This window comes from Phaenicophaeus curvirostris, chromosome 4 (genome assembly GCF_032191515.1).
Source record: "Phaenicophaeus curvirostris isolate KB17595 chromosome 4, BPBGC_Pcur_1.0, whole genome shotgun sequence".
In the NCBI taxonomy this organism is placed as follows: domain Eukaryota; kingdom Metazoa; phylum Chordata; class Aves; order Cuculiformes; family Cuculidae; genus Phaenicophaeus; species Phaenicophaeus curvirostris.
In genome coordinates, this window is record NC_091395.1 from 54,453,262 (window position 1) to 54,720,490 (window position 267,229).

Below are 267,229 nucleotides of genomic sequence, written 5' to 3' on the forward strand. Positions count from 1 at the left end.
GGATTTTATTTTCTAAATGAAATAAAATAAAATCCTCAAATGTCCCAAAGCTGGCTATGTGAATAGAACTCTCAAAATCGGTTCTACTGAACAGTCATAATTTTAAAATAATTTATGTCAACTTTTTAAATCAACTTTTTCTAAGTAGAGTCATTGTGCATACTTTTCTGTAGTCTGAGTACTGCCGGAATCAGATATTATTGGAATAATATTATTTTAGTTGTGCATGATGCAGAAATAAAAGCCTGGACAAGATATTGCTGGCTTATCTTTCTAATTCAACTACAGCCAGCAAGACTGCCAATGAATTAAGAGGCCTTTTCTCTGATGACACATGGTGTGATTCTGTCTGCTACTCATTTTCCTGCCACAGGCAAGTTCCTTGCTGACACTGGGGGCATTGGGTCCCCAGTGGCTGGAACATGACTAGCTGGACGAAACATGAAGGCCGGCAGCCTGGGGAGGTCAAGGGCAGGCGAGCAAGGAATAAGATGGAATACCAACCCTTCACTCCCTGGGGCCCTTGCTGAGCTGGGAAAAGCTGCCAGTGCAAGGTCCTGCACATCCAGGATTACAGAAAGCAGCTGTATTTATGTGCTTGTCTTACAAGTACATATTTTAAAGGCATTTACGTAATGTGTCAATCTCCTTAGATGAAAAAAATTGGCAAGGGTGGTGGTGTTTTGTTTAAACACTTTCTTTCCTTTCATTTCACTGAGATTTATATCTTTAAGTAAGTCATAGTGGGGTTATTTCAGTGAACCAGCCAGTGGCCAAAGGCAGAGGTGAAAAAGAGCTGGGGCCTCCTATAGCCTTGCATGTCGAGTTGTGACTTGGCCACAGTGACCTTCTAGCTCTCCCAAGCAGAGTACTCTGTACTTTAAAAAATGAAAAGTAGTTCAATATGGCAGAAGTAAGACAAAGTTCAAAGGCTGTGAGGGGTAGTGGAGTAAATAGAAGCTAGAAATTAATTTCCAAGCAATAATGGCAATCAGTCATGGAAGGGCTTTAGATGCTATGAGCTCTCCAGCTCTCATTTCTAAGAAAATTATCTCCTAAAAAGTGTGTAGCCATTTGGAAAAGAAGTCATTCAGGCAAGTGTTGTGACCTATCTTGTTTAAACTGAAAAATGAAAACTTTCCTGATATATCGTCTAGGAACTGATCCATATTTTTCCAGAACTTCTAGTAGCAAAGTGACATAGACACCACTTGATCTTAATTCAGTAATTAATTTGATCTTTTATTGACTTGTGGCAGATTTTCTTATAATGTATCTCCATAACTGAAATGACCGCATTCTTGATTACTGTTGGTAATATTCTAATAGTGAAATGACTCCATGTCTTGTTCCTTTTTTCTTTTAAGTAAAATGTCAGCCCTACTCACTTCCTTTCTCTAGTGATTTCCTTCAATTTTCCTGTTTAAGGCTTCCTGAAGAAAACCAGTAATGAATAAATATGTCAGCTATCGCCGCTGTGAATCTCAGCCTATATCAAGTAAGTCTGTGGTCCTGACTGATTTGTGGTAATTCAGAAACTTTTCATAACCCCAAATGAAACCTAGACTTTCTTCCTAATGCAATTCTTTGTTGTGTTATCCTTGAATGACCTGCAGGTAAATAATTATATGTTTGCTTGTATAAACAAGTTCATGATAGGTAAAATATTAGCAGTAGACATTTATTTCTCAGCTTTGGTCCTTAGCCAGTTTATTTTTAGTTGTTCAGTAGTGAATATCCAGTAGCAAGGGATGACTGGCCAAGATGTTGGTAACAGACCAGGCAGTTGATCCCAGCGTTGCATCGTGAGGGCACGTACTGCCTTTAAGGATTTGAGGCTTTTTTTGAAAATAATGTTGGTATTCTGAAATTTTCCTGCAAAGCCCTATTATTCTGACACATTTTTTCTGAAGCAAATATGTACATGGCTGCATCTTGTAAATATTTTATTTTCTCATTTTTGACTGAATCAGAATAGAAGTGAGTGAGTAATGTTACTTGTGACTGTGTCACTGGTTCATACAAATAAGGGCTGAGCAGTGTGGACTGAATTGAAGGGAAGGAAGAGTTTGTAATGAGGTTCTAACCATGAAGACCATGAGTAAGACTGACTGGGTTGAGATAAAGAGAGAGAGGGGTCAATTTCTGGATGCTGGTGGAGGGGAATCATCAGGGTATAGAAAGATTCAGTTGGGCAACGTTAGCTCAGTGGGTAAGAGCTATGGGCATCCTCCCTTCCAGGCTTAGCTCCAGATTTGTAAAGACTGTTTTGCTTCATCCCCATAATTTAGTCTATAATACACGTATTTCTGAAAGCCTTTCCTTTATAATTTGAAGTGGTGATGTATCACATATTTGTAAAGAATGGGCCCCTTCTTTATGCCTGCCTTGCAGGTCTTCTCTGAGAACAAGCTCAGCCTTATTTGCTGATGCTCTGTCTGAGGAAAACCTTACCCAGTCCCATCCTTCTGCATGTTGATAGGGCAGCAAATTAAAAACTCAAAGCCTCTGGCATAGGAGTGGTTGTTTCATACACAGCAGAAATGGGAGATACCTCCTTCTATCTTACTTTGATGTTAATCACTATCAAGACACTAGCAGGTTCCTCAGTGCTCTAGCTAAACCAATGATGTAATTTCTACAGGTAGGCTTTAAGCCTTTGGCAAACTGGCTGTTTCTGCAGCTGTTCCTGACTGAAATTCAAAATCTTCAGAATTTTAGTTGATGTTAGAGCCAAAATCAGAACTATGGAGCTCTCCATTCCTGGACACCATCCGGGTCTAAGGAATATGCATACTTCTTGTGCTAGAGCTGGCATGCCTAAACACCACAGGCAGCAACTGGGTGATCTGGTACATTTTCTGAAGAGTCAGTTAATCCCTGGCTGCAACCATAGCATCTCTGTAAGAGATTACACCACAAGCCTTAAGTGTAGTTGAAATATCAAGAATGGTCGTATGATTAGTGGGCCAAGAGTCTAATTTTTTTCTCCTTTTCCTTCTCTCACAAAATGCTCATTGATTACATAGTATTCCCAAAAACTCTTTAACCCACTCTCAATGCTAAATCTCGTATGCACATGAAGAACTTCTCACTTCATGCCCTATCCAATGCCACGTAACATTTATCAGGCATATTATGTTATACATTAAGACGTAATAGTCAGTTCAGCACCTCTATGAGGTCATAGCCTTACTATGACCAAAGACACTAAGATGAAGAAAATCAGGTCTAGTTTATATCTACTCAGAGACCCAGACTGCTCTTCAGTTACTCCTATGCAGCTTTGTTTCATTCATGCTGTCACTTAATTTTCTACCATGCTTCCTTATAGCTAAAATGGAAATTGATTTTCTGTTTTCTATACTCTCTTTTCTTTTGAAGAAATAGTAATTTACTTCAAGTCAGCTTTGCTGTAACTAGTCACTGTAAGCGAGTCACTGATGATGTAATAGTTTGCAAATGATCATACACTATAAACTGTACATACGCCAGAGAACCATGATAATGGCTCTGTAGGGATGCTTCAAGAAATTCAGACTTGTTGGATGAAGGAAAACCAAACAAGATAACAGTTTCTAACCCCTACATAATTTAAACTCAATTGTAACCAAATGCATGGTGTGCCTCCTTGTCTACATCTCAGCAAGAAGTGCCATTTAAGAGGTCCCTTAAATTCCACGTAAGTGTCTCTAAGGCATCCACATTCAGGTGACAGATAAGACACAGTAGAAATCTCTTATAAGATAAGAATATATGACAAATCTATTGCTGGGGATGAGGTGGGTATTCTCAAGCAGCACTACATAATTATACAGAAGTAGCTGAACTATACGTTTATAACTATAACAAAGAATGTTACTGAGATTTTTTTCTAGCTGAAATGTTTCAGTTCCTGACTTGCATCCCAATGGTCATTATTACATAAAGCAATTTGCATAAAGGATTGCTGAATGTTAAGTCAGGAGCAGAATTTCAAAATAAACATTGCTTTTTAGCTGAATAATTGTTTGGGGGTATTGTTCGTTTGGGGGGGGGTTGGGTTTTTTGCTTCTTGGGGTTTTTTTTCTCATCTTCTTTATTCTTAGTGGTATTATTAACTCTTTGTCTTTGCCCATACAAAATCTGGAAGGCAGTGGGAGAGGTGCTAGCATTCCTCTCAGTGCACAGTCACACGGATTCCCAGTGTGCTCATTGCTCAGAAATGGCAGGCATGGCAGAGGCTTACACACAGATCAAGATGGTAATAAATGGAAAACTTAACGTAGCTATAAATAGGCAGAGATACTATTTAAACTTCCACATATAGGAATTAGCTGCCTTAGGATGATCTTCAGTATTCTCTGAAGAAGATAACTAGAGAGGCTCCAAATAATTTTACTTTTGTTGGCCAAGTGACAAAAGCCACTTGTTTTCTGCTTAAGGATGGGCTGGTTTTGGCTGGTGTAGAGTTAGTTTTCTTCATAGTAGCTAGTATGCAGCTATATTTTGGATTTGTGCTAGAAATGGTGTTGATAACACTGGTATGTTTTATTTATTGTACTTACACAGATTCAGGGACCTTTCTGCCTTTCACCCCACCCCACCAGTGAGGAGGCTAGGAGTGCACAAGAGGCTGGGAGAGGACATGGCTAGGACAGCTGACCCCAACAGACCAAAGGGATATTCCATGCCATGTGATGTCACACTTGAATTATAAAGCTGGGAGAAAAAGAAGGAAGGGGAGGGATGTTCAGAGTAATGGCTTTTGTCTTCTCAAGTAACTGTTATGCATAATGGAGCTCTGCTTTCCTGGAGAATGCTGAACCTGCCAGTGGGAAGTAGAGGAATTTGCTTGTGTGTGTGGTTTTTGCTTTAGCTATTAGACTGTCTTTATCTCAACCCATGAGGTTTTGTTACCTTTCTAATTCTCTCCCCATCCCACTGGGGGAGAGTGAACGGCGTGGTGAATGAGTGAATGTGGTGCTTAGTTGCTGGCTGAGGTTAAAGTACAACAAAAGAGGATTGGAAAGGACCCCAAAGAAGAATTATAACATCCTTCTGAAGTCTGATAAACTCAAGGAGTTAAGTCAGTTGAGATTATCAAAGATAATATGGGCAACCTCTCTCTATGGAGAGAGAATGTTTTTCAGAGTTGTAGCTGCTGAATCTAACAGTCAGATCCAGTGATACAAGACTGAAGCCTGAAAAATTGCTATTGAAACTGAGGTACAAAATTTGAACTGTAAAGTTGATTAGCAACTGGAGTGAGGACTGTGATGGATTGTCCACCACCTGAACTCTTTAAATCAAGACTGAAACCATTTTGTTGTTTCCTCTCGAGATTGCTGGACTTCATATAGAAATCACTGGGAGAAAAACTGTGGTTTGTATTTTACAGAAGGTGTCAAGATGGTCCCTTTTGAGCTTATAACCAATGAAAAAAACCAGGCATTTTCCTGCTCTGTAATAAGAAGCCATTCCATGACAGGTCAGAGGATATGAATGATGAAACATGACTAACTTAACCTAAGAAGAAACATATCACTTTACTTACTTACAAAAGGAAATATCAGACGGTCTTACCATTGCTGTCAGTCTGTCGGTGGATGGCAAGAGATCAAGTACTCTGTTTATGTAGCGTCTAGCACAAAGGAGGCTAATCTCTTAAAAGGTAGGTATGCTGATAGAAAGCTAATAGTCTGAATAAAGGAAAACTGCTCCCTGGGATTACTGCTGATGTATAGCTACAGAGGAGGTTTCTGAGGGCTTTGGTCTCCAGGTCTGCACAAAAGGGCAGTCTGTGTTGAGTTCCTCAAAGCTGTGGGGACACTTCATGAGGACACTGAGTAACTGCTGAATGTTAACATCAAATTCTATCTATTTGATACATGTTTGACTGATAATTTCAGTCTTTGCCATTTTGAAAACCATGGGCAAGCTTAGCTGCTGGTTTCTGCAAAAGAAAGATTTGACTCTTAAGATGTGTAGAAATGGAAACCTCAGCTTGATCCTGTTTTCTTTGCCAATCACTTAAGACCAGGACAGTGACTTTAGGTTCAGGAGAAAAAGTTTCCTGGATACAACAAGTAAGAACCTGGTCCCATGCTTTAAGTTCAATTTTGAGATGATTGTAACAGAAAAATAAAAGCTGTACTATTTTGCGGGAGATGACAAAGATCAAGCAAAAAAAAACCAAACCAACAACAAACCAACAACAAAACCCTCCAAAACAAACAGTGTAATTACAATGGCAGAAAAAGGCATGTGAATAAAACAAACAGGATCCTCCAAATGAAAATGTGATGATGCTGTAGCACTACCTTCCTTCATCAAGTTCATCCAGTCTGACGTTCAAATAAATCATGCAGGGGTGTGCTTGAGAGGGATTAGTTCACTGAAGGCATCTGACCTGGGTCAGAAACTGAATGATAAACCGCATGGCTCCAGGCACTCGCCTGGGGATTGAGCAGCGACCTGCACGGATATGCCATGCTGAAATGCATCCAGATGATCTGGTTCATCAGGTCAAAACAAACCGAGCTTCCCACCCCACCCTGTGTCCCACCTGGCTCATCCATAAGCTGAGCTTTCTCTTCCTTTGGGCTCCCCCCAGCACAGGGTCAGGGTAAGCTGGAGGAAGGCAGCTGCTCAGCCCTCTGACAGGCAAACGCTCCATTTCACACGAGACAGGAAAGTAAACACAAACGTGGCGTTTTCAGAAAATCTTCCCTGTAGGTCAACATGAAATCCCTGCTGACGTCAGCAGATGCAGACATAGGTCAGTGCTTGGCACTTTTAAGACTCATTCACTCATCCTTGTAGGTAACAAAGCAGGACATCCTAGCACATACGCATCCATCAGCTACTAACCCTGCAACACAGATCAGTGTCAGCCCTCAGGTTTAGCAGGTCTTGGTTTGTCTCCAAACTAAACACAAAGGTGAGGAGAAAACTGTTTGTGGAGCTGCAGATCTTGGTACTGGGAGAAGGTGTCCTCCTGCAAGCTTCTAAAAGCCTGGCCACACCACCTCCAACGGGAGGAGACTATTCCTGGGAGATTCCTAAGGGAGAAACACCTCAGGAGAAGCTCAGGACTTAGTCACTTAGAAAAATAAGGTGAAGATTCATCTATCTTACATCACATCAGGGAAGTCCATTTTTACCAGTAATTGAAATCCATTCTGATGTATTTCCTAACTAATCATAAACAGTGAACAGAGCCTTTTTTTTCTGCGTAGCATCCCCTTACATTTTCTCCACAGTGAGTCAATCTACCTCCTTTAAATAAAAATATTGAGAAGATAGTCAGATCCAGCAGTGTTTCCATATATTTTCTCACAGCACAGAGGTAAGAATCCAAGTATCTCTTCACAAGAGCTACCTTGGGCTGTTCAGGGTGTAATTAGTTGTTGGCATAAAGATATACACCAGTTCTACCCTGCAGTCATCTCAGGGTAGGCCAGGGTCTCCTGTCCCTTCTCCTCTTACCTTTCTCATGCCCTGCGGAAGCCTATCTGGCTGCCTTCTCTGTCCCCTCGCTTGACCTGAATCCTCACCCTCTGCCCTTGACTCTACTCCAGATCCCATACCCAGCGCAAATGTCCTCTCTTTCCCTTACGCAAGGCAAGGGAGGAGCTGTGGTCTGGCTGCAGACATTCCAGGCTGGAAGACTCTCTGCAAAGCAAGCTGAGCTTCCCCATAGCACAACAGCAATATCTCGTGTGAAATCTGATCTTCACCTGCAATGGTCCCATGTGGTCACCTCTGTAAAGGTAATTCCCGTGTTTCCGAGAAACGATGGCCCAGGCATTTGCACCAAGAAGAGCTGGCTGCTCTTTCCCGTACTGAGACACAGCTCAGGGAGGCTTTTAAACCTTCCGGGCTTCACAAATAAGAGCAGTCACTTAAGTTACTGGCACAGATTAACTGCCTACATGTCCAGTTTGTCAGTGGAAAATATTCAAAGCAATTTTGCCTGAAGTAACCTTAAGAGTAAAAAGCAAAAAGAAGGACAGTGGAGAGGTGTATTAATGAATTGATGGGATATAAGGAAGTTAGCATAAGTGTATGACACTGAAACATGAGAAGGCATCCTTTTACACAACATAACAAACAAATTTCAACAAGGTATATGAACCATGCCAACCAGCATTGCCCCAGAAGCTGTCATTACAGCAGCTGGTACTGGCTGCCTGGCAAGGAGCCCTATGAGACATTCAGTTTCTCTAATAATTAAGATCTTGCTCCTGTCAGCTGCCGCGCATTCCCATCTTCTGTCTCTTTCAGCTAAAGACAAGGAAAGTCTTACCTGCATGACAAGAAGCTTTCACAGGTGAGAGGCTTTGAGGGCCAAAAATGCTCCTCATAGACCAAGTGAAACATGTATGTGTTAAAAAAAAATCTAGAACTAAAAGACCTTGAAAAATCAGCAGTCCTATCTACCAATATTTTACACTCCTAATTTTCTTGCTTCTCTCCTGATCTGGGTTTTAAAAACATGTTGGATTGTGGAAAGCCATTCCAGGCCTGAATAATAAAAATGCAGTCTATGGAATGGATGAATTGTGCCTGACCTGTTAAATACAGATGCCCGACCACGACTGCTGCCACAAATTCATTTTTTGGCATGAAGTGGACAAAATAAAAAATGTTGTCCATGAGTAAAAGGATGTTAAATGCTTGCAGGAGAAAGCTTATTTCTATATCATGTATTTTTTGTCAAGAACATCCTGGAGAATCTGTGAAAACTAATACATTTCTAATTTTGAAATTATCATGTTACACACAGAATATACAAATAGTAATAGGATGGTAAGATTGTGTTAGGGCTACCTAGTGTACAGAGCATTGTGTGGCATTCAAATCAACAGATGCATTTTTATGAAGCCTGAGAACACGTTTGATCTGTGGAGAGTTGGGCCACTTAAAGCTTTGTCAGTAGCCCAGATTTTTTCTATGCTGCAATGGAGAAACCAGCTTTTTTTTTGCAGTCACTCAAAGCAGAGACTACTGTAAGATAAACCATTTTAACTCTTTTACTACTTCTTCCATTTATTGACTGAGAAATACTGTTGACTGGGATACAGTGAACATCAGTCAAAATACTGGAAGACTCAGATTTCACAGATGATACCTGAATCGTTGACCAGAAGTGATGGTGTGTGACTGTAAAGACTGACAACAGGAGGAAATTGGAACAAGCAAACTTACAGAGCAGGAAGCTGATAAAGGCAGTGAAGATAAAAAGGATACTAAATAATGTAGCAGAATACCAGAATGTAAAAGTAGAGTCACTCAGGCTGGAAACTTTATGACATAAAAGGAGATAACTGTACTGTGGCAGGAGGAGAACCAGTAACTTTTACTGTTTCAAAGTGGTGTGAAAATTAAGATTAACAGAGAAATAAACTCAAATTTGGAATACAACTGTAAAGGGGATTTTACTGAATGGGTTTCTTCAACATTTTCTGGTCGTAATTTACAGCAACTGTAACATATGCCATTAAAAAAAGAGCATTATTTTTTTACTCTGTATTGTAACTCTGCTGATGGTTACTGATGCCTCAAGCAATAGCTGGGACAAAGACACACTTCAACTTTGTACTGCTCTCCTCCCTTCTCTCCTCTCCCTGAGATAACTCTCACTTCTTATTTTGTTCCACAGCACCCAAAACATTTATTTTTTTCAGACACTCATTCTTCTTTTCACCTTAGCCACCAGCTTCCCCCAATTGCCTTTACATAAATTTCATAATGACAAAAAAGCAGGGACCACAAAGTTGACTTGAAGTTATATGGAGGAGAGGAACAGACCCAAGAGGAGAACAGGCACAAGGAATTGTATCTTCACACATTATTTATGAAAAGGATGTGGAAAACAGAAGTCATTGTCCTTTATGGAGGGATCAAGCTTCCCTCCTAGCAGCCTACAGAAGATTTTTCTCTGAGAGGAGAAGCTAGAAAACTACCTTGTATTCCATACTGGCACAAAGTTATCTAGCAATGTTGGGGTGAACTAAACCAAAACACCAAAAAAACCTATATAGTGTACACACATAATGTTCCTATCAAGAAACTTGCAGTGATTACACCATGCCTACTGCTTATCAGTTCAGGAATAAGTTATCCATCCAAGCCAAACACAATCTTTTATCATGCAGGCTATTGGAACCAGATAGATTTGGAATTATTGACATTTAGGAACTCACTTTTAGAGACAGGTGTCAGCCAACAAATGGGGAACATATAAGTCAAAGACATGACTGTAGTGTACAAAATAAATAATGGATACACTGAATTATTAATTAATTAATGTTTCAATAAACAAGCTTTTACTGCCTACTATTGCAAAAAGTTTAAACTCAGCTGAGTAAAAGTAACATCTCAGGCTAAGTGGAAATGAAAACTATTCTCGATACTAAAAGCAGAGAAGTAAAAAAAATTAAAGAATGTTTTTGTCAAAATTCTCGCCTCTGGGTTCACCTGAGACTAGAACTACCAAAACACCTATGAAAATAGATGGTGTCTCTGGTGTAATGTTGTATCAAAATACTTTACAAAGATCTTAGTGTACATGGATAAGAACACAAATTCCTCAGTGTCATCTCCAAACACAGCTCCCAGTTGTCCTGATTTTATGCATCTTTAATTGCCAGTGACTTCAGTCATGACTTATTGACAGTTCCTGCCTCAAGAAGCTTTGTCTGTAAATTAGCTGCAACAGAATAGCAGTGCCACAAATATTTGTTCATGCAAACCTTTTCTCCTTTAAACACACCATCATTAAAAAGTGTTTCCATAAGATGTACAGTTAACTTACCTCAGAGTTGCAGAATTAGGCTATCACTTTCTGTTCTAAGCTCAAGATCCCAGTGACTCCCATCACAGTCTCAAAGAGCATTAATTATCCTTCAGCTCAGTTTTTGGAATCACTGTTTCTGGCTGAAAATGCTTCAGGGAACTCTGGCTTTATTATAAGCTCATACACTAAGGCAGGCATAATGTTACAAACTCTGAAGTGAAGTAAACCCAGTGATTCCTTGATTCTGCTTAAAGTAAAATCAACACATGCAGACTTAGCCGTTCTCCCAGTTTCCCTGGGAGGAAATATGTTAGGCTGCCTCTTAACATATTTTCTGAGGAACAGTGTTTAGCGGAAAATAGCTTCCTCATCCCAGAAAACTACAAAATTTCAGTCTGTTCTGCCCTGAGTTGGAAGGAGCCCAAGACCTTTTGAAGGACTTTGCAGAAACCAGGAGATGCCCCATCCACGAGCCAGGAGCCTAATTGGAGGCGTTCAGCACTGCTGGCCCTTCTCCCTGGGCTAGCAAGCCATTTGTTCCCTCTGCCCCAAGGTGAAGGGAACTATTAATGAAAACAAGAAACAATTATTTCTGTAGAATGAACAATTTTTTTGTAACAAGCAGACAAGCTTTAACAGAAACCACTAAAAAACACATTCATTATCACTCCGCAACAGAGAAAACATTCAGGACTGAAAACAGCAAGTGTAGCTCCTTTGGCCTGGAGCTGGCAGGGGGTGTATCCAGACCTGGGCTCTTTCCTCATCCCAGAGGAGGGCTCGAATCACCCCACTGCTGGCTGCTTGTGGGAAAGGGAATAACAGGACATTATGACCAAATAGCCTGTTTTGACCTTATGAGCTCTCCTCTTTCTCTCTCTCTCTTAAAAGAAAAATCAAGAAAAAAAAAAAGGAAAAATAAAAGAAGAAAAAGAAAGGGGGAAAGATTCATTCAATACTTACACATCCTACAGAAAATGCCTTGAGCCTGATCAGAGCAGGCAATATGTGATGAAAAGCATTTGGTTGTAACGTTCATGACCAACTCTAGTTAAAAAATGCTACTCGGAGGTAGCTCTCACTAGGCTTCCCTGTGTTTACTTTTCCATATCCCCTGGTAAATTTGCACAAGGGTTCAAGGTCTTCTGCTGCTGTGCGCGTGCCCTTTGCCAGCCTTGCTCCTGTGACATATTCAGGAAGATTTACAGTCTGATTTCCGTACCTGCCACAGCCAGGGGCGAGCAGCAGCCTCTCTCGCTCCCCCTGACCCTTCCCCTGGCCACAGGAGAGGACATGGGAACCCAGTGTCTGTCGTTGGGAGCGGGAAGCGGCTGTTGCCAAGTGACTGCCTATCGCATGAAGCAATGCGGAGCTGCTGGGGCTGCCTGACCCTCCGGGACAATTTCTGACGCTTGGCCCACAGCGCGCAGCTCCGGGGCGGATGTGATTTCTTGGCTTTGCCCCCAGCACACCCTTCCTGCCAATTTTTCTGCATTTGCATTCTGCTGTTGCTCCCACTTAGAAAAGACGCTGCTCCCATAAGCACCAGCCACACCTGCCGGTGGGTCACAGTGTCTCGATTCACAGTGCAGCCCCTGAAACTTCTGCACCTTCTACAGCTGCCTTGGGGGTCCTGCCTGGTGCTTTCCCTAAGAATTCAGCGTTTTCTGCTTCAGTCCCCTGTTTCCTTTGCCCCTTTCCCCGCGGCACCTTGCACAAGCCAGCATTTCTAGAAAAAGAACCTCTGGAAGTGTAATTTTAAAGGCTGTGTTGGTCACTGCTCTAAACATAAAGGTGAAAGTGGTGCAAAACCAAACCCCCATTCTACTTAATTGTAGATTTTTGGTAACAAAAGATTTCTAGCTCTTGCAACTAAAATACTAGAGAAAGATCATCAGCAAGTAAGATTAATCTAGATGAATAGGAAGCTCTATAGAGAAAAAAAAAGAGAAAATTAGAGTGCAGTGCAATGAGACAGAGTGATTTGAAATCCATAGTGGGATCAGGTGTTTGGCAATGGCCAAATGAAGACAACATAGCTGAAGAAACACAATATTTTAGGCTTTATTTTCACTAGCAGGTTCAAACAAGTATACATGGAAAAGAATCCAAACTCATTGTGCACCAGCTGCTATGAGGAGTGCAGTAAGGACAGCTCAGGCACTGGTATAAGTTGTACACAGGACCTAAAACTCGGTCTATCCATGAGCCACTTCTGGCTGCACTTTTGCACACACCAAAGGAAATCTGCTCTTGCTTTTCTTTCCTTCTCTTTGTTTGTTCTTTCTTTTCTTTTTCTCAGTCTGCAACTTAAAAAAGAGCATGATGTCACTCAGTACAATGTAATTGGACTAAAAGAGGGAAACTGAATTTACTAGGAGGAAATCCTGCTTTTGCTCTAATGCTTCCTGCCTGTTCTGGATATTAGGTTCAAAAAGATCAGACAGAGTATCTGTTGAATTATCAGCATATTTTTCCTTAAAATTTCTAGACATCAAAACTATGCATTTATTTTCCTAGTCAGCATTTGTATTTACTCATTGCCCTATTAACTGGTCTCTAATGACATCAAAAAGTCACCTTGAAGTACATCACGTGCACAACTAGCCAATTCCAGATTGTCTGCTTGAGGTTTGCCCCAACCACCTGTAGCAAAACCAACAGTGCTGTCCTGCTTCATTAACCTGCACAAGCTTTCCTCCCTCAGTCATGCTCACATACCACACACAGATGCTACAGGTAAGGCATTAGGCTAATCTTCATCTCTTTTACCTGGTGCAGAGGGGTCAGCTTGTTTAAAAGGCCCAAAGCTGATGAAGCAAAGATGCACCAAGCCTAGGAATTGAAGGAGTAGTTTTCAACGTATTTCATAGCAACGAGTTGTGCTTTGATGAAGCCTACAGCTGGCCAGCTGTGCTGCTCCAGTGACCCGTGGATGCTTCGGATCGATCTATCTATCTGTCTGTCTGTCTGTCTATCTATCTATCTATCTATCTCACACAGCAGTAATGGGAGCCCAAGCAGAAAACTCCATGCTGGTTTGTGTATGGATAGCAATGTGGAACAAAGCTCCAGCGGCAAAGTCATCCAGAAACAGAAGGAGAAAAAACCTGTGGGAAGCCAAGTCACAAGGTTATGTTAGGCCACAGTTCCTTTTCCAATATTATGAACAGTCTGAGAAAATTCAGTTCATGGTATCCTCCCCCTGCTCTCTGCATGGTCCCTTGCGCAGACGCAGCACAGGATGTCACTATGTGTGACCTCAGCAGAGCAAGTTCAGCTCTGGCACTTTGCCTTTTCCAGAGGTGTTGTCTGCTCCACCCCACCATGTGCTTTGCTCTGCACAGAAAATTATGAACAGGGCAAAACCTGGAAGCTCTTCAGCCTGTGTATGCTGTGGTCCAAGGTGTATCCCTCCAGGACACACAGGCATCAGCACAATGAATAACCTAGGAGACTGGATGGTTTAAATTAATTAAAGACATGTCTCTTAAATTAATTTAAGACACATGCCCAGCAGCTCTTGCATGTTGGTGCTTTTTCCAAGGCCCACTTCTGACGTTAATAGTGTTGCTCTCCTCTGGGTCTGCCATCCTTGCTCAAACCAAATGTGAAGCTGGAGAACTTTGCGCGGAACTGCTCGATGATGCTAGATTCCTGCCACCCCTCACCCTGGCCCTGGACTTTTCACAGGGCCTGGGCAGGCTGCAGGAGACCCTGCACCAGGTAAGGGATGTTTGCTGCCCAGGGGTGCCCTGCCCTACCTCTCTCTGCTCACTGCTGCCGCATGTATTTCTCTTGTTGCATGGGAAAAGGATTAGCCTTGTGGTCCTTGGGCTTTTGTTTTCCTTGGAGCAATACATTAACTTGGACAAAGGATGTTTATCCTCTTTGCTAAAAATAAGGAGACTGCAGTGCAGAGCTCACAGCAATATAGATCTGGGGTCATTTAATTTTAGGGCTCACTCTTGGAAGAACACGTCAATATTTCAGCTTTCTAAAGGTTAATATAGTTGTTTAATCATGCTCCATTTGGAACACAGAATTTCAACATCTAATGTATAGTCAAAAGAAAAAGAATGTACTTTTTTCAACACTTGGTTGCACGCAAATTGCTGCTTATTCATATGTCTTAGCCCAGGCACCCACCCCACCCCCAACGCAGTAATATCTTTCAATACTTTCTGCTACTACAGTTTAGCTTCTCTCTCCTGGCTCAGTGCCACTGTGCTCCGCACTTTGGCTAGGAGTTTATACCTAGGGAAGGCAGGGTTATGCAGAGGTTAGAGAGGTGGGAAGGGGCTAAGGGCTTTCAACGTCTGTCTCCTTCATGCCTCTGCATTTGCAGAGCAGGGTGAGCCCAAACAGGGTCATTTAAACTTGGTGTGTTTCCACTACTGTGTTTATAAGGAAGGAGAAAATGGGATGTCTTCTTTAAAGCACTTGAAAATTTGCAGATGAAAGCTCTGTAGAAGAGCAGAGAAATGGAAGAATGCTTTCTACCTAGCTCTTTTCTAAGACAGAGTTGTAAAACTGCTCTGATTTTAATTTGGGAAGATAAGCGGGAATTGTGAAATTTTTTGAGTAGGATTTTTTTAGACTGCCAAATTACAACACCCAGTATTAAATTAGATTTCATAATACTGCAAGATTATGAGAATAATAAGAGTGTAATATGACACGCACATCGGCTACATATCAACTTAAGCAAAAACATCTGCATTTTCAGATCTTTTTCTCTGTGTATATCTATGAACTCACTGGTGACCCAACAGCACTGCCATGAGTCAGGGATGTAAAAGTGGTTCTGCCCCTCCAACCTGGCTCAGAACAAAATTGTGAGGTCAAGTATTGTTCTCATCTCTGGGAGTCTGACGTCCAACATGTTCTGACGTCTCAGAATGAGGTAAGACAGCAGGTGCAAATTAGGAAGAAAAGCAAGAGAAAGAGGTTTTCTGGCTCTCTTGCATGTTTTCTCTGTGAAAAGCACATTTAGGTTCCTCTGCCGACAGTTGCACTGGCAGTCACTCGTGTTGTGTAATGTTCAGTTACTGGGCTGCCACTGAGTACGGACAGAAATTTGGTTTGTGTATACAAGATGGGTTGCCCAGAGACTTTTCTAAAAGTTTTTTCTGCAAAGAGCATCAGAAAGGCTGCTTGCTTTCTGTGTTGAGACAATCTGCAACATGAAGAAAGTACAATACTTTTCCACGTAGCTAGACAGTCATGATGGTCAGAAAGGTCATCATAATATAACATGTATCTTAATTCATCTTGTTAAGTATTAGAGCAGCTGTTTGTGACAGACGACTGGGCTAAAATAAAAATATATGCTGTGGTCTCCCAGTCTTAGTGTGGCAACAGAAGACTGGATAACCAGGATGGTCTCATCTTTCTTCTCAGTTAAAGCTGGTCTTTAACATACAGTCCTGCACTTACTCCTTTCTGAAACCACACTCCAGTGGAAACCAGCTGCAGTTTTAGCTGAAAAGGCACTTAATGTCTTTAGAATTGACAACACCTTTGTCTTTTTTAACTAAGGTCCTTCTGGCTGGCATGCTTGCTAGTTGGTTATGGGGCTGAAATAGCTACAGCCACAAGAAAGCATCCAATATGGTACACATCCTATAAAAGTATGTGTCTAATCTTCATTGAGCTCTGATTTTGCAGCTTCCTACCTGGATAGCTGAATACAATCTGAGCTGAAAAGGTCATCAGATACTCTAGCTCTGATTAAAACTATTACCTCTCATTCTAAATTTTGACTCTGTGAATAGGGCAGAGGTGCAGCAATCTGCAGTGGGCAAGTGCCCTCAGAAAGGTCTGCAAAGTCTATCCTGGGTGTGAGATTCGTCACATATCTTTCTTGAGAGTGGGATAAATATCCGTTTCTCTGATTTAAAGCACAAATGACATCCATGTTTGCACCCGGCTGAAGTGTGCAAAGAGTGCAGGATAAAGAAACTACTTGGAAACTTAAAGTAGAAGTGTTACACTTTCCTTTCTCAACCCAAACTGTGCCTTCCTATAACTCTATCTGTAGCCATAAGCATCTCTGTAGCCAAGGCTTGCATAATCCTTTAAGAACAATTAATCAAGAATCAGTGCTTTAAATCACACCTCTATTGAGTTTTTCCTGGTGGTATCTTTTTTACTCTCTTGATAGAAGTGAAAGATGAAAAGTCTTTTTTTAATCTTTGCTTTATTACTAAAAATAAAACTAGCACAGATGAACTTTAACGTACACGTAATTGAGTCTCATGTGATCAGAGGATCCAGTGTTCACAGGGACTCTCATACTTGAATTAAGTTGAGCCATGATGTTCTCAGCCAGTGGGAGTATGAGCATGTAATTGTTTGCAAATAATCATGCTTTTAATGTGTATCATCAGTGGATCACCTCTAAGAAACAAACTGAGCTAATTTTAGGTTAGTGTTTGCAATACTGCAGTTTAGATCTGTCAGCACACTAAGGTAAAATATACTGTAAGAGATTCCACTTAATTTTGTATTAAATCTTAGTGTAGAAGCTGGTAACCTTAAGTCCAGATCTAAGGTGGAAACCATATTTAGCTTCAATGCTACGTGCTATTTAAAGCCTTATTAAAACACTTTCCAGAGCTACCCTGGCCTGAGATATTGCTTAGAAGCAGGCTGGCAGCTGTTTACTTGTAGCTCAGAAAGGAACTGTATTTCTCCTTGTGGGGCATGTTGATCTTTTTTCATTTCATAGTGTCATAGTCACTGCTTTCTTTGGAGATTTTATTTGGCATATGAAAATTAAGTTAAATTATGTTCCTGTGATAACGGCCACTCTTTGGTTCCAGCTCTCCCACTCACATTCACCATGAGTATCTGAATACACCAGCCTGGCTGTACCAAGCCCCAGGAGGGAGGTGATGAGGAGCACAGCTGCTATTTTACCCCAAGGGTGGCACTGATGGAGCTAGGGAGGCTTTCTAGTACCACTGCAGAAACAGCCTTTTGCTGCTCTGTCTCCATTGCCATAAAAGGAGAAGAGTATTTTGATACTTCCCAGCAAAACTGTGGCTAGAAACAACCGAAGGATTTTGAGTCACTCAGCAACAATGATGGGTATCAGGTCAGTGAACAAAGCAGAGATCGTTCTGCTTTTCTTCTGCATTCTCTGTCAATTAATTCATTGGTTTTAGACATTTTCAAGTTGTTTCATGAGATAAGACTTCCATGATCCTAACAGTTACAGCACATATAAAGTTTTCATCAAAACCTTATCAAGTAAAAAATTATTTTCTATTTTTTTTCCACAATACTTGTGGAATATTTTTCTTCTTCAAGTCATCCAAAGATCACTTCTTGGACAAATTCATGGATTCCACTTCCTTTTGGAGTTGTTGGTAGAGAAACTGCTTTCAACACAAATCACCTGAAACAACATTACCATCTAGTGGAGAATCTGATTCACTGCTGACATTGAATTCCTTAATGCAGAAACACACACTTTGTGACTAGCACAAATGTAGCATTAGGAAGTCAGTTAAATATTCATTTTGAAAATCAGTGCCTGAAGTTAGCCATCTGCTTTAACCAAAGAGTAAGAGAGTCTTTCGGTCATACTATAGACCAGTACTATTAAAACTAAGCTAAATGCAGAAATCAGTATAAGATTCCTAGGTAAGTTTTAATTACCTCAGATTTTCTGAAAGAAATGTTGTTTGATGTTCACTCTGTAAAGGCAGCTAAATCTGTATCTGGAAAAGAGATAACAAAAATGCAATTACTATTACAAATTTTGTAAAAATTAGAGCCTGAATTTATTCAATACGAACACTTACCTCTCAAGCTGGTTGTAAACAAAGATCTTGCAGCACACTCAGCCACATGGCTTCTTGTGGAAACTTCATTATGCTGCACCAGCTCTTTCACATCTTCATCCTCTTGAGTACAGGAGGCACCAAACACTGTGCAGGACAGAGGCCGATGACTTGCTGGCTGGCAGCAGCAGGACAGGACTGCTGCTTACAGGGCTTTCGCTTCCCGCAGTGGTTTCTCTCTGATGCTTGGTTTGTTTATCAGGTTTCTCTAATGTGTCCCACAAGTTGTTCTCCCTGCACCACCTCTGGCAGAACAGCCAGCATGTCAGCAGGGGTTCCAGAGTGAGCTGCAGTGCTAAAAGTGTGCAGGATGCATAGCAACCCTCTTAAAGCTCTCTGGCCTCGTATATGTTACCCTTTTGTGATTTCTTTTCCTGATTGTCACATTTACTTCAGCACTTTAGGTGAAACCAGTTTGTAGTTTTGTACTTGGCTAGCTCATCAATCTCTTGTGTCCTAAAAACTTCCGATTTGAGCAAAAATTAGCTGTTAGGAAAACACATCATCGTCTGGGGACACTAACTTTACAGCACTCCAATGCCAAAGTAGAAAGTTTGCTAGAAGAATCAAGGTCAATGAATGCTTTTAAATCCACTGATGGTCAGGGCCACATTTTCACTTGTAGAAAGTATCTGCCTAAAACAACATGTGCACATATGAAGAGCCACACTAAGCATTTGGTTCAGCTCTGCTACTCTCCTGGTTTTTCTGTACAACACCTGGTACCATTTAGAAAAACCTTCCTCTTGTAGGAGCTGATGTCCAGAGGAGATGGAAGCATCCTGCACAGCACAGCACTCAGCAGTTTGTGTAATACTGAACGCCAGCACTGCAGCACTTCCTTCACTTAGGGTTACAATCACTGCTTTCTTTGGAGATTATAGGCTTAGGTCTTGAACTCCAAGGTAATAAATACATTAAAAAAGTAGCTCAGCAACAACACAGGAACCCCTCCCCCAAAGGCAGTTTGTTATCTGAAGTAGGAATAACAAAAGTTACCATCATGTTCCTGTTGGAATAGATGATTAAATTCCCAGTGTCAGCCCTGATTTTTGTGATAGGTCTGGGTATGACAGCTGTTTTATTTTTAAACCTTGTCCAGTAACAGAAATGGCTACATAGCTGGGCTAATTGCCTGAAAACCTCAGCAATCCTTTTGCAAAAGGCAGCTGAAGAAAGAAGAAAAAAGCTGTATCTTGTATTGCAGTCAGTAAATGATTAGGACAAATGAAGCAAGGCAAAGGAATGAGCTTGGCCTTTTTCTGTGGAATATTTAGCACATCTTCTCACAATTTCATCTGACCTCCTTTGTGACTCATAACTGCTTTTTACCCTCCAAAACTAGGCCAGTTTGGTAGCCAACAAGACTCTTCGTATATGCTAAATATCCAAGCAGGCTGGTGGGTTAACATGGTTGGCAACTCTTCCATAGCTTAAATTGAAATGTTGCTCCCATATTTAAAAATTCAGTTAACAATCTGGCCTCAGCCCAGAGCCTTGCCCACCTGTGCAGCAGCGCGGGCTGGAAACAGGTGAAGCTGGGAGATAATGATGTACATATTTTCTGACTGGAAACTTCAGTGAACCTTGCAAACTTCCACAGAGGGATAAGAAATGCAGTTATAGATATTTTCTCCCCTAGATGATCCTTCAGAAGGATCACAGAAGCACACGAAGGCTTCTGAGCCATCTTGACTGTTATAGAAGTATGCAGGCCTAAGGAAATCAAATGTTTTAATGCAGTAAAAAGAATCATAGAATCATAGAATAACCAGGTTGGAAGAGACCCAATGGATCATCGAGTCCAACCATTCCTATCAAATGTTAAACCATGCCCCTCAGCACCTCGTCCACCCGTGCCTTAAACACCTCCAGGGAAGGTGACTCAACCACCTCCCTGGGCAGCCTGTTCCAGTGCCCAATGACCCTTTCTGTGAAGAATGTTTTCCTAATGTCCAGCCTAAACCTCCCCTGGTGGAGCTTGAGGCCATTGCCCCTTGTCCTGTCCCCCGTCACTTGGGAGAAGAGGCCAGCACCCTCCTCTCTACAACCTCCTTTCAGGTAGTTGTAGAGAACAATGAGGTCTCCCCTCAGCCTCCTCTTCTCCAGGCTAAACAACCCCAGCTCTCTCAGCCGTTCCTCATAAGGCCTGTTCTCCAGCCCCTTCACCAGCTTTGTTGCTCTTCTCTGGACTCGCTCCAGAGCCTCAACATCCTTCTTGTGGTGAGGGGCCCAGAACTGAACACAGTATTCGAGGAGCGGTCTCACCAGTGCCGAGTACAGAGGGAGAATAACCACCCTGGACCTGCTGGTCACGCCGTTTCTGATACAAGCCAAGATGCCATTGGCCTTCTTGGCCACCTGGGCACACTGCTGGCTCATATTCAGTCGTCTGTCAACCAACATCCCCAGGTCCCTCTCCTCCAGGCAGCTTTCTAGACAGACTTCTCCTAGTCTGTAGCACTGCATAGGGTTGTTGTGCCCCAAGCGCAGGACCCGGCATTTGGCCTTGTTAAACCTCATCCCATTGGACGCTGCCCAGCGGTCCAGCCTGTTCAGATCCCTTTGCAGAGCCTCCCGACCCTCCAGCAGATCAACACTTCCACCCAGCTTAGTGTCATCTGCAAACTTGCTAAAGTTACACAATTGAGAATAAATAATCTGTGCTGCAGAATAAATATCTGGATCATGGAAAATAGCCATGACTGGAAAAGGCCTTAGGGGCCATGATCATTGTCAGCAAATTTAGCATGAATTCATAGGATGTGCTGGGACAAGAAAGTCTAACATAATCTACAGACACAGAAACGAAGGGCTAACCAGGGACATATAGAAGACCACCGATGGAGCATCACATATATGCATCACGTGTACCTGTCTTGCAACAATTATAAAGAATGGAAAGTAGCACAGAAGCCCATAACAAAAATGATCAAGAGCTGGAAAAATGCTTCACAGTTCTTGCATACTCTTTGTACTTTAGTCAAGAAGAACCTTTGAAGAGATGGTAACACTCAAAGTATGTCTCTGTGGAATGCTGTAGGCTGACAGGAGTCAGTTCCTTCTGTACTGCAAGCTTGCTGGACACAGACTATCTCCAAAGTGGGAATCACGTAACTGCCATCAGGACTACACTGAGCCCAAACTAATAAACTTGGCTAAGAAGCAGAGCAATAAGGTATAAATCCTGAGTGAACTGAACTACTCAGTAGATCTCAGATCACAGACAGCTTTTTTTTAAATCTGCCTCTAGAGAAGTGTGGAGATGTGCCTCAAGAAAGTGGCCAAGGTCAAGGAGCATGAAGGGAGGAACTGGATTTGAAACTGAATAGGACATGGCCTAACATACAATCTTTGGTAGCTGATTGAAAAAGCGAGATCCTGACATGGATAAAAGCTTGCAGACTGCCCATACCTTTGCTTTTTAGTACGGGTGAGAGGGCTGACAGTACCAACAATTGCTGAAACCATACTTGGTAACAAAGGCAATAGTGGAGAAAACATAAAATCTTTTATGAACTCTTTATCCCAGCACTGTCCAAATAATGTCTGTCAGTTCCATAGAATTTTCAACCTTTCTGTCTTGTTTGACCTTCTCTCCTAGATCAAACTGTCATGGGAAGTAGAAGGGGCATCTTCTCTTGATGCCTACTGGGTCATACCCTGTTGGTTTTTCACAAGATACACTTCACCAAAATACACAGGATTGGAATCAGTACAGAGCAGGTGGCTCTTCCCGATCCCACAAGCTGAAGCAAGTACCTTAGTCACCAGTGATGTAGAGTTTTCCTCTTGATTGGTTGGCTCATCATAACATAGTGGTTAAGTGACAGACAACAGAGCTTGCAGATGTTTTGTCTTGTGTTTGTGTTACATGTATGTTCCATATCTATGTTGCAAGACAGAGTAGATGGTGGGAGGGGAATACAGAAGGGAAAGTATACTCTAACTTTGCCTCTGAGATCACATTGTGGGGACTAAATATTCCTGAAATTTGTAGGCCATAGCAGTGAGACATTGCATGTTGTCTGCTGGGATCTCTCTGGAGGCCGCATAAAGGGATTGGGTACAACCCTGCTGTCAGCTTTTTGCTTCTGAAACTCTCATTTCCTCCTTCTCTAGCATACACTCGTGTTCCTTTAATCATAGAACTTCCTACTTCTTTTTTAAGCAAAAGCTGACAATGGAAGTTTTTATCCTTTTTGAGGCATGAAGTTTTAAAAAGGGGAAATGAGTATTAACTGTGCTTGGGACACTCACTCAGCAAATAATAATTAGCACAGATCCATTCAAATGTCCAAATGTGTATTCCTTAATTTGTCCACAATTTTAAGTAACTGTTGCCTTAATTTGAATCTATTTAGTAATGCTCTATAAATATCTGCTACAGCTAAAATCATACTCCGTTCTGGAACCAAGATGCTTGGAAAAAACTATGAGAGAAACTGAAAAGTTGATTTTTTTTTAAAAAAAAAAAGGCTAATGATTTTGGATGCCTAAAGATGTTCTGAGGACAGAACGTGCTGTTTATGCATACTTGATTTAGGCTAACACAAGCTTATTTTTCCTATCCCATAAAACGTCTGGGAGCTACCAGTGTATGTATAATGGTTTGATGTGGCACCTTTCACGCTAGCCAGGATATCTAAGCTAGCATACAGTAACAATAAAGTCTGTAATTACATATGACTCCATCCCACAATCCTAATAAATCCTGCGGGAGCCAAGTGAGCCACCTGCAGTTTCTACAGATAAAATTTCTGTACAGGCAGAACAAAATAACCTTACAATAATAGACCAGCATCACGGACTGTCTTCATTTCAGCCCCGTGTGGGCACATGTTGTAAAAGTATTCATGGCTGGAAGTTGCTACTTAAATTGTTATTTATGTATTATTTCTAGGTACTATTGAAACTGAAGCTGGTTCACATGAAGACATCAGTATATCCCAGACATATGGCAGAGGCTATTGGAGTATATCTTCATATTAAAATCCTCCTTTATTTTCCACTCTAGCAGAAAGCAACCTTTCCTGACAAGATGACTAGATTATGCAATCATGCCATATATGACTTTCTTCAGCTTTTGAGAAGAACAGCATATTTTCTTCATCTGAGAAACCTTGCTCGCACTGAAGCTTGCCTCTATGAACTCCATCAGGAATTGCAAAAAACTCTGATGGCTTTTTCAGGCTTAGCCTTATTACTCTGCTCAGATCTGTACTACTTAGCTCAATGGACAATTGCACTGCTATCTCTTCATGCTCTGTTATGACACCCTAGTGCAGGTCTTGGAAACATCATGGCTTTGTCATGGCTGACCCTACCTATTCTCTTCTTGAAAGTCTAGCTCTTTCTATTTTTAATAAGCATTTTAATTTTTCTTTCTCTCCAAATGTGCACAATATTTATTTAACAACCTATTTGATGATTTTACTGTATAGAATGCACTCCAAATACTTTATAGTTATTCCTTACTTATATTGTGTTAATTTTTGCTACTTCACCAGTTGCAAGGTTCACTGGTCCTCTGTATCTGCCTGTTATCTCATCCTCTAACCACTGAAACCATCATTTGAGATTCCTTACCAAAAAATACTAGACACAATTGGTTTAATGGGCCATTAAATACAAACAAACAAAACAGCAACCACATTCCAGGTTTTGTTTAGTTTGTTTTGAGGTCAGATTTTTTGTGATATGCCCTAAGAGAAAACCGCAAATAACAAGCTGCAAATAATGAGCTGGCAGGGGGACATACATGTACCACTGATCCCATCAAGAAACTATGGCTTCATCAGCTCCCAATCAGTGGCTGACTCTTCAAGCTACTCAGTTCATCTTAACTAATACATGGAAGAAACATGCTCTTTGAACCAACTGTTGCCTTGGCAACTCCAAATTTTTGACATTGCAAGACATTTCTCTATCTACGGGACCAACACCATCCTAAGCATCAGGTGTTGGAAACATAGAAAAACTCTGTATAGGAGTGATATAAATATTTGTTCATCCTATAGCAGGCTATGGAAAAAAATCTGAAAAGAGAGAACTTTCTGGGAAAAGATGGCTTTTTTCTTGAGGACCATCTTGAATAGACTGACATGCAAATTACTAGCGAGAACTGGAAACTCACTGTTTCGTTAGTAACAGAAGAACTGGCAGATACAAAAGGTGATTATCATATTCTGCTTTTAGCCGGAAAATGAAAAAAATATATTTATATCTCCTTCATAGACAAGCAGTCTAGCGTGAAATGTTAACAAAAGGAAAGGTATTACAGAAGAGTGCTAGACAGCAACAGAAACAACCAGGCACCCAGTTGAGCCTAGGACTAATATGACCATTGTCAGAACATCTTTGTTGGTCATTTTACTTGTGAAATACAACACTTGAGAAATATCAGGAAAATTTCCCAAAATCTCTATGGGGTTCTGAAATATTGCATGAGAAAAGACAGGGATGGGGAGCTAGTACAGGCTTCTCCAGAACCCCCTTTTAAACATCTCTGTTCATTCTGTAAGAGGAGTTTCATCACCTTTAAGCACCTATAGCCCCAAAACTTTTCTAACACCAGGGAAATATATGATACCATTAAACAGAAGAAAAAAATAATGCATCATTACAAAGGAAAAGTCTTTTACATAATAGAATACTTACTGATATTCTTCAGGTTGTGCTGAAAAGGCCTACTTTAAGGCACGGAATTCTTGCAGCCTCAGGTTTGTTTAGATTAAAAGAAGCGTTTCTGGCAGCTGCACGAGCAAGTGAGCACTCAGTGATCCACCCTAATTCAGGTTATGTTAAACTTGGTGGGCGTAGGCTACACACGGACCTTCCAAAGGCAATGGTTGCACTCCTGACAGCTTGGCTGCCAGCATTCTTCTCCCTCTCACGTACCTGCACCAGCAAAGCTCTGTTACAGGGAAACTACTTCACATCACAGCACTTGACACAGTGTAAGTACTGTGCAATGATCCAATGTGCCTCAAGCAATCGTGGTATTCATCCAGTTGTAGTCAAAATGTATTCTTTTCATTTTAGGCACTGTTTTGGTGCCATCAATGGAGTATGAAAATACGGTGCACTATTTGAAGTGGAAAAGAACATGATCACAGTGTTTTGAAAGAGATGGGAAGACTAGCAAGGGCCCTTTCACACAGTGCGACCACTATGTTGGAGGTCCCTAATCAAGCTCTAAGAGAACTGGCTTGCTTGCTGAATGAAGAGCAGCAGCATGCAGAGACACCTAAACAGGTTCTGACCAGCCCAGCGCTAGAATCAGAAGCAATGCAGACATGTAACTTGAGCTGTGCAGTGGGGCTGAGTGTTGGGGAGCAGCAAGGGAAGGCTCTGCTGCCAGGGGAAAGTCAGCCAAGAGCTGCGGGTGACAGGCAGGCAAGGGGAGCAACTTACTGTCCCACAGTACCCTAATAGGACAAATAAGACAGGCGAACAGTCCAGGTCACCAGACGAGGCTGTGGTGGTGAGGCAGGTCTGAGGTCAAGCCAGGAAGCCAAGTCCATCAGTCAGTATCAGCAAGGGTACATAGCCAGGCGGCACAAGTGTGGCTGCAACATAGCTCAGGCAGGGACCAAGTGCAAGAGCCTCAGCTTAACTGCAGTTTCCAAGGGATGGTTACAGGGTGAGATGCGCCTGGCTTCTTCCAGCTTTTTGTTGTATGGCTGCAAGGCCAGCAAGCATAGCATTGAAACCAGAAGTGCCTCAAAGCTAGATGTCTGCTTTACCTAAGTTGCATTATCTAATAAAGCAGCCAGACCCTAAGAAGAGAGGGGAATGCACTGAGGGCACTGATACTATCCCAGCTGACTTAGCTAAAAAGTGGTGGTGTGCTCTGTCACATTGACATACCAACCGGTTTATGGTGTAATTCATAGTATCATAGAATGTCCTCAGTTGGAAGGGACCCACAAGGATCACAGAGTCCAACTCCTGTCCTTGCATAGGACAACCCCAACATTCACACCATGTGTCTGAGGGTGTTGTCCAAATAATTCTTCAATATTGTCAGACTTAGCACTATGACTACTTCCCTGGGGAGCCTGTTCCAGGGCTCCACCACCCTCCGAGTGAAGAACCTTTTCCTAATATCCGACCTAAACCTTTCCTAGCACATCTTCCTGGCATATCCTTGGGTCCTATCACAGGTCACTAGAGAGAAGAGGTCAGTACCCGCTCCTCCTCCTTCCCTTGTGAGGAAGCAGTAAACTGCAATAAGGTCTCCTCTCAGCCTCCTCTTCTCCAGGCTGGACAGACCAAATGCCCAGAGCAGTCCTCATATGGTTTCCCCTCTCAACCCTTCCCAGCTTTGTCTCCCTCCTCTGGACACTCACTTGATACCCTTTTCATACTGTGGTGTCCAAAACTGCGCACACTACTCAAGATGGGAACTGCAGCAGCTATTGTGCACCTGAAGTAAAAAAAATGGATTCAGGTCCTTGCTCCATTGTGTGCTGGAAGAAGATTCCAAATTAGTTGTATTGTCCATTTTGCTCTGTGTAATTACTGTCCTTCAGAGTCCCACTAGCTACAGTTTCATGACTTCACCCTAAGTAACAGGAACTCTTAACAAAGATTACTATGTTTGAAAAAAATCCCAGGAGTATTGGTCGACCGGTGATGCTGTACTGCAATCCTTGCTACGCAGGATCACTGGCAGAGTACCTAGTCCAGCATATCAAACGAGCTGTAGGGTGCTTGCTAGGTACCAGCAGAGGAGGTATCTCGTAAAGAGGCAATGGGTTGTAGTAGTACTGACAGTTACTACTGGGAGGAAGGCATAGCTGTCAGGAAAGGATAAAGTTCCAGCAACTGCGCTTCCCATTCTACGTTTTTTCAGCAGAGCGTTGCATGACTACAGAGTACACGTTACAGACCACCTGGAACGTGCTTTCAGACAACAAGCAAGACAGTTTCACTACAACTTAGAAGATCTGGATTTCAGTGCCAGTAACCAGTGAGAAACTGAAATATTTGATGCAAATTATTGAACGTCTTTGTGACTCATTTCTCACTCTAAACAAGGAAAGACCTGTAATACATACCTTTATGGAAGTGCTTTGACCTTCCTACACAATAGGCACTGTATCATCATTCTCAGATTCTCTATTAAGTAATGATCTCTGGAAACAGACAACAGGGCAAAGTATAAAAGTACATCACAGCTAGAAGCACAGGGAGTCACCAGTACCTATTGCCAACTACCACCTGCATTAGTGGGAAAAAACCAAACCACAACTGGGCAACTGCAGCACACTATAGTAGGTCGTCCAGCTATGCAGTGCTGTTCACTGCTGTGGTTTTAGAGAAGCTCCCTTTTTCTTGTTGCACATGTCAACATTAGTTCTTTCCCCCTCTCAGGATAACCTTGCTCTGGCCTACTGTACCAATGTCATTTACTAGCACACTCACACTGCACGCTTTGCTGCCTTTGTCACGGACCTTTGAAGCCCATGTTGTAAGTATAAGTGAGATCCTTCCTTTCTCCCTTTTTTTCCACTTTTTTCCTTTCTTCAAAAACTAAGCGTTGCTCCTCGGGTTTTTTATCCATAGAAGTGAGACAGAGAAAATGATGATTATTTCAACTTGGATTTTCAGGAGTGCAGGATTCCTGCTGTGGGCCAGTGTATAAATTTGTGGGGCTTTTTTTTCAGAACATTCAGTGCTGAAGCAGAAATTACTGTTCATACGGAAGGCAGTATGTGATGACAACTGCTGGTACTCAGACAACAGGAAATCTAGTTTTACACATCCTTAAGTATGCTCAGCTACAGAGTGTAGTTGGAGAAGGACACAGATACCTGGGACTGTCTCTGAGCTCTATTACTTCCTTCTCATACTTCTGAAGGGAAAAGCCTCAACTTTTCCGAAGTTGGGAACTGGGTAAGTTCCTCACTCTTTCTCTTTGGACTTTTGAACCAGAGAGGTCTGGTGACAAAAATCAGCACAGGAGAGAGAAAGACAAACTGAAGCAACATACCATCTATCTGCTTCAGTTTTGCGGTGGGTTGACCTTGGCTGGACAGCAGATGCCAATCAAGCTGCTCTATCACTCTCCTCTTCAATAGCATGGGAAGGATGGAAGAAAATAAGATAGAAAACAACTTGTGGGTCAAGATAAAGGCAGTTCAATAATGCAAAAGCAAAACCTGTGCACAGAAGCAAAGGAAAACAAGATTTTTCCTCTGCTTCCTATCAGCCGGCTATATCCAGTCACGTCCTGGGAAGTAGGACTTCAGTACATGTAGCAGTTGCTCTGGAAGACAAACATCATTAATGAATGCCCCCTTTCCTCCTCCTTTCTCTAGCTTTTATTGCTGAGCAGACATCATAAAGTATGGAATCTCCCTTTGGTCAGTTTGGGTCAGGATCTTGCCTGCTCTCAGTCCACAGGTGAGGAGGAGAGACAGCCTTGATGGTGTGGGAGCACTGCTCAGCAGTAGCTAAAACACTGGTGCATTATCAACACCTCTCCAGCTATAAATACAAAGCACTATGAGGGCTGCTAGGGGAAAAATTAGGTCAGACCCAATACAAGCATAAGCAATAGAAAGATTTATATCAACTGTTTCATTCACGTTCAAACCCCTGGACCAGTGGATGGCATGATCCCTCACTTTGCCAGGCATTTACGTATTTAATAAAATCATACTAATTTGCACATGTACAAATAGAAAATTCGTTTGTACTGACAGAAAATTCCACTCCTTGGTACAATGGAACAGTTACATCTATATAGTCACAAAAGCAAAATGTTGCCTGTTATCTATTCACCATCCTTCTGCATTCTGAGAAAAGTGACGTCAGTTCTCATCTAAGTGCACTTCTGGAATGAGACAAATTCTCAATAAAGGGCTTTAGACTAGAATTAGTCCTCCACTGACACAGAAGCAAAGCATCACAAAAAGGAATACACCTAGTCATGCAGAATATACTTGACTTTAGTTAACATGCACAGATACAGGCCCTAAGATCACAGTCGGATCATTAGTGCACTTAAAAGAGCTTGAGGACCAAGAGTTTTCATTAACAACCACTGTAGATAGTACTGCACTTTTCAGTGAAAGTCTCATCCTTACATGGCTCTGAACTGTCACCACATCAACTATGTTTTTGTTTTTAAACATCAAAAAATGTACAAACATAGATGGAGGCATAGATTATTATTAATTTTATTGCTCTTGTTAATAAATCAGTGCATGAATTATGGCACTATGCTGTAAAAACGCAACATTACTGAGTGCTCTAACAGTATAAGGTCCACTATGACAAGAATTTAAACATGAAGTATGAGCTTCAATATGGATTTCCAAATAAAAAAACCCCCAAGCCTAAGAGGTAAATTAATTAATAGTAATTGATATAACCATATTTTAAATACTAAGTGAATACAGGGTGGATTTGCAAGAACCAGACATATTTAAGACACAACAGAGTCAAACAAAGCTTCCAGAAATTGAAGATTAAATTCTCTCTTTTTCACCTACAAAGAGGTATTTGTTCTGCACAGTAGATGAATGTTACAGCTCTTCTATTAAGCTACAACCACAACTTGTCAGAGGGAATTGCACGAGAAAAGGAAAAAGCAAAACAAGCCCTTTTCTACATTGCCAGTCAGAGAAGCAACTGTGTGCTTTGAAATTTTAAAAATAAAAACACCAATTTAAGGGTGGGGTCACATGTCCTGGGTGATTTCCATTTATGCCTATTAACTCTGAGTTTGGGGACTGAACAAAACTGACATTGTTTCTAATTCTGAAATAAACCCAAACAACTGGGAAACTGTAGATATTATTGCACTTGTAGCAGTGGTGCTTTAACTAGCCTGGAAAAACTACTTTTGTTATATTAAGGAAAGTGAGATTTTTTTTCATTTTATATGTGTAATCTTACTCCAAAGATGCATTGTAAAAAGAATGGTGTCCTAATTCAAACTGATGTATCCTTTACAAAGCAGTGCAAGTGTATCTGGCACAACATGAAGCTCTTGAAATACCTCTGCCACTTCAGAAAAAGTCTTAAAGAATAACATTTCCCAGAGGACTGCTGGGCACAGAGTACCGAATAAACAGAAAAAAAAATGACAACGGGCATCAGTTTCCCAGCAAAAGGATGTCTTGCATCACACAGCAGATCAGAAATAAATAAGATGAAACTTGAGGAGTCTGAATATAAATCCTTGGAAGACGCTGCAAGAGTCACAGGCTTCACCCAGCCAATCTCAGTGTATTTTGTTAAGCATAAAGCAGCTACTACACATGGTATGTTTGTCAGATAATGCCAACTAACGACACACTAAATTAACGGTTGCTAAACAAAAAATGTATTAAAACAACGTATTTATAAAAAAAGATGGCAACTTCTCCAAATATGGATAGTTACAAATTGATGAAGTCCAGCTCTCAGGAGTCCAACAGACACCTTCAAGCATCAGGAAGCAGTTTTCTGAAGCGTAAACAACAGAATTAATGGAACCCATCAAGCTGTAGGGGAATTTTACTGTCAAAAATACCTCAAGTCCAATAACAAATCTCTCTGTAAATGTTACCACTGCGTAGCTGCAGTGGGGCAGTCATCCATTCAAAGGTTTTACACTGCCATATTTCTTCAAAGGACCTTCTAAAGGATGAAGCGTTCAACGCAGTGGTGATCTACACACAAACAAAATGTGACAAACACAAAGCACTTAGGTTTAGAAGCACTTACAGAAGAACCCATGACATCTTTACAGTGTATTGTGTATGACTGCACGCACTATTTATTTTCTCCTGCTTATTATTATGTGGCATCTTACTGTTCACAGTCCTTCTACATAGAAAGAAGAAAGAGCCTTCTCCCCGAGGAACCAGCTTCTCTGATATGGGAAGCCACCAAGCCCATATCTTGCATTGCTACAGTAAGGCATGTACAATTAAGGTGACAATGTCAAATCCCCATGGATTATGACAAAAAGACCCAGTTCTTCCCTTTGTTTCTCAGCTTCTCTGCACCATTACAACTTTGAAAGTCAGTCAGCATCCACATGTTCTTGCCTAGTAAGCAGAGGCTTCCCGTCTGTATCATCAGTCTTTTTCTGCAACTCTTCCACTGCTTTCAGCAAAGCTGCTCGCTCCTGCTCAAGCGTGCGAATAGACTGCTTCAATTTGCTTTCATTGGTTAATAAAAGCTCTACTGTGGCTTCAAGATTTTGGATCTTTCCATTAGCCACCTTTCAAAGTAAGGAGAAAGGGAAAGAAAAAAAAAGGTAATTTCATTAATAACTAAAACCAACTGTAAACTATTTTGAGATGCATTAATACATGTAAAATACTTTGCAAATGACAAAAACCGGCAAACGTCAATTCAAGTGTGAATTATTAGATCTGTGTACTTTAGCCTACAACTACGATTTTACCTTTAACAAGAAACTTCCCTCTCTCAGCTTGATTGCTTTGTTTATAATTAAACTCAGAATATAAAGCAATGTAGTTATAAAGTTACTAAGTCTACAAATTATATGTCAACTATATGCAAGTTAAAATAAACCTCTGTATGGGTCAGACAAGAGACATTTTTGGCTATATACTTGCTGAATTGCATGTACTTGGCAAAGCAAAGACAACCCAGCCTGTTAACTGCATCCTCATTTCATCTAGTCATTAAGTCAACAAATGCCAGTTTCAGAGGCAAAAGTGGAAGAAGGAATTTAGTGCAATTCACAAATGGCCAACACATCTTAAAAATTCCAAAACTTCTCATTCAAAAGGTTGCACATATGGGCATCCTACTTCATGGCAAAACAGAATATTAGATCATTCAAACTCATCACATGAGATCTGTAGCTTAGGCAGTATGACAAAAGAAGAGAACTGTTTGAAAGTCTCAGCACTGGATAATATTTACAGACAACACCACTGGGTGGTCTTGGCTTTCAGGGAAGTGTTGCCTTTCTGACAAGGTCACTGCCCTTCATGTAACTACTGTGGGTTTAAAAAGTTCAGTCTTTAGAGGCAAAATATTGACAAGCCACAACCCACGTTGTTTTGTGATGCATTTTCCTCCCATCAGCAATGAGTCACCTTTCACCATCAGAAATCATAGAATTATAGAATGCCCTGAGTTGGAAGGGATCCACAAGGATCGAAGTCCAACTCCTGCCCCAACACAGGACAACATTCACACCATGTGTCCGAGGGTGTTGTCCAAATGCTTCTGTTCCAGGGCTCCACCACCCTCTGAGTGAAGAACCTTTTCCTAATATCTGACTTAAACTTTTCCTGGCACATCTTCCTGCCATCCCCTTGGGGCCTAACATTGGTCATCAGAGAGAAAAGATCAGTGCCTGCTCCTCCTCCCCTTGTGAGGAAGCAGTAAACTACAACAAGGTCTCCCCGCAGCCTCTTTTCCAGGCTAAACAGACCAAGTGACCACAGCTGCTCCTCATATGGCTTCTCCTTCTCAACCCCTGACTAGCTTTGTGTCCCTCCTCTGGATACTCTCCAGTAGCTTGATATCCTTTCTATACTGTGGTGCCCAAAACTGCACAAAATACTTGAGGTGGGGCTCCACCAGCGCAATGCAGAGTGAGACAATCACCTCCCTTGACCGGCTAGCAATGCCATGCTTGATGCACCTCAGGACACGGTTGGCTCTCTAGGCTGCCAGGGCGCACTGTTGGCTCACATTCACCTTGCTGTCGACCAGAAGAAGATGCTAAATGAAATAAAATTGCAAGTGACTATGCTTTAAGGTCACAAGACGAAATGCTAATCTCTCCTGTGCCTTGGTGTAGGACAGTCTCTTCTGAAAAGATGGGTAAATTAGAATGTTCATTAAATATTGAGATATAAATTGTACCTGCAGTTCTTCCAGGAGGTCAAAGTTTTGTTTGCGCAAGCTACTGTTTGCCTTTTCTAATTTATCCAGTCTCTGATTGTCATTTAAAGATGAATCTATAAGCTCATCCTGAAGCACATGGTATTCCACTTCATAAGCTTGCAACTGCTTGGCAATATCCATTTCAAACACCTGTTGTATATAAAAATATTATTAGGTGCGGATCAAACCCATAGATTTTAAAACACTGAATGAGCTAATACAATTTATACTAATTAATCTAATACCAAAATAATTAATGGAAACATTATGCAACGTCAAAGCAGATTCTATTATTGTTAAGTATGAATCACCAAAATGAATGCTCAGTCTTATATATTAATATTAGGAAAATATTTTATTTTAAAAGCAGATAAATAAATTGAGGTACAATTTGACCCAAAAGGAAAGAACTGCTATGTCTTTTCCTTTTTCTGTTTGGCAAACATCTGCCTTCAAATTATTCAGGAATTATGACTCCAATGTCTCTGAGAAAGTTACCTCTGCTGAAAGCAGTGAAGAAGTTGGTAAATTAAAAGGACAGGCGTGCCAATCAGAAAATGGTAGAAACAAAAATTGATTTAAAAACGCATCTGGAAAATAGCCCAAGAATTTGGGTTCAAAGGTTATTCTTTCTTTTAAAACCACTTATACTTCATTCTTTTTGGAAATCAGTCAAACAAAATCCTGTCTTAACTACCTGTTGAAAATAGCAAGAATTATTTCCTAATTTAGTTATCTACTTTGCCTACAACACTTTAACTGTGCATTATAGCTAAAGAAAACATCAGCTTATGAAGCACTTCCAAAAATTCCTTCATAGTTTTACAGCAGCAGAAACACGCATACTGAGCATCTAAGTACAGAAGGCTGAAACATAATCTGAGTTTGGTTACACATAGGGAACTTTCTCTTTCTGTGTATCTGAGCATCTCTGGGGAATACCCACTGCTGAAATGTCATAAAACAGTGCAATTCAGCAGGGCAGAATGCCAGCTCCTCTCACGACCTCTGCCACTTCTAGCCTCTGAGCTTTTGAGAAAGGAGGGAAATCCCGTCTGTTCTACCCAGTGTATCAAATCTGAAACCATGAGGCAAATCTAAAGTTTGGCTTGAAAACTAGCTAAATGAAGGCATGTTAGGACTTCTAAACCAAAGGTCGCACTGCAAAGGCATGAGGAGAATGCGGATTAGCTCAGGAACTCTGCATGGGCCGCAGGATTGGTCAAACAGCTGATCTCTTCAAAAGCAGCCCTGATCAAAGCAGGGGAAACTGCTCTCCCTTCAACTCACTTCTACCTGCCCACTTTAAGTTTAGAGCAATAATAGTGTAATAGTTAGCGCTCCTAAACGGGGAAGTCTTAACTGCAATTATTCACGATATTTTCAAATTCCACGGCTATTGTCTGGAGCCTTCTGCTAGCTTAGCAATATTGCATTCTTGTCCTTGTCTGCCATTCAAAAAAAGTATATCAAGGACTCCCAGCTTTTGCTGTCTAGAATCACAGCTCACTGCACTGCCCCATGTATTCCCGGAAGAAACACAAAGGCATTGTTGTAACATACTGAACCACCACCACAAAAGCCAGTATAGACAAAGTCAACATAAGGAGGCTTCTAATTTCTTTATGGTCAACATTTGTGAGGCTCTTTGAAGTCAATTTTTTCTTCTGAAATGAGACTTGGAGAGCCAGATTATTTGGAGACAGAAAAACTCACAAGGCTTTTAGCTCACCTTGCTGCTTTTTTTTTTTTATTTCAAGTGGAATAAACTATGAATAGGCTGTGACATCACTGCCAGTAACGAAGTGTTGCACATTCCAAAAAGAAGCAAGCTCATTGTCATTAAAGGCTTCATAAAGTGACCATAACCAGCATGTAGATGTAAATACAGATGTACTACACAAGTCATATGCTTCCAACATCTTCAGAACTACAATAACAGACTTCTCAGTTCGAAGTAACACAATATACTGTTGTAGGTCCTCTGCTAAGAACTTGTTAAAAAGAGCATTATGCATACTGCTTTTACGTTCAGATTATTGCATACCTGACTAATTGTCTTTTCCATCTGTACCAAACCCAAGTTGGGGAGAGTGCTTTTAATGAAATCAACAATAGTTTCTAGGTTCTCATGCTGCAGAATCAAGGGCTTGTGGCTTCCCAAAAGGCTTAAAGCTACTTTAAATATAGCCTCTGTTCCTTGAAGAAAGAGCATATCTGTGAAAACAAAAGAAAAATAAGAGTACATCAAGCAAGCACATCTTTTGACAAGAATATGAGGACAGTCACATGTTCAAGGAAAACAACTTCTCATACAAGCAATCTGGAGGCTAGATGTAATCTGCTAGACACATGCTTTTGTTACTGTTGCTACGGCTTTAGAAGTTTAGGATACAGATTATGACTGCGCATAGCAGACCTGATTAACACAATTATTGATTTGTTTAATGAGATTTAATCCCAAAAAAATCAATTCAAGTTTAAGCTAAGTACTCAATAAACAAGGTAGTCAAGTTTTTCAGCAATGCCACTTTTTTTGCTTGTAATAGTTTTCTGGGCTCTTTGCTCTTGAGATGTTCAGGGGAATCTGAATTCGAATAGAACACTAATCCAAATGCCCTCTAAAAAGTCCTACTAAAACAGGCAAAACCCACACCTGAAGATACAATTGAATTTATGAAGTTCTGTTTTCTAATCTGGTGGAGAAAGTTACAGAATGTCAGTTAATACAACATTGAGTACATGGGGCTAAATGTGCCCTTTCCAGGGGCCTCAAGTTTCATGTACACACGCTTATTTTTAGCGTATGTCTCAATCTTTTAAGATCCTAATAACTACATTAGTACCCTGAAATCTTAGCAATATAGTTAAAACATTAATATTGCAGGTGGCCCTGCAATGACAACACCTGTCATACATTCAAGCATACTGAAACGCCAGTATATAACAACCTTTCAGTGCAACTTCCTTTCTTTTCTTTCACAAATCACCCTTGTCTTTATAGATGAAAGAAACAGAAGACTGCAATGACAGCACCAGATGAGACACCAGTCTTCACAAACCCATCTGTTCACAGAATAAACAGCACTGCCCTGCATTTGACTTTCCTGCAATTATAACTCAGAATCTGCTACTGGATTTATTAAGGGACTTGCTACAGAAAAAAGCATCTAACAAATTAAAAAATACTGATGGAGGTGGAAGAGAAGATACTGTAGTTTTATTCCATCTTTCCTAGACAGATTTTTAGTTTTAAAGAGCTTCTCTCATGTTCTTTCCCTTCTCTATTCAAGCTGTGAATGAAGTCACAATCACTTACAAAGCTCCACAATGACACCAAATAGTATGCCTTAGTGATCTAAAAACCCCACCACATACCACAGAGTAAGGGAAACAACTATTAGCAAAACCACAGGTACCTCTCATGTAGTAAAGAACATATGAAAACACTGGTTAACTGCCTTTCTTAGTAAAAGCAACCTCTCTTTCCAAATTTGTATCAGAATGAAATTTCCCCTTGTGCTCTTTTGCCTGTCATGTTGAAACACTCTCTTTGAGAAAGAAAAGCACAAGTAATAACTAACATAAATCTTGCACTTTGCAGTCATTTGTCCTAAAAGTGGTATAAAATTTTTCAACCCTGTTTCAATTTGAAGTCCAAATGTAGAAATGACTGAAAGGTGGTAAGGGAGTAGGCATCTGCCTCAATTCTCTATTGAAACTGAAAGCTATGAGAAAATGCTTTATTGGCAAAGCTCTGTATTAGGACAAGGAATATTGAAGAGCACGAAGTGAAAAAATTGCACATTTATGATTCAGCACCTGCTCCATAGAGATACATAGATTAATTCAAACTGACCTATACATTTTCAATGAATGTCTGTATGAGCTGAACAGTAAATATACAGCTGAAATCCCTCTCTCATTTAAGATAGGAAGTACCAAACAAAGACCTGTTTGTTATCCACTCCTCATGCTCCCCATTAAATGGGCTGCCAGCCAATGACAGTACAGTGAAGATAACCAAATTACTGTCAGCATGACTGGCACCCGACAGGATTTAAAAAAAAAAAAAATAAAATCAAGTTTTATCTACAATCTCAAACAAAATAAAACAAAACACTATTCTACCAAGACTCCTCCATTAATAAGTAAACAGAGGTAATACTGAACATATCTCTGTTAACACTGTACTTTCATTAGATCCTACTCAGGAGGACTGTTGAAAGTTTGGACAGATAATTAAAAAGTTAAAAGGAGTTTTGCTATTTGACGCATATAACAGCCTTTGAGTTAACCTCTTCCTAAACCACTTCTTTTACATATTGCTTATAAGAAGTTTGCAAAATGCTTGCAAAAAGTACACTCTATGAAAACCTAAAGGAAGTGGTCTGTAGCAATTACATTATTAAATACCAGGGGGGCTTCAATATCAAGGGTTCAGAGATACCGTGTCAGAAAATTACAGTTTAATCTTATACAGTTTTAGCAACTTGCAGATGAGTTACTTCAACATTCTTTAATCCCAAGGGCTCTAATAAGTGAGCAATGAAAATGTTCTTCAAAAGCATGTGAATGCGTGAATCAGAACTGATCAGATCCTAGCTTGCCATGCTGCTGAGTGATAGCTCTAGCCTTTTTCAGATTTACAGTTGCAATTCAGTCTTCAGCAAGTGTGAAGATGAGAGTTTACTTCATAATGTAAAAGAATGTCCAACTTGCATAGTTCCACTAAACAGTGTTTTAAGGAAATTACTAAATACTTCGAAATGTTAAAAACCACAAGTGTTGATCATACTGGACTTTCTCTCTTTTAAGAAGACATCAGAGACTTTTAAGAGGTGGCAGTTTCAATCACACATACTTCTCTGTTCTTGACCAAAAAGTCCTGTGAAAATCATGTATCTATGCCACCTATTTTAATGTAAAAATCTTTGCATTCTAAAGCCCTACAATCCACCAATGACAGATAAAATACTCATCTGTGTATTAAGGCAGAAATCCACATATACTGGATAAACAAGGCACTTTAATACCCCCACCGCAGTTAATTTTCCAATTCACAGACTCTTCATATCATGTAAAATACTATGAATGATTAACTGAAAGATGAACTAATTATAAACTCAGTATATCACACTTGCATACAGCATTTCACTTAATTATTACAGATTATCACTGTCAGCTAGAAACTTGTTGATCTATGCCAGCCTACTTCAAACTGTTCAAAAAAAAAAAAAAAAAGCAGTTAAGATGCTAATCACAGGTTGTGTAGTTTTTCTTGGCTATACACCATCCTTTTCACAGTGACTTCTTCTAGAATTAGTTTTGTCATGTCCTTAAACAGGACAGGACTCTTCTTAGTTCTTCTTGGAATCTATATCTATTATTTGTTATTGTGGCACATGAGGCTAATTTTTTAATTCAGAAGTGTTGATATTAATACCCTAATAAATAACAGCTTCCTAACATCTCTTAAGTGAGACTAAGAAAAATTAATGTAGCTCCTCATTAGAAGAGAGGAATTGGAAGGAAGCACCAATACACCCTGATCAACACGGTCAATCCAGTACCAGATAATGAAAAACAAACAAATGAACAGGAAATAAAGTTTTGTGAAGAATTACCAAACACTCTGGCTACAAATCCGAGGGGAAACTGGGAGGCAAACATGGTGAGAAACCAGGGGGCAGCATAGAGGCTGGGGCCAATTTCATGCTCCTCTAGGTGGTTATAGAGATCTCGATGGTAGTCATGAAGCAGTCGAGACAGCTGATACATCTGGATCTGCATGGAATAAGATCAAAGAAACTAAAGATAAACACTGTTAGCACTCACAGTACTCCATGCTTTACTCTTATCGGAAACAGTAAAAGATATTTGTCCATTGATGTTTACAAAGAATTGTGTGAAGAAAAGAAATACACAGAAGCTACCAAAAAAACCAAGGATGGGTCACCTGTGACCATAGGGCAGGCTCCTTTGCAGGGCTGTTTGAACATCATACAACAGAATCCTTCCTATATGTGGTTTTTATAGTTTCATCAGTAACCTTTTTATTTCAAGGTAGTGCATTTAATATGATGTATTCTTTTCTCAGATTAGCCTTATCCACTTTTGAGAAATAAATTTAAGATCAAATCCAGATTTTGACAATGCCATCTATATTGCATTATTGTGATTTAATATGAGCATTCCTTTTATCAGAAAATTAAACTCATACCTGTAAAATTGTCATGTCAGGACGATATTGTTTCCTCAGGCCCACCTCAAACATGAGAAACTTGAGCATTTTAAAGGCATCTTCTTCACTCATATGAAGTAGTAAAACTCCTGCTACAAAACTAAGGCCCTGGCAATACCCTACTTCCTGGTCCAGAAGTGAATAGGCCTTCAAAATGTTGTAGAGTGACAGCTGCCCAGCTCCCAGCTGTGCTGAGAAGTATGGATGTGTTGGAAACGTGCGCCCTGGAAATAAGACGAAGTTAGTGACTTAAATTAAAATATAAACAACAACGACATAAAAAAAATCCTTGCCATTTTAACAAAGTAAAGAGTCTTCTGAAAAGGTAGATCCTGACTCAACACACACGAAGATCATAAGAAAGTTAACAATACAAAACATTTGACTCATATTGTACTACTGTTTCATTACAGTAGCTGCAAAATTAATTAAAAAATTGTCAGGGGGATGGGGACAGTCTGCTGTTCAGAACACCCGAGTTCTTAAGACTGGCCCTTCATCAGTTTGTTAAAGGGCTTATAGGGGCCGGTTGCCAATAATAGTGGGAGACTCGATTCAGTGGCTCAACAAGTCACGCAGTCTTGGCTATATGGCCACACACCTAACTATAGTGTTAGCTTTCAGACAGCTTTTAGGAACCAGGCACAGACTTTGAACACCTGAGCTATCTGGGTTGGGGCATCTTCCCTTTCTCTTTTTTTTTTTTTTTTTTTTTTGCCTCCAGCAAATGTGTCTCTTGTTACCTCCCACCTTGTCTTGGGCCCACCCAGTCTTAAAGATCTTTCCTCCCTTCCTGCAGCATGAAGGCCAGACACTTGCAGTTCACTACTCTGGCAGAAAAATCCCCTTTTACATGGGTTTAGTTGTTCTGCACTGGGAGTCGTTGTCAGAGCAAAACTTTCTCTTGGCAGCAATGGGCCTTGGACCTATTCTCCACATCTCTTCCAAGTCCCACCCTAAGATAAACTACACTAATTGAAGAGCTGGAGGAGCACAACTGAGCCATTTCCAGTCCTTCAGTTCTGGAACAAGATGACGACCTCCCCCCTCCAAACTGGCTTATCTGTAAACTTTCACACAGACCTGGGACTCGCATGTCCTTAAACCAAACCAATCCAACTAGGTAACTTACACAATCGGGTTGACCTACAATATTTTCTCAGTGAGTAAAAACCCAATCCAGAATTGTGTAGCTATACACGTGCTACAATATATGTTATAGACACATCATACTAGAGTGCAGCTAATGGAGGCAGTCAACAGATGGAGCACTTTGTGCAGCAGTTTCTGGCCTTTGCTTCTCTGATCTCTTGAGCATCTGGATACTTTGTCCAGGGCTGCCAGGGGATTCCTGGGTCCCCGAAGGGACTGCAGCTGGCACTTAAAGCTGCAGGTGTGGCAAAGGTAGCTCTGGCAGTTCTAACCAGTCCTTGCCAGCTGCCCATGATTCAGGATGCCTGCAGCCTTTGTTCTAGCTGATCCCTGATTAGAGAGGTCATTAACCACCTAGACAACAGGGCAGAGGGCACCCTCAGTAAGTTTATAGATGATACAAAACATCAGAGGGTTGTGCTGCCCTTCAGAGGCACCTCTATAGGCTGGAGAAAAAGGCTGACAGGAACTTCATTAAGTTCAATGAGGGGAAGTGCAAAACCCTGCACTTGGGGAGGAACAACTCCATACACAAGTACGTGCTGGAGGCCACCAAGCTGGGAAGCAGCGTGGCAGAAAAGGACCTGGAGGTCACGAAGTTGAACATGAGCCAGCAATGCGCCCTTGCAGAAAAGGGAAATGGTATCCCGGGCTGCATTAGGAGGAGCACTGCCAGCAGGCCAAGGGGGTAATCCTTCCCCACCACTCAGCACAGGTGAGGCCACACACTGCGTCCAGTTCTGGGCAGTACAAGACATATATGGACATATCGCAGAGAGTTCTGCAAAGGGTAGTTAAGAAGATGAAAGAACTGGAGCATCTCCATTCAATGTCTTTATCAACGACCTGGATGAAGGCATCGAGTGCACCCTTAGCAGATTTGCAGATGACACTAAGCTGGGCGCAAGTGTGGATCTGCTGGAGGGTAGGGAGGCTCTGCAAAGGGATCTGAACAGGCTGGACCGCTGGGCTGAGACCAATGGCATGAGGTTTAACAAGGACAAATGCCGGGTCCTGCACTTGGGGCACAACAACCCTGTGCAGTGCTACAGACTAGGAGAAGTCTGTCTAGAAAGCTGCCTGGAGGAGAGGGACCTGGGGGTGTTGGTTGACAGCCGACTGAACATGAGCCAGCAGTGTGCCCAGGTGGCCAAGAAGGCCAATGGCATCTTGGCTTGTATCAGAAATGGTGTGACCAGCAGGTCCAGGGAGGTTATTCTCCCTCTGTACTCAGCACTGGTGAGACCGCTCCTCGAATCCTGTGTTCAGTTCTGGGCCCCTCACCACAAGAAGGATGTTGAGGCTCTGGAGCGAGTCCAGAGAAGAGCAACAAAGCTGGTGAAGGGGCTGGAGAACAGGCCTTATGAGGAACGGCTGAGAGAGCTGGGGTTGTTTAACCTTGAGAAGAGAAGGCTGAGTTGCTCTCTACAACTGCCTGAAAGGAGGTTGTGGAGAGGAGGGAGCTGGCCTCTTCTCCCAAGTGACAGGGGACAGGACAAGGAGGAATTGCCTCAAGTGTTGCCAGGGGAGGTTCAGGCTGGACATCAGAAAAGAATTTTTCACCAAAAGGGTCACTGGGCACTGGAACAGGCTGCCCAGGGAGGTGGTTGTGTCACCATCCCTGGGGGTGTTTAAGGGACAGGAGGATGAGGTGCTGAGGGGCATGGTTTAGTGGTTGATAGGAATGGTTGGACTCCATGATTATGGGGTTCTTTTCCAACCTAGTGATTTTCTGTGATCTCTCCTATGAAGAAAGGTTGAGAGACCTGGGACTGATCAGCCAGGAGAAGAAAAGGCTCAGGAGGATCTTATCAATGTGCACAAATACCCAGTAGGAGGGAATGAAGAAGAGGGAGCCAGGCTTTTGTCAGCAATGCACACTGACAGGACAAAAGTCAATGAGCACGAATTGAAACACAGGAAATTCCTTTTAACATAAGAAAAGAAGTCTTTTATATTTATAGGGTGGCCAGACACTGGCACAGGTTGCCCAGAGAGGCTGCAGAGTCTCCGTCAACGGACAAATTCAAGATCTAAGCAAACATGGTCCCAGACAACCTGCTTTAGACAACCCTGCTTTGAGCAAGGGGGGAGGTTGTACTAGATGATCTCAAGAACTCCCTTCAAGCCTGAACCACTCCCTGATTCTGTGAACAGAGACATTAAAGGCTTCACTTCTATAGATATTTTTCAAACACTTTTCCAAAGGGAGTATCTAGGAAAAAAATCCACCCCCAACAGATTTCTCCTGTGAAACACCTGAACTGAGAAGAAATCTGAATACTACTTTTGTTCTAGTATTAAGTGGTGCTTGTTTTTCCCTTGCCCACTTGTCAAATATCACCCCACCCTTGAGCTTCCGGAATGCTGCTGTGCTGCCAGGTAGTATCAGAGCTCCTGTTTCAAGAAAACAAAGCCCGGGGCAGAGTCCTTCTGCCGTCTGGTAGCTGCTCTAGCCTGTCACATGGGACACTGGCATTCAGTTCCTGAGCCAGGCTGTCACATAGCTGAACGTTACAGAAGAAATATTTCTAGTTTCCAAATGAGAAGAGCTTGTGCTCCTTTGCAAAAGAATCCCCTGCCTGAATGACAAGTTACTACAGCACAGTCACACAGTATGGATCCTTTCATATAAGTCATGAAGAAAAGTTACAAGCTGAACAAGAATAAAAATGTAAAGAAGTTCTGAAAAAGAGTAAACTGAGGGTGTGCAGAACCACTAAACTCAGAAGCTGGTTGTTTTCTGAGTGCCCTGGTGATGACTTAACTTGGAATTTTAGCTTTTACTTAGAAGCTAACAACACCTTGCCCCACTGAAAAGAGACTCTAAATGAACCAAAGATGCTGGAACCAGGAAGTAAGTACCTAGTATTTTATTTCTGAAATAAAATAGAAGAATTTTCTAGTGTGTTCAGCAAATACTCAGTTATAAGTACAGTGGTTTCCTACACACTGACAGCATCTGGAAGTCAGTTTACTCTGCTTTATATAGAGAAAAAAATCATATACCAGACATGACTCTGGTGTTCAAGACCTGAAATCCTCACTGACTGCAGTGGTTGCACACATAGGACCACAAAAGGAAATACACAAAAAAGCCCTCAGGGAATTGTGGCTTTGTTATTGTTCATGTAATTCTGTGACATGTAAATTGGGCCAGGAAAGTGGCTGCTGTACCTTACCTCTACACCCAGATGTACATTTCTGCCCTTATTCTCAGGAAGCACTATTTACAGCCGAAGAAGCATCAATTCAACTAAATGTGAGCACTTATATTATGGTTTGGGCTCATACTATACAAGCAACACCTGTTAGCTTAATTTGGGAAAGATTTTTTAAATATTATAACCACACGCTGCAAGAACATTGTTTTTCCTCTCAAGGGAGAAGCACATGCTTTCAGAAGGATTTTTAAAGATTTAAGAGAAAACACTTCTGATAGCCTGAAAGAACAAAAGTCAGAGCATGGAAGTTCCTTGTAGCCGCCTATTCAGTTATGCTCTCTGTTACTGTGCAGCACTATTGTACTTCAATGTGAATCACTAGGAAAACAGGAAGTCTTCAGGGTCCTAGTTCGATCTTACTGAGATAATAGAGCCCAATCCTTCCCTCGCTTAATGGGCTAGCAAATACTCCCCCAGGAAACCCAACACTTTGCATTAAAACCACCGTGAAGTTACCAATTTACCAACACACGCAGTTATTTTTTAATACAAGCAGAGCACAAGGCCAAGATGAGAAAATATTTGTGTGCAGAACCAGGCAGAAAATATGAACAGCCTGCTGAGCCAGCAAGCCCCAGTCTGCTGTGTGAGCCAACCAAACTCGGACTGATGTCTCAACTCCTACAGTCCAGGAGTTGTCCCACCTCTCTACCCTCTGCTAAAGGTGTTCAATTCATAGACCCAGCACAAAACTATTCACCCCTTACTGAGGCACTCCAGTGCAAAAGAACCCCAACATTCATTGCCAGGGTTATCAATAACAAGTATACTGACTTGATTGATATGTACTTACTAGCAAAAGACCTCTCATTGCACGTAAACAGATTGCTGCTGGCACTGGGTGATCCTGGGGATTTCCTAAAATTAGTGTGACAAAGTCACAACTTACCTACATTGCAACTGCCTTCTGCCAGCTGGCATTAAGACACCTTGGAGTGTTCTTTTCCCAGTGCCATATTAAAACCTGGAATGCCTGCCAAGCAGGGAGAATCGAAGGTGGCATTGACCACTACTCTCCCCACTTCAACTTCTATCACTTTCTGCATAAACATGCCTGTTCAGCCAGATTCTTGTTTTCTATGCACTTTCACTTACAAAGTGTTGCAAAACAAGGAGAAAATATTCTCATTTACCGTATATAGCTTAGGTCACCATCTAAACCCAACAAATCTCACAGTTCACTACCTGCTGAAGATAGTCTGCACATTGAGTTATTAAGAAACAGGTGCCCCTGGAGAACTTTGGGTACAGGTGGTCCTTCATCAGGCAATTCTTCCATGTGGAAGACAGCAGGTACAGCCTTCCACTTGCAATGAAAAGCACTCATATAACATTTGAGTAGCTATAAAGAGAAGTATATGATGGGACAACTCTGTACTATTTCTTTACACAAAAAAATCTAAGTTAAAATACTACAATAGGTATTAATCATTCAGATCAAACCAAATACAGACTTTCCCATAATTTTTTATCATTCTAGTACATGACATTTAGTTACTTGCTGTGCATAACTTGCTCTGATGGAGTTTTTCGTGGCAAATTCATTTAATCAAACTTTGTGATCATGGACCTCTTTAACTGCCCACACAACTCCTCAGACCCAAACCAGAAACCCCACCACACAAACCTGTTGTAAGGTTTATCATACTCTGGTAGACATTATTAATTTTTCCCCTTTATTAGGAAAGAGCATAACGAACACCAAATTCAGTGTGGGGTTATCCTACAAGAGCTGGGATCCACTTGGAAGAAATACCAGTTCCTGCTTTCTTAGACAATAAACTGCATTAAAATATTCAAGGGAGCAGAAAATAGTATCCTAAAAAATATCCACAACTACATCTTCATGAGGATAATCTGTAGATTATCTGTAAACGCTTGCAATTCAGCCATATGCCAGTGAGGTGTAAGAAATTTGAAAGAGATGGCGTAGATTCAAACATAAATATTTTTGCCAGGGTAAAGGTTAGACATGCGAACATCTGACTCAACAATGGCGTATATATGAATAATGACTGTCATGTTAGAAATGCATTAATGACCGCAACAGATTTCACAGAATACGCAACCCAGCTGAGAAGCTGGACTCAGCAGGGGTGCAGGACTGGAGAAAAAAGGGAACAGACTTCATGAGGCAAGATGGAAAGGATCCCAAAAAGTACCTCTGTGTGGTTTACAAAACAAATGGCTGACTTGTGGGAGCTTCTGAGAGGCAGAGATCGCCAGTATCAATACAGACCTTAACAAAACCATGTGGAACAACAGCAGCTGAAGACAGTAACAAGGTTTAATACCTATCCATATCTTACAGACCATACTGACTTTTGGTCTTACTAACTGTTCCTGGGTTTTGTTATCATCTTAGTCTAGCAGTGGCAAGAGTCAATGAATGAAAGAATCTCACACAAAGGAACTAAAAGTGATAAAGGAAGAGAACTAGGAAAAGTAAAAGTAAGGGTTAAGAATAACATAATTTTTTGAGGTATACGAAGACTGTTCTTTTACAATTATCTAGAGCAATCTCTTCTGCTCCTACCCTAAAACAATAATTTCATTCAATTTAGACTTCCTTTATGTTTCCTTCTGATACTAGAATAACCTTTTGTAGCTCTGACCACTGTCCCTAAATCAGGAGCCAGCTACTGCTTAAAATTAGGTAATATGAATAAACTGCCTTAAGAGAGCCTTTTTTAAATCACTATAAAGTACTTCTTTTATAATTGTTTTAATCAAAGTAAAAATACTAACTGCTAGCAACTACCCATTAAAAGAGGAAAAAAGGCAAAAATCAAAACTTGTGCATTATTTCAGGTAAAAGCGTTTAACAGAGACAGCAAACACTGGACATCAGGAATGAATAGCACATGTTATTGAACAGTCTGCACTTAAACACTGACTGCCCTTCTTGACAATTCATATTCCATGGGTTTGTGGAGTTCACTGGCAATACCTGAAACACAGATGCATTACAGTTACATCTAGCAATCTCTTATAACCACGTGTCGCAAAGGACCTTTGTGTTTGAAATAAAGATTTTTCATTTTCCTAATGGTGTCAAGTAATAGTTCTCACTTACACTAGATGAAAGGCAGTTCTTACGAACAACCTATTACTAAACCATGAGAGGCTTTTTTGGTGCTACATTCTTTTATTTAATTCTCTTCCAGACGTCATAAACCCCTTATTTTAATTTCAAACTACTAATCTACTTACCTAGGTCAATAAGTATTGCATGTTGCTGGGAAGTTAATTGTTTTAAGAGTTCTTTGTAAGGTGTGTCCTTTGGTTGTTGTTTACTCGGAAACTGATGTTTAAGATGGTATTGCTCTGCTAGAAACTTCCAGACCTCTCCACGGTGGTGACGTGGTACTCCTGAGAGAAGGAGGTAATTAAAACAGCAATTTGTACCCATACTGAGAGTTCATCTATAGTTGAGCTAACAGGATTGAGGAACTGAAGATCCATATCAGCCTGATATGCAAGCAGATCCCCATCTGCTAGATCTGTATCTGCTACCTCCAGAAGACCACAGAAGCAGATTAAACTACTGTGCTTACACTTCCTCAAACAACCCATACCATTCTATGATTTGTTACACTAATTTAAGCCCCATGCTAATTGAAATCTGCATTCCTCACCTGTTTGCCTTGCTTATTCAAGTTAGTTTTAATGGGTTTGGTCTAAACCAGAAGTTGCTAAACTCATTTTAAATGCATTTTTTCATTTTTTGCATATGTATGAAATTTGACATCACTTCACTCTAAGAACTCTTACATAACTCAATAGAGAGCAGAGCATCAAGAACTAGGGATCATCTCCCCGTCTACTGACTACTTGCATGTGCTTCTTATTAGCAACCTACTAAGCAGGGCTTTTTAAATTTATTTACTTATTTTGCATCACTCCAAGTTTTTTTAAGTTTTATTTTGAACTCTAGCACAGGGCAGCATCACCAGACTAGCAACACAAACTAAGTTTTTCTCATGCTCCATACTGACTGGACAGAGCCCTTTACCACATGAACAGAATACCAGTGATAATGAGCTTTCCTTATTTTGCAGATATTCATGCTTGGGGCATTTGATATTCTTAGCAATCTAGACTTACCTCATCATCTGAAATAGACAGTTTAGTTTAATTTGCTTGACTAATTGTATACAGGCAGGTGCGATATTTAAAATATTAAACTTCTGCTAGTAGTGAATTCTTGGCACTTCCTTAATGTGTTGGAAAGCTTCATATAAAACTATAAAAAGTAAAGACTAACTTCAGTAATATAATTGCAGGTATTGCTGAAAGGGAATGTTAGGTGCACATAACCACGAAGATATAGAACATTGCTACTTGTTTAGTCAGCAACCTTAAGAACAGCTCTAGTGGGAATGCAGTTATAAGGACAGGTTAACAGGTCACTCTATTCCTTTTCTAATACAATTTACATGTGTTTCCAAAACTCAAAATAACAAGCTGTGCTTACCTTGCCCAACAGCAGAGTGTATTTTTTCCATATCAAATTTAATCTTTGACCTTCCCGGTGTACTCAACATTTTTTCCCAAATCAAAGTTACATCTTTTAAGCATGGTGTGATTTCTTCATAGTCAAGTTTCAGACGTCTGTTCTGCAAATTGTTTTCTGAAGCTGGGAAGTGATATAATGAATGCACCAGTTAACATTGTTTACTGTTTATCAAATGGATTCATTTAACGTAGAATTTTATCATACAACACACCTACAATAAAACTCTATTAATTCTGAAACACTACATGTCTAATTTTCTGTGATTGTGGGGTGCTTGGGTTTTGCATTTTGTTTGTTTGCTTTCTAAGGTATTGTATGCAATATTAACCATGCTTAGCCTAGCAAATTAAGTTCCTTATAGCTCTTAAGTCTGAAGAAGCATGAAAGATTATGACTAATCAAATAAACGTAAGATTTTCCTAGGAGGATTTTTCAGTTTTCCAGCTCTTAAATAAACTAGTGCAAAAGACCTACACCAAATAAAAATAGAAAATTAATATAGTCAGCTCTTTCTCATGCACAGAGATCCATAACAGTAATGACAAAGTAAAAACATTACTTTAAATGTGATCATTCATACATCCATTTTTATAGACTACACAAAAAGCAAAGTTTAAGTATAGAAAATTTCAGAACCCTGAACACAAATAGGACTAGACACCATTTATACACAAGGCTTTCTAAACTGTTGTAAATAAACCACTTTAGATCATCAGAGCTCCTGGAGCAGAGATGCATTGTAGTACTGGTGATTTTCTCAGATTGTATTTTATAAGAATATTGCACTGTATTTTATGGGTTATCTATAAGGAATTAAAAAAAAAAATCAATAGCTGGGAAACCATCACGGAATGATGGAAAAAATGAAAATTAATTCTGTTGCTGAGTGTCAATACCAAAGTTTAGTAATGGAATCAGAATTTCAAAGGGACTCCTGGCAACGCTTTTAAGTTTTATTTCTGTGGGGGCTTTTTAGTATTAGAATGTACCTGGGTAAAAGGATTTATTCATGGCATTCATGTAAACTAAACAGTAAAGCACCTTTTGGGACAGCAGATGAATTTGTGTAGGTCATGAGACTGAAAGAACAGAAGAGGTTTTTCAGCTCAGATGGAGAGAAAAAAAAGATGTAGAGCAGATGAGACAAAGATTTTCGATATCTATTCCTAAAAGAAAATGCTATACAGAAAGAAAGCTAGAAAAAGAGCACTAAGGAATGATGTAGACCGTAGTAAGTCTACGCAGAATTTAACAAAATGGATACTTCACATTAACTGGGCTGTAATGTGGTTGAGGACTAGATGCATTTAGTTTCAGAACAAGAGTCCTGGGATATGGTCAGAGCTGTCTATTTGCAAAAGTGAGCAGAGCACAGGTTCAAAAGACACAGAAGGACTGAAAAGGTTCTACAGTATTAAACAAAAATAAATTATACTGCTCCTCAATAGCACCCATCAAGTAAACTACAAGTAACGTGATTTGCAACCATGTTTATGAAATAGCATATTATGAAGAAACGATTTTTAATCAAGTTGTCACAATGTATTCACCGCTCTGCATTGTTCTGATGATGCACTACTGAAATTCTAACAAGATGCTCTCACTTTGAGCACATCCTGCCATACATCATAAACTCCAGCCACTTTTGATGATTTCACAGTAGGAACTCACAAAATCACACTTCTATGTGATACAGTCTTGAGACAATCTATATTTAAAGAATGTTATCTTTTGTTAGTTTAACTCTCCATTGTTTCTATAATTAATTTGCTTACATAATGTTACTAAACAGTTAAAAATCCACCTAAAATTTACATGGCCCATAATGACATTATAACAGCCAACATACTAAGCTCAGTTTGTTCTAAAATCTGTCTCTGCAATTAAGTTTATTTACATTATCAAATTCTGAGTGACAAAGGGTTACCTTGTCCTGTACTCCCTCTGGCCAAAACAAGATTGCAGATTTTTAAAATGGATAAAGAAAATAAGTGTTTATATTTGGGAACTGGCCACTTTACCTCCTTATCTTGTAGTTGCTTTAACATATGAATGATTTCTTTCAGTAAGGTTATTCATGGGAGTTATGATGTTACCTAACCATCTGCAAAATCTATACCTCATAGTATTTCATTTTGACATTTTCCAATAGTTTTTGACTTTTCACTTCAAAGTAGTATATTTCATTTTTAAACATGACTTTAGCTGCACTGAGACATGCTTTTACCCATCCCAATACAGACAGGTGTAGCTTAGTTTTACTCTTTAAGGTCTTTTCCTGGTTTCTTGTTGCTTTTGATTTTTCCCTGTAGATTATATTCAGTGTTTAACTGCAGAACCATGTAATTACAAACACTGACAGTTTTATTGTACTGTGTCCACAATGAAAGTGATTTTGTGTATCTAAACTGTTGATTTCTTTGCATTTTCTTCAGGTCATATACAACATATATTTATGTATTAGAATATTAAAAAAATCAAAACACAGGTATGTTCTATGAAAATAACTTTTAAGTGGCATTTAAGTTTCATGTTACATGAAAACAAACTCAGAGAAATCTTTCAATTATTTGCCTTTTGCAAACAAGTGTCTTCTGGTGTTTAGCAACTTTTCAGTCTCTACAGACTTTTCTGCTTTATTCAGCCTTTTAAAGCCACATACAAAAATGTGACAGTGGGAGTGACATGCAAGGACTGAGGAGAGAATATGCCTTTATTAAGAAGCTTATTTTAAATACTGACCATACCCAATTCCCAATATGACGTTTAGGCACTATCAGTAAAGATCCAACATACTGTACATTTAAATTTAATATTTTGTTCAGTATTTAACAGTAGTACTCTGAGAATTATTATCACATCTAAAATATTTATATTTTATTCCCAGAGACAAAAGCATTAGAACATGAGGCATTACATAACACACCTATGCTCACTGCAGCCTAGTCGCCTGTTTTTCCAAGTACTGTTTCATTATCTGAGCTCTTCATGCAGCATCTACCTAGAACAACTTCCTTACTTCACGATGCACACTGCACAACCTGGGTCTTCATTCATGCCAACACCCACCTCATTCACTTACTAATTAGCTTCAGACATTCTGATCCTAGTGAATATTTGACAGTTTTGCAATTACTTCTCTTCAGCAAACAAAATTAGAGCGTGTGATTAAACTCATTAAAAGTTTTATTGTTATTATGTCCTGCGGTTACCAAAAACTGCAGGCAGTTATTCAGATAACTTGAATACAAGAGAATGTTTTTAAAAATTAGGAATATAAATATATGAAACAGAAAAATTATTCTAAATGTAAGGTCCCATAAAAATTCCAGGTTATGGAACAACTTGATTGAAGCTCATTTATGATAGCACTGCTCTAAGCTGAAGAGATTGTGTAAATCATTGCTCATGATGCCTCTTTCTCCAGATGGTCTTGGCCCCTCACCCAAGAGCATTGTGTATTTGGTATCCATTGTCATATTTTATTTTACTGGATTAGCAAGTGCATTTGCTGAGAACATGCCTGCCACTTGTGGGGTTCTCAGGAAATTCAGGTATCAGGTGTTTTTCAGATTCCAGGGTTAAAATAGGAGAGCTACACTCCTAGGAGCAAATAGCCTACAGGTGGGCTAAGAGTTCTGGGAGGCCATATGTCCAAGAGAGTTCTTTTCTCCTTCCAGCCCGGAGTCTCAGCCCAAGGTCGAAGAAGGACTTCATGTTTGGTATAGTAAAATTTTCACATGGCTGGGCCCTTTGTCTGCACAGTTGTTCTTCCTGGAAGACAATCCTTCCTCAAGTTTACTCACAGGCAAAGAAGAAATGCCATTTTCATGCCAGGTACCTCCCTGCTTGAGGATCCAGTTACCTACTCTCTTCCTGAACATCTAAAATCAGCCAGATAAACATTTCTGCCCTCATTTTTCCTGTCTTCAAAGAAGCAGCTATCAAGGGCCATCACTTGCAATTCTGTATTGCACCTGCTACAATAAAATGTGCATTTTTATCAGCTGCAGTTTATGTGTAAAAATTGCTACCACAACAGATCTGTTGCAGCCATGCATTCAGCCACAGAAAACTTTTGGTTAAGAACAATTGCAAATTCCAGTTTCTCTAGCTCCTTCTCCTCACCTTTCTGACTGATCCAAGTCATTATTAGTCCACATAAACCTTGCTTGTACAGTGTCTGCACTTAGGCAGGTAACCATAGAAGTCCACAATGAGCTCCTTAAGAGCTTCAATTCAACTTCAAGACTGGCTAACCAGAACATTACAATGACCAATACTTAGACAATGACCTATGGATTAGAATGTGGGAAAAAATTCAATTTATGAGAGTGATAGGGCTGAATTTCTTGTCAGAGCTCCTAGGCATCAGATTAAAAAACCTCAGCCATGGTAAAACTGACAGTACCAATTAAGATCAAGTAAACAAACAATGAGGTGAAGAGATAAAAAAAATGTTTAATCAGTAACCTAAACTAATGAGAGCTGAGAGAGATGTTGCTAAACTGATTTAGCGTTATGTTCCTAAAATGTTTCATAAGACTTGGTCCAATCCATTGCCAAGGCCACAGAACAAACCAAAATGTTAATTTGTATTGCAGTAGGGTTTAATCAAGAACTTCACCAACCTTGTAACTTCTGGTTCTCCTTCTCCATTCTAAGAAGCAGTATCTGCTGAATAATGGCTTTTTTCCACAACTCGCGAAGCTCACGGGGCGTCCGTTTCCTTTCTTCTTTCTCTGGCCCAAAGGGGCCGTCTTCACACACTGGTTCCAAAGGGGATCTGGGTGGAAGTTCTCCCAGTTCAGAGTAATCTTTAAAAGAGAGAACACGTTGTGAACTACTTAGATTTCATGAACAGGTGAATGAAGGGACATATTTGCAAAGATTGCATATATATATATATACATACACACATCTACACACACATGCACACAAATACATGTACATAAAGGAGGTGTCATTAGCCAACAAGTTCACCCAAATGACAGTTTCAAGCAGATTAACAAGCTGCTTCTGAACAAGAAGCCCAGAACATTATTTTTTCTGTTACTTGATGAAATGATTGCACCATACACCAAGACCAGGGCTTGCTAATTACAGCTTTACAAGGAGAGAACCAAAAAGAAAAAAGCAAGTTTGAGAAATTGCAAAACCACAACCTATAGCTGAAATCTGGCATGATTTCAAATACTTGATTAAATCAAACATAGCCATAGCACCTCCATAAGTTAAGGAATAATCTCTAAACTGTGTTTGACAAAGGAAACACTCCCTTAGCTGTACAAACATACTGCCATCTAAGGCCATAAAATGGGATGGTTACCAGTTCTTAAAATAAACATGTAGAAGGGGAGACAGGCACCGAAGACATGTTTGCTCTCACATCTAATGTTTAACCATGTCAATCTTCTGCACCTTTTCTTCTGGCTTCATCTCGTCTACTACAAACTATAATTTTATCAAGTATGCAAGGTAATTCTAAGAACACTGAAAACGCTACGAAAGAAAGTGAACACTAAATAAATGTAGGGTGAACTGAAAAATCTTTTCTTTTTTAGGGGAAGCGTAAACAATATTGGTTTTAATCGAGTTCTCAACATAAGAAGCATAAGTTCTTATACTTTGTTTTCTTAATGTCTTCTGCAGTATCAATCAGTTTTATTGGTTTATACAGCTTCTCTGAAGGCTCAACAGTCTTTGATGTAACCTATACCTGTTACAGAGGAAAAAATAATTCACCATCTTTAAAATGAATGGTCAAACCTCTCCATTTCTTCCTACCAAATCCCACATGGAAAGCCGTCACAACAGCCCTTCCTGTTCAGCTGAACAGAATGGCTGTGAAAAGTCTCCCCAGGGACATGACGAGCACGCAAGAAAATGTGTTAAAGTCGGTGCACCAAAATCCACTCCCTGTGCTTTCCAGCCAAGGACAAGTACAGCTGTGCATGCTTTTGGAGAAAGAACACTCCTGAAACAATCATTGTGTGTGGTAGCTCAATGGTCCATTTCTTTATCATTGGCTAGCAGAGTGATAAAGATTTTTGAATTAACACATACAAACATTACCTCATCTCTACAAACTAACAAAAATAAGAAGGTTTTCACCTCTTCAGAATCTGCTCTGAAAGCAATCATATACTGACTCATATGGCTCATATGCAGCTCTTCTTTTCTTGTTTGTTGAAAGGCATTCGCACAACTGAGCCAGATGACTAAATAAGAATGGAAACGTGCACAGCTGTTGGATTCTGCTTTTCTAAGTTTTGCCATTGAGAGTCTTTTCCTCTCAAAGGTTTAAAGACAAACTGGGTAGATCCAAAGCCACCTGCTTCTTTATACAACATTTATTTGTAACCACAGGTAAATTCGAGGGCTAAAATATCCATCTAAAAAAAATGCAAAATTTTCAGCTAGCAACACAAATTAAACATTTCCAGAGTGCAAGTTTGTAAAGAAGTGTGGATACCTACACTTTGGGTAGCTACCGCTTTTCAAAGAATAACGAACTTCATAGGAATGTAAATTCAGCAAAGGACAAATATTTGACACTTGAATGGCAACCACCATTTGTTGCAGAGAAGTAGGAAACACTGACAGGAGCATTTAAGAATATGAAAAATATCAAAACAATCAGGAAATTATATATTCCTTAAAAGAAACCAGGAAACATTAGTTTATTTTTTCTTTAAAGGTAAATGGGAAGAATTCTGTAGGCTAAGATCTGCAATTATAAAAGAAGTTCAGGTAATTGTCATCAGGTAGAGAAGGAACACACACTTCATAATCCTCAGCCTGTGTTGACAATTAAAGCGATTTTGATTTGACTGTTGTTTTCATTGTACATACTATGCTGTCAACAATATTCTGTACATAAAGTAGCTTTAATGCTGATTTTCTTACTGCATATTAAAAAACATATTATAAGGGAAATTCTCTTAATGATAATGCTGGTAGAACTGCCTTAATTTGCTTGAATAAAAAAATAAACTTAAAGAAAATTAAAAACTTCCCTTTTAGATAGTATTTTCTTTTTAAGATAGCATTACATACACAAAGTAATATCAACATATGAAAGGGGGATTAATGAAAATGGTCACCAAACAGTAATGCAAAAATGTAAAAGTGGTCCAGATAGGTACGCCCTTATCTACTGTATGCTGTCTATTCACTTATTATGTTCTTATAGCTTACAATATAGAATGCACGTACATGTTGCGGGAAACAAATCTCTTCTCACCCTACACATCCTCCCAGTGGTTTATGGATCTGCTTTAGATTTAGGTATGTATTCTGGTTTTACGTATGTATATACGCATGGATGTGTCAGAAAATATCAGGCTATCTACAGAGACGGTTTATGGTTACCCACTTGCAAAACCAAAACAGACTGCCAAAATACGTGCAGGGAAACAAATAAAACACATTGCATTCCTCAAGCAAAAATGAACATACCCGAGATCTAAAATCTTCCTGATTTTAACATCCAAATTCTACATTCTCAGTGCAAATTTTGTGGATTGGCCTTCAAGTACCTGCTTAACAGAATATCACCTGCTAGTTTATTGAAAATATTAGTCCCTTCTAGTCCTACAGTGGCAGCACTTACTGTGACAACACTTGAATCACTACAAAGCATTAATTTCTCAAGTCCATTGTCCTGCTTCCATTAAGGCTGAAAATTTCTTGTCCGTTACTGACTAAACTGAAAAGATCAGTATTTACTGAAAGAAATTTAAATCACACTTGTTAAGGCTATAAAAGAAAACAGGATGGTTGGAAACTTCTACAGATTGTACAATTAAGATTATTGACCCTACCTCTATTTTTCCATGGAAAAGTCCTAGGCTTGATTTTGCCTTCCAAATGGCAGCTCCTTCTCTATGCTTGCTTTCTTCCAACCATTTGTGGACATTTAACAGGAAGTCTAAAGTCTACTCCGATAAAGTAAAACACATTCACAACCTGCCTTCCCTCCCAGCTCCATGCTGGTATGTAGCAGGATGTATAGAAACCAAAATGAACCTGTTTAACTGCTCAGGTGGCTTGCCTAAAGTTTGCAGAGCTACATCAGCTGTTTGGCTGGTAAAGGTGGTGGGGGAGGTAGAATGTGCAGGTAATCCCTCAAAGCAAGCTAAAGCCCCAGACGTTTGGTAAGTCAGCAGTAACGCATGTCCATGCACATACGACAGAGTGACTGGTAGACATGCCATACATCCAGCTTCCGGATCCAGAACAGACAAGAGTAGGAATACTGTAAAAAGAAACTGAGCATTTCATTATTATGCACAAATGATCTGGATGACAGCAGAGAAACCAAAGATGAAGAATAGAGCAATTCAGCTGAACATAACTAGGAGGTCACATTCCACTGAATCAAACTGCCATGTGTTAAAATCCAAGTAATGTGCAGCCTTCAAAACTTCTGTGATTAGTAAGTGCACTTAAGCAGGATCTGAACACTTCAGCACACACTGAAAGACTGCTTCCCTGTTCATCTGCCAACCTTCCCTGTTCATCTGCCAACCACATCACCTTGTGTTGACTCCTGTCGCACGTTTGACCTCTACTCCTTTCAAATATGCTGCTCCCTTCCCTGCAGCTTCCACATACAATTCTATCTCTGTACCTGGTACTTCTACAAGCCAACCACGGTTCTGCTCCTTAAGGTTCAGGATTGGGCAGGCTGACTTGATAACTAGTATTATATTTCATCAACGCACAGGTTATTTTCCATTTGAACTTCATATTTTGACTAACCTTCAGAACTGGTCTTCTGCACAATACACTTCTACAAGTTTGCGTATCCAAACTAATTATTCCTTGAGAAATCATGTACTTCACTGAGAAAGCCGAAACTACTCATGAAGCAGATGAAAATGCTACGTAAAGGTACTAGCGCATCCATACATCAAAAGCACTGCTCTGATGCTCTGACCACCTCTATTACCTGATAGGAACAGTGGACTGAGATGGGATTTGCACAGCAGAAGCATTCATTTTATACTCAGCTCTTTGGCTTCATGTGGCAGTGCTTCAATCCTAAGATGCAGACTATCTCTACACTCCAAAAGGATCAACAGATGCATTACACCAAATTCTCACATACAAAGATGACATACAAAACGAAGTACAAAACATTCTGAAGAAAGTACCATGGGATATTGATAGCATAGATCACAGTAAAAAAATGCTTATAAATGAAAAGCTGGTGAATGAGTGCAGTAGTAATTAAAACAGACAATATTTGACTGGTATTGACAAACAGGAAATTTCTTCAGCTTCAGAAGAAGCTACAATGAACATAAGAGCATTTGCTGCAACCTCTGGGAGAACAGGTCCCTTCAAAAAATAACCACACTTTATCTGTTACAATACTAAACTCTTTTGAAGGAAGGTTCTCATTAATCTCTTTTTCTAGAGCTTTTTTTGGCCTATTTTCTATATATGAGTACACAAAATTCCTCCTGGCTCTCCCATTTACTGTCTTAAACATTCTAAGCAGTGAAGTATTTTTTCAGTTCTTTGATTTTGTCCTTTTTACTTGCTCATGCTACTTGCAGCCAGATCTTCATACTTCTATAGAGTATCTCTAGTAAGAGCCACAACCTGTGGCTATGCAAATGGTTTAGGACTTCCTAGTTCTCCATCTTCACTGGTAAAAAAATAAAGCAAACAACTTGACAATTGTTTTAAACCACATTAAGTATGAGCCCACTCAAAAAAGGTGGTTGGTTTTCAGTTGGATCAGTTTTCTAGTCCCCCTCACAGTATTATACAAGCACTAGAGCAGGCACAGGGAGGCAAACAAGAACTTGTGCGCCCTTACCCTGCTCAGGAGCAGGACACACTTAGATCAGTGCAGTGCGTTAATGAAACTTCACCTTCCACTGCAGTGTAGCAGAATATTTGCATGCTTTTATTCAGCATCTACAAATTTCCCTTGTGTCCAGCACTGTAATAAAAGATGCTTGCTTTCTAAAACTCCAAACCAAGTCAGAGTTTATTTGCCAGCATTTTTTGGTATTATTTCCACAATCACAAATAAATAAAAAAAGAAAAATAGCAAAGGACAAGACACTGTGTGTGGCTCAAGGTGGTGGAGAAAGAAATGCTGCTCCTCAGTGCCACAAGCAACAACACTTGCGGCACTTTTACTAAAAAAAAACTAGTATAATTCAACCTCGCAAACCTCCAGCTGCCAGCTGACAAGAAAAAACAAACTATAAGATCATTTCATCTATGCAGAAGATTCTTTCTGGATCTTCAAACTGAAGATCAACCTCATCTTCAGGCTCACCAGAGATCACCTGTCTCTTCTGCTAGGCCATAAAGCATATAATGCTTGTTTGATGTGCCTCATCATAAAGTTATGTACAGAAGCAGGGGAGAATAGCAGGGAAAGCAGAAAGTGGCAGCACTCACACAAGCTGGAGGCAGTTGGAGGAGGACCTGCACATGCGACATGACCAAAAATAATGGTTTCCTGTACCCAAAGAAAAACGGCAAGAAAAATGTCTTTCCAGGGCATGTATTTGCAATATTTTTTTTAACTCTACTGACTGAGGGCTGGTTTTCATTTTACCTCTGAATTAGTAAGAGAACACCTTTCTCTATATATAATAAACCCCTGCTTTTAAACAATGGTGCCTGCAAAACAAACATCCTTCTCTCTGCCTGGTAATACATGATGCAACTACTAAAGCACAGCCAGCATTCATTTCTCTCCTGCTGAGCTAACAGGAAATGATATTTTAGCTCGAAGAACTTATGAGCACCTCCTAAGAAGTACGGGACTGTGCAAGACAATGGGACTCAAAAGTGATGTCAGCTTCATGTGGGAACTCAGGACACAAGACATCTCTGAAGTTTAGAATCTCATAAGAGTAAGTTCAATATTTCTGCAAAAGCTATGTACCAGTTGTCTGGGTTTTCTTTTTTTTTTAAAAAAAAATTTTAGTAAATACACCTTCATATCCTGCTGCGTTAACCACACAGAGTGGCAGCAAACAGGAGACTCAGCTCACACTTGCCTATACAAATGGAATCACAAATGCCAGCATCTAGGTCTTCTTGTGTGTATAAAGCTTCAAGTTGTCTATTTCCCGTGACATCTCACATGCATATTTAATAATTACATCTAAAAGAAGTTACAGCCACAGAACAGTTTCATTTTTTTGACACATGAGGTCCATATGTTGTCAAAGTAACACTCAGTTCAGGCATACATCTCAATTTTACACTTAATACATAGTCTAGTAAAGCAGCTATGCTAAGCTTGAAAATTTTTATCATCTCTGACTGGCTGACTTACTAACTTTTATAAAACCCCTATATTTTTTTCTTACTGCTGTCTTGCACAGTCCAATTTGGTTGAAATTGATCTTTTGGTGATACATGAGCAGCTTCTATAGATTCTGTTTCCAAAGGAATACTGCCTAAAAAGAGCGAGAAAGCCATGAAAAAACCAAAAGCACAGGTAACTTATCAAATCAACCCCCACTGCTTATGATGCTCCTCCATGAGAGACTAGGCATAAGGAAAAATTTCTTCACCACGAGGGTGGTGAGGCACTGGCACAGGTTGCCCAGGAAAGCTGTGGGTGCCCCATCCCTGGAAGTGTTCAAGGGCAGGTTGGATGGGCGTTGGGCAGCCTGATCTAGTGGGACATGTCCCTGCCTGTGGCAGGGGGGTTGGAACTAGATGTTCTTTAAGGTCCCTTCCAACCCAAACTATTCTATGATTCTATGATGAAAGAAAAAACAACAATATCATGAATGATAGCTAGTTATATTTACTTTGGAACTACAGAGGCTACTAAGTTAACTGTAATGGTGAGTTCAATTTAAGATCCTCTGTACAGCAGCTCTCTTAAAGGCTACAGGGACTGGATCATGAGTGAGCATCATTTACTGCCAGAAATGTTCCAGGAGATGCATAAAAATCCAAATAGAAAAATCCAACACTTGTTATAAATAATACTCCCCACCCCCCCAACTCTGAGTTTTCTTTCTCTGTGCATATATCAAATATGTACATTGGAACAAAAACAGAAAAATAAAAATAAGAGCAAAGAAAAAGTTCAGATATTTATAATTACTCCTTGCATTAATAGCACTTCCTGTTTTCCATTTTGGCCACACTTGTTTCACCAACTATTCTGCTTATCCAGCTGGAGGTTGTTAAAATTGTATCTTGCAGCTATTTTATCTCAGAGGAAATGCTTGCTTAGGCAATTTAGAGCTTTTTTTTCCTATGGGAAGGTTTGTTTTTTTCAAAAGTGAGGAGGCCGTTTTGAGGCACAAAAAGATTCCTGTAACCTGCAAAACCACTACCCTCACAAGACAGCTAAGGTTGAACGTGTCCTTCATATTCCTTAAAGTACAGGAGAGCATTTCACGTGTACATTTACACAACACACTTTTGAGATCACTTTGTTTTGAAGCACACTACATTTGAGAGGCATCCATGCCCATACACAGCTTACTCCATTGTTAGTCAAATTACATTTCAAGCAATGTATTAATGACAGAAATACCTATTACGTGTGCTGCCCCGTTAATCAAGGTTTGTCTTTAATATGCAAAAAAAAAGTCTCAGTGACATTATGATGGTTACTTTTTACTACGCTTACTATGATGTACTGTTCTCTCCCATTCACTGATACTTTTTCTTATTTCTTATACAAATTTATATTCTTTGATATCAGTCAGAAGGTAAAGCTTGCAGAGCTCAAGCTGTGAAATTCAAACTTCAGTGAGCCAGAGATCGTCATCTACTGACAAGCTTCTCTGAGGCATTCCTGGGCTCACCATGTGCTGTGTTATCTGGTTCACATAAAGTGAGATGCATACAATGATGCACCTGCATGCTCATGTGCAGTGACTTTTTCCCTTGTCTGTGTTCTTCAGCTCTACAGAATTTCTGGAAATAAGTTTGAGAACAATGGATAAGTAGGCCTCAAGTTGCAAAGAACCAGACTGGAGGAGCATATATGAGGTCAAACTCAGTCTGCTATGAAGTATACACTAGAGAACTCTACTGAAGTCATAAAAGAAATTTAATTCATTCTGCTAGGCCTGGATTTTTCAAGTCCACAGTTCTATACTGCAGCATGGGAAGATGAAATACAAGCATCACCTGTCCTTCAGAACAACACTTGGTGATACCTTTCTTTTGGTTTTTTTCCCCAGAACTCATCAAAATAATACATGTCAATATAATTTCTTTTCTGGTTAGTTTGACATGATTGGAACTATGCTACATATGAAGCTGAAAAATACAAACTCAACAGCTAACGAGCTTAGCATGACCAAAAGGTAGGTGGGAAATTACAAAGACAGTAAAAATAGAGCACCAGGCAAATACGTCTGCTTGGCAGACCAAATGATCGACACTTCACAGACTACATCCACTAACAACATTCATGGGAGCAAATAAACACAGACTTTACCATCATATCGGCTAGGAGAATCACATGCTTTCTGAGGGGTTGCCACTCGCAGGAATATCTGTTGCCTCCATGAATGCCGTCGAGTCCTTACAGGGCTGTCCGCACCAATGGCCTGCTGGCTGTGTTTGGATTCGTAGTCGCTAAAATTGCAGGATACACAATGACTTGTGAGTAGGCTACCTGAATCTGCTGTAACAGTGACACAGTCTTCACTGAGTGCAATAACATGAAGCATCAACTACGGAGTGCAGTGTACTGTGCACATGCTAGGTCAAGCTCTTAGTGTTAGATAGGTGAAGGTTGCTTTGTTGCAACAGCCTTACACAAGGCTGCAAACATCAGTGACCTTCAACAAAAGGGACTGGCAGCTCTGTGCAATCTGATTTCTCCACTTTTAATTAATTTTTGGCTTCCTTTGCAGCAGTGGATTAAACACAACGCATTAAAGACATACACTATAATGTATCTTTACCATTGTGCTGTTCAAATGCCATCCACAAAATCTAGCAATTACCCATAGGAGAAACAATTAACTTCTGATGGCTTTTTATCAGCACATATCGAGGAGCTTTATAAACACCAACTAAACTTCCAACTTTCTGTGAAGTGGATACATAATATATTTCTTCACAATACAGACTTGGGGCAAAACATCTAAACTTTACATTGACAAGTTGCCATCTAAAATAAGCAACAAACTTGGAAACAGTGTCCAGGAACCTTGGATGTTACTCCTTGGATATAATCCACAAACTACATGCAGAGGTTTTTATTCAGAATAGTAAATGAAATCCTGAACAGCAATATTGTTTTCCTGTCAAAAATCCTACTAATAACTTTCACCTGTTGAATCTTTAAACTACTCACTGCTTTATTCCAGCCATTGGCTAAATGAGTCTTTGTTGAAGCTGAAAGGGATAAATGAACTTCAAATAGCACTCTCAGCAACTGAGAGGAGTATTTGATAGGCCACCTTCTCCCTCCAATCTGAGGACACTGACATAGCTCAGAATGAACCACATATATTCTCGTAACTGAAAACTGCTAATACAGTCCTTTGGCAGGAATAATCACATATGTTTATGGATGGAAGCTGCACGACCAAGTTACAACATGAAGATGGCTAAGTTCTGGAATCCTAATGGGAGAGGAGTCTGGGACAGCTCTATCCTTTTGATAGCAATCACATGCAAAATACATGCAAGTGAACTCTTGCACAAATCAGGTTTTGCAAGCATTTGAAATATTCCAGACAAAGCAACCTTTGAAAATACAATTTTACCTCCAGGCTTCAACAGAGAACCCTACCTTGTTGTGCTCCTAAAGTCAGAGGTGTTATTTTCATCTACAGGAGCCAGAAATTTTAAGAAATTTGGCACAGAAGAGGAAGAATGAAGCTTTTTCCTTAAGGCAGTACGGTAGGAGATGCTGAGAGTGCAGTTGGGAAAAGTATAGTTTAGAACAAAGAAGAACAAATCCACAGAATAAAAATAATACATACTGCTAAGTCTCAAACAAAAACCAGCTAAATCCTGAAGGAAAGCAAAGTCAAAACTGAAACTGCTAACAAAGTACTACTATGAAATTTTTTGAAATATTTGTTTGGGCAAACTATAGTGTCCCAATCTAACAAAGTTATTATTCTTTGCTATATGCCAAGATTTTTGGTGCCCGTTTCAAGTAAATTCCTTTAATCTAGTAAGAACTGATGCCAACTTTATCATCACATGTTTATTTAAATGTGCGTTTCAATGGTTGACAAAGTTTGGGGGAAAAGGTTAGGAAAAGCTGAAACTGATAATCATTGCGCTGGCAAATGTAAAATATTTTGGTAAAAAGCATTTTGTAAAGCATTAACAGGGTTTTATCCAAAGAAACCCAGAACTTTTAAGCTAAAAGCTGAGCCTCCTGACTGATCATTTAGGATTGTGGCTCTATTTACACAACAGACAAGAGCACTGATCAAATTGCATCAACCGCCTTCAGGCCAACATAATTCTGCTCTTTCCTTTCAATTAACAAGCCCCCAACATACTGAGAAGAACAGAAGGAAGTGAGAACAATTCCAATAAGGAAAAGCTTCTGCACTGAATGAAAACACAGAAAACTACCTGGCTGACGGTACTAGAAGGATTTTTCTCAGAAGAGTATGCAAACATGTAAATACGAGAATTTACCCCCGAGAAACTATGTTTAAGGAAGAATTGCTTCTGATAAACCATAACGATATACCTGGACGGCACTTAGTTCTGTCTCATGAAGATGTGAATTGGATAGGGGGATACTCTTGGATAAGCACTAGCATGAAGAAAAGCTATACTTTATAGCTAATATTGAAAACAACGAAGATGAGGCTGTAGTGTGGTGTGCCCTACAAACAGGTTCCACTTAAAATCGTGTTGTAAATCCATCACAATTACTTGGTAGTTTCACTTACAGAATACAATCAGCTTGGGTAATCTGGCTTTATTGATTTAAACTCATTAAATATATATTGATATCTCTATCAATTTCCATTTTCGGTCTTGTTGCTTAAAGGTACAATACAGCATATCCTTGAAAGACAGGGAAAAGAAGAAGTTGCTACTCTATGTGCTGAATTATTACCAAACCTACTCAAAAAATCTACTTTTGAGTATTTATCTTCAGGATTCAAGTAAGTCTTATTAAAATGAACATTTAAGAAGACATGGAAGACTTACGTTTCCTTCCCTGAGCTATATCATACTTCTGAGGTGAAGCTAAATTAAGAGCTATGATAGTAAGTACACAGCAAACACAACTGAAGGAACTGGTAATAAAAGGTTCAAACAATAAAAATTGATTGCCAATGGCCAGTGGCTGTTGACAGTGCTTGCAAGAACATTTGCTCTCATTAGCCTTTTGAGCTAAAATATACAGTTTTAGCTCAAGGGATTAAGAAAAGATTTCACAGTTAAGATTCTTAGGGAGCTACTTGTTTCAGGTTCTCAGGGAAATGATGGGTTAATGTCTTTTTCTCAATGTTCTCAACATGTATTTTGTTCTGAGAAAGGAGACACAAAAAAGTATCAGTTGATATTCCTTCAAGTAACCAAGGCAAATACATGAGCTGGTGGGTTGGGTTTTTTTGTTTGGTTGGTTGGTTTTGGGGAGAGTATAGGGGGAGTGATTTCTTTTTTTTTTTATTTATGGTGTTGGGTTGTTTGTGGTTTGTTTTTCTCTTTTTATTGGTGCTCCACAGTCCTGCTAGTTCTTGCTCCATTTAGTTAAATTGGTAATTTGCCTTTCATGTAAAGCACAAAAGAATATTGTTTTAATATGTTTCTGTGTTACCATGATCAATGCAGAACAGAACTGAATGATTTAGGAGGGACAGAATGAGCCAGATCACAGGTTCTTGGCAACTTTTCCCTCACACAATTTAAGCAGTGCTGCTGTCTGCTGCATAACAACAAGTTGCTCCGGAGCAACTGGCTTTGAAGAGTCACACGTCTGTGCATCTGAATGAATTCTATTTTTTAAAACAAAATTATATAAGTAGAAGCTCTACCTTCAGCAGTGGATCTGTTAAAGAGTTCCCTCTCCCATAAAAATCTACCTTCAGTCTATATCAAATTATTCTAATTATTTACACTACAGAGCTTCATATTTATGACATGGTAAAACAAACACTACTCCAAACTATGTACAGGTGCTAGCTCACCTCTTTTGTGCAAAATGCCCACTTTGATCTCCACTTGAATTATGCCTTAGATACTTAAAAAAGTTGGGCGAAGAGGCTGAGGGATTAAGACGAGTTAGAGTAGGAGAGCGCACAAGTTGACCTGAAGAACTTTTAGATTCGCTGACAGATGCATCCAAGTTGTATAGTGAGATTCCAACCAGAACGACGGAGTCGAGGAAGCACAAAGAACAAAACACAGTAAGAGAGGAAAGGAGATGAGGGAAAGAGGAAAAAAAAAAAAAGTGAAATCCCTTTTCTAATCTTTGAAAGGGACCTGGCACATACAAATGAGCCATTTTCTGAGTTCTTCACAGTTGATGCAGTAGCCTAAGAGGCTGAACATTTTAAACCAATCAGCAAAGTCCAAAATACACACTTGCAGTCTGCAGCAATGCATTTCAGTGTATGATTACATTTAAACTCAAAAAAACTTGTCACTGATACCCCCCCTTTCTTCTCCCTCATATGTGCCTTCCCTTGGCTTCTATGATAAAAGTCAGGCATATGATCAACAGTTCTAATAGATAAGAAGTGAAGTGCTAGGTGAAGAACTACTGAACTTATTTATGTTTTGGAAACAACTTACCAATTGAGGTAACCTGTTCAAAAACACTCATATAACATGCAAGATTTGTTAAACATCTATCATTTCAGTGATTTCTGAGAACTTTAAGTATACTTTTCTCCTAAGTTCTCCTAAGTTCCAATTTCTCCTGGTTCTGTACATTTCCTACGAAAGGGAAGCAGCAGTGATTTCTTTTTGATTTGAATTATGTGAGCGAGCAGGGACAGTCAGGTCTTACTAGAAATTACATGATAAAACTCAAATAGAAATAACGAAGGAAATGAAATACACTTGATTTCTATCTGCATTCATACAGTAAGACAAGAACTGATTGAACAAGCAACTACAAGCATCAAGGTAACTCTCATGAAGATAGATAACACATCAACAAGTCCTAAACCGCACTACAAAAACATTCTAGTATTTTAGAATTAGAAAGGTTCACGGAAGGGGCAAAAAGGCAATCCAGGTTATGTTTCAAATACTATCATTCTCTTTTTTTCATTCTCATTGCCTATTTCAGGCACGTTTGTTTACTGCCCTGCCTCCTACAGGGAAAAATGAGCTGGAACACATGCAGATTTCCTACTGTCTAACTTGTGTAAATGAACGGGTTTGGCAGCAAACCAGAAGCTTACAGACAGAAATGTTTCCATAGTAACTGGAAAAAGCCACATAGAGGGAGGGAAGAAAACTGCCAAGAAGTTAAGACAAGACTTTAGAAACGTGGATGATAGCTTAAAGAATATTGGCATGGAAGCAAGCAGTAGCTTGTTTTTGATAGTAAAATCCACATAGGCTCATTGAAAAGTTAGACAGGAGCCTAACCTCTGTCAATGACTAGCCAATTTACGTTACTTGTGTTTTATTTTAGTTACATGTGAACTCACCAACTAGTAAGGTTTTCAGCATCACAAGTGCTACTGGATTTTTCACTATATATACATAAGAAGTAGCATTTATTGATACTGCTCGCAGATTAAAACAACAAAAAATAATGAATATTGCTTGCAAAAATATAATCTGATCCTTTAGGAGCAATCCCATATTGTTGTTGCACTTAGTTTTGTGGCAAATACATGTCATGCTTTCTGTCCCCCGTGGAGCACACAGGGCTAAAAGTGTTTTTAAACAGAATACCTATAAAGCTCCAAAGAGTGACACACTGCTGCGATACATTTCTTATCCATTAAGAGGACATATCTGGTACACAATTATAGTACTCAAATACGCCCTCAACAAATGAAATCATAGCCTGCTTTTAATAAGCCTTACTTTATTTTATGAGGAGTCTCTGTGCTCACTGAGTGATACCTCATAAGTTTCCTCTGGGGAACAGACGGTGATGTTTCAACAGGTATCAGAGATTCCTGGCTTTCTGTTGGCAAATGACTGAGTGTGTTTGCTCGCCTCCGAAAGCTTTGCTGAGGTAACGTAACAGACTGCTCAATAGAGGAATCATCTGTTTCACTGGAGAGATCACCCACTGATCCACTGCTCTTGACAACATTTTCTGCTGGAGGTGTAGGAAGTTTGTCTTTCTCCTTTTCACACAATAGTATTTCCTAGCAAGTGCAAAAAACAAGGTTATCAATATATGGATTTAAAAGTCAATCTTGGAGGTGGCAATACCATGTAATTATTCACATCCTACAGATACCTGCTTCAAACCTGGGTCATTTTTATTATGATAGCTCAAAGAAAGAATCTTTGATGTGTTTGCCTTTGTTATTAATCATTTCGGTCAACAAATCCAGTCTAAATTTTATGGAGAAAAAATATTTTTAATAGTATTTTACAGAATATTAAGTACAGTTCAGAAGAAATGGGTAAGAACAGAACACAGGGGTCATGTTTGTGTAATAGCAGCAGCAATTAAAAGGGTGGCATTTCAGACTACTATATACTTAGCACTCATCTAACAATATAATACTCCTCCCATTTATCTGAAGATTCACACACAAAGGACTTGACTCCTACGACTAGACACCTGTTTCAGTTCAAACCCATGCGTTTTAGTTCATTCCTCCCTTCACGTGTTTCCTGTGGAGTCAGCCATTCTTTTAAAAACAAACAGGAAGAGCCAACTCTTGACTAACTAAAGTCAAGTCCATAGGTGACTGGGTATTAGAGCAAAACCAATAGCTGTATCCAGATTTGCAGAGTGCTAGGCTTCCTCCTGGGAAGATGACTGGCTTTTCCAATGCTGTTTATTTTTATTTTTTTTTTTATTAAGACTAACAGCTTTCTAATCATGCAAAGGGGGATATTACTCCACTTCAAGTTTCAGTTTTATGTTTCTTATGAATGCAATCCTTCATACACACAAAATATGATTACATACCATATGGCATTTCTAATTTAAACAGAGCCCAAATTTCTGTCTTTTTTTTGTAGCGAAGGCAACAGAATGAAAGGCCTGAAAACAACTTGAAACTTCTGCAGAAAAGAAACACAGATTTACTGCTTGAGTCCCATCTTGTCAAAAAGTATGGAAATCTCCAGTGAAACCATGGCTAACACCATCCTACACATCACCACTGTACTGACACGTGACTGTTATTCCCTAGCATAAATCTCTGTTACTAGAGTACACTGGAAAATTACTTTGTTCAAGTTGTTCCTCAGAGGACTCATACATATTCTGTCACATGCATTTAAAAATTATTTGGGTAAACAACTTAAAAATACTAAAAAACTTGAATATTGCTTCAAGCTGGGACCGCAACCCCGTCATTGTCGGAGGGACTCCCTACACTAAGACACTGTTTTTATCATACTGTTTGCCTGTTCTGGGGTTTATTTCACCTTGCATACAACCCATTACCTTGCCTACTCCCTCAAAAAAGTTAAAACAAAATGCAAGATGTTAAAATAGAACAATTATTTTAGTAGTTGGTAACCACATTTCACATTTGATTAGTTGTTCCAGTGAATATTATCTTAAGTTTCTAAACATGAACATTCACTCCAGACTTAACTTACTTTACTTGTGCTGCTTAAAGTACTGGACATGGAGTTGTCAAAATCCCCAGCACCAGAACCGTCCAGCAGACCTTTGGCTTTACTGCCCTGTATGGAAAAGCACACTGACAGTTAATGTTATGCACATAATTGTGTATCGCACTCACATACTATAACTACTGTTTAACTATTTCTGTACTTCAAAAAGGAAATTTTCAAGCTAGGTGCTTCTTACCAAGATACAGAGAAACAAAAATGTTGTCCATTACAAAGGACTTAAAACCATATCATAGAATCATAGAATCACAGAATCATAGAATAAGCAGGCTGGAAGAGACCCACTGGATCATCGAGTCCAACCATTCTTATCTAACACTAAACAGCAAAACAATTTCTAGTATTATAATTTCAATGCCTACAAATTAGAAAGCGTAAATATTTTTGCATCATCTGTTCAAGAATATTTTGTATAATCTGTTCATGTAACATTTGTAAGCAACCAAGGGAAAAGTTAAGAAACCTACTGACGGTTTCCTCTGTGCTAACACAACTATGGATCTTGTATCTTCCTAAGCTGAAATGTTTTTTTTTCCTTATGTTCTGAAGCTAAGGCTTATGTTACTCTTCAAACTGCTATTTCAGGCAAAATATAAAGCTTTATCATTATTCGCAGTAGTGACTATTCATTCCCTCCTTGAAGCTCAACAAAATGTTTTACCTCAGATCTAATAAAAATCAAGAATTTCCATCAAAACACATATGATAATGAAGATGCAGACAATATACAGCTGTGCTTATGTGAAGATAGCTTATGTCAGTCAGGATAAACTGGCAAAAATCAGAACAGTAACTATAGTTGACGTACCAACACTAACGTTACGTTTCACATCTCAAACACACCCACAGAAAAGATTTTTATGGGGTAAACTCTGGGAAGCAATGAGGGCAGATACCATTTTAAAAAACCTCTCTGTAGGCATAGTTTTAAGAGAGAGAACACGCTTTTGCCATCATTTATTCCATGGGAACAGGTTACATACAACGTCCAACGCTCTGAAATTCTAGTTTTGCCACAAGTTACAAATGTACGAACCAATAAACTGTGCTAGATCTTGCTTCAATTTAACCGTTCACTGATGAGAAATGAGAATGCCCAATTTTTGTTTGTTAATACGTTGTTTGGCATTCTGTCACAACTTTGCCTCTTTTTTTGTCTCTTTAAAAATAAAAAGGGAGAAGGTCTGATTTTTTGATACAGATGTCTTTCCAACTCTCCTATTATTTTCCACAGACTCTTTGCAAGAGGTGCAAAACAAAGAATATTTGAAGAAGACACTTCATAGGTTTAAGTGGTGCTTAAACTGGGCATCTGATTTCCTTCCTTAACCACTGCTGCATACTTTCAGCAAGTATTTTCAGCCATCTGTTCATGATAAATATTTTCCCAACATGTTTTTGTAGGTAATCACCATTACATAGGAGCTCAATTTTTTCCCACTAGTAAGTATTGTCGACATCTTTTACAAAGAATACCTGATGTGACATTGCATAAATGCCTTCATATTCTTAATGCCTTCTGAAGTTCTTCATACTCCTCACCTTCAAATAATCTCTACCATTTAAAATTTCTGATTCCCCATTATTCATCAGTTCAGTGTCACTAATACATATTATCTCATTAAGAATGCCAAGTCAGTTCCCTAATCATTTCCTTCTACATAAAGGGAAGTGAACAATTATAATTACATTTTAAATTTGCTAAATCTCAACAAGAAATAAAACAAACGTCGCTTTGCATAAGTTCTCAGCTCAACTTCACACTAATTTTTCAAAATGCCTATATATAGTACTTTCTATCTAGCAATAAGATCACTTCTTCCAAGACTAGACTTTCTCTCTACCAAAGCCCTTCTTTGTCTTGTCTCCTTCCAATATGTGCACTCAAATATTTCTGTTACTGTGCTTTTAATAACGACTTGGTTACAACCTGGAGGGATAACAATTATGACTTTTCTATCATTTAAAAAAATAAAACAATGAAATTATGTTTAGAGGTGATAAACATGAAGATACTTACACGTGATAAAATACTTTCAAATGATTCTGTCAGAGATCTTTTTGCTTTGTTCTTTAACATGTCTAATCTGAACCTTGGAGCACTGCTGGACACCTCATTTACAGCATTCTCAGCAGGGGGTTGTGAAATCTGCAAGCGTTTAAAAATGTAAATGAGAAACACTCAAAAGCATGGAGCGGATTCACAACAGTGAAGACTTCCGTAAAACAAATTGATAATTTCTTCTGGTGTCCTTGACTTTTCATCTCTTTTTCTCTACTGACGCTTATATTCAAGATGAACAAACTATCCTAACCTAAGACCAGGAAATCTCTGGGAGGAAACACGTTGAATGTAGTCATATGCTTCAGAAGAACTGTCATTTCAATAGAGATTTATGTCTGTGCCAAAGTATAATTGTACAAATTCTAAATGTTTAAGTGTAGCAGATTAAATCCATGAGAAATCTCTACTTTTCTTCAGCCAAGAAATTAATCAAAATCGATGAAGCTCATAATAAACAAGAATCCTCAAGTGTCTCCGTCACATTAAAATGGTTCTTCCCAAGGTCCAGATATATAACAATCTAACTCTACTAGATATTTCATCAGCAGAAGCACTTCCATGTTAAAGCTACCAGTCTACTGAGAGTTTTACTTTTTAAAATAAATATTTCAGTCCATTTTTAGTGCCTGTGAAGACTATTGGAGCAAATACAAAAATGACACTACTATGCAAATACTACTACCCAAATCCAATGCCTGCAGTAGAAACCAGAGTACAGTTTTCAGGTTCATCTTGAAGGCTGCCAGGCCCCGTAGTCCTCTCTACCCGGCTCTACTCGCAGAGATCTGAATGCTTGATCTATGTAACTGTTAACATGTGGGCAGTTGTGTGTGTATTATCACTGTCACCAAATAGTCCTGGCTAGATAATTTTTTAAAACAGCCCATTTCCTGCATGACAAAGTCACAGGCTTATGTCTTTTCTTTTTACTTACACTCACCTTATCCTCAAAGGGCAAACCAGATGCTGCCTGCATCTGTTCTTATGAAAAGACACTTACTTGGAAGGTAAATTTTGTTCATTAAGATCCATGCACTACTTATCACATTTCATCTTTTCCCTCCTCTGATTTAAATATTAAAAAAAAGGAGTGACAAAAATCACAGAAGTGAATACCTATACAGAAAAGAAGGGAACGGGGACATCAGGATGTCACGGGTTAATGACTGCTAAGACAAATAACACTGCCAGAGTACATGTTTAAAGATATCTGCTATTACACAGCTCTAGAGATAAATTAGCATAACAGTTTATATTTACTCTGATAAGACAAATGGTGGACTGAGAGCAAGTTAACTCTGGTTTTAGAGTATTGGCATCTTTGCAAATGTCAGATTAACCAATTTTGCTTCCAGCAACCGAGGAAACAGACTGCAGCAGGCCTCAGGAATTTTCAAATCACACTGAAGACATATTAAGATATTATCTTGCTTAGTAAATCCCTATTTCAAAGGCATTCATGACTGACAACTATTTGACAATTAGATGGCATTAGACCAAACAGAAGTATTTCAGTTATGATGATCAAGAACCTTAGGCAACATTTCTTCCTGTCATGCCATAACTATCACACTTTTTTCTTAAGAACATTACTGGTGGGATATCCAACACAAGAAATCAAAGAATGAAATCTGCAAAGTTTTCTTCCTGCTTTCAAAGGGAGGTCAAATAATTAGCCAGTAAGCCATAAAAGGAGATTAACTAAGTCAAGAAATAGTAAATGAAGACTTGCTATTTCTCCCATTTCTTCAGGGGTATAATTACTCTCCATATACTTATTTGCTAGTTCGTATCACAAATGGCCAACCACATTTATCACAATGGAATTATTGGCCAAGGAACAGCCAAGATTTTTAAAAGGGTCAAATATAACTGGAACCAAGTTTTTCCAGAGAATGGGTGCTAAATCTTTTATAAATACAGATCCCCTTGAGGTGTCTCAAGATAGTCACAAAACAAGGCATCCAACATCATTATCCCCTTTTGAAAAATCTTAAGTGTGCTACATAAATAGCCATCTAAACAGCACTGATGTCACCTGATACAGCATATAAGGCAGCTCAGCTCTTTGGAAATGAATGGATGACAGTCCCTGCTGCTGTGTCTGCAGCAATCCTCAGCTACTCCTCCCTGAGGCCATTTAAAATGGTGATTTGCACACAAGATAACTTCCAGCTGTTGACTAAATGCAATAGTCTTTATCAAGGACCAAAATCAATGTGTTGTCAGGACACTGACTCACACAGACAGCACGATGGCAAATGCCACAGATGGGCTGAGAGCAATTACAACTTCATTATATGCTCTCTCACATACACTGAATTTTCATTGTAGTGAGAACAACCAACCAAACAAACTAGTGGCCCACCTTGTTTGCATCTCTGTCTTAGGCCTGAAATCAGACTGTACTGGGTACCTCAAAATCTGGGTTACACCTGTTTTGATGCATGACAGTAGCCTATGAATCATAAACAAAACCAGTGTTTACTTCTGCCTATAGTTTGAAATTCCAAAATGTCAGTGGTGGAAATCAGCCTTTGGAAAGATAGAAAATCGGAATGGAAGACTTTTTTTTTCCTGGATTCTGCTTATATGAACTAACATTGAACGATTACTGACCTGTTTTGCCTCTCCAGCATGAACATGGTCCTTCTGTTTTTCTTCATACATGTTTCTCAAAACAGAGATAACCAACTCATTCTCTTTCTGATCACTTCTTGGTCTAAATTTCTTTAATTGAAAACACCACAAGCACAGTAATTATACATTTGTATAACCGTCAGCAAATATTTACTCTTTTCATTTTCTCACTGCCAATACATTGTTAATGTAAGAACGAGTCTAACTTGGTTGATACTACCACTCCAGTCCACCAGAGGACACCAGTATCCCAGGCAAAGCAGCACCACAGTAAGAAAAATACTTGACCTCACTCCATTCACGATAGAATTTACACGAAAGATCAAGGACAACTGTAGATAAATCAAACTGCCACAAACAAATAAAGACTTAAAAAAAATATCATTGCCAATTTGCTTTTGATATAAAGAAAACCACAACACTGTATTTCAGAGTCTACAGCACACATGAAGCTCTCTTTCGCTTACAATGTGTAACGCTTCTTATAGAAAACCTTTTCATCCGGTATTTTGTTTTTGGAAAATGACAGAGGTATTTTAAAAATTAGTGCACAAGGTGAACATATTTCTCTCTGCCGCATTCTATTTATATCTGAAGTATTGTAAAAGAAAATGTAGGCTGGGTAGTCAGCCTCACAAGCCAAAAGACAGGGAGGAAATGCAGAACAAAGCTTCCATGTTCCAAGAGGAAATGGTTAAAGACCTGATCGGCCAATTAGACATTCACAAGTTTAAGGGGCCAGATGGGATCCAGCCAAGGATATTAAGGGAACTGGCAGAAGTGCTTGCCAAACCCCCTTCCATCATCTACCAGCAATCCTGGCTGATCAGGAAGTTCCACTTGACTGGAGGCTGGATGATGCTACATTCACATAAAGGGCTGGAGAGAGGATCCTGGAAATTACAGACCTGTCAGTCTGAGAAACTGGTCATCGTTGAGTGCTATCACACAGCACACACACAACAACTGGGTGATCCGGCCCAGTTAGCATGGGTTTATGAAGGGCAGGTCCTGCCAAACTAACCTGCTTACTGGTGACCCGCTTACTGGATGAGGGAAAAGCTGTGGATGTAGTGTACCTGGACTTCAGGAAAGCCTTTGACACCATTTCTTACAGTATTCTACTTGAGGAAACTAGCTTTCACTGGTCTGGACAGGCACAACCTCTGCTGCATAAAAACCTGGCTGGATGGCCAGGACCAAAAAGTCTTAGTAAATAGAGTTAAATGCAGCTGGAGGCTGGTCACAAGTGGTGTCCCCCAGGGCTCAGCGCTGGATCCAGTTCTGTTCAATATCTTTATCAATGACCTGGACGAGAAATTACTTAGCTCATGTAATTGCTCTCAGAGAGTAACTTCCAAATTTGGTACTGGATAATAAATTGCCACATGGGAACACACAAAGAGACTGAAGTGACTCAAGAGGAAGGACACATTATTCTTCAAGTCTGAAATTTCCTGATGTTCAGTACTGTCGAGCACAGTGACATTTCATATGACATTCACCATCTGTCTTAAATCTAGTTATGCTTTCATCTGTGCTAAAAGGGACTTCATTCAGAAGACAAAGTTAAACTCTTTTAGTTAGTTTGACAAGTATTAAGACCTAGGATAAATTTTAGACAAGATATTTTCTGATTTGGAAATGTTACAGTAATTTGTTTTGGTTGAGAAACAGTTAAATGGTCTCACAGTACAAGGTATTGCCTTCACCTACAAAAAATGCGTGCAGTTTTTGTCACTAAGAAGTCAAAATTTGCAGGAAAACAAGTGGTATTAGGGCAGAGGAATAAGTAAAACAAACCATTTTCATCCAAAGACAAGTTTTTAACAACTCTAATGATATTGAAATTAAAACACAAGGTGATTAACACTCTATTGAATAAAAGATAATGAAAAATTCACCAGAAAATGTAAAAAACTTTGATGCTTCACACTGATGCTAGCAAAAATCATCAATTGCTTTAATATCTTGTAGGAAACAAAAAGCATACCTTAACCTCCTCAAAAACAGAGGCCTGCTCCTGGGTATCTAGAGTAGTCAGATGCTTTTGTAGCTCTAGTTTAGTCTTAGAAGGGTGTAACCCTATCAAGGGGAACAAAGAAGAGAAAATCAAAGTCAAATTTGTCACAATTAATCAATCACAGAAATATAAATACAATTTAAGCCAAAGCTCGTCAGTTATTTGATCTGACCCATTGCACTGATTTCATAGCAGAGTATTAGAAAGAACTCTAGATTAATTTAAAGCTACTACTGAACTCATGTCTTTAAAATGAGGGACATGAACCCTGCAATGAGATTTACTGAGCACGGATCAGGATTATATTCTTAGTTGAAGATTCCATTATCACACAAGATAAAATAAACTCACAATCTACTGCATTTTAGCAGACTGCTTTGTTAATGTTTTATGCAGTACTGCTTGGATTTTGCTCGTGGTATAAATACAGTTTCCACTGATTTTCTCCAATTTGTATGCCTTGGCCTCTTCTGAAAAACAGTAAATTTATTGCATGTTAGTTCTTGCTTTGCCTCTTGCTGAAAACATTTCCTGATGGTTTAATGCAGACTACCCACTCATTCAGATTATTTTTTTCTGCTCTCATCCTGGATTAAATTCCTTTCCTCTATTTTCTGTGAGAAAACAGCAAACCATCAACAGTATTTTTTAGTTCAGTTTCTGATCATGACATTTCTTCTTCAGAAACAAATAATATGACTAAGCAGATGGCATGATTAAAGGCATTAAGAATCATTTGCCTTTAAGAAGTTTCTCAAAAATCATAGCAAGCTGAAGACCAAAATAGAGTGAAAAGTAGTTTTGGAAGACCTCCAATTTCATCAAATTAATGCTAGATAGGTTTTAGTTCCACAAGCTACTGTCACGTGTTCTGACAAGCCGCTGTTGCCCTTTATTCACCCCAGACACCGCTTAAATGAATGAAACCTAACTGAAATTTGCTGGAATGCAAGGAGGCTTTTTTTTTTTGTCTTTAACTTGTTTTCTGGGCAACAACTATAACACTAATTGCTGCATTTTCATGAAGGAGCACAGACCAACATCACAAACATGCACATGAAAAGCTCACTGGTTCATATTTAGTGGTAGTGTAATGCTAATATCTTAGTGGGTTCAACAGGACAGTAGGTTGTACCTATTGACACATATATCCTTGAGAAAATCTGTATCTACAATCTCCTGCTTTAAATGGCTAATAGAGCCAAGCTAGGTGCAATTCAGTAATATTTAGATTCTTAATTTGCTTTCAAAAATTCAACTGAAATAGAAGAAAGCAGCTTAACTTTTGTTAGAAAATTCTTAACAGGTAACTTCATATTGCAGTCTTCTAAATAAAAAGACTAGCTTTCAACCCTAAATCTCAAGTCCCAAGGCTCTTTTTAATCATTCATTCCTATAGAATTTCACATGTTAGGTTGTCCCACAATAGAACTGTTAGAAAAAAATATCCAACCAGGAAGTTTTTTAAACCCCACCTTCTATCCTTTCACAGAGTTTATACAAGCTTTGCATAGGACATCCTTCACAGAGCTGGGGCTGTGCCTTGGAAGTCTGTTGCACAGCAGCTACAGTGAAAGCCTGTTTCAACGTCATCATGATTTCATCCACCTGAAAAGAACAGAGTGTAAAAGAATAAAATTTCAAGCCTCCACTTCCGTAATACAAATGAGACAGTCTTTTAGAACGACACTGCTGTTAGTTTGAGAATGCATTTAGGATTAAAAAGAAAAGCTGTTCCCTTGCTATTTCTGTGTATAAACACACAAGGAAAACAAAAATCATTGTGAAATCATCTCTTCCAGACCACCAAACTTTATACTGTGGTCTAATAAAGGACACTACCTCTATCTAGAAACCTTTTCTTGCCTGATTAAAAAGTTTACTGCAATTGTGACACACTAGTCTTACCCAAAGCACAGTAATGTAGTCCTGATTTTCTTAACAGGTACACTACGAAGAAACCTGTTCCAAAAAAGAGGCACAAAGTCTAACTTAATTTGTGCAATGAAAGGAAATTTTACTGGATTTTAAAGAGGATTTCAACTTCTGCTTTTAAAACAAATTAAAAATTTCTTTGCAGACTGCTATGTTATTTACATTTTTGAAATAAATATACTTCTGAATGGAGAAGGATTTGAAGACATGAAGCAGAACACAGAGCATGGAGCAACAGAAAACTTTCAGGGCCTCATATTCTATTAGGCTCTTCTTTCACTTACCAATGCTTCATCTGTGCATTGAAACACATAGCAAACAAAGTGGAAGCCTCCATTTTCTGAAGACTCTCTGCAGATGAATCCGAAGTGATCCACATGTCTAATTCCCTAGCACAAAAGCAACAGTAACAAAGCAGTCATGTTTACTGTCAATGTTTTGTACCTGTATTTTTTTCCAATATCAAAAACATAAAAGGCCCAACAAAGTTAGATAGGTCACATGAGCTACTTCAAAGCAATCTGGACACTAAAAATCTATTCTGTTATAGAACCCATTAATTCATAAATCATTTAAATTTCAAAGTCAGACTTTGTTTGTTGTTTGCTTTGTTGTTTTTTTAATTATTGAGTTATAACAGATCCATTGGAAAATACAGGCAGGAGGGAATACTACTCAAGATGTATTTTACTCAATATCAGAAATAGTAGAGGGAGAAAAGCTCACTGTTTTTCTTCTCTTTTGCTTAAGCAATCAACAATTGCCCTATTTTTGTAAGAGCAAATCAAAGCAATAGTGAAAAATAGATAAGTTTTCTTTTTTATATCTAAAGAAAAGCTTGGCTAGTTAAAAAATGAAAATGGTTACCTTTATTACTTAATGATCCCTTAGGAGAAATGAAAGCTTCCCTAAGAGGCATGCAAGTTCAGGCACAATCTACTTTGAATAGCAGACAAACAGTACATCCGCCAAAACACTAAGAAGTTGTTTTTTTAAAAATTGTTGCGATTTTTTTCATTTTGAAAAGACTTCCAGGTTAGTAGAGTTAGGTGATCTCTTTGCACATCCCCTTAGTCCACTATTCTTGGTAAAAAAATCCTAAACTTATGATGACGAGTTACATGCACAGTGGTAGAGCCTGTTTATAGAAATTCAATTACACTCAACACTATTTTACCACCTTCTAGCTGCCAAGGCACAATATTAAAGTAGGGCAAAGAGAGGTAATAAACTGTTGTATCAAAAACCATAACGATGAATCACAGTAAATCAGAAATTTCAGTGAACTTGAACAATCTGAAGATGCCAAACAGAACATTTTTATTGGGTTTTTTTTTTTTGGTTTTCCTTGTTGACAGAGCAAGAATCACTGAATGTTCTCCTTATCTTTTTACCAGGTGAAAAACATTTAAAAAAGCATTTAAAAAACATAAAAAGTGAATACTCCTATAAAACAGAATGGCCAGGGGTCCCAAAAGAGAGCACATCAAAGCATGAGATATACTTAAGCAATCTGAAAAATGTCTTATCCTTCAAAATACCAAAAATAAACCTTCAGAGCATGCTGACCAAAGGAAGGAAAATAATTTGACATATACTGGAGATACCGGGTTTGTTAAAGTGTGACAATTACACAAATAACAAAGGCTTTAATACACAAATCAAGCACTAACACGCCATGCAAACAAAAAGATGAGAAGGACATTCAAATGATATAAAGCCTGCAGGTTCTCCAACTCTAGCTTCATTGGTTGTCTAGTCTAAGCATTTTAGGAAGCAGCTACACAATAAAGTAGAGACAGGCCAGTGCGACCCTGCAGGCTCTCCCTCCATTATCCAAATTGCAAACATATACAGAATGTGCTGAAGACCGTCCCTAACCCCCGAGCCCATGTGTCTTCTTCTGAAAGCCCATTTCTTCTCCTGAAGTCCCAACTACTATGGTGGAAGAAGCCCAGCCAAGATCATGCCCACAAAACTGCAAGTTACCAGGAGCTGATAAATGTTCCTAGGTGTTTCAGATTACCTAATTTGGATACTTCCCCAGGACTACATACTTCTTACTGCCATCATACCATCTCAATGATACACTGGGCATTCTGAAAAGTTATTCCAATCTCCATTATAATTTAACTCTAATGGTTTTATGAAAAAAAAATACTGAAGTTCTTGTGTGATCAAGATGAGTCCTTAAGATTGTTCTGTCATGTCTTCTGAAATGTGCTTACTTGGGGAGAAAAGCCCCTTGTAACCAAACACAGATATTCTAGTATTTGCCCAGCTGACCTAACATCTGCCTAGCAACACATTCTTCAGACAGGAGGCAAGATTTCAATTACAATCTCACTTCTACTGCTTTGAGAAGCACAACTTTCTGCTGACCTCTGGAGCAAGACACAAAGTCTACCTAACTAGCTCCTGCCTAAGGGAACATGGAGATAAAGATTTTTTTGCAATCCAGGAGTTCTTTTCAAAGCTCTTTATCTGGCAGCATGCAGACTAGTTATGTTTACTCTGAAACTTTTCCAGATAGGCACTTGTACATTTAATGATGAAACTTATCCTCATAAAAAAAAAAAAATCATTTATGAAAAAGAAAATCCAAAAATGCTACAAGAAAACAACAGCAAATCATATTCCCTTTAAAATAAAGTGGGTAAATAAACTTACTGGGAAAACCTTTTTTCCCTATTTTATCATTAAGACCACAGCCTGTGATGCACTGAATAGACTTGCATTATGCAAGTAAGTCAAGTGCAAAACAGTTCCTAGAGCAAGAAAGAGCAGTAAAATTCCCATCCTGGTACACTCGGTTTTATACCCAAAGAAGCCCCACAGTACAAACAAGCACTGCACTGTTATAATTCAAGGTGAATTTTTAGTTAAACCAGCAAGAACATCCTTTCCTTAACAAATGTAAGTGTATTTATATAATTACAGTTCAAGTTAATTCCTCAGATATTTAAGGTCAAATGACTTACAAGTTTTAAAGAAATAAAATCTTCTCTAAGGACTCTACCCTAGTTTAATGAATTAAATTCAATTTCCTCATTTACTTAAACTGAATCAAATCTGGTACACAAACAAACTACATACAAATATTCCAAATACAATAACAAAATAAACAAATACCAATAGTCCAGTGCCTTCCAGTACCTGAAACGGGCTTACAAGAACACCAGGGAGGAACTTTTTACAAGGGCATGCAGTGACAGGATGAGGGGAAATGGCTTTAAATTGGAAGGGGGAAGATTCAGACTTGACATTAGGAAGAAATTCTTCATGCTGAGGGTGGCAAGACACTGGAAAAAGCTGCTCAGGGAAGCTGTGGATGCCCCATCCCTCATAGTGTGCCAGGCCAGGCTGGATGGGGCCTTGAACAGCCTGATCTAGTGGGAGGTGTCCCTGCCCATGCCAGGGGGGTTGGAACTAGATGATCTTTAAGGTCCCTTCCAACCCAAACTATTCTATAATCCCATGAAATAATGCTCTGCTGGACAGAAAACAGCTAGGGAAAGACTAATCCCTGACAAGTCGTGACACTTGTTAGTTAACAAAAGCAACTGGTCTATGAAATGTTGTTATGAAGAGCTGTTTCAGTCTGCAGGTTGATATTTGAGCAACACTCAAAGGCGATTCCTCCATTCCTATACACAGGACCTGACATCAATTAGTGTAGCTGCTCACAGAGGAGTACTGCAATTGCCCGAGTTGTCCCATTGTCCTTGATGTGATGCTGCTTATTTTGCCCTTAATACTGCTGAGACATTATAGTAGTGGAGTGTGAATCACACACTCATGTAAAGTGCACAAAGCCACCCTTCATCTTCATATGTCTAAGTTGCATCTTCCTCAAAACATTACCCCTCAGAATTACGTCATTCCACAAACTGCACCCTCACATAATCATGCAAAATAGAAGTCAGACCACAAAAATAAGATGCAGTAAAAGAAGGAAGCCAACTCTGTGGCATAAGAAACAGTGACTAATAGTGGATGAGGAGGATCTGAAACATGATCACCCTCAGTGCATCACATGATACCTCTGCAGGGGAGAATGTTGTCTTTTACACAAATACAACTTACATGATTTCTCTAAAAATACAGCTTTTTTCAAGAGTATATTACTTACCTTCTTTCATTATCACTTCTTGAAAAATACAGCTCAAAGAATTTCAGATTTGAACAACTATGAATCATACCTGCTGAAATCTCAAACCAGAGCTGACCAAGGTGTTCCTTCTAGCTCACATTATTCACCCACCGCACACAGACGTCTTTATCTCAAAAATTACAATGCAAAGCATGAGAAAAGAATGATGGTTTTACAAAATCATTGATTAACTAGCAACCTGTCAATAGCAATTATTGAAACCTCTGGTGTGAGAATCCATTTGAAATGCTAGGAGAGAGCGGTACAGAAGCAAACAACTGGAAAATATTTAAACAGAAAAAAGAGAGAAAGAATAGACTGTAGTCTTACCTGAGAACAAAAGGATATTTCTTTAAAGCTTTTTTCAATTGCTACTTTTTTTGTGTCAGGACTGATAAGGTAAACTTCAGACTGGCCAATCTAAAAAGAGCAAAATAAACAGCAAGATGATAACAAGTAACACTACACTTCCTTTTTCTCACAACAAAAATGTTTCCTGGGTATAAAATCTGATTATTTTTTTTCTACCTGTATTTTTAGACCAATTACAGTATTATTACTAGGGAAAGGGAGAATACTCATACAACATTGATCTGGCATTCAGACCTCTGCATATTGCTGTACTGAGATTTAGTTTCACATTTGAGACAAGAGACTGAGAAGTATTTAATTAGATGAGAGTAATAATATACCACACATAACTTACGTTGGACTTAAAAAATACACTCATACTCCCTCTTCTTATTTACTGCAGGGTTGGCACATACCACATTCCCAAAAGCTACTTAATTAAAATTGTTTTAAGATTTATATCGGAGTGTTTTCCTATACCTATATTCTACCTTATGATTCTTTCTAGGGTTATATTTCTTCATTTAAGACACACATAACATTTAAATAATTTAACTCAAACTATAAAAATCAGCTTATCGGAGTATATTTTCTAACTGAACTTAATCTGTAGGCCATTTGTACAACAGTGAACCAAAAGCTGATGCTAACTTTTAATATGCGAAGTCCATTTTTTAAGGTGAACCTATTGGTTTCAATTTTTCACCGTCTAGCAACATCTTTTTAACAGATGAAATTTAAATTCCTAATAGTTTCTAACACATCAGAAAGTCTGCTAAGGACAAGTCTCAGATCATATTCTAGTGAAGAGAAGCAGAATCTTGAACTATTCATGAGTACGACTTAGACAAACCTGCTGAAGCTTCAGCCACTACCAAATCCCCAAAGATGCACATAAGATCAGCAGAACCAATATACCTGCAGTTTCTTAAGGAAGGAGGAAGGAGTGAATCACGTATGTAAGTGGATCAAGTGAGACGTGCCACCTCTGCATGTCTAAAAATGGTCCTGTACATTCACCTTCCACTTCTTTCACTTCAACCAGTCATGACAATTTTCCCCAACACCCTTCTGGTTTCCTTGTATTGTCTCCAGGGCTGACCTCATACATGTTCATGGGGTTATACTTTCCAACATCTAGTCAGCAACCTCCTTCAGCTCACAGCTGCCTTTCCCTCCCTGCAGGGAGAGGGACCTTCTCACCTCAGCCTCACACACTCCTTTCACACCAGGTCCCGGGGCAGCAAGGACCATTTTAAGCCAACTGAACAAGGGTAAAAAACCCACAACACACATCCCCCCAGAACAAACTACAGCCAGGAAAAAAAAAAATTAAAAACCCTAAAATCCTAAGAAAATCCTGGCTGGGAAAACAGTTCTTCAGGAAAAGACATTAAATCAAGACTATTGTCTGAACCAGATGAGAAGAGTCAACAGATAACTTGTCTGAACATTTTTCACAACTCGTACACCAACCTCTGCTGCAGTTCCAGGGAAAACCCAAGTAAGAAATTCCACTGAGAAAACAAACTACTTTTTCCTCTGGATATAAAGTTACTTTTAAGCATTTTGTATGTAGCCACACACAAACTGATGAGCAAAGGTGAAAACCTGTGCACACTGTATACACACTGTTAGTCAGAACCTGCTGAGCACAGGGGATGGCTAACCAACAAACTCATTTCTGCCACGAGCTGCTAGCTTGTGGATACCGGACACACAAACCAGTTACTTCACTTCCTTATATTCAGCTTAATTTAGCCCAGCTGAATGGCAAAAGAATACAACTGTGCATACTAAATAGTAGTTTCCCAGGCAAAAACCAACACAAGATAAAAAGACAGATCAGCAGAACCCCAGTTTGTAAGTAGGTGACTGAAGTTATGTTCAGGCTGAAGCTGCACGTGCCCTTGAGAACTATTGCATCTACTTAAGATAAACTAAAAATGCACTCACTGGAGTAAGAGAATGTGGGCCTAAGTAGTCCAACTATTATCTCCCTACCTCTAAAATATACGCCATGAATTAATAACGGAATCATAATTTGTTTAAAATCAGGCATTACTATAAAGGGCATCTATATTTTCTTTGTGAAATATGCGGTTAGGATAAGAAAGTAAACATGGAATTGTTTTTACTGTAGCACAGAATTTCTCCCCATCTTCTTCCACTTCTCTTGCCTGCTACGACTAAATGGAAGTTTTAAATCAGGTATAGCTCATTGCACCTCTTTCTGTGTGTTACTATTTACAGATACAACACTTTGGTAATCCTTCTTAAAGTAGCACTTCTCTTTCCCCCCACTCAAAAACACCTGCTATAACTGCACCCACTCCATTATGTTACTGTCCTCAAAAACTCCTAGTCCCAACAGCAGCTCACAGATCCGAGATAACCTTATGATAACTGGCCATTGCAATATCAGCCCCAGATCTGTGTTATGTTTATAAGATACATGTTATAATCTTAGTGATAGATAAGTTATATAAGAGAGGCAAACAATACATTCCCTACTTGTTTCTCAGGTCTTCAAAAATTCTTTTGCTGCTCACCTCTCAAGGCAAGGGCATTGCTAGCCACACAAAAGCACAGCAGGAGTGGAGGCTGGTGTAAAGCAGCCTAGGAAGTTACTACTCTACACTATTACATAGCCACACTGGCAGCAGGATGATCTTTATGAATTATGCTGCTTATCACGGGACATAAAAGTCTACTAGTCCCCAGTTGTGGTTTGGTTCTTCTGCTCTAGTTACAGGTAACTCATTCACCTGGAAATTTATTTCCGCTGTTACTAGTGTACATATCATTTTGCAATTGTGTAACTGTCTACTAACTTGCTCTCTTTGAAGCCAAATGTTTCAGGTAGTGTTGCTTTAATCTGTTTTACATAAGCTTATTTTGACTATGTAAAACAATTTACTTTGGTAGTGCTTTCTAGAGAAATAGGCAGGTTTAGTTTAAGCTCTGGTAACTGCAATTAAGGTATTAAAGAAGTAACTGCCATCTGTCAGAACATCTGCTTTGGCATTTGCCACTCCAAACTCCAAGATGTGAAAATGCCACCAAAAGCTGCAAATCTTGCTTTACCGTAAACAACATTGTCCGGTTTTCTGCAATGTCTGTTGGCTGCACAACACTGTGTCCACAGATAAGCTGACTTTTTAGGTTCAGCGAAATTGCATCTTCTTCAAAAGACCGGACAAAGCTGTTGCTCCTATGGCTTCCCTCTTGCAAATCCTTCTTGAAAGCAAAGGAACGAAGCCCAGGCTGAGAAAATGATTTCCTAATTGGCCTTTTATCCTCCTCTTCACCGACCAAGGGCTGGAAGACAGACCGAAATTTGCTGCTGAAAGAGAAGCCTCCCAAGTTATTGGCAGTTTCATGTTGTTGGGATGATGAGTTGAAATCTGATTTTTTTGAACAACTTGCACGATTAAATTTCTCAATGCATTCATCTATGAGAGCTGGAGGTGCATTTTTATGTGCTACTGTCACCCGTCCACAGAACAGCACCTCAAACTTTTTGGCAAAAGGGTCTTCAACATCTGAGACACTATTCTGAAACTCTTCTTGACGAGCAATTTTTCCAGCTTGTCGAATCGAGCTTATAATCTCAGGCACCTAAAGAAGGGGGAAAAGTTACACAACATTAGCATCTCACGCTTTATGACAAACAAATAGCAACACTAAGAGGTGCTCCCTGCTGCTATCTTTCTGGAATGGCTAATCTGGTTTTGTTTTCTGAAAGACCAGTTGAAATTATCTTGTATTTGTCCAACAGACATTAAAGAAGTCAAACACTGACTAGATGAATCACTTATTTGTCTCCCTGCCAGGGGTTCCCGATCATCAACACTTCGCCAGAGAGCTTCATCTCTTGCAATGCTGTGCAGTTTAATACTTCTGCACGTGAAGAAAATAGTGTAACATGACAAATTGAAACTCAAACCAAAAGATAAAAATACTTCAGAAAGCGTAAGAAAAGCCCCAGACTAATTAACTGTGAAAGTTATTTAATCTCTGTTAGCTTTCACTCCCTTCTCCTCAAGCATTCACGTCACGTAGATTAATGAGTCTCTTGCAAATCTCCTTTCACCTTCACTGTAAAAAGCTGTGTTTTTTAAAGAAATACACTCATTATTTTAGACATTCAGTTTTATTCTACCATCCTAGATAACACCCTCAATTTATATAACATCCACAAACAGTATCAGTTGCAGGGCATATGTAAGAGGGTGCAGTCTGCTACAGCCCACAGATGTTATAAGTGTAAACAAAATCCAAACTGCCATCTGATCCAATTTTAAGTAACAGCAAAAGGGCACAGTTTCTGATTTGGTTATAAGGTAGGAACATGCATATATTATCTGCTAAGCTGCTGCGAGGCCAATGCTTGGTTATATCCCTCTATTTTGGCTTAGGAGATAAAGGTTCTTCTGCAGCATGTGCTGCTGCTGAAATGAAAAATGTGGAGGCACTATCTATGATTACAACAAATAATTTTGCCAACTTTTTAATTCCATGCTAGGTGTGCCAGTTTCCTGACAGAACAAATTTCCTCTGTCAAGCATCAATCAGAGCTTCCTTACTTACAAATATTTGGTTGCAGATAGTACGGAAGGAAGTCTGGGAGCAACAGACTAAAACATCAGCCCAGAAGAACCAACTATCCCATGAGAAAAGCCATCCCTAAACCTAAAGAATGCTTTGGACGTCTATCTTTTTCAGACATTTTTATGGTTATCTAACGCTTATGCATAATGCAATGATGCAAACAAACCAATGCAGGAAACAGCAAAGGGATTGGAGGAAAAGAAGTGTTGAACAGTGAAAACTGAATGGTTATTGTAGTGATTAAGGCATGGACCTCGTCAATGGGGGCGACAATTGAGATCAACTTTATTTAGAGAATTCAAACCTTATATAGTGCCTCTGTATCCAGTAACAGCTATCCCAGTGAATTTCGACCCGTGAGAATCCCACAGTGCAGCAACAGAGTGCAACCCCCGGTTTTCCACAGATGTGCCCCTTATCTTCACATTTTCTGCCTTCACATTCCCTTCCTATTAACCCGTGGGCCTTAATAAAGATTCCAAGGTCTCAATAAGCTAGCAAGCATGAAAACATCAGCCGTTTGTTCTGTGCTTGCTGCTAATATCGCAGGTACACCAAGGCATCAGCTGCTTGCCCCAGCATACATGCAATACTGGAATCTTTATGCCCACAGGTTATATTTTGGGTCTCATAAAGACCTCAGTAGGATTCCTTTTTATAGACAAGGAAACACAGATACAGGGGATAGATGGATACATATATACACACAGGCGCCTATGCATACAGCTAGTAGATTTTGGGCAATAAGTAACAGATTACAAAATAAATGATTCCAGAAGCATTACTCCACCCTTCAGCACAAGACATGAGTCATCAGCTAATAACCCAGCAAAGAGGTAAGAGAAGCAGGGTCATGACTTTGGAAGTTTGTTCTCAGCTCTATCACAAGCCAGTCAGAAAACCTCGGGCTCAGGCAGCTTGGAGCCCAACAGTTCAATCATATACAAGAACATAAGGATACAACGAATCTTTATTACCTCAAACAATACGGATCTGCTCCACAGAGAGCTCAAGGTTCACCTCAGTTTTATTTATCTAATACACCTCTGAAGAACCAATTTTTAGTCACATAACATGTGAAGATGACAGTGAGACAAAAAAAGAAATAAAGTGTCTTTTATAAGTACCAGCTGGCTTCCGTGCTACACTTACTGAAAAACACTGACTCCTCTGTTCCTGCTTATTAATGTAAAAAAATTAACAGCCTGTTAATATAATTTTATTACTTCTGATGAGGCAATTAACGCAGTATCGCTCTAGGAGATGCAGAAAATCATGTCATTCTTCCTGCAACCCTTGCATATGTTTAACATTATTTCTCTTTTCATTAGTAAAGACAAGATGCCATAATGAATGAGAAAAACACAAAATATGTATTTCCCCAGAACTGATCCTGGCCTTTTCATCAAGATTTGTGCTCTTTTTATCTACCTGTATTGTTCCACGCCTTTTATGCAAGTATCTAGAAATAAAGAAACCACACACTCCTCTGTGTGTGCTCCGACCCTCTGCCCCTCAGCAAACAGACCTGGATACCGAGTAAATAAACACCAACTACACATTAGATTAAAACACACATATATATAAAAAGAAAATAATCAGTGAAATGTAAATAAATATATAAATGTTATAATTATTTCAAATTATTAAAATAAACAATGTACTCTATCACGCCAAACATTTAATAACCACAGCTGGAATTGTTACAGATTAAGAGGCATGCCACTGGGTGAATAGCAACCACATCTCCTGCAAGCCTCCTGCAATTAATTAAGACAAACTGAATCAGTTTTTATGGCTCTTCAGTTTGTACTGAAAATCAGCAAGGATCAGGTTGCTCTTGAATTAAGTTAATGTTGCTTGGAGTTTTTTAAAGGTTGTGGGGCTCTATCTGAAGATTAAAAAAAAAAAAAAAAGTCTTTTTTCTATTGTAAGGGTGGCCAGAGGCTGGCACCAGTTGTTCTGAGAGGCTGCAGAGTCTCCATCCTGGCAGATTTGGACACAGCCCTAAGCAACCTGCTGCATGTGATCCTGCTTTAAGCAGGGGGCTGCACTAGATGACCTGCTGAGGTCTCATCCTACCTCAGCTTGGTGATTTAGATACAAACACCTCCTATACAAACCTGTGTTAAGATACAAACACCTCCTACACAGATATGTCTACTAATCTGAACTTGCTAAGAGAGCGGAGGAGGACTGCTGCAAACATGTATGATTTCTTCCTGCGGCAGAAATTCTCTTTTCTAGCCTAATTCTATTCTTAAGTGTTTTCTGAGCCGTTTCTCAGAGTAAATACGTAATTAGTGGATAAAGATTATTTCTGTAATCAGAATAACAGCTGCTGATGACCTAAAATTATGTCCTTAAAACCACAAAACTCAGTATAGAACAAGAGCATAATCAACAACAAAACTTTTCCAAACACAAAACATTACCTTCTTATCATTCACTCTGGGCCAAACAGGGCTGCGGAACAGAAGATACAACTGAAATCCATTAGGAAAAGTTTGTGGACTTAGAACATCTGAATTAGATACAGAAGACGTGTCTATTACTGTCAAAGCTAACAGGGGACTGTTGTAATTTTTGCTTTGTTGGTTAAGTATATCATCTTATTTCTGCTATGATGAGAATGTTTATTATGCAGAGACTGAAGTGCCGAGTACTCTTGTGACTTAACTCTTGGGTAATCAAGCAAAAGCCAAAGCAACACCTAGAACTTAGTCTGTTAGTCTGTCACCAGACAAACCAGCTGCAGCTTCTACACCATGCACCCAACCATGAGAGAAAGCAGTAATTTTTAAGCACACAGGTTTGCTGCATCTGAAGAACAAAGAACAGCTTGCACTTCCCTCCATGGAAAGAAAAACCGCAGTTGTATTATCTTCCCCATGCAACCAGAAACCACCCTGCAAGTTTATATACAAGCACGCAGTAAGCTGTCCATGTCTTTTGACTGTCAGTGGGTTTAAAAGAGAGCGTGCAACTACTTTAATGAAAAAACCCAAGTAACAGCTGAATGCAACAGCTGCCTTTCGGTAAGCAAGACTGCCAAAACAGATTCCCTGATTCTTTAATACACACTAGGTAGGAAAGCAAGGCCTGACACAGAAAAAGAACTGTTGAGAAACACATCAACCGGCCAGGACTGCAGGACGAAACAAAAGTGGAATGATTCACTATTTCATATGCTACACAGTGTTTATACCTACAGTATAAACATATCAATTCATACCTACCAGTTCTTTAGTAAGTCTTCAGGTCAATGGAGGACTCAAGGGCAGGCTTGACTATTTCAAGGGTGGGTTTTTTTTTTATATTAAACCGACCTGCGCTGTCAGCAGACTGAAAACCATCAGAGTAAGATTTGCCTTGTACCTCAGAACATCTCACACAACCTTTGCTAGAACAAAGCCTTAAAATTCTTTCACAAAGCTCTTGAAATAAGTAGATGTTTCGATTAAGTGAGTTTTGCCTCCCTATTCAAGCATCAAAGAACATTTGAATTATTCTTAAGTGGTTCTACTTGCTTTTTTTTCTGACCATAGCAGGCTCAATAAACTATGTCAATAAGTCTAACATACTGTTTGCTGTTAATACCTTTCCTTCTTTATTTTACTACAGAGCGCTGCTATAGGAAACATAGGGCCCACAGCTATATATCTTGGGAGAAGCCATGTAGTTGTATCAGGATATATGGCAATATTTTTGTCACCCATAAGGTATTTATAATCATGGAATACTTCGTAAAAGTAGTAGAACAGAAGAAATGAAAATAATTTTGAAGACATACACAATATGTAAAAAAAAATATGATACAGTGAAGTATTTATTTGCATTTTTAAAAAACTGCATGAAATCTTGATTCTGGTAGTTTGGTATGTACTAAAAAGCAGTTGGTCTGTTTTCAGTTTTCAGCACACTTCTAGCAAAATAAAATAGAGATGCAGTAATAAAACAGAGATCAATGCTTCCCACCCTTATCACTCCTTAAACTCACACTAGCGGCCAACTAACTTTTCTGAATAGTTTTCTCCAATCAATGGATTTAAAATTTGGCATTTTTTGATCTAAAGCATTTTAACTTATAGGTTTCACTAGGGATATTTTTTTTTTAAATCAAGATATTGCATGATTTCCCACAAAATGATTAAATTCGGAAGTAACCTGACAGTGCAGCCCCCCACAAAAAACAAGGCAAACTTTCTAGTTAGATCCAGCTTCAAATTCAGATAAAACACTGGGAGTCACACACCCAGCTGAGTTCCAAGTAAACTCGAGGATAGGGATCCCACAACTTCTTCCCCACAGGAAATCTACAGCTGCCAGAAAAATAAGAAAAAGATACAATCAGCTGAGATTTCTTTTGTGAGAAGTCTTGCCCACTACTTTAACCAAAGAACAAACTAAAAACTTCTAGCAAAAAATCAGTCTTTAGTCTCTCACTGAAGTAAAATAGGTTTTAGAAGTGACAAAACTGGCAGATTCCTTGGCATTAGTAGAGATTCAAGGTAGAACAGAGTAATGAACTTTTCAAGGTAATTTCCGTTTCAGTGAAAGACGTTTTTATTCCGGTCTTATCTCAAATGTCTTCACAAGGTTTTTTCTTCTATTATATTGCTTGGAAAGCAAGTATTTGCTCTATACGCTCCTACACCTCACTGACTTTTTCTGGTCATTAACTTCAACTCATTTTCCATTTTTTCACCCTCTGTCTCCTAATCAACAGTTCTATGGAATACTTAATTACTAGGTTTCTTCCTTTGCTATTTGTTAACTTTGATTCTTCCCAAAAAGCCACTTTCAAACCAGGATTTAATTCAGAAAGAGAAGCAGAAAGTTTATAGCTCCTCTTGTTTCTGGATGATGATCATTAGTAAGCTCCCATCAGCTATGGCTCAACCTGTGGTGCATTAGTTATGCACAGAAAAACAGAGCAAAGTAAGATTCTTCTCACCAGCTCTCTAAGTACTTAGCTGTGTGGGTGCACAGACAGACAGCTCACCTTTGCTCCATGACTTCATGCCCAAACACAAGAGCCAAAACTTTCCTGCTGTATCTGCACTGCTCATAAAACAACTATGAACTGTGTCACTCTCAGCAGCTTCATCATCCATGTGTGCTAGTCTAGCTAATTTCGCTCTGTAGTACCTAAATGCACTGTGTGTCTCATTTAACCAGAGAACTTGTGGGTATCAGTTGAGAAAGGAGAAGTCAGATCACAAAACCAGAGGGCTGGGAGTGGTAGCCAGGTTAGCAGCCAGTGAGGCTAACCACACTACAGGTGTGCTTCTTGGGTAGGACTGTGAACCAGGCCTGCAACAGCAAGACACAGACGTTGCTTCAGTCTTGAGAAGGAAAGCTCAGTGGCTGAGTAACATTGTCATAGACCTAAGAACGGGAAAGCAACGCTATGCATGTCTATGTGCAGACATGGTTTACTTACTTAGGTTTGAATGGGCATTACACAGCAAATGGGATAACTGAGGGTGATGGGGCCAAGACTCATATTTTGCAGGGAAGTAAGAAGCTGATAAACAAGAGTGCATTAAAATTCAAAGAATATTCAGTGTGGGGCAGAAGGGAATTATCTGTTTAAATCCAGTTCTTTTTCCTGTGGAGCATAGTGCACGAGTGGCACTAGTGTTCTGTGAGATGACTGACAGAGTGAGCACCAAGAGAACAGCTCCACAAAGCCAACGTACTCTAACAGCTCACAGGTTATCGTAAAAAGCCATAAAGGTGACTTGATTTCTCACATATGTGGACTGCTGCCTCCAGAAGATTGCTAATCAATGCAGATTGACGCCACGAGTACTGTATGCCACTTTCACAGTATCACATTCCTTTCAGTATTAGAGAGAAATCTCAGCTCAAGAACCTTCCTCCTCAGTTAATCGAAGAGGTTATACTTTTTGCAAAGTCATGCGAGTTGGAGAGCACTCCATGCAATTTAAAGAGGCACAAAAAGGTTTGCTTTTCTTTCTGCAAAAACAATATTTGCTTAATCTGTTTATAGAGTATTGTAAACAAGTTCAGAAATAGAACATAATTGTACTTGGTGTTCCAGTGAAGCTGGACTACTCTATTTTTTGGTAGTGCTTCCTCCCCAGGAGAGATGTATCATGTTGCTGATATATTTTAAGGCTTGCTTTCACATGCTCTCAAGACACACCTTACTTGAAGCCCAAAATGCAACAAAACCTGGCTACTCTCCATAAGAAAACTGCCATATCTCAGACTGCTGCTTAGCTTTGGATCGCTTTCCATAAAAATGCATGATCCAAAACTAAACAGAGGCCTTCTGGGAGCTTTGGTGAAGAAGATCAATGTGGAAAACATGCCTTTCACTTATAGGCTGCCTGCAAAACTCCATTTTCACTGCAATTGCCATCATGGATTGTCTGAATGCATCGGCTGTAGAGCAGGGTTGTAGACCAAGTACCCTATGACTGGCAGTACTGCAATACCATCCTACGTACCACTACTTTCTTTGTTTGAGCTTTTGATCATCTTAACCTGATGATCTTGTTTCTTCATTTAAATGTTGGCATCCTTATTAGCTGTTCTCTCATCACTTCAACTGCTACAGGTCAGCCAAGCAAGCTCCTTGAGTTGACAGCCAATAGTAAATTTGCATGTCCCAACACAAAAGCCAAGACCTCACTATTCTTTCAAGATAAAGCTGCACATTCAGTCTTAAAATAAAGAAGAGCTGCCAAAGCATAGATAAAAGGTGCCATTGAGATAAACAGAGCTATGGGATCACTCCTGAAAGTCAACATAGAGCCAAGCTAAGGTGCCACTGTAGAAACATTAAAGAACAAGAAGCCAAAAGAGAATTTTTAGCAGTGCCTCCAGATCATGAAAATACCACAATGGTTCTCTCTGCTGCCAAAAATCCTCATGATTACACCCTGTCCCAAATTCACCACAGAAGTTCAATAGCAGATCTGTAGATTTGCAGCCTGTGTCAACAACTTTATTTTGATTACCTTCGTTCAGCACTATTACCTGGCCTATGTACTCACTGCTAACTGATCTCAGAAGCAGTGCTCATCTAGGGAAACCGTGGTAACTAAAGAGTAAGAGCTGACATTCATCCTTCTGTTCCTTCCCCACTAGCCATACTACAGTATTATCAACAATTCACTAAAGCTGCAGTCTGACCATTTACCTCTATCACCTGCTTTATTTAAATAAATGCCATAATAACAGCAACCAGTATCCACGGCCTACATGATGCCTGACAGGAGTTTGAAAATACTGATGACAGAACTGATGAACAAGAGAAGAAACTGAGAGAACTTCATTAATTTGAACCTCAGTCTCAAGGCTTTTTATTCCTGGGCAAGAAAGCAATGCAGAAAAAAAAAATAATTAAAAAAATGACATAATGGAAAAAACATAGTGCCAGACTGATTGAAAATGGAAGACATTCAAGACAATTGCTAAAATAGCAATGATGGTCTTCTATCACTACAGCCAGAGCAAGCTAGCTGTACCGATGGGCAACAAAAAATTATAATTCACTGAACAGACTTGGCCTTAGTGCCTTTCCAAACAAAATGTCTGTATGATAGTGCAATATATGGAGAGATGTCTACACTAAAAAAAAAATACATCAATAAGAGTGTATACAAAGACTTTCAACAATATTTGTTGCCCCATGATCACGAGCATTTTTTTGGAGCTCCTACCATTTACCTATATTACCACTTGATAAATATAAAATTTGACACAGATATAATAAAGTACTAACAATACACACACAAAAATTCAGAATCTGTTCTCTTTTCAGGGTTGTGGAATTGCTATTTTAATCCCACATAGTCTCTTTCAACAGTAAATTGTCTCTTATTCCTTTTTTGTTCTTCCACTCTCTCCACAAGTTAAGGCTGGGTTTCTTTAGAGAAAGGTAAATCAACTACCAAACACCGAATTGCAGCTAGAGCTGGACAGTTTATGCTGTCACAGTCCTGTTGATGCCAAAAAAACTGGCAAATAAACTCTCTAATACTCATTCTGAAGTGTTAGAAAGCAAGCATCCTTTATTACAGCACTGGATGCGTGGAGGGGTAACTCCACCAATCATGTGTAATGAAACAAGAGCTGATTACAGAAATATTTCCCATCTGCATGTGTATGTATAATATTTCCCAGAAATGTCATTCATATTCTATTACTTCCACAGTCTAATGTTATTATGAACTTCATAACGGCTGAATTCCAGTGCGTGGTTTTGGTTCAGGTTCTGGGTAACTATGAGTTTTAAAGGCAGGCCTCTTGTACATAATCATCTAAAACTCCAAAGCACTTACACAAATCTCCTTTTCCATGGCTTGCATTTGAGGAGATTGGAAGCTGTAAAAAGACCCAAAGAAACAAAACCAGCATGAAATATTTAGTGTTAGCCATCCAAATTTCCATGGCAACAGCTTCAGTGAGTTTACCTCATTGGTACTACAGCAGCAGACCAATGGTAAATGTAAATGTAGAGAGGCAACTGTTAAGATCTAATGAAAATAAGACATTTGCTTACAGTGGTCCTTGAAATAAACACACAGCCCCCCTAAAATGTTTGCCTCAAAAAGAAAGAGGCCATTTAGTTTAGCTCAGCTTTGTCATTTTCAGTAGCTGGGAGTATGCCTGGGTAACTGTGCAACCAGTCTCTTCTCCCCAGACCTGCAATTTCACAGAATATCTATACCTGAAAATCCTGTTTGGTTACTACATATCAAAGGTTTCCCCTGGAAAACACATATGTTTCTGATTACAGTGATGATGCTATAAAAGCACAAAGAGAAGCATTCACATGTCCAAAGCCAACGACTTTGGAGTTGGGAATAAGCTTCCAAATATTTCAGCCAAAATGAAATATTTTTGTTTTGTTTTTTTTTGTGATGTGACCATCAACATGCACAAACACTCCCCTGGGAATGGAAGGCAATACATGTTTTTAGTCTTTCTTCACAGCGCTTCAGTTAGTGACAGACAGAAACCTAGCTCAGAGAAACTCTGGACAACCCCTCAGGCCTGAAATTCTCAGAAAGCCAAAAGGTCAACATCCCACTAAAACAAAAATTCTCCAATGGGCCCCCATTCCTTGCATCAAGGTCATCTACTGGAAAGCCATGAGTATGCTATTTGTCCAGCTTCTCTAACTGGATTCTCAAGTATTACATAGGTGTGACAACTTCACTGTTTTAATTGGGACCAGGAACATGTTTGAGAGTGGATTCTCCCAATCCACTTCTTGTGCGACAGACTGCATTGTGGAACTGTCTTGAAGTGCCTAAACTGACATCCATTTAAAAGGAACTGAACCTTCATTTTGTGATACACTTCACTGCAAACATTCTGTTTGTGGCACCAAATTAGGGCTAGTTCATAGTAAAACCCACTTCCAGGTATCCAACCTTTCTTTACCACCAGCAGCTCTGCTTGAACAATCTGTTGCTGTGTGCTACTTACTAACACAGCCACAACCTACCGGTGAGTTTATCCAAGCTAGTAACCACAGCTTTCACACATCTGGCCAGCTGATCTGGGAATACTGGCCTGGCCTTTTGGGAACTTGCAGACAGAAGAGAAAAGGAGTAGCAGAAACCCTGCAGTTTTGCTCTAGTGTGCTTTGACAGGATAAAGGTGCTCTTGCTTCTCAGCAAGCAAACTGTGTTTTTCAGAAACATTTTACTTTAAATGTCTCCTACTAAAATTTTGTATTTATGCATTAACCTATTTCAGGATTTGTTATTGTAATTTGGTTAAAAAGTGAGAACACCTGAAAACACCTCATATACAACTTTGTAGAAATAACTCTGTGATAAAACCAATAAATGGTAGTTAATGTTATTCCCTGCTTCAGCTTCTGCTCTCTGAGTTCCACCTGTTCTTCCCAGCTCTACTTCCTCACCTCCCCATGAAAATCAGTAAGCAGGCTCCTATTTGGGCATGTCTCTTGACATATTTCATATATCTTTATTGATATACCAATATGTAAAATATTAACAAAACCGAGGCTGAGGTGTTTTGGTTTTTTTCCCCTCAGTCATTGCCATCCATAACTGCTTGAGCAGTTTTGTTGCAAAGGTTTCCAATTTAAAATATATATATGTATATATTATAGTCAAGCTGTAATTCAGTTAACAGTGTTTCTGCAGAAGACTAACTTGCTAAGTCACCAGTCAAACTTTGTATACCATACACAAGCTCTGGTCTTTCAACTTTAAGAAGTCTTTTGAACCACTTTATTTTAAAATCTTCAGTATTTATTAGTTGGCACAGTAAAAATATTCCAACATTCCCATAAGGTAGAGGTTTCATAGAAATACTGCAGCTTCTATATTCAGAATGATGGGAAATTAGAAACTCGAATTGTCTGGCAGCTCTGTGAGCTGATCCCTGAAGAAAGAGGTGATTTGCCCAACTTTTACCTTAGAGGTACTTCTACTTGGGGAATCCAGAGCAAAGCTACTGCTTCTTTATTCTCAGAAACATCTCCGGTGCACATAAAAGACTGTTTCATTATAGCAGCCTTCCAAAAAAGCAGGCTACAATGCGAAATAGTATTTTAGATCATCAAAAATAAAGCAAATATATATGGCGCACTGCAGCTTAACTTTATGTACAGCAAAAACCCAAATGAACTCTTAGTTATTCCATACACCCCTGATGAGACCTGGAGTTTCCCTCAATCCTTCAGGATTTATTAAGATTTTTGCTATCCGTTTGGCCCAGAACATATTAACTACCTGAAGATAGCTAGGAGCACTGATGTCCAGAGAGCTTTTCAGCAAAGGAAAGCAGTTTTTGACTGAAGTCTAAAAGTTCCGGTTTGAGTTGCAGAGAGGAGGACCTGCATAAAACAGCAAGCTCAGCTACCTTGTCAGCCTTGGCTTGTTGCTGTATCTGAAGGTCAACATGAAGCCAGACGTAGATACTCATAAGAAATTTATTTGGAAAGGCATAAATGATTCAAGAGAAAAACTTCTATAATCTGCAATCTAAATGGCCAGGACTTTCACTATGGAAAGCCCTACTCCTTACTAAGCACCTGTAATGTACCTTACAAACACAGAGGACACTGCCCTACGACATCTGCCCAGCCACGTAAAAGCCATATGAGTCAGACTGTCTTCTGGTCTTCTCCCATCTTATCTGGAACGTTTAAGCAGAGTGGGTGCAATTCAGGCCTGGTGTGCAGAAAAAGAAGTGGAAGGACAAAGAAGAAAAGTGAACAGCTCCAAAGGGAAGTGCTGAGTAACAGAGGGGTTTCACCACTGAACTGAGTTCATTTCAAATGCCGAGCGCACATTCCTCAGTCAACATGCAGACCCCCACAGGGTAAGCTGGGGAGTGACTGGCATACAGAAAACTGTGTGTGTCAACTGCTCAGCGTTTTGTGTTAACCTGCACTTATCTGAAAGCTGCAATCAGTAACAACATATTTTCCCCAAACAAACACGACCTGGAAAAACACACCGAGGAGCAACCTAGTGTTCTCTGGCAGGTGCATTGTGCAAACTCAGGCACCAAAACCCAGATCTGGCAGAAATCTCAACTTTCTATTTGCTGCATTGCCTGCATCCGGCCTGGGAGACAAGCGAGGGTCTGTCCCTCCAGCCCCACCCACAGCCTAAATGGCTTCAAGAAGATTCATCTACAAGTTAAACTGCAGCATTTGAGCCTTTCCTTCCCAACAATTCCCAGTTCTTCCCTGACACTAGCTCTCTATTACCGCTCTGATCCTTGACACAGTGTCCAAGTACTCAAATTCATTTACAAAAAGGGGTTTGGGGAGTAAACACACAAACAGGGGTCATACACCATAGGACAGCACCACTGTTTATTCTCACACATCCCCCAAATAATTTACCATCTCAGACGTAAGGTGGGCTTAAACTAAGATAGGCTTAATATACTTCAAGGTTTATCAGGCTTCAGACAGTGTTAAAATGCCTGGTTATGAGGGCTTCTTAAGAGACCAAATCCCGATTCGTATGGCTAAAATGCAAGTCACTCACTGTGGGATTAAAGACACCCAAAGGTGTTCAAATTTGCTAGAAGTTGTAGGAATAAAGGAAAGAGGCAAGTCCATCGAGCTGGAACAAAACACCCTCATAAATAAGTGTGACAAACCCTAAAACAGACCAGGAAAAAAAAAAGCCAAGACGGTCCTTTCAGAACAATCCTAAAAAGGAAAAAAAAAAGGAGAGGGGATTTCTCAGACTTACTGATTTTCAGCCTCTCATTCCTTCTCATTCTCTTCCAGAAGGCAAATAATTTTCATTTGTAGCCTCTGACCTACACCAAGAAGTCAACTGTTACTCCCACCCATTCTCACCCCAGAGGTCTACTAGGCACTCTATATTGAAAACAGTAGAAACAATGGCAAAACATTAGCAATTATAGCAACATAGCATATTAAGGTATGTTATGATTCCAAGAAAAATAAGTGGCATTTCCAATGCCATTATAGTTACTACTTCAGTAATGTTTCATGGCAGAAGCCAAGTGACCAAGCCTTGCTGCACTGAATAGTGTAGAAACTTCCTGTTTCGATGCCTTGAGAGCTTCCCAAACTGAAGAAAGCTTACAGGCAATTCTAACATAGCAGTTCTAAGGAAGAAAAAACCAAAAAAAACCCCAAAAACAAACAGCATTCTTGCTTTGCGCTTGGGAATTTCAGAGCATCTATTGTGAACATACCCTAAAATCTGATCTTCAGAGCAGAAGAAATCTGAACGATGTTTCACAGTCCAGGGTCCTACATTAGTCAAGCCAGCTGAGGAGAGCTACAAGGTAAAATCACCCCGTTTTGCTAGTGCTGGAAGCCAGAGGTTCTGTGGGCTGCAGCAAGAAACTGGAGCACCCAGCTGCTATCATGAAGGCTGCAGGCAGCTGACCAGTGTTGACTGATCCATATCAGCAAAATTACTACAGGAGAAACCTTGATTTAAATAACAAAGCCTTGCTTTCCATTTTACCATAGTAATTTTCTTCACTGGTTCCTTTGGTTTATAATCCTTTAGGCAAAATAAACAGACGCTCAACACAACTTTCACATTATATGTGGTACCCTTTTTTTTTGTAACTAGAAACACACTATGTATAAATCGCTAAACTGAGAATCTGAGGACAAACTTACTCAAATTCTCTATTTATACAATTTATTACACTAAGAACTGTTTATTTCTATTTCTTCAGCAATCAATTATTTAATTTTGGTTTCTGTCAAGCTGCTTCTGAATAGAAACTTGCATTATAAAATGAAGTCAATTGTAGAAAACTAACACTGAACTTGTTGGGTTTTTTTTACTTAAACTAAAGCTGTACTAAATATGATGGAAACAGTGGAAACAAATAAAATTACTCTTAACTATGACTGTATAATTACCTCCTGCTAATGAATTAATGATGCGCAAGTATCACACTGCTTGCAGTAAAAAAAAATCTGCATTTCTAATTATTACTTGCAGACTGAAACCTTTGTGTTTTTCAACTCCAAACTGATTTCTTTACTTTTAGTAACAGTTCTTGCAGTGAACCAAACTGAGTATAGATTAAAATATCTGTGAGTATCTACAAAACTGGGGCATTGTCTACCCAAAACAATACAAAGTTAGTTTACACTTTTAGGTTTGAAGGAGCTTAGTCAAAGGTTTCCCTGAAGTCAGTTGTCTGACTTTGTACAAAACTGTGCAGGAAAAACAGGTATAGCTATTCTTTTTTATTTAAATCATTTTAGGAGACTAAAACAAATCAGTACTTAAGAATTCATTATCCACCAAGTCATCATTCCAGTGGCTTAACCAGCATCTGCAGGGACAACACCAGCCCATGTAAGACTCAAGAAGGGCTTTTTCCTCCAGCCCAGAATGTGTCCCACAGCCTGGCCTGGCAGCACCACAAAACTCATCCCCAAGGAGCCCGCATGAACTTAAGTGACAAGGTGGGTAAAGCACCACATAAAAACCTGTAATGAAGATGTATTAAAAGGTAATGTTCAAACACAAGGGACCAATTTTATAGCACATAGGTGTAAATTACTTCACTCATAAGTCTCTGTGGGCCTCACGACTTACATGGTGACGCTAAGCGCTCATTACTGGAGAAGAGGTTACTCACTTTGAAGTAATAGAAGCAGGGGTACAGTTTTCTTTCAAGGAGGACAGTTTCCTCCTCACCGTATCCTGTAGCTGTTGCCTGTTCTGGAATGAGCCAAAATCTTATAAAAACTGTAAAAGCTTGCATTTGCGTTGAAATCCTATAGCAGTAGTTCCTACATTTTTTACTGATCACATTCTGGCAGGAAGGCTTTCTCTGTTAACAATGTTTATTTTATATTTCTAAATACATTGCTTCACTTTCACTCTCAGATAAGTGCTGATGATTAACAGCCATTCAAATTAAAAACCTAAACACTTGTGAGGAACCAGTATTGCAATAATTAGCTCTAAAAGCCCAGAAAGTACTCCTGAAAGCAGAGTTAGAAGTGTGTTTCTGCAAAAGTTTCTGTTACTCTCTCTAAAAATGCAGCCAAGTCTGTGCACTACAAGTTCTGCCTTGTACCTCCTCCAAGACTAACTCCTCTCTGACTAGCTCCTTTGTCCAGCTGGCAAGTGAACAACAAGGGGGGAAATCGGGCTACTCCTTGGTGGCATCCCTGAAGTATTTACTCGACAGCACCACTCACATCACTCACTTTTGACAGCAGCGACCTGTATGTGAGACTGACATGTGTGTAAAAGTCTGCATGGAAATCAGCTAGTATCGTTCCCTTGGGTAACAAGGCAAAACAGGCCTTACATCACCCACAAGGCAGACCCACAGTGTCGACAGGAAAGGGAACTACTTTAACAAGCACTCCACCTGGTAGCTCTTTAAATGGATCAAGGGGAAAAAAAGAAAAAAAAAAAAAAAGCCAAGTGGGAACAGGAAAGGATAGCCATATTTTTGAGGGTATGGCTAAAATCAAGCACGGCGCTTTTAAGACAGAATAGAGCATGTCTTTCTAACTGAATGAAGGTAACACTGTCACACATCAAGCACTCCCTTCTTAACTACCTTCCCAGGGTGGGTATGTCGCCTCTACATAGCCAGTGAGAGGGATGCACAATAGTGATTAAGCAACTGACCATTTATACTTCGCAAAAGAGAAGGAAGAACCAGGTTTTATGTAGCCTTCCAGCAGGCTTAACAGGCAGTCGCCTGTTAAGATAAGGTCCTTTTTTCCCCAGATAATTCCTCCAAGGAACCCCCAAGTCGTCTGTCATACAGTAGTTTCACTCACTTGTCCTCTTCTACATTTTCTACTGCGCCTCATGACAGAATACCATATACAGCTCATTTTAAATTCAGAATGTTACTTTGGAAAAAAGTATTTATTTGAAACGTCAGCTAAGAACTATATTCTAAACTTCTAAACTCACGTCTACGGCTCGATATCCGCACGTAGCTTCACAGCTCCAGTGGAAAATCCTACCCGAGCCCCAGACGCAGAGATGTAGCAGCCGGCACAGGACTCGTCATACTTAACTTTTAACGGGAGACTTACTTGTTTAACTTATCGCTCTTCATAAAATCAGAGCATGGAAAAGAAAAAAAAAGGAAAAACAGGAAAAAAATTCCAAAGCAAGCAGCGGGAGCGCTGTTACCCAGCGCCCGGAGCGCACAAGGAGCCGCAGGGGGCTCAGCCCACCCCTTCCGCGCGGCGTTACTCGCAGCTCCCCCCAGCCCCGCCGCCCCCCGCCCGCGTTCAGCCCCTCCGCCCCGCGCCGCGGCGGTTCGCCTGCCCCGCTCGGCCGGAGCTCCCTCCCCGCTGGAAGCCGAGCGAGTTACCTTGGCCACCCAGCTGAAGAGCGGGGACATGCCGGGAGCTGCGGGAGCGGCGCGCCCGGCCCCGGGCGGCTCCGGCGCGGGGAGGAACGCCCGGCGCCCCGCCCCCAGCGGGAAGGCCGGCGGAGCGCGAGGGGCCAGCGACGAGGCGTCTGCAATGGCTGTGAGACGCTGCACCCCCGCTCCCAGGGTCAGAGAATCGCTAGTCAGAGAACATCAACTCCAGAGGTACCTGTCCGCCACTAAGTGCCCACACACCTCATCTACCTGCCTTTTAAACACCTCCAGGGAGGGGGACTCGACGTTCCTGGGCAGCCTGTGCCAGTGCTTGAGAACCCCTCCTATAAAAGATGTTTTCCTAATGTCATAGAATCATAGAATATTTTGGGTTGGAAAGGACCTTAAAGACCATTCAGTTCTACCCCCCTGCCATGGGCAGGGACACCTCCCACCAGACCAGGCTGCCCCAGACCCCATCCAACCTGGCCTTGAACACCTCCAGGATGGGGCAGACACAGCTTCCCTGGGCAACCTGTGCCAGTGCCTCACCGCTCTCATACTGAAGAGATTCTTCCTTACATCTAGCCTAAATCTGCCCCTCTCCAGTCCAATCTAAACATACCCTGACATGGGTCAACACCATTCCCTCTTGTCCTATCACCTGTCACTTGGAAGAAGAGACCAACACCCACCTCTCCGCAACCTCCTTTCAAGTAGTTGTAGACAGCAATAAGGTTCCTCTTCTCCAGGCTAAACAACTCCAATTCCCTCAGTGGCCCCTCATAAGACTCATTTTCCAGCCTTTTCACCAGTTTTGTTGCTCTTCTCCAGACACGCGCCAGGACCCCAATGTCTTTCTTATAGCGAGGGCTCACCATTCATGTCAGTAATGGCATTTGACATCATCCGCGAGCAGCTCTCCTGACAGAAATAAGCTGCCAAAGAGGAGAAATAAAAAACAGTATGGCACAAGTCACTGGTCTGCATGTTTCCAGCAGGTGAAGGGATGTTACCTGCCACCCAGTCAGGAAAGTTCTTCATTCCTGTTGCCACTCCACCTGCAGTGCCTGTGAACACACATCCCCATGCTGTGGCTGGAGGGCTGCCTGAAAACAACTTATTTTACTCAGCTTGGAGGAAGGATAAAGAGCTAAGAAAAAAAGTCTTGGATTTCACAGGAAATAACCCATTGGGCCCAAACCAAAAACTCCTTTAGTCTCCATCACTTCATAGAAACAAAGTGAAGAACTATGTCTGCAAAATTATAACAGGAAAGCACAGGGGCCTATTCTAAAATTCTTCCCAATAAAATTCTACTGCTCAAAGTTAGGTGTCAAAGTGCCAAATTCTGCTCTTTGCTTTGCCCAAAGACACCCTCAGTGAGACAAGTCACCCTGTTGGGACAGTATCGTGCATGTGATTGCACTTGCATGCTCACAGCTGAAGGAACATTTGAGTCTAGAGCCAACACTGTCTCACTCATCTACATTATTAAATGTCCACTGGAACACAAGTGACACACACACACAGAGGCTGGGGAGAACCTTGCAGCTCAACGAGGCAGGAAAGGGGCAGTTTCAGCCCCTGCTCCAGCCTGCATGATCCTGCCGCCTGGGTTTTGGTACACACAAAGCAAATGAGGCAGCTGCCAAGAGCTGTACCACCTCCTAATGCTGTGCTGGCAAGTGCCTGAACACTAGCTGTGTGCGTGATCATGAGCCAGGGTGTGCTGAGGGGACAGCACAAAAGTAGTTCTTCTCTGGTCACACCTGCAGTATCCACAGTACCTGAGCACGACACTTCCACCCACTTCCTCCTGAGGAACAGAAAACCACAAAACAACAAACCAGAATGCTGCTGCAGAACAATAACACCTACTCAGAAAACATGGCATGGAAGAACGGATTGTGTCAGTGAAACATGATGACTTTGTCACGGCCAGCACATGGCTGACAGACCAAGAACAGAGGTATCCAGCTGTGGTGGATGTTGCATGGTGGTGCCTACCCAGACCTATCTTGGCCTGGCAACACCATGGCCCAGCTTAGCTGGCAGTGGCGGGACTGGGGAAATCTGCTACCACCGGACGTTAGTGCACTCAAGCTTAATACTAGTTTGAGTCTTGGCCAGTTTCGTTGGCTTGCTCAAAGACACACAGATAATCAGAGTAAGAAATCTCATGTGGGAATTTGAAATCCTTTCCTGAGCAACATTTGGCAGGGAGACACAGGATACTAACCAGTATCAGCTAATAAACAACCACGCAACTTACAGTGACCTTATCATAGCTGGAGAGCCCAAAGCTTGCCTGGGTCTGGTTTTTAATCATCTCACAACTTATGCTACAGTTTCTGGAATGAAAGTCATGACAAATACATTGCAATTTTCATAAAAGGAGAACAGAAATCAATTTTCTATTAATTCTAGAGGTTAACGTAGAGGTGATTCACAAGGAGAGCCAAGAGCTTATTCTGTCATTACAATAGTGGCCATGGCAGTTGGATTGCATGGATTTTTTAGCCAGAAGCCAAACAAATGACTAAATATGACAGAGAGACTCTGCTGGTGGTCTCTAAAGGTTTATCGGCCTGATACACAGAAGAAATTTTCAGTGCTGCTACTGTTCATGATGCACAGAGCACAAACATGAATAAATGACATCTGACCTCAGGGCTTAAAACAAGGCACCTTACAAGAAAACTAGAAGAATTACCATGTAAAGTACAGAACTGGGTCTGCAACATAGAGCAACTGAGGGCAAGCACAAGGCAGATGTTCCTCATTATGTGTTGCTTATAGCTGTATGGATCCATACTTTGGTGGTAGTGTTACAGTTGCATTTCTCTAACACTGACTGTGAATAATATTATTTCTAAATAATTATTTCTTCCTTTTCTCTAAGGAGATCCCATCTGCTTGGGAATTTTTCCAGCTGCCCCTTCCTGAGTGGCATCCTTCCACACTTTTAAACTAACAATATACACATCTCCTCTCAGTCCACGTTAAACGCTGATGTCAGCCAGGAGATCTGGCTTCTAGCCCTGACTGCAACTGGCTCAAAGAGCCATCCCTCGTTTGTTACTTCAAATTATTTAGCTTCTAAACCTGTTGCATGCAATTGTTATAGGGATGTGTGCATGACTAAATGCACTGTGAAACCTTCTGTATGCTTCTATAGGACTGGGAGGAAGAGTGGTCTTGTATTGAAGACACCGAATTAGATGATAAGAGTGACAGTAAATGAATTCCAGCTTCTGTTGTTAATGTGACTTTCAGGCATGCTACTTCACCACTGGTCTTGGAGGAAGAAGGAGTGGGCACACTCACTGGCATTTGGGAAACAGCTGGCAGCTAGGATTAAGTGTTCAGATATAAAAATGTTTGGTAATGCATTAAATTCTTCCATGTAAATGAAACGGTCACTGTGTTGCTCACCTTCCAAAAAAAAAAGATAGATTTAGCAATGTAGTAAGAACAATAACTGCATTCATTTTTCAGGATGTTCAACTTCCTAAAAACAGAACCTCTGTATTTTTCTATTTTAATATGGCTTGTGCAAGTAACTGTTTCTCCAAAAATATTATATATCCATTTTGGGTAAAGGGAAAAATTCAGGGCCACAGAATGACATCCGTATTGCATAAACAGTAAGTAGCACTTGACACCACCTTATCCAAGTTTATGATCTTTTAAAAAACAAAACAAACCCTTCATTCCTATGAACTGTTCCATGTTATCATGGAAAATATTAGCAAGAGATTTGTGACTGTTTTTAAAATAGTAACAATTAAAATACTTCAAAGCCACAACTTAAGGCTTAGATTGTCAGAAAGATGATCTTTCAGTTTTACAGATGCCCTTCATAAGTTTACACAGACACAAATACTCCCATCATTGCTCCTGCAGTAAAGTTCTCTGTATTAAAAGAAACCATTTGGAGATAAGGAAAGAGCTGTAAGATATATGGAAAAATTAAGAATAAAGGAAACTACTGTCAACCTTTTAAGCTGAGAGAGGAGTATTTTCTTACTCCTTCTCCTCTGATTTCAGCTTTCATTAGGTTTAATGGCTGTAAATAGTTTTGAGTCTTCACAGCAAATCACCACAGAATGAAGTCTCACAAGAAGTTGCACTAGGGTTATAGCCACTACTGTATTACCTGAGAAATGACGTCTCGTGTTGTTTTGTGTTAACTCCAGTGGTGGCTTTGCAGCAGACTCCATTCAATGGAGACTCCATGAAGCTTTTTCTTCTGTGTTGTACTCAAACACGTTTTGGCAGCTATTCTTCTCATGAATTATCCTCTCTGTCTGCATTCACTGTTACAAGTTTAATTTCTACACAAGCTGGTCTTTGTAAATTCATTTGAAAAAATGCAAGAAAAGCATATGCCTGTCAGCACTTATCATTATCCATTATTTGGCCTTTGTTTAAAAACCCCCACAATTTTTATCCTTTATTACTTAGTTTTGATTGTTCGATGCGGCTTTATTAAAAGATACCAAAGAAAGACCTCTATTAAGGAAATCTCACACACTTATGGCCTCCATACAATGAAAGATGAGACAAATGGTTCATCTAGATCCACTGAAGGAAAAGAATAATCCAGAGGATTTCATTCTATCCAGAAACTTGATCAAGCCTGACTAGCTGCCTTCTGAAGAGATACTATGGTGAAGGAAAGAATAAGCTTTGTTATTTCTTTTGGCTATATTATAAACAAACTCATTTTTCCTCAATTCAAAATAAAATAAAAAATTAAACACAAAAATATAGTACCTTGCCAAACAAGATCTGCATCAGCCCCCTAATGAGAGACAACAGCAAGACCTGCCAGCTAATCATTGACCATCAGTGGCTGTCCCCATAACACAATGTGCATTGGAGCCCACTGCCCTGAGCTGCACATCCGCACTAAAGATGAAATCCAGCTCTCACCAAAGAGAACAGGATTACTTTCTTTGTGGTTTCCAGATACCCAGTGGAAACAGAAATGACAATGTCTTCAGTAATCTTCTTTGTAACATTAGTGAGTTAAAAGTATAGACTGAAGTGCTTTTGGCTATCTGCTAATCAGTAGGAAATATGAAAAATGCAAGATAGTGGACCGGTGTCCAGAAATAACATGCAATTCACTCCCCGTGGGTCATGCAGAAGAGGAAAATTCTTCACGAGAGTGCTGGACACTGGCTCAGCAGTGGAGCCTTTTTCAGCCACTCCTGTAGGTTTTAGCTTTTAAATGATTGCTTTTTCAGCCACAAAATTGATAACTGCTAAAATGCTTTGATTCGAGTGACATTAGCATTTCCCCACTCAGGAATGAAAAGCAGCATTGGTGATGGGTTATCTGTTCTCTTTCCCACCAGCAGTATCCATCCTCTCTCTAACGAAGTGTCAGAGCATAAGAGAGTCACCATGTGCCGGGGCTCATTTGGGATCTTGGATCTCAGTGAGAGGACTGAGGGATGGAGGGATCCATGAAGGGAAAGCTGATCCTACACCATTTAGAAGAGAAGCATAAGAGCCCAAGGCTCATGTTGCTCAGCTGACAGTGTAATGAAGTCCTGCTTGGGCAAGTGCCATCATGTCGGCAAGGTTAGATCCGCTAGAGTGAGGTCATGAGAGCATTAGATGATAAAATGCATCATGAGGTTGAAGTAGCTTTCCCAGTTGCTACCATCATCTTAAGAGTCTTCCCTGTGAGTCTGTTTTGGACAAAGAAGCATTCAGATGTTCTTTCTTCTTTGGAAAAGGTCTATCTAGAGAAAATTGATTCTTTTCTTATGCTCTGTTATAAGGCAGTTGTGGGAAACAGTAGATGCTGGGCTGACCAGTCAGATATCTTGAATGGACTGGATCATCATTAGAAAGTTCAGAGTAGAAAGGTTTTGGTGAAGTCCTTAATTGAACAAGGGACTGGAGAAAATACTACTCATCAAATGTGAAACCATCATCCTGTAAGGGACCTTTCTTTCCATAAATATGAATGTTATAGAAAATCTAAACCAAGAAAAAAAATAGCTTTACCTTCAGCACCTGAAGCTGGCTACAGGAAGAGAAGCTGGTAAGAGGACACATTTAGATACACAGCATCTGACCAACAGATGTGATGCAAGCCAAAGGTACCCACAAAACCCAGACACAGAGGGAAAGCAGTATTGCAGAGAAAGAAAGAGTGGTAACCAAGGCTATGTATAATCAGTGTAACAATAAACACAAGCTACCTTTAGGGTCTTACTGCCCATTTGTAAACATTAAGGCCCTCTGATGCTAAATGCTCATCTGCACTGAAATCATCTGGCCACTACAAACACTTCTAAAACCATTGATGAGTAAACTTTGGATTGGCAAGCTTTATGCTGGACTGAGTAGTTTTTGTCTTCCCGCAGAGAGAAAAAAAAAAAAAAAATCTTTAAAGCAGTCAGGAAATTCACCATGGGTTCTGACTAGTTCTGCTCAAGCACGATCATCTGTTTGTGCTGTACCAAGATTAAATATACACTGCTGAGTGATCCAATTGCGATCAACTGATCCCATCCCTATAAATAAGAAACAAATCTGCAGATAAGTCCAGCAAGACTTGTGAAGAGATCACTTTGCATCACTAGTTGGATGCAAAAAACCCACATGGACAATATGGCAAATGAACAACAGGGGAAACTCAGTACATAGTGTGAACTGGCACACAAGAGACATCAGAGGTTCCACACATTTCTTCTGTTTTGTGACACAGGGTTTTCTGGAAGCTGTACAGCTGCAGCAGGAAGAGTGGAGCACAAGCAGAGTAAACTAGCAAACTGCAGAGACAGATTACAGAGCTCAAAACAAATGGGGATGATCCCAATGTGCAGTGACAAGACATGGGTTGAGCCCTTGATACCATCAACTAGGTCTTGACTGTGGCTGAAACAGCTGGAAGCTTCCTGTTTTTCTCTCTGCAGGGCAATATTTCTTGGTCTTCTCAGTGTCAACAAGCTAAGGACAACTAGTCCTCTAATCATCTTCATGGAGATTAATGTCCACTGGAAGTAGATATACAGCTATGGAAGGACTTTGCACTCTTTCCCTCCAGCCTCCTATTGCCTCCTTACAGCAAACACTGAAAGGTCTCAGGAGAAAAAAAAACCTCTCAAAGTATTTTCTGAAAGGCAATTAATTAAAGGTTATACTTAGTGTTCCTTGATCTTGAAACTTATATGGTTAAGCTAAGGTAATGAGATGGGAAGAAAGACACTTCATTTGAAAGCATGCCTCATTTCCTTTGTGGAGAAGGGCTACTTCACACTGGCAAAAGGAAATAATTAAATACTAAGCTCTTCTACTTCCAATAATGGATAAGTTATGTAGTAAAAAAAAAGGTGTAGAAAAGTGTCAAGGAAAACAAGACTATGAACAGAAAATGACTGGTTAAAATCCAAACATAATTATAAAATTGTCCCCATGCGCTGTGGGAGATACATATAATATGAATGCCATTACATGGGACTTCATGTTAGTTAAGATGTCCATTTAATTTTATCCTATTAGAACACTCTATAATAATATAAAATAAGCCATTTTGCATACATAATTTTTCAGTTACAGCCTAGCTCTTTGTTCATTTAATTAACTATGAACAAAAATAGTCCTGCTGCCCTAAGCGTATTATTTCATGTACTTCAGTTGCAACAGGGGAAAAGTAGGAAAGAACATTGAGTTCCACAGTATGGAGAGCCATAAAAGGTAGCCAGTCTTCTCAGTTCTCAACAACTTGGTTAATAACTTAATAAATCTATTTCTAACAGCACTGATACATGCCAAAAGCACAATGATTTCCCATAACTGAATTCAGCTGCAAACCCTATAGAGAGCACATAGATTCTACTGGACTTTTACTGTAGTTCAGGTACTCTAAAGCAGCATCCATTTCAGTAAATTGAAAAATGCAACATTTGGAGTAAAACTTCAAGTGTTAAGTATTCTACCCTCAACTGATAATATTCTCGGTTTTGCTGGAAAGAGCTTAACAACAAAAACTATCAATTCAGGTTTATCTCTCAGCAGGTATACAGTCCAGAACTTACCTACGTTCCATGGAACTAAATTGCAATTTACATACAGTGAGCATGTAGGTGCAAAAGCTATTCATTTGAGATGGATCCAACCCTGCCCCCACTGAAATCGTAGACTGAGCTGCTGCTAAATGTTACACATCTTAAACACAGATGACAAAAAGAAGAAACAAATACCATATTGTCCTGTTCTTTTCCAGAATCAAGCTGAAGAAATTTTAATTTCTGTAATGTTGCCCTCATATCATCAGCCTCCCTGCTCCAGCGCTCTTGGACAAAACCCCGGTGGGAGAAATAGAGCAGCTTGCTGAGAACTACAGCAGCCCCTCGCAGTCGATTAAGAAGTGCACGCAGCAACTCGCCTGGCCCTCGCTCTGTACCACTTCTCATCACCAGCCTTTCATTTGATTACAAGCTGCAGCACAGCCCTTCCCTAGATATTTCCTGTGTAATACGGAATTGACAATACTGCTGGAAACATACTAATATAGTGATTTGCATGCATGGGAATTCTGTCCAGTACACATAAATCTACCTTTTTATTAAATTATCTGTGATTTTTATTTTGTCATGTTGTACTGTTGATTATTTTCCTTCTCAGCTGTCTTTAAAGTGGAAAACTTTATCAGCAATCTTTTCCTGCACACACTTTTAACTTAATGTTTCTTATCTCTCCCCTTCCTACCCTCTTCTCAGGGCTTATTAACCCATCACATGTATCTTTACTAACGATGTGGATTTTTTGCTGTTGTGATTTTGGCTAAAGTCATAGTGTCACTCTGTTAACAGCAAAAGCCAGAAAACAGCAATTAATCATCTTTAAAATCAAGATTCAAAGACTGTCTCTAGTGATCTGAAAAAACTTTCCCCACAATTCAGTTGTCTTTCCATTCACATGTTTGTAGTCCCCAGTTTCATTACAAACAACACTCCACATTTAGTTAGTTTAAGCCAATTCCGTTCGACTCTTAAAAACACTCTGGGAAACGTTTGTGAAATATAACATACAATGCAGAGACTTTCAAAATATAGCAGCAGGGTTTGTCCTTATGGCTCTTGTGGTTTTGATAAAGCTGCATCGCTTCAAAGGGCTCAGGATATATTACTGTAAGACACCAGTGCACATTTCAGCCATATGTGCTGACTGGGCTTCCGCTAATCTGCCAGAACAATGGAAGCTTTCGTGTGCTGAGTCAGCTATCCCACAACCACCGATCCACGCAGAACGAACTACTACAGGTTTGTTTTACCATGTCTTACCACTGAGAATGCTAGATAGCTCTGTCATTTCCCTTAAGACTCTTGTAGTAGGCGGAATTTGGGAAATGTGTGCATATTTTCAGGAATAAAGCCCAAAATATTATTTGATATGTGTGGTACACTACCAAAATAAATAAACAGATATGGTGATAGATCAAATTACAATAAAATAATCAAGGACCAGTGCTGCCATTTTCGCCCTCCTGGGTATTCCTGTATCAACAGCGAATTCTGGAATTCCATGAGAAACCTGCAGACAGCTGGACATACGGACTGGACAGCTGAACTCTTCACTCAGACAGTCTGGTAAGTTCAGATGCACTGCAACTTGTGTGTCTGACCTCACATATCTGAATGTGTTCTCAGGCACAAAGACCCAAATAAAGAAGTGAACCTCAGAAGTAGCTCAGTAGGGTCTTTTACCCCAGGATGCAATAAATTCTCATTTCAATCATAATTTATGAATAGGATGGAGGTCAGCTTTAGCTCATTTTCCCAGTTTCTCTCCAGCATGCAAAAAGCTGTAACACACAGCCAAAGAGCAAGAGCTAAAAAAAAAAATAAACACTCAAATATTACATACTTTCACTGTAGATTCATAATACCGTCCCCATATACACGCTTTGATTTCACCAACAATCCAGTCGGGACTGAACTCGAGTTGAGACTACCTCAGGACTAATTCAGGTACTGCTGATCTGTCTCGAGCTGGTATCAAGACTTCTAGAACAGACTGATGTGCCTGTGCGTGTGTGTGTGTGTAGAAGTCCAGTAACTGAGGGTTATTTGGGTAAGGGACATTTATCACATAAAAAGTTTTTATTGCACTGCTTAGAAGTGCACAGTCTCAGGTTGTGTGAAGGGACTGAGAGTAGCTCAGAAGAGAAGGACTTCAGGGTGCTGGTGGATGAGAAGTTCAACATGAATCGGCAATGTGTGCTTGCAGCCCAGAAAGCCAACTGGATCCTGGGATCCGTCAAAAGAAGTGTGACCAGCAGGTCGAGGGAGGGGATTTTGCCCCTCTACTCTGCACTTGTGACGTTGCATCTGGAGTACTGCGTTCAGTTCTGGAGTCCTCAGCACAGGGAGGACATGGATCTGTTGGAGAGAGTCCAGAGGGCCATTAAGATCATCAGAGGACTGAAGCACCTCTGAGGACAGGCTGAGACAGGTTGTTAAGCCTGGAGAAGAGAAGGCTCCAGGGAGACCTTATAGCAGCCTTCCAGTATTTAAATGGAGCCTACAAGAAAGATAGGGAGAGGCTGTTTATCAGGGAGTGCAGTGATAGGATGAGGGGTAATGCTTTTTAATCTGAAATAGGGAAGATTTAGATTAGATATTAGGAAGACATTTTTTCCTGTGAGGGGAGTGAGGCACTGGAACAGGTTGCCCAGAGAAGTTGTGGATACCCCATCCGTGGAGGTGTTCAAGGCCAGGATGGATGAGGCTCTGAGCAACCTGATGGTGGAAGACTTCATTTTGAAGAAAAACTTGAAGTATGCCTTCTGCAGTACACAAACTACTTGTTGAGTGCCCACTGAAAACCTTCTCCTATCAAGACAGAAGCCTGCACACAACTAATGCATGCATTCTCATGTTTATTGTCCTCTGGATGTAACTAGTTCATTACAGAGTTAATAATAGACATGTAAAGAATATACTGAAGCCCTTCAATTGTATAGAAGAGAAACTTTGGTCCTTAGGCAGATAGAAGCATATTACATCATGTACAGGACATAACTGAGAGCTACTGTTTTCACACCTACCAAATATTCTGCTGATGGGAATTGAGACATCCCAGAACATCAGCTGATGTCCAGCACTAACCCCAGTTAATCGAGTGTCTTGTTTTGTGACTTTTAATACCTAAGAATAAACTTCAGGAATACTAGCATTTCAGTTTTAGAGACACGACCTTTACTTACTGTTGGCCCTCGTGCTAGCTCACCACATAGTAACATATCAACTCATTACAATATTTTATATGCCTTTTTTTTGAAAAAAAAAAACCCAAAAAACAACACCACGAGGATAACTCAAACAGAAGTCCAAAAGGACAATTTGGAAAAAGGCAGTAAAACAGGAATGACGGTACTGAAATTCTTATTGAAAGCCCACCGAGGTCTTCTGATTGATTTCAACCAGTCTTAGATTAAGCCTTCAACACCTCCAAGATAAAGAGAGGAATTCCCCTGCTGGTGGAAGGCAAAAGTAGGAGTGGTGAAAACAGTCACAGCTACTGCAGTATCTTACATTTGCTCTGGACAGCCACTAAGTGGCACTTAAACCTCATCTTAAACCATGGTGAATCTGCAAACTGTTGCGGGGGGAAGCAGTTTTGCACTCTGGGGACTAATGCCTTTTGAGAACAATGAAGTTCACTTCCTGCAATTAAAGAAACTTCCAAGGGGCCTGGCTATGTACGAAAACAGTATTGGCAGAATTGCTGTACAGTGCTTCTTGGAAGCAAAAATACTGCACAGAGCTCTGCAGGAGCACCTGCTTCCTCTCTTAAATCCCAGCCCTGCTTTGGGAATCTGAGTGCCTTATTCCAGAAGGTCATCACCCATTATGAAGCCATTTTGAAATATGCACTTAAACCTGCAAAATGAAAGTACCTCATTGCTGCTGGACTGCAGGTCAAACTAAAGCAGCCCTAACACAACTTCTAGAAACGCCACTGCATTTAGTTTCAATTAGAGATCTCTGCAGGGAGCAACGGTGCTTGTACTTGTAGATGCACATTAGAATAGGGTTTTAATAGTCAGCAGAGAATCAAAACTGATAAAGGGAGATTTGCTCTTTTTAAAACTTGAGTACTTTACTGCTTCCTAGACATACGTCATACTTTCACTTGCATTTTCAATCAAAAAAAAAAAGAAACTAAGTTTTCCTTATAGTGGTTTTCAAGCAACTGTGTTAATTCTAAATATGTCAATCTATTATAGTTACCATTTTTCTTTTTATCTGTTTTCAAAAGTGCTTTTGTGTCATTAAAAATCTTTCTAAATAAATTAACTACAGAAACTGGAAACCACTTTTTCCCACATGAACAACATAACTGTCATTGGAAAAAAATCTGAAGATAGCAAGAAGCAGAATAACATACTAGGTATTTTAGGTGCTAACCAAGCAGGCATCTACAAGTAAGTTCAATATTATTACTGCAAGTATATCTGCCATCTTCAATGGAACTAGTCTAAACTTAAAAATGCATACAGGTTTTCAACATCAAAGACTCAGAAGTAATATTTATGGACAATTTGCTTTCTAGACTCTCAAAGAAACACCTCCATTTCAGTTAGCCGCAGGTTTCGATGCAAAATACACCACCAGATATTAGCTGCATGCGCTGTTTTTCAACTTTGTGCTGAATGTGGCCTCTAGAAATCTCAAATTAAGGGAGTTAAGAATTTCATCTTGTATTCTCTCTTCTTCTGAAAGTTAATTGTGTTATAAATATAAGTCCAGTATGCAAAACAACTCAACAGCCACAATACATTATGATTACTAAGAATACAATTTTTAAGCACAGTTTGGCCTGTGTGAAACTAGTTTTGAGAGTTTCTTTTAAACGCTAGAACAAGAAGCTTGCAAATGAAAAGCAATCAATCAGTAATGTAGAAGGATCAACCTTAGCCTAATGCAAGAGGAACCATCAGCAGTGAAGTTGTTTTTATGACCAGCAATAGATCAATCACTGTCACTCTGGGAAAAGTGGGGGTAGGGTGGGAAAGAAAGGAGAGGCCCCCATCAACTAGTAGTTTCATACGCAGGACAAGCCAAGTATAAACTGGCATTATCTGCTCAATCCTTGTATCAGATCCTCGACGATCAACCTTTAGGGCACACACACATACCCATTTAAGCCTGTATTTGTCCAGTCACACAAATCATTCTTTAGGAAAATATTTCCCACAGCCCTTCCCATAACTTGATGTCCACAGGGAGGGTAAAAAACCAGAAATATAGAACAACTGTGTCTACACTGGGCAAGGGAAAGCACTGATTTTACAACAGTGATTTGTTAGCATTATTCATTTTGACGTATAACAGGATGGGAGATAGTACTGCTAAAGTAAATACAAAGGTTATATACGCTTCCTCTGCTTTCATTTCTGCTCCATTACAGCCAAAGAGCCTACATCTGATGACCTTGAGAGCACAGGATAAATGTCAGCCCAATGCAGGCAAAACTCTAAATGAAAAGGCAACTGCATGGAAAAAGAAGGAGCTAGTTCAGGAAGATGGTTTACTCGGTACCATAATTTCTGAATTGGTATCTTTATATTTTAATGTAGATGGCTTGAGTTTGCCCATTAGGGAAATTTTAGAATCTGGAAAAAAGAAAATACAATTGCCTGAACACAAACGTCCATGTTTAAGTAACTTCAAGTGAGCTAAAGCCCAAGCTTTTCAGATAAACTTATGAAGCGGAGAAAACAGAAAGTTTTTGTTTTCACTAGTCTTGAAGAAAGATCACTGATGTAGGACCAGATCTACAGTCCAATGCATGCCAGAACCCCTCTTGAGTCTAGTGAGATATAAACCTATATGACAAATACGGCCTCTGTTTATTCATATATTTCACAAAAGCTATCTTCACATGTTTAAAAACAGATAGTTCATACTTTGAATGTTCTTTCACTAACTAAATTACACTGTCCTCAGTATGTTATTGTACTGCGTGCCACAAAAAATTAACACTGTGTTATCACAGAATCATAGAATAGTTTGGGTTGGAAGGCAACTTAAAGACCATCTAATTCCAACCACCCTGCCCATGGCAGGGACACCTCCCACTAGATCAGGCATCATTTCCCAATGGTTTTGAAGCAAGCCCATATGACTTTTGGGAATAGTATTTTAGTAAATGAAAATGCAGAGATACCTGGAGGTTTTTAACAGAGGCAGACAACACAGCAATGTATTCTTGCCCTTAGTCACAGAGACATAGAATAGTTTGGGTTGGAAGAGACCTTAAAGATCATCTAATTCCAGCCAATCCTGCCATAGGCAGGGACACCTCCCACTAGCTCAGGCTGCCCAAGGGCCCATCCAATCTGGCCTTGAACACCTCCAGGGAGAGGGCATCCACAACTTCCCTGGGCAACCTGTGCCAGTGCCTCACCACCCTCATTGTGAACAACTTCCTCCCTATGTCTAATCTAAATCTTCCCCTCTACAATTTATAGCCATTCCCCCTCAACCTAACACTACAAGGCTTTGTAAACAGTCCTTCCCCAGCTTGCTTGTACGCCCCCCCTTCAGGTATTGGAAGGTCACTATAAGGTCTCCTCGCAGCCTTCTCCTCTCTAGGCTGAAAAATCCCAACTCTTTCAGCCTGTCCTTGCATGGGAGGTGCTCCAGCCCTCTGATCATCTTTGCAGCCCTTCTCTGGACCTGTTCCAAAAGTTCCATATCCTTCTTAAGTTGAGGATTCCAGAACTGGACACAATACTCCAGGTGAGGTCTCACAAGAGAGGAATAGAAGGGCAGAATCACCTCCTTCAACCTGTTGGCCACGCTTCTTTTGATGCAGCCCAGGACACGGTTGGCCTTCTGGGCTGCAAGTACACATTGCTAGCTCATATCGAGCTTCTCATCAATCAGCACCCCCAAGTCCTTCTCTGCAAGGCTGCTCTCAATCACATCATCCCTCATCCTGTACTGAAACCACAGATTGCAGGAAATATATTGGAGTCCCTTTATCATTAACTATTCCTCTTCTTAGTACCATATATTCAGCTCAATATTCAATGTTCTTATATATCAAACATTATTTTCTGAACTCTTATTTCTGTACACGTAATCTGGGTTTCTAGACTTTTTCTTACTCAGATGTTTTCCACAGCTGCAACTCATACTTTTTTTTTTCCTTAACTTGCCCAGAATCATAGAATCACAAAATGGTTTGGGTTGGAAGGGACCTTAAACATCGTCTCGTTCAACTTTCTGTCCCACAGGTAAGGACACCTTCCACTAGATCAGGTTGCTCAGAGCCTCATCCATCCTGGCCTTGAACACCTCCATGGACGGGGTATCCACAACTTCTCTGGGCAACCTGTTCCAGTGCCTCACCCCTCTCACAGGAAAAAATGTTTTCCCAATATCTAATCTAAATCTTCCCTATTTCAGCTTAAAAAGCATTACCCCTCATCCTATCACTACACTTCCCGATAAACAGCCTCTCCCTATCTTTCTTGTAGGCTCCATTTAAATACTGGAAGGCTGCTATAAGGTCTCCCTGGAGCCTTCTCTTCTCCAGGCTTAACAACCTGTCTCAGCCTGTCCTCAGAGGTGCTTCAGTCCTCTGATGATCTTAATGGCCCTCTGGACTCTCTCCAACAGATCCGTGTCCTCCCTGTGCTGAGGACTCCAGAACTGAACGCAGTACTCCAGATGCAACGTCACAAGTGCAGAGTAGAGGGGCAAAATCCCCTCCCTCGACCTGCTGGTCACACTTCTTTTGATGGATCCCAGGATCCAGTTGGCTTTCTGGGCTGCAAGCACACATTGCCGACTCATGTTGAGCTTCTCATCCACCAGCACCCCGAAGTCCTTCTCTTCAGGGCTACGCTCAATCCATTGTCCACCCAGCCTATGTCTGTGCTTGGAATTGTCCCAGTCCAAGTGCAGGAGCTTGCACTTGGCCTTGTTGAACTTCACGAGGTTTGCACAGACCCACCTCTCAAGCCTGCAAGGTCTCTCTGCATGGCAGCCCTTGCTTCCAGCGTGTCAACTGCACCACACATCTTGGATGGCTTCACTAATGGCATATTGTGCCTGACAAATGCGGTGGCCTTCTACGACGGCGCTACAGCATTGGTGGACAAGGGAAGAGTGACTGATATCATCCATTTGACACCATTCCACATGACATTTTGGTTTCTAAATTAGAGAGGTATGGATTTGACAGAGGGCCACTCAGTGGATAAGGAATTGGGTGGATGGGTGCACTGCAATTGTTGTGGTAAACAGATCAGTGTCCAAGTGGAGGCCAGTGATGAGTGGTGCTCCACAGGAGCTGGTATTGGGACCGCTGTTGTTTAACATCTTTGTCACCAACATGGACAGTGGGATTGACTGCACCCTCAGCAATTTTGCTGACAACACAAGTCTGCCTTGAGCTGGGTTGAAGCTGTACGTCAGACTAGGTTGCAAAGCGATGAGAAGACCCATTCACTTACTTTGTGCATATTCAACCAACATCTTTGCAGAAGGCAGACTTTACTACACTACAGTAAGTTGATCTGAAAAACTTTGCTGCTATCTATTTTGTTACCCCTTGTGAAGCTGGGGAATTTAACATGTTTAGAGCTGGAGTAATCTGTGGATAAACATAGCCTCTCAACTGAAGACATCCATTGTGCTTTGAGAACTGTGTGGATTCAACAAATTCTCAAATTCTCATTCATCTTCCAACTAACTTCAAGGTTTTCAATCAAATTTGAAGACTGCAGCGTCACCAAACTCTAGCAACGTTTAGGGCGTTGGTCACACACGGTTAATTTATTCCAGTTGAGAAAATGAAATAAACAAAGTAGAGGATGAGTACCAGAAAGTTAGATGCCAGGATGAGGTTGAAGCCACCAAAATGAAGAAATTGTCACATGAAATAACTGTTGCAACACATTCAACCCCTCCAAGACAGGTTTGCTAGTAATTTTAAGACCATTAGGTGTAAATAATGGAAATGTACTAAAAGCCTTTCATTCCCATCACCGTAACAGCAGCACATACAAGACTGGATGCAGATATTTACCAGCACACAGACTGTTCCTGTACTGTTCATGTCTTCTCAGAGCAAGGCTATCTTTGCACTCACTGGGCAGGCACACAGTGATTTCTTCTCATGCAATGCCAGCAGGACAGACGTAAGAGTCTGTGACACTTTAAGTATCTAGATGGCTCTGTGTTACTTTGTACAGAGGTCAAGTAAGCCTGCAAGTCTCCCTGTGCACCTCCATCCTCAGAGATCCTATTTTTAGCATCTATGTCAGCATACAAAGAAACAACACCAGGTTTCCTGCTTCTGCACAGCCCAATCCCTTGGGAGTACCTCTGGTGCCACATTCTACTTCCACCACATCCTTGTGAAAGTACCAAGAAAAAATTGTCCCAAATTACTTTATATTCTCACTTTATTTTGCAAATTTGTGTCAATTTGGAATTTGACAAAACACCTAAGGTGATCTAGTGAGGTGCACTGAGTTGGTTTGGAGCAGAAAACAATTCAGTTTTCTCACCTTAGTCCCTAAAGCAGCTCAGCACAGAGCTGAACAAACATCAGTGCCAGCGCAAGGGAAAATACTGAGAATGTACACCAAAGGATGGGTAAAAAAAGAAAAGAATAACAGTAATTGCCTCTTTTGATATTCGATCTTCTCATTATATCATCAGATATCACACTTCCAACTAAAATCCTACGGCAGTTTAAGACTGACTGAATCAGGTATCTGAGCTCTGGCCTTCTCTCTGCTGTAGACAGTGTGGCCTTGTTTCTCCCTGACTCCCAGAAAGGTGCTCATGAACCTGTCCTGTGATCAGGTTAGGATGCTAATTTAATTGAAACTGTATCACTTTTCCTTTTAGAATACTTAAATTGCTCTGAACTGTCTCACTGAGTTATACCACAGCATAATATGAAAGTAGGGGAGAAGGTAGGAATGTGCGAGTCTGTAACCAAGGGAGCGTAGGGCCACCAAAATCCAGCCTCAGACTAAGTTAAAAGCAAATTTCTCGTTAGAAATTTTAAAGGAGCCTCTTCTTTATGTGAAGAGGAAGCTTCTGAAAGGAACTGCTGTAACTCTGGGAGATACTTGGATATTATTGCTCCAATTACCTGTACTGGACTTCATAGGCCACAACCATCAGACTTTGTAAGACAAAGGGAATTAATTGTTAGTAGTCAGATGAGAAGCCATCACAAATCCGCTAATTATATTTTACCCTCAGTTCTGCTGGTTTGTATTTCTGCTACAATTCCCCCAACAGAAAAAGCGAAAGAACAATAAATAATCTTGCCATGAACTCTGGCTCTAAAATGAAGTGCACATGACAGCACAAGCAACACAGCTACTTTCAGTATTATTTGAGTTGGAAAATACACTAACAATGTCATCTGATACAGAATACAATACTCTTGAAGACACAGTAAGTTATTAGACATTCTGCAGGAGAAATTTCTGCATGATTTAGGAGATGCAAGAAATCACAAAAAATATGATTTTATGTTGCTGCCTCTGCAAGAGTGGAAATAAGCATCTCTTTTTACAAACCAAGTGATTAATTTCATTTTCAGGGGTAAGACATTATCTCTGACTTTAAGTCATTGGTATTGCACAAATTACATCCTCCGTGTGGCAATCACACACATAAGGTTGAAGGAAATCGCACAATATTTCGTATAAAATGAGAGTGAACATAGAAGCATTTAGCTGAGCCAGGATATTATGAAGTCATTCTAGGGTCTGACAAGAGCCCCATAAAGACTTGGGATAATATTTCTAGGGACAGAGGCATTGGCTGCTAAAGGCCTCTGAAAGAAGAGTTCAAATACATGAATCCTTTGCACAGATCCCACGATAGAGTTAGTGTAGTTACAGTTATGACCTGGGCTGAGGATAAGCATAAAGCATGATTAACTGTGACAGTGTGCAAAGCACAGCTGACTGTTTGCATTACACAGGACACTCTATTAAGATTTACACGGCTAAACTTTGATCTGCTTTATACACTGGACTATATATGTGCACAAATATGTATTGGATTTTTTATTTGTTCTGTTGGACTTTTTTTCCTTCTGCTTTTTACACTAATTTCTTCAATTAGCATTTGGGAGATGGGAGAAACTTCCTAAGTCAAAAAGCAATGCTAGCAGTTTGCAATTATGTAGATTCCATAAAAAAATCCCTAAAGCTGCATATGAATGGGAAGCAGAAAACAGCCTAATTAAGCTCTCAGTTGCACTGAAATAAGTCCAGTTACCTCTTTTCGTTTGTGTTTTATACTTTTTGCAAAAGAATAAACATTTTTTAATCTCCCTACACTCATCAAGCAATAAAATGCCGAAGAAAAAGATCACTTACATGTTAAAAAGATACAAGGTAATTTTAAAGAAAGGGAAATGGTGCTATTAAAAATGAAATACTTAGTGAGGCCGTATCTTAGAGTGGAATGTAAAAACAAGTTGTGTAAGAATCCTCAGTCACGAAGCTAAGCCTCACAACAACTGCTTTGGAGTTCACTGGACCTCTGCCATTCCTTTTATAGATGAATAATGTGAAGTTCACTCACAACATCAGCGCTGTTCAGCCTCACACAGAGCTAAGTGTTGATTATCCGAAACCAGCTTCTCCAGCACATAATCAGATCACAAACATGTAACAGAGAGTACTGCATTCCAGGTAATACAGCATGATCTACTTAAGTGCATAAGCTATTGTAACTCATAAAAGTAGGTGAAGGTTGTTTAAAAATGTAGTAACTGTCAAAGCAATTGGTGGACCAAAGAGAAATCACTGTTGTAACCAAACAGCTCAACAACAGAGCAAGTGTTACGTTTTAGTAGTGCCTTGGGGAAGGGACTTATCTGACTGCTGTGGGCAGACTTGGCACAAGCAAAGTCAACCAGCAGGCTCAAGTCTCAGGCAGGTATCCCAGTCGGCTGCAGCCATATGGGCACTGCTATTCTCATGGCAACATGCCTGCAGCTGTCAAAAGCTCTGTTCCTGGCCCCAAAAGCTGTCCCTGATTTATGACACTACAGAATGAAGATTTAGAAGAAGCAAGCAGACTTACATGTCTTATGTAGCTGTGATTCTGCTCAAATCAGGGCAATATTCCTCTATAAAACAGACAAGAACAGTTCTATCCAGTGTTTTGCCATTATAGCATTAACAGCTCTGGTAAACACAAGCACATATTACTGGCTGTTGTGACAACTTGTGTGCAGACTCTTGGATAAAAAAAAAAAAGAACCTTACTGAACTTAACCCTTGCAAAATCTGAACTGAACTTTTGACATTTTTTCATACTGTATTTCTGTATTGGTCATTGATAATGTCACAGAAATATTTCTCCTTACAAGACATTAGGCTCAACTTTCTAGAAACTCCCTCAAAACCTCTAAACCTCCAGTTCTCATCACAGAAAGAAAAAAGAAGACGCTTTCAAACATTCTGAGCATTTGCTTCACTAGAAAAGAGGTGACAGTGCCGTCTGCTGACTCTTACTCTGCATACAGGAATTTATTTTACCCCATGACCAGGAAGAACAGGTGGATGAGGCACTCTACAGAGAGCTAAAAGTAGCCTCATGTTCGTAGATCCTGGTTCTGATGTGAGTCTTCAGCCACCCAAGTATCTGCTGAAGGAATAACAGAGCAGGGCAGAAGCAATCCAGAAAATTCCTGGAGAGCATGAATTACAACTTCCCAACCCAAGTCACACAGGAGGTGATGAGGAGACATGCTCTGCTGTACCTCATACTTCCCAAAATGGAATGGCTTAATGGGGATATGAAGGCTGAAGGCACTTGGCTGCAGTGACCAGGAGATGGTAGAGTTCAGGATCCTGAGAAATCATGCAAAATGCAAGATTACAGCCCTGAACTTCAGAAGAACTGATTCTGGCCTCTTTGGGGATCTACTGGAAAAAGTACCATGGAATAAAGGCCTTAGCAGGAAGAGGGTCCAAGAAAGCTGGTCTTTCAAAGACTACATCCTTCAAGCTCAAGAACAGTCCATCCAAACAACCAGAAAGTCAAATAAAAACACCTGCATGGATGAACAAGGAGCCTCTGGTACCAAAGAAAGATCCACATAATGGCACATAGAATTACTTCTCTGAACTGAAAACAAGAACAGAAATTACTCTTCTGTTTTGGCATTTCTCTGTAATGTTTTGGCTTTGTATCTGCTGAAGAGGGATATCCTGTGACAGTATTACATTAGCTTCTCATTATTTATCTCTTACATTCTCAGAGGGAATGATGTGCTAACGCAAGGTATCCTACAGAAAGAAAGTAGTGCTGTGTCAGTGGAGAAGGAGCTCATGAAGGAAACAGCACACCTCACTTACAGTTCCAAACACTTTCAAATTACCACACTGCAAGTGCAGAATAAAAATACAAATAATTTTTAACCATACAGTTTTCAACATCAACAATAATGTCAATTGCATCACATTTCTGATGAACATAAGCAAGCGTCAGACTGGAAGCCTTTGGGAAGATACATAGGATAGTGGCATGCATGTTTTCATTTAAGCCATCCCACTCCTACAGAAGCCAAGCACTCTGACCAAGCTGTTCAACAAGGCTGTTGAAAAAAGTTCAACATGCTCTTACCATGAAGGTAATACCCTGCAAGCATAGATTTACCGGAGTGTTAGTTTCTCCTCAGCTTCCACCCCCATTACTGAACACAGTGTACATAATCCCCATCTATGATATCTATTAGTATTCTTCGTAACTTCCCTGCAGATAACATAATGGAATCCAGCTCCATTCCCGAGCACCTACAAAGAATATGCATTAATGCTTCAGCCCAACCCTCAGGCAGAAATTATTCAGCCATGAGGCCTCATAAGGATGTCCACTGTATGAGGGTGAAGAGATAACAAACTCCACTATTTGTAACTAGTGGAAACTTACTGAGATTAAGAACTGCTCCAGATCCTATGTCTGACAGATCTGCATAGAAAAGGAACTCTAACCCATAAGAGAATCTCTGCCTAGGCTCCTGGGTAAACCTGTCCTTTTAGTACTAAGTGGAGTGCAATGATCTTCATATGCATGGGATTATTTTCAAGTAATGTGCCATGGAGCACTTCTCCAGAAAAGCCGCTTTCATCCTTCCCTACTTACTTTCCCTATACCAGCAGGGAAAATGAGCCATATGCTGCCATGATGATACAACAGAAACAATTATACAAAATCCTACAGAGTGAAGACAAAGACGGCAGTAGGGCACTGCCTTTTCTTTCACTTCTTTAGAAAAGCAGAACAAAGAATTCCTTGCAAAGAATCCTGACACTATTTAATACCAACTACCTATCTACTGATTTCTTCTCTAAAGTGGATATGTTGGTAATGGAACAACAATGAACCTAACATCCCTATATACATATCCAGCAAAAACATTGCATGCATTCCCACACGCCCATCAAGTCTAGATTTTAGCTAAATACTACCCAGAAAAAAATAATCTCCCAATGGTTTTGTATTAAACAGTAAGGTAAACCCTCACTAATGAAGTATATGTTCTTGTTAAATTTGCATATATAAAAGCGTACAACTACAGCCAATGGACTACAGTCTGTCTGCAATGCTGATGCTAAACCCCTAACCATTCCTGGTTTCCTGCACTTTCTACCACATCCCGCACTTTTTCTCTGTCTGCATTAAGTTCAACTTTTTTGTCCTCCTCTTCAAAGCAATTCATTGTTTGGTCTTCTACTCACCTGCTTTCATCTCAACATACTTCTTCCTAGACTACTTCTCCCGCAGATGTCCTTCTGCTATCTTTTATTCTACTTATGCTCAGGTGAGGATATATTCAGAACTAACTTGCAAAGCCACATAATACCTTCTACTTCAAATCCTCAGTCAGACCTGACCTAATCTGAAAACTTTTTGTCAAACATAGCCCTACTACAGATAGACGCAAAGAACTGTGGCTCCTGCAGTTTACAATATTGTTGTAATTAGTAATCATAGCTGGAGGGGGACACTCAAATAAAAATAAAGTGTCATCCTCCCAGAATTTTGGATGCCCAAGATTGCAGGGGAACGTGTTATGAACGTGTAAACTCTGTGACTGAATCTATTTAGACTACCGCATGTCTTTGACAAAGCTGAAACAAATATAGGGGAAAAAAAAAAGGCAAGAGTGTCAGCACAGGAGTCTGCTGAGTCACACAGGCTGCATGCAAAGGTCCAGTTTCTAATATTCTTTTCTTCTGAAGCTGAACATAAGCTGCTCAACATAGTGCTAAATTCTTCCTTCCAACTCACTTCTTCAACAAACAGCTCCCTCAGTTTGTTACAAAGTTGTACAATACACTCCTGTGCTTGCAAGCTGGTATCTGCAAAACAGGTAACATCAGTTCACTCCCCTTGATAAATACATAAATGCCAATTAGCTACAAGGCATTCTATGACAATACCCAGAGCAGAGTAATAACACCCTATAAGCCATAAAGGACTTACTTAAAAGGTAGACTAATCATGAATTGCACTGGATTTCAGCAAAACAGACAGGGCTTCACTTTAGAAGGTAAGAACACTTGGTGTTTCCCTGATCCTTCTGTTAAAACATAGGTCCACAAATGCTGATTAGATGTTTACATAACTAGGAACCGAGCTTACAAAAGAGTCAAGAGAAACAACCCTTGCAATCAAAGCAAGTTAAGAGAAAAGAATTCAATTTCTCTTTTGAAGTGGAGGGTAGTTTTCGAAAAGACAGATAGCTGTATGAATCTGGAGCTAAGCAGTTAAAATAGGTATCCAAAAGCTCTGGATATTATCTCCGAAAACATGCAGATACAGCTGCAGATTTAACTAGCGTCTTATTCTGTTTTTTTTTCATTTCAAACATTTCCAGGAATTCAATCAAACATGATGAAAAAGTACTTCAATCTTTTGTTGCAAATGCAAATGTACTGGTCGTGATCAGTATTGCGTTTTAACCATAATCCTGTAAGCCACAGAAACAAGTGCATAAGCAAACTGCAAAATGCATTTACCAGCTTCTATTCAATGTCAAGTCCTAAAACATCTATTCCTTATTTCTGCTCCATTACATACATTTCTACATTTTAACTTGACAGGATTTCTCACTTGAATGCTTACAGTTTACAACGTATGTGCCTTCTAATTTACCAGAACTGCCTTTTTATCAGGGAGGAGGGGGAGGGAATGGTTGGAGTGGAGGGTGGAGGGGATTTAACTAAAGCCGTGTCCATATGTTTTGAGCTCAAGCTTGAGACCATGGATTTGTAACTGTACAATGTTTTCCTATTGGGCAGGTTGACGTAAATGCCACATTCAGTGTATATTCACAGGATATTTCCAAGGTGCTTCAACAGAACACCTATGACTCAAGCAAGCAGCATATAGCAAGATGCTTATTTCCAATATCATAACTAGAGGCTATACCCAAGAGGTGAAGGATACGTCACTGTTTTGTTCCCAGTAGATCACTACAGCTTTGTGCCAAATCCTACTCACCTTACTTGTTCATGAGAATTATTGTCTCACATTACTCTTAAACAAAAAAGAGATTGATTACTTGTAGTGCTTCCACCTTTTCAGCAAGGACACTACTTGCTCCTAGGGAATGCAGACATAGCCAAATCTCACCCACAGTGAGAGATGCCTGCACCCCAATTCCTGCCTCATGACATGTCGCAGTCACAGCTCTGCACCGCGGCCCCTTTCCCATTCTCGGGTACCAGATGCCAGGCTCTGTGGATTACAGAGATAGGAAGAAGTTCACACAGTGTCTTGCGGTCAGAGATATGCTGCATATGGAGGCTCCACCCTACCCCCTCCTCTTTCTGAGAAAGGAGGTATCTCTATTTCCCAGTCACAGAGGTCTCAACTCGGGAAAATAGGAATTTGAGACATCTGACCGTAGGATTAGATAAAGTTCAGTGACTCAAGGGTGAAATCCTAGCCCTGGTGACTTCAACAGAAAAACTCGCACCAACTTGAGGGCCAAGATTTCAGCCCATATCCCAAAGTGTTTTATAAGCCGATGAAATTCAGGCTCTGATCCTGTAGGAGATTTACACACCTTTCACTTGACATACTGAACAACTCAAACTCAACTGACCATAAAAATCAATTAAGCGATGCTTGTTGTTAAGTTTTAATATATATCCAGTCTCTAACTGTAAATATAATCCTAAGATCTTACACTGCAGCAAAAAGTTTCAAACAGCACAAAAGCAACTCCATTTTAAAAGAAGTAGCATTGACTCTTCCACATTTACATCAAACTCTATAAAATACATGATAGTAGAAGAAGGATGAATTCTGCAGTACTGTTCTGAGGGCTACTTGCTTGCTTTTTTTTTTTTCCTTTTTACTTACTTTTGTCTGATCATCAGCTTTAAATACATAGCAGATACTTCGCTGATTTGCTGTCTCATCCTTTATCAGACAAGCAAAGTAGCTTGGATCGTGGCTGTTGTGAATCAGTTTGTGGACGTGCTGTGGCTTGTATTCAAACAAACTTGAATAAATCAAAGGATCCCACTGCTGGACTTTCCCTGTGTCTGGTTCACACCGCAAACTTGCTGGTGAAACATAAAGACGGATTTGGCTGACGCTAGGTTCTTCTTTGGAAGACTTTGTACTGAGCATCCGGATCTCTGCCACAATCCAAGGCAGCATTGACATGGTGGTTAGGGAATGCACTGGCAGAGAACCAACAAGCTGGAGACTGAAACTTGCTGAGAAATCAGGAGGTGTCTGATACTTTTTAACTTTGAATGTTATTGGCTCCATTTTAGAGTCCTTCAGGGAACCTGGACTAATTCACCAATATTTCAGTTCCATGGAATGCCAATATCTGGATGGTTCCTTCAATTAAGGAACAGAAGAGCTCTGAAAGAAAAAGAAGCAGTTACGTAGGTGCTAGAAGCCCACTGTAAACAAACTATCAGTAACGTAAATATTTAACAGCTTAACATCAGGAAAGACATACTGATCATCTACCATGACCAATCTACCACATTTCTCCTACACTGGGCCTTACTATTTCAGGTCTAACAAATAAAATGCTACTAAATACATTGTTTGGAAGAAAGTCAGCCCTGATTTACAAGTTGCACTCTTGCAAAACCATCTAATGAGTAACTAAACTTGAAAATACATAATCTTTCTAGCCTGTGTCTGTTTAACGGGCAGGCGCATATGGATTGCATTGGACTATTTCAATCCTATTATCACAGAAAGAACACAGGTGAGCTATTCTGACCTTCATAACAATTGAAGTCGGTACTCATCAAGATACCTTCACATTTGGGGAAGAAAAAAAAAAAAGGAAAAAACAGGTCATCTTTCTGGTTCATAGGTGGATGATTTTGAATTTGGCTATGAACATAGAGTTGTCTGCTTGGGTATAGTTTGCCAAATGATCATGGGCTGTTACCAACCAGACTTTTTTGTTAAATAACACCCCAGAAATTGACTGATCACTGATAAACTTGTCAGATAGCAGAGACAAGCAGCAACCCTGACAGCATCCCACTAAAAAGATAGATGATGGCTCACAATTCGTTACTGCATTTTAAGGCATGCCAGCCAATCAGGAATACTTAATGTTTGCCATATTGATATTGTATCATTTTCATTTCTTAAATACTAAGTGGAATGAAGTTACATACAACCCTGTCATAACTCTGTCATACCCAGCATCTATTATTCTACCGTTATTACATATTAGTAGTTTTAGTGACAAAATACAATAACTGCATTTATCTTAAATAACTGCATTTATCTCAATTATTTTGCAAAATATAGTCTATGAAGGCACACAGACTGGCATTTGTTATACTACGATGTTTCAACTCCTCATTAATTGAACCCTGTTTCAGCTGTTGCATTATTTTGTGTGAGGCTGATGAGAAGCTGACAGGCCTATAATTGCCTATGTTTAAATAGCATGACACTAGTTTACCCTCAGCCTTATGAGAGTTTTCCATGAAAAGACCTATTAAAAACAACATGAGGAGTCCTAAGAACTCCTTACAAAACATTTTTAATTATATTTGAACAAGTATTTAATAAATGGCATTTGTTTACTGCGACAACAGCATTTCTTGTCTCCGTTATTCTACAAACATGATCAAAACCAGCAGTATTTTTCTTATGAGTTTTCAATATTTGTCCTTGTAAAAATATTTTCAAACTGAGTTTCTAGCAGAGCTTCACCTTGTTGAAAATGTTGAAAATGAAAGGAAGTTCTAGGATAAAAAAAAAAAAAACTTTAAAGAAATGTCTAGATGGAAATTAATTTTGAACTAAATAAGTGCAACCAATTTACAAATGTCCAAGTGGGGAAAAATGTTTCTGCAATAACTGGCAAGCTGCAAAACCAAGAGAACTGCAGAAACCATGTGTTTGGGTACTTTCATTGTTTCAGAACTTGTGCATCCTTTGACAAATGAACCCTGTGGCAACAGTAACAGTTACAAGGGTGCCAAGTTTAGCAAGAGAATCCAATAGCGAAAGTTTTAAAGACATAACTTAAAGAAATCATCAGACGTACCATTCTAGATGTGCAGAACATTTTTTTTTAAAAGTGATTTTGTAAACCTCTGTGTTTGCATATGTGTGTATGTGTGTGTTTGCGTGGAAGTGTGGGACACAGGCAGATGTGGGAAAAAGGGTCATGAAAATCCAGAACCTGTATGTCTCATTTCAATTATACTACAACTCTTTTTCAACTTTTTTGTTTGCTTGTTTCACAAACAAGCAAGAAAATAACCATCTTTAAGATGAATATAAATGCACTGTATCATATGGGGTATCAGTTTCAGGAAGCTTTTTCAGACCTTATCAATGAAGACTGCCTAACACAATTATAGTTGCAGTTTTGCATCTGTCAAGAATCAAAACTGTATCGTCTTCTTTGACAGTATTATCAATTCTTTCTCCTTAACCGTAACAATGAAAGACAGATCAGGAACCACAGGGAAGGTAATTACAATGGAGTGTAGTTCAACACACAAAAACTGAGTTTTAGCTGTTAGTATTCTCGTCACTTAGTGGCATACATAATCATCTCCAGGATAAGAAAGCCTAAGAAAACTCCCGTCTTAGCTGAAAACAGGAGAACTGAGCTACTGCGCAGATGATGACCTGCTAGCCACATACTTCTGTAACAAATTTCTCAATTGTGTTTTCTCAGAACTCTTCTTTAAAAAATGCAATTAAATAAAATGCATGTAAAAATATAACAAAGTCATCCTCATTTAAATCAACTTTTCCAGGAAGGTAAGTTCATTTGGAGTACCACTATCTATCATGCTCTTTTACCCTAGACTTACAAGGCACTGCAGCCTCAAACAGGAACAACTATCACAATATAATACATTATTTTGCATGCTAACTCTAAGGACCGAATAGTATTTTAAAAAAAAACAGGTTGATACTCTGTCATAATCCCAACAAACATTGTACTGCAGGAATGTATTTAATATAAATGCAGAGCTCCTTGGCATTCATCTCTTTTTAACAAAATAAACACTTGCAAAGCCAACAGCATAAATATTCCAATGTCTGCATTTGTTGTTTCTAAAGAAAAACAGTTAATACTAACTCTACAGTTAACTAGATGATAGAATGCTGGGGTTTTTTTCCCTAAAGTTAAGAAGGGCTAAAAGTGCAGATTCTCAGAGACAAATTTAGCAGTGTCAAAAGGTCTCCCTATCCAAGCCATATTGTTATGTATGTTACCCTTCTGCATGTTCTATCCCTCTTTTCCAGCCATTTTTTCTTTGTTTTCTCCTCCTGTCATCCTTATCTTAACTTACATGAAAATCCAACCAGAAATTATATCAATTTCATGTTGCCAGTGTTCGTGTCCTACACCAAGGACTATATTTTACTTTAAGACCATGAAGTATTTATGTACACGCTTAATTTAGACATAAAAATAGTTCTCTTCATTTTAACAGGCCTATTCCCGGTCATAAAATTAAGGACACATTACGGCCAAAGAGTGTCCATGCTCTGAGCCCATCTCTGTCTGCCCTGACTCCACCACTCAGAATTTTGTCACCTTCATGCTTCTCTGGTTGCCAGCTCTGCAGTCACCAAACCCGTTTACCACCCATCCTAGTACAATAGGTCGAACAAGCTTTCTCTTCCTCCCAGGCACCTCACTGATTAACTCACAAACAGCTTCTTCAAAGCAAATGCTTATTTCACCTTTAATCCAAGAGAGACTATAAAAGGTATAAAAATGTAGTTGCCCCCTTGTTTCTTTCTACCCAAGCTTTGATCTTTCCTTGACAGCTCCAAGTGCCAATTTGGTTCTGTTAACTCTAGGCCAGGAGAAGGCTGCCAGGCTTTGCTCTGCAAGCAGGCTGGATATCTGCGGTCGTACTCCCAGGGCTCTCACAACTGGGACAGCTCCTTGTTCTATTCTTAATCAGCATCTTCTGAAGGATCTCCATTGCTCTTGCTCTCAGAGCTGAGAAGAGATTGGGTGGCACTCCTCAGCTAACAGCTTTGCTGCTGTCTGAGCGATTTTAATGTTGCCATTCTTTAACCTGCTTTGATTTAGCTGTATTGGCTCCATCAGCATAAAACCAACCAGGTAAACTGTAGCACATATCACATTCACACAAACCACACTAATAAATCTAACCCCACCTCCTATACCAGGAGACACTAGACTGACTTACTACTGTGAAAGATACACACGAGAACATTTGTGTGTTCTTTGTCCTCAACTTCTCTTTCACTGTCATCAACCCAACCACTCCTCACAAGTGGGGAGTGGGCTTACAAAGCATGCAACGCTAGTCCTGTTCTAGCAAAATCTGATACTGTGTTTGAAAAAAAAAAAAAAAGAAAAACCAACAACACAAATATCAGGCTTGTGTTCTCCTGAATTAAGTTGTATTCTCAGCATTTTATGTCACCAAAAACTAAAGTGAATGTCTTCAGAGACAAGTCAGGGTGATTGCAGGACAGCATGAAGGGGGCCGCTACAAAAGTAGGTACTTCTGCCATTCTAGATCCAGAGGAAATACTTTGAGGACAAGGTGCATGCTCTAGGTTGAATGGGGCCAGGTCAACAGTGAAGTTAGGAGGGAGAATCTCGTGGGGTATAGAGAACAGACTGTTATTAACCTGGGAGAGTGGGAAACTGCAAATCAGGTTTTGGCAGCCAGGAGCGGGCCAGGCAGATAGACTTAAGCAAATAGAGAAAGAAAAGAAAAACAGAGAAGGGAAAGAGATTGTTCTGAGCCAAAAGAATATATATAAAGAAAAAAAAAAAGCAGGAACTGCAACAGTGGTGAAGAGTTAGCCACCTTCTGTTGTTTCTTCTGGACTGGACTAAGTTCAATGCAGAGATGCAGCCAAACGTTTCAGACTCTTGTGCAGAAAACAGGTAACTATCGACCTAAACAAGCCTTCATTCTCCTGCAGCCCATCCCCTGGCTTAGTAGTAGCTGGAGTGCTGGGACCCATAGCAGCAGTGACAAGTTAAAAAGATGCATCAAGCAAAAAAGCAGTCAGAGCTTCCACACATCGATGAATTAAATGATGAATCTGACCTGTGATTTATCAAACAGAAAGACCCCGGCTTCCTCAGCCTTTGTAGATTATCTGAGAGACAACTGTGCAGTTACTCCACATCGGCTGGTGAGGTGAACTCCACAACAGGCTGCTGAGGTGACAACACAGTTGTTCTTCTGTAAGTCAGTTTTCTCTCTCCTCTCCAAGAGGATACGCAAAACTTCCAACCATATATCAAGGTCTTATGAAAAACAGCTCGTCTTAAAGAGCACAAATCTGTTCAGCTCTTCTCTGCACAGCATTAGTGCTGAACCCTGCTGACAAATGGAGCCAGAGGCACCGGTACAGACTGCACTTCACTGCTGATTATTTTAGCAGAAATATCATACTACTTGAGGATTATGAGGAGCGGTGGCCTGCAGCCAGAGCTCTGGAATACAAGCCAGAACTAAATACCACTGCTCTCCCTCTCAGTCTGATCCCTGACCAAGATGTACATTGTCTTCACTCATGCTGAGAGATCTGTCTGTCCACCTTGCAGGGTATATAGAAAGACACAAATGAGAGTATGTGATAAGTATATCATGATATAGTCACTGCTGAGAAGGGGTTCTTTCACGTTTCCATCAATATGCATGAAATTACTCTCTTCTCTGGTACCACAACACACTATCCATTAAATTGTTTTATGGGGCAGCTAGTTGCAGGCTTTATCTTTTTCTTGGCACTTCAAACAACATTTTTGGCCTATTTTCTACAATTAAATATAGTTTATATATCACAGGTTGCTCACAGTTTTCAAATAGTTCAGTTTAACTCAAACTGGCACTTGGAATTACAATGCACCCTTCTGTTGCAAGGTTGTTCTTTCTATCTCACAGCCACTTATTATCTCCTCTTTCCTTCTGGAGCTATGGTTTGCTGTAGACAACAGCACGTATAAGTCTAGAAGTCAATTCACCTCTGGAATTATTTTTAATTTCCATTCTTTTTTTCATACGCATGCATTAAATGCAGAATAGAATCCTGGAAAAGTCAATGTTGTTAGCAGCTTCAGACGTGGCCCTGGATAATATTCCGTGAAGTACTCTGAGCAAATAATTTCATTTTGTGGTAACAACCACACCTAAAATATTTACCAATACAGCCAGAATTTATCTCACTTGTCAACCCGGTTAAAAAAATTAATAAGGCTTTTAGTAGAAAAATATTCCAGCAAAACGGTAATACGTTCCTGATTATTATAAACATACATGCTTCTGATCAGCTCTCAAATGGAGAAAAGAGCTCACGGTTCCTGCTCTTTACACCTGTTGCTATTTCCTTAATAAAAATCCACAGAAATCAACACGGTGATAACTGAGGCCAGAACTTGGATATTTTAGCCTCATATTGACCCAGACAAAATACTGTTCTACCACTGCAATGCAATAAAATAAAAACATCCTTGCAAAGGAAAGCTTGTTAAGTAAATTACATTCTGAATGCCTTTCCTTTCTACTCAATTGCACATCTACAGCCAAAACACTTGCATCCAACTCTTCAGTTAACCAAATTACCACGGGTCCAGTCACTGGATGTGTCTCATATTCCTTCCAACCCATCATTTTTCTCACCTGCAAGCACTGCCACTTCGGCACATCACCCAGCGCGCTCAGCATTTCTATCAAAGAAGCCGTGATGATTTTTCGACTTGGGCAATCGCAGCCCTTGCAGGCACACTCACACCCGGCAGCTCGGAGGTATCTGTGACTCAGGAGGTGTACATTTCTACTACTTTTGACCCACGGCGTCCCGTTCAGTCTCCGGGCTCAGCGGCCAATCCCACCACCCGCACGGCTCGAGGCTCCTAGGGCAGATCCGCCCCGGCAGCCCCGCTCCCAAGCCCCCTCGGCAGCCCCGACCTCCCCAGACCCGGGGTCGCGTCCTCCCTCCGGCGAAAGCGGCTTCAAGAGGTCGATCCCTCCTTAAGGCAGGACGCGGGTTTAAAGGGGGGGGAAGGCGCCCCCCCTCCCGGCTCCCCGGGGACCCCCCGACCGTCCCCCAGCGAGGAGCTCGAGATCCGCGGGTTCGAGACCCGCCCCCGCCCGCCTCAGCGCCTCCACTTCCTCAAAGTGCCTCCCGCCCCGCTCACCGAGGCCGGAGCGGCCGCCGCTCGCGCCGTCCCGCCCGCGAGCGCAACGTGTGGGAGGCGGGGCGGCAGCGGGACCCGGGCGGAGCGCGGGGCGGGGCGGGCGCCGAGTCACTGGGTCGTCTCAGTTAGAAAGGACCTTAGAGATCATCCAGTTCCACTCCCCCTGCCGTGGGCAGGGACACGTCCCACCAGAGCAGGCTGCCCCATGAACACCTCCAGCAGCCACGGCTTCCCTGGGCAACCTGTGCCAGAGCCCTCATCGTGAAGAATTTCGAACTTACATCTAGCCGAAATCTCCATTTTACACTCTTTGCCCCTCGTCCTATCACTAAAAGCCTTTGTAGACAGACACCACCCCCACCTCCCCCCCAGCTTTCCTGTAGCCCATTTCAGCTACTAGGAGGTCTCAATAAGGTCTCACCAGAGCCTTCTCTTCTCCAGGCTGAACAAACCCAGCTCTCTCGGCCTGTCCTCGTATAGGAGGTGCTCCAGCCCTCTTGAGTGTATTTGTAGCCCAAAGAGGGAACCGTTCTGAAAGGGAAAAGCGTGCAGAAAGGTGGAAGCAGCACTGCACCTGGGATCTGGTGTGGTCAAGCTCTCTTGCGGGCTCAGCTGCTCTGAACTGCCTTCACGACTTCCTCCCGCACACATGCCTCTATATATATGTATGTATACGAAATCGCTGCGAGGCTTAGCATAAGTTGATCTTTCAGTTGCCAGAGAGGATGAGGAATAAATCATAGAATCACTAGGTTGGAAAAGAACTCTTAGATGATAAAGTCCAACTATTCCTATTAACCACTGAACCATGTCCCTGAGCATCTTGTCTACCCGTCTTTTAAATACTTCCAGGGATGGGGAATCAACCACCTCCCTGGGCAGCCTATGCCAGGGCCTGATGACAATTTCTGTGAAAAATGTTTCCCTGATACCCAGTCTGAACCTCCCCTGGCAGAGCTTGAGGCCATTCCCTCTTGTCCTGTCCCCTGTCACCTGGGAGAAGAGGCCAGCACCCTCCTCTCCACAACCTCCTTTCAGGTAGCTGTAGAGAGCAATATGGTCTCCCCTCAGCCTCCTCTTCTCCAGGCTAAACAACCCAAGCTCTCTCAGTCGTTCCCCATAAGGCCTGTTCTCCAGCCCCTTCACCAGCTTTGTTGCTCTTCTCTGGACTCGCTCCAGAGCCTCAACATCCTTCTTGTGGTGAGGGGCCCAGAACTGAACACAGGATTCGAGGAGCGGTCTCACCAGTGCCGAGTACAGAGGGAGGATAACCTCCCTGGACCTGCTGGTCACACCGTTTCTGATCCAAGCCAAGATGCCATTGGCCTTCTTGGCCACCTGGGCACACTGCTGGCTCATGTTCAGTTGCTGTCACCAACACCCCCAGGTCCTTCTCCTCCAGGCAGCTTTCCAGCCAGACTTCTAGTCTGTAGCACTGCATAGGGTTGTTTTGCCCCATGTGCAGGACTCTGCATTTGTCCTTGTTAAACCTCATGCCATTGGTCTCAGCCCAGCAGTCCAGCCTGTTCAGATCTGCTCAGCAGATTGATGATTCCCCCCAGCTTAGTGTCATCTGCAAACTAATTATACTCTTTTCTGATGAAGAAGGCACCCTGTGTTCCTGTTTTGCAAACACTTTTGCACTCAATTAATTTGAAGTCTTCTTGGCAGTAAGAGCGCTGCTTTACTTACTTTTGAGCCTGTGTACATTTGTAGAATCTGAGCTTTCTCAAGGAAATTCACTGCATGTGTGCTATGCTGCGAGGGGAATGGTCAAGCAAACTGTCAGATGCAAGCACAGTGTTGCCTCAGATTGTGAAAAACAAGTCACATTTTGGTGTGTAAGCACATCCCCTACTTGCAAAGCAGTTCTAACTAGACAGCTTTTGCTTGCTAGATGTGCTTTTATAGGATCTGTGATGTATTGAATGGAATTATGAAAGCACCAGCTCCCTCAGAGCACTTGTTCCCAATCTGTACTCAGTTTGTGGTTTGCTGCTTCACCTCAGATATGTGTATAGGTACAAGTTACACTTGTTTTTCAGTGACATCCTTTGCATTCCTTAGGAAAAGAAATGCTACCTCCCTGCAAACCGTGCCTATGTTATGTTTTTCAATCATCACAGCTAGGAACAACACTCTTACTTTGAGAAAAGTCCCCTGTTTTCATTCAAGTGGATATAAAACACTTCCCTACAGTTAACAGGAGGCAAAGCAAACCTGAAGTGTTTATATTTGGTAAATTAGAGATATCGCTTATATATATATTGGGCAACACCTTGAAAACCTATTTGGTAACAGTCACTCATTGGTAAGGTGGGGTAACTATAGTATCTGAGTGTCTCAAGAGGCAAGGAAATTTTAGTGTAACATTTCCAACATTTTGTGATAATTTTATTTTAGAATATTTTGCCTTTTTTAACTAACTAAAAAATCCAGATAATAAAACTAACAAAAATGTCACCAGCCCAACAACAGATGAAAATGTTATAATAAGAACATCATATTACTAATGAGATAGAGCAGAGAAAGACAGATGTCATGGTAAGCACCTAGTGCAAACTCCACCATATTCAGCAGTGTACGTGTAAGTGAGCATTCATTTCATTGCTAGTAACATAGACATAAAATGGTGCTATTGCAGAAATCAAACTGTTTGCAGAGAGGGTTTAGAGCAACACAAAAGAAAGAGTTTAAATTGTATCAGATGAAACAAAGAGCATTTAGGTATGAACACGCTTTGGTGCGACTGGTGATAACAAGGGAAAAAAAACGCTCACGGAACAAAAGAGTGCTTCTGAATAGCCAGGCGGTAAAGCTGCAACTGTTCTTCAAAGTCTGTCCTTGCAGTAGAAAGGTATTTTAATGTTATGTAGCTCATGAGCTGTGTAAGGTGACAGGAAAATACATAAGATGAGACTGTGCATAGAAAGCACCTTCTCTTTCTGGATTTAGCACTTAACAGGTCTGCAAGTTGTGGTCTCCCATTCTCATGATTCAATATCCACGCTTTCCTGGAGGTAGATATTTAGGTGCTTTATTTGAAGAACAAAAAGGTCAGTCTATCTTTCGTGTCTGTTTATCCAGGATGCAGGAAGACCAGTTTGTTTTCTCCTGAAGTCTGGGAGTGTTTAGCTTGCCTCCCAGAAAAGCTTCCTAATCAACAGCCTTCAGGCTACATTGGACAGCACTGCTTCCCTCTGCTTCCTGATGAAATTGTTATTTACACAGGGGGGGAAGTTTCATTTGTGAAAACAAGAGAACAAGAATAGGAGTTGTACATTACAGTCCCTAAAAAGTAAACCCTTCCTTGTGTTTCAGGTACTCGAAGTCCTGTATTCCAGTGAAAGTCCTGAGAGCCAAATTTCCCAATATAATTTTCAATTTTCTGGAACAGTTGGGGTAGGATTGTAGATCAATGCAAATTTAGGCTGAATGGGCCTGGCCATGTGTGAGGGCAGAACTTGGGGCTGCTGTGACTGTGGATTCACCCTTTGAATTGCCATGAGGCAAACAGGAAGTTTTATGTTTCCTCCCAAGATGCTTTCAGAATTCAAGTTGCTCTCTAGTTGGGCAGCAGTTGAGCAGTAACTTTTTGGATTATGAATTTGAATGCGAGCACCTACATTATGCTTCAGCTGCATTATAAGCCTCTGTGCTCTGGATTACCCAAAATGATGAATTCCTATTGCTGTTATATAAAACAGTCTAAGTCTTTCTTGGTGGTTTGTCTCATTGAATTCTGTTTAGTACCTTATTAAGGCCATGATACTGTTTTGCAGTGCTTGGACTTAAGTGAGCTCTTGATGAAGTACTACATTCTTATGCAATGACATTGTATCTCCAGATGCTATTTATATATAGTTCCAGACATTTCATAAACAAAATTTGAATTATAACTGTTATTATAGCACACTTGCCTACTTCGTATGCTGCTTGAATGCATGCCAGTGACATTAGTGATTATCTTTGTAGACAAGAGGCTTTCTGTTATCATGAACCATGAATAAAAAATTAAGGAAGAGTTGACCTGCTGCTACAGATCCTGCTTGCTGCTGTCTCTGTGGTTTTGCACATTTCAGATGTCATGATTAATCCTCCCTCTTCATTCCCATAAATACATTTGAAAATTACTTACTAGTGATTGTGTGAGTATTTTAAGTTTTTCCTTTTGTTTGGAAGCTGTTGTTGCTATGCCATCATTTCTATTGCATTTTATTTAGGTGGGTGTTAGGATACAATTGGACAGTTTAATAGGCTCATCCCATTACGCTCAGTGTTCTGATGGAGCATGAACTCGTTTCAGTTACCTGGCAGTTGCTATACAAAACAGAAATGCTGGCTTCCACTTGGAAGTTGAGCAGAAGTACTATACTTGATGAATTTGTGTGCTTATATAGTGTAAAGAAATACTGTGAAGGAAAGCAGTTCAGCTTAGTTTAATTACCCTTGACAACTTTTGTACTTAGGGGCAGGGAACTGGGTTTTTTTGGTGATTATTTTTATTTACGATTAATTTTTAGATTTATGCATGGCATCCAGGTGCCTTCGGCCACAGGATACTTAAAAGTCCCTAATCCTGTAAAATTTTAAACTGGTGCTTAACAAAGGTTAATATATTGTTTTAATGTTGCTATTCACAGTGACGGTTAAACAACGATTGTGTAAAATGGGGTTTGCTTATTGTTGATGTGTCAAAATAAAAGCCACAAACACTGCATCTTTGAAAAGCAATAGCGAGCAGGAAACTTCATTTACAGAAACTTTATAGGTGAATTAGTTACAGATTTAAGCAGATACTTGTATGACATGAAAATAATTGCTTATATATGTATTACATATTCTTTTACAGAAAATTCCAGTTATACTTGCATGATTTGTTGTTACACAGAGAAAGTCTCAAATAAATCCTTCCACAAATCAAGTACAATATTTGTGTTTTTCTTAATATGCTGTGAACTAGGTTCACAGCCTGTGAGGAAGGTGAAATGTATTTACTTCCAGCCAAACTGTTTGAAGAAGTACTTTAGTGAAGAAAATAAAATTCAGGGGTGAATTAAGTTGTGATTTGTAAACTAACTACTAACCTACAAGTCCATCAGTCCGCTCGTGAAGCATGACTCTGTTATGGTTTTTTTGACAGCTTTTAGTACTGTGCTAATTTCTTCTCAGTCTAGAGGTATTTCCCCCTAGTCCCATAGGTGTGATTCCCTATAGTATCAAACGTTTACAACTTTCATTGGAATTACATGTATTAATTAATTGCTCTTTACAACTACCTGAAAGGAGGTTGTGGTGAGGTGAGTATTGGTCTCTTCTACCAAGTAACAAGCTATAGGATGAGAGGAAATGGCCTCAAGTTGAACAAGCGTACATTTAGACTGTGTGTTAGGAAAAAATTCTTCACTGAAAAGTGATGAAGCATTGGAACTTGATGCCCAGGGAACTGGTGAAGTCCCCATCTCTGGAAGTATTTAAAAGGCATGTAGATGTGGTGCTTCGGCACACGGTTTAGTAGGCATAGTGGTGGGCTGACAGTTGGACTTGATGATCTTAAAGGTCTTTTCAACCTTAATGATTCTATGATTAATCTGTTAAAAAAACAGTGTAATTTTACAGTTTTGGTAACTTCAGGATGCGTCTTTAGGAGTAGCCAGGGCTTCCCTTCCACTCGAGTTCAGCCCAGACTGCAACCACTCTTTATTCTAGGCATGGTGATTTCCATTTCTGGGTAAAATATCAGTGCCTCTGCTCCAAGTTCACAGCTGGTTATTCACAAATTGCATTGGTCTGTTTTTTTCATATCTGTCCCAGGACTAATAATCTCTCAATTGGCTTCATTATCTTACACAACACTTTGATGGAGGAATTTGACCAGCTGTGAAGAAGCTGCAGCTTGACAGCCATTCCAACTTACACCACCAACTTCTCTCTGGTATACTCTGACTGCCTTTGTTTCAGTTCTTTATTTCAGTTCTAGATCCTCTTTCTCTGATGCAAGACAAGGTTAGTAAATACTCTAGCAACAAGTTTCATCTTGTAGTTCTTAAGTTTGTTGTAACTGTTTGATCAGCCTGATAAACTACTGTTTGGGTTTTTTTTATCTTCCTCACCCGAAGCTGTGAACTTCAGTTTGGAACAGAGCAAAGAATGGAGCAAGTAAATTCCTTGTCCCTGGGAAGACCGAATGATACAGACTGGATCATCATCTTGACTGTATCTTAACTGCTTCTGAGGATGCCCTAAAGCCATCTTAAGGATGTCTCAGTATATGTCAGCTCATTGCTGGCCCTGCTGTCAGACTTCTAAGACACCTGCAGAGTTGTCCAAGTGCAGCCACTCAGTGTACAGCACTGTCATAGTTTAGCCACAGCTGGCAACTAAATATCATGCAGCTGCTCGCTCACTCCTTCCCACTTCCAGTGGGATGGGAAGGAGACTTGGAAACAGAAAGATAAAATTCATGGCTTGAAAGAAAGTAAGTTTAATAGAACAGCAAAGGAAGAGAAATATAATAACAGTAATAATAGTAAAAGAATGTACGAAGTGAGTAACGCACAGTGCAATTGCTTACCACCTGGAAACTGATGCCCAGCCCATTCCCAAGCAGCAATGCCCCCACCCCTCAGGAATACCCTTCAGGAATTCCTCCACTTTATGTACTGAGCACGACATCACATGGTGTTGCATCCCACTTTGCCAGCCCGGGTCAGCTGTCCTGGCTGTGCTCCCTCCCAGCTTTTTGTGCACTCCTCGCCTTCTCTATGACAGACCTGTATGAGAAGCTGAAGAAATTCAGCTCTGTCCCGCTGCAGCCAGGACAAGCATGCAGTCTCTTGTGGGCCTCTGTGGGATGGCTATGAAGTCCCTCCTGTCTTGCCTTATGCCATCTTCAGCTGCTGTGTAGGACCTTCTGTATAAACTAATAAAAGTGGTTCTCAGCCTGATGACAATAAATCACAGCCTTGCTGTATCAGAGGGAACCGGTTTAGGGCATCATTTATGTGGAAGATCAGAGGGATGAGGAGGTTCCCTCCAAAGGTCTAGACAAAGAGAATGGTGAAGACAGCAACAACAGGGGCAGCAATATCATCATGGCTCTAGTATCAGCGTGTTAGCAGAAACAGACAGGCAGTCACCCATCTACACCAGCACCACCACGGCCTGCCGGCTCCTAGAGGAGATGACATCCTTAGGAGATCTCTAGGCAGGACAGAAGTAGTAAGTAATGCATGTAGATAATCCACAAATAACAGCAACAATCCAGCAGAAACCCAGCCTGTCATAGAAGCCTAAAGGGCAGACCGGGCCATCTAGTTCTCCTTAGCATCCCTCAAGAGTAAGGCTCCTTGACAGATAGCTGTTCAGCTGTTCAGATAGCTTTCCTAGAAAGTGGAGACATTAGCAAAATCCAGATCCAGGCTTGGCACATAGAGGCAGATGTAAAATAATCATGACTCTCTTGTCTGGGGAGATGTTCAGATAAATACAGAAAACAAATCATTCAGGACCTCTAACCTCACTGTTTTCAGACCTTCACCATGAATTCAGCAAAGCGTCCTTTACCACATTCTGTAACAAGCAAAATGCACTTACAATCCCACTTATGATTGAAAATAAGAATCATAGAATGCTTTGGGTTGGAAGAGACCTTAAAAATCATCCAGCTCTAACCCCTCTGCCATAGGCAGGGACACCATCAACTAGATCAGGTTACTCAAAGCCCCATACAACCTGACCTTTAACACTTCCAGGGATGAGGCATCCACAACTTCTCTGGGCAACTTGGTCCAGTGTCTCACCATCCTCAAAAAAAATGTCTTCTTTGCATGCAATCTAAATTTATCCTCTTTCAGTTTAAAACTGTTACTCCTTGTAACAGGCTGGATATCACAAACAAGTCAGACTTGGAAGCACCGACCCAACATCATCTAACCAGGCAGTGACTAGTTGCTGGGTTGGAAGCTTATGAAAAGCCATTTGCTTTGAAGCTCAGGCTGTGATGCTGTGCAGGAAACCATGTTTTGCAAGGTTGGCTTATGATTAAATCACAAGCTGCTTGTTCAACTCCAGCAAGAGCAAAATTTGGGTATGAGCTCAACATTCACCCTTCCACTTCGAGGTAGCTGGTACCTTGAAGTAAGGGCCTTTACTCTGTTCTGGTGACTGAGTGCATGTCTCCCCCTTCTCCTTCCAATCTGACCTGCGGCTAGAGACAGGCATGTGCCTGAGAAGTGCATGTGCCAGGCTGGTAGTGACAGACCGGTACCAGGTAGCACTAGATGACTCAGAAGTCAAAAAGTTCAATGCCACCAGATAAACAGTGCAACTCCCTGAAGCACCAATCACATCTGTATGCAGGCTGAAACAAGTCATAGCTGAATGTGAACGACATACACATTCCTCCCATCCTGATGCTGAGAAATTTCTTGAGCTTCTCAAGAGGTTTCTTCCCTGTACCCAGATGCACAACTGGTCCAGTTTTCAAGTTGTACTGGAAATAAGAGTGATAGAGAACTGCTGGGAGGATAATAAAGCTTTAAAGTTTTGCATTTATAAAGGTATGTAGCTATGGTTGTATACGTATGCAAGTCATAATTTACAGTTACCAGACCAGATGCCATTTCCCCCGCAAGCTTCATCTTTCTACTTATTCTGCCAGAACTGATGGTGCAGCCCAACATCAGACCCTACATCAAGCATTATCACACACACTCAAAAGGCAGTGCTCCCTTGAGGAAGCATGTTCCACATAGAAAAGGTCTTACCAGGAATGGCAGAGGGAACAAATTAAGGACAAGTTAGAAAAACCAGATGCCCCAACCTTCCTTTCTGCTTCTCATCCTCCTGCTGTTTCCTTTTAATCAATATGAAAAAGACAGAGGACGAGAGATCTATTTCCTTTCAGCTTTGTTCTCCTACTTGAGTCGATGAATACACAATCTCAACCTGCTATCTCAATTTAATCTACCCTTTTACGTTTTTTTCTATTTGCATCTCCTCTGCCTCTTCATAAATGAAAAAAACAGAACCTCATGTGCTGAGGGGCAAGGAAAGAAGAAAAGAGGAACCTTTGCAATAGAAGGGTTTGGGAGCAGTGGGTAAGTTTCCTGCTCAATTTCTCAGCTCTTGCCACATTGAAACTTGTCACAGAAACCTCAGAGACCCGGATGCATGCTGTTTTGTGCGATGTGTCTGCATCATTTCCTACTCTGGTCTCACAAACCTGTATGTATTATTCCAGGTCTTGGGCATCTAGGGATCCAGCATCACAGATACTGAAGAAGCAGAGCAAATGACACAAGGGAAAATCTGCTATTGAGAGGTACTTCATAGAATCATGGAATAGTTTGGGTTGGAAGGGAAGTTAAAGATCATCCAGCTCCAACTCCCCTGCCATGGGCAGGGGCACGTTCCACCACATCAGGCTGCCCAAGGGCCCATCCAACCTGGCCTTGAACACCTCCAGGGATGGGGCAGCCACAGCTTCATTGGCAAACTGTGCCAGCGCCTCACCACCCTCATGGTGAAGAAATTCCTCTTTACGTTTAGTCTAAATCTGCCCCTCTCCAGTTTATACCCATTGCCCCTAGTCCTACCACTAAATGCCTTTGTAAAAACTCCCTCAGATTTGGACTATGTTAAAAGCAAAAGTTGTCAATTTAATTCTTTAATAATAGATTGTTGTCTTCATGTTCCCCCCACTCCCTTAAGGATGGTCTTGAAACCCCTCCCCATCTCAGTTCTAGATAATAAGGCATGAGTTTGATTTGGAAGTCTCAAAATACTTTCATGGACAAAAATAAGATGACAAATCCCAGTATTTAAAAAAATGGGTAATGTAGCCTTTGGATTTCATGAACGTAAAGTTGCTTTGATCAGAAAAGGAACGGGTTAATAGACTTTCCTGCCACAAGGTCAAGTGGAAGGGGAGTGGTGATCAACCTATCTTGGTGCCTTAAGAAGTCCTACTTTTCTTTTGAGATTCAGTTCAGATTTACGGCTTGCCAAATGCACTACTTTATCATATCTAACATGCATGAAAAAAGTCTGAACTACTATGTATTTATTTTAAGCCTTTAATTTTTTCATATCTTTTATTTTCAGAAGGAAAGGACAGTCAAAGTTAATACGTGCATAAATTTCAGGCAACATGACAAAGCTGATTGCACTGAAGTCAAGATTGAGATTCCCTTTACAGTTATTGCTACATTCAGTAGTCCCTAAAGTCCTGTTTTGGAGTATGGATTGTATTACTCAAGGCACCAAAAAACCATGTATCCATAAAAGAAAAAAACCTGTCATATTTGGTTTAGTATAACAGAAATGCAAACAGAAAAGTGAAAGGTGTGAACAACACTTTGTGCACAAACTAATAACCTATCTTTTTAGCTTTCTGTTCTAAAGGACTAAGGTTTGATTAACAGTATATTCCATTTCCTCAGTACCCTTCTTATTATTTTAATTTTCTATGCCACACAGATGGACCTCCAGATCAGTGATTCAGATACTGCACAGCCACGAAAAACTGATATGACACCCACAGAACGCAGGGACTACTCCCTTCCTTTAGAGTTTCGATGGTAACTCTAAAGCCTGTAAGGTAAAAGCAGGCATCCAGTGTTCTTCCTTTACCATCTTAGCTAACAAGGTAGCTGCTGTTTACTCAGCATGGAACGGCAAGTTTGTTTCTTTATGAATAATGTGCTAAATTTGACCTGTGCATGATCTGGCAACTAGTCATTGTCCATGAAATAACAGAAGTAATTCTGGCAAAAAGGTCTCTTTACCCAAGGGGCTGTTAGAACTACAGTGATATCCAAAACAAGTACTGAAAATGCGGAAAATCCTTGCATTAAAGTCAACTAGTGAGCTCCAAATAACCCTCTAAGGCTCTGCAAGCACAGGCAGCAGCATGCAATGAAGTGGAAACTTCTGCTCTATGTTAGATGTGGAGTTATGCACCAAGTCACAGCAGCATACAGTATGGCAGGCACCGAGATGGAGGCATGCACTGAACAAGTTATGTTTTGTTCAACTGAGGCAACAAAGGTGTTGTATTTAGATATATTATCATAATATGTTCATGGTATTAAGAGGCAGATCAGTACACTTAGTATCTCTGTTCTGGAATATGTTTAGCCCCACAGCAAACAGCTATTCAGCAGATTCATTGTGAATTTCTTGTTTATTTCGTCCAAAATCCCGAAGAAAAAAAAAATCACTATTTCTAAAACATTTGCCCCTGGTTTGTCAAAGTCTCACCATGTGCTTTCAGTACTTGTTGTTAACAGAAGAATTTGCTTTGCAACTCTAAACCTAGATAAAGATGCATAGCATTATCAGATTACACACACATAAAAGAAATAAATGTCCCCACAAATCAGGCTGCATTTCAGAAATCAGGATATTACTTATAATATTTAATTAAAACAAGTTTTGATTGAAATACATTTGCAGTCAACTTTTAGTTCATAAAGCTTTTAGTTCAACTATTGGGTTTTTTTGGTCCTTTAAGGGTAAAGATACTTTCCTTCCAAAATAAGATACTAGATCCAAGAGTACCCAAAATAACTCTTAATAAAAGCAGAAGTCTTTTTAGTCTGAGTTTTCAGATGTTTGGTCCTAAAAATCCATACTTCTTAAATAATGCTGCAAAAACCAATTAAGGTAGTAATCTTGCTATTTTATTCAGTCTTTCGTTGGAGATTATTTTTTTCTGGTTGAAAAAAGTGTTTTTCAAGAGCGTTGACCAATTCATCTAGTTCCTTCTTCAGCTGCTCAACATTGCTGAGAAACAAAATCCAAACAAATACGAAAACTGTTACAGTGGAGAAACTAAAAAGGACATTTTCATACTGAGGAATTTCTAAGTCTATTGCATTGTTTTAGACAAACATTTTCTATTAATACTAAAAGGATATTCACTTGATTTCTTATGGTAAGGCATTGATGTTCATTTCCAACTGATGTGTGTGAGGGCACTTAAGGCTATGGAGAAACATAAACCCACAATATTATCTAAAACAGAAATGTAGCTTTTATACTTGTTACAGTATTCTAAGATGAATTTTCATCTACGAGAAAATGTTATTTTCATTACAGAAGTTAATAACTGCTTTTCTTTAAGACTTTATAATTTCAAAGACTATCAGTCAAGGTTATAATTAGTAAACATAAAAGTGTTTAAAATACATAACTATATATAACTGTTCTAATGTAAGTTTTAAACAACCATGTATGTAAAAAGTGAGTGAAGATAGCTGTCATTTAAGGCAGAATGTTTTTCTTGTTTGGTTTTTTTTACTGAATGTGAAACTAAGTTTAAAGGAATTCTGGTGACAGTAAGAATATGTCAATAACTTTTGCAGATTTGAAGCTTTATGCAAATATATTTGCTAAAATAATGATTCTGGTAATACTGTTTAATCACAGAGAGCCCCTTACCTACCCAAATAATAGAAAAAAAGTCACACAGACCCTATTATATAGCATTTACTACTGTAAGTGACAATACCTGTTTCCAGGAGGTGCACAAAGTTCAGAATAGTATTTGATCTTTGGTTCAGTCCCACTGGTTCTCATTGTGGCCACTCCTCCATTAGCAAAAGTGAATGTTATCATTTGGCTACTTTTACTAGTGGGAAGTATCTAGAAATAGCAAGAAATATTTTAGAAGCATGAAAGTGACTATATTTAATGAATTCAAGACAAAACCTATGACTTTATATCATATTATATAACTAAAGGATCAGTTAAAATTAAGACTTGTTCTATGCGTGACTGCTAGGCCAGTTCATTTAAAGTCTACTCAACAGTATTACTGCAAATAAAAATTGCTCTGTGATGGTATTTCCCAGAAGGAAAAGACACATGGACTGTGGAAAACTAAAGAACCCAAAGCCACATGTCAGTAGACAGTTTTAATTTAAAACAAGATGGTGCAAGATTGCTGTAACAAGACAGTGAGATCTCCCACCTCGCTTTAAAGACTGTCACCTTGGAGAGAAAAAACACCACAAAACCAAACAAAAAATCCCAACCCTCCCCCTCCTCCCCAGCCTTCATTTCCTCCCACCAAGGCAACAACAACCATCTTCAATCTCACTTATGTTAAGACTCAGGATGTAACAATATTTAGAGTGTTTCTCCAAATACATATGTATAGGATTTATATATAATTTTAAAAATACTTACAGCTTTTTGATCTGGCTGGCTGCTGTCATACCCAGTAGTGAGATCCCTTATTCCAGACACTTTAAATCTACCACAAGATTTTGGGTATGTGTTTTTTCCATCAAAATTTCTAAGGTTGTCAAAAAGCTGTTGAATAACTTTAGGATCATGGCAGATGAAATATGAAGCTTTGGTAATATGGAAGCCGTATCTGTGAAGACACAATATTAATGAATTGAAGAAGCAATGTTCTTCTCTGAGTTGTACACCATACACATTATATAACCTTCTATAAAGCAAGAATCTATAAGCATGGTCACCCAATTGTAGCATCGGTTCACTACCTTAAAATTTTAAAAAGGCCTAAACAGCTTAATTGTTCCGTTTTCCATATCTCAAAGAAATTTCTGTGTGGACATCTCTTCCTTTTAATGACTTAAAATGAGAAAGTTTACAGCTAAACTAGAAGGAAAAAAGATGTCATTGTTGCCCTGAAGAGTTCTAACCATCATAGGAAGAGAACAGGCTGCATCTAAATAGCTTCCTTGTCTGGATTCCAAGAAGACAGTTTCTGAGTGAAACAAATTCCAGACAGTCTTTTCCAATCACATTTCAGAAGCTGCTCTCTAATTAATGCCTTTCTACTAAACCAAACTGTTCTGAACATTGTCTCTTCACCTTCTCTATTTGCTGCCAGGTAATATAATGCAGAATCTGCATCAAAGACCAATGACCTGCTAACACTGACTTTTCAAGACAGCATCTTGTCCAAAAACATACCGGCCTGTACTCATTGTTTAATTGAGCTCTTACTAAAGACCAACACTTGATAAACTATGCTTGACGCCAGGGAGACTCTGAAGGGCACCAGTCTTTTGTTAGTACTAGGATGTTCACATTAAAAACCTGAAATGCTCCCTAAATATGGTCATGTTCATAACAAAATGGACATCTTGAAGATCAATAGTTTTTAAATCAGTCTTGAGAATCCAGCAAGACAATTTACAAAACCTATCCTGTATTCAAAAGAAATTATGAGTCTGCTAGGACTGTGTCCTTTTCCTGATCTGCATTTACTTCTTTGAGAACAGGTCTCCCTTCTATACCTCCAAAATACAGAGTAGAGTTTCTTCTGCTTCAACAACAATTCCCAAGACAAATCTGACAAAGCATAAAAAGGTAAGGAGCAGAAGTCTGCAACTCCACACTAGCCACAAGCAAACAAATACCACACACACAAAACGACCTTCTAGAACAAAACAAGAAGCCCACCTCCAGTTCTAGTTATCAAGCATAAAATTAAAAACACATTTGTACCCTTCCCTGTATCTGTAGGTTTTCTACAAACAACAAATACATGCAGTGACATCTTACTTTGAAGTGTATCTACAGACTGTTTTCACGCTAACTAAGCTCTGACTTTGAGAATCTTCTTCAGTGGCTATGCACATGGCAGCACTGTGGTACAGCTGAGTTCTACTCGGGTAAATATTCTGTTTCTGAAGGAAATATGTAGCAGATGTTCAAAAAGCGTGACCTAGAGAAGGACAGTTCTTTGAATACATACTTTCAGATGCTAGTAATTAAGGGAATTCTCATGTCTGATGCTCTATTTGCAGTTCTAGGCATGAAACCCTCTTCCATGCATTTATATTACTGTTTACTTCTGCCATGTACAGTAGCTGATAAATCCCACAATTTATTTAAGCAATCTGTTAGCGAGCTTTTGCTGCTTGATTCCTTCTTAAAAAGTGGATGAAACAAGCATGGCTAACAATGCATGCAAATAAGAGATCTGAGAACTGAAAAACAAGCAGTACCAAGGCTGAAGTTTTCCACGTGTCTCTTTGCAGGTTCTGACACTCCTTCATTAGTGTCTATGAAACATGAAGAGGTGCAGAGTATCTGCCAGCCTGTGTTGCTCCCTCCTTTAAAACAAACAACTCAAAACCCCCACAAAAAAAACTTCCAAGCCCCGTGAAACCAACAGCTATCTTTGATTTCTGCAGGCCTTTGAACATATTAAACAAGAACAAAAGAAAAGCAGTGCCTCACAGAAAAAGCTCTCAGAGGAATACCCAGCTGTATGTAGCCAAGAGTTATGGCAAATCATGGTACTTCTGCATAATCAGCTCAAATCTCAGTATTCCAGAGCCAAAAGAGAAAGAACAACCAACATATACTATTAATCAAAAAAAAAGACAAAACAATATAATAAAAACCCTAACTTCAGAGCCAACTAGAATTAATTTAATCACAAGTAGCCCTGCAAGCAGGACAGAAGCAAGCTGGCTTCCATAAGGAGAGTAAATATGCCAAAGCTACTTAGACCCATTCAGCAATCAACGTTTGTGTGTGTCTGGCACATTTGAGCAGCAGGAGGCACTATGATCTCTACAACACAGCAATACTGCTGGCCAAAAACCAGGCCAGTCTTCCATAAAAGGACCCAAAAGCAGAAGCAAACAAAAATACCTCAAAAATCACATTAACTAATAGTAAATTAGTTAAGGCAATACTACTATTTCTGAAAATACCTCAAAATGGCATAAACCCAAGACATAAATATATTCAATGCTGATGAGGCAGAACATTCTAGAAGATTACTATTAATACAACTCTGCATTAATAGTACAATAACCAAATTTTTATTTCTTCATATACTACAGGTTGCTATTGAGTTCCTATTAACCTCAGTATGTGGAACGGAGAAAATCTGAAAATTTAACAGTTATAATCAAACTCACTCATCGTAGACAGCTTTCAGCTGCTGAGACAAAGACAAATTCCTGGTTGCCAAAAAGCTAGCCATCTCTGCAGTTATAACAGCAGCACTGACACCATCTTTGTCCAGAACAGCAGGACAGCACATATATCCTAAACAAAGAAAATAATATATATATATATATTTGGTATGTTTTTATGAGGAAATAAGATATGAGGGGGCATAATAAAATCAACTTATTTTAAAGAAGTGCACATTACCATAGTATAGACATTTTAGAGATAAATCAAAAGTGGAAAAAAATTATCTTCTAAACAGTGTTATTTTTATAAGCAAGGTGTTTAATGGAATTTCAAGACAGAGACAGATTTGTATCATATCAGCGCCAGATGCTCCTGAGTACTTTTGGAGCTCTCATGGAAAAGAAATGCCACACTGCAGGAACAATGCAAGTATAGCACTTTGCCTCAAATGTGATTACGCTTACGTGACTGCATATAGTAACACCGATAACTATGCATTAAATTAGTCACATTTTCTCTGGTGTTCAGGTACTGATATATTCAAGAAATATCACAACAGATTTACAACTTCCTTCTCACAAATTCATAGCTTTTATTCATGGCTGTCCAGTTTACAAGCATAACTTGGAGGAGTTTTTACTTTATTTTATTCACATTTAAAATAAGCTTAAACCTGTCAGCTAAACATACTCAACTTGAAGTCTGAAAACTGTGTGTTTGTTTTTATTAAATAGTTTATGCATGATCTGCAGCCTAACACAGCCACACTACCGAAGGTATATACACTTAGATAAGCAGAGATAAAAAGGATTAAACCCAGTAATATCATCATCCAAATGATGATTACATTACACACAGAAAATACACCCATTGTGTATTTCCATTATTATGGCACATTTACACTGCCATTTTTTGCAGCAGTCTGACTTCCACTACTTTACAGAATACTAAGACGTAGTATTCTTTTTCTTACCTATAGCCTCCTCAAATGCAAAAAGCACAGCTTTTCCCTGGTCCATGAGCTGTTTAGCACGGTTGCCCATCCACTTGAAACCTGTCAGTGTTTCCTACAGCAGTGAGAAGAAAAAAAAGACATTAAAAATAAAAGTAATGATACAAAGATATGACGCTGTGTAGGTAAGCAAATAAAAGAGCACGGAATAACATGTAACAACTTACCTCAAAGTGAAAACCTTCCTTTAGTGCAATTGCTCTCAGGATTTTGGAAGAGACAGTACTGGACAACATGTAGACATCTTTAATGGCACGGGTATCACTATTGTTATTTTTCCAGCATGTGAAGATCCACCAGCCTAAAAGAGCTCCCAGCTCATTTCCAGAAAACACTTTCCATTCACCACTGGATGGAGGGTGGGGAAGTAGAAAGTATATCAATTCAAAGGATAATACTGGAAAAAAATCCAATCTACTGGCTCTTTCATAATGAATACCAGCAAATAAAACCACTGCATCTGAGTTCCAAGTAACAACGTCATGTGTTCCATTAGAAGCAAATACAAAATTCCTCCCCCAAAGAATTCTGAAGTGGTTACCTTCCTCCTCCATCACATCTACCAGCTTTTGAGTTTATGCAACGATGAAATAGTGACACTTCCAGCGTATTTTAAAACAAAAATATTCAGCAGACAAATTATAAAAACAAAGATTAAGACAAGCACAGAGATATGAAACTACAGTTCTCAAGAGATCAGTATTTTTAGCTGACTCTGTGACAAACACCTTTTATTTAATCACAAATACACCAAGTGGTCATTAAGGAAGACAGGAAAACGAAAATCTCAAACAAGTTAAAAAAGATAAATATCGATGTACTGCTAGAACAAGAAAAAATGAAGGAAAATGGAAAGACAAATGTCAGAACTGCCAAAAATTTCCCAGTCACAAAATGGGACAAAGACACTGCCAAACTGACAAAACTCAAGACCTACAGAAACAGTACCTGTTGTGAAAGGGAAGCAGACTCAGCCTCCTGCATTTATTGGTGCCAACAGGCACAAAGCAACGCACAGCGACAACTTAGTGTAAGAGCGCTGAGAAAGCGCTCTAGCAGGAGTTTCTGTCAAAGAAGAAGTACAGATACTGTAGGAGCCTGTATTAATATTCAATTAGTATATGAACAGCTACAGAAATCTGAGAGAAGACCACAGGACTGAAAGTTAGGAGACAACTACGACTGGGTAAACATTCAGCAGAGGTAGCAAAATGAGAGCACCATGCTCTCAATGGTGATAAATACAATAAACTAATACCCCTTCTTCAAATCTCTGATAGTGACAAGTTTTTAGACAAAACCTAAAAGTGATTTTTGATCTTGTTTTAACCCATCATAAATAGCACACACCGAAGCTTTTTATGCTTTTTCCTCAAAGCTGAATTTCCAAATAGGCTGGCACAGGCGAAATATATTAAAATAAGGATATTCCAGCTAACACAGCCAGTTAGCCCATTCTTCTTCTAAAGGCAGAGAAGCCTCCTTAATTCATGCTGTGAGGCTAATGAGTCTAAAAAAGCCCCAAAATCCCCAAAGAAACACTGCCACCGATTTTCTGATGAGCAAATGGATATTTGCACTGTCTCCTTCTACTGGCTTTCTAGAATTCGCATATTGATACAGGTTCAAATATCTGTCACCCACTATCACTGAGTACATCTAACAGGTGCCCTTCTCATCATACCTTGGGTACCAACGACTGTTGCCATGCTTTTATGTCACACTTCTGTCTCTTGCATACAGAGAATTAATTTACAATACCTCTACTCCTGGCCCAGCAGTAGATTTTTGCTCTGCTCCTCTCTGAGCTGAAAACCTTGAAGTTTACTGGTACTAGAAAGACTCATGTTTTCTAACTGCTCAGATTAGTTTCTGCTTTATCAAGGTAGATAAAAGAAAAACACCACTATTTGCAAATACACCAAATACAGTACTTCAGCTTACTTTCATTCATTAAATATAACCACAATACAGAAATGCAAATAAGTGTAGGAGTACAGGATATCAGGGGTCATGAAGTAATAGGATGGCAATATTGAGTCAAAACTATCGATTAAATATGCCATATATATGAAAAATTTATGAGAAGCCCTTGTTCGAGCAAGTTTACCTTTTGTAATTCCATTCTTTGACAGGATGTACATAGATAAATACTGCATGTATAGCTGGTCCTTAAAGGAGAGCATACAAATGACTGTACAGAGAAGTACTGAACACTGAAAAAGCTTAAGGTGAAATGCAGGTATGTAACATTATGTGTAGAAGTTGGGAACTGAGCAAGGGTGGCTCAAATCATCTAATGATTTGTAAAATGTCTGGCTTAACAGTACTTGAGAAAGAAGGAACTCATATTAAAGAGCAGAGATGTTTCCTATTCCCGAAACTATCGGGGAACTAGATAGGCTCTCCTGCATATTCAAGTTATTATTTAATAAACATAATATGAAAGAACATTTATCAGTCTTCTGTGAAAAATTTCTAACCGAAAACCTACCTTTAAAAGGTATAGCACAGTCACAACAATTCACATGCTTCTGTGCGTACCTCAAGTAGAGCAAGCATCAAGTATTTATTCAGTATTCTGTACAGTGTCTAATATTAATTATTATTTCATCTACTGCTTCACCATGGCTTGCTTCATAGAGTGCTCTCACATATTAGTGTGTTTTCAGTTCAAAAACAACTAATGTGACTATTCCACCTTCTCTGCAACATAGGTTGCAAGAACCCCCCCCCAATAAGCTTAGCCTTTAAGTAAAATATGTAAATGGTTTGCATTTCTTTATTACCATACCTCTCTTGTTTCTCTGCCACTGCAAGTCGATCAGCATCAGGATCATTTGCTAAAATGATTTTTGCCCCATCTTTTTCAGCCAAAGCAAAAGACAACGTCTGGGAAAGTGGTAAGCAAAACCAAGTGAGTGTTAATATTACCAAATAATATTTTCACTTTCTCTATAGGTCTTAAATGTTTTTCCCAATTTATTTTATCTCAAAAATCCAAAATCATGATGCGTCTCTAGAAAAAAGTAAACTTCAAGCCTGGCAGCAGTAAAGCATAGATGGGATATTTAACTTCACCAACATCATTCCACTTCTGCAGCCCGAGTCAAGAGTTACTTAGGTTCAACAGGATCCTTCAATAACAAAGTGTAGCACAAATACTTGTAGCAGAAACTCTAACCACCTGTCAGAACTTCACCCACTCTCTCCCTGCATCTCATCAGAAGAATTTAGTTCTTGTATGTCAGATGCAAATTGCAGAAATTTTCCAAAACCAACTGTGAAGATTTTTTTATATTATATTGTATAGTTTTTCAGAAGGAACTACATTACTTTGTTCTATGTGCAGATGCTGCCCATTCTGTTAAAGGGCAGAAAAAAGTGGTTTACAGTTATAGCTAATTATTACCTTACTGTTTCAAAGAGAGTTATAAAATTCAATAAAAGGATACCAGCTAACTCAGAACTAAATGCAAGGCTATGAAAACAGAAACAAAACACACCTTCAACCCCTATTTATAGCCATGACACTGGCAGAAAGGAAACACTTTGAAACACATTGCAACTATCAAAAACCCACCTACTTACCAGAACACCTTTGCCTTCTTCAGGATTTGGATACTTCACTGTGGGAAATTCTGGATCAGGATCCTTCTGCTCCGGAACAGCAAAAGGAGGGCTAAGGTCAAATGCCTTAAAGGCCAACTGCACAAATTTATGACCCACACCATGCACAGAAGTATGAACAAATTTCAGGTTTGTTTCCTTGTTTATATTCCTGCAATAAAACAGATTAACAGTAAAGGTGAATATAGAAAAACATTCTGCACAAAACTGACTACATTTGGAAACAAGTATGACTGCATTACTGTTAAAATTATAAATCAAAGGAGGTCAGATTTTAAAAGTAATGGCTTGAAGATTGCCTTAGCCTCATTTTTCAGCGGTGAGACTCACTCTCGATATCTAACATCCTGGTATGTGCAAATCACTGGAATAAGAAAGACAGAACACTCTATGCACCCCAAAAGAGGCAAGCAGAAAACAAATAAAATTGACTAATAAGACTCTCTTCCTCTCCAGCTCTGGCATGGAAACCATCTCCAAAGACTGTGAATACAGTGAACCGACAGGAGCAGTGTGTCTTATCTGAGCACAATCATTTTTCTCAAGTACATCACTGAAAGCGTAGAACAACCTAAAGGCATGTAAACTCCTAGGGAGACATTGAACTCCTATTCTAAAAAAGAGCAGCATACCTCTTCACATAGCCCTTGCTCTTCAGTAATTTTGACATTGTTTTAAGTAAGAGTTAGAACACAGTTACTAGTGGTTAAAATTCTAATGTAAATAAGCAGATCTAACAGGCTGCTACTCATTGACTCTCCTTGTTAATCACAAAGAGAAACAGCCACTTGATTTTGTTGACTTAAGGTTTTACTGGGCAAGTAAACAGGAATACGCTTGCACAAGGTGCCCAAGGCCACCAGGAGAACATGCAAGACTAGAATGAGAGAGCAAGACCTCCTTCTTCCAGAACTAGCTTAGCAGCCAAGTTCACTTTCTCTCTTAGAAATCCACTCTAAGGCTTTTGGACCATCAGTGTCAGCTCATTTCCAGCTACACAAGACATCCCCAGTCTTGCTGTGGCATTTGGTTGTTGTGTGGTCATGCAAATACAATGAGATGATGTAATCAGAAACTATTCACTCCCTTTGCTAGGTTAAGACTTCTGTTAGACCAGCTTTATGAACTGGCTTACTAAATCACCACATATCTGCCTCTGCTACCACAAAGACAACAAGAAGGCACAGAAAGGGACTCATGGCCACCCTGATTTTCACCCATCTAAACTGCGTCGCTGATGCCCTAGGTGTAAAATTTTGTATTATTAAACAGAGTTAACGCCAGTTACCTGTGAAAGCACTGCTTTTGTATGTCTTTGAAATACTCCTTACTGACTGTGGCATATGGATCATGAAGTAGCAGGCTGTTGTCAATCAGTTTGTCATCCCAAGCCTGAGGCCATGGCTCTTGGTTCTCCTCAATAGCCTGAGAAATTCCTTTGTCATGAGGGGAAATGATCTGAGCACCATTTTCCCAGTAAACCTGAATAATAAATAAATTACAATAAATTAGGCTGAAGCATACCCAAGAGTACTCCCCTGTTCACATTATCAGTGTTTCCTCTCATATTACTATTACAAAAGCTCTTTAATTTTACCAGAAGCCATCAAAATCCATAGTGAAACACAAACCAAGACTCAGCTCATTTACTGAGAAGATTCAGCCTGTCTGCCAGCCTTGGGATTGACAACTTGCCCATGCCATTTCATGGGGCTTTTTTTCCAGATTTTTAGTTATAGTCATTATATATAGAAGAATCTTTAAGAGGAAAAAAGTGCTGAAAAGTGAAACATTTACCACACACACACACACAAAAAAGGGGAAAGGCACAAACATCCACGGCAGCAGTGCTGCTACAACAGCAAGCACAAATTCAACTACACTTCAAGAAGTTCATTACTTTAGTCTTCTCCTTTTTGCTGATTGTTTACATATCCAGGAAGAGGTGCATTTATTATGTTTTACTTTTTGAAAGTTGTTTACAGTTGTTGACATCACTGAAGCTTGGTGGGATGAAACCCATGACTGGAGTGTGGCTATCGATGGCTACAGACTGTTCAGAAGGGACTAACCAGGAAGGAAGGGTGGAGGCGTTGCCCTCTGTACCACAAAATAGATAGAGTGTGAAGAACGGTCTTTGAAGTAGCCACAAACAGTTTGAAAGCTTGTGGGTCAGAAAAAAAGACCGAGGCAGCAAAAAGGAACCTTGTAGTTGGTGTATATTACAGGTAACACGATCAAGCACAGCCTGCCAATGAAGTCTTCTTCCTACAGGAAGGTTTCACACTCGCAAGCTCTCGTCCTGCTGGCAGACTTCAACCACCCTGACATATGCTGGAAAAGTAGCAGGGCAAGCTTTAGTGCATTGAAGATAATTTCTTAACCCAGTCAACAGACACCCCCACCCGAGGGGATGCAATACTGGACCTGATGATCACCAATGCAAGTGAGCTCATCAGTGACATCAAGATTGGAGGCAGCCTGGCCTGCAGTGATCATGCAGTGGTGGAGTTCAAGGTCCTGGGGGATATGGGATAGGAGAAGTGTATAGTCGGGACCCTAAATTTCAGGAAAGCAGACTTTCAGCTCTTCATGGAGTTACTCAGTAGGACCTCCTGGATATGGTCCTTAGGGACAAGGGAGAAGAACAGAGCTGGCAAATATTTAAGGACGCTTTCTGTAAAGTGCAAGAGTGCTCAGTCCCCAAAAGTAGGAAACCAGGCAGGGAAGGGAAGAGACCAACATGGCTTAGTTTAGACCTGGTGGTCAAACTGAAGAGCAAGAGGGAACCGCACAGGCAGTGCAAGCACGGACAGGGAACCTGGGAAGAGTATAGGGACACTGCCCAGTTTTCTAGGGATGGAGTCAGGAAGACCAAGGTACAATTGGAGCTGAACTTGGCAAGGGAAGTGAAGACTAACAAGAAGGGCTTCTACAGGTACATCAGTCAGAAAAGGAAGGCTGAAGAAAGCATAACACTGATGGATGAAAATAGTGCCCTTATATCAACAGATGAAGAGAACGCTGAGGTGCTCAACAACTTTTTTGCCTCAGTCTTCATTGATAACTGCTCTCCTCACCCCTCCTGGGTCATGGGACAGCAAGATGGTGACCAGGGTGGTAAAGCCCCTCCCACTGTACAGGAGGATCAGGTTCATGACCACCTGAGGAACCTGAATGAGTCTACAGGACCTGATGAGATGCATCCCAGAGACCTGAGGGAACTGGCTGATGGGGTTGCTAAGCCACTGTCCATGATATTTGAAAAGTCATGGCAGTCAGGAAAAGTCCCTTGTGACAGGAAGAAGGGTAACATTGTGCCCATTTTTTAAAAAAGGGAGAAAAGACGACCCTGGGAACTACCAACTGTCAGCCTCACCTCTGTACCTGGGAAGATCATGGAACAGATCCTGCTAGAAGCTAGGCTAAAGCACATGGAGGACACGGAGGTGATTAATGCCAGCCAGCACGGCTTCACCAGGGGCAAGTCCTGTATGACCAACCTAGTGGCTTTCCATAATGGTGTAACCACATCAGTGGACACAGAAAAACCAAAACATGTGATCTATCTGGACTTCTCTAAAGCCTTTGACAGTCCCCCACAACATGCTTCTCTAAATCAGAGAGGTATAGATTTGATAGGTGGACTGTTCAGTGAATAAGAAATTTGTTGGATGGTCATATTCAGAGAGTAGTGGTCAACAGCTCAATGTCCAGATGGAGATCCGTGACAAGTGGTGGTCCTCAGGGGGCCTTACTGAGGCCAGTGCTGTCAAATATCTTCATCAATGATATAGACGGTGAGATTGACTGCACCCTCAGCAAGTTTGCAGTTGACACCAAGCTGAGTGGTGCAGTTGCCATGCTGAAAGGATGGGATGTCATCCAGAGGGACCTGGACAGGCTAGAGAAGTGCGCTTGTGTGAACTTCAAGACGTTCAACAAGACCTAAGTGCAAGGCCCTGCACCTGGGTCTGGGCAATCTGTGGCTTCAATACAGGATGGGGGATGATGTGATTGAGAGCAGCCCTGCAAAGGAAGACGTGGGGTACCAATTGATGAGAAGCTCAATATCAGCTGGCAGTGCATGCTCGCAGCCCAGAAGGTCAACCATATCCTGGGCTGCATCAAAAGAAGCGTGGCCAGCAGGTTGAGAGAGGTGATTCTGCCCCTCTATTCAGCTCTTGTGAGACTCCACCTGAACTATTGTGTCCAGTTCTGGAATCCTCTTAAGGAGAATATAGAACTGTTGGAACAGGTCCAGAGGAAGGCTATAAGGGTGGGTCAGAGGGATGGAGCACCTCTCATATAGGGACAGGCTGAGAGGGTTGGGGTTGTTCAGCCTGGAAAAGAGAAGGTTCTGAGGAAACCTCATAGCCATCTTCCAGTACCTGAAGGGGGCTACAAGAAAGCTGGGGAGGGACTTTTGCAAAGGGAAGACTTAGACTAGACATAGGGAGGAAATTCTTCACAATAAGGGTGGTGAGGCACTGGCATAAGTTGCCCAGGAAAGTGTTTAAGACCAGGCTGCATGGGGCCTTGAGCACACTGGTCTAGTGGGAAGTGTCCCTGTCCATGCCAGGGGGGTTGGAATTAGATTATCATTAAGGTCCCTTCCAACTCAAACCTTTCCATGATTCCTTGTACTGGTGGTTCATGGGCCACAAGTTTAAGGAAAGATACCAAACAGCACCTGGGCTATACACATATGTAGGCTAAATAATGAAACATTCAGAAAAAATTAAGCTTATTAAAAAAGTAATTGATAAAGCATCCAAACAAGCTGACAAGATCAATACATGAAACATTAAAAAAACGCATGAAGTTCTGGAGGAAGAGGCAGCAATGAATCATCCCTGCTAATGCCCTGTTGTCCCAAGTTCTCCCAACTCCCATTTTTTTATTTTGGAAACAGTCCCACTATGACTAGTCCAGCTATGGGATGTCTGGCAGACAGGCAGCTCCGCCATGTTTTTTTCAGTGGGAGATTTCTGTAGCAGAAAAAAGTCATACCCATAACTGTGTCACTTAGCAAGAGAGAAATATACTAAAAGAAATTAGTGGAATTTATTAAAAACATTTTTTACAAGCAACTCACCAGGTTTCACATATTTTTAATTCTCCCAGAGAGATCTTTTCAAGTCATGAATTGGAGTAATGATTAATGCTTTTGAAAAGATGTCAGTTACTATTTTAAAGTCTTCTGAAATATGCAATGGTATTAGTTATTCCTGCTTTTTACAGTGAAGATTTTAATTATATCATTAGTATAACATGCTACCAGCTTTAAACACATACATGCAGAGGAGGTCAAACTATCAATTTGGTCTACAACGTGATGGGAGCTATACACAATGGTAAAAGTGTCTCTGCGTGGAAATAAAAGTATTTGAGAAAAGCCAGAATACAGATCGCATAGAAATACCTTGTAACCGTTATCTTGTTTTGGATTATGAGATGCTGTAACCATAATTCCAGCACAAAGCTTCAGATGAGTCACTGTGTATGGCTGTAACAAGAAAAAGTTATCTGAAGTGGAATGTGCAAAATATTATATATTATTTATTCTTATGGATATGCAGTACTTCTATACTGCTGAACAAAAAGAAAGCCAGGACGTAATACCTGTGGACTGACTCTGTAAAGCATGAAACCCCGCGTAGCACAGCTTCAGCTCTTGCTTTTTCCTGTGCATTTTCCCCTTTATTTGTTTCTACTAGTGTTGTTTCAGACACTTTGTGGATCTTGAGAGTAGTGTTTTTATAGAAGGAAACAGAATGGATGTGTTGCCTACCATAGAATGACTTGAAGTCTTTAAGGGTGTAAGGTCTGTTGGGGTAATAGCAGAAGCCTACATAGGGTAGAGAATTACAAGTGGCACAGTCTCATCCATACTATCTCTTGAGAGCAGCACATGATGGAGCAACTACTCCACCATGGTTCAGAAGAGAATTGTTTGGAGAGGGCTCTGACAAATTAGACCCAACTTAAAAATAAAGCATTACTTGTGACCACAGGTCCAGTTTGAGCTTACTCCTGGCTCTTTATTTAATAACAAATGCAATAAACTGCAGTTCTGCAACACTACTTTAAGCTGTACTATGAATAATTTGACTCTAAATATACCAAAATTTGTATCAGTACAAGAATGCTACATACAAAGTCTTCAGCTGCTGTTTGCAGCACTAACCAGAGCAACTGGTATCAGGAGAAACTGTTGCTTTTAGTGCAAAGGTAGAGGTTTCTTTATTGCTCTAGAGCACTGACACCTAGTGATCAAGTGGCAAAAACGCCGACACATTCAACAACCCTCCAAGCATAACATCCCTGCACTCCAACCACCTGCTGTCTAAAAAGGCCACCAAAAGAAAAAAAAAATAAAAACCAACCAAACCAACTAAAAATCAAAAAACTAAACGTGTTTGTGTGTGTGTTACAGACTCAACAGCAATCTAGAAAAGATGAGATGTCTTCTACAAGATATCCGCCTGAAAGCAGGAATGAATTGAAACACATCCCACTGTTGCTAAGCTGCTTCTTTCTTTAGCTTTGGATGTTGTAAACTACATATAACTAAATATGTGTAGGACTAGCTACAGGTAGAGCTTAAAAAGTTAGAATTGGTTTGTCTTGTTTTCCTTAATGCAAATAATAATACAAGATATCTGACAGAATTTGTATATACAAAGATAAAATAGAGAAATCTACCACAAAAGGAGTTGGTGTTATATCAGAGAACAGATACACTGGAACTCCTTGACTGATGAAGGTATTAGCAGCAAGTCTGGCAAACCTAAACAGGAAGAAAAGATGACCAGGACATATATTTATTTTCTCACCAATTAGTTTCCTAGAATTCACAGCTTCCTCCCCAATTCAGTAAAAAAATCTAAACTAAAACCAAATAAAACATCATATAAATAAACCCCAAATTATTATACAGACCCAATCTAAATGTGTTCCCTCACTATTCCCGACAGACAAAGCACAACCCTGAGAACTACTTTGGCATTAACAGAATATAAAAATACTATAAATCCCTCACCTTAATTCACTCTACAGGAAGAAAAAATACACTTGAAGCAGAGACATAAAACTTTAAGGGATCAAATAAGACATCTACAAAACACTTAAAACCTAAAAAGTACCTTCTGCTACTCCCTCCACTGGAGAGATGGGCACGAGCATCAAAACCAATCACAACTCCTCTCTTTTTCAGGTCACTGAAATTCTTCTCAAGGTATCTGCAAAATCCCTGAAGACAACAACAAATCTACCTCATTAATCCAATCTTAATACTTAATTTAGCATTGCATTAAGATAATTGCTAAGATGTTGACATCTTAGAAAGGTGAAAGCACGCAACATCTCACTGAACTCAATTAAGGTTCACTTTATCTAGGACCAATAAACACTGAGAAATATCAGAAACCTTAAAATCAATGCAGTGAAGTTGGACCACACTTAAGCACTTTTCCAAAAATCAGAATCAACTCCTCAAAGAAATAGTTACCACAATTAGCCTGATTTGCCCATTTTGAGAAACACTTTATCTGCGTTAGGTCTCAAATGAGAAAGAGAAGAACTGCCCAATATTTCATTTTTGTAACTGAAAGCTCTCATTTTTTTTTAACTGAACCTTATCCTTAATAATGACACCTGTTACATCAGGACTAACGGATCCACATGAGCTTAACTGTGGCTGCGTATGAATTCAATTGCAAATCTAATACGGAAAATAATTTACTTTAAGGGCTTAACAGCTTCTCTCTGCATGTTTTCAGAGATCAGCACTGAGCTAATAATTATAATTTAAATGAATTCTGAAAACTAGAATAGCAAAAAACTTGTACTTCCATGGAATACTCATTTGTTTCTCATAAATGAGACCCTTTCGTTCTTATATACAACTAGGTAAGTGAGATAAAATGCTGAACACAGTACCTGAGTTGTCTGGATAATAGTCAAATCATTCATGTGGGAAATCCCTGCTCCCATGGCAGCTCTGAGCCCTGCTGTGCCAAACTCCATCCGTGAGCCAAAGTATTTCTGCAGTTCTCTGGCATTTCCTTCAGCAACCAGTTGCTTCACTATTGCAGAAGTTTTGGGATTCTGTAGACAGAAAATTCGGATAGTCTAGAAAAGGATTTGCTTGGTTTTGACTACCCTTAAGCTTCTTAACAGAACTGACTTTCTTTCTCACTCTCAGTACTGGGTTACTGCAGTATCACAACATCACACACCGCTTCAAGGACAACAGAGCTCCTGATACATCCCCATAATTTTAAGTCACTACAATCTCAAGTATAACTTATTTCAGCTTTATCTCCTTACGTGAACGTGCTGCCTTCATGACAGCATACATATCACGTTTTGGGAAGTGAAAAGACTTCCAAGATGTCTATTTTAATATTTTCTTGTTTTAAAAACAAACCAAAACAAAAACAAACAACAAAAGCACCTTTATAATTCAGAGAATTTTTGTCATCACCATAATTACTCTAAACACATAAGAAAGTAAGTTAAGCTGATGATTAAGAAATATTTGTTACTTTCATAGTGCTATAAGTAGAGTCTTGGGACTCTGCCTAACAGCAGAGGCAGCAGCAGCAAAACTATGCAGATTGGTCAGAAAAGAAAGATGACAATTTGCAGGTAAAAATAAGGATGGCCCTTAGGATGAAAGCCTAGCAACTACAGCTGAATTCTTGAATACAATGACTGTGCAGAATGGCAGTGGAAAGGCTGTGTCAGGCTGCTTGCAAACAGTGAGGAGTTTCCAAGTCTCGCTGTTTTTCTTGGTGTATTGCTTCCTTTGACTCTTTGTTTCCAGACTTAGGAACCAGCAGAATCCTGTATGCCCCAAAATCTCAATCTTAGTAACACAGGATTTGTGAAGTTTAATAACTGATTTCTTGAAAACTAATGAGCCAGCAGGACAGATGGCACACTCCAGCCCCTAGGCAACAGGGTTATGTGGAGAGGCAGTATCCGCTGCAGGTTACTCTCTGGATGATTACACATATTTTACACTCTTGTACAAAGATTATAATTTCCAAATGGACATAAGCTTTGATTTCTGCCTCATAAAAGTCACAGATTTTACTGTTTCTTGAATTACCTAAATATGCTTACATCCAGGCAAATACATATTTTCTGCAGCTCCAGAAAATGCTGCAGAACATGTGAGTGAACTTGCATACAAAGGTGTAAGCATGCCGCACACCAAACTCAGATCAGGGTCTGGATGCCCTAATCATTGACCTGTGCACCTACTGCTGCAGGACAAACACAATAGTTTAAATACTCAAAAACCTAAAGAACCCTTGGTGCTAGCAAGCAAACCATAATGCCAAATAAACTAAATACAATTTAAAAAAATAAAATCAATAAGCAATTAGGTACCCCAGAATTACTGACTTCCAGTTTAGGAATTACCAATTCACCAGTCCAAGAACATTGTAACTGAGACTTCCTTCTAGGACTCTCAACATAATTCTGTATTATTATAGAGTAGCTATATTGTATGATTATTATACCATAATAACATAAAATAATATAGGCCAGCATAACTACTCTATGTTTATGCAGCTTAAAAGCTGGCCTGAACTTTTTGCTTTAACACCCAGCCTGTGTCTCATGGGTAAAGCCTGTACACCACCTTTTGCATCAGGCTTTGTACACTGACTACTCACTTTTTTTTCCCTCTGCACAACCTTTGTTCCAATGGTGCAAAGCCCAGACCATTGGAACAAATGGTAAGATAACCAGCATCTCCCTAGGCAGATGCTGCACATGTTTCTATAGGTGTTGGGCAGACTAGAAGCTGAAATTCCAATGCAGAATGGCATCTTGACACTAAGATCATACTGTAGGTCTCAAAATCAAAGAGATTTTTGTTTGTAATTGCTGTTAGAGGCATTTCCCAGGTTTGGTATCTACTGAGAAGCTGTAAGTTTCCTCTAGTTTTCCAGGTCTGGCTAAATGGCTGTAACTATCCAGGTGACTCCCTGAGTTTCGGAGTTTCAGTCCACATGATTTGCTATAGAAAACCCAACTGCATCAATTCAGTTGTTTGGGTTGTTCCCTCCCACCACACACACACTCTCTCTAAAAAGTAATGGTAAAAGCCAGGCCCAAGTCTGTTTAATATAGCAGAAGGATTTTTCCTGAATTACTGCTATACTTGTTTATGACTACATTCTCCTAAGAATCTCTCTCTTTTTTTTTTTTTTTTTGCACTAGACAGTCAACTGCTCCCATGTTGTTTCAATTTTAGGAATGTTATGATGCCATTGCATACAGCTAAGGAAAACAACTAAACTTTCTGTAAGCAGAAGAAAAGGCCAAAATCAAATCCTCACAGTATCTTTATTAAAAAAGGGCTCAATTGTGTCAGAAGGATGAAGTGCTGCTTTTATCCTTCCTCACTGGTTCCTTCAGGTCACACTTTCTCTGTTCTCCAACCAGACTGGATGCGAGTATGAGAACACCAATTTCTGTGAATACAGTGGCAGCTGTTTTCATACAAAGTTAATATGCAGTAGTGCAGTTTGCTTTAACATCATCTGTAACATACGTTACCTAACTTAATCTAAAAGAAGGCTTCAATGAGGTTTTGTCAGTGCAGGAGTCCCCCAAGGCTTTTAAAGTAGACCTACACTTACAGACTAAACACATTTTATTTTCAACAAAAGCAGAAGCTACCCTCTATCAATAATTTTATGAATGATAATAGAATGAATAAAAAATATGCTACTTCTGTAATGAATACATATAGCCCGGTAACATGCTCAGTAATTATCATCTAGACAGAAACTTCCTATTAAGTCAGTAGACATATGGGATTCCTCTTGCAAACTATTATTCTGGAAGAAGCTTGCAGCTCATCACCATTAAATATTAACCTATCTGTGCACGTCAAAAAGAAAACTTTTTTTTTACTATCAAGAGTAAATGGACAAGGGTTATATTAGATTTATGTATTACTCAATACAAACATGTAAAATCCCCGTCAGAAATGAAAATGCCTCATGGTTTTTGAGCAATCACCAATGGATATTGCACACCAATCAATTATTACCATGTCAAAGGCACAATTGTTAACAAACAGCTAACCTTTCAAAAGAAAAGATACTGCAAGGGATGCCGATTTCCAGAGCATTTCCCAATAATCAGAGTAACCAATTGAAAACAAAATGATTGCACAGATGATAGGAATATAACTAATTTTAGTCAGGGAAGAAATGGAAATAAGAGGCCCTTTAAAACTGGACTTCTCTCAAAGTCAATTAAACTGGAAAAAAAAACAAGACACAAAAGGTTATTGTCATTTGACATGATACGCTATCATTTCTGAAAGAAGGGCTCATTTGGCACTGCATTTTCATTAATAACAACAGCTGGCTAACTGATCAGTTATCAAGGGAAATGATCTTTAATGAAGAATCATTGCAAACTTGAGGTACTTTTAACAATGTCCTTTAGAATGTGGAAATAATTTGAAAAAAAAATTTGTTTTCATTGATAACTTTGAATAAGCAGAAAAGCCCTTACAAAAAAAATATCTAGGTTATGCAATATATGGTGCTGAGCTCAGGGCACTCAAAAAACTGTCTGAAGAGGACAGTGGTCATTGTGTTCCAACACAGCCAAATGAACACACTTCATATACAGGGACAAAAAAATTGCAAACCACAGGTACCAAATACAGGCCTACATATCAGTGGGAACTGCAGCAGCAACTACGTAAGCATTTCCAGACTACAACTATGGCAACTATGGCAAGATATTTCTTTAGACGTGTAGAATATAGAAATACCCAGATGGCTTCTGCCTATAATGCTGTCAAGACCAAAACTGAAAACACAAAAGGTAAGTCTTAAGATGCCTAAGCACCTTAACAAGAAGGGAAATAACACATGCTGAAGTGTTCTAAGCAGTAACAGACAGAGGGAGAAAAAACATGAAATCAGGCAACACTGAAGATTCAGGAGTTATTGTATCAACAGCGGTGGTCACTAAGCACTGGATGACAGTACCAGGAAAACAGAAAGATGGGTTTTTTTTCACTAGTCTTGAGGAAAGATCACTGATAGGGCCAGATCTACAGTCCAATGCATGCCAGAACCCCTCTTGAGTCTAGAGAGATATAAGTCTATATGACAAATACGGCCTCTGTTTATTCCTATATTTCACAAAAGCTATCTTCACACATTTAAAAACAGAATGTTCATACTTTGAATGTTCTTTCACTAACTAAATTACACTGTCCTCAATATGTTATTGTACTGCGTGCCACAAAAAATTAACACTGTGTTATCACAGAATCATAGAATAGTTCGGGTTAGAAGGGAACTTAAATATCACCTAACTCCAACGCCCCTGCCCATGGCAGGGACACCTCCCACCGGACCAGGCTGCTCAAGGCCCCATCCAACCTGGCCTTGAACACCTCCAGGATGGGGCAGCCACAGCTTCCCTGGGCAACCTGTGCCAGCGCCTCACTATCCTCATCGTGGAGAATTTCTTCCTCGTGTCTAGTCTAAATCTGCCCCTGCAGTTCAAAGCCGTTCCCCCTCGTCCTGCCCGTCCCCGCCCTTGTAAAGAGCCACCGCCCAGCTCTCCCGCAGCCCCGTGCGGGGCGGGGGCCGCTCCCCTCCCGCCGTCCCCGCGGGGAAGAGAGGCCGCGGGGGCCCCGCCGTGCTCACCCTGTCCCACAGCAGCCACCGCTCGGCCGCGCCGCGCAGCGCCTCATCTCCGGCCGAGCCCCGCGCCGCCATCCCGCCGCCCGCCCGGCTCCAGCTCCGGCTCCTGCCCAGCGACAGCGACACCGCCCCCGGCTCCTCCCGCCCGCAGGGACCGCCCCGCTCCGGCCCCTCCGCCGCGCTTCCACCCTGCCCCGCCCAAATTTCAAATGCAAGACAGCTGTCTGTTGCAAGGTTTCATAGTGACATTAAAATCAGTCCTTGGAAAGTAATAAAATGCCTATAAGTGAGAATTTTTTTCTGCAACCAGCCCTTGTGTCGCTGCAGTGAATCGATGGAGATCACTCCCGCACGTTGCCCAGCCCTGATAAAGAGTGCTTGGTTTCTAAAACTCCAAAACGAGTCATAGAGAGTTTATTTGACAGCAATTTTTTAAGAGCAAAGAAGCTGGTGAAGGGGCTGGAGAACAAGTCTTACGAGGAGCGGCTGAGGGAACTGGGGTTGTTTAGCCTGGAGAAGAGGAGGCTGAGGGGAGACCTCATTGCTCTCTACAACTACCTGAAAGGACGTTGTAGAGCCGAGGGTGCTGGCCTCTTCTCCCAAGTGACAGGGGACAGGACAAGAGGGAATGGCCTCAAGCTCCACCAGGGGAGGTTTAGGCTGGACATTAGGAAAAAGTTTTTCACAGAAAGGGTCATTGGGCACTGGCAGAGGCTGCCCAGGAAGGTGGTTGAGTCACCTTCCCTGGAGGGGTTTAAAAGATGGGTAGACGGGGTGCTAAGGGACATGGTTTAGTGGTTGATAGGAATGGTTGAACTACCCTACCCCAGCTGCTGCCTCCCACAGACGAAACCACTGTTTTTAGGAGTGTTAACTTCTCATAGGCATTGGAATAAAGCTACTTAAATTTCTCGATGAAGTCAATATAAATGAGGGACAATCAATCTCTGAGAAGCCTTGATTTATAAACAATGTACAACCATGAAGTCACATACTTAAAGCATTAGATGCATATATGTCATTTTTGTTTATTTTCTACTGCCTGTAATGAAAGGGACAAAGTACCCTTTTGGGCATCCTAGCAACAGTGTGGCCAGTCATTCCCATAATAAAAATATGAAAAAAATTGCATTCACCCAGAGGTAAAGGGGGAACATCCTGGAGAAATTTGGTTTCTAGCTTCCTTTGTTGCCATATCCCGTACACTCTAGAACAAGCTGGAATTCTGCACAAACCAAGCAGTGTACAAGGGGGAATATTTCAGTGAGTTGACCTATAAATGTTTGGGTTTTTTTTTTTAAATTGTTTGATCTCATACTTCAGGATTTGATATGATTTCTGTTTCTCTTTCAATTGCCAACCAGTCAAGCACAGAAAATCCTTTATGGAAGTCACAGTGCTCTACTTCTGCTACCTCTGTGTAAGCACACAGCATCCCAGCCTTGCATCACTGCCCCTTCAGAAGGATTACCCAGGTGAATCCTGTATGATTCCTATTCAGTGCTGTTAGAAGTAGGCTAACTCCATTTCCACTACTGGGGGCTAAAACTCACATTCCTAAAAAGAGCTTATTCAGTGTTGTTAATATGTTATTCGTGTTGAAGAATGCTTTTTGTTTATTTGTGAATACATCTTCTGTTGGAGCTGCTAATTATCAGCTGAAACAGATTATTTCTACGTGTTATCATTTATACACTAAACCACATATTAATGGCACATATGACTAATAGAACAAAGAGTACTAATTGAGTACATTTTTATAGAAATAATGGCTTGTAGAGATATCTGGAAACCTTTCAAAATTCATTAGTATGTTACCAGAATGCATGAGAACAAGAGAAACGCTACGCATTGTTTGTGAAGATGTTAATGAATAGCCTTCTTCATTACTGATCAGTAAACATAACAGTTAAGATACCCTTTTGGAAAAACTCTGAGATGAAAGATCAGTGGACTGAAGAGTAAGGAAATACAACAAAACCACATTCTTTGGCCACTTTTGGAATCACCTTTCTTCTCTAGTGCTTTAGTCACAATGTTTCAGCATTGGCTCCCCTGGCCTCTGCACCTTTCAGGCTGGACACAGATCTGTCCTTAGCTGCAAAATAAAAAAAAAAACCATTGGGAACTGAATTACTGAATTTCACTTGAAAAAATTGATCGTGTTCCTCTTGCCAGAATTAACGACTAGTTAATATTGCATTGATTGAATAATTATTATAGCTTATAGCACAGTGTCTTCGAGAGAAGCCCAAGTTGCCAAGCCATTGCTCCATCTGAACAGTTCCTATAACTTGGTCAGGTTTTGGCTGGAATCCCCTGAAGAAGCCATGATAAGCCCCTCAGACAGTCTGATTTCTTCTAACTTTTGGGGCAGACATATAGTTCAGAGAACACTGAACTCTCTTTCTTGCGTAACAAGATACCTGGCCCAAAGTACGAAGGGAAACAGCAGTCTAATTGCTCTAGAAGTTCAGGGACAAAGTGCTTGCTGTTCAGGAGAATTTCCCTACATTTTATCATCCTCTGTCAGAATCTGCAGTAGACCAGGTGCTACGTAACTGCAAAGAGAGCTATAAGGAGTGGCCTTATAAGGATTTCCCTGCTGAGCTCTGCAGTACAGGCGAGGTAGAGGGGGAAATCCCTGGGTATGGTATGCATCCCTGCGTATGTATCACAGGCATACTGAGGCTGTTGAGCAATGCAAGGGCACGATGAAGGTGGCATATAAGAGGAGAAGCAGACACCTGGAACCAGCAGAGTAAATTGCCAGTGTTGCCAGGTGCTGAATCTGAACATCCTCAGGAGGTATAGCTATCTTGGCAATTTCCAACAGTGTTTCAGTGGGAACAATCCGAGTATTCCATTTGTCCCGTGTTTAAAGGATGAGGCAAACAAGGAAGGGGTTATCCATGTGGAAATGTCATCTGCCATGCTTCTCAAAGGCAGGAGAGAAGTAACCACAGAAAAAAACATAGTTTGCATAAGAGAAGAATGATACAGCCACTAAGGCATTGACTTTGCAAAGCACTCTGACAAAGTATCACCATTAACTCAACTGAAGGAGTTGTGGCAGACAGGAACCGATCTGTGGTGTATCTCCTCTTTCTCCTGAGTGCCTCAGGTTGACTATAAATCAAACAGATTTTCTTCAGGATGGAGGAAAATTGCCAACAGGGCCCATCATGTTGCATAGGCTGAGCTGTGTCTCTGAAAACCTGTTTGAAAGCCTCTGTCTAATACCTTCAGGGACTTCTCTGAACAGAGTGGCCAGAATGATGCAGCTTGCAAAGTGCCACAGTACTAAAAACTTTGTGATCTAGTGGGACTAAAAGAGGCTCAAAAAGGAAGAAGAGCCAGCTGGTACCTTCAGTTGCTCCTAAGATTAACATCATCTTCATGCAAAGATTACAATGCAAATAATTTCAAAATACCAGATAATCTAACAATTCAATTCCTCCTAGTGACTCTTCCAGAAAGGAAAATTCCAAGCAAGAATTAGAAAGCATCCTTCTTCACTTACACTTACTGAAACTAAAAGCTTCAAATGACTAATGAATGTTGTAACTTGGGCTCAGTATGGTTGCAACAGCACAGGCTTTTCACACCGCACATGAACTAAATGGCATGTGCTTGTTAACTGTGTTATTTCTTTAGCCATAATACTACAGCAGTAAACGGCTTTACTTAAGTTGTAGATGGGAAGAAAAATTAGTAACATGATCACAATGGTGCTGACCAAAATTTTCTGGAAAATTTTGTGTAACTTTTTGGTTTAAGGACTTGGTCCGACTTTGAGAGAACCAGTCTCTGTGTGTGGTGGTTAAATAACCTATCGCTTCTTAAAGCATGACATGAACATGCTCACTCTCTGAAATTAAAAAAAAACTCAAGCAACTAAGTGATGGTTAAGCTCCAAAAACATTCATGTCAGCCACAACACAGGACATCTTTGGATCTGGATCGTGTCGTACTTCCCAAATTGTATTTCATGGAGTGACTGCTGTGTTGCATAGTTTTCTCTTTTAGCAAAGTAGATGGTAGAGACAGTCTTATTCAATCAGAAGATCAGGAATCAGTTTGCAACATTTTGGAGAATTTTTAACCCCACAGGTCTCTTGCTGGTGCAGCAGATGTTACTACCACAGCTTGCTATGTATAAGGAACAGAACTACAACAAAAGAGAAATGCTGAAAGAAATTTTAAGAAGTTTAAATTTCAACTCAGTCTAAGGTCATAAACAAGATCATTCCCAAGTCAAAACAGCATGCGATTTCTGCAATTGTTAATAAACATGTGATTTTGATAAATTATGCAGTTAATGCTACTTTTCTGGCTGATGAAAGACATTTATCTTATATATCTGTTATACAATTTTTATTGTCATTTGGCTACAAGCTGCATGGAAGGCTATTTGTTGCACTTTGTAATGTATTTCTTCATCCCAGTTTTCACTCTGATGTGTGTCAAAAAAAAGAAACAAGCATGGGACACTGGCACACAGATGTTTTGCCTTCTCCTGGTGGGTGCTTAACAAGGTGTGAGCAAGGCTTTGCGCTTGGTGTCACGTGCAGCCAGCCAGCCACCAGAATAAGGGCACTGCAAAGATAAGGGATGAGACAAGCAGTTACTGGTTTGATGTAGACAGATTTTCTCCCTTTTTGTCAGTGCCCATACACCAATTTGTCAGATTAAGTTAACACCTGAAATACAGATAGCAACGGCAAGTTAGAAGTGCATTTTCAATGCATCACGTAAGTTAAGCGCTAATTGGTAGCAAAAATTATTAAATATTATTCATGGTTCTTAAGGTAATAGATGAGCTTGCTGCGTGACAGAATAGAAGGCACATTTATTAAGGAAGCTGGTGTAAGCTGATGAGATCTGCCAAAGAGCTAAGAAAAAGCTGAAGGTTTTTACATCATGGACTACCTGGACATTCCTTAATTATATTATCTTAAGAAACTTCATAGGCATCATAAAAATACATTTCTTAGGGAACCTTTCGATACAGCATGCTATTTGGCACATGCTGGGACAACATGAGAGATTACCAGCTAACTGTTATCAATAAGGTTTTTTTAAAAAATCCAGTTATCTAAAACTATAGGTTGTACAAGGGGATTTTATCAATGTGTGTAAATCCTTGAAGTGAAAGTGCAAAGATGACAGAGCCACGCTCTTTTCAGTGGTGCCCAGTGACAGGATGAGAGGCAATAGGCATGACCTGAGATGCAGGAGGTTCCCTATGAACATCAGTGAACGCTTTCTGACTGTGAGGGTGACCAAACACTGACACAGGTTGCCCAGGGAGGTGGTGGAAGCTCCCTCCTTGGAGATAGTCAAAGACTGTCTGAACATAGTCCTGGGCAACAGGTTATTGGTGGCCCTGCTCGAGCAGAGGAGTTGGACCAGATGACCTTCAGAAGTTGATTCCAACCTCAACCATTCTGTGACAGGTGAGATATCATATGTTCTAGCAAGGAATCTAAATTTTTCATTGCTGACTTTTGCATTACTGTGAAACAGCTGTACAGAAAATGTATGAAATGCTAACAAGAAGTACAACAATCTGGCATATTTTCCTGTTACATATGCACATGTTACATTTAAACCTTCTACCCAGTTCCCCCATTTTCTATGTGCTTTTAGTGCCTAACCATTATCCATTTACTGCCAAACGGGACATAGCAACTGATATTTGTGGTACCTACAGAAAGGAAGAAGACGACTAATGATTATAGGATATTACTGCTAACAAGTTAAAGTTAGCTGTACATTCTCAGAGCATAAATTGCATAAAAGTGTTAGCTCTAATGCTTCGTGCAGTCAGAAATTTTTAAAGTATCTTATTACTTTTCACTTTTATCACTAGCCTGAAACACCAGTGGGAGGCAGGAAAGAAGAAAACTTTGATTCTATAGCCCAGGTTGACAGACAAACTGTGGCACACATTGCACATTTCAAAGAACGCATATAACACCCACAAGAGAATGTTGTCTTAAATAAAGAACTGTTCTTGTAACCTGATGAGAGGGTGGGGGGAAGCAGGGGAAGAGAAGGAAGGATGTGGCTGAGATTGTATTCCTGGCTTGAATTTTAGTATTTGTTCTCTACTTCTGTGGTCTACCAGCTAACCCAAGGATGTGTCAGGTTTTTTTATATTTCCTCTTGGATTTTTTTTATCCATTGTTTATTATAAACCTCTTGTTCACAACTAAAAAGTCTTTTCTAATTTTTACCATTTGGCATAAACTCCTGACCTCAGGCAGGCAGGCAGATCTCAAATCATGCCGCAGCTGAACTACTAAAACATGCTTTTTCTGTCTTGTTCTAGACAGCACCCAGTTTCCAGGTTCAAGGACAAATTAACTTATGTTTGTTCAACAGACGGGATAAAGTTAGATCTAATGCCAGTTCTTTTGAAATATATTTTGGATTGCTGCCCTTCTCTTAGTTGTTGCTTCACTTCTAAAGCCCTAAAATGCAAGTTTAAGTGAAAAATAAAACCAGCCTGACTAATAAAGGCATGATCTTCAACTCACCTCTTATGCATATGATTCAAGTTGTATTATAACAAAAAATAAGTATTTAACGTTTTGGTTTCACAGAATTGAAGAGTAAAATGCAGAGATTATTTTGGCCTAATCCCTTTATGAAAGAAGTGAGTGCTGTACATTATTTTTATATATGTTTTTCAGTTCTGTTTTAATTGTAATTAAATTTACTTCCCTTGTCAGGTAAATTTCTGTAAATAACTGGATCTGGACAATGCAGTGCTGGCTGTTACAGAGATGGGATTGAGAGTGTTTGGGAGAGTTCTCTCACCCTAAGTTACAGAAGGGTTTTCTTAACCAGAATCAATTATCCAGAGTAGAATTAAAAAAATCTAAAGTGGTTGCAGCATAAATATACTGGACAGATATTTGCCCTGCCAACAATAATTTGTGAGGATTATAGACAAGTTTCCCCAAAACATTAAGGTTCTAAATTCCACTTTAGACTTCTAAGTAAGCTGTTTCTCAAAAGTGCTGAACCTGCAGCAGTTCCCATGGAATGCTTGTAAATGCATGACTGAGAAGCGTGATGGCAATGCCAAAGCAGAAAGGCGATTGCTTTAAAAAAACTGAACAGTAGCTTTTTATAATATACAGCTACACTCTGCAATTTACACCACCAAAGTTGAAATATTTGTTTTACAGACAGTAAAACTGAGCTCACATGCTGAAGATTTATCTGATGTCCCACTGGTAAAGGAAATGGGATCTAAAAAATTGAAAGTTAGTAGCTTCCCACTTGTGCTAGAAAGCTGCTCTAAGAAGGAGGTAACACTAAATACCCTACCTTGCTTTTCCTTAATAAATAAAAAAATCTGCAGTTAAGGAACTGATTTAAAGACATAGACTCTTACTAATGCAGATTATTTACTCTTTGTAGAGAAAGTGTAGATGAAGTGCAGATGTGCATCTTACTGAAACTGTACAAGCACTAAACAAAAGACTATACTGAGAAGTTTGCATAGTAGGTTTTAAAATGGCCTCAAGCAACTTGGAGATTGAACTACAGTCTGCATTTTAAACAGCTGCATTTTTTTAAATTTGAAAAAATTGCCACTGAAACACAACAGTTAAAAAATTTACCTAGGTTCTTCAAAAGCCTTTTGTGGTTCACTGTTCATGTCGTGATTTGGTAGGAAAAGGATGCCCTCTCTTGGTCACAGCAGAAATATAGAGATAATCTGTTGCTTTAATGATTGGAATAGAACTGCATTCCCAGTGTCCTGCCTTGTCAAAAATACCCACTTTTCTGTTAGACAGCAATTGTTTGATAATGCAATGCTACTCTTCCTGTAATTTGAGAGCAGGAATTTCCTCTCCTTATCCTTAGAATCCTGCAATAACAAACAAATGCCAGTGAATGTCAGTGAATAAAAAATATCTGCATTGTTTCTCATGTTGCTACAGTATTCCTGTTTCCATGACGTTTCATTATCAAGGAATAAAAAGAAATACTGACAACACAACAGGAGCTCCATGCATTGGGAAAACTACCATCTTTCTCATATCTCATTTTGCATAAAACTTGAAGTTGAAGCTGTATTCAACTAAATGTTACTTTCTGAGGTCCTGCTGTTAATACCTAGAAAACTAAAGTAAAGTATTATAGTAACATGCTTTAGGAAAGACTCTTGATCTTCACTATGGGCCTAGGGAATGTATTTTGCTTTGTACCTTTATTTTGCTTTATACCTTTATACCAAATTATTGGAAGGATTTAGTGTTACCACTTCTGAGAACAATTTGCTTCTGTAACCACCCCTGTATTAATAATTTTTCTGAGGTCATGTGCTTGCTCAGTAAATGTCAGTATCTCACAGTATTTGGCTTGATGCCTTCACTGCTTTAGAAATTGTTTGGAGATTTGCTTTCTGATTAGCATAGTTATGCTCATTTTCATTCTTAGTTTACTTGCCAAATACCCCGACTTAAAATGACTTCCTGCTTATTCATAATTTGTAGGTAACAGGCTAGTCATAGGATGCTTGTTTTTCATGGCAAGATTGCAATGACACATGATCAAAAGAAGAAGTTTTATAATGTCTTGCAATTGTACCCCATGTTCTAGAATGGGAATGCACTGAAAAGATTTGAGCATGTTCAATTTAAACTATAGTTTCTTATATAATGATAAAAGATTCACAAAGTCACAAACAGTAATTAAATCTTTAAAATACGCTATAAGCAATTCGTTATATTTGCCCATCCAGCACAATTACCTGATACCATTAAGAGACATTTCTGCCTTGTCTAGGCATGTGTGACCATCATTCAGAGCTTGAAATATTATTAGGAGTCTATATTAGGAATTGATAGTTCACAGTGTTGTCCCTTGTATCATATGATAAACAAACCTTAAAAAAACCGCCCAAAAACTAGCCAAACAAAAAAAAAAGTGTATAAAAGCTATACACTTGAGGAAAGTAAGCACTCCTTTGACAAACACGTACTTGCAGAGACAGGCAGAAGAAGAAAACCAAGTTGCATGCCTTGGGAAGCCTGAAGAACCATGACAAACACTACATTCTGAAATCTGTTCTCTGTTACAGCACTATGCTATTACTTTATTGTATATACTGCTGGTGTACTGTAATACAATATTACTGTAAAGGAAACTGTACAATTTCCTCTATAGATGTAAATATTTGCTGGAACAAAGTCTTCCTGAAAAAAGCACCATTAAAGAATTGACAAACAATTCAGTGTCAATAAGATGAGATAACGATTTTCTATTTAAAGACTTGCTTTAAAGTAATAATTTGTCATATAAAAGAAAAGGTTGGTAAGTATGAAACAAACTGGAAGAATGAGCCCCACAAATAGCAAATACCTACTCATATAATCAGTGTGGGCAAGCCCACCATGCCGGCACAGTCATTCACCCCTTTTTTTTCATGAAGTAGCATGTGAGTTCAGTCACGTACCAGTTAAAGTGTCAGCAAGAAGACTTATGAATACACTATTCTAAATTCTTAGTTGAATTATTAAACACAGCATTCAGCTCATGCTCTAAAAAAAAGCAGATAAATACACACACAGGTCATAAATTTTGGGTGCTTTCTTTTTAAATACACATTCTTTTTTTTTCTCTGTCTTCCTATACCGTGTGAGAAACTTCTACTACTGTTAGCACATATTGCAGCAAATTTAAACTGTGCTAAAATTTTTATGCGCAGCAATCTAACAGTAAAAGGTTTGGGTATCTCAGCATCTTCTAAAACTAGGTTTGCAATCTTTTAAACAAGAGGTGTATCTGTCTTCAAAGTACGTTCTTGGCTTTCTTGTTAAATGTTGTAGTTTTATGAATCATGAGGTTTTTCTGATTTAAGTATGCAAAAAAAAGGAGTCAGTTTTGGTATATTAATAGGAGATTTTATAAATATTTATGGAAAAAGTGGGAAACAAAAACTGCAAGAAAATAAAATACTTTCCTTTCCGCACTTCTAAGACAGAGGTGTTCTCTGTCTGGGTAAGAGGATACTCCCAAGCCCAGGGTCCCCCCCACTTCCATCTCCCACCTCTGCCTAGTGTCTGACCCCCTCTACAAGCTGCCCAGGAAGCCAGCAGGATGTATAGCCACCAGATACAGAGCTGAAGGATTCTACCCATCCCATGAGCTGATCTAGTGCTTTGATAGGCTGAGAAAACTCCAGAAGTTATGAGGAAGAAAGATTTTTATTAAAAATACTCAACTTTGAGATGTACTTCACCACTTGCCAAGCAGGAGAGACGGAGATCTTGTAAGTGAGGGAGAAGCTCACTCCTGTCCCTGCTCCCTTGTGCACCAAGTCCCAGTCCTCTTCTACCATGCCTTTTTCCAGTGCAAGAGCTGGGACCCATTAAATAAAAGTAGGCAATCAAGGTTCTTTATGCAAGATGTAAATTTGTGGAATTCTCTGCTAAGGATGCTAGAAATCTGCACGGTTCATAGGGCAATTAAAAGCTTAAGGAATATGAATTCTGCAAAGACTACTGAATACGTAGGAATCACTCCTAACCGTGTGTGCAGGGGTGCAGATTGTTTGAGCCCTTGCAGATAGTCAGCTGAGTAACCTTGCCTCATATTCTATTCACTCTGTCTAAACACCTATGTGCCTTAGCTCTGAATCATCTCGCAGACAGAAATGTATTGAAGGGAGAACCCTGTTTATTCCTATAGAAGTTTCCCCCCTCAAAAAAGTAACAGAATTGCAGCTAGATAGCAGCAGCTCTTCTGACTGCAGCATGACTAACTAATTGCTTCTCTTGCCAAACTCCTCTTCCTTCCTTTAGAGTTCTCCATCCTCTGATTCATTTTGCTGCCTTTTATTTCTTAAAGTCAATACATTTAAAAAATTGTTTCTGCGCGAAATATAGCTTAAAGCAGGTCCTGATTCTGAAGTAAAGTTCTCCCTCATACTGCTCATTCTCATTCAAGAGTCTAAATATTAACAGATCTTTTAGCTAGGATCTCTCTTCTGCTCAGCCAGAAGCAGATGTTTACATCTGTGTATTCTCCAGGGCCCACTTTTAGCAAAGATGTCTTGTAATTACCAGTATTATTACAGATTGAACCTTACTTCTCCCTTTTCCCAAGAAAGACATTTTGGTCCAGTGGTAAAATTCAATTTTACGTTAGCTGACAGCCATTCCAGTTCTGAAAATACTTGAAATATCTTTATTTTGTTGCCTACTCAGTGCAGTAAAATATTAATCGGAGCTCTAGACGAGCTAATTTAAGGCAACACCTCTGATTCTTTTCCCTTAGAAGCTTATTCTGATGTGAATCTGATGCCTATACGAAGATAGCTAAGCACGTGTTTTTGAAGTGCTGTGAGAATTACAAAGAATATTAACTAAGTTTATGGGGTGGCTGTGGATAAAAGAGAGGCTTTCAAATGTAAAATGCCTCCTTTCCTCCTTGGCTCACAAGTGACTTGAGATTAAATTTTGTCTTATATTGCTTACACTTCCAGGACACTAAAGTTTACAAGCTAAATTCTTATGGAGTAACTTATTTTTACCTGACAGAAGCTCCTGAAAGAAACAATGACCCACATTCTCCATTTCACCTTTACTCTAAGACTTATAAGTTATTTAGGAACTTTCTGAGTTGCTGTGATGGTTTAGAGGTTCCTGGCAAGTCCACCAGCATTGAGGTACTAAATACAATGTTCACATTGCTGTTAAAACACACAGAAAAGTGTTAATTGTCAAAGAATCCCTGTCATAGTTGCATTGACCATAACACAAACAAGGAAATAACACCTCCCCCCCATCTTTGTTATTATTTGGAGTATTTACAGGTATAGCCATCTGACCAGACAGACCAATATGAACCTACAAAAGTCAGAAAACAGAAAAAAGAGTTGGAAGAAAGAGAAGAGGTCTGAACGAGACAAAATCCCACGTGTCAATAAGGCAGTTCTCCATATAATTATTTACTGTAGATGGGTTTCCTGTTAAACATCCATTACAGCCCTTTGAACACAGAAACAGTCAGCAATATAAACCATCCTTCTCTGTACAACAGGAGGAGAAAACTCCAAGAATGCACAAAGGAGCAAAATTAATCCCTCTTACCACCATATTCACCATCCTAAGCTAACCTGAAAACATTACTGTCCCCCTGAGAAGGTTTGTAAGCAGCTATCCTGCATGACAAGGAAGGATCACAGGCTGATGTTTCCTCAGCTGATTACACCACAAGCTCTTGCCATGGTTATATTGGAGCTGGTAACATTTTTAGCTACTAAAATAGATGTGTTCCTATTTTAAGGTGCAGTGCTCCTCACTCTGCAATGCTCAGCTGAACTGATCTTCATACCTAGCCTTATTTATGTACTGTCTGCCACAGGAAGCAGCTGTGGACTTTGTGACTAGGAGGTGCATCAAAATCAAGTGTCTTCTGCAAGGGCCAGAGTTTTGCTGGGCTCTTTCTAAAAAGTCACAGCCTAAATCAGTCAGTGATTTTATGAAGAGACAAACATGCAGTCATCATCACCTCTCCTTTGCTGAAGCAGAATGCTCTACTTGAGAAACCCCCTGATTTCAGTCAATTGCCTCCAAGGTTTTTTTTCTTATGCATTCTCAAACGCTGTAATATTGTTTCCACATCAGCTTTAGAAATGATGACCACTGACAGTGTGCCAATTAATCACCTCTTGCTCCCCTTCCTGTTATTGTGATCACATCTCTATTTTTTGTCCAGATTTGATATTGTCAGTGGCCCCATAAGAATCACCAAAATCTATCTGTATAATTTGTCTCCTAACAGCAAAAGATAATTCATAGAATCATAGAATCACCAGGTTGGTGATTCAAAGTAATTCAAAGTACTGTTTACTCTTCTGACAGAATGCTGCTGCTTTTCAATTACAAATTGCATGAATGGCAGAGTAAAAAACTGTTGCTTTAATTACAAATGGAAGTCTATGGCAAATACCAACTTTGCTACCATCTTCTAGACTCTAACTGATGCCCCAGTTACTCTGAGCTGCCCAAGGGGCTGGTGCTCCTCCTGCATCCCAGGCCTCCTGCAACCCATGACAACCAGTCTGGCAGAAAGGCAGGAGGAAGAGCTGAGGGAAGCAGCAGAAAGAACTAACATGAAGCTTACAGGCTGTTACTATTTGATGGTATTTTCTCTCAACAGAACTTACATGACTATTTGAGTTTGATTTTTGTTTTGAAAAAAGGGTATTTCATATTTTAAAGGGAGAAAAGAATCCTCTTGTCAGAGTTCCTTGCAGTGGAGAATTAAGTGAAGAATCTGACCTTATACAGCAGCATTGTTTTGAATTGTTCTCTACTGTTAGTGTGGTGCATGGACAAATACCATTTAAAAAAATGCCTTTGCGTTTTTTAGTCAAAATATTTTGAACTGAAGGAACGTGAAAATATTCAGCAGGACTTTATTAGTTTTACTACAGGACATCAGTAGCTGAGACAAGATTACATTTTATAAACATCAGGTGGAAATCCTGATTATGGCTACTGTTTGTAGTGTGCTATCACCAGAAGCAAATATTTGGAGTTACAGTGCCTTTTGTAGACTTAACACTCTTGAGGGATGCGGTGGAATAATTTAGGTATTTACTTTAGGTGGCTGAATAAAGGTCAAATGAATTCTTAGAGAAAAAATCTCTAGTACCATACTACAGTCATTTAAGAATCTTAGATTTTTATCTAACGTGATATTATTTCTCTAAAATATATATTATATATTATACATATGTAAGAGAGATATATACCATATATAATGCAGATATTACAGAGAGATATAATGTATTTTTTATATATATATAGGTGCTTATATAACTCTAGGCAGTGAGCCTCCTGAAGAAGGCTGTGTTAAAGTATTTTTCGTGCAATAATGACAATTAAGGATACAGTTATTGCAGATTAATGTATGGTGTACACAGTGATTCATACAAAAAATATCCTTCATAAGTCTATCCTCATCTTAACATATTAATATGATTTGCACTATTCTGAGATAATTCTTTGCAAGTCTAGGCCAGTTATAAAGCAATTTTGCTTCTATACTTTTGTTCCTGCCTCCCTTTTCTATCAGAAAATGCTCTGGCAGGAAGAAACTGCTTTATATCAGAGCTGAGTTTTTCCTGAAAATAAAAAGCATAAACATTTTGTAAGAAACATTTGACTTAAAAGGAAGTTAAATATTTAATTGAAAATATTAGCAAGGAAAAAAATGAATTATAAACTACAGAGTAGTTTCTTTTCTTCTTTCCTAGTAGTCCTGCATTTGCTACATTCTCCCAGAATACTGGAACTATGCATTCTGTCAGCCTGTTAAATCATGAAAATATGCAATGTTTTGAGACCTAGACACTGCTTAAGCAGAGAAATAATAATAATCACTGAGGCAGCAGGAAGAAAAAGACTATTGCTCTATATCCTTGTGATTAGGACCTAAGATACTGCTCTCTAGTTTCTGCTGCTCTGAAGATTTGGCTGGCTGTACAAAGCAGAACAGAATCCACACTTAAGAAAAAGAGCAGCCAACCTCAGTTTCCACAACCTTTTGATTAACACTCTGATTAACCAAGCAGGACCTATGGATTTAAGTCATTTCAGATCCAGAACGAATTCAAATAACGTGTCCACATCCAGAAGGAAGGCTAACACACTGCGCTTTTTTATTAATAAGTGTCTCTTCCCCCTGTAAGCATGTGAACATTTTCCCACCTTTAGTACTACTTTCTATGTCATCATACTTCAGTGACTTTGACTGCATTTAATGAACCATTTGGGAATATCTGAAATAATATATTTCAATGAATTTACTATCCTCCTCTGCCCTCTCCTCCCCCATCACATTAGCCAAAAGAAACTAATGTGCTAAGACTTGATATGAACGGGCATGTCCTAACCAAAAGAACTATTCAGCTGCAAGATGTTTTTCATGTTAATTTAATTATCACGCACCCATGAAAAACTTGTCAAAGAGATTTCTCTCAAATCCAGTAGCACCGGTTGGTTAAACAGCAGAGTAACCAGGACAATTAACAAGATCATGAGCTCTGCAGAAAACATGGAAGATGAGCAGCTCTGTTATCTACTGCTGTTTGAGAACACAACTTACCTGTCTATTTTTTAAGAAAAGCATGCTGCCTTCTGCCAACAAAAATATTGCTTATGTGGAATTTGTATTAAAGTCAACTGCTACTGTTTATGAAATTATGACTCTAAAGGCAGGTGAGCTCTACAATGGTCTTAATTTAACCAGGGCAGGCCCAGGTTTGTGACATTCGGTGAAAGGCACCAGGAACTTTCCTGACACCACGAGGTCCTCTTCAAAAAACCTAGCACCAGTGTTCGTTTTGCTTGCTAAGCCTTCTCCTGCTCCCCAGAATGGCTCTCAGCACTCACACTGCCCTTTGGAAATAGTTGTTTTCTGATTATACTTTTTTCTATTCCTGGTGAAAATGTCAAGTAATTTAAAGCAAAAAAAACCCCTGGAACATTAGTCTGTAGATAACACATTCTCAGAATCACTTATTTTACTTTTTTATGGCTTTCACAAACACTGACTACTCATGAGCTGTTAAACTAAAAAGTATTGTAATTTAGTCATGGTCAGATCTCAGCTTTGTTCTGATATGAAAGAGAAAAATCTGTCAAAACCTTGTGAGTCCTCACAGTCCGGGGACACTGCTTCCCGACCAGCTGCAGGAAGCTGCTGCTTCCATGGAGTTTTCCCTAGACTCCCAGCCCCATCCATCCCTTGATTCCCCCTCAGTCTTCAAAACTGAATCTACTCCTGAACTAACTGTGCTTCAGATGCACACTCTCAGGTAGCCGATCCTACAAGGTCTGGTCAGCACAGTGAAAACTTTGTGCACCAGAAATCAGCTAGGATTTCATAGCCCTTCCCATTTCAGTCCTCAATGATATACTATTCTGCCTCTTCCAGAAAAAAAAGCATTTCTTAGTGGCACAACACGTGTATGTGTACTTGTCTTGGAGGATATCTTGAAGCTGACATATGAAGAGGGAATGAAGGGACTGGGTTTGTTCAGCCCAAAACTGGACAGCCAGTCACAGTCCTCCAATATATAAAAAGTATTTACAGAGGAGATGGAGGTACTTTCTTCACAAGGCTGCATGGTGACATGTAATAGGCAATGAGCACAAGTTGCTTCAGGGAAAATTCATCTGGATATCAGGGGAAGATTCTTCACCCTGAAAACCATCAAACACTAGTACAGGTTGCTCAGAGAAGTGATAGAATCAGCCTCGCTCACACCTCAGCTTGGCAAGTCCCAGATAGCCTTGTCTCAGGCCCTTCTTTCAGCAGAAGGTTGGGACATACGATCTCCAGAGCTCCCTTTCAGCTCAGACTTTTCTGTGATACAGGCTGAGTGTTACTTGCACACCTCTATATAGAACAGCATCTATGTCACTCCTTTTTTCTTAAGAACAGTGTTCTTTCTTATTCCGATCCTGCACCTTCCCTATCTACCTTCAGAGACTTCCTGTTCCAGCTCAGATTACCAGCCGTTTAAGTATCCAGTTAAAGACCTGAGCTTGCTTTTGACACTCTCAATGAAGTGCCAATAAAGCAGTATGAGTTACTGTCAGATGCTGCCTTGGTCTGAAGATTACTACGCAGCTGGGCTTAGAAAAGACAAGATAAGGAGTGGCAGAAATTCCCAACACTCATATTCTTTCAGGAAATCCCAAGCATCTTCTGCCAGAAAAGAACCAGAATAACAGCTAGTATGTTGCATTTAATAAGCATCCATATAACCCCGTCCACTGTATTTCTTCTTGTATTCCAGCTTTTATATTTTTATAACTTTATTTGTGTATATCTGTTTTGAAGTGTTCTCTGGCTCTAAATTATTGGTGATCTATCAGGGGTTCTGAATACAAATAGAAATAGTGTTGTGAATACAACGGACTGGAATTCAAATAAAACTACTACTCTCCCTACAGCATTTTAGTTTCTGTGTGGCTTCTTATCTGAAGAGTTTTGTATAAAAAACAGTGGAAATAAACAGGTCTAACAAGATTTGAAGTTTATCTCGGCAGATCTGTTCTTGACTAAGAACTCATTGCATACAAACTTGTCGAGTCATATTTGCATAAAGCGGAGTGTGCTTCAGAAATCTTGGAGGAAATAAAGGCTGTCCTCCACATACCAAGAGTGTAAGTTTTAATTTAGTGGTTACTTATATGGCTCTGGGCTTCAACCCACATCATATATTTATGCTTAAGGAGAATACATGCGGTAGGTAATAGTTTGGTTAACCAATGTGTGAAGTCTAACTATATCAGGATAGCAGATCACTTTCAAGATTTTCATCCCATGAGAATACATGAGGAACTGTTATCACAATAGTGTGACTTATGTTTTTCTTTAATAGCTCCATCCTCAGTATTATTTCAGAAGAATGTGCTGTTCCATCTACATAGCCAGCACATTCAAATTAAAGCAGAGCTTTTTATGAGGAAGTGAGCCTCTAAACTAATCACTGAAGCACTTCAGTCATTTGCTAGAGGTCTCTTGGAGGTATGCATCTTTTTTTTTCTTCCAGGAAATTAAGTTCATAATTCCCAGGACTAGATTCTAAATTTTCTGGAGGATATTATTTATGAGCGACTAAGAACTGAGAAAGCAGCTTCAGAATGAGGATTGAGAAATCCTCAAAAGTGGCTAGGTAGTACACAGCTAAGCGTAACTGTTGCTGACTATAAATCTTGAGATGTGAATGCTAAACGGATATATTTATACTGTATCTCCTTACCATTGTACTGGCATTGTATTCTTATAGCCTGGTTTTTGTTATTAATAGTTTTCAGCAGGTTATTTTTTTGTGTGTTCAGCAGTAAAGCTGCAAAAGACATAATCTGTACAAATACTGCTATTCGGCTACATTTTTCTACTCTTATGTTCGAACAGGATGGAAAAAGAATAATTGAAATGCAATTGCTTTCATATTAGCTCTTTATACATTTTACAAAACAAAACAAAACAAAAAAATCTCATGAAATCGTAGAAAGCAAATGCTTTACAAGGCTACTCTTTGAAGAGTCCATGGCAGTATATTTACCATTACTAACCACTTCTTAAAGGGATTTAACTGCTATCTCTCATATAGCTCTGAAGACAGGACTGCTTTAGGAGGACTGATCTATAAAAAAGCCAGAAAATGGGGAGAGCCAAGCACACCATTTCTGCAGAACAGCAGATCTCTTTGTCACACTTGGGCAAAGTCACTCCTGAATTATCTATCATAAAGAAACTTGATTAATACTCATACTTTACAGACTACTTTGTTACTGTCCTTTTCAAATAAATTTAGTACAATCATATTACAGGAGAAGCAGTTTGTTATTTATGATCAAATCTCAGAAGCTAGGAAGACTTACTTCAAACTTTATCTCAATTTTTGAACATCAAAAATCATTTAACTTGGAAAAATCCAGCTTTCAGTTACTCTGTTTTCCTTATTGTAACAGGGATAGAGAAGATGAGGATTACAAATATCCTTGAACTGGCTGGATAAAATAAATCAACAGAATTTGGTTAATTAGAAAATCTAGGCTTTTCAAATTGTAGTGATCTTCTTACTAGCTCTGGGAACTGGAAAACATCTGTGATGCAACACAAACTGTAAGTCTGCCCTAGGCAGAAGATGGGAAGGGACTCTGCTCAGAATTACCTTCTGACCCGCTCTACACACCCAGCCAAAGTCACTGCAGAACCAAGAAGAGGGTCCAGGTTTCTATGCATGTGTCACCATGCATCCCTCCTGCTTCTCTGGTGGCTGAAATGCAAGTGACATTACTGAGTTACTTTGCTACTTTTCGTTATGGATGCTGCGAAAATGCTTAGAGAGGAATGAAAATATTAATAAAATATTTACACTTCTAAATTTCCTCTTGTATGTAATACAACTATAGCTTTAGGCATGTAGAGTTGCGAATGCGCTATTTGTAATAAGGCCATTAATGAAGCCAGTTCTTCAATGCTTAGTGACTTCGCACAATATTACTGGGCTTTCCTAGTTTTCCATCCACCAGTACTATTGTTGAATTCCCAGTTGTGACAAATTAACACTCCATCAGATTAATTCATAATAGTATATGAAAGAAAGAATATAGGATGGAATTTATTATTTTCCTGTAATCCTCTTGTCCAGTTCAGAAGCTGATTTGGCACTTGCTCAAGATCCTCACTTTTCCACATGTTCCCAGAAGCTGACCTAGTAACATGCAAATCCTTATGTTTCACCAAAGCCATTGATTAATTTAGGAAGCACCTAAGCTTTCTTAGAATCATAGACTCATAGAATCATAGAAAGGGACCTTAAAGATCATTCAGTTCCAACCCCCCTGCCGTGGGCAGGGACACCTCCCACTGGATCAGGTTGCTCAAAGGTTCATCCAACCTGGCCTTGAACACACCCAGGGATGAGGCTTCCACAATTTCTCTGGGCAACCTGTGCCAGTACCTCACCACCCTCACAGGAAAACATTTCTTCCTAATACCTCATCTCATCTCTCCCTTCCTTCACTTTAAAACCATTCCCCCTTGTCCTATCCCTGCACTCCCTCATAAAGAGCCCCTATCGGTATGGTAAGCATTTCAAGGGATACTTCTTAACTCTCGGCATCATAGCCTTTAAAGTTTCCCAAGCACTAAAGGCACATCTGTTTTGATGTTTAGGACCTAGCTACTACCAAATCATGCCTAAACCTGATCAGAATCCAGAACATCAATATTCCACTCCTTCAGTCCCTTGAGGAGAACTCTCTCAGCCAGGCATTCTTGGGGAACACTTACTGAGCATCAACAGAATCAGGTATCATCTCAGGAAACACAATGGCAACCACAACAGTTTTAAAAATTAAAAGTTGCACGACTTTCCTTTTCATTCCCTACCATGATCCTGGAGGTATGTGCTAAGATCCAGTTCTTGTTTTCAACAGTTTTTCTTCTATCCACATGCAGATGATGGAGAAGTTTTGGCTCTTGGCCCTTGAGACAGTGTCTATAAACTTACTTTCTTCTTCTCAGGCAAGTAGTGTAAGTACTTGGCTCCAGAATCAAGTCCAGGTTTTTCAGTTCTCTGTGGTCCAAAGAAACAGGTTTTACCCCCATCAGTGGGACCCATCACAAAGGGGGTAGAGTCTTGACTAAACCAAAAATCTAGTGGTTAAACTATTTGCTTGAAAAGTGACAGACATGGCCCTGACCTTACATTGGTACAAAGAAAATTGAAAGTGGATTCCTGCTTACTAACAAATCCTGTAGCCTAACTGATCACTGCATTAGAGGAACAGTATCATGAAAGAAAGAAGGAGAGAAAGAGAGGAAGAAGGAGACAGTGATTGCCTCTAGAAAAACCCTACCCTTGTAGCTTAGTTTCTTTACTGATATTTTCTCAACTTGACAGTCTGAAATATTGTAAAAATGGGCAATTTTTCAGGTACAATGTTTAGAATCTTAGAGCAGATGATGTTTTCTTTACAGCTCTGTTAGGCTGTAGAGATCTTTTTTTTTCCATGTAAGACAATTTATTTCTGAAATACATTTACTTTCATCGCCAGAAACAGCCGTGTACTGGGCAAAGTGGAAAGAAATAATTAGCAGTTAAGCTTTTAATTAGTTTGCTGGGACTCTTCCTTACAACTTTTTCTTGACTAAGATTTGATGAATATAGCTGCTTTGAGTTAGAGGCATCATTTCCACGTGTCGTAGTTTAATTCCAGTAGGCAGCTACGCACCACACAGCCCAAACCACCAAAACAAGGTAGGTTACACTGTCAGGATCCATATATTACTTTTTTTTTAAATATATAATTTGCCACAATATTTTATTTGTCATAAACAAAACCACAAGATTTCCTAGTCTTCAGATTGTAGATACGTGTATTAAGAAGTGATCTCAGTCCTAGAGAGATTTGCAATAGCTTTTTTATGAATGAGGAATTGCGCTAATGAATAAATTAAAAAAGTCTGTCAGAAAACCAATAATTAAACTTCAGTTTTATAAGTACCTAATATCTTGCTAATCAAATTATTTTCATTCTTCCTTGTCATCCCAGTTCCTGAAGATAATATTTCTTAGCACTTCTACATTATTTTGCTCATTCTGATCTGTAAAGTAAACGTCTGTCAGGGGAGCTACCCTGCTTCTTTGCTTCTTTGATGTATGTCACTGCTTTAAATACTGCTAATATTTGGATGCAGCTTTAAAATGTTTTGGAAGTATCCTTGCCTTGAATGTGTAGATAATACACACAAAGAACCCTTTTAGAAAGAACCCTTAGAAAACAAAGACAACAAAGCCTGTATCTTAACCGTGATTTCAGTAATAAATAAAACTGAACAACTAAATTATGTAGGAATATGTATTGTTTGCATTTCAAAGGGAATTTAATGTGTTTGAGCTTTACTAGCACTCGCGTTGGTCAGCTTTACACTGAGGTATTTATGCACACATGGAACAGAGAGTTTTTTTGTACATATTTATACATAATTGTGAAATTAGCATCCTGCTCAATGGTTTTCAGGTTCAGTATAAAGTATCTCAGTAAGTCATATAAAAGAGCTTGATGATATGACATTTCCAGTGTTACTTACTTTGTTTTGAAGTTTAAGACCACGTCACTTAAGATGTGAAAGCAATTTGTTCTCTGTCTTCTACTTACTGCTGCCAATGTTTTTTCTTTCTGTAACTTCTACGAATGAGGATGGCTAGTTGTCTGGTCTGCTCCAGCACTCCTACCAATAAAAATGAAATCCAGAAAAATTCTTACAATAAACAGTCAACCATGAAACAACAAAGGAAAAAATAGGTAAATTAATTAATATGACATCTTCTGATATCTTCTTAATAATACATAAGTTAATATGTGATTGAAATTGAAATAACAGAGATATACAAAGCAAAGCCTACTTTGTCTCTTAGTTAAAAAGTTCACAAAAAGGCATATATATCTTCCAGATTTCCAGTAACAGTAGTGAGGAGTTCAAATGGAAATGCAGAAATACATAATAATACGTACGAAAAGAGGCAAAATCTGAACTCTTCAAAGTGCATGCACGAACTAAGTACAAGAGAAGGTCATTAAATTTGGCTTTGAGATGAAATGTCAATTAAATCCTATTGTAACTTCAGGTTTGAGTTTGTTAAGGAAACTTGATGGTTTATAGTGGTTTGAGTGAGGTTTATTATTTTCCATAAAAGCTGGCAAGTGGTTTCACCAATCTTCTAGTGGCAAAGCTGGCTTAGGAGTTCCCCTGTGCCTACAGGTGTTTGTTCCACAGGGTTAAGAAGGACAGGAAGTTACTGCCTCAGAAATTGTGCCAATTCACTGCTTGTGGGCTGTGTTGTAAACCCAAATTAGTTCTCCTATCTCTTTAAAATAAAATAAAAAAAAATTACAATCTTTCTGAAGTCAGAGGAGACTCAGAGATACAGCTTGCCTCTGGAGAGCCTATTTCATGGAGCCAGATTTGGTTCAGAAATTTTGCAGTTACCTGTGAGCTGGGAATTGCAGTGCTATGCTTAAACAAAGAGGAAAGGAGGATTCCCCCTGTGTCCTTTATGACATGAGTGCAGTTGACACAGAACCGCTCCCTCAGAAAAGAATAAATCAAAATTTAAGAGACAGAGCAGAGGCAGTGAGCAGCAGTACTTTCTGTTGGAAACCTGAGAGGAAGGAAGACTTGTTCTTATAAGTGCAAAGAACCCTGCCTCCTGCTGCGTGACATCCTCTTCTGTTGAAAAAAACAGTTCTGCACATTCCTTGTTAGTTATCTTTGTTAATAAATACACCAGTTCCTCAAGTAAGAAGAAATCTGAGATTTCACGTTCTTGGTTATCTACTTGACTCAGAAGAGGCATTTCCAATCATAAGCATCATATTCATTAAATTCCTGAACTCCTTCAGGCTGAGAATTAGATTTAGCACACAACTTAAAACTTGCAAAAGGAAATAAAAAATCTTCAGTTTTCTTCTGCTTATGTACTCCATTCTGTATCTTTAGAAGGTTGTTTTTTTTTTTTTACTTGGGCTTTAACACTTTGTTTTGATAATCTATGTTGTAGCTGCTTCTGACAGCTTAACATCATCAATTCTCAGGACTGGTGTAGTGCCTTTCCGACTTGGTTGCTGCTGCTGAGCAAACAGTAGCCAAACTCAGCTGAAGTGTTTCAGAATTTGCTTCTCTCAGGACTCAACTATGAATTGTGAAAGGTATTGTAAATTCATAGTACTTACAGATGCTAAAAATGGAAATGTAAACAAGTACCTAAACGATCAGTAGTACTCTCTCACTAGACTCAGAAAATGCTTATTCTCTGGAAAGGCCTTTTTCCCTTGTTGCCAAAAGGATAAAAGACAGCATTTTTACTTTCTGCTTGTCAACATGTTTATTTCAGATACTAAATCACCCTTTGTATAAGCATAGAAGAAAAGGGTTAAAGCTTTGGTTATTTCCAGAGCTACAACATAGTGCTTTATCTTTTTCAAGTGCACAAATGGGACTGATGTACTGGTTTTCAGGACACAGTTTTTCTGCCTATTTTCTTTACCTGAAAAAATGACTGGTAGGGGGCAAATATCAGATGGACTGATTCTCCCATTTGAAAAGGTGGCAGTCTGGTGTACTGAATCTTGTTGTGAATAGCTCTCATCAGTTGCTGATAAGGATACTTCTGCATGCACTGTTGGTACTAGATGAAAAAAAACAACTCAATAACATAACTGCCTTTACAATTGCAGCAATATTGTTTTTTAAATTAAAGGTGTTTTTCGCTTAGGTATTTAAAGTGAGCAAAAGCAAGTAGGTCAGTAGAAGTGAGTGGTTGACAGCCTGCTGAGTATAAGCCAGCAGTGTGCTTCACCAGCTTGTAGCAAGGGGCCCAGAACTGAATACAGTATTTGAGGTGTGGTCTCACCAGTCCTGAGTACAGGGGGAGAAAACCTCCCTGGACCTGCTGGCCAGTGTGGGTGTCGGTGTCTTCTCCCAAGTAACAAGTGACAGGCTGAGAGGAAATGGCCTTAAGCTGCTCAAGGGGAGGTTCAGATTATATATTATGAAAGATTTCTTCTCTAAAAAGGTGAAGTGGTTGAGTCACCATCCTTGGAGGTATCTAAAAAGCTGGGCAGATGAGGCCTCAGGTTGGGTAGTGGCCAGGTGTGGTTGGATTCGATGATCTCAAAGGTCTTTTCCAACCTAGTGATTCTACGATTCCATGACACTAAGTAAATTATTTAGATAAGAATAATTTAGAGCAATGTATTCGGAGCTACAGGGAGCCTATAATTGCCTCTAGCTTGATATAAGAAGGTGGCTTGATTTCGTGCCAGCTCAGTGGAGAAGTCCAGCTGTGGATGCTCAGCTTTGCTTTTACTGACTTGCTTTTGCTCACTTTAAACACCTGAGCAAAAAACATCTTTCATTTAGGAAACAACATCGCAGCAATTGTAAAGGCAGATACCTTATAAGGTTTTTTTTTTCTTTTTCATCTAGTACCAACAATGCATGCAGAAGTATCCTTATCAGCCACTGACCAGAGCTATTCACAGCGAGAACAGTGTGTCCAGAGAAGAGCGACTAAGCTGGTGAAGGGGCTGGAGAACAAGTCTTACAAGGAGCAGCTGAGGGAACTGAGGTTGTTTAGCCTGGAGAAGAGGAGGCTGAGGGGAGACCTCATTGCTCTCTACAACTACCTGAAAGGAGGTTGTAAAGAGGAGGGTGCTGGCCTCTTCTCCCAAGTGACAGGGGACAGGACAAGAGGGAATGGCCTCAAGCTGCGCCAGGGGATGTTCAGGCTGGACATTAGGAAATAATTTTTCATCAAAAGGGTCATTGGGCCCTGGCACAGGCTGCCCAGGGAGGTGGTGAGTCACCTTCCCTGGAGGTGTTTAAGGCACGGGTGGACGAGGTGCTGAGGGGCATGGTTTAGTGTTTGATAGGAATGGTTGGACTCGATGATCTTGTGGGTCTCTTCCAACCTGGTGATTCTGTGATTCAGTGAGATTCAGTTCACCAGACTGCCCCCTTCTCAAATTGGGCGATCAGCCATTCTGACATCTGTGCCCCAACAGGGATCTTTTTGGGTAAAGAAAATAGGCAGAAAAAGTACGTCCTGAAAACCAGTACGGCGGTCCCTGTTGTAGCTCTGGAAATACCCAAAGCTTTAACCCTTTTCTTCAGTGCTTGGTTGTCAGCTCTGTTCATAGTACAAACCGTAGTCACTAATTTTTATAAGGTTGTGGGGTTTTTTAGAGATACAAATCAGGATGAATTAGTAGCTGAAAGAAACATCTTGACAAGCTAAAGCCAGCACCCGCAGCCCGACCGCTCCGCCGCCCCCGTGTGCGCAGGCCCCGGGCCGGGCCGGGCCGGGCCGGGCCGGGGCGGGGGCCGGGCCGGGGGTTCCGCGCAGGCGCGGCGCGGGCAGGGCGGGCCCCGGGCAGCGCGGAGCCGGGATGGCCCCGCCGGGCAGCTCCGCTCTCGGTGGGTCGCCTGGGGGCTTCGCGGCGGGGGGTAGAGGCGGGGCGAGCGCCGAGATGAGAACCCCGGGCCTGCGGGACGCCGGGTGTCCCCCCTCCGCCCCGGTCCGGGTGCCCCGTTCGGGACTGGCGGCGGCGAGGCGGCCCCCGCCCCGGGCTGCGGGGCGAGTCGGGGAAAAAAAGGAAGGAAAAAAGTCTTAACGAACTGTAGAAAGTCGAGTCTGGCAGGTCCTCACTTGGAGCCGGAATCTGGTGGGTCGGGAGGTAGAAACGCCCCAGGGGTTGCTTCTGCTCCGCTGTCGGATGGGAGATGGAGCGCGGCTTGGCGTTTGCTTCTCGGAAATTCGGGTGACCGTGACCGTTAAGATTTCTCATCCAGGACCAGAGCAAGTTAGTTGTAAACGACGTTGTCTTTGTTTATGTCTCATCCCAAATGTTAGGGTACTCATAATCTCAAAGTGAAACAAGTCTTCTTGTCTGAGTAGCCTGGAGTGCTCTTTCTGTGCTCTCAAACCCTTGTGTTTAAGCTGATGTTCGTGTTTACCTGGTGTGATTTTCGGCTTTATCAGCTTCCTACCACTGTCACGCGACCCGCAGATTAAGAGTGCACCAGCTTGTTTGAGAATAAGCTTTAAACTTAGTGGAAACAGTTAACGTGGGCACACTTATTAGCACAAAATTAAGCAATGAATGTTTCTAGTCTTTGTATACTTATGTTTGTACGTTTGTAATTATTACTTGGGGAGGCCATCTCGGTCAGAAAGAGTTGAGATACCTACCATGTGCTTGCTGTTTGTTTTCCAAAAGCAAGAGGGATGGAAGGCTTCTTATCCAGACCATCCTTCTCTTCAGGAGCGGAAAGCTGTGCTAGGCACAACTGTGGCCAGTAGAATGATGCTGAGCATATTACTATTGTCAGACCTTTTTTTCCTCTTAGCTAATCGATTTAACTGAAAGTGTTTAACTATCTTTAATTTCAAATGTGTTGACTGGTAGGTAGTGGTCTCTGAGGCACTGATTCTTATTTTTTTTCAGGAATTATATGCAGAGGTATGAGGAGGAGATGAATGTGGGTCTCTTCTCTTCTCTTCTCTTCTCTTCTCTTCTCTTCTCTTCTCTTCTCTTCTCTTCTCTTCTCTTCTCTTCTCTTCTCTTCTCTTCTCTTCTCTTCTCTTCTCTTCTCTTCTCTTCTCTTCTCTTCTCTTCTCTTCTCTCTTAATTTGCTCATTGGTTATTTGACATGTTACTGCATGTTGGTACATATCAAGATTGCTATACAGTTTATCTCCTACTGGCATCTTGAAGAGAGAGTAAATGTTTAGTAAAACTGAAAGATGTGTGTACATAGGCTTGTACTGACGTTTTACAAATGTTTATACTCAGGGCTGCTTTATTGAGCTTCAAGGTGGATATGCTGGAGGACCATTAGTATGCCATGTGCATTCGTAAGATTTAATAATGATAGCAATAATTTAGCTTGGTATATCTAGGTAAATAGGGTTGTACATATGAAAGCTAACAGTTGGCAAGTCTAGCAGGAAATGTGAAAGCTACAAAAGAATTTTCTCCTTTCTCTGAGTTTGCCAAATGCTTTCTGTCAGTTTATCTGCTGTGTCTTCACACAGGACAAACACTGGTTTTAGTTAGAATTGTTTTTGTACTCATCTAAACTAGTGTATATGTTTTCATAAATGAATTGATGTATTGTGTTTGATAGTACTGATTTAATGCTGCTTGCCAGATGTTGCTTGCGCTTGTAAATTTACCCCTTTGGTGGAATACTTCTGAATATCTGGTGTGTCCAGGAAGAATGTGCTTTATTAAATGTGTGTGGTAGCTGCATGCAGTGGATATTTTATTTGAAAACTAAAATTTGAGGGGAAGTTTTTTTAACAGAAATGTACAGCATCAGTTCTATGTATTTTTGCAGTACGAGCTATGTGCCACTCAAGTAGTTACCAAAGTAGTTACATCATGAGCACTGCAGTTTTCATAGTGGTAAGCAGTGAAACATGAGCAGTTTGTTACACAGTATTATCAGATACATTTTGTGTCACACACCAGGAATGGGCTGCCTCTGTGTTACTGCCCTTCCTATTGCTATTTTTTTGCTTTCTCACAGGACAAAACTGTTCCAGATACTTTACTCTTAATTGTTTTTCTCATTGAATTCTTAATGTCAGATGCCTTCATGGTGTGATTGTTTGGGCTGGCAGGGCGACTCACCATTTATTAGGTTTGGTCTTTTAGTTTGGTTCCTAACAAGCTCTATCTGAAATAGCAATGTTTTAAAATTGTTGAGAGTTACATGTGTTATACAGTAGTGCTTTTAGCTGTAGTTCATCTGCTGTTAATAGGCCTTACACTTACGTAGGAGGTATCTCCTCTCTGAATCCTCACCCCACCCCCAGGCTTCCGGGAAGCTGGCCTAAAATGTTTTGCAGGCAGCTTGGTGGGAGTGTTGATAGGGCATGTAATTCACAAATAAATAAAGATTAGGAAAGATCTCATTGGGGTGGACTTAGAGTTCAGAGTGGAAAGCTCCTTTTCCAGATCTCCTGCAATTGCTTTTTTGGTGGTGACTTCAGTGAGCCAAAGATTTGGTCTCTAATTTTAAGTACTCTTAGTCTCCAGCTTAAGGTACTATGGATTTAAATATGATGTTGAGTAGTAAGGATGTTGCTGTTAGGTGTTACATTCAGGTGGGCCATCCCTGAGACTTGCAGCATGTATCTTACTGTTAGTGCTTTGGAAGTAGGTGCAGTTAGCATGAACTTTGAAGAAACACGGTTGATCTTTTTGATCACTTTTTTTGACATATTGCTTTTGACTAATCTAATGAGGGTTTTGAGGTCTCTTCTTAACAGCAGACCTTAAAACAACCTTACTTAACCTCTAGGGCAATTGGCAGTACTGTTACTTGTTGTCAGTGTGTTCATCATGTGGCTTCCTCTTTCTCATCAGACTTCCTGCTTATTTCACTTCTGGTTGTAGTTTCCAATTACTACAAGGAAGCTAGAAGTTAAAGCGGAATTCACAAACTTGTTGAGTGTTCCTCTTCGATGATAGGTGGTTTTCCTTTGTTATTCGGTTTATGCATATTCCCTGAAGTACAATTTCCTTAAACAATAGTTGAAGCAAATTGTAGGCTATAGGCTTTATTTCCTTAAGAGATTTTTCCTCTTTTTTTTTTTTTTACCCTACACTTTACTGCCTTTTCTTGTTTGCCTGTTCTCTTCTGGAGCTACCACCTTACTGTAATAGTAAGACAGAGAAGCCCAAACGTATCCTAAATACCTTTCTGTGTGTGTTTTAGGCAGTGATATGTTTTGACTTGTGATTGAAGTTGCTTGTTATTTCAGCTGATTATTTATGCAAAGGCAATTTGACTGTAGTCTCCAGAATAAATAAATACTATTTATTTCAGATAACTCTTAGAAAATATATTTAATTTGAAGCTGCAGCAAACTGTATTTCACTTTTTTTGTACTTAAGTAGACTGTACATTCATAGTGTTTAATTTTTTGAAATAGTAAAGGTAGGCTCTACAGAGGGATCTGAACAGGCTGGATCGATGAGCTGAGACCAACAGGATGAGGTTTAACAAGGCCGAGTGCAGAGTCCTACACTTGGAACACAATAACCCTGTGCAGTGCTACTGGCTTGGGGAAGAGTGGCTAGAAAGCTGCCTGGCAGAGAAAGACCTGAGGGTGTTGGTTGACAGCCGGCTGGTTGTGAGCCAGCAGTGTGCCCAGGAGGCCAAAAAAGCCAATAGCATCTTGGCTTGTGTAAGAAACGGTGTGTCCAGCAAGACCAGGGCAGTGATTGTGCCCCTGTACTTGGCACTGGTGAGGATGCACCTCAAATCCTGTGTTCACTTTGGGCCCCTCGCTACAACGATGACGTTGGGGTCCTGGAGCGTGTCCAGAGAAGAGCAAGAAAACTGGTGAAGGGGCTGGAGAACAAGTCTTACGAGGACCGGCTGAGGGAACTGGGGTTGCTTAGCCTAGAGAAGAGAAAGCTGAGGGTAGACCTTACCGCTCTCTACAACTACCTTAAAGGAGGTTGTAGAGAAGTGGGTGTTGGTCTCCCAAGTGATAAGGCAAGCGGGAATGGCCTTAAGATGTTTTGGGGGAACTTTAGATTGGACATTAGGAAAAATTCCTTCACAGAAAGGGCTGCCAAGCACTGGAACAGGTTGCCCAGGGAGGTGGTTGAGTCACCATCCCTGGAGGTATTTAAAAGGTGAGTAGATGAAGTGCTCGGGGATATGATTTAGTAGTAGATGGATGCAGTTGGAGTTGACGGTCTTAAAGGTCTTTTCCAACTAATGATTCTGTGATTCTGTAATTAAGGCCAACAATAGTTTGTTTCTGTATATTGTGAGAGCGATAGGTACATCTCATTTTCATGCCTGAAAGCAGGAAATATGGTCATGTAACTCTTCCAGCTTTACGGAGAAGATGATAGTGAATATGTATGTACTTAGTTTTTAGCAGGTTGATTGCTAGAACATTCACTATCAAAAAATGTAAACAAAATTCTTTAGAAAGGCATGCCATAATAAATAAGTGGTGTGGACTTAATGAGAAAAATCCAGAGTAACTAAATAGGACTCTGTATCAGCAGAGCAGAGAGGAGATTATGTCATTGTTTATGGGCCCCTTTCTGTAAATTAAACAGTATGAAAACAACTGGAATCTGCTTGAAGTAATCAGTTAGATGTGGATTATGCTTAAGTTTAGTATGGGAGATATCATTAAAATAATGTATTATTTTAATGATGAATTTTATATTGCTTATGTAACAAGACAGGTTTGATCTTTGTTACAAAAAGGATTTATTTTTCAAGACTCTGTGTTGTTCTTTAAGCAATATTAAATATTTCTAGAGATTTCCTGTGCTTCATGAAAAGTTTGATAATTCTCTGTTTAGATCAATACTATAAGTAAAACTTTGAGATAATTGGGGCTCATATTGGGGAGGTCCTAGTGATGATGCCAAGTATGAAATCTTTTTGAGTACATGCAGCTAAAACTAAGGAAAGAATAATTCTATAATTCAGTGCAAGTGGAATCTGATATTGCGGTAGTAGATACTGAAGGAGGAATTGTTCTGACCCGGTAGTTGCACTGAGAAAGAAAAGAAGTGTGGAGGGCAAGCTGTTACCTTTGCAGGATCTTTAGTGGTGCTTTGCAGATAGCTGTCTAGATACAGTTAATTCTGCTTTTTGACAGCGGAATGAAGTGGCATGACCTCTCTCAGGTGTTCTCATCTCTCTTTTCTGTGAGATTATAAAACCCGAAGGGGAAAGAACAGAGCAATACTTCGGCTTACGTGACCCGCTCCAGCTTCATTCTTAGTGCAGCCTTGAAGATGTTGTAGGCATAGAACCATTTTATGTTCAAACATTATTTTACTAATATGGAGAGAATGCAGTGTTTAACTGCAGTGGTAGTATAGTGCTAGTATAGATGCAGTTCTGACTTTTTTTTGTTTTTAAATTTTAACTTTTATAGGTTGCATCTGTCCATTGAGAATTTGTCTAGATTATCATCACCTTTTGACTGCAAATGAGATTGTAGTTGATGAGGTTTTTCTCATTGGCATTCCACATGGCAGGCTATGAGCAGAAGTATTAAACTAAATCATTAAATAGATTGTGTAGGTAGAAAAAGAAACTGAAAACAAAGAAACTACAAACTAGGTCTTGCCACATAAGCACTCACAGGTGATATTAGGTAGGCTGGGGATATCAGCCTGAGTAGTTTCTAATGGCTTGGGTTTTGGAGAGTGGGGGTGATATTTAATGATTGCTCAGCAATGATCTATCCCGAAAATGTGATGTAGCTCTGTGACTGGAGTTGCTTGTGAACTTGTTTGTGAACATTTAATAGTATTTGGGATCTGTTTTCCCACCTTTGTATAATTGTTCTCTTCTGTTGATTGTATGTAACTTTGTGAATTGGCTTTGTGTTTTAAATTGTATGCATGTTTTCAGTGAATGTGTGAAGTTGATGGGGTTTCAAATTGGTTATTTAAAAACAATTATGTTAGACATTATACTTTTTCACATGTAACTAACCCTCCTGCTCTTATTTTTGGAGCATATTTTGAGACTATGGCTCGTGTTATTATGATAACTTCAGGAAAGCTTGTTCTAGATACATTCAGTCTTGCTCATGGTTACTTGTTCCCTCGCTTCAGTTTAGTGAGTGTCTTGATAGAGTGGTTTGCTAGACTACAGATTATACTGATTAAGTAAAATGACTGTTTAAAACTGTTCTCAAGGTGCCAGTCTGTCAGGAGTACAGCCAGTGGGGTAGCAGATGACTACAGGGGAATTAGCAGTCTTAAAGCCATTTTATGTTTGGAGGAACTGTAGTGGATCACAACTTGAATTTTCTTAGATTCTGAGATTATATAATCATTGAAGTAATACTTCTCTGGTGTGATCGCTTTTTTCCTGCTTGGGAAATAAATTAAGCTATTTTGTGTGATTAAATGGAGGACTTTGTAGCTATTGCTACCTGATAGTTTAGCCAAAAAAAAGGGAAAAAACAACACAGCTCATTTTACTTCAGTGTATTATAAAATGAATGATAAATTCTTAGAAAGCAAACTGTACATAAGGTCAACCTTCTCAGTTGTACAATTGTGTCCATTAATTTTTCCTGTCTCTTGTTTCCCTATAGCGTAAAACAGTTGTGGTCTTAGTGTTAAATAGTATATGTATTGTTGAATTGAACTTAGGATCAGAGGAATTATATGACATTTTCCTCGCTGATGGGAACAAGAAGCAATGGTGGTGGTGGTGTTCTGTGAGCCCTCTTGTTGAGATAACAAGCCAATGAGGCTAGAATATAATTTGTTCTTGACTGTTATATTGAAGAAATATTGTGTGGAGGTTTTGTATATTAGATGGCTTGTAATAATTTTATGAAGAGGGCATATCTACTGTTACAGGTGCAAGTTTTCAGCCAGCAGAGTATGTGTTGCCTGTTAAGGTCCTTAAAGAAGGTACATCATATTGACACTATGGGGATTTGACCATGGTTGTAGTTTTCTAAATGCTTTGAAGTGATTTACAGTGTAGAGTAATAACTGTGTTTATTCATTTATGTAGATAATGGAGAGTTACTCCAGGTTTTGTCAAGCTATGCCTTACAGACAACTACTTTGGCAACTCATACTGATGGCAATGATGGCAAAACTGAAAACCTAGAGTATATTGCCTTTGCATTGGTTCCTGTTTTCTTCATCATGGGTCTCTTGGGGATCCTCGTCTGTCATATCCTTAAAAAAAAGGGATATCGTTGTACAACAGAGGCTGAAACAGAAGAAGAAGAAGAAAAAATTGATGAAAAAATAGGTAATCAACCAGTCTAATATGCAACCTCTTATTTTTGTGCATTGTAACTGTTATGGAATAATTTATTGGAGACTTCTGTCATTTTTCTGTCTATATTTAACATCAAAACAATAGCAAGAAAAATGTTTTTTTATTACCATTATATGTCTATTGGGTTTTGATCTTTGCCAGTCAAAACTAGGAGGGTTCCAATTTCTCATGCAAGTCCTTCTGACATGAATTAACAGCTTAGAGGGATGAAAGTATCCAGTACAGTGGTTCGCAGCTGTACACTGCAACTGGAGTCACCAGATTGCTTGTCTGCATTCCACATGCTGTTAGCAATAAAGTAGTATTGTACAGAGTTTTATCTGAGGAGTGACAAAAAGTTGCCTTTTACAGGCTAAAATCTTACTTATACGTTTAGTAACCTTAATTTGTTCCTGTTGTGCTGTCATTCTCATCTCCCTTCTCACTATAACTCGCTTTTGAACTGATTGTCTGTGTTCTGTTTTATGTAATATGTACTGCTTATAACTTTTCCTTAAAGCTAACCTTTGTTTTTGTTCTGGTATTTTTTTGTGCTCTTGGTTTTTATGGCTACTTATTCCCATGCTTTTTAACCAAAACAAAACACAACAAGAACCAGTATTATCACTTGGGAAGGGCTATAGTTACCCACTATGGCATTTGGCAGAGTAAATACAAGGGTCAGGTCACTTGTAAATACGTTGTGCCTGCCTCTTCCTTTTTCCCAGTTAATTCCTGTCAGAAGGTTCGTAATAGGTGCAAATTACAGAGTTTCTGTGGTAAGGGTAAAGCCATGTGGTGCAGTAATGGTGTGGCAGCAGGTTTTTAAGCAATTAGTGCCTGGGGCATGTATGCAGTGAGTGGAACTATGTGACCTGTTAGTTCACCTGAGTGGTGGCAGCAAGGTGAGTGGTAACGAAATGGCAAGCAACTTGTAGTTTAGTTTGGAGTAGTAGCTGTGTCCAAGTCGAGTTGCAAATTTGCAGAGATTGGGACCACCCTAATTTACTACCTGCCTGTGGGTCTTGCCTATGAAACTTGCTTCGATCCTGTGATTTATTTATTTATTTTTTAATAAAGCTAGTCATAATTATTAGGAAGGGGCAGAGCTATCTCTTAATTGCTTTGTTTCTCTGCCTTCTGAGGTTATTCTGGAGAAGCTTACAGTATTGTTAGTGAGCGTAATCGATTCCAAAAGGGATTCCCAAAAGGGAAACTTCCAAAAGGGAAGTTTCTTTCTTAAATTCCTTGCTCCTGAAGTCATAAAAAATTATTTTTTTTTAAATAAAGAAATTAAATGTTATGTCCTTTTAGCTGTGGTAAAAAGCTGAAACTGTATCTTTCTTACACTAGAAGCCAATAATATCTATTTAAAAATAGTGACTTGAAACAGTTCAATGATATTGTTTGTTTTACTGCCCTTTTGTTAGGAATAGAAATAGTCCTCTTGTTCATTTCCTCCTTACTAGCTAGAGAAGGAATTTTCAAACATGCATGTGAAAATACTGAGTTTATTCAAGTCTTTTATGAATATATTAGAGCTGATGCATAGATTCCATAAGCTTTATGCTTCTATTTTTTCTTGAATAAGGACTAAAAAGTATCTTCTAAGCTTTCTTTCCCTCTTAAGTAACATCAGATCTTGTCATTTTTCAAATGTAACTACTTCTGTTGTGTCTGGGTTTTTTTTTTTGGCTTAGGCTTTTTTTTTTGTTTTAAAATAATTCAATTCTTGAATTGGAAGGCCAAGATACTGACAATGTAATTGTTCCCTTGCACAGAAATGAATGATACTATACATGAGAATAGCGACACTGTGGGACAGATTGTTAACTACATTATGAAAAATGAAGGTATAGTATTATGGTATTGACATTGTAGACCTTTGTGATGGTGTTGTATTACAAGTAAGGGGTTTTTTTTTAGTATTCTGAAGTATGGTATGTTCATGTTTTCATTTAATAACCATTTTGTACATGCTTAAGTTGTTCAGATTTCCTTCAGAAGGCGATAACTTCAAACAAAATAGTAAAAATTTTAACTTACATGAAGATTTTGTTTGATCAGCTTAGTTCGTGTATTTCTTGGTGTTTTAAATATTTGCGTGATTGATTTGTCTTGGTTCATATTTTTTTGTTTGTGAAGTAGAAACTTAAAGTTGCTTTCTTAATAGGAATATTTAAAGCATGTGCAATTTTCATGTTTTGATCAGATTAAACTTCTTTTCTTGAAATGATTGTTGTGTGATGGAAGGTTTGTGCATAACTGAGACAGAAGAGTAGATGGGCGGTAACGCTAAATTTTGTGCATGGTATCTTCACTCATTGTGTGGGCAAAGTAAATGATAAAGAATAAGAAATGACTAAAAGAATAAAATCACAGTTGAGCAGCCCATGGAATGCTTGGTTAGTTCAGAACAGATTAGTTTGGTAGAAGAAACATTTAGGAGACTGCATGTTTTTATAGTGGAAGAACTTTTAGCCTTTTATGTTACATTTCTATAAGTCGAAGTTCTAAGCTTTGAACTGGCTTCATTGAACAGAGTCACTTCTGACACAAGACTGTTCCTCTGGAAAGGTTGTATTTTGGGGTCTGTGGCGGTTTTTTTGGATTTGGTTATTTTTTTCCCTTACTAACTAACTAGTTCCTTGTTAGGACTTTGAGTTTGTGCATTTTGACTTGAGGCTAGGTTTAAGTAAAATTTTTTGAGATTGTACAGATGCTTCCATTACACGGTTTGGATTGGAGCAAAGCTCTGAGTACAATATGGACTGTAATTTTAGTAGCTAGTGTTAAGAATATCCCATTGAATTACGGTTTGATTTTGTCTTTTTTGCATAGTTCTCTTTGCCTTTTTATTGAGATATTATTAATGGAGTAATCTTTCTTTTAGACTAAGTTTCTTTGAGGACATATTAATTTCGCTGTTTGTTTTTTCTAAAGTTAGAGCTGTACATTTAAAAGTTCTATTTATTGTCATTGCAGCAAATGCTGATGTGTTAAATGCCATGGTAGCAGATAGCAGTTACTTTGAACCTGAAAGGTAATTACTTATCTTTTTAGTGCATGTTTCCTGAGGCAACTAAAAATGTACCCTTTTTATTTCCTAAGCACTTTTAAGACTACACCGCTTCCTTGAGGTATTAGCTAAGACGATAATGCTTTGATTTCTTTGTGGTGTCTCTGAGTCACTAAATTTTAATGCATGCCATGGGTTGGTTAACTGGCTTTTCTGGTTGTGTTCTAGGTGTGTGATATGGATTTATCGGGTTTTGGGCCAAAGACTTGCAGAGGCTGCAAATACTTGTTTACTTGAGGGTGAAGTTACTTAGAAGTTGGCTTAGTCCAGAGCTGCTCTGACTTGAAAGAACAGAAGCAGCTGTCATTTCATTTTCCTGGATACTAACTTAAAATAGACATCTCTTTCTAATTCTCCTTCTGTACATAAAAACCTTGAAACTATATCTGTACTCCTGTAAATACTCTTTGTGTGTCACCCTGTGTTTATATGTAACGCAGGAGAGATGAAAATTCAAGTAATACCATGTCACTAACAAAAGGGTTAGCAAAACAAATAGTTGTGTGTGCAACTGTTTATCTCCTGTTTCAACAGTGAGAGGCTTGGTTAGTGGGTAAAAAAAAAAAAAAAGGAACTTGTGAAAGGAGTTCGCAAGTAGAGGGATTATTTTTAACTTTCATGGCACAGCAGAAATATTTATTTGAATTTTAATGCAAATCTTTTTGCATAGATGTTTTGGACTATTACAGTGATGGAAAGTAGGGAAGAATGATTATTTGCTCTTACATAATTTGACAGGTATTTGTAAAGCTTTAGTAACTAAAGTGCAAATCCATGGTATTTCTTTAACTGTGGTGCATTCCCTGACTATAGGAGTTTTAGTGGATAAGTAAAATCTGCACTCCTGCCAGTTAAAGCCATTAATTCCTGACTTTGCTTCAATAAAGCCATTAATTCCTGACTTGACTTCAAATGTTGGTTAGATTTTGTTTTCAGCATTCTATTACTTATTTGAGGACCGTTACATGTCTTATGTCAGTATTTTTGTTTTGTAAATAAGCATCCAAGTAACTCCAGTCTTATTAATTCATTCTTCATCTTCTCCTTTGGAGTCTCTCCAGTTTGTTAGTATTTTTCTTGAAGTAACATTTTGAAAACTGGATGGAATGTTCAGCTGAGACATGATTAATACTAAGTAAGGTAACTTTAAGTTCACAGGTTATACTTCTGTTATTTGCACTGTGAAACTTATCTGTTTTAAGCAACAGCATCATAATGATTCATGTCCAGATTGTGATCTTCACCTCCTTTTTCTGAAGAATGATTGTCTAGCTAGTTGCTTTATAATCTGAGTTGGTAATTTTTTTTTTTTTCTCCTTAAGCACTGAAATTTGCGTGGTACTTACGGCAGTACATCCCTTAGTAAAAATAAGAGTTATGTATGTGAGACGTGTCTTTCACGCACGTGCTCTGCTCTGACCCTCCTAATTTCTCACCTTGTCCTGTCCAGTTACTACGGGTTAACCAAAAGTTTATGGATAGTTCAGCTAATCTTCTATTCCATTACCCAAGGAACTACTTAAAAACTGAATAACACAGAATAGCCACATTTAGTATGGCTTTCCAGTTTCATAATAATCTACTGATATATTACTTTGATATGTCTTTTCTCTTTTTTTTTTTTTAAACAAGGTATACTAACTTATGCTACAGTAATTCACCTTTAATGCACTGAACTCTAGCTTGCTTTAAGAGAATGTGTTGCAAGATGGTGTCAAAATTGATGCTGAATTCCAGAAAAGTGCATAATTTGCTTTCTATCTCTGCTTATCTTCTTTTCTTTTTTAGAAGAAAACCAGATTGATTTGATTAGATATTCTCAGTGAATCCCCTTTTGGTGGTTGTACAGCCTTTTCTTTCTTGCTAGGTACTTTAAAAATGTTTTTCTGAAGTTTAAGAATCATCTGTCGGTTTCTCTTCACTTCATGGTAGACATTTTAGTTTTGCCTCTTTGCAATATTGTGGGACTGTGTTCTTCTTTTCTGAGTTCTTAAAGAAACTGTAACAATACTAAAATATATTCTGTAGCTCTCCAAGTGTTAGTTTAATCAGCTAATTAGATGTCTTCGTCAGTGTAAGCCCATGTAACAATGTAATCTGTTGTCTTCTGGTTTAGTCTGATTTCTTTTTTTTGTTTCTTTGCCCTTTGTGTTAGTTAACCACAACACTTTAGCTGAATTAGTTAGTTTATGGAAGTGATTTTAACTGCAAAAATATGAAATTGGAGGCAATCTTAAACCAGGCATCCTCGCAAGTAAACAATTTCTGAAAATCTAGCTCTTCACTAGACATAACTGAAGGTTATATTTTATCCTTTTTTCCTTTTTAAAAGACAGGATTGTATAGTAAATATTGAATTTCCTTTATACTTTTTTCTACAGCCCTTTATCTCCTACCTCTCCTGGGAGTCCAACGAGTCCAGGGTCTCCTTTGTCACCTGGTGTTGTTCCATTTAAACACAACTGTAAAGGCCATCACTTCCACACTGTTGGAGGAGTAGTAGAAAAGGATGTTTGTACTCGTTGTAGCCACAAACGATGGCACCTTATAAAGCCAGCTCACAAATCTAAAGAGCATAGAAGAAGTCGTCTTGGAGAAGTTACAGTCCTTTCTGTGGGAAGGTAAAACTGAAGTCATTTTATTGTGTACTTTTATTAAGGACGCTACAATGGCCTGTGTTGGATCAGATATTCATTGATTCTACTCTGTTTATAGCATCTTTGTTTTTTGTAACCGTGTTACTATTGGACTGAAGTTATTTCTGATAGAAGTAAATTTAAATTTTTTTTTGTGTTGCTACTGGCTAAAAAGAAACAAGGATTGCACGCTAATAAATCGCTCTGTTTCTGGATTTGATATTTGTCAAGCAAGTGTGAGCTATAGAGATCACTCATTCCATTTAGTTATTTTTAATTTCTAGCTTACGTTGTGTTGTCTTACAAAAGTATTGTTCTAAGATGTATACAGTCTGTGGATTTTGCTTTAAAACACAGACCCCTGAGAAAGTGTGATTCCATAGCAGTGAGTATTAAAATTATATGTAGGTAGTGGGAGGGAAGATTGCACTGAAATGAATCTGGGTCCTTGTACATGTTGCTGTGATGTCTAGGTCCTGAGACCTGAAAACACTTTTCTGTCCATACATTGGGTACTGAGAATGACCTAACTACCCTGTGGGGCAATAAAACCGAATCTTCCTTTTGCTTGCCTCAGATTTAGAGTTACAAAAGTGGAGCACAAATCAAATTCCAAAGAACGGAAGAGTTTGATGTCTGTCACTGGTGGAGAGAGTGTCAATGGTGATATGCCTGCCACACCAGTGAAGGATGAAGCAAGTGAAGCTCCCGCCACACCTGCAAAACAGGAGGAGCACGAGAGGAGAAGCTTAGAGTGAACTGCAGGTATCAAACCTTGGGGACTAGTATTGAAAGTAGTATGTTGTGAAATAAGTGTAGGTAACCAGTAAAGAGAAATGAAGTTGAAAATATCAGTTCTGTGTCAATGCGTTTTTAGGTTTCAAAAGTTTCTGCAGAAGTTTGTAAAAATTATATTTGATCAGTCAGTGATAAATTGGTAAAGGCTAAATTATCCACCAAATTCTTATCTAATTGTTTATGTAGACTTTGTAATTGGAGTAGAAGTTGAAATGAAAACTATTTTGTGAAGGTGGCATCACTGGTCCACGAAATAAAACATCCACATATTAATTTTTGACAATAAATGATGGTTCAGATTTAGTGGCACTGTGCTTATTACCAAAAGAAACAAATGCCTGTGACAGCAGCATCACTTGAATAACTGCAGTGCTTCTTCCTTATGCTTGTTGTCTTGTACTGTGTGCTTGCATAAGGTGACCACTTACTAGATATTTCTCTGCTAGAACAGTGGTTCCTTGGCTAATAAGAACGGAGACACATGGAAACGCTCTTATCACAGGGATCTATGGTAGGTTAATAAGCCAGGCCGTTGGGGTTTTCTTGTGAGTCATTACACTTCAGTGAATTGCTTGAGGTACCTTATTAAGCATGTAAAAAAATCTGATGTGGTTTTGATATGCATTCCTGACTGCTGCTTTTTTAATAAGACTTGGCGGGTGGTGGTGGGGAAACCCTGTAAGTTAGTATGGTTTGCTTCTAACTTATGGCACAGTGATAGATAATTTGAAGGGGGAAGGTGATTTTACACAAATATGAATAAAAATAGAGTTTGACCCTTGGGGAAGAAAAGGTTTCTGGAGTGACAAAGTGCACAATGCCAAACTATATGCTGAGAGAGAGATGACTAGTCATGTTGTGTCAGCTCAGTCCAGCTTTTGAACTCTGAGTAACTTCAAATATGAGGGAAATGCACAAGTGGAAACTGGGTATGTTTAAAAATGTAAGACAACCCCAGACCCTTTGGATGTCTTGAGATTAAAATCTGAAGGACTAAGACGCAAGATGTCGCCTTTCCTTCATATTCATTGTTTGTAAGAAAACAGTCTAGAAAGAAAGACGAAGTAGGGAGCTGGTTGTGCAATGGGATACTTCCAACCTTCACAGGGAGCTTAGGTTGAACTAAGCAGAGTGCAGTTGCCTGGGTTCTGTGCCTTATCATTAAATCATACCCCGTGTTTTGGAACCGTTGCCAGAGAGGAAGACCTGGAGATGTGGTATGCTTCCAAATGTTTAAAAAGCTGTGGAGAGTAATGAAGGAAATTATTCTTTTTGTTTTGTGGGTAAGAATGTAAATAGTAGGCAAAGTTGAAGGGAGGTGGAGTTCAGGTTTCAAAAATTAATAAGTTGGAATAAGCTGTTTTATCTTTCTTGCTAGACATTTGTAAGACCAGACTAGAAAAATTGCCTTGGAGGTAGGGGATAGACTGTAAGGATGGTTGGGGTTTGGTTTGGTTTTTTTTTTTTTTGCGGCAAATCATAGCTGTATAGTGGCTGCTGTCTTGTTGTTGCTCTGTAATCTGTGAAGGATCTACCACCTAGTGTCTTTCTCTGATGGGATAACCACAGCAGTGGACGTGGGAAAACCAACAGATGTCATCTATCTGGACTTCTGTAGAGCCTTAGACATGGTCTCCCATAACATCCATCTCTTTAACTTGGAGAGATACGGGTTTGATGGGCGGACTGGTCAGTGGATAAGAAATTGGTTGGATGGCCATATTCAGAGAGAAGTGGTCAATGGCTTGAAGTCTAGATGGGAATCAGTGACAAGTGGTGTCCCTCAGGGGTCCGTACTGGTACCAGTGCTGTTTAATATCTTCATCAATTATATTGGCAGCGAGATTGAGTGCAGCCTCAGCAAGTTTGCAGATAACACCAAGCTGAGTGGTGCCGTTTCCATGCCAGAAAGATGGATGTCATCCAGAGGGACCTAGACAGGCTGGAGAAGTGGGCCTGTGTGAACCTCATGAGATTCGACAAGGTCAAGTTTGAAGTCAGGGGAAGTCCTGGGTCAGGATAATCTGTGGTTTCAGTATAGGATGGGGGATGATGTGATTGAGAGCAGCCCTGTGGAGAAGGGTTTGTGGATGCTGGTTGACAAGAAGCTCAACTTGAGCCAGCAATGTGCGCTCGCAGCCCAGAAGGCCAACTGTATCCTGGGCTGCATCAGAAGAAGCATGGCCAACAGGTTGAGGGAGGTGATTCTGCTTTTCTCCTCTGCTCTTGTGAGACCCCCACCTGGAATATTGTGTTCAGTTCTGGAATCCTCAACATGGAAAGGATATAGAGCTGTTGGAACAGGTCTAGAGGAGGACCATGAAGATGATCGGAGGGCTGGAGCACCTTCCATATGAGGGAAGGCTGAGAGATTTGAGGTTGTTCAGCCTGGAGAAGAGAAGGCTCTGATGAGACCTAATAGCCACCTTCCAGTACCTGAAGGGGCTACAAGAAAGTTGGGGAGGGCCTGCTTGCAAAAGCATGTAGTGATAGGATGAGGGGGAATGGCTATAAATTGTGGAGGAGAAGACTTAGACCAGACATGAGGAGGAATTTCTTCATGCTAAGAGTGGTGAGGCACTGGCACAGGTTGCCCAGGGAAGCTGTAGCTGCCCCACCCCTGGAGCATTCAAGGCCAGGTTGGATGGGGCCTTGAGCAGCCTGATCTGGTGGGAGGTGTCCCTGCCCAGGGCTGGGGTGGTGGAACTAGATCATCTTTAAGGTCCCTTCCAACCTAAACCATTCTATGATTCTGTGTTGGTGAAAGACAAACTTTATTCTTATTTTCTGACTCAGAGTTATGTCCTGGTGCTCAGGATTTGTTTTGTTGGTGTAGTTTCTTTTCTCTTTAAAAAATAAATATTAGCTAAATGCAATAGGCGGTAACCTCTTCCTTTGCTGACTGAACAGGCTTTTTCTGTGACTCTCCCCTCTTTTGTACTATGATCACAATTAGTCATGATTTTTGATTTAAAGGCATGCAAGGTGTCTTATTTTTAAATTAGAAATAGAAAAGGGTGTAAATGAAAATAAAGTGAATTCTGGTACACTTTGATAAAAAAGAAAAAAAATTAAATAACTCTAAAAATGTTACTTTAACGTTCTTTCCGATTTGTTCTTTCCTAAATAAGAAAGCTGTTAAGCCATTACTGCTTTGATCTAATAATACGCTTTTCTCTGGAGAAATTTCTTTAGCTATTAAAAAAAAATGTCCATCTATGGCAATTTTTTATTGTAAAACCTACTTGAGGATTGAAGTATTGCCCCTAATGAAAACAAACATTCTAATAGCAGAGAATTGCTCCACAGAATCTCATGTAAATGGCGCTCCAGTTCAAAGAACTATTTTGTAAATCATCTGGGAAACTAGCCAGGATTGTTTCATGTGCACTGCAAAACATAAGCAGATCTTGCTTGAGAGACTGTGTTACTCTTCCCTAGTGTGGTTCTAGATCAGTTTTTGTCCACTGCCATAAAAAGCTATTCACATATAAACAAGCAGTAGTCACCTTTACTTCAGGTATTTATTTCAGACTTCTAATGAATTAATATAGCTTAATTGAATTAAAATTAATAGATAAGCAGCACTGAAGGCTTCTGTGCCTCCAGCCAATAAATTTATGATAAAAAGCATATAGTTTTGGAGAATTTGGAGGAAGGAGGCAGAAACAAATAGGTGTTTAACTGTTGCTGGGAAAGGTTTGTTCCAGCATTTGGAGACAGTAGATTCATGTTTTGTGGCCTGACTTTAACTGCTCTTACTGAGCTCCTGTATGATATAGAATTCCTGAACTGTGCAGTACCCAAATTACAAAACATTGTTGGTTATGTGTGTTCAGGTGGTTTTTTTTCCCCATAACTGACATGTTCTTAGTATTTTCTTGAAGTGACCTCTGCAGTGTTTCAGTTTATCCTGGTGACTTGATGGCTAGATTATTTGAAGCTGTGGCATGCCTTCTCCGTGTCTCCAACATCCATGTTCTCAGCAGAATCCATTTCATCACTTAAGTTTATTTTAAATGTATTTGCATGCACATAAAAATGTAGTGGATATACAACTGGTAGTTGAAGTTAAAATTTTGAGCTGAGCTCTTGGACATCAATTTTAAGCTACTGGGCAAACAAAAACTTAAGATATGGGTGCATTGAAGCCATGTAGCATTTTCCATTCCTAGTATTGTTTTCGAAGTTGTGTGTGTTTTGTGCTGTCACGTGCTTTGTCAGCTTTTCCATATGTTTGTCCGTATTTTTTGTGAGTGTCAGCTGATTTTTTGGTAGTTCTCCTTTAGTATTTCACATGCTAAACTTGAAATGCACAGCAACCACTTCATGCGATTGTGGCTTTTTTTTTCTACTTCGGGGCATCTTCTAACTTCTTAATTAGCGTGTTCACCCTAAAACTAATTTTGCTGTTTAGGCTTATTTTTTAGAATTGTTTTCTTCTCTTGCAGATGGAACTCCTAGAAGAAGCTTGTCTCCTAGCACTTTGGAGAAAACTGAAAACTCCCAAGAGATGCATACTATTTAAGGAAATGTATTTATGGCACCGTAGCATTTTAGAAGTTCTGTGATGGCATCTATGCAAGATAACCACATAGTGGTTTTTCACCAGTAAAATTAGTAAGATTTAGGCACAAATATTGTTGAGCTGTGTGGACCTCATACCAAATGTTGGATTTTTGTCTTGGAAATAAAAAAATACGTACAAGTTTTTGGACAGGAAGGGTAAAAGTCTTATCAAATAATTTTTTTTTTATACTTAGACAAGCATTTTTCATGACCTCATTATTATGAATAATATGATTACCCTGTGGATAAAGTGTGTTTGCTCCTCTGGTCCATTGGGATTTTTCTCCAATGCTCTTCCTCTCCACAGTAGCCAGGTGTTTGCTGAAGATACAAGCCAGCCTTTGGGAGGTGAAATTGCTCTGTTAATGTAACTGTTAGTAGCATAGCAAAACATGGAAGGAAATAATTGTCAGCCAAAGTCTGCCTCTGTGCCTTTAGTACACAAGCCCTCAGACTCAGTGAAGGCTACTTCACAGTACAGAGTGGTTCAGCTATATGCAGATATTAGATTGTCTTTCCCCAATAGCCTTCTCCTTAATACTTAGTGTAGGCTGAAGAGTATCTCTTTCTATGCAGTTGAGTGAGCTCTTGGGAAAGTCACTTTCCTCAAGGCCACTTGTTCTCCCGTTTTCTTGTAACTACTCACTTATATTTGAAGAATGCCTACTAGTTTTGCCTTTATTTTTTGGTTTTATCCTCAGGTTCCTGATTAAGGTCAAGCAACATATTTTAACCATTGGATAAGTATATGGAGTATTTGGCATTAAAAATTTGTGGAGTGTGTGCCAAAGTACTCCTGAGAGGGTTTATTGGACTGAGTGTAGCTGTTTTCATTGGCACCACAATTTTAAGCCAGTTTCACTCCCTTCATATTTTAGGTGTGACTTACTGCTAAAAAATACCAATGATGGTTTTGTGATGTTAATTCTTCATATCTACTTACCATGATCTCTGCTTTGTCCCATTATGCGTTTTTGGGAGAGGGATCTTTGCAATGCTTCAGCAAACTTGGGTGTATAATAGAAACGGAAAAATAACATTTATTCTAAGTGCCTAAGAACATAGTCTCTAATGCATTTTTGTAGAGATTGCACTATATTCTGAGTACTATGAAGTAACTTAATCTGCTTTATGAACTCAGTGAAAATAATTGTTTTTTTGAAGTCAATTTGTTTTAAATTAATACTTTGAATCCTTATAGTCAAAGTGCTCTAAATTGCATTACTTCTTCAGATCTGAGAATCTGGTTTTCTTCATCGGTTTATGCAGTGTTAGTTATCATTGGGTACAAAGATAAAATCTTGCCTGTTTGCTTATGTGTTAGATACTCCCACCTCCTGTCAGGGAACATGAGGATTATTTCACTCTAGCTGAGTGTGTGCTACTGATGGTCTTCCTCCTGCTTGTTTCCATGAGATACTGACTGGATCTATCAATATACGCTTTTTGCTGGTGATGTTTGCCATAAAAACTTCCATCACCTCCCAAATCTCCAAAAGGAATAAGTTGTTTATTGTTCCTTTTAAATTGCATAATTTTAGAGATAATTGTACATTCTTGAGAACCTGAAATAACTGGCCAGGACTGGAAGTTGTGTTCAGCATCCCTGCTCACATTAAATTAAACCTGGCTTATGAAGTCTCACCAGTATTGAAGTATAATATAAACAGCAAGCTCACTTTACAGTCATACATTTAATATTCGTGATTTTTTTTTTTTCTTGTTCAAACTGCAGCTGATTATTTGGATGAAGACCTAATGTTTCTGGAAGAATTTAATTAATATTGGTTATGGTAATTAGATTTCACTTTCCAAGAAATTGAGAGCTATAAGCAGAAAATGTCACTGGAAAAAAAGAGAGTATTGGTCAAAACCAAGCAATTTAAAATAATTTGTAGAGATGTGATACACAGTGACAGACTGTCCCAAAAACTTTTTCTGAAAAAGGTTTATTTTGATGATACTGTATTTTGATACTTGATGGGTTAGTACTGCAAGTAAATTTTCCAAAAGGATGGAAGAAAGTTTATCAGGAATATGTATTTTTTTACTTAATTTAAAAGTAATTTCTATTTTGATTCCATTGGAAGTATGTAGAACAAAATAAAAGAAAATGTGTTAATTATGTAAAACATCGTTTACCTGTGTAAAATACTTACATAAGGTATTATAAGACCTGATATATGTAAGAATTTAATTTGTACATTGCTACTTCAATAAGAGGATTTATGAACTGTGCCTGTTTCATTGCATTTAACACTACACTGCTGTTTTGTAGGGGTGTGGATATTTCCATGTAAGTCAGCCTTTCTTAGATTTGCATATTGGATGTATTTTTAACAAAATAGTTTGTATACAACTTTTGTACTACCAAGCGGTAAATAAAAAATGTTAATTCTTAAGCTCACTTATAACTTTTTTAAGTCTGCACCAATTGCATGAAATTTAACCTTTGTGCAGTCTTAATGCATAATGCAATCTGTTTGCATCTTAAGCTTTTGTTTATGGAGGTGCTGAGAAATTAAGGTTGCTGTGTAATGTACTTCAGAGCAGTTTTATATTGTTGAGAAAGGACAATTGTGAATACTACTTTAGTTGCTTGCCTATTTGTATGGGAAAGAAGAAAATCTATGCTTTCCTTAAAGGTAGTGTCAGACTAGATTAAAGACCTTTCACCTTTAAAATATAAGGACTTTTGACATTTTATTATATTTGATGCACAGCTTTTAAAAAGTACAAAACACTGCTTTAATTCACAATAATTTCCCTAAGGTATGGAAGGGAAAATTACAAATTACAGAGGAAGGCCTTTGCAGTTATTTCCTCTCAGCTTGTGTCCCCCTCTGATACTACAATGCTTAATTTGTTACATTACGTTCTCACAGACTACTGTGATCTGTAAATGGCATTACACTGAATTTTGCTGTATGAATGTTGTGAAGGAGATTCAAAGCAAGCTGTTGTGGTTAGCTGAGGTATAATTACATGTACCATCTCATCTGCAAGCTTTTGTTCTTTATTTCGGTGTTCCTTGGCTGCATCACACAAGTTCTGTTTTGAGGTCTGTATTTGAATTTTAGAGCTTTATATACGGCCATGGTTTATATTCAGAATTAAAAAGAAAACTAATGAAAAAAGCCCCCACCAAAATAAATTTTAAAAAAATCCCTCTAGGCCTTGATTTTTTTTGAAGGTCATCAAGACACTGCTGATGGTGAATTTCTGGAAATTGAACATGCTTTCTGATTCACGTTTTCAGGGTTTGTTTTTTTTTAATTCCTTTTTTCTTCTACATAACAAAATAATCAGAGTAATGTATTGTACTATTTTTTTGGTCTCCTAGTATGTTTCTCCCCTGCTTCCTTTCCCTTAATTCTCTAATTCTTCCATTTAACAATTTCAGGCTAAATTGACATTAAAACTGAATGCAAGTATAACCATATCAACAATTTTTGATGCTAGAAAAGATAAGGATAGAATATTTTAATTTTGTGTAATACACAGTTTTCATGAGGTCGTATCTGCATATATTGCAATACAAGATTATGCTGTATTAAAGTGGGAGAAATTCTGTTATAACTGGACTGACATAGAGGAGTCCTCAGAATAAATGTGAACAATTTGTTTCCTGATGGAATTTTTTTTTTTTGCATGGATAATACTTCTATTATTTTTCCACAATACAGACACTTTTTTTATGCCAAAATTCAGAATTCTACCTCAAGCTGTGGCAAAACAGATAAAGGGAGCTACTTCTGTCTTTAATAAAGTCTAATTTTACTTGTAATGAGCACAGAGCACACTTGCAATGTATTTTTTGAAACACAATGAGGATTAAAGGAGTTTCTTTTCTCTTACTTCTAATCTCTTTATGCTGTTCCATTACCCCTGACGTGTGTGTGGATACAGCTCGGTACAGGGGGCTTTCTTGAGCCCCTTGGTGAGATGCAGCTGCCTGTGGGGCTAGGTGGCAGAGCCCAACTGGGAGATGCAGAAAGGGGAGATGGGCACAAAAAGTGAGAGGAGGACAGGACAAAAACGTGTCAGATAAGTTTGGTGGTTGTGTGTTTTCCCACAAGTGATACTGCATATTGATAACGTATTTGTTAAGAAGTGCCTTTTTCTGAGATTATTCGTTGCTTGATGAAAGGAGGACATATGGTCTCTTCTAGTAGTGCTGAAAGTACTTACTGGTTTGGAACACCAGACTGTCTAAGCAATTAAGTTTCCTGGGTTTACGGATGTTGAGTACTCCCACCTGTGCCCTGGATGCAGTTTGCAGTGCTAATCCATTGTTAAGCGAGGGTATCCGTGCACTTCAGGCCTATTCTTTCCTTTTCCTGCTTGCTAAGCTAATGAATGAAAAAGAGAACAGAGTGATTAAGCCTTGGCTATCTTAATATTCATAAATGACATGCAAGACTTAGCCAGATAAAGATGGATTTGGATTTAATCTCTTTCATCGGTGGTGAAGTCCTGTGTTGGGAATTTTGTTTGAGGGGCGTTTCCGGTTAGGCTCAAAAGTACTGGCAGATGCTGGATGCAATTTCCATTTCTTTCCTTTTCTGTACCACTGTTGATTTTTTAATATTTTTTTTCTCCCCAGTTGTAGGGGTGTGCAAGGTGCTGCTGGTCAGTCAAGACTAAAGTCTTCCTGTAATTGATGCTTTCTCTTGCTCTCGATGTATCTTTTTAATTCTCCGCCCTGTACCGTGTGTGGCAGGGCTGGCTGGTTTTGGCCCCACCAATGCTGCAGGAGGCACCCAGTCAGCTCCGCAGCCTTATTCCTGGCAAATTAAGATCATCTGGGGAGGCCTATCTAATAAAAGTATAAATAAGACTAGAGCAAGATGAGGAAAAGGGAAGTGAGTGGTTTGGGAAAGTAGGAGTTCCTTCTTCCAACTTTGAGAAAAGAAGGTAGAAGAGATGCGAGGTCCATAGTGCTAGAAGTGTGGAGATGGCAGAAGCTTCTGAAGAGCCATACTGGCAAGGTCTGTAAGCTGTCTGTGCTGATAAAGTAACTGACTTCTGAACTACCTGTGGGCGGGGTTGAGGGGTATTTCGCTGGTAGGTTTAGATAAGAAGTCCCCTCTGACATGGGTGGTCCTTAGTCCAGATCCTGTTATGTGGGTGCTGCTCGGCCAGCAGTCAGGCTTGGTTTGTCTTGGTGTGTAAGTGTTTGCAGAGTAGGCCTGCTACAGCTTAACTCAAATAGCTCCTCTAATATTTTATTTGTGCAACCACTAGTGCTGTAGAAATGCAGGAGCATCAAGTTTATCTATAGCCTACTGCTCTTCTACAAGGGAGGAATACATTGGGAAATGCTTTTTTTCTATCAATGTAACTGCTCACTTTTGTATATGTAAACCCTTCGATTCTCACCCTGACTTACCTTGTTAGCTGTCGTTTCCTTGCCTGTTCACAGTCATCCCACTCGTGTTTCTTGTGGCCTGTGGAGTTATTCATGCAGCAGGGCAGGACAGGAGGCACTTGTACTGGGTGGTTGTGTTGATGGTCTTGAAATGGTGATCATGAGGAGTAGAGAGTATTTGCTTCAGTAAGGGTCTTGTAGCTGTCAGGGTGCAGCAAAAACAGCTGTTCTGCTGTTGCAAAACAGCAACAGCAAAAAAAGCTACTAGCTGATAACTGGTAGCGCTGATGGCAGAGGGGCAGGTACAGGGAGGAGGCAGTGACGGTACTATGAAAGACTGGGGAAGATGGGAGGAAGACTGGAAAATAGTAGTGGTAGTTAAGGGCAGCACCGTCCTAAAAAACTAGCCTCTAGTCCATGGACATCACTATGTATCCAACTAGATACCGAGGTAATAAGTTGCATTTTTGTATTGAATAAGGTAGTGTTTAGAGATTACCATATGAAAATGGGTAGTATTTAGCTACTAGCCTTCAGTATTTTGATTTACAGTCAAAATAATTATCCTTTAGAAGCAGCAGTCTTAGGAGAGTATTAAATTAAAATGCCCATAGTATTTCCCACATCTTATTTTTCAGGGATTCTGTATAGCTGTGTGTTTGCATATGTAATGTCATGTTTTCCATGGGCTGCGAGCAGGTTCTGCACAGAGCAGCTGAAATAGATACTCGCTGGCAGCAGAGGGAGCTATTGGAGCTCAGAAAACTTTTGCGGTGTGCCAGGGTTAGATATATATGTGTATATATATTTATATTTTCAAAGGCCTGATTTAATCAGCGACCTGGGATCTCTCTTTGTTTCTCAGCAGTTGGTTTTGCAGCCCGGAGCCCCTCCTGCCCTGCTCTCCACCAGCAGCAGCCGCTAACGCAATTAGGGAAAGGAACAACGCACACTTCTCCCTGAGCCAAATCTTTAATCAAAGCCATGAGGAAGAACATGATCTGTGTGGCGTACGTCAAAACAATAGTGGTGTGGGCCGGCTGCTAATTAACGCTCATGCATGACTCTGGAAAAGTAATTCCCAGTCAGGGTGGAATGTGTGCGGTGTTTTGTAGGGCTTTTGAGAATTTATCTGAATTTTGATTAATGTTGGATCTGGTTTTGCAGATGCTAACTGGATGAGTTTCATATGCAAGTCTGCATAAACAGGAGATTAATCACTAAAAATCAACGGTAACCAAAATCAGACAGTGATATTGTTCTGGCCAAGTGTGCTGTATCCCTGTTAGATTAACCCCTGCGTTGCTTTATCTACCAAACTGAAACTGTTTGGGTTAAAAAATCTGTTTTTTTCAGTTCTGGAGATGGATTTTGGAGAAACTCAAACTACTTATAGGCACAGCAGAGTCTGGTTATGTAACACATCTTGTGTTGGAAATAGAGAAATTTGTATGGATCTTACTTTTTTCTGAAGGTTGTATAGAAAAGCTAATCTGAGGAGTGTCCTTAGGTTCATTTGATTATCATCTTGTTTCTGGTAGAGGTTCTCAAACGAGAATTAAAGGAAAGTAAAGCTTTATTTAGACATCAACCTCTCAACATGAGATGGAAGCAGCCTACGTTAATTCATTCTGGGCAACATCCCTAAAGTTTTTCCTCAAGTACTTAAACACTATTTTAATCTGATTTGTGCATTCATTTTATTCTGTAGTCTGACCTGTGTCACTTACCTTCCTTTCCGTTTGGTTAAGTCTAGCTAAATCACTTGCAATGGTTTGGTAACAGCTCCAAGTCTTAAGAGCAAGGGATAGGTGGTGTGATCACAGATTATTGAAAATCTGGCTGTGGTTGAGATCTGGGTGAGCAGTTGAGGGTGTTACTTTGCTCCTATCTGCATGCTCATAGAAGTCAAGCTAATGTCTGTCTCAGAATACGTTAGAAGGGAGCTCAATAAGGAAATAAATCAAGGTGCAGTCTTTATGACATGGTTTTATTGTTGGGTTGATTCAGTATATGTCATCTGCAACCTGACTTAATATTGGGATGCTGCATTTCCTGAAAGACTTGGTTTTTTTCTGGTTTACTACAGAATAATATTTTTCAGTTGGTAATGTACAGTAGTTGAATTATGAAGCACAGCAAAAACCTATTAAGTCCTCTTTAATAATTTCAATAAAGTTTCAGAGCAGGGAATGGTATAACCTCTATATTTTTTCCATGATGATTGTGAGATGCCTGCTTGGGATCTATACTTCAGCAACTGGTTTATAACCAAAACTGGGACAGCCATTGTCTTTTCTGCTTCATTGAGGGCACCTTGTTCTCTTAATGAAATTGTAAAAGGGAATATTGCTTTTCTCTGACCGAAGGATGAAGAGTTGAGGTGTGGGGAGTAAGTCTGTTTAATAAAGATCTGTTGGATTAAGCCATGTTAACAAAATTGAAATTCTATTTAACAATAAATTTTTTAAAGAAGTCTAGGTTTATGTTAAGGCATAAAATTACTTTGATCTATTTTGGTCTCTTTTAGTATCCAGGATGCACACTTAGCTTCTTCCAGTGTTGCAAAAGCTCAAAGAAAAATTCTTAATCTGCTTCCAACAATTGCTGTTTAACATTGTATGATATAGGTGTTCTAAAACCTAGAAGGTCACAATATCTAAATCAATTAATACTTCCTTTAAAAATGAATTAATTTTTAATGTAGAATGACTTCAATGAATCTACTTCATTGTGCATTCACCATGTTAAAAGTTCTAATATGTTTAGTTTTGAAATGGTGCTCTTGCGTGACTTAGATGGATCCCAATTTCCATCTACATACAAGGAAAGATATCATAATTCAAGGCAAGTAATCTAAGATTCATTGTTTCAGGGTAATTAAAATGTACAGTGTATTTGTATAAATATATGAAATACCATATGCACAGGCCTTAATAAATGCTGAGATATTCTATTCTCATTTAGCAAAATGAAGTACATCAACAAGAATTAATCTTTTGGAAAATTAAATCCCATTTAGGAAATGAAAACTATAAATACAATGTAAGGCCAAGATTAATTTTTTTCATTTTAAAGTCAATCTTTCTTGTTTCAGGATTTAAATGATGATAAAAATGGTATTTTTAGATTAAAGTAATTAAATCTGAAGTATCTTTTAGAAAATAATAGACTTCCTATTTCTGGATTTTAATTTTTAATGGGAAATTTCCATAGCAACACTTGCCCAGCTGATTGCCTTTGTTCTTTAAGAGGAAAAAAATTGTGTGGAATTTATCTACTTCCAGGTTCCTGCTTTCTTGTTGGGGTTTTGTTCGCTGAACTGAAGAATTCTGTGGTGTCAAATTTCAAGTTCTTCTGTTACTCTGTAAACCAACTTCCTCCATAAGGCTTTCTCTAGGAAATAATTAACTTCCTTTTGTGGGATGGACTGGGTTGTGTTTCATACCTGTTGCCGTATCTGGAACCTCTGCAATGATCTGAATTTTTCATAATCCAATGGTGACCCACTGTTAAACGAGAAAGTGTGAAGCTCACTTGTACCCGATGTCTTTTTGCTTATACATGAAAATATCACAATTGTTGTTTAAGCTGTGTTACTAGCTTTGGAGAATAACTGGTAATATGAGCTTCCAGGATGTAGGTTCCATAGAAATTTCAGCTTTTATAACAGTTTCCCATCCTGGTGCCTGCTCTTTATTGCTATGTGTCTGCACACTTCCCCGTATAGAGTTCCATCAAATACAGAAACATTAAAAATAGATACTGGCCAACTAGACCCTTCATTAATTCCTTTTGTACCAAAAGAAAACTGAAATATTTAGTTTCTACTTCCTAAGTTATGCACCAGCATCTACAGGGACTGAATAAGATTTGGTCTCGTACCATTGCTAACAGCTATTTTTTATGGTGGACACCGATATTTTAAAATGGTTTTTCAAATAATTTATTCACTTTCATACTTATTGTGAAAAGTGTACTGTAGGCTGAGAAATGGCTAAGAAATGGGGGTGCTCAGCTGTGGCGAGGTGGAGCAGGAGGGAAATAAACATATATAAAACACATAAATGTATAGAAGGATATATTTAAGGAACTGTGCTGAACATTTTCAGATAGGAGATAAGTCGAAATGGCGGCGATACCTTATAGGTATATTTTATGGTAGCTTTCTGTGCCCTGCAAGTAGTCTTTCACTTTCATCCATCGTATAGTAATCTTTGATACACAAATACGCATATAAATCTTGCACGCACATATGAAGATGCTTAGAAGAGCATATTAAAGCAGGAAAATGGTAGAGAAATCAACAGTACTACAGAGTTTCAAAACATATAAAGCCTTTTTATTTTACGGTGAATTTGTGTAGCTGAATCTAGTTCTTGTGAAGCTGAGACTGAAGTTTTTTAGGGATGTCATTTTAGGGATGTGTTATGAGAAATTGAAATCTTGGTTTGGTCTTGCAGTGTCTGGAGGAAAAGAGGGAATCTGCATTTAAACAGAAATAATAAATATCAACACATTCCTTTAAGGATCAAAGCATTGAGGTGGGTTTTATGTGTATTAGTGGTTAGACTAGGATTCAGAGTGTACTGTTGGCAAATACATTTACATGTATTTACATTTACATGTATTAGATATATAAAAACATTTATATGTAGATATATAAAAACATTTACATGGAGGATGTGTCTTAGAATACTTCTTTTATGCAACTGTTGCATAGAAAATGCATAAAGCACAAAAGCCACCAGATGACTTTTCATATGATTAAAAAAAAAAATTTATTAGGAGTTTATAGCAGACTCTGAAACCAGAAAATTTCAGTATAAAATGTCAAGCACTTTCAGCCATTAAGATCTCACTTTTGATGAAATTGCAGCACCAAGTTGGTCTGTCTTACTTGCTTCCTGCAAGAAAGGTTAACATATTAGTCTGAAGATGAGAGGAAGGGTAAACACTCCAGGAATGCAGCTCTGATATTTTGAGTTCTTACATATAATTCAACTTGGAAGGTCGATTGCTTTCCTGTTTTAAGTTTAAGCACTGCAGCAGAGCCAGAAATGGGTCCAACACTGGCTCTTGTTGATGGTATATAAGCAAAACACATCTTGCTAGGAAAGCTTGAGACACAACCTGTTTGCAAATTGCATTGATGAGACAAGTGATGTGCACCTGTAAAATTTAGTACTGTTGAGAGATCTTGGGCTGTAGTTCTACAACAATCTAATCTATCCAGACTGGTAGGACTGAATTTTGATCCCTCTCCAGCACCTCTGATAGTGTGTATAGAATTCTTGGGTGAGCTACTTCAGCTTGTTAAACCAACAGAAATTTATCCAGTCACTTGGATTTATCTAGGCTTCTGCTGTTCTGATGAACTGGAGCAGGTCACTTGGGGTATCAAACAAAGTCCGGGGTAGCTATAAGGGAAGCAGTGAGGCTATCATCCTAATGCCAGGTGTACATGCACAGATTTGGGTTTCATCCAGAATGGAAACATAACTGCAGTGAATACAAGCCAGACTGCCTCCCCTATATCATACTTAATTAGATCATAGAGTTTTGGGCTTTTTGTGCTAAGATGGTGAAAATACGTGGTTTCTAACTCTGTGGCTGTTTAGTTCTGTTTTAAATAATGGAATTTTTCTGAACCTGGAACATGCAGTGTGCAAGACCCACTTGAGGCTCAAAACCAAGGGAAATGTTTACACAAGTCCAGGTGAGGCCAATATACAGCAGGATATACTGTGTGGAGGAAATGGTGCATTGTCTCCTTGTCCAAGGGAGCATTTTTGTACCTTGGATAGTAGAAATTAAAAGGTTGTATAAAACAGCTGAAGGGACAGAGATTTAGTCCCAATTCCTTTTATATATGCTGTTTATGACAACTGTCCACATGTGCTGTACCTATGTTCATACAGATCCAGAAACAAAATCTGGATCTTACCCAGTGTATTAGAAAGAAATCTTCATCTAGTACTCGTAGTCATCTTCCAGGTCTTCTCCTGCAGTTGCAGCTTCCAGTGCAGCCAGAGCTGCTGCGACTTCTGCATCTTCCTCCTCAATTTCTCCATTGAGGTCTTTATGGTTGGAGTGTGAGGGTGCCTGTGCTGCTTTGGTGACAGCCACAGGAGTGATACCACCAGTAATGCCCTCACTCAAATTTGTGAAGTGAGTTTTTAAAGATTCGATGCTGCTCTCCTTCATAGATGAAGGTGGACTTACACAAAGGTCTTGGGTCTTTGTTGCTGCAGATCCAGTGTTTTGGTCTGAATGTGCACAGTTGACTGAAAAGCTATTTTTTTTGACATAGTTCCTGCTTTGATTGCCATTTGGGGGATAGTCAGTGTCTGGCAGTTGTATGGCATTGTTTTGTGTGTCCAGTATTGCACTTCCTTCGAGAAAAACGCAGCCTTCTGCAGACTGGGTGTTCCCATCTTCAATACTGTTTGGCTCATTGCAGGCTGCTTTCCTCTGCTTGCCTGCCTCAATTTCTTGGCCAGACCGATTCGTTTTGGTATGAAAGTCTGTATTGCTGGCTGAAGAACATTCTGACTGGCTGGAGATGCCCTGTTGACTGGCTTCTTTCACTGAGTTTGTGTTGGGATTGAGCAATGGGTGTACTCCAGCGCAGGAGCTGACACCATTGACTGCAACATCAAGCTTTGCAACACGTTTCCCAAGACCATCCTCTTGGATGCTTCCGTGGTTCTGGAGAGTATCTTTTGTGTTATTTACTTGATTTTTATTTTCTGTTCCATTTAGCTCATTCTTCTGGGATTCATGTCCGTGTTCTTGAATTTCACTATTCTCTTTGAATTTGGATTTATTGCTGCCTTGCTCGTTGTATTTGTAGCTGTTTGCTTCATGAATGCATCCAGGTGATTGTACTTCTTCTGGATCAAAAATGTAGCTGGAGTAAGGAAAAGTTGGAAAGGAAATGTTAATTATGCTGTTAAACAATATAATTGAAAAAAGGACTAAGCTTAATTTTTAAGCTGGACATCTTGAGGAGCAGGTGTCACTAAACTGGGATCCTGAGAATGAGCTAAACTGAATGGAAGGGGACTGACTATAATTAACCCCTGTAGTGGGATTCACCAGAGGCATTAGGAGGATGTTGGAGAACATTGTGCTGATTGTTGCACGTTTCCAGTTTTTTTCTATTTTTCCCCTCTGGAAGCATAGATTAGCCAACGAGTACCTGTCATATCAATGGTTAATTAACGTGTCCTGATGTCACTGCTAAAATGTTTTCCTTTTTTGTTCCCTGGTGTTTGTACTTTCAAGTCTTATCTTTTTATATGTTTTTTCTTTTTGTCCCCTCGTTTTTCCCTTTTCCACTTTTTTTTCTCCTGCTCCTAACTTTTCCTTGATTTATTTCTTCCAGAGCACCTCTCTTTTCTTATCCCCTCTTTTTCTCTCATAGCATCAGTTTTCTTTCCCACTTCCTTACCGATTCTAGAGATGCGGCCAAGGGAAGGAGTAACTGCTCAAGTGGGGTTTGAAGTGTTGTCATTCTAAAAGTAGCTATTTTCCCTCTCCACAGAGACTTTTAATGTGGGAATTGTTCCCACAGCTAACTAACTTTAAAAGCTATGATGGATGCAAGGATCTGTAGTTCATTTTCATTGCTTAGGTGAGAGGGAGGATCTGACGAAGTCTGTGCTCCTTGTTCTACTGAATTGAGGGAAGTTCGTGCTACCTAAATGAGAAAAAGCTTTGCTAAAGATGAGTGTTCAATTACAGATTTTTTTTTTCTGTGGGGTAGGAATTACAGGAATAGACCTCAATTACAGTAAAATGAAGACATTCACAGGAAATCGCTATACCTGTGCTCTGGCATGACTTTAAAAATCCTGTAAACTTCAGGAAAACTTCAACCTTGTAAACAGGCTTAATTTAAGCAATAGGTGTAAGGGAGCACAGATACATGTTTTAATGAATTTCTTTTATTCAGTCTAAGCAACTTCTGCTCTGTTGTACCTTTGTATCATTTTGCAGCATCTGCACCCCATCTGGATTTCCTTTAATCTGAAAAGAGAGAGAGGGAAGGCAAGGGAGAGGGGAAGTGAGTGAAACATCATGAAATTGATGTATGGGTAATTGCATTGAAAATGATGTTCAGGTTTAGAAGGGTTTCATTAGATAAAAAGATAAATGCCTATGCAAGAATGGATGCAGTACAGTTCGTGGTCTTTCTAGGTTTCTATCTTGCATTGACAGCAGCCTGTGATTTGGGAAAAAATCTGGAGAAGAAATTAACAGTTCTTAAATAGTAGTATTCTCCCAGAATAATTTCCTAAGCAATTTTATGACTGAGTAGTGGGGGTTTTTTTGTTTGTTTTAGTTTCTTTATTTGGCAACTATTAATGGACTTCTTATATAAATTTGTCTAGTTTTCTGAACTCCAGCAGACTACTGGCATCTACAGCATCTTTTACTCAGGAGTTTTACAGCCTCACCTTGCCAGTGTGAAGAAGCATGTGCATTTTTTTGACTTAAACCTGGTTCTTACTAGCAGTATTTGATGACTTCTAGTTCTTCTGTTAGAAGAGATGGTGAGCATCGTGTCCTGCTGTCACAATAGTGCAGGTCATGTATGGCCCCTTCAGTTCTGATATGCAGTCTGGGGAATCCTAGTCTTTTTAAATGCTACCCATACTGACATCGTTTCATACCTATGGGTTGTCCTGGTAGCAGTTCTCTGAGTCTTCTACGTTTCAACATCTTTCTTAGATGAGGTGTGGGATCCACAAATGCAGAGTTCTCAAGGTGTGGGGAACCACAGATTTATTTTAGTAACTTCTGTCCACGTTCAGTTGGCTCTCTGACAGATGCTGAGCACTGAGGTGATGTTTTTGTGGGACTGTCTCTTAATTAGTCACAGATAAATTGCTGGGGTTGGCACTAATGTGTGTTGCACCTCCATTTTACAATGGTAAGTTCTTCTGAGTTTGACTAGAGCTAGCAGTGTTTGCATTTTGCTACATCTCTGTATATTTTAGGTATTCTGTGCATGTGTTGTCATTGCCTGACTTGGTGAGATGCTAAGAGCTGTCTATTACATGGTTCATATGCCAAAGTGTTTTATTATGGGAAGAAATACTTTGTTAATTTGAACCTAAACTGAAGACACAGGTCTGAACAGCTAAAAATCCTGGAAAAAACATTATTCTTTATGAGTTAGGGATATCTTATTTCAAGTTAGGAAAAGTTGTTAATGTTTTGTCCATTGTCATTCAGTCTCTTTCTTTTTTTTGTCTTGATGTTCTTCAACCTCACATACTTTTGCCGTTGCCTAAGGACAGCAGCTTAGTTCCCATAAAGCAGCAATTGATGGTGCAAGGTCAGGGTGTTTTCTGGAGTGATTTATTCACTAAACAAAGGAAGGTAGTATTGATTTATTTTTACCAGGCATAGCCTAGACAGCACACCAGTGATTATGCTAGCAGAAATTACAATCAAAACTGTGTTGTATGGGCTTGTTGCCTCTTCTTTTTTTTTTTTTTTTCCCCTCCAAAATCTGATTTCCTCTAGTGTTGGCACTGAACAAAGTTCCTGATGTCAAACCCCTCATTCCTAGAGCCGCTAAGGGCCTACAATCATTCAGCAGCTGGTGTAGGGTATAGCTGTTCTTTCTTACACTTTTTGTCTGCACATGAACTATTTGGAAGCAGAAACGTAGCAGGAGTAGCCAGCTTGCTGTGGCTTGTAGTCAGTTGGGATGGCTTCTAAGGCAACTGCTTTGCTTCCTCTGTCTTGGTGCTGCTTCTCTGCCTTCTTTAAGGACACTGTCCCTTCCACGTCTCTGCTGATCTCATTCTGTGCGCTATCCCCTACCCCTCAATGTCACAGCAGGAATCCCGATACAGGGTTTCTCATCTGAAGAGGATACAATAACTGCTGAGGTAGCCATGTGTACTGACCCTCCTTACGCACAGTTTCTTTACAGTACAAAGGTGTTTGGACAGGTTTGACCAGGTATGGGGCTTATTTGAACTGGCAGGCTGGCCTAGCTATCTTTTCCGGTCAAAAGGAATTCTTAACACAATTAGCTTTGATGTTAAAAGCTGAATTTGCTATAGCCCTTCTGCAGGTTAAGAGTGATTTGAAGCTAATTCAGTTGACCTAAGTCCAATGTGGACTTTTTTTTTTGTTTGATCATTTTATCTTAAACCTGCTTCTGAACTGAAAGAATAAAAAAATGCATGAAGTTGATCAGCTGTTGATAGACTCAGCCTTCAAGTCTCAATGACTGTCAAGTTACCGCATGAGGTAAGTCATTGTGTTCTCATCAATGCCATCTCTGTTCAGGGGAAAGAAGATGTAACGTGACTTATGTCAATCCACTTTCCATACAGGCTCTTACCATCCCGCATACTTGCCATGGGCTAAGAATATGCAAATATTATTTCAGCTCTGCTAAGTCATGGTAACTTGAATTGCTGTCAATTGCAAAGTGAGCACACTGAAATGCCCACGTGGGCTTTGGCTTGGCTTTAAAATTTACTAGAGTTTTGGTGAAAACAATCCTGGTCTGTATGCAGACCAGTTCGGAGAACAGATAATACTCCTAGCTGGTTGTGGGCATCTCAGGGCATTCTGTTTCTGTTTAAACTTTTATTTGACAAATTCCCTACTCAGTGCTTTTATTCATAACTTTTTGTGGTTTTGAAATCCGAGAATCTTGCTCATAAATTTTAACTATTGGGAAGTGCTAATTTCTGTTGTTTACTCTGTTGTAAGGATGCTTGTGATCAACATAGGAGGCAACTACAGATGGAAATTTCTGTTGTTGTTTTCATAGGAAGCACTTTTCTAGTTGTTTCTTTTGTTTGAATTACCTCTACAGCTACTGTGTTAAGCTTTTCCACTGATTAGTTACAACTGTATCTGTTCTCTGGCATGAATGAATTACTACATATGGAAAATGCTTTGTGTATTATCTTATAAATTATTTCATGTCCCTAAAATAGGGATATGATTTCACAATGTCACCATCTGAATACTGGTTTGTTTTTTATCCGTTGCCCTTTTCTTCCATATTTATAATAGTCTTTCAAGTCAAGCTGGAAAGTAATTCCGAGGAAGGATGAAGGGGCATGCTTTAATCCCTAATTGCCTTGTTTTAGATACCTTGCTCTAAAGACTTGTGTATTGTGTGATGTTCATGATGCCATTAACAGAAAAGTAATATTAATAATCTCCTGTATGGAGCAGTTTGAATCAAGTACATGCTACAGACTTGAAACAAAAAAACGGTTAGAGAGCCCAAGCAGTGTATAGTGATATTTTATATGATACTGAGTTTAGAAACATTGTGTCCTTTTATGTTCTAACTTCTGTTGCATTTCTATAAAGCTTTAATTCTGTTAGATATTCTGTGCTGCTAAATTGATTAGATAATTTCAGGTCATGAACATTTCAGAACATGACATGATGTGGAATGCTGTCTTACAGAACACCTTAGGGGCTAGTTACTTCCCCCTAAAAGGCTGCCAGTCTACAGTGGCAGTAAAATTCTTGGCCTTCACATTAAGATCCTCAGAATTCAGATCCAAAAGCCATTATTCCTAGACATCATTCTTTCCGGCCTGTAAATTTCTGTCATTGGTTATTATGCAGTCTCTTAATTGTGAACACTAACTCATCACCTGGCATTAAAGCTCTACTAAGTATGAGATGGAACTGCTCAGGAGAGAGGAATGAGGAAGGCCTAGATTTATTTCTTTTTACTCTGCTTAAGTTTGAACTTTCACTTTCCAGCTTTGAGTAGCTGCTGAGTCTTCTAAAGTGTGTCTCTGAGGTTGAGTTTGTACCAGTTTCTGCAAAATCAGATTCTTGCAGTGTGAGAGAGAAGGATTGCCGTGTGATTTGCGTATTCAGTGTCTGTCAGTGTTTGCTTGCTTCTGTTAGGTTACACTTTTATTCAGCGAAAGAGTTGGAGGAGGCCCAACTATGTGTGTTTTCCCCAAAAGACCTTTAGTTGACAGTGCAAAAGACAGTCTAGATATGTCTCTGCAATGTATTAAAGAGTGTTCACGGAGATACCAGGAAGACCTGATGTTATGAAAGAGCGATTTTCTTTGTTTGAAAGAAAATTATACAGAAGAGCAACTATTTTAAAATTGGTTACTAAGGAAGTAGTAATTGGAGTTAATTTGAGGAGAGCAGAACACCAATCCCATCAGTAAACCAAATATTTAATAGCTTCCCCCTTTTCAGTATTATGGTGGCACTGGCTAAGAGAATGGAATGGGACATTTCTTAAAGTGTGAGACCTTGCTGAGAATAACAAGAATAGTGTCTGTGCACAAAAATGTAACCTTGTATTACAAGCCGCATTGTGCTTTAAGAGAAATCTGCTTTGCTTTATCAGATTTGAGAAACACAAAGTATCTGATTTTAAGTTATGAAATAATATAGCATCTATTGTCTATATACTGTAGCTGTGTTACAAATAAACTATAGGCAAGGAAAAGATAATGTCATGAAAAGGGAAAGGCAAACATTTTTGATAAGTAAAAATGATATGACAACTTTTCTCAATATTCTTGGAAGTTTCCATAGAAACAGAAAAAGGCCAGTCTGTTTTGTTTATGGTGTAGATTTTTTATTCTACTATGGTAGGGGTTTTTTGTGGCTTTTTTTGGGGGGGGGGGGGGTGTTGGATTTTTTTTTCCTACAGAATTATATAATGTCCTGAGTTGGCAGGGACCCACAAGAATCATCAAGTCCAACTCCTGTCCCTGCACAGGGCAATCCCAAAACTTACACCGTGTGTCTGAGGGTGTTGTCCAAATGCTTCTTGAATATTGTCAGGCTTGGTGCCATGACTGCTTCCCTGGGGAGCCTGTTCCAGAGCTCCACCACTCTCTGGGTAAAGAGCCTTTTCTTAATGTCCAACTTAAACCTACCCTGGCACATCTTCCCGTCATTCCCTCAGATCCTGTCATTGGTCACCAGACAGAACAGATGAGCACCTGCTCCTCCTCCTCACCTTGTGAGGAAGCAGTAAACTGTGATGAGGTACCCCCTCAGCCTCCTCTACTCTAGGCTAAACAGACCAAGTCACTTCAGCTGCTCCTCATACAACTTCCCCTCTAGACACTTCATCAACTTTTTGGACCCCCTCTGGACACTCTCTGGTAGCTTTATATCCTTTTTCTACTGCAGCACCTGAAACTGCACACAATACTTGAGGTGGGGCTGCACCAGCGCAGAGTAGAGCAGGACAATCGCCTCCCTCAACTGGCTAGCAATGCTGTGCTTGGTGCATCCCAGCACATGATTGGCCCTCTTGGCTGCCAGGGCGATCTGTTGGCTTATGATCAACTTGCCATCAACTGGAACCCCCAGGTCCCTTTCTGCAGGGCTTCTCTCCAGCCTCACACTCCTCAGTCTGTATGTATATTCAGGATTCCAATGCCCCAGGCGCAACACCCGACACTTGCTCTAGTTAAGTTTCATGTAAATGGCAATTGCCAGCTCTCCATTTTGTCTATGTCCCCCTGCAGGGCCTCTTTGCTCTCAAGAGTGTCAACAGCTCCCTCCAGTTTTGTGTCGTAGGCAAATGTAGTTTGTAAACCTTCAAGTCCTGCATCCAGGTCATTTATGAACATATTAAAGGGTACTGGTCCCAAGATGGATCCTTGTGGCACCTGGTAGTGACCCTTGCTAGTGGCTGACCCGTTATTTGGGGTTTTCTTTAAACTCTTCCAGAAGAGTCAGAAAGGTGAGGGGGAAGCATATTGAAATAGCTTTTCTGGTAGGTCTCAAATTCATAAACTCTGGCTTGGTGACTTCTGACCAGGGTCATTCTTTTCTAGCCAGTTGGGTTTTTTTGATTGATTGGGTTTTTCCTCCCCCAGCCCACTGTGTTTTACGACCTTTTGCTGTTTCTTTGGCTTTCCTCTCTCCTTCATCCATTCTTACTCTAGATTACAAAATAATACACATGTAGGAAAAAAATCACCTACTTATCTGGTCTACTGAGCATGAATGCTGCACCTCCCAGGGGCTTGGGATGTCTCTTTTGCTCACTTTTTACAGCATAGGCACCATTCAGACTAGATCCTGCTGGTGCCTTCCCACTCATTCTGCTGTGATTTGTGCTCCTCAGTGAGATGCGTCTATTCTCAGGGTACTGGCCTGAGCTACCAGTCTCTTGCTCATCAAAACTAAGTGCAGCTGCCTCACTACTAACACAAACACAATTTACTTCATGGGGTTATTTTGCTAGCAAGCTGTTGTGTAGATGCCAAATGCTAACCAGCTAGGAGACATATTCACAGAAGCAAATGTGGGAAGAGAAATATGTATCTACAGAGTGAATATAAAGAATTTAGGGTGGGAATAACCTTAGAGAGCTCTAGCACTTGGCAAGCTTGTCTTGGTGGGAGGTGTGGTTTGTGGTCTGTGCTGAGTAGGCATTCTCATCTCTGGTAAGAGTTCAGAGGCTGTCCTCGGCGTGTGCCAAGGTCTGAGAAAAGGTCAGATGTGTCTAGGCTGGAGAAGGGAAGTGCAATTTGTTATTGAAGTGTGGAGGCAGAACAATTGATTTGGATGATAGTCAATATAAAAGAAGCATGGGAAGATCGTGGGACAGATGGTAGAGCTGAGAACTATATTTAGAAATTTAAAATGAGTAAACATACAGTAGAAAAAAATCACTAGCCTGTGATAGGGAGAAGATAATGGGGGAAAAGGCTGTAAGGGAAGAAAGAGCAGGTACATAACTTCATTAGCCATTCATTGTGCAGGCTAATGATTACTACTGTGTGAATGTAATCTGGAAGAACTATCTCACTTAAAATACAGAGAATACTTCAAATCCTGTGTTTTTTTTTCCCCTACCTGAGTCATTGTTCTGAGACCAGTGGACTCCAGAGATAGAGGAGGGGAAAAAACCCAACCCATCCTGGCCCCAGGATCCTTTCCTGCTAATGACCTGTGGAGACTTAATAGTGCTTATAAAACCTTTGGAGCAAAGGTAAATGTTTCCTGAAAACAAATTACTTTACTACAAAACTCCAGATCGATTCTTCTCTGGTACCTGAAAGTTACAGCCCAATTTGACTGGAAGAGTTGCATTTACAATAGAGGTGAGAACAAAAAAAAAGTGTTAAAATTAAGTGGCATAGAATACCTGTCTGTTTATGAAAGAGTCTTTGAAATCTTTGGCAACTCTCATCTTAGTGTAGTTGTTACAGAGGCAACAATTTGATAACAAGTTTATTCTTCATTGAGACCAATACTTAAAGCTGGATGAAGTATGTCTACATTCCTCTTTTCTGACTGATTCTTAGTCTGGAAATTTGGTTTAAAAGTGCTTAAGGGAACAACTGAATTACCATGTAATCTAAAATAAATAAGCTAGCATAATCTTCCTTATAGGAAGTGGGTCCTACTTTATGGACACTTTTTGTCTGTTTTTTTTCTATAGCTGAAATTACCTCAGGTTTTTTTTGTTCACACTTTGTTAAAGTGCAGCACTGAGGTGTCATTTCCATGCTTCTGCCATCAGGCAGAGCAGCCCTATTCAGAACACCTGGCTGTGCTGTCCTGCTGAAAGAGTGTAACCTGTGGATTGACTCTGAGTCACCCTGCAGTCCCTGCTATCTGCCTTGATTTGCAAGAAAAGGGAACTTTACAAGTGTTTTTACTCGTGCAACTTGGTACACCATCCTGTTTTGGGGAAGGTAGGCTTTATATTTGGGAATAAGGAGTGTCAGTGTCAGCCTTGCACTATCCTGCCAGCACAAGGTTATTGCCAAGGTTATCATTTGCCTGTCCTTCCCCTTGTTACTCCTTCTCCTCAAATGTGCTCTTTTCATTTACATTACAGACAAATCTGAGGAGCTGCACAGGCCTACCAGCCACTTAAATTCTCCATTGAAGCCTTATTTGCCCACTAAACAGATTTGCATGCATCTCTAGTACATCTAACTGTGAAGATAAGACAAGTTGACAGAGAAGGACCCATCGAAGACTTGTATAAAACTTCTTCACCCACAGCCTAACTACAGTGGTGAGTTGCAGCAGTCAGCTTTGCCTGCTTGACTTGCATTGCCATTCTCTCTGCTTGTTCCTTTTCAAATTGGATCCCCTGTTTTTCACAGATAAATGTCATTGCATGAATGCAAAAAATCTCACATACACTGTCTTCAGCTGATGAGAATATTTGTGTATTTTTTGAAGGCGAGTCTTTCCCTTTTTTCTGCCTGACAAGGCTGAATCAAGCCCATGGATTCTACTTCGAGGCAGTGGCTGGATTTTTTTGTTTCCATGACTGAAATGTCAAATTCTGGGTGATATTACCCACTGGTATACAGAAAATGGCTGTTTGTTTCAGTGAGAGAAAAATTTGATGCGTTCTGTATGCTATTCACGTTTGGAGTTGTGTTTGTGTGTAGAGATTTAAGGGTATAATTTATGCTTCTTCCCAATGAAGTCATGAAATGGATTTAGAATCCTAGTTTTTCAAGGGAGGAAAGTGACCTTAACCACGGCAGGTGTCAGAACTGGAGATTTTCGTGCCTTGGAAGGATGTTGCTTGTCTGCTGGGAATTTATAGGACTCATGCAGTTATGGCTTCATAAATTTTGATGCTTTGTATTCTGTCATAGAGTAATTATTTTGTTACTGAGGAAGTAGCTCTGATAGCACAGCATGTATTTCCTTTAGCAAGGTAATGCATGACAGGATAACAGAATCCTTAAATGACAAAGGTATACAAGCAGTTGTGTCAAGGGGAAAAGCAAAACAACTGACACTTAAACAGAGTTGTTTCCAACTAGCTGAGTGCCACACTCTTCAGAAAATTACAGAGCGATGTGGTTTAATAACAAATACTCAACTAACAAACACTATGCTTGCCCTATGAACCAGCAATGCATCATCAGCTAAACTGTGGCCTTCTTACTCACCAAATAACCAGTGGGAGTAATGTTGTCATGATTTTAACCTCTGTCTGCGAGGCTTCATCTGAAAATGTATGTGTGTGTTTAGTGTTCATCTAAGTAATCTGCAATAATAATAATAATTGAAAAAAATTGCACTTATTCTTTGGCCCAGGATCACAAGATTAACAGTCAACGCTAATTACTGTGTACATTAAATAGTACAAACTGCATATGAGATCTTTGGATTATTCATAACATCATCCATAAAAGAGATCAGTTTCCTTGCTGAGAGGTATGTCTATTGTGCAGGAGTCAATTATGTCCTCTAATTGCGAGTGTGTGCTGTGGTATTTCTCAGTGTTGGGGAAAAAAGAATCCTGTCAGTGTGATGCCTGGCTGTAATCTGAATAGAAGTGACCGCGGCAGTCAGGATGCTCAGAGTAATGAAAGTATTTGCTTACATTCATGTACTTACCCAAAGAGCTGAGAAAAGGTCAGATTTAGTCTGATTCTGCTGCTATTGGAAAAGTACATGCTAATTATCTTAGATACGTGTAGTTGTAATACCCCAAAACTATACCAGTATAGTTGGCAATGGCAATACCTGCTAGTCGTTACATGTCAGTATAAATACTTTAACCGTAATGGGGAGCATCTGAACTGATGCAGTAAAGTGCCCCTGGTTTACATCTGCTCTCTCCCTGTGCCCTCAGGGATCTAGCCAGTCTTTTATCAGATCCTGATGGCTTTTCTAGTCCCACCTTGCACCATCATCTTGGTCATGTTTTTTCTTTGTGTGTGTGTGTTTTTGTGGTTTTATTTTTTGTTTGTTTGTGGTTTTTTTTGTCATGCATGTTTTGCACCAAACTAATGCAGGGGTGGGCAGGTCCCAAGGCAAGGAAGCTCAAGTGTTGCCAGTGCAGCTTAAGCCCACCTGTGCTTGTTGTTTGCAGGTGTGCTGGCGGAGGGGAAGGTAATGGAAACTTGATGCTATCAGCTTTACAGAAGGTTTTGTTTTGAGTTGTAATTGTTGGTTATTGCCTAAGCTGATCTTCCAAAAAATGCACTAATATGCGTAGCTATGTTAAATCCTGCTAGCTCCTCCTCAAAATGTCCTTCTTTCCAAACCAATGAGGTCAGCCAGATCTTCCACTTACCCTTAGTGGCTTCCTGACAATATGAGTCAGTATATGAAGTCCCATGTTTTACTCTTATTGTGGATTCCTTTTTCTACTCTGAAACCCATTTTTATTGTAAAGTCATTCTTGTAGCATTTAATTGACTTACTAATCTCTCTAGTAGCAGTAGGCTCTTTTGTAAATATCTCTAAGAAAGAAAGATGAGCTCACAAGGAAGGCAGACCTTTTTGAGGCCCATAGTACTGCAGTAGAGTGCCCTAGATGGCACAAGGGCTGCAACTTGGAGGCGATCTGAACGTGTCCTTTTTCCCTGTTATGCTCCTTGCATTTGCTTTTAAATATTTATATTATTTAAGAGGAAATGCATTCTCTCTGACTTAGTTCCTTATCACTCACAGCACTAGGTCACAGAACATTTCCCTATCCCCTTTATGTACCACACACTATTTGTTTTATTTTTGATGTTTAAAAGGAAGAGTGGGTCAAATGGTAAAACTTTCACAATCATTAGCCAGTTTGTTCAAAGGGAAAACAAATACAGCTTGTAGCATAAAAATACTCATTTCTTCTTCAGCCAACCTTATTCCCTACATCTGGTCTTCCCAAACTTATATCACTGTCTAGTGTTTAGGTTACTGAAGTTTATATTTCCTGGTTTTTAAAATTGTTAATTCTGTAAAATATAGTAGCTTGTAATCTAGTGGGGCCTAAAACCTTGAATCATGTTTAGGGCCATATTGTTCAGGGGCAAACATTGAAATGCACTCCTTCCCAAGGGATGCATGGTCTAAATCTGTGACAAGGCGAAAAATACCCGTGATAAGCAGATGGTCATGTACGTGTGAAAGAAGCAATCAGCAGAGAAACTATATTTGATACAGTAACTGTGTTAGTTTAGGCCCAGGTGGGGATCTGTGCTTGGAACACAGCTGGAGCCTTAAAATAGCTATAGCCAATTTTTATTTAACAGAGAGGGACGGTATCTGAAATCTCATCTCTCTTGGGAGGTGCAAGTGTCTCATCACAGCGCTGTGTGACTTTATCCTTTGGAGAATGGATTCTTGCGTTCCACCCCCTAGTTTGAAAAACCTTGGGTTGTATCCAATGTCTTTCTAAAACGCTTAAATAGAAAGAGCTCTAGAATCAGGGGTTGAGATAGTGCTGCTGCAGGGCTACAATTCACAGGACCCTTTGCTTACACTTTTGGCTGGAAGAGCTCCCTTCGCAGTGGTGAGCTTCAGAAGCCTTCTTCCCAGCATGCCATCAAGGGTGTGACTTTGATAGCAGTGAGACTTGGCTTTGAGGCTGAGGGTTAAACTGAACTGGGACTCCTAATTTATGACGGAATTCACCAACGCTTCGACTACTATATAAAAAAATCGTCTCCCCTGTTATTTTGTCTGGAAGTTTCGGTGGCTGCTGTGTTTTAGGTCAAAAGTTGTGCTCTAATTTTGCGTGAGATGCAGCCTTAATGCACCTCGCTAGCCTTTGGAGCCTCAGCGACACTGTGGTTTCAGGCCACAGGAAATCTGGTATAGTCAGACCATAGGGCAAGAGGCTCATAAGCTTTCAGCAGACTTGGCTGGGTATCCAGCCAAAGTGTCTTGTCCCTCCTGGCTTAGACCGGTGTGGATATTTGATTATAAATCCTTGCTTTTAACTTGGACTCCCTGTTCTATCATGGATTTGACTGGATAGCCCTTCCTGATTCCTGATACAAATAACTTATTTCAGAATTCCCAGATGAGCTCGGTAGGTGACAGTTTGTTGTGACCTGTCAAGGTGGTAGGAGCTATGGTATATACATCAAAACACCCTTAGTCAGCTAGACACCTGGGTATAAATGCAGTGTCTGTGTACTTGCAGAGTGCTGTGGATTTCAGTTTTGGGCTTGGGCACTTAAAATTCACCAAAGTGTTACCAGGGCTCTAAAAGCCCTGGTATTTATTTATTGTATTAAATAAAATACAATGAATGTTTGATTTGGAATAAGAAATCCTTTAGAATTCCCTGTTTTCCTGGTTTCTTAAAAAACGCTATGCTGATCTGATTATATACATCTGTGTGATATACAGTAGATGGGCCTGGGCTTAGCAAAATGGAAGCTTGAATAGAGTCTGAGACTGGTTGTCCATATGGTTTGCTTCTTTTTCTGCTAGGCAGGCATTACTCCGCTGAGAGTCTGGGTCCCTCAGGCGTAGCAGTGGTGCGGGTGAGCACTGGCAGCTGATTTGTGACTTTCCCCCCTGAGGACAGTGGAGTCTTCATGTGCGTCATATATATATATGACAGAGTGGATCTTTTCAAGAGAAAAATGTGACTCATTTGCCTCATTTTTTCCTGTTTTGCAGGACAGCTCAGATTCTGCTAGAGGCATTGGCTTATCATTTGTATACCCTAATCTTTGTGATAAAGAAATGACAGGGCATGTTAGATAAATAGATAAATAAACGGTCCTTAAAGGGGAGTAGGTCCTTGGTAGTCCAAGCAGTTTTCTCTTTCTGTTGATAAAATTGCCTTATTATCTGCTCCCCAGCTTTGGAAACACAACTACTGAAGTCCTGCTTATGTATTTCAAAGGATTATTGCTCTTATACCTTAGCGACTTCTCAAGGGAACAGTAGGGAGACGTCATACAGAGAACTTTTTTGACTTGGTTGCATGGAGTTGCTGAAGTATATGTCATGACAATTGATGAACACCATAAATGTTCCAGGGTTTTATGTTTATTTTAGTTTGAGATAGCTTACAAAGATGTTGCAGTAAAAATAAAAGCTCTAAATTGGAAATACTGTTCCATTTCACATCATTTTAGTGTAGCTGTTAAAAGCTGTTAATTGCCAACAATTTCTGAAATATTTGAATACTGCAATGTACTCCTCTGTTCCCTGTCAACTCACATAGTTCCTAATCTGTACCTTCACAAAAGGTGGCTTCCTGGTTCTGGCTAGAAATATCTGTACTTTATGTTGTTACCTAATGCCTATCCTAGGTATTTCCCCTTGTCATATTAGTTGGAAGATAAAACCCAAATTTGAACTGCTCTATCCTGCTTCAGTGACAGTCTGTAATTTCAATGCTGCTCAGTGGCCTGATCCTAGTATCCTGAAGACCCATGAGCCTTTTATACTGAGTGCATCTATGTTCTGTTTGCCTATTTGAGAAACAATCACACACTGAAATCAGTGGAGACACTTCAGTTTACTTAAAAAAAACCCCAACTTGATTAATCCCTCAATTAACTAATTTCTGACTAGTTGACTACTTCACTGGACACACTGAGGTTTTTATATGTATGTTATTGTTCTTAAAACTTTTTTTTTCCTAATACTTGAACCATTTCTCCTGGCATAACAACTACATAGAATTCCAAATCTGGTGATTTTTTTGTTCCCCCCAGTGGATCTATCAGACAGATCTTCAAAATGTTAAGGAAATCTGAAAAACTAAAGGTCTTGTAAAACCTTTCTTACAGATTCTTCTAGTTCTGTTTACAGAAGTGAGATTTCAATTTTTGGATGAAAGATGAGGGAACAAAGGACTTACTAACTTTACAGGCTCAATAAATTTTGTCCTCAAAGACCAGAGAGAGAGGGAGAGATTGAGGAGAGAAGCATGGTCCTTGATCCATTGATATAAAGGCTCTGATAAATTTTGACAACTGAAAAAATTCAACAGTTGCTGTGAGGTCCAAGACATCTGTTAAAGATAGCCATAGCTGAAAGATGTTGCTGTCTCTGGTGAAAGATCAGATTGAAATTTAGCTGATTTTGAGCAAGGGCAGAGGCTGAGGTCAGAAAGGTACATTTGAAGAAAACAACACTATGTCATGGTCTGCAGCTGTATCCATCCCTTGACAGATTTTCTTTTGTCTATGTCCCTTTTTGGCTGTGTGTGAGATGCTCCTGAGCAAAATGGTGAATTAAAGTACATAATGAGGCATAGATGGGGCATCTCAACACCAACTTCAACATGAAGTGGCACTGAACTTGCATACTGAGCTGAAATTTGGGGTATCAGTGGTCACTCAGAACACTGCTTTGAAATGGTATGGTAGTTCATAACGTTCTGTAGTGATGCAGAAACTACATGGCAATGCAAATACAAAGCAGATTCTCTCCTGGCCATCATGTGGCCTTAGTTTCCTGCACCCTCACCAGAGGGGAGTGGGTGAATGCAAATAAGAACAGAATCTGCCTTTCAGAATCTTTATTACTTTGGGGCTGAACGAGTCAGAAACTGTACAGTTCAATTTTCTTTGCAGTACTGGCAGGAAAGCAAACAAATCCTTTGACTTAAATTTTGTATGTCAGCACAACTGGCTATGGAGCTGCTTGTTTTCTGTCACGTGAAGACTATGAGCCTGCTTAAGTATACAACCGTTTTCTAGATGTGGATTATTTCTCAACTGAACATATATATATGAATATATATAAATACAATTTTTGTAGCCTCCTAGAATAATCACACTACTATTAAATCAGTTTTATGAATGCTGATATCAATGAGAAATTCTACTTGGCACATTAGGAAACTGGAAGATACCAGATAGTGAGCATGAAGGCTACAGCCTACTGCTATGGGATGAAGTCTGTGAGAAAAACTTGGCAAGCCAGACCGTTGCCCAGCCATGTTATGTGATTATGCCCTGTGCACTGTCACATAGCTGCCAATAGCTTGCAGCATAGCAGAACACTCTACACTGCTGTGACATGAAGCTCTTTGTTGATCCTTCATATGCTGGAACCTGTTGCCTCATGTATTTGCCTGCGATTTCTATGCAGTAGTGAAAACCCAGAAACAATTTATTGGCCCTTTGCAGCAATTTTGGGTCTATAGATAGCAGAAACATTTAAAAAATGCTGTTGAAAGACTTCAGATCTTTAGGTGATCTGGGAAACACTTTGTTGACAGAGGAAGATGGGAAAGGAGAGAAGGTGGAGACCTTATATGTTTTAGATGTTGTAAAATACTTGTAAGTTAAAATAAAAGAAAATAATAAATTCTGTGGAAACAACAATTAAGTGTAAGTGCAGTAACTGGTACAAGTTAATTCATGTAAGTTTGGCATTCTAGCTTACTGAAAACTTCTTTTTTGTTTGCACATCAGTGTTATGGATAGGCCTAGTGCTGCTTTGTTCTCCACACCCCCTTCCACACCTCCCCTGCTGTACTGACTTATTGGAAGTGGGCATGGAGACACTGCTGGAGTTAAGCAGACCTTTAGCCATTAAGTATGCCATATGATTTTACTTAAGTGAGCAATATTTTGAAAGTATGCTCAGTTGTGTGTGGAGATTGCTTCAAATAAGTATTGGATTTGTTCGTATATATGCCTTTAGGCAGCACTGAAGCCAGGTAGGCTATGTGATCTCAGCTGTGGTATTCAACTGTAGCTTTGTGTCCCCAAAAATCAACTTGCCCTGAATATTTCAAATGCTTGTGATTTGTTTATTTCATCTGAAATATTGCTAGTGGCAGGTATTGTGGTGGTGGTGCACTGCTCAGAACATCAGCCTCTCTTAGTCCAAAGAAAATTGGATTAAGCCATAAGCAGTTAATATGAGTCAGTGATTCTCTTCTGTATGAAAAACCAAACCAAACAACGAATGGATCAAGGAGCTTTCTTAAAATTGTCAGGATATTGCATTTGACTATTTGATGGAATAACCTGCAGCTCTTTGTAAGGGAATTCTTAGAAATCAGCATGCTCTCCATCTCCATCCAAACCAATCTCCTTCCCAAAATCCCCCTCTTCCCCCCCACCCCTTGCTTTAGCTTGTTCTTGCGGTATTTCCACATTTTCTCCTTCCATTTTCCACTTGTGTTAACTGACTTAGAACAAGTCAACTTTGTATTCCTGTATTTCTTCTTTACAGGATCTTTTTCTGAACTTCAAAGTTGAGACTGGGAAGCTTTTATTTATTACAACAGAAAGATTAGGGGCTGGAAAGAAACACCATTCAGAACCTGTTCTGTCACCAGGGCTTGTAGCAGCAAAGCATTACCGTTAGAAAATATGGTGCAGTGCCACAGAGAGAAAATTAATTTGGTTATTCTCTCTGTTATGGAGTGCTTATGTTAAAATAGTGAATAGCCAGTAACTTTTAAACCTACACAAGGAGGATAAAAGAAAATAATCCTACCTTTCAGATCATACTCCATCGACTGCTTGAAAGGTTTGGTTTAAATGTCTTGATTCTGCAATAGTAAAACAACAGTTTGCAAGTGTTTTCTTCATGTACCCATACAAGTAAGAAGGATACTCCGAGGTGGAGGCTGTCCACTGCAAACAATATGGAAATATATCAACCTTCTCTTCATGCCATTGCAAATTTTTGATTTAGACAATGATCAAACAAATCACTTGAGTACTGTGCTCATCCCCTTGAGCTGAACTGGAATGCTAACCTGCTTAAAGTAAGCATGAGCTTGCCTGCTACAGTGGATTAGGACTCATGGAATGCTTAAACAACAGCAATAAAACTAGAAATTTTTCAAATATGCAGTGTTATGAGATTTCATTTTTTCTTTGATGGGAGCTGGGATGCTTATAGAATCAGCTAAAACTTTACCATTTAGATACACTCGCTCGGACCTTCTCCTTCAGATTTTCACAAACTTTGAAACTTACTGCAATGCCACAGGCATTTCTTAATATTTTAGGTATTGGTAAAGCTTCTGTTCTTCCAGGTATTTGTGTTCCAGGCTAAATGGGAAAATTCAGCAAAAGAGTTTACAGAGAGACAGATAAATTCCTTAGATGATAGAATTAGAATGAAACTACGCAGATGCTTTTTCTCCTTTGAACATATTAATATATCCTATATTTCTTGTACTGAGTGGAATGTGGGCAAATATCCATGTGGTTCTGTGTGTGCATGCAAGCCTGTAATGAGTATTAATCACCAAGCCAAGCTTATTTCTTTGAAATGGATGATGTATTTTTCTGTAGATTTTAGAATATGTGCTTTCTTTCATTCTTGGCATCTCTCTGCTCAAGTGTCAATAACTTGATAAATCTCAGTGCAGCTTACAGTACAAGCTGCAAATCAATACAGAGTTGTACTTGCACCATTTGTGAGACCTGCAGGGCTTTTTTTAATAAGAGTCAGGGTTTTGCTGGCTTTGAGCTCCTTTACAGCAAAACTCTCCTAGGATCTAAGCTAAGGCAGTTCATTCCTGAATTCAGCATCTGCAGGTAATGGGGATGTGGAGGGACACTACAAGGCAATTTCATGGTTGTTGCTGCTGGTTTCACTATGCAGTCTTTGTATATGTATTCCTTGCAATTATACCCTTCCAAATTTATGGATAAACTCTGAAAAGTTGTGATAAAATCTTACTGCTAGCTTTCAGGTTTGAAAGTATCCTTGGTTGCATAGGTTGCTGTTGGCCTACAAAGTCAAGAAGACAACGATGCATAGTGTCTGACACATAGGTGATCTTTGGAAGATTTTCTATTAAAACTCTGAAATATGTCTGAAAACTAAATGCAGATTGAGGTGGTCCAGATATCTAATGTGACTCATTGCTAAGGAGAGCCTGGGAAACCTTGATTCATTGTGTTGCTCTGTTGCCCAACAGCAAGTCACTTAACTTGTCATGTATGCTACCATTTCATATCCTTCTTGGAGTTTAATGTTTGTGCAGCACTTTGGAGATTTATAGCCCTATTCAATCTTATTATACTGTTGGGAAGGGTTGAGAATGTTTCTGTACATCTGTTAAAGGTGCTATCAGACTTTTAGGTGGAGTAAATTATAAAGCTTATGAAGAATGAGTCATTGTGTGTTCATATTTTACACAACCCTTTGCTGGGTTAGTCTTGTGTCTTTTTGCCTAAATTCTATTATTATTTTATATAGCTGTCATTATTAATTACCAAGTAGATTCTTCTATTTAATTTTTGTTCCAAACCTCTAATCTTACTTACAGTGTATTTCTGTCTTTATTAGTTTTGTGTGGCCTAAACATTTATGTATGCAGTGCAAGTAAAATGAAAAACTGAATCTATGGCCTCTTACCATGCGTTGAAAGGATGTAGATTTTATTTAACAAATGTAAAAGATGTAGTCTGTTTAATTAAAACTTACAATGCATTCTTATCTCCCGTAAATTGCTTTTGTCTGTTTAACAGATTTTGAGCAAGTAGATTAGCTAGAGGGTTTTCTTTTAATTTATAATTGGGTTTTGCTTAATTTAAATATTTTGTGAAATGTGTTTCTGTAATTCCCTGGAAATTTAAAATGAAAATGCCAAAAAGAGTTGACTGGAGTTGTAGCTGTTGGTAAATTGTAAGCTTACCCATTATATCCTGTCAAGTGATAACTGATTTCAGTGTGAATTTGTTTGATGCATGTGACTGGCTTTTGACCCAAAAGTAGGGCGTTTTTTACTTTTAGGAAAATTAAAAACAATGAATTAGCGAAACTCTTTGCCTATAATGATAAAATGAGCGCTGAAAACTCAGTCTCAAATTCTGTATATTTAACAAAGAGTATGTACTGAAGCTGGCTTTCAGTTGAGCCAGTAGTTCATTTTCTCTGTGTCAGACAGGATCAGGCATAAACCATTTTCTATTTGTTCTTAACTATTAACTATGAGTTTAAAATATCCCCTTTTCATTGTCTCTGGAGCTTTTTTCCTCTTCTGCTTGGTGAGTTTGGAACATGGATGTTAGTCCTGCAAATTACACTCAGACTTTTCAATTACATACGTAATTGTTTTACTATTGTCTTCACTTAGCAGCATTCCTTCTGGGGATTATTATGGGAAACTCAATACTTGTCTGGTGTGTAAACCAGTATTCACAAATCAAGGAATGTTGTCACATCCTGCTTGCTTATGTTGTTTAATACTTTTTGTATTGCTCTTTTTGAGACAGAAACATGAAGCCTTGCATACCCAGTCACTCCAACTTATTACACAACACAACTGCGAGTGACCTGGGACACAACCTTTGAAATATGGCTTACCATGTTGGTGTAGGTCCTTAAGGTGAGTACATAGTGTCTACATGGTTGTCATGGATCAAGGCAGCAAGAAGTTATTACATTCCAAAATAACCTGGAATTTAAACAAAACCATTAAGCTCCTATTTACACTTCCCGTTTCATTAGTTGCTGAAAAACTTGCTGTCCCTAAGTCATAGAGTAAAAATCTCAATGCAGTACCTTAAGCCTACTTTGGCATAGACCCTGGGCATGCTCCAGACCCTGGGTGTGGTTTGTGCTGGCTAAAATTAACCTTTTTGGACACTGATCAGTTATTTCCTTACTTACCTCCTAGTGCTGCTGTTGAATTCCTTTCTAGGTTTTTGTTTTAAAAAGTTGTTTGTCCTCTACTTGAAGTGCGTGTGGGGCACTGCTTTCTCTGTGCAGGCTGGGTAGATGTTGCCCCAATCCACCTATGGTTCTGTTCCATTAGAAGTTCCCACCCTGAAGTTTTCAAGCACCACACACATATTCTCTTGTATAATGTTGCATGAAGTCAACCACCTAAGAAAAGAGCCTCCCCTTGCTCTAGGGATCAAAGAGAACCAACATGTTTTACTCAAACAATACAGGGCTTATCTCTTTCTTTCCAGAATTCATAACTTGGTCTTCCAAGCTGATCTGAAGATCAGCTGGTTGTAGACATTACTTGTTTTACTTTGTTGGTCAGAAGTATGAGAACTCTAGGCTGTCCCTGAAAGTTTCAGAAAATGCTCAGCTATGAACAGTGGTTTTAGTTTATACCCTGAGATTTGCATTCCCCTCACTGTTTCCCTCCCTTCTAATAGTCTTGGTCCTGCCCCATGTGTGCTTTATGGTATTGCCCAGATAGTTTTCTCTGCTGCAAACTTTGTTGATTTTTAGCGGGGATCTGTGTGCCTTTTTGATCAGTTCAACTCATCTCAATTCAAATTTCAGTAGAACAAATTTCCAATTTCCATGCATTCTATGTGTTTCTGCCTATGTGTTTCACTACAATTGCTTACGTGTGGTTGTATTAATGTGCTCTTTGTGCAATGCAAACTGAGATGCTTTTTGTATGTGGAATACTGTATAAAATGTAAGCCCACTGCATGTGGATGGTACAACTGTGACTGACCTTGCTACAAGTGGAACCAGAGCCTTTAAAATTTTGTTGCAAGGTAGTGAAAGGGAGAACTTTTGTGAAATCAAAGCTGGATTTGAAATTCCTAAATAATTTATGTGAATGCTTGGAGTGAAGGAATAATCTTTTAAACTATAAAACTGCACGCTTTTACCCCAGGCTTTATAGAGATGAGAAGTAAAAATGTAGGTAACTATAGCTGTCTTGATTTCTTGGGGGAACTGAGGAGGGAGAGAAATGAACAGTCAGCTTTCTTTACAAAAAGCACATAGGAAATATAATCCTGTTGAGGTTAGTTTTTTGTCAGTCTTTCTTGAATTCAACAAGGATTACAAGGCTTTTTATATATTTATCAGTATGCTTGTTCTTGAACATTACAGTCCTCGGAAACATCTTTGAGATCTGACCAATATCCCTGATTTCTGTAGAGACTGATGAATAAAGGAAAATGTACAGGTTGTCTCCTAAGTGGTAAAAACAAGCTGACAAATGGAGAGATGTTGATCCACAGCTGAAAATAGGCAGTAATTGCTGGAAGAGCTGTGTGGTTTTACAAGTTGCTGGATGCATGGGCTGAAATTCCAGTTGCCACCTGTGTGAGTTTTGCTGATATTACCATAAATTGAAAATATCATGAACTGTTGGTGTGGTGGACTGTAAGAAGTTGTGTATTCAATTATGTACAAGAGATTTCTGAAGAATTACCACCTTTCTGTTAGCTAAGGCAGCTTTGGATAGCGCTGTTTAGTTGATGTTGCAGTTCCCTCTCACATGCCCATTTGTGTTTAGATACAGGTTCTTAGCTGTAGTTGTCTTTCAGTGAGGCCCCTTTGGGTCACTGGCAGAAAGAAATATTTTTATATTCTGTCTGTTCTGACACTTTTGTAGACAGTGCTGGCTACTACTTCTTCCTGGCAGCTAGTGATCATGAGCTGTTTCATATGGTAATGCTCTTGTTCCTAGCAGGCTTTCTTTGGACTTGTAATCACAACAAAATAGATGTCTTACGTTTAATGAACTGTCATACAGAATCATAAAATAATCAATGGGAGCTCCAGAGTTCATCTGGCCCAGTGTTTTACTCTGTAGAGGTCAATACAGGTCTACAGCATGGTACAAAACACCTAACACCCAGGTTTAGCTTATTAATGCATGGGAAAATTTGATTGTTATTGGCAGTATCTGCAACAGCAGCATGTGGCTCTGCTGGGCAGGTGATGTAGTGTCAATATACTCTGTCTATGTTTGTATAGTTCTTTATTAGTAAAAAAACTCCCAGAAGCCCAGGGTAAAAGTTTAGCATCGAAAACTTTCCACTGCTGTGTAACAGTTTCTTGTTCTTAACTTGAGTGTTAGATGAGTTCTGATCGCTTACCTTCAGATTTCAGCCCAAAATGCTAGTAATCCGTCTCCTGTTTAAAGAACCTAGAAGAAAAGAACATACTGGTCTATTGTGGTATATTGCTATTTGCATGCATCACTGTGCTGTGGCAACACAGAGACATTTATCTTCCCTCTAGAAGGTGGCATTTCTGGGAATTTCCCTGGGTCTGTTGTTAAAGAGAATCTTTTGTTGAAGTAGATTACATTGTTCCTCAGGTAGCACTTTCTCATTTTAAAGTTTATCTTGTCAGGGCAGACAAATAATGACTAGATACGAAACGTCTTAGGAGTGGGAAAATTTATAGCTTCATCCTACAAGTTGCTTGGGCACAGAGATGCTCAGGTACGCAGTTCCTGTGTTCCTGTAAACACTATTCATACTGCACTGAGAAACCATGACAACCTAACAGACAGTGCTCTGCATGGAGCAGCTTCCTTTTCTTTCTTTTTAGAAGATGAAGATGTACAGCCTTTTGTATGATCAGAATCTGAGAAATCAACCTACCCAGATGCTTAAAAATTAATTAAGGGGAGGAAGTGAGGAAAATGAGCTTCAGGTTCCTGCAGCTGTCAGTGCCCATAAATCAGCTCTGTTTTTCCTTTTGAAGCAGGACAAGATCATGAATTTAATTTATGGGTCTGGCTTATGCTGGAAGCACACAGTAGAGAAACTGCCATACGCACACCTTTTGCAGCTGCTGTAATCTTACAGATGTTATTGTGTATTTACTCATGAATGCTTTCCAGCATCATTGTGCTAGATACAGATGAATGCCTCAGGCAGGTGGCAAGCCAATGACTGCAGCAATCCCTTGTTCTTTGGACATCCAGATCAGAGCCATAAAGGAGCAGCAGGATAGCTCCTGGTTACTTGGTTCCACTGAGTTCTGCTTAACAAAGGCATTAATAATAGCTGCTACAGAAAACTCTAGGGGAAAACAAAAAAAAGAGTGTTTTTTGTCTGTTTTCCATGATTTGGAATAAAATTATAATACATAAAAAAATGAATAAGGTAGATTTATTCTGCCACTCTGTTCGGGGTGGGGAAGAAGGAAAAAAGCCTAGTCTTTTTAAAACTGTCCCTGAAATGGATCATCAGGATTTTCCCTGTATTGTTTGATTTTTTACTTGTATTTTTAATTCTATCTCAATATGTGCAAAGAGACACAGAAACTGTCAGCCAGGATCAGACCCCAGCTCAGGTCTGTAGTTGGCATCAGATAGAAGTTGCACAAACACCCCTTGGGGAGCTGGTGCACCTTTTACATTACATCAAACATGGCTTAAGCCTCTGAGTTTGAAAATTCTACTAAAACTTTTAAGTTTTTAAAACTTATATTTGATTTTTGCCACGTTCACTATTGTGATGCTGCCCAAAGCCTGCCTCTGTCTGGGGTTTCAAGGAGAACTGGCCCTCTAGATTTCAGAACAACATTACTAGACCTGCGGTAGGTGCATTTATGAATATTTATCTGGAACTTAAGATTCAGGGTGAGTGTTAAGAATGCAAGCTTCTGCCTATTTTAGTCAGGAAAAATTCTTAGACCTCTCTTTGTTTCCTTATCATGCTCATATCCTGACAAGATCCACAATCTTTTATTTTAAAACACTCACTCCAAAACAAGAATATCAATAACAATTTTCAGTTTAAAAATGCTGTTTCTTTTCTAGCTTTAAAAATTTCCACACACTTTTGACTCTACTGGTGCAATACTAACATCAGTAATTCTGGGGAATTCACAAACAATGCCACACACTGGGTGACTGGTGTGCTAGGTTTTTGTGTTTGTTGTAAGAGAACATTTTTTTCATTTATCGATGTGCAACAGCTCTAATCAAAAGACTTTAATAGTTTCATAAATTATTATTAAAGTTATACCTGGCAGCATTTTATAATTGAAAAAATCTTCATCAGCCCAATTTCAACATCACAACTTCCTGTGAATCACAGAATCACTGTATTGGAAAAGACCCACTGGATCGTCAAGTCCAACCATTCCTACCAAACGCTAAACCATGGCCCTCAGTTCCTCATCCACCTGTCTCTTAAATACCTTCAGGGATGGTGACTCAACCACCTCCCTGGGCAGCCTGTGCCAGTGCCCAATGACCCTCTCTGTGAAAAATTTTTTCTGATGTCCAGCCTAAATCTCCCCTGGCGGAGCTTGAGGCCGTTCCCCCTTGTCCTGTCCCCTGTCACCTGGGAGAAGAGGCCAGCACCCTCCTCTCTACAACCTCCTTTCAGGTAGTTGTAGAGAGCAATAAGGTCTCCCCTCAGCCTCCTCTTCTCCAGGCTAAACAACCCCAGTTCCCTCAGCCGCTCCTCATAAGACGTGTCCTCTAGCCCCTTCACCAGCTTCGTCGCTCTTCTCTGGACATACTCCAGAGCCTCAACATCCTCCTCCTTTTGGCTCTTATGTAGGGATGACTGAAAAAGTAAATCATCATCCCCAACTGTCTTGCTTAGGACTTGGCCCTATAAGCGTATTCCTAGGTGCCCAGTCATCTCCTTGTCTCTGTTTTCTGGCAGTGATGACGAAGAAACATCTAATTTAGCTACAAAAATTGTGAAGGTTTCTGAAGAGTGTAATGCACTGTCATAAGCACATTAGCTCTTTCAGCAAAGAGCCATGGGGTGCCTCCTGTAGAAATGGGATTTCCCTCCATTCATGTTTTTGAGGATGTGGAAATGGATGACACAAAATCACAGGCAATAATTTAGACAGTGGGAAGATATCAGACTGATTCTGTAAGTAGAAAAATCCCTTGAGGAAACACATTTTGTCTATAATTTTGTCAGAAGATTAGCGATTCAGTCAAAACCTAAGTTATATAAATGGCTTAATAGTAAAGATTGTGCTAAGAGGGGTAAGAAATGTGTTTTGCTGAAAGCTATGAAAGTTGAGGAACTCTGATGAATGGTATTTCTTTTCTTTTTTTTGAGTAGATGTAGCAGCAAACTGTTCTGAGCTATAATTAGTCGACCATGACTCTTCTATTGCAACATTTGAAGTGACTGTCTCTATGTAGATTTGTGGTTGAAAGAATCCCAATGTGCTTACCATTCATGTATATATTTGGATAACATATTCAGCTTTTAAGACCTTAGCTTCAGTGTTACTTGTTCATTATACTTAATAATGTGAATATTACACTGACAAAGAATAAACTGATGTGGAATAGAGGTGCTTCAGATGACTTTTTGAATATTCAGTGCTAGCAGGCTTGGGATCAGGTTTTCCCCATAACTTTTGTTATGTGCGTATCTATTTATTTATTTTTTCCAGCTTGCTAATGGTTAGTGTGTAGAAAGCGCTACCAATCAAAGATAGATTTCAATAACATTTCTTCCTCCAGTTAGAAAGACAAGTGAGTCACAGTGGCTGCTGCTGCTTCTTTCTCCTGCTTTTGGTAGAGTATATCCTCCTTTTGAAAATGAGTTGTTGTTGAGACAGAGGAGTCGGATTTCCTCTTGCTCAGGGACCAGGTATTGAGTGGATGGACCCTTATTTTATGATTGGTGGACATTTATGTAGCCCATCTTAATCATGTAGCCCAGTAATCAATGTAACCGGTATATGCTCGAAATGACACGTTTATTTTGTTTTGCAATTTATAATGAAAAACTTGCACCCACAGCACGAACACCCCTGCCATGTCTAGGGGATAGGGGCTGCAGTCCAGGCAAGTCTGGCTCCCAGCTTCGAGGCACCTGTATCTCTCCTGGACCACCTAATGCTGGAGAGCTATGGCTGGAGCTGGAATCAGTGAGGTGAAGTGTTAGTACAAGGCTTACTGCTTTTCCTGAAGCTTGTGTGAGGGAAGTGTAAAGCTTGTGTGAGGGAAGTGTAAAGCTTGTGTGAGGGAAGTGTAAAGCTGTCCCCAAAAGCCAGAAAGCCCCATTGCCAAAGTAGTCGACAGCTCTACCCTTTTCTCCTTCTGCTTTATGTGCAGGCAGCACACTGCATAAAACAGACCAAGACCAGACTGCAGTAGGGCACCTCCTCTGGGTGAGGATCTTAGGCATTTTTCATAAATCTTAATGTCCACATAAAGGCCTAACAGGCACATAAAATCCTGCTGAAATTAGCATCTCCTGGTCCGTTTGAAACTCCTAGCTTTAATGCTAGCAATATTTTCATCCTGCAGCCAAGTAAAAGCTCAGGGCATATCAGCAGTGAGTCCTCCAAGCAGCGCAGGCAATAGCACAGATGAAGATCTTGAAAGTCCTCTGAGCAAAGGAGGCAGTAACAAAGATGATTTTGAAAATGAAAAACATTTCCCTAATGTGTTCTCTAACAGCCTTTCAAAGTGAGTAGCAAAGATGTTTTTCAGACAAGCTACCACAATTCGACTGACCTAATTTTTATTTCTTCTCTCTCTCTCTGCTACAGAATTCCACACTGATACTAATTAACTTTCTTAATATCCTGTTATGGCTTGGGTGGGACTTGAGTTACTGCATCGTTGACTGACAGTTTGAACATAGAAAATATTCCCTGAATGGTTGTCTCGTGTGTATCCTCATCTGAGCTAAGAAAACTGAGAAAAGACTTTTTTTGATTAGGGCAGATGCAACGTTTTAGAAGGAAAGTAAATTCCATTGCAGCCTAGAACAAGTGCTACTGAGTATAACTTTATATATATAAGCAATTTATATACTTTTTTTTAAAATAGAAGAAGTAGAGTTTATAGGCCCATTCTTCTAAATTTGTATAATTTTCTTTGTGCTGACTGCTCATATTAAATGACACAAAGCTCTCACGAAACACCTATTAACTCAGTAGTGTGGATCACATCTCACAGTTAGCAGAATTGATTATACATGTAAAGCAGTTTTATCTAGAAATAGAAATTCTTACTGGGGATTTCTTCAGCAGCATCTGTTTTCTTTATTTAACTTTATTAAAAGCTGCTTTAAAATGCATTGACGACATCAACATTTGCATAAGATTATGGAGTGATTGTTCTAAGTTCCAAGCCTTCGAAATAAATAGAAGTTGTTGGGTTTTCTTTAAGCATTATATTACTTTGTCCTTGCAACTTATACCTTAATTTACTCCTAGAAGACTGACAGTCCAAGCATCTACTTAAGACTGAAGCCTTGTTCGCTCACAGAAACAGCACTGTTGTAAAGCAAGAGTAAACTAATACAGATTTTAAATCAGTACATCATTCTTATGTACAAAATTGCTTCAGCTGAATTATGCCAGTGCAACCCCACACTTTTTTTTTTTGAGCTGTGTGCATATCGGTCTTTCAATTAGTTGCTCTGAGCAATGATTTTGGAGCTGAAACAGTGCCACTGTGGCGTTTAATACAGGTTTCTTGCATCTCCTGTGCTGAGAGATGGCTGCAGTGCCCTGGTGTGAGAATGGCTTCCTAGGGCTTTGCCAGGTGTTGGTATTTATTTGCAAACTTGATAGGATCATCTTTGTGGTGGTCTTTCCCCTCTTTGAGACAGTTTTGGGGTTCTTGTACCCCTGGGAAAAATATCAGGGCTTAGTTTTTTTCCACTCCTTATCAGGCTGCTGGTTTGATTTCCAGAAAAACAAGCTTCTTTCTCAGTTTGGATCACAGTGCTGGCAAGATGAGATGGTGAAGCGACAGGGAAGTGGTTCAGTTGCTGACGGAGACCCAGATAGCTGCTAGATTCTATCAAATCCTGCCTTCTTTGTGTAAAAGAGAATTAATTTCAGATAGGATGGACTGACAAATCTGCATAAAAATGTAGCTGGTGCTTTCTTAACCTTTCTGCTATCTGATTGGGTTTCAGTCTATGCTCCTCATTGTTATGAGGTGAGGAAGGGGTCTGAAGGAATAAGGTATTCTTGTCCTTTAAAGAAAAGGTGGCTTTTTCATTCTGTGCTATCTGGCATGTTATATCTTGAAATCTTTCAAATGTATCAAACTTATATTTTTATTTTCCCTGTGGCAAAGCTTTCTTCCAGCAAAGTGACACATTGAGAGACTTGTGTTATAGTTCCTTTCACAACTAAATTTCTGTAATGCTGAACAGCCGCCAAAAGGTGGCCCTTTTCTCACCTATTCTTTGTGCTGTGCTGTATGTATTCAAAAGTAGAAAAGTATATTTGAAGATTCACAGTGAACAAAGTCCTGAAAATAAACCCCAGTCTGCTGTAGCTAGAGCTTAATCTGAGCCCATAAGGTGACAGACTGTGAATCAGAGACCTTGACGCTGGCTGAAACCATTGCATTGTCCTAAGGCAGCTGCAGTTGAGGGTGTCTCAAATGTGTCCCCTTGGGCACTGGCTCTGAGCCCAGCATCTGGTGGCCCCCAACAATACGGGGCAGGAGGGGGTTCCCTAGAGGAAAGAAAAGACAGATGCAGCTCTCTGCATATTTTCTTCTTTCTTTCTCTAACAAATGACTCTCCTTATTCAGGTGGTATTTAGTGGTCAGAAACCGACAAGGGAGTTTTCAAAACATGCCTCCTGTTCCATTTGCAGTGCTTGCACTGTTGTGACATTGTCACAACATTGCAGCAGCCTGTGCGGGCAGAAGGGAGTGAAAACTCTTCACTGCTGTTGCCTCTGGAAAGGAATACATTGTGCATAATGCTGTACAAAAGAAACAAAGCTAGGCTGATCAAGCTATTTTGAAAGATCCCCTGATATTACTTTTCCCCCCATTTTATTCGTGTTTCAGATAGGAGGAAGTTTTACAGAGTTGAAAAGTGTGGAACGCTGGGAACTCAGGTTGTCTCCATAGGCAAAGCCTATGAAGAAGGAAACAGATGGCAAAAATTTATATTAGTCAATTACTTGTGTGGTTTGGTTGGAACAATGACTGGGGAGGACAGCTTTGTGATAAAGAGGCCTGACTAACAGCCAGCAGTCTGTCTGTGACTTCCCTGCTGGTGCTGCCTGTCTATGGGACACATGTCCGGCCCAGCTCCATCAGTGGTCAAGTGCCACATCACAGCAGGACATTTCACAAAAGCCCTGCCCAGCTGTGTGGGATATTAGTGCCTGTTATATATATGAATTTGCCCTGGAAAACCTGTATAACTATACGAAGTCCTGATTCTCCTGACAGGAAAATGCTCATGGCAGGTACTCTTCTGGCTAAGCAAGGCAGCTTGACAACTAAATTGTCCAAAGCAACTGAAGGTTCACAGACCTGGTGTTGCCTTGAGGAGCTCTGGGTGAGCTCTGAGTCCACCTCATGCAGACACCAGAACCCACTGCTGCCATGGCCACATGAGGCAGTGGCCGCCACACATTGTATAATAGCCTCCTGATGTCATCCGTCACTTGGGATTGCAGATACCTGTAGTTAAGTGCCTCCTAAACCTAAAGGGATAAAAACTCAGAGCATTTATTTATCAGGCACAGTGTATTTTTTAATAAAAAGCAAGATTGGATTGGGTTATGCTTCCTTATTCTCCCTAAAGCAATCAGGTGTCAGAAGCCTGGATCCAGTATGGAACTGTCTGGGTAATCTGTAAGTGTTTAAATCAGGTATGTCTTACTAGGTGTCTGTGACAGCCTACAGGAATGAGGGCTTTATCACTTCTGGTGCCTGTAGATGCTGCTGTAACACAAACAAGGAAATGCTGCAAAAACCTGAAGGTAACCCAGAGGCAAAGCACCTACAGCCTTTTATATGTTGAAATCCTGCAGGAAGGGAGGAGGAGGCAAAAGCCCTGAAGTATAGTGGAAGCTAGGTAATTGCTCGCTGTGAATAACAAACGTTTCAAAGTCTTCCGGGCATTTTACCTGAATACTTCAAAAAGGCCTTTCAGGGAAAGCTTTGTGGCAATCAATTGAAATCTTTGCTTCCATGAAGAGATTTTCAGGCCCCCTGGAAAGCAAAAGAAATGCCTGGAGGAAGAAGACAGGTGAAGCCCAGTCTCTGTTTCTGGCATGTCTTTGTTACCAGACCTTTCAAAAGGGCTCACTGACACGGGTGGTAACTCTTGCTTATGTTGCTTTTTAGTGGACTAGAAATAGTGTGTTTCTTAGTTGGAGAAAAGTATATTGGCTCAGCGGGGACAAGATTTTCTAGGCTTTATGATGCTCTAGTCTTCATTTACCACGTAGGTATGCTATTTTTACCATGGGAGGAAAGTAGCAAAAAAATCTCTCTGTGTGGGAAGGTGGTATGGGAGGAGGGCGAAACTGGCTCTGCCAACAGGCTTGTTTCAAATACCAACCTAGAGAGAGGTTCCAGAGATTTTTGGAGATTGGGCTCCATGTGGAAGGTGGGAGGGGATTTCTGCACTATTTGATTAATTCCAAATTGTGTGGGCTTTTCTTGGCATAAATGAGTGGAGGCTTTGCCAATTTAAGCTTAATTTTCCTTCTGTGAAATGAGATACAAGAGCTGGGTGATGAGGAACTTGTGAGGATGAAGGATTCCCAAAACTACAGGGCTTGATGGAGTTAACCTTTCCATTTGCATGGGAGAAGGGAGTATGGCTTTTTTCTTCTGGGGGGAACTATATTTACTGACATAATTTCTTTTGCAAAGCTTCCAGCAGCTTTGTTCAAGAAACCCTGTATATCTCCTGGAGCACAAAGGGCTTTTTTTATGCTAGCTTTGTATACTATGCTCCTTACCAGGGGTGCCATGGAGATGAGGAAAACCAAAACAACCTGAATAAAGTACAGATCCTGCAGGGTAACAATAGAGACTCGCACAGATTGGGAAACAGAAGGCCAGACCTAGAAAACAGGTGGCTCTTGATGGACTCAGTCCTTGGGTTAGGGAATTTGTGGCAGTATCTGGGTAAGCTGTTCAACTGCATTCGTGCTGCACAGTGAGATCTGCGAACAGAAGAGTATTGCAGGCTATAGGAATGTGAGGTAAAGTAGAATTGCACAGGCCAGAAAAAAAATCTGTTTTACTGAACAAAGAAATCTCAGTCTACGATTAACTTTATTTCATGTCAAGAGTAGAACATGCAAATCTAGGCTCTTTCATAGCACGATACTGAACAATAAAAGCCTTGTAGCACAGACAGCATACCACTACTGGATTATCTGCCCTAAATGTACTTTAGAGAAATTCAGTCAGGTTTACTTTATCCTAACGCTCATTTAATGCAGCTGTTACAGCAGTGCAAACCTCAGATTTGCAATAAACCATGCTACTGGGGCTCATCGCAGATACTGGCCTTATGAAACAGTTTTTTGCAGCTTTGTCTTTTTACATCAAGCTGAAATGATAGAAAGAATGGAGAAGAATTTCATAAATTTAGAATAATTGATTGTTTACAGACTTCAAAATGGTGTGACAAAGGCAATTTAACATGTTTGGCAGCTTAACAGGGTAAGGCAACTCAAAAGCTTTGGGAGGAAAGCATGAAACTTTGGGTCCTTGAAGGGCAAACAGAACCCACAGAAGAAAGAGTAGATGTTGGTTTCCTTGTTTCAAAAGAAATTTAGGTTGAAACAGGAAAAAAAATGTATTTTGTGTTGCTGGCAGACTGGAAAATCTCTTGGGAAGAATTCAAGTTATAACTGGATCTTCAAATTGGAATGTAATCACAAGGAAAAAATACTGACATCTGTTTATATAAATAGATTGAGATTGCAAGAGTTATCTTCTTGGTTTGTTACTGCTAGCCCAAAGTGAATCCTACACAGAGGAGTAGGTATGACCCACAAAGCACATGCTATAAATTCATAATTTTGCCAAAACATGTATTTTCCTGAGAAAACTGGAAGAGAACATCATGAATTAACAACTTGGCCTCCAGACCAAATTCATGGCTGCTAGCAGGTCTGAGAATCAGAAGGTTGTGTACAGGGCACAGTGCTTGGTCTAAGGCATACACAGGAGAATGACACATAGTGGGAGTGGAGTTTATTTTGTGAGCAAAAGGGTAATATTGTTAACTTATGTCAGAAGAGAGTAGAAAAGCAGAGGATTATTTGGGCCATAGGTACAAAGTACGGTGAAAATGGATAACAAACCTTTTTAAAACAGAAAAATACAGAGAAGACTAAATGTCACACTCAAAAATTTTCAAGAAAAGGACTGATACAATACCTTAATAAAGACCCTTTTATTTCATGTGACCATTTTCTCTTACATGAGTTCCTTTTCAATCAAAGGGTTTTTGCTTTTCTTTTAAAAACAGCACTTAGGTTAATGTATAAAGCATAGAGATAATTTAATCTAGAGGTGTTTAGAGTGCCTGTGAACTTTTCCATTTGGTTGTTTTAGATCAATATGCTTCACAGACATTGCATGGTGATGGGTGGCTAAGGGAATGATTAAATACGATGATTTTATGAACCAGAGCAAAGAGTTTTTATGTTATAATTACAATAATTATTTCTCAGCACAAGTCAGATCCAAAGTATTAACTGCCACATTAAAAAGGTCCAAACGTGGCTAGGATATGGTAATGGTGAGATAGCAGTGAAATACAGCTCCATTTCTGTTGTATTATTGAATTGCTTATCTTGATTGTATTTGCAACCTTTTTCAGTCTCTCAGCAGAACAAAACTTGAAAGCTATAGAAAAGTATTCATTGTCTTAAAAGATTTAGTGTTGTCTGGCATTGAGCCAGTTTAGTAATCCTTTTTTTTCCTTTCTTTCTTTTTTTTTTTCTTTTGATCCAGTGCAAAAGAATGGGTGGTATTCACCAAAATTATCAATGAAAATTGCACAATTCAATCTGATTTGTGGGACTGTATTTTGACATTGGAGAAGCTCATGGGTATGCTAACAACAGGCTCTTCATTTCCAGCAGCACTCCTCGTTGCAAAGAACATATGTCGTGGTTATAAATGGCGTGTCTCAGGTAGCTCTATCATAAAGCAAATACCTGCTGCCTGTGCACTAGAACTTTTCTTATTGTCAAGTCTGACATATTGCCCCATAACAGGAAAGTTACTGACACTGGGTTGGATTTTTAAAGGGTGTGTGGGTCTCTAGGGGCAGGTTTGGCATTTAGAGCATTTGGGAGACTTTGGATTCAAATTCTGCCTCCTGCACGGAGCCACAGGGCTGATTTAGCTCCTTGCATCTCAAACATGGCCTTCCCCACATGCAAAATGTGGGTAAAAATATACACGCTGAGTTAAATAGGCGCTCTCTCACTCTCTCAGGAGGAGAGTCCAGCCACATTGATTTCAGTAGTGCCACTGTAAAGCTTTATTGTGGAAGCATGGCAGAGAAATGAAACAAAGCTAGGACTGTGGTTTGATGAATATTTGGGCTGTGAAAGGAGCAAGCTGGCCTTCCCTAGCATCTAGCTCTTTGTCCTTTGCTTTGCTCTGTTTTGATAAACTGTCATTAAGGTTTTTTGATCATCTGTGCATTAGCAAATCCATATGTTTGTACTCTATACAAGCATAAAATGAATGGAAATGTTTTTATAGAAGGTAATTAATTGGATAATTGCACTGATCATTAGTTTTTAATGTATATTGGTAAATATGGATTAGCCTTTTAGCAATCTGTATGCATTCATTCAAAGCAACGGAAAGTATTCCCAAGTGATTTCAATTTAAAAAGAGATGTTAAGGGGAGAAATTGGACATTGCACATGGCTATAGTATCTCAGGCCCCTGGAGGCCTTCAGTTTAGGGCTGATGACTCTTGCTTTTGTTTAATTTACATTGCAAATGAAGTCTTATGGTAGTTTTGGTCTTTATCCACATTTGCCTCTGAAACAGTGCCTGGCAGTTGCATCTGTATCTTTGCTGCACAGACATTGCCTGTTAATTACTAATGTTCAGTGGAGACATACACATACTCTGATAACAGAAATGCAGGGCTGATATCAAGCCGTGCAACATCTGCTAAATTCACATGGGGAAAGGGAATATGAAAACAAATACACAAAGGGCACAGCTACTGAGATGGTAAATATTGTTTTTTCCATGCCACACCCAAATACAAAATAAAGACAGAGGCGCTCTTAACAAAGCTTTCTTCAGGTTCCCGACAGCTGACAGTGACTGCTTGTTTTCCACTGACCTCTAAATGAGCAAGATTGCCAGCTTGCTTAAAAAGCCTGAATTTGCCTGAAACCTTATCTACTTATGATCTACTTCTAATAAAAGAAGGATAGAAGAATAGCTACATGTAAAACAGTAGTGTTAAAATCATGCAAATGCAATCACTATCAAGCTTGTAGGCCATAAGAGGAGTAAGAGCTGATAATACTTCTTTTTGGAGGAAAAAGGAATTAAAACTGCCTGTAATGTGGAGCAATATGGATTTGGTAGCTGGGCAAGAGGAGGTGCAGGCGAGGGCTGGCTGGAAGTTACAGTCCTGGAGCTGGGAGGTGCCTTGTCACGCAGGCTTTGCTGAACCCCAGCACCTGTAGGAGGGAATGCGCAGCCCAGAAGGGAGAGGATGAAATTGTTGGGTGGCTGTGTCCGCGCAGAGGTGATGTTTTCTGCATCCTAGCCTATTGCACAAAGCTCAGATGCTTAATGAGTTAGATAAAGCTGGACTCTTACAAATCTACTGCTGCTAAATGTTGCAAAGTGACTGTGGGATGAAGGGGGAAGTGAATGTAATGAATACAGTTTGATCAATGAATACAGTCCTTGCAATAAGTACAGTGATAGGTGATCAGAGGAGGAAGAGGCCCACAGCCTGGGTGGGTCCTCAGGACTCTGAAGTGTGGCTCCATGCTACTTTCTGTTACATTCCCTGCCTCTCCTGCCTTAAAGATGCCTTCAGAGACTCTGCACTGAAGTATTTTGCAAGGGAGGATCATTAATGACAACCTGTCTGGGGAAAGTGCCTTAACATCCAGTTGCACCTGTCCTGAGCATGGGCACTGGGCAGAAGTGAAACAATCTGGTTTGATATGTCATCTGGAGAGCTTCTGTGACAAACCTGTGCTGCTGCCATGCTGATGTTTCTGCTGACAACAGGGTGCTGGGTAGCACTGGCACAGCTTGCATCTGGCTATTCATTTTTCTCCTGGCCTCTGTTGACAGAGCCAGGGTTTGATACTGTGTCCTCTGGATCCTGTATGAGAAGTTCCTAAGGTGGACCTCAGGATGAAAGGCTCTTCAGTCATTGGGAATGTGTTGATCTTAACATGGGATACTCTTGTCCTTGTACTCAGCTCTTTTAGAAAACCAGATTGCCTGCTATAGCAAGGCATTGGACCTCATTTATGTAAAATCAGACAATTAACTGTTATATTGGGGAAATGATGCAAAATTGAGCCAGGCCCAGTTGCTAACACCAAGGAAAGTAAGCCCCGAGGAGATAGCTTACTCATCCCTGCCCCAAATGGAAAAGTAACTTATGTGAATTAATAATGTAATATTCAAACAGAAATATTTTTCTAGCCCCAAAGTACCTGTGGCTTTGCAGCAAACATCTATGATTAAAGTGAAAAACTGGAAGTTAAATAAACTTGTACAAAAACTGCAGACTGAAAAACGTCACTCAGAAGAGAAAACTTGACCCTTCCCGCCCCCCCCCCGGCTTCCTTCTGGAAGTGATGAAATGTTTAGTTTCCAAACAATGTACTCAGCTCTTAATAGAATTTTAAAGTTTCTCTAGGTGAAAGTAACTCAGAGGAGAGCTTACAGGAAAATTGCTGCCTTTCCTCCCCCTTTCTAATAATCCCTTTTGACCTTTCTACTGAAACTCATTTATGTTGTCCATTTTTGATATCAAGGTTTCAATAGGTAAAACTATGTCGTGTTTTATACCTATTCTTCTTAGTAATACATCCTCTTTGGCAGCACTCCCCTCTTGCTCAGCAAAAATCAACAATTTCCATGCATCATTGCTTGGCTGTGAAGTTTTGCTTCTCTAGCATGATACATTGCTAAATGAGGTGCTCCTGGTTAAGGAGCTTTGGAGATTTTGCCGCTTGCTCTGCAGAAGCTGTGCCTTCTCCATGACCACTTTTTTCTGTGGAAATCGCAGGCCTACTCTGCTGACAGGTGACTGTATATAATCCTTAGATAAACAGAGCATGACAGAAGAATTATAAGTTCCAAAGAGATGTTTAATGACTATATTTTGTCATGTTTCAGCGAGTTGTGTTGTGATCCCCCCCACCCCAAGCCTTTTGTCAGCTGGTATCAGTGGAAGATGTAGACAATGCTGAGGCTGTGTTTAACCAGATACTGTACAAACATAGCAAAAGACCGTCCCTTCCCGAAAGATGTGAAGAAATGCTTTTGTTCAAGCAAAGCCTCAGAGCAAATACTTACTTTAAGAAAGTTTGTTTCTTTGAGATCAGATACAAACAGCTCTGCGGTTGGAGAGGGTCTTGCACTCCCAGATGTTAACCTTGCACAGTGACCACTATTGACCCAGCTTTCCAAGGAAGCCACAGTTCCCTATACTTGCAGGGTTTTCCCCGTCTTCCCTCTTATCTAGAGCTGCCAAAAGTCACTAGATTGATGAATTTCAGTGTTGGCCTTAAATCTAGTACAAGATTCCTGAGATTTGCAAGCATTTTTGAAGATCTAGATTGGCTTTTGACCAGTTCTTGTCTTAGCTCTGATTTTGGGGTAAAGAAAAAAACTATTCCAAAATTCTTATTTTTATGTTTTCTTGATTTCCCTCAAAATCCAAATGAAAAAAAAAAACAAATAATTCCTCCTGGATTTCCAGTAATCTCAGTTTCCAAGAACTTCTCTTTTCTTGTTTATTAGCAGCAAGTATTTGATTTGTGTGTCCTCTCCATGAAACTGTATTACATTTGAGTGTACATTGATATGACAAGAGAACAAGAGAATAGGTCAGATTATTCATAGAAAAACAAAATAATGGTTAAAACAGCAAATTCCTGTAATGAGTGTAAAATTGTGGGTATAAAGAACATCTGAACTGCTAGAGAACTAGACTGTTAATACCTCATTTGTATTCCTTTCTTTAGGAGAGGAGTTACTGCTCCCTCTCATTCAATGGCCCATTTGTCTTTCTGGTCACAGAGTAACTTTAGTGTTACCTTCCACCCTACAAAAATAGTTTGCGTAATTAACATTCAACAAATTTAACTACTGAACTACTAAGTGCTGGTTTATCATGACACACCCGATTTGTACAAACATTTCTTAAAAGAGACTGGCCTTGGCAGGCTTTTCCTAGCATGTTAGGTGAAATGTTTCTCCTCCGTGAAAGCCTGGGTAACAGGATGGCTATTTATTTGGGAGGTGGTGCTTTCCCCACACTCCCTTAAGATTTAAATTTAGCTTAGCTGATAAGCAAGCCCCTTATCTACAAGAGTTTCTAACCAGATTTTTGTAAATAATTTAAGTTCAGAGGTTAGTTGTAGTAAATTTGGAACAGTTCTTTTGAAGCGTAGTGGTTTCTTGCTATATTCCCACCAGTGTGGTTGTGAGCTCCACTGCTGGGAGGTTAGGAATACAATTAGTTAGATAAAAAATATTGTATTTTTTCAGGCTGAACATGCTAGCCCATACTAGGATCTTGGCCCATCTCAACATTAGATGTACTGTGTTTTGAGATAAGCACACTGAAAGTGAATGATAATATTATTTTTTTTAAGCACTACTCATAAACTTGTTGGGATGCTTTTCTTTTTCCCCCTCTCTCTCAAAGAAAGTTGAGAGCTTATCTGAAGCAAGATGCTGTAGGTATTTTCCACTTCTTTTTAATATCCCCTAGCATTATGCGGGAAGAAGAGAAAGAGATGGATTTTACAGAATAAACTCGGGAAAAAATACATTGCTTGGACTGACCCTGCAACCATTGTAGGAGTAAAACAATAAATACTGCTTGCTGCTTTTATGCAGTGGGAATCCTCAGGGGGTGGAAATCTTATGATGCACTATAGATCTTTCAGTAAATATGGATTATATAGCTCTGTAGAATGTAGTATCTAACCAAATTCCTATGAAGGGATTAAAGTGCTGAGTATTTAAAACACTGTCTGAAAACAATTACAATTTAAAGAAGAACTGTGATGAAAAAAAGATCTTTGTGATAAAAACACTACTGCTGTACCCTGGAAAAATCCTTCAGCACAAGTTAAAAAGAAATGAACTTCTGCAATATTGCCAGCAATTGTCAGTGAAACTTTATCACTGCATGTAATAATGGATATGCTTTAATGTAATTTAAATTTTTGATTAACTGCCTTTTAACTGACTTTCCTTCTACTCGCTGTTTTGTAATTTTTTCTCCCTTTTTGGAACACTGTAATACTCTCCATCTGCCTTTCATTTGCTTCTGTAAAATTATTTTTTGCATGCACTAAATTCTAGGAAGGGAAATCAGATATTGTGTATGTTCGGTGAAGAAGCCACATCTGTTAAAATACACTGTGAGTGAAGTGACTGAAACAATGTGCAATTCATGGTAGAAGGAAAGTCACAGGAGTTCTCAATCCTTTCGTTTCTGACATTGATGACACATTAACTCCCATTCACCCCATATACTTTAACACAATCATTTCAGTAACTAATAAATCTTTAAAAATACTTTTTTAAACAGATTTGGCTTAAAAAATTATTTTGTTTGCATTTCTGCTGAGCAAACGGTGTTTCTGAGCATAAAACCAATACTAACTCTGCAACAGGTGGAACAGTGAGATCGGATATTTTCAGCATAAAACTATTAGACTATTCTGAAAACTTAAAAAGAAAGAGGCAGCAATATATGCCCTGTAAACAGTTTCTTATCAAAGCACAGGGTTGCAAGTTTAAAGGAAGAAGAATTTTTCCTACCTGTGGCTATTGTGCAGATCAGGAAGTGTAGCTTTCTTCGGATTACAATCTTCCATGGCTTAGCTTGGCTTCTGCATTTGAATGTTAAATATGTAAGAATGCCTTGTTTAGCTTGGGAGTTTGCATGACCTCTTAATGAGACGCTGTAGTTAGTGTCATTGGGTATTAAGGCATCATGTGACTGTAGATGAAAATAAAGTCCTTTAAAGTTTGCATTTAATACTTCCTAGAATCTGTAACCCTTTACCTGCAAGCTACATAAAAAACCTGTTAGAGCTCACCATTTCCTGGTCAGTGATGGTAAAAGCAGAAGGGAAAGAACACGTGGCAAATAATTCCTTTTCCTCCGGGACAGTTGCTTACAAGAACCACAACCAAGTCCAAGCCTGTCAGTGTTTGAATGATGTCATTTGCATATTCTTGAAATTAAATCTCCCCTGCCACAAACAGCGCTGGAAGGGTTTGGCAGAAAGTTTCTCTGTTACATCAAGCAGTTTTGCCCAGCAATGACATCTAATCCTTGATGTTTTGGGTGATGCTCGGTGGAGGAACTATGCTGGTGTATTTGCAGGCATCACCTCATGATTACCTGTTGCTGACTTTCCTGGAATCATTTTGGTGAGGGTGTGGTGTTTCTGAAACTGATATGAAAGTTTGGCTGCCACCAACTAGTTAGGAGAGTGTTCCCTATGCAGGAGGAGAGATTTAACACAGGCAATATCAGCAAGCCAGGTATTTCCCAGCTGTAATCCTTAAAGTATATTGATGTACCTGCAAACTGTAAAAAATATGTCCTGGCAGGAACTGGCACTAACATTGCATCATCTAAATGCATGTGTCACAGCTCAGGGTTCTAAGCAGAGCCGACAGAGCCTACGTGGTAGTACTTTGGAAATGTTCTACTAAATCTTTTCTTTGTTTGTGGCGTTAAGCCTCAAGGAAACAGTTATGCGAGGTTCAGCTGCTGTACGAGGTCTGCTGTTCTCACCCTAAGCAATGTTGGATTCGGGGTTACATCCCTGCCTGGTGAGGGGGTGCTGGAGTCTCACTTGCCTTTCTCATCCAAAACAGCCTCCTAAAACTCCACAGGTTTGCCCTGTTGTGTTTCCCCTCGTGCGGGCTGCAGTGAGCTAAAGATGAGCCTGTCCCACTCATTTCAGCTGAGGGCAGGTGTGCGTTCCCGCGCTGGAGCAGCGCATGGGGTGCCAGCAAACTAATGCATAAAAGCTGCTTTGGATATGCTTATTTTAAGCAGAGAGCTATGTCGTAATGGAAAGGCCAAATAAAATTCTGAACTTCAAAGCTCTGCAACAGCTCTTTAGGAGATTTCCCTTTTCCTTTCCCTTTTTTATTTATCTTTTTTTTTTTTAAATTCCTGCTACCTTTTAGCTTTAGCTGAAAATGGACTTTGCAAGCCAGGAAATGTATACTTACAAAACCTTCACTAAACTTTCCCAAAGGTTTTCTGGTCAGTAAGAAAAGAATTGTCAGGCTAACATATCCCCAGATTGTTAGAGGAGGTGAGGAAGGCAGGAAATAGGAACAGCTCGGGCTGCCCCTGCCTGGGGCTGTGCATGGCATGGGCTGTGTACCCAGCTTAGAGCCCTGCCAAGCTGGACTCAGCCTCCGTGGGCCAGCTCAGCATCCAGTGGTATTTGCCCATGGTGGCTGGGCTAGTGGGCTGAGAAATGTCCTGGTCAAAAGATGCGCTGTAGCCCAGAATGCTGCTGGAGGCAACCCTAGTAGGGCTGCCTTCCCCTTTCTCCTGATACCTGTCCTCCTTGTCAGGCCCTTTCAGGGCTACCATATTTTTGGCTTTCCACAGACTGTTAATTCTTGTGATTTCTCAAACATGCCTCCCAAGTGTATTTCTGCAGTAGTAGAGAAGTTCTGCCCCAGCCCCTGCAGTCCCAAGTGTGCTGTGCTCCAACAGTACCATTCCTGAAACCTAAAGTTTTCTATGAATATGTGCAAACTGCTGGGAGCTTTTCAGGCTGATCTTTAGTTCAGGTTTCCATGGACGTGTCCTGCATTAAATGATCACTTGTGTCACCAATCAATAGTCCTTGTTCAAAAACATAAGGGTGACAACTTCTGTTCAAAGGAGAAGTAGTTGAGACATTCAGCTTATAGCAATCCTCTTTTTTGTCTAATTTCATTCTTGTTGACTGTTTTGGCTGAGGTGTCCCAGAGAACATTCCTGCTGAGATGGAAGTCTTCCTTGAAAAAGTACAGCCCAAAAGGTTAAGCCTGTAACTTCAGATACTGCAGTCAATGTGCTGTTACAGCAGGAAGCACTGTGCGATTTACTAACAGGCAAAGGAGTAATGGAGACAAACAGCAGAAAACGATCCTGTTGCTTTTGGGATGTTGTTTTCATCAGAACTTCAGTGTGCCTGGATTTTTACTTCATCTCTCACCTTGTAAGTGTGTGTATTTCACTTTAAATATGCTGAAAAGTCTATTTTAGTCTTGAAGCTTTCTCACATGCACTGAAATGCACGTGGAATCAGATCCGCAACACAAAAGCAGGGAGGTGGTTTCATTTATCTCTGTTATATGCTATGTAAAAGTAAGACCCACGCTGGTGTGGCAGTATCATGTGGTGAAAGCTGTGACAGTGGCAACATGTGGATGTGCCTTAAATGTGCTT

The 267,229-nt window shown here is 39.7% G+C and overlaps 4 protein-coding genes and 1 long non-coding RNA gene across 12 annotated transcripts; 1 reads left to right on the forward strand and 4 right to left on the reverse strand.

Annotated features, from left to right (window-relative positions):
* Positions 1 to 12,823: 12,823 nt before the first annotated feature.
* LOC138719603 (uncharacterized) lies at positions 12,824 to 27,745 on the reverse strand. Of its 2 annotated transcripts, XR_011337248.1 has the most exons (4): positions 27,702 to 27,745; positions 18,598 to 19,272; positions 18,452 to 18,513; positions 12,824 to 13,092 (listed from the first exon to the last, which is right to left on the reverse strand). It is a non-coding gene; the product is annotated as an uncharacterized lncRNA (long non-coding RNA). The 2 variants fall into 2 exon arrangements; XR_011337247.1 differs by lacking the exon at positions 27,702 to 27,745 and having other exon boundaries at positions 18,598 to 19,566.
* A 2,062-nt stretch (positions 27,746 to 29,807) lies between these two features.
* On the reverse strand, positions 29,808 to 135,454 carry TBC1D1 (TBC1 domain family member 1). 5 transcript variants are annotated; one of them, XM_069856175.1, is made up of 22 exons: positions 135,219 to 135,454; positions 128,437 to 128,952; positions 85,658 to 86,191; positions 82,550 to 82,639; positions 78,351 to 78,455; positions 77,607 to 77,739; positions 76,102 to 76,193; positions 74,088 to 74,198; positions 71,424 to 71,552; positions 69,368 to 69,454; positions 67,697 to 67,947; positions 65,797 to 65,937; positions 63,420 to 63,539; positions 62,112 to 62,251; positions 53,284 to 53,469; positions 48,611 to 48,772; positions 47,347 to 47,505; positions 39,737 to 39,981; positions 39,141 to 39,300; positions 35,561 to 35,730; positions 33,493 to 33,663; positions 29,808 to 31,864 (listed from the first exon to the last, which is right to left on the reverse strand). In XM_069856175.1, the coding sequence occupies exons 2-22, from the start codon at positions 128,851 to 128,853 to the stop codon at positions 31,664 to 31,666; spliced, it is 3,804 nt and encodes a 1,267-aa protein (XP_069712276.1). In that variant the 5' UTR covers positions 128,854 to 128,952; positions 135,219 to 135,454; the 3' UTR covers positions 29,808 to 31,663. The 5 variants fall into 5 exon arrangements, with proteins under 5 accessions (XP_069712276.1, XP_069712275.1, XP_069712279.1 ...); XM_069856174.1 differs by having other exon boundaries at positions 67,658 to 67,947; XM_069856178.1 differs by lacking the exons at positions 128,437 to 128,952; positions 135,219 to 135,454 and adding an exon at positions 103,028 to 103,089 and having other exon boundaries at positions 67,658 to 67,947.
* Positions 135,455 to 147,138: 11,684 nt separating this feature from the next.
* On the reverse strand, positions 147,139 to 169,115 carry PGM2 (phosphoglucomutase 2). The gene is made up of 14 exons (XM_069856160.1): positions 169,013 to 169,115; positions 164,247 to 164,414; positions 163,451 to 163,557; positions 163,011 to 163,095; positions 161,728 to 161,811; positions 157,591 to 157,784; positions 156,264 to 156,453; positions 155,467 to 155,564; positions 152,840 to 153,020; positions 152,634 to 152,727; positions 151,660 to 151,789; positions 148,934 to 149,123; positions 148,254 to 148,387; positions 147,139 to 147,526 (listed from the first exon to the last, which is right to left on the reverse strand). Exons 1-14 carry the CDS (start codon positions 169,082 to 169,084, stop codon positions 147,424 to 147,426), a joined length of 1,830 nt encoding a protein of 609 aa, XP_069712261.1. The 5' UTR covers positions 169,085 to 169,115; the 3' UTR covers positions 147,139 to 147,423.
* A 25,378-nt stretch (positions 169,116 to 194,493) lies between these two features.
* Positions 194,494 to 216,800, forward strand: RELL1 (RELT like 1). The gene is made up of 7 exons (XM_069856159.1): positions 194,494 to 194,554; positions 201,677 to 201,922; positions 203,713 to 203,784; positions 204,917 to 204,974; positions 207,392 to 207,631; positions 208,224 to 208,411; positions 212,896 to 216,800. The coding sequence occupies exons 1-6, from the start codon at positions 194,527 to 194,529 to the stop codon at positions 208,402 to 208,404; spliced, it is 825 nt and encodes a 274-aa protein (XP_069712260.1). The 5' UTR covers positions 194,494 to 194,526; the 3' UTR covers positions 208,405 to 208,411; positions 212,896 to 216,800.
* Positions 216,801 to 222,982: 6,182 nt separating this feature from the next.
* Positions 222,983 to 265,023, reverse strand: C4H4orf19 (chromosome 4 C4orf19 homolog). Of its 3 annotated transcripts, XM_069856163.1 has the most exons (6): positions 264,858 to 265,023; positions 264,577 to 264,757; positions 245,409 to 245,499; positions 242,577 to 242,631; positions 226,371 to 226,418; positions 222,983 to 225,297 (listed from the first exon to the last, which is right to left on the reverse strand). In XM_069856163.1, exons 5-6 carry the CDS (start codon positions 226,400 to 226,402, stop codon positions 224,358 to 224,360), a joined length of 972 nt encoding a protein of 323 aa, XP_069712264.1. In that variant the 5' UTR covers positions 226,403 to 226,418; positions 242,577 to 242,631; positions 245,409 to 245,499; positions 264,577 to 264,757; positions 264,858 to 265,023; the 3' UTR covers positions 222,983 to 224,357. The 3 variants fall into 3 exon arrangements, with proteins under 3 accessions (XP_069712264.1, XP_069712263.1, XP_069712265.1); XM_069856162.1 differs by lacking the exon at positions 264,858 to 265,023 and having other exon boundaries at positions 264,577 to 264,798; XM_069856164.1 differs by lacking the exons at positions 245,409 to 245,499; positions 264,858 to 265,023 and having other exon boundaries at positions 264,577 to 264,798.
* Positions 265,024 to 267,229: the final 2,206 nt, after the last annotated feature.

Coding starts and splice junctions, on each gene's coding strand:
- TBC1D1 (XM_069856174.1), bottom strand. CDS start 128,853: ATGGAGCCAATAACATTCAAAGTTAAAAAGTATCAGACACCTCCTGAT. Junction 76,194..77,606: donor ACTCTGTGAAAGGATAGAAG/GTGGGGTTTAAA, acceptor TCCCCTTGATAG/GGTTACACCCTTCTAAGACT. Junction 62,252..63,419: donor GACTTTAGGAGCACAACAAG/GTAGGGTTCTCT, acceptor CTGCAATTTTAG/CGACTACGAATCCAAACACA.
- PGM2 (XM_069856160.1), bottom strand. CDS start 169,084: ATGGCGGCGCGGGGCTCGGCCGGAGATGAGGCGCTGCGCGGCGCGGCC. Junction 157,785..161,727: donor AACAAGATAACGGTTACAAG/GTATTTCTATGC, acceptor TTTATTATTCAG/GTTTACTGGGAAAATGGTGC. Junction 148,388..148,933: donor GCCAGCCAGATCAAAAAGCT/GTAAGTATTTTT, acceptor TGCTATTTCTAG/ATACTTCCCACTAGTAAAAG.
- RELL1 (XM_069856159.1), top strand. CDS start 194,527: ATGGCCCCGCCGGGCAGCTCCGCTCTCG. Junction 201,923..203,712: donor AAAAATTGATGAAAAAATAG/GTAATCAACCAG, acceptor TCCCTTGCACAG/AAATGAATGATACTATACAT. Junction 203,785..204,916: donor CTACATTATGAAAAATGAAG/GTATAGTATTAT, acceptor TTGTCATTGCAG/CAAATGCTGATGTGTTAAAT.
- C4H4orf19 (XM_069856163.1), bottom strand. CDS start 226,402: ATGGGGTGCAGATGCTGCAAAATGATACAAAG. Junction 225,298..226,370: donor TGCTGCAAAATGATACAAAG/GTACAACAGAGC, acceptor TCCTTACTCCAG/CTACATTTTTGATCCAGAAG.